Raw genomic sequence first — 222,326 nt, 5'->3', positions numbered from 1 at the left:
GTTGTTTTTAAATTGTGCAGAAATGAAACTACACTAAGCTCAATTATGTGACAGACATTTCATCCCATGTCAGTTTGACCTCATCCTGGGCCGGATTATCCAGCACACACTCTGACCACAGGCCCAGGGGCCACGCACAGCTGGGCTCCATCCAAGAGACAGGAAACAAACCAAGACAATAATAAAAAGCACCATGTGATCTTCTTACATCTTCAAGACAAACATAGTAAAAACATGAGCATATTTGTTTCCTGATAAAATGATGTGACAGGTAGAACAGAGTAAAGTGGTAGTGTTACAGCCTTTCTCCCCTCTGCTGCCGAGGCTGTTAGTCTCTCCCAAACTCAGCTACAGGACTTCCAAATGAATGAAAGCAGCAGAAGTGGCTTTACAAATGAAAGAGGAAGAGGAGAAGAAGAGGAGAGGGAGGCCACCCTGACCATCACTCCAGCTGAAAACATCACACTTCCATTAAAGTTGGTGAGAAAATGTTGAGCAGGATGAGCTGCTGGCTAATCTGGAGGCTGTAGCAGCAGCTCACAGTCACAGTGGATTTCCACTCATGAAAAAGCTCTGGCTGCTTCATTTCTCATCTCATATCAGAGACTTTAAAGCTTCACTGAAGCTGTACTGTGATGCTTCCATATTCCAGTGAGGCCTCCATAATGATTTCAGCTGTTCTGTACACACACTGTGTGCCCTGTATGGCTCAAAGTCTCTGCAGCCTGTTTTTATCTGCTATCATCAGATCTTCATCATCCTCATTCACATCCCTCACACACTCTACAGCCTCATCAGCACTGACTTCATCTTTACTGACTGATGGAGCACAACATGAACCTGTGGAGGCTGAAACACTGTCCTGTCAAACATCTCCCCGTCACCACTCCACTTCTGTCAGCCTTTAAATGAACCCTGCTCAAGTCTGTCACTTCTGTTTGGAGCCAAAAGGAAAAACTGTTGTTCAGTCGTTTGGAAAGACAACATTTCTGAAAGCACTCAAACTTCTTCACATTTGTCTTCAGACACACCCTGAACATTTAGGAACTAAAGAAAGTTTCAAACATCAATCAAAGACCTGAAATATAGAAAAACAACAACAGCCGCAGTCAGTGAACTCACCTCAGAGTCTCCAGTCGACAGTTTGGACTCTCCAGTCCAGCACACAGAAGCTTCATCCCTGAATCCTGCAGCTTGTTCTCACTCATGTCCAGCTCTGTCAGATGGGAGGGGTTTGACTTCAGAGCTGAGGCCACAACTTCACAGTGAGTCTCTGAGAGTCCACACCGAGTCAGTCTGTGATGATAGAAAATATAAAATGTGTTATTATGAAAGCAGAAAATCTGCATTATAAACACAGACTGAATGTATATGAAGACAAAACAGAGTGAGGTCATAATCTGATGAATCTGCTCTTCACATCTGTGCTTCAGCTCCTCTTACTGTGTTTGACATGACACAACGATTGAGTCTCTCTCAGACCTGCAGACTTTTAATGAGAATCTTTGTTTGGCTTTAATCTGCAGATGAAGGAGGAAGATGGTGTCACATTTAGGCTTCCATAATGTCCACAGTCTGTCACTGAGATCTGATCCAGAGTCAGAGTGAAGACACACATTTGGACTGTTTCCTGTTTTGACTCCAGAACATTTTGAATGAGTTCAGCTCAGTGAAGAGTTCCAGCTGGGAAGATGATCTCTGTTTGCTACCTGCTGTCAGGTACGACTGTTCACGTCCACACGCAGGAAAAACCTGCTGACTGTTACCAAACGGAGCAGAAATCTCATCACTGGACAATAATGATGAATGAACTCACAGCTGCTGATATCAGATCTGATTTCAGGGGAACTAAACACAGAAATGATTGGCTCATTTTAGCTTTCTGAGCCATTATCTGCTGGTGTGTCGCTAGTTGGCAGAAAATGATTTGTATTCCTGTTCAGGGCTTCAGTGTTTATGAGTCCAGATCCAGGTGACAGCAAGTCAAAATGATGTTACCTGTCTGTGTCCAGCAGCAGCCTGTATTCACTTTGAATATTGTTATAACCTGACATGGATCAGTTTGTCTTTGATTGGTTTGTAAATGTCACTGTTTCCATTGGACCTGAGTGACGTACAAAGACAGAGAGGGAGAGAAAGGAGAGAGAGGATGGAGACAGCAAAGAGAGAGCAAACACAAACAGGTGAGAGTGGACAGGTGACCAAGGTCAGCAACCAATCAGAGAGCTTCTGTTTGACCCACAGTCACTGATGATGACTGCACATAACCAAGCAGTGTGTTACTCTGATATCAAATATGGATCCTGCTCTTATAATAATGATCATCAGATGATATTATTGTGTTATTTTGTAGCTGAATACGATGTTTGTGTGATTATCAGTGAAAGAAGCAGTGAGGAGGATGGAGAGAGAGAGAGGACAGAGGGTGAAGTTAGAAACACTAAAAGGATTTTTCATGGATTTCATGGATGATTTGAGTGATTTCCAGCAGGACACTTAAACGTGTCAATGGACGTCCTAAAGAACATATTCACTGATATGAAACGTGTCATTGAACAGGATTAATATCAGTGGAAACATGGTGGAAACAGCTGTGACTGCATGGATGTGACACACTTCCAATCTGTTCTCCACTCTTGGATTTGGGATCCATGGAGCTGCTGCTGAGTCTGTACAATAAAGGAATGGTGTGGAAGGTTGCAGCGTACGGACACAAACACTTTGTGGTTACAATCTGATTTTATTTTCAAAATTAAACTACTAACCTACACTGATCAATGATGTTAATGATCACATCTGGACTCACCGAGCCTTTCTGCAGTTCCTCACAGCTGGAATCAGTCTCTGTCGTCCCTGCTCTGATGTGTTGTACTTCAGCAGGTCCAACTCATTCAGAACCTTCTCTGACATCTGCAGCATGAAGGCCAGAGCTGAGCACTGGATCTCAGAGATAAACTGTGATTTGTTCTCTGACTTCAGGAACTCTTGGATCTCCTGATGTACTGAGAGGTGGTTCATCTCCATCAGACAATGGAAGATGTTGATGCTTCTGTCAGGAGAGATTTCATCACTGTTCATCTTCTTCAGGTTGTTGATGACTCTCTGGATGGTTCCTGGACTGATCTCTGTCTGACCCAGCAGACCTTCTAAGAGTCTCTGGTTGGACTCCAGACAGAGGCCATGAAGGAAGCGAACAAACAGGTCCAGGTGGCCATTTTTACTCTGGAGGGATTTAGACATGGCTCTCCTCATAAATACCTCAAGTGATTGGAGATCTTTGTTATCAAAAACACTGGAAATCATCTTGATTAAAGATTTTGGTTTTAGAAACATCTTCAGCACCTCTGTCTTCCTGTTGATTTGACAGTGGAACATGTAGACTGCAGCCAGAAACTCCTGAATGCTCAGATGAACAAAGCAGTAGACTGGTTTCTGGAAGATCACACACTCTCTTTTGAAGATCTCTGTACAAACTCCTGAGTACACCGAGGCCTCTGTCACATCCAGACCACACTGCTCCAGGTCTTCTTGGTAGAACATGATGTTTCCTTTCTCCAGATGTTCAAACGCCAGCCTCCCCAGCTTCAGAAGAACTTCCCTGTCAGCCTCCATCAGCTCCTGTGGACTCGTCTCACGTCCCTCATGGTACTTGTTCTTCTTCCTCTTTGTCTGAACCAGCAGGAAGTGTGAGTACATGTCAGTCAGGGTCTTGGGCAGCTCTCCTCTCTGCTCTGTAGTCAACATGTGGTCCAGAACTGTAGCAGTGATCCAGCAGAAGACTGGGATACTACACATGATGTGGAGGCTCCTGGATGTCTTCATGTGGGAGATGATTCTGCTGGACAGCTCTTCATCACTGAATCTCCTCCTGAAGTACTCCTCCTTCTGGGCGTCAGTGAAGCCTCGTACTTCTGTTAGCCTGTCAACACATGTAGGAGGGATCTGATTGGCTGCTGCGGGTCGGGAAGTTATCCAGACGAGAGCCGAGGGAAGCAGATTCCCCTGGATGAGGTTTGTCAGCAGCTGGTTGACTGATGACTTCTGTGTGACATCAGACAGCAGCTTCCTGTTGGTGAAATCCAATGAAAGTCTGCTTTCATCCAGGCCGTCAAAGATGAACAAAAGCTGAGAGACAGCCAGCTTCTCTGCTGTGACCTTCTGTAATGTTGGATGGAAAACATGGAGCAGCTCCAGAAGACTGTACTGCTCATCTCTGATCAGGTTCAGCTCCCTGAATGAAAGCAGAACCACCACACTGACATGTTGGTTCTCCAAGCCCTCTGCCCAGTCCAGAGTGAACTTCTGCACTGAGAAGGTTTTTCCAACACCAGCCACGCCGTTGGTCAGAACCACTCTGATGGGTCTCTGTTGGTCAGGTAAGGCTTTAAAGATGTCCTGGCACCTGATTGGAGCATCATGGAGGGCGTCCATCTTGGAAGCTGTCTCCAGCTGCCTCACCTCATGTTGGGTATGAACCTCTTCACTCTGTCCCTCTGTGATGTAGAGCTCAGTGTAGATCCTGTTGAGGAGGGTTCTACTTCCTGTTTCATCACTTCCTTCAGTCACACGTTCACATCTCCTCCTCAGACTGATCTTATGTTCATCTAAAACCTCCTGCAGACCAACATCTGCTGAAAGAAAGAAAAACAATGAGACTAAAGAGAAAGAAAACTCTTCAATGTCTGAACAACACAAGAAGTCCAGTTTTCAGAAATGAGTCCATCAGCAGACAGATGTTCAGTCTTACTTTGTACACAGCTGCTCTGACTGGCTGTCTGCAGTCCAGCTCTGCTTCTGGATCTTTCTCCACACTGTGCAGAAGCTCTGATGGTGACACAGAAAAGTCAAAGTGGAGATACTTCTGTCCACCTTTGATTAGACTCATTATAAAAAGGAAAAAAAAGTTTAACACAGTCATGTTTCCAGTTCACTGACTTACATTTATTCCATGGACACTCACTCTAACCTGAACCACAGCTACAACCCAACATTGTTGAGGCCTCATCTCCTCCTTTCCTGACTGTAGAGGTTAAATATGCAACAACCAACAAATAAAAGAATTTGGTTCATTTCAAAGAAATTCACACGGTGACCAAGTAAAGTAACCGTAGTAAAGGAGACAACATCCCGTTGATGGTGGGATTATTTGAAAGATTTGCTTTAGTCACGTCACCAAATGCAGTTGTACCACCCGTGGATCCATGTTTGACCATTCTACCACTCTGAGCTCTGCTTTTGAATCATTTTATTATTATCATCATTCATTTATTCATTCTTTGGAGGGGGGCTATTTCCTAATGCCGCCCTAATAAGCTGATGTTCAAGGGGAAATATAACAGAAACTCTTTCAGTGTTATTCATTAATAAATTAACAGATAAACTGTGAAGAAGAAAAAAACTGAGATTTAAAGGAGAGAGTGAGAAACTTGATCATCCATCCTCATAATACATGTTTATCAGTATCTGCTGTGACCATACTGCAGTAATACAGTGGGGCAAAAAAGTATTTAGTCAGCCACCGATTGTGCAAGTTCCCCCACTTAAAATGATGACAGAGGTCAGTAATTTGCACCAGAGGTACATGTCAACTGTGAGAGACAGAATGTGAAAAAAATATCCATGAATTCACATGGTAGGATTTGTAAAGAATTTATTCGTAAATTAGGGTGGAAAAAAAAAGTATTTGGTCACCTCAAACAAGGAAAATCTCTGGCTCTCACAGACCTGTAACGTCTTCTGTAAGACGCTTTTCTGTCCCCCACTCGTTACCTGTATGAATGGCACCTGTTTGAACTCATCATCTGTATAAAAGACACCTGTCCACAGCCTCATACAGTCAGACTCCAAACTCCGCCATGGCCAAGACCAAAGAGCTTTCGAAGGACACCGGGAAAAGTATTGTAGACCTGCACCAGACTGGGAAGAGTGAATCTACAATAGGCAAGCAGCTTGGTGTGAAAAAATCAACTGTGGGAGCAATCATCAGAAAATGGAAGACATACAAGACCACTGATAATCTCCCTCGATCTGGGGCTCCACGCAAGATCTCATCCCGTGGGGTCACAATGATCATGAGAACGGTGAGCAAAGATCCCAGAACCACACGGGGGGACCTGGTGAATGACCTGCAGAGAGCTGGGACCAAAGTAACAAAGGTCACCATCAGTAACACACTACAACGGCAGGGAATCAAATCCCGCAGTGCCAGACGTGTTCCGCTGCTGAAGCCAGTGCATGTCCAGGCCCGTCTGAAGTTTGCCAGAGAGCACATGGATGATACAGCAGAGGATTGGAAGAATGTCATGTGGTCAGATGAAACCAAAGTAGAACTTTTTGGTATAAACTCAACTCGTCGTGTTTGGAGGACGAAGAATACTGAGTTGCATCCCAAGAACACCATACCTACTGTGAAGCATGGGGGTGGAAACATCATGCTATGGGGCTGTTTTTCTGCCAAGGGGACAGGACGACTGATCCGTGTTAAGGACAGAATGAATGGGGCCATGTATCGTGAGATTTTGAGCCAAAACCTCCTTCCATCAGTGAGAACTTTGAAGATGAAACGAGGCTGGGTCTTCCAACATGACAATGATTCAAAAACACACCGCCCGGGCAACAAAGGAGTGGCTCCGTCAGACGCATTTGAAAGTCCTGGAGTGGCCTAGCCAGTCGCCAGACCTCAACCCCATAGAAAATCTGTGGTGGGAGTTGAAAGTCTGTGTTGCTCGGCGACAGCCCCAAAACATCACTGCTCTCGAGAAGATCTGCATGGAGGAATGGGCCAAAATAGCAGCTACTGTGTGTGCAAACCTGGTAAAGACCTATAATAAATGTTTGACCTCTGTTATTGCCAACAAAGGTTATGTTACAAAGTATTGAGTTGTATTTTTGTTATTGACCAAATACTTATTTTCCACCCTGATTTACGAATAAATTCTTTACAAATCCTACCATGTGAATTCATGGATTTTTTTTTCACATTCTGTCTCTCACAGTTGAAGTGTACCTCTGGTGCAAATTACTGACCTCTGTCATCATTTTAGGTGGGGGAACTTGCACAATCGGTGGCTGACTAAATACTTTTTTTCCCCACTGTAACTACAAGTCTACATTTCTGTGACTGTTGATCAATCACAGCAGGAATCTGAGCTCATCTCTGCACACAGAGCAGCTTCAGCTCTGGGATAAACTGCTCGCTTCACGTCCTTCTCAGCTCACAGACACTCATCCTGATATTTTCCTTTAACATTTGATGGTATAATTCATCTGAGTTTACACTTTATCTGCATAAATACAGAAAAACAGACCCAAACACCAGAAACCATCAGTTTCACCATGTAGAATATATTGTTGTTTCCTTGCTTTGAATTCAGAGAAAAACTGATTTGGATTTTCTCTGTTCTCTTTGCCACAGCCCATCCCAGCAGCAGCTGAAGCAGCTGACTGTCACAACACTGAATAACACTTTAGGAGGAATTTCAGAGGTCAGTAAAGCTCCAGTTTCAACATCAGTTAATTAATCATAGTTCATCATAAATGTTAACGTTAGCCATTTAAATATTAGCAGTTAGCTGAGGCCACAAGAAGAAGAGGCCCTAGAAGAACAATGGATGATAAGATTAGATTTTCAAGACTAGGCAGAGACATGTTTTCCTTTACTGTATCTTACAGAGGAGGGAGCAGATACCAGACGAGGTCACGGAGGTACGGGGAGGATTCGCAGCAGACAGCAAGACTGCCACGTCCATGCGAGAGAGCGATGGCTACGATAATCTCTGTTTTTGTCTCCCTATATAATGTTGTACAGCCCATGTGAGGGTTATCCTCTCTGTGAACCAGATGCTTGATTTCACACAGAGGTCCACCAACTGAATTTGATCAGTTATGGAACGATTTACCTCGACAGGCTCCTTCACTCGCTGCTTTTAAACCTCCTTTAAAACACACTTTTACTCCCTGACCTTTGACCCAGTGTGACATGTTGACTCACTACCTCAGACAGCTTAAAAACAGTCTTTTTGTTTTTTGGTGCTGCCTAAAAGAACCGTAAAATATCTGTCCTATATACAGTTATGTTCATATATTTTTGTACTACATCAGGAAACTCAAAAATATAGTTTGTAATATTTTAATCCTTATTTTTAAAACTGCTTTTGTCATTTTTCTTCTCCCATTGCATCAAAAATCATTATTTACACTGAATAAATGAGTCAGCAGCTCTCTTACATTGTTGCTGCAGGTTCATTACTGAACTCTGGAGGTTTTCCTTTGGACCGGTCACTCCTCACAGACACACAGCTGGATGCTGCAGATCCTGCTCCATCCTCTTCCTCCATCTTCTTGATGTCAGGGTGGAGTTAGTCTGAGAGGCAAACACACACACTCAGAGGTGCTGTTGTACTGGAAGCATCACACTGACGGGTTTCTAAAGTTCTCATTGATCATTTCATGGAGTTTCTGTGGTAAACACTGTCCTGTGACGTATGTGTTATGGTGAGGGTCATGAGGGCTAACCAGCCCCACTCCTTACTCCTCATATTTCAGCCTGAAGCACAATAACAGCCTAAACCTAACCAGGAGGCTGTAACCTCAAAGGGACTTCATGGTTAGAAATAAAGGTTCAATGAAATGAAGCAGATCATAAAAACATGAGTTCCAACTTTAAAAGAAGCATCCACACGATGACGGCACAGCAGAGGAGCACTTTCTCTAACACACTGATTCAGTTCCACTGACACAAGGACACACACAGGAAGGCACACACACACACAAGCCTTTATAAGAAACAACACAATCATCTGCGCTTGACTTGTCAATCCAAGTCCTTAGCCCATGAGCCCGCGGTATCAGACCACAGATATTCCCTTACTTTGAAAAAATAAAGCCAGTTTTCAGAACAGACCTGATGTTTATGCTACAGCCTGTTTACCAACATAATCAATATCTGGGCCCTATTTCAGGAAGCCGGTTTAGTGCAAACTCTGAGTAAGTATACCCTGAGTTAACGAAAACTCTGGGTTTTCGGTTTCACAAAGCGAGTTTAGATGAAGCCTGAGTGAGTCACTATGACGACACACTCCGTGAAGCTAACCTTCTCCCTAGCAGGTTTACTTCAACTAACCCTGACGTTCTCCGCCTCTGTGTCGGAAACCTGACTGTAGGAAGTGTCAGACATGGGGTGCCCCTTCCTTGAAGAGCCAGTAGATGTTGAAGCCCAAATCCTCCGCAGAGCTCTCCGCCGGGAGAGAGTGATTAGAGCGCGTTTTATCATTTCCTGATGATTTCCTGTGTGAACGTCACCGTTTTTCAGCACAATCTATAATTTATTTGAATAACATCCTCAGGCCTAATATTACTCATGTGACACATCGCGGACATCCTCTCAGTTCTGTACATATTATTTGTATTGCACTTCGTTTTTCTGCAAACGGGAGCTTTCTGTATAATATTGGTGACGCTGAGCACGTTTCCAAGGCTACCGTCTGTCGGGCAGTCAGGAATGTTACAGTTGCACTGAAACGTCTCCTGTACACGTTTGTGTTCCCCGGTCACAGACCCACAAGATTCATCAAAGAGGGATGCCACAAAATTGCAGGTAGCAGGATGAACAAAACTTAATTCATGATGTGGTGATACTTGAACTACTACTTAAATTTTACATTTATTTTCAGGGTTCCCAGGCGTGATTGGCTGTACAGATGGCACTCACATTCCAATCATTGCTCCTTCAGTAAATGAAGGAGACTATGTGAACAGGAAGTCTTTCCACAGCATTAATGTGCAGGTACATAGTTCCCTGTAGCATTTCAAACTAACAAATTATTTCATTATAGTAATGGATGCTAATTTGTGTTCTCTGCACTGTGAAGATCATATGTGATGCTGCCAACATTATCACAAATGTGGAAGCCAAGTGGCCAGGCTCTGTGAGTGGTGGTGGTGGAGGACCCCGACCTGTTTTTCGGGCCTCCGCTTTTTGTCTGTTGGCTATAACGGGTCACATTTGAGCATACAGAGTAAGCAAATATGTACTTGTAATGTGCTCAGATAATTTCAATAAGTGCTTACAGAAAGAAAATTAATGTAGCCTCTAACTGCAATTGATTTACATAGGACAAACAGACCAAGCACTATGGCTCATAATACAATTACACCTTACCTGTTTGGACTATATTTTTATATTTGATTTTTACTTGCTGCCAGGAACGTTTGGGGCCTGTTGGGTTGCACCTGCGCTCACATCACAAAATAAAATGTATAAAATAAAAAATGAAATATAATAAATAACATGTTAAATGGGTGGAAATCCCTAGATCAATGTTTAAATTAACACTCACGCATTGACTCTGTCGGCTATGTTTTGCCATGCATGCTCCCTTTCTTTTGCAGCTGAGGCTGTGTTACTTTTTTTCCGCAAAATTTGCATGTTATCGGCATATGTGTTTCATCTTGTTCTCTCTATAAACTTCACAAGATGCTCGGTTGAACTTTCCCTCCTCCGAGGTAAACTTTTATTAAACTCTTAATAAACAGTCATGAGTCTCTGGTTCTCACCTTCCGGTGTTACACTCTCAAGACTCCGGGCGGAACACACTGGTAAATGCAATTCCCATTGCTACATCCCTTTTTTTTTTACAAAGATAATGAACTATTCATAAGTTGAGAACTCAGTTTGCAACTGGAACAAAACTTAGACATGACATTTCTTTGTTGGACACAATTTTCTTCAAAAATAAAAAATTCTTTCTTCCCCTTACTTTTTTAGCTTTCTTTCTATTTTCCTTTAGTATTACTTTTATCAGCGTTTGTAGTGTGTGGTCGGTTCTTGTCCCTGCCCGTATTCTGTCCATGCTTTCTGTTGAAACAGGTACATAGTCCACCATGTTGACACATTCTGTCTCCAACTCCGTCTGGCTTTTGATGCTATCCTGCAGGTAGGCCCTACTCAGCGTATCAGCAAGTAGCATGTCGCGGCCTGGAACATATGTTATGGTTATATCATATTTAACTTGTATTAGCTTCATCGCTTCACTAGCTGTTCTCCCAAGTAGAGGTGTTTTACAATCCTCCTCTACCACTTGGAACTCGACTCTGTACTTTTTGTTGTTTCTTGGGTTTGTCAGCTTGACCTTACACTTTCCTAATGGACACAGCCTTGACTTATTGTACATCACAAGAACCTTGTCTGTGTGCTCCATTTTGATGTTAGGGTTCAACAAGTTGATGGGAATAACGTTGCAGGTTGCACCACAGTCAACTTGAAACTTGACCAGGCTGGTGCCAATCATCATGCCTGCAAACAGCTGCTCTCGTTTTTTCATGTCTGATTCTTTGATCTGGTTCACTTCTACTGCAGTCTGTGTCATAGCTGTGACAGTCATTATGTCCTCACAGGAATCCGAGTCCTGCTCCGTCACTGTGTGGACCTTTTTTCCGTTTTCACTCTGTCCGCTTTTACTCCTGCATGCTATAGCAAAATGATTTTCTTTGCCACATTTTTTGCATTTTTTTCCATATGCTGGGCATTTTGATTTGAGTCTTTCATGTGCTCTTCCACAAAATCTGCATGATATCTCTTTATCCAGTCTTTTTCTCTCTTTTTGTTTTACTGCATGCAGTTCCTCTACAGCCTGTCCCGCTATTGTTTTGTTGTATTCTCTTGAAATCTCCATTGCTCTACAAATATCTAGACATCTGTCTAATGTGAGGTTCTCTTCTCTGAGCAACCTTTCCCTCCAACTGGAGCTGTTCGTGCCACAGACGATCCTGTCTCTGATCAGTGAGTCTTTTAATTGTCCAAAGTTGCAGGTGCTCGCCAGCATTCTCAGGTCCGTAACATATTTATCAATATTTTCTCCAGGAGCCTGATTGCGTGCAAAAAATCTGTATCTCTCGACAGTCTCATTAACTTTGGGATTACAGTGTTCATCGATTTTTCTCATCAGCTCACTTACTGTTACTCTTGCCTCAGCTCCGATCAGCGTTCCACAGAGCTCCCTGCCCCGTTCCCCAATCAGATAGTAAAACAGCTTCACTCTCGCCTTTTCCTCAGCATCCGGCAGAGCTAGTTCCGTGTAGAGTGTAAGCTCTTCTTTCCATGTTTTCCACGCTTTAGACAGGTTCACTGAATCCATACTCCACTGTGCGGGTGGCTTCAATCCATCCATCGTAGACGCCGCTGCGCTCTTCTCGTCAGCGTCTCACCTGCTGTCCTGAGCCGTTAGCACCTCCGAGGCTAACTAGCCTAGCTAGACGCGTTGATACCGTCCGCTCAATCTGTTGTCTTCAAAGCGCGGTGTGGATCACTCTAGACCTCGCTGCCACCATGTTTCATCTTGTTCTTTCTATAAACTTCACAAGATGCTCGGTTGAACTTTCCCTCCTCCGAGGTAAACTTTTATTAAACTCTTAATAAACAGTCATGAGTCTCTGGTTCTCACCTTCCGGTGTTACACTCTCAAGACTCCGGGCGGAACACACTGGTAAATGCAATTCCCATTGCTACAATATGCTGCCATCAGGATTTTCGGCCTCAAGCGCTGTAAAACACATTGACCGCGCCTTCTTTCCCTCCGTCTCCATGGTGACTCGCTTAATCTGTGCTCCACTAATCAGGGCTCTATGTATCCTCGTGCGCGCGCTTAACTTGGGGTTAAAGCAACTCCGCATTGATTGAACTACTTGTTATCAGCCTTTCTGAAACAGAATATTCCGAGTTGGACAGTTCGGGGTTACTCAACCCTGAATATCGTTTTTCACTCTGAGTTTTCTAAACCGGCTTCCTGAAACAGGGCCCAGAGCAACAGAAACCTCGGTGATCAGGACGCTGGGACTGAGAACAGGAAGTGGCTCAAACGTCACAGTTTCATAACGTCACCCTGAACTCCACTCACGGAGTTTCTGTCGCCATTGTAGTTTTTAAAGTCCCGTGATAAAGGCGGGTCTTTCTGTGAATCCGCACGCTCATTGGCTAATAGCTCGAGATTGACACATCGTTATCCAATGAGCGTGCGGGAATAAAGTTGTTTCCTTTGAAAAACCAAAGTCTGATTATTTTTGCCTCCACTGACGGAGCCTGTTGTTCCCGCCACAGAGACACAGTAATGTCAGAGCGGTGTTAACACTCACCCTGCCTCAGCACAGCTCTCACTCTCCTCCTGCTCTCTCACACTAAACGGAGGCTCAGCTAAACTCACTTCCTCTCTACTTACAGGAAACCAGCGCTCAGAGGAGCCGACGGCCTCACATTTCACCCACAGACACGAACAGCGTGGAATTATTTTATGTCATAAGAAGAAACATATTCATGTTAACACTCACCCGCCTCAGCTCCACCTTCCTCCTCCTCTCAACGGAGGCTTTCACTTTCACTGCTGCTCCCTAAACACAGAGGATGCTGGGACTTGTAGTTGTTTCCTTCCGGTGCGGTCTTCCTCTTTGTTTGTTTGTGTTCAAGTTATTTCGATAATGTAAACATCAACAGAACACGTGAAGCCACACAGAGTTTGTGGGTAGGAGGGTTTGAGGGTTTGGGGAGGGGTCAGAGGGAAGAGGTCTCTCAGTCCTGACAATCCACATTTTTTTTAATTTATTTTTTTAAGGAACTTTATTTACAAACAACAGTATAACATACAAGGCACCATCATTAATCCGAATATGTAACATCCTCGGTTGAGCATTATAGCAAGAAAGAAAAGGAAGAAAAAACAAACAAAAATAAATAAACACAAAGCCAAAAGAGCTAGCACAAAAAGAAAGAACAGTCGTCGAAGGATTTGAACCAAAGGCAAAAAATAACATGAACAAAAAAGGGCAGTCAAGATTATAAATTAGGGAGGTTCCTTTTTTAACATAGATTAAACTCTTTAAATAAAACAACAAGTTTATGAGCTTTCTTGTTATTCACAAGTTTCAGCGATTTAGCCCAGAGTTTAAAGTCATTCAGCCATCTGTTTATACATGGTTTAGCTTTAAAGTATCTGCATTTCTGAATAAAAAAGATTTCCCATTAACAAAAACGTCCTAATCAACAGGTCAAAATCTGCATTCTCAGCAAGAATTCCAAACTTTATTACTGTCACCGTCAAATGTGGTAACTGAATTCTCCTGGACTGTAGCCAGCTCCACATGTCAGTCCAGGAGGAGTGCACTGATTCACAGTAGAAAAACAAGTGATCCAGACTTTCAATATCATTTTCACAAAATGTGCAGGCGTTCACATCTAAGTTTAATTTCCGTCTTAAGAATTCATTGGTTGGATAAACCTCATTAATGATTTTAAAGTGAACCTCTTTTACTTTAGGGGAAAGAGGAAGTGAAATATACTTTTTTTTTTATCGCCTTAACCTCCATGGTCTCAAATTCTTTAAGGATAAAATTTCTTTTAACCGGATTAGGGCAAATTTCATTTATCAAAATATAACTGATCACTTTGTTTGTAAACCTGCTATCTCCAAATTCAACTCCAGGGGCCCGTTCTTCGTACCTCGCTAAGTAGGTTAGCTGGATTTGATTGTTGACGATTTCGCATGATCTTGGATCGTTCGGTTCCCCGAAGCTCATCCGGGACTTGCTGCCATAGCAACAGAGCCGTAAGCGTAAACCTGCTCGGGAGCAGGTTTACTTTATGTAAACAGGATTAGATCGCGGCCACTCAGGTATGTCCGCTTCATTTATACGAAAGCAACAGCGATATTCCACCACTGTTTCACCATAAATAAATAACATCAATGTAACTAAAGATAATGCAGCACCAGATCCATTTATTGATGTCACACAGATACATACAGGTCATTTCCTAAAAAAGGGAAATGTACTATTAACATTCTATTACATGTATGTGATTATTACAGATGTAATTCATATTTCAGAGTAGTAATTGCAAATCACTTTGTGTAATCAAGATGAGAGACCACGGCTATAAAAGCGAAGGTGGATTTGGGAAGTCTGTCGCAGCCATGTCCTGTCCGTATACGCGGCCACCCATTGCGGAAGGTGCAAGATTGATAAGGAGAGTCCTCAGAATTCAGCGTATATTGCGGGATAGACAGGATCCTTTAGCCCAGTGCGACAGTGTGCTCATTGAGAGATATCGATATTCCCGTGAGGGTATTATTTACTTAACCAACTTGTTGACGAGGGGGTGCAGGACCACCACCTGTCTTTTTTTGCTCTGCCCTTTTCTTGGTTGCTGTTATAAACAAACAGATTATTTCAGGGTCTCTTTCCAAGAGACTAAAAGCAATATAAGTGATAAATATTACCATTCTGTAGAATATTCTTATATTTCACTTTTACTTGTTCCCATGTTCTAGTGGGTCCTGTTGTGGCTCTAATGTGTAAGGGGATATAATATAACATAATATAATATAATGTAATATAATATTGGATAATATAGTGTGGTATGATAAATCTACCCTACCGCCTACTGGTGTTGGCCAGAGGGGCCGATGGCGCGATATGGCAGCCTGGCTTCTGTCAGTCTGCCCCAGGGCAGCTGTGGCTACAACCGTAGCTGCCTCCACCAGTGTGTGAATGTGAGAGTGACTGAATAGTGGCATTGTAAAGCGCTTTGGGTGCCTTGAAAAGCGCTATATGAATCCACTCCATTATTATTGTTATTATTATTATTAAATTACTTACGAGTTTAATTTGTCAGCAACTTTCTGCCAGCCCTCTCTCCTTGCTTTTGCAGCCTTTGCAGTGTTCCCTTGCGTTCTGATTAAACTCTGAAACTCCTGAAATCCCTCACTCAAGAGTTGCTCTGCTGCCGAAAAATACCGAGCACACTCCTTCGACATTTTCGCCGACCAATCAGAGGGTTGCCGATCAATGTTTCTACTATCGATGCGTAGCCCCTGTTGGGCCACCCAGTGATCTCACATTACTTCATCCAGCTGTACTAATCGTCAACAACAGGTGTGTTCGGAGAACCGGAATAGCGAGCTCAAAGTTAGCGCGATGATTTGATCTTGGATGAAGTAAGCGACGTACGAAGAACGGACCCCAGTACTCTAAAAATGTCCATATGAATGACATTTATTAATGTATTCTTAGATCATAAGGATCCTTAGAGAACAAGTGGAGAGCCTGAATGCGAGCAGAAATGAGCTGGGTGTGGATGACGACACACTGCAGCAATGGGTGGCCGATGTGCAGCAATGGGCTGAAGGTGAGTCTCAATATAATGCACTCGTGTATAACAACAGGACCCACCATGGCCTCATTAAAGAACTTAGAGTTAAGATCTTTCTGACAGTGTCAACAAACAATGAAAAATAAGCTTGTAAAAGCAGAATTGATGGCAGAGTTGCTGCGTTTGATCAAATTGGATTGGACCTGGGTTGAAGTGATGTCGTACTAGTTGGTTTTATAAAGCTGAACACCAACATACTTGTTATCTCATGATAATGCAGCACATGAAGGCTCCAGATGTCTTATAATGAATATCATCAAGTCAGTGATTACAGAGTCCACTGTAGTTTGGTGACTGTTACTCATCCTGTGTTCTGATTAATATTCCTCTCACTTAGAAACGGATCAAACTGATGGCAGCCTTGGAGCGTTGCAGGCACGAGTAGAGGAGCTTGTCGTCATCATCAGAGTGCGAACACAAAGTCTTTACAGACAAAATGGTGTCACAGTTTCTTTGAAACGGACCGTTTGATGCTCAGTTTGTACAGCTCGTACAGCTACTTTGTAAACAGAATAAAATCAGATCCAGGTTTGTTTAAGCTGGATGTGATTTGTTCTAGCAAACAAATTGATGAGTGTAGATTAAAATGTAAATATATGCATTATGTGAAGGTGTTCCTTTTTATGATTATTTACAGATAGCAACAAGAGGCGACACAGAATTCACAAGGTCATCTTAGATGAGAAGAAACGCTTGGCGGCTGCTGTTGACGACTACAACAAGCTCGCTGAAGCAACAAAGCAAATCGTATCCAGTGATGCCCTCATGCAGACCGACGTTTGGCCCTGGCAGAGCACAAGTGAACGTAAGCTCTTGATTTCTAAATATCCTTTTTAAACAAACTCCCAGTATCTGAGCAGTAGTTGAATGTTTTGTTCTTGAATCATAATATGCTACTATGTTTTCCCATCTGATGTTGTTAAACTGTAGCTGCTGCTGACCTCCGGACAAAGAGAAAGGTCTTTGAGAAGGTGATGGCTGTGAGGCGCCTGAGAGAGGAGGAGATGATCCTTTGCAGGGAGATGCAGCATCACTGGACAGTGTTGCGAATGCGATCTGTGGTGTTGGGGACAATCTCCTCAGACTGTAAGCACATCTTTTATTTATTTATACATTTGGTGATGAATTGATTGAAAATAATAGCAGATGCTAAAGTCTTACTGGATCTTTTACCTATATTTGGGTTGCTAGCTAACACTGCCTTCTCCCTTAAAAAAAGTTTAATTACATGATCCTAACTCCTTGTGTTTATGAGGTGAGGTTTGTTTGTTTGTTTGTTTTACTTATATTTAATAGTTTTGTTGTTTTTACAGCCTCCCTTGTTGGCATGTCGGAGGATGCACAGAAAGGACTCCATAGCCTGGTTTAAAAACAAAGTGAACTGAAAGCTGAAACGCTCAAAGTAAAGGACGTGTACAAGAGAATCCTCAGCCACCAACCACTCCTGGAAATGGACTCGGAGGAGGAGGAGGACGTTTCAGACGATGAGAGTGATTTGAGCACTTCTGATGAAGACTGATTGTGTCATCATTGATGTTATGTTTGCTAGAATAAAAAGTTAATCACATCTGTTTAATGTGATTTTTATAATGTCTGTTTTAGAAATTGCTTATCAACAGACATTTTACATGTTGAGAAGAAAAATGTAATTCCCTTGGTGCAGTTGTTTACCCTGAATCATTCTTTCCCATCTAATTTAATGACTCGTGTACATGTTCAGATACAATAACATAATTTAATTCATGGGATGCTTTCTGGGCTGCTCAAATTACCACAAACTGTAAAAGCACCAGGCAGCACACTCACAAGGACATTTTGTGTTCAGTGTTTTGTTGAAGAAATCAACAAGTACAACTGAGATGTTTGCTGTAGTGGTGTGTTTGTTAAGAAGCATGCCAGCACACTGGTGAACTGACAGTCCCAGAATGCACCCGAGCCAGTGACTCGCCCCAGAACAAATGACATTAATTATCTAGAAAGACAACCGTGATCAAAGACTAAGTAAAAGAGTAGGAAACAAAAGATAAGGAAAGGTACTGTGGGGTAGGAAAGAAAGGCCAGAGCTGTGCAAAATGACCTCCAGCAGGCCACAAATATGCACGTCTGTTCAAACAGTCAGATACTGACTCCATGAGGGTGGTATGAGGGCTCGACGTCCACAGGTGGGGGTTGTGCTTACAGCCCAACACCGTGCAGGATGTTTGGCATTTGCCAGAGAACACCAAGATTGGCAACTTTGCCACTGGCGCCCTGTGCTCTTCACAGATGAAAGCAAGTTCACACTAAGTACTTGTGACAGAGTCTGGAGACATATTGGAGAACCTTCTGCTGCCTGAAACATCCTCCAGCATGATGGTTGGGCAGTGGGTCACTAATGGTGTGGGGTGGCATTTCTTTGGGGGACCGCACAGCCCTCCATGTGCTCGGCAGAGGTAGCCTGACTGCCATTAGGTGCTGAAATTAGATCCTCAGACCCCTTGTGAGACTATATGCTGGTGCGGGTGGCCCCGGGTTCCTCCTAATGCAAGACAGCGCTAGACCTCATGTGGCTGGAGTGTGTCAGCAGTTCCTGCAAGACGAAGGCATTGATGCTGTGGACTGGCCCGCCCATTCCCCAGACCTGAATCCATTTGAGGACATCTGGGACATCATGTCTCACTCCATCCACCAACTGCACCACAGACTGTCCAGGAGTTGGCAGATGCTTTAGTCCTGGAGTCTGGGAGGAGATCCATCAGGAGACCATCTGCCACTTCATCAGGAGCATGCCCAGGTGTTGTAGTAAGGTCATACAGGCATGTGGAGGCCACACAGACTACAGAGCCTCATTTTGACGTGTTTTAAGGACATTACATCAAACCAGATTAATGATTCTGTATTGCACTGATCAAGGAACCAACCCAATAGCAGCTAAAGGCATCCTCTTCACATTACTTCACTCAGTAAGTTTATACTATGTTTAATGTGCATTTTCTTCATCAGTTTAGAACATAACATGTTAGCGCTCCCTGGTTCTTTTTGGAGACAGATCCTGAGACAGCAGGCAGCTTTGGAGAACTCATGCCAGCTGTGGTCATTAAGGAAAACTTTGATTTAATATTGATTTCATGACAACTATCCTCAGGCACATATTCCTGGATATACACAATGACACGAGTAAACTCCCATTTTAGAATCATTGCCTTCTTCGATCTGACTTACTGCCTCAGACTTTGGCCCTGTGTCCCCAAAACTACAGAGAATCCATGACACTGGGTAAGAGGCCTTGATCATGTTATAAGTGAGAGAGTTTGGTGTAACAGTGGTTGAACATGCCAAATCAATCCACAACATACTGCCATTCCCCAGCTGTAACCTGCATATGCATCAAACCAAAACCCAGTACCACAGCCACATGATAGACATACAGATGAGGTTAAAGGGCTGTGTCATGTTGCCAGATAGCTTCATCCCAAAAAAGATCAACATTCTTCAAAAACAAAAGTTTGTGAATATTTGCTGTATTGCCAGGCCTGAACCAACCTGTTAAACTTATCAAATTATTGTCATAGATATGAACCTATTGACTGAAACAGAATAATCCATTCAAGCCTCCATCATCATCCAAGATCACTGTTAGTATTCAGATTATTTTATCTCTATTTTCCTCTAGAATGTTTTGAAAATCAGTATTTGATCAACAGACTTTTTAAAAGTGTATTTTGATCCTATTGTTTACACGTGTAATTGCATTTTTATTGACATTTTGACAGGAAAACCCTTAATCAAATTGTATCTTTGGTATCTAATAATAATATTAACAATAAAAGTAATGTTACATATGCAATATGCACACAATAATGATGTGCAAACAAACAAGAAAAATAGAAAAAATGACAATTAAAAGAAAAAAATAATACCCTGTATATAAAAACCACATATGACCACGACTCCAAATGTGCAATTGTCACTGCATCTAAACATGACAGATGACATATTACAAACAGGTAGAAACGTATAATATACAACATGTTGTGAAGCTGGTACTGGTGCAGTTAGCTTTGCTTTAGGCTCCCATACACAGCACTGCTGACCCTAATCACCTCATACAAGATGTTACTTACTTTACGTGCAGTGCAGTATTGCTTTAACTTGCAATATGTTATAACAGCCAAGTCACTTCTATATTTATGAGCATGTAGACAATAATGTTGGCTGATATGTAAAACTATGAGAAATCGAGTGCTGGGAAGATATTATTGATGGATCAGATTCATGAGTGTTTTATGTACTTAAGCCACAGTTAGAGAGTGAAACAGAGACTGACACTGGTTAGAATTGTACAGTAAATATTTTATTTTGAACTTTTATGCTGAACTACAAACTGTGAACTGTGCGATCTCTGCGACCTGTGGTGCCTGGTTTACTGTGTGTAAAACTGCGCAGGTTCCCATGTGTCATCCCACACTTTGCCACTGTCAGGAGAAAAACATAACAAACAACAACCACACACACAAAATAGGATAATTTAGGTTGTGACATATGACAATTTTTTAGGATGAAATATCTTCTATATTCATGTCATGCTTTATACACCTTCATTGTAATATAAATGAATCAAATCAAGTCAGAGAGTAATAATATATGAAGCAGACGTCAAGCAGGACCACAGCAGCAGCCACGATCCTTCAGAACCTGCTGGATGAGAGAGCACAGAAACTCCAGGGAAGAAGTTTAGTTAGTAACATGCATGAACTGCATTACTGAGACATGTGTGTTTACAGATGGTGGTGAGGGAGAGGGGGAGAGTTTTTAGTAAAAGGAGACGTGACTGCATCTTCAACCAATACTGAGCCTGCATAACCCTGAAAGAGACAGACAGAGAGGGGGGGGGGGGGGGGGGGGGGCACTAACCCCCAGCAGTCTGGTCCTATGACAGCATAACTAAGGGCTGAGCTGAACCAGCCCTAACTATAAGCTCTACAAAGAAGTGAAGTCTTATGCCAACTCTTAAAAGTCTTGACCATGTCCACCTCCAAAACTCATAATGGACTTTGGAGGTGGACAGCTATCAAGCTCCTCACAGAAGAGCAGCTTGACAGCTAAAAGCTCCCAATTTACTTTAGTCCAAATACATGAGTTCAAATTGAGGTGATAACTATTTATCAACAGTATGAATGTCTGTTCCCGTCCAACAAAGTTGTTACTACATACCATGTTGAGCAAGGCTTCCACTTGACTTTAACTTCTTCTTTTTCCTGAAAAACATGATATAAACAAACATTTAGTTAAGAAAGACATGCAAGTTGCATACAAAAAGGAGCCTACAAACATTTGTGTACTATTGAATGGCTCAATATATTATACAATTAGTTTACAAAAACATAAGAACCACTACAATGCTTGTACTGCCAGCATCGAGTGCATGTCAGCAAAGCAACACTGCTTACATTGTGGCTCACAAGCAAAACTAACTGAAGCAGATGTTACTGAATGGGAAGGAGCACCTCCACATCAATCACTCCTTCTGAGCATGATGTCAGGAGGACTTTAACCCTTTAAGACCTACCATAGAACCAAGTCCGCCAGAGCTTATATTATATTTTTACATGCTGTGGAGCTATTTTTTGGAGCATTTCAAGTTGCTATACATCAATACAACCATTATAGCCCAAATTTTAATAATATGTCTGCATTAAGTGCATAGTAATTACATAAATTGCAAAAAAGTGCAATAAACTACAAAAAAATTTAAAATCGTTTTTGTTTTTTTAACATATATTTCTAGTTAGAGAAATTTAAGAGGCTTATCCCTCAAAACTGTAAATACAAAAAAGTTGCACAAACTAGTTTCCCACCAAAGGAAATTTATTTTGAGTGTTTTCATAGTTTTATTTTTGAGATACACCAATTTTCATATACTGCAGGAAAAACGAAAAAATATATTATAGTGCAAATTTGCAAAATAACAGCATATGCATCAAAATAAAATATTTCCAGCAGTGCAATATGAGTCCTCAGCATCCCAGAAACAACACAGAAAGTCATGAAGTCAAACATAACTTTTAAAAACACAAGTATAAGCTCATGAGGCCACGATGGTAAAAAAACTACATTTCCGCAAAATGACGTCACTTCCGGTCTCGGGCAGGTCATGCGGTCATGTGATAGTTCGCGCTGATGGACGTAGGAAGTGTTACAAACAGCTGATCGGATCAGCAAAGCGTGTTTCTGGAATATTATGTTTTTGTTGCTACAAGCGCTTTTTATGCAGTTTTTGCAAAGCTATATGTGGAAGGAAACTGTGACCGAGGACAAGCTGATGGCATAAGATGTAAGTACAATTCCTCCGGTTTCATATGCAAAAAAAATTATTGCGCTAGCTCACGTGGTTGCAGTGCTACCGGGATTTAAAAATAGTTACGCAAAATGGAGCGTGTCCGCTCCTACCGGTTCTAAAGGGTTAAAGAACGTAAACATCAGGAAGGCAGCACGACCAGGTCGTATCAGGTGGTATGTTCCTATTTAATGTCCTATTTGGAGCGAAATCCAGACTCAGTGGCTGAATTAGTGAAGATTCATCAAATACAAAAGCTTATGGATAGTCAGTCAGGCACAGTTCAAATCCGGGAAGTCCAAAGATGCAAACAAATCTGCACAGCAGCAGGCTAAATTACTTACATTTACAACTCTCCTGTCTACTATCTCTTCATATTTGAAAATCTTCTGTGTACTGTGTTTTCAGCATTCTGAAAAATAACAAAGGAAATATTTACATGAGGTCTGTAAAACTGGAGAAAATGAAAGAATGAAACAAAATGAAAAAAGAAATCTTATCAAACTTAACGAACCTGTCATGTGTTTCGTACATTTACAATAACAAAACGTCTAACCTTTACTTTTCCTTTTTTTGGTTGGGACATCCGAGGTGTACGCCGTAGAAATCGAGGGAGGAAGATGCAGGAGGAAGCAGAGATGAAGAGGAGGATGCAGGAGGAAGCAGAGATGAAGAGAAGGATGCAGGAGGAAGAACAAACAAAGAGGATGCAGGAGGAAGCAGAGATGAAGAGGAGGATGCAGGAGGAAGCAGAGATGAAGAGGAGGATGTAGGAGGAAGCAGAGATGAAGAGGAGGATGCAGGAGGAAGCAGAGATGAAGAGGAGGATGCAGGAGGAAGTAGAGATGAAGAGAAGGATGCAGGAGGAAGCAGAGATGAAGAGGAGGAAGCAGAGATGAAGAGGAGGATGCAGGAGGAAGCAGAGATGAAGAAGAGGATGCAGGTGTAAGCAGAGATGAACAGGAGGATTCAGGAGGAAGCAGAGATGAAGAGGAGGATGCAGGAGGAAGCAGAGATGGAGAGGAGGATGCAGGAGGAAGCAGAGATGAACAGGAGGATGCAGGAGGAAGCAGAGATGGAGAGGAGGATGCAGGAGGAAGCAGAGATGAAGAGGAGGATGCAGGAGGAAGCAGAGATGAAGAGGAGGCTGACAGAGGGAAGATGTTGGTTCAGGCTCTAAATGAAGAATAAATTCCTGGTTTAGAGCCTCTGGGTCTGGGACTGGTCCAGCATCCACACTGTCAGCAGAGGATGGTCCAGCTGCTGGTGGAGAACTTTTAGCAGGAGGTGAAACTTGTAATTCTGCAAAATTTTAAATACTAAATATTCATTAAAAGGGGTTGAAAATGTACAGTACACATAAACACATAATAAGTAGTGATTTGCATGTTTTCAGTTAGGTTTTTACTAAAGTTACAACTTGTAAATATTGGCATCAAGTAAGTCATCTCACACCCTCACTGACCCAAATCATTCAGTACAAGTGCCCTCGGGGGTAGTGTGACATCTGTAGTGCTTTTCTACATTGTACATTAATAAATTAATGACTGTGACTATAAATCCAGAGAGCTAATGACTTTTATCCTCTGATGACACTACTTTCCTGAATTTGTAGTGCACAACATTTGACACTTCAACCTAGTACTGTGACTTAAGAGTTTTGTACAGTGGTGATGCTAACGACCTCAGGGAGGTAATCAGGTGACCTCTTAAGAAGTATATAAGTGTATAAGAATCTTTGTGTTCATATTGGTAACATGTTTACATATGTACTTGTTATACTAGAAAGTCTCAAAGAGAATTATCAGGTGTGGTGTTCGAGAAGATTTGTACAATTACATTTGCATAAACATGAGTGTGAAAGACCATAATACACACACACACACAAATACAAAATTGTTAAGTCAGGTAACAGCAGAGGTTCACGATGGCTAGCTTTGGTGATGTGAACGCCACATGGGGAGGTAATAAGGCAGATATAACACTATTTTCATGTTAGCCACAGGACATGTAGGGCAGCTGTCACCTCACAGCAAGAAGGTTACTGGTCTGAACCTTGGCTGAATAATAGAATAGAATAGAACAGAATAGAATAGAGTTGAATAGAATAGAACAGAATAGAGTAGAGTTGAATAGAATAGCTGGTGACTCTGAACTATCCTCGTCTTCACCATCTTGTTTGTCTCTATGTACCTCGTGGTGAACTGCCTACTTATCTAAGGTGTACCATGAGTATCACCCAAAGACAGCTAGGATAGGCTACCTGATAAGGACACCTGGTTACAGATAATGGACAAAGCATATCTTACTTCTCAGAAGGTGTTCATAAAGCTTCCTCATCTTCATGAGGATGTCACGTGCAGCACCTTCCGCTGGTTCGATGTGAGTGATCACGTCCCCTACTATACGGCCCTTACGGTCAAACTGTCCAAGAAACAGAATTGGCTGGTAGCCCAGGGCGTGTAGTTTTGAAACCTGCAAGAACAACAAAGAAAAACATGCAGCCAGTCTTTCATGTAAGGAAACGGATGTATAACAAACCTTTAAGTTTCACATCTTTGTTGTTTTATTGTTGTAGATAGTTAAAAAGTATTTATGGCGACCAAACCTCTAAATGTATGATCAAATCCATCTTGAAATGTTTTGTCTCTCAGTTAATAGACGATTAAATTAAAAATCAGAAGTAGCTTAAATTAAAATAGTTGAAGTTTTTTCTAGTTTGATGTCTTTAGTGTGATGATGTTATTCTGATGTGAATAACTTTTTTATTTATGCTCTTTTATAAATTAATATTTTATGTGTATATACATGTCTTGTTAGTTTCTTACTTCATGATATACAAGAAAACATTGACAACTGTGATTAATAAAGAATTGTCTAGCAGACCAACCACTTATTAGATCAGAACTTTTAAACTTACTGACAACTGGGCTGAATTAACCACCCTGCTCGCATTTCTGTTGTTTTTAACAGAGGCAGCCCAGTTGCTGTTTTTAAACTGTTCTTGTTTATTTTTAATCCCTCCTTTAGGTTCAGGACCTTCTGGATGAGGCAGGCGCAGTAGATCTCCTGGGGAGGGAGGCAAGAGAGGTACCTGCAATCCTCTCCACTGCTCTCACTACCCGTTGTCATATTTTTCCTGCAGGACCCAGTGCAGGAGTCATACCACACAGTGATGCAGTTGGTGAGGATACTCGCAATGGTGCTCTTTAGAAGGTGCTCATAGTGGGGGTTGAATCTCTTGTCAGCAGAGTGAAGAGAATTGTTATGTGCATTATTATTCAGCCCCCTTTGGTCTGAGTGCAGTCAGTTGCCCATAGACATTGCCTGATGAGTGCTAATGACTAAATAGAGTGCACCTGTGTGTAATGTAATGTCAGTACAAATACAGCTGCTCTGTGATGGCCTCAGAGGTTGTCTCAGAGAATACTGGGAGCAGCAACACCATGAAGTCCAAAGAAACCCTCTGATGGACGTGTGGACAGCAATGCTGCTTTGAGCAGTACCGATGTTTCAGGGCTGGATGACGTTTTTGGGTGGGGCATCTACATCCTGACATATCAAGGTTACTTTACTTTTAGGTCAATTTGCTTTACAGAAAAATAATAGCATTTGTCAACAAGATATTTATATGACTGCACTTGCTCAGGTTTGTCCGGATTTCAAATTGTTCTAAAAGTCTTTTGATTCAAATCTGGGGCTGTGTTATTGAAAGAAGCAGAGAAATCGATGAACTGAAGTCCTTTACTCTCTACGTGTTTGACAATCAGGTGAAGTAGAATCAAAAGCGCGTCCTCCACTCCTCTATTGGGCTTATGTGCAATCTGCATTGAATCAAGCTGAAGTTCAGTGTCTTCCATAATCACATTTCTGATGATTTTTTCAAAGACTGAGGTGAGGGCAGCAGGCCTGAAGTCGTTTAGAACTTTTGGACGACTAGATTTAGGACCAGGAACCACAACAGCTTCTTTCCAAAGAGAGGGCATGAACGATTTATTCAGAATAACCTAAAATATGGGACTGAGTTGTCTGTGACGGTTCTCAGTCATCCAGGTCATTGTAGACTAAGGAGCTTGCAAAGAAAAGCGTCTGGACTTCTTTGAGTTGCTTGAAGATGTTTCACCTCTCATCTGAGAAGCTTCTTCAGTTCTAAGGGTCAGTTGGTGGGGAGTCCCAGATTTAAACCCAGTGGGAGTTTCCCCCCAAAGAGGGACAAAGGACCCCCTGATGATCCTCTACGTAATCACATGAGCCAAGGTGTGAAAGCGGGTGGGGGTCCTAATCAGCCAGGGTTTCGGGTGAGCTCATTGTGAAACCTGGCCCCACCCTATCATGTGATTTCCTGAGGTCAGATGGCCCAGGATGTGAGTGGGCGTTAAGGAGTCTGGGGAGGGAACTCAAAACTGGATTATAGATTATTTATATTATATATTGATATTATTTATCTGAATATTTATCTATCATAACTGTTTCTACACTCACTTTATATGAGTGCTTGTTGTTTCTTGTATATTTGCTGCTATGACAACTCAGTTTCCCTCCTGGATTAATAAAGTTTCTCTGATTCTGAAATACAGTGAGCCATTATATTTGTAGTTTCTAACTAACAATATAAAGGCTCAGAAACCGATAGTGCCACAGCACATCCCACTGGCAGCTGAAGGAACTTTTAAACAAAGGACTTTGTAATTGAAGCTTTATTTATACAGGTCGGCTCATTGAGACTCAATGTCTCATTTACAAGAGAGACCTGTTCCAGACAAACATATTAAAATTACAACAATAAAAGAAAAGTTTGTGTAATGTACTCAGTCACATTAAAAACGAGAACAAGTTCCCAGAGATGGTTTCACAAAAACATGTGTACGTCTTTTGAAGTCTGCAAGTGAAATCAATGGAGAGCCTTAAATCCTTCGGTTATGTTTTCCATGAAGACGGAGCAGAAAAGGAGAACGCCTTCTTCCCAAGCTCTGCATGAACTGATGGAACAGTGGATGTAATGATGTCCTGAGACTGCAGGCTGTGACTAAACTGTTTGCCTAACATGTACTCTGATAAATAGGAGGCAGTAACCCAGAAACAGATTGATAGATAAAATGATACTAATGGACCATCCTGTGTAAGACCAATGAGGACCAGTTAACCAGAGAACACAGAGTACAGTGGTGTGTTAAAGGTTTACAGACAGTTATAAATCTTAATGCCCCATGATGGACAAAATCCAACAGATGAAGAGAGCGAGCAGAGTCATTCATATAAATCATGTCACTGTAATCCAGGGCAGGTAAAAAAAGGTGGCAGCAACAAGCTTTTTCCTGTGAAACATGATCTGTTCCTGGAAGAGAAGCCCAACTTCAGCCTCAGTGTCTTTATTAGATGTTCAATGTGTGGCTTATAGGAACGACTGTCATCAACCACAATACCGAGGTATGTGTACGAGGCCACAGTTTCAATAGAAATACTTTGAGCAGATACAGGAGAAGGAAATAAAGCCGGACCCTCTTTCTGTTTGTGAACAACATGACTTTGGTTTTTTCTACATTTAAAGCCAGTCTCAGCCAGCTGAGACTGAATACTATCAACAGCTGCTGTAATGGTTTGAAAACTATGTTGATGGTATAAAATGAACAGATGCATCTAGATTTTGTGCCACACCGTTGACATAAGTAGCCCAGGACAGAACCCTGTGCACTCGTTTAGTGACATTTAAAAAGCTGGAAGAGAGACCATTGAGCTGAACGCACTGCTGATGTCCAAAAGAACATTAGAGAAGCAGCCAGCTGCTCGGTCTGAAAGGCCTATTTCCAGTGAAGGAAATCTCCGTCATCCGTGAATCGGGTTTCCTCCTGAGGCGTGGGCACCAATAAGCAGAGTTCATCCTTTAACATATAACAAAATTAAAATATTCTCGAGCATGATCAACGGTTAATCACGGTACCGGCCGGAGTACCGGGAGCAGTTTGGAAGAACAAGAAGACGCGGAGACTGTTCTAGATTGTCATTCCAAACTAACTCAAAGTTTATTCTTTTGTGCAGCAGTTTTATAGGCAGACAACAAGTTTCAGTTTCAGACCCTGCCCACTGGGTGGGGTGGTGTCCTTCGACAGTTGGAATCCTTTGTTCTACAGATGCATTCTCAAGGCCTATAAATCTTATACAGAGGTCTCCTACATCCTGAGTTCTGACACACCCAGATGGTCTTCACATAAACATCTTCTGCAAGGGAGTGATAGGCAAAAGAGTGATTTGTTGGTGTTTTCCCTCCAACCTTAGCATCTACTTTCACACCATAAATCTTGAGTTGACAAGGCAAGATAAAATAACGGTTAACATAAAGAGCCTTGTTAAGTCACAGAATCTTCAGTCTAATATTACAATTTATGATCATCCCAGCAAAATACACTCCTAGACATAGAATACAGAGTTCTTTCATTAGTGAAGTCTGAAACAAACCACCTGGCCTTTAACAAGCTCTTTTCTAAGAGATAAAGAAGGGAGGATGGGAATAAGGAGGTGATCTCTGTGGTATTTTCAACCTTCAAGTACCAGCCTGTGATTCTTACACATTAATTCTTGGGTCACATAGAAAGAGAAAAACAACTAGTAAATGGGCCTTATTGAGTAACAGTTTTCCTGTATAATATCACTACAAAACAATATCCTGTAAATGCTAACCGTAGTGCTAAAATTCACAACATCCAGTAATCTATGACATAAAATGCTGTGGTCAGCAGCTCAGCTCATAAACCAAGGGACTGGGAGCAGCTGCTACTGAGTGTTGCTGGAGTTCCTGTGCTGTTAGATCCTCATCCTCTCCACGCAGCTTGGAAGTAGGTGAAGTTGTGCCAGAAGATTTTTTGTTGTGGTCAACAGTGTCAAAGACTTTGATAGATCAAAAAAAGAGCTGCACAGTAGTTCTTTGCATCCAGCGCTTCATAGACGTCTTTGAGAACTTTTATCGAAGCAGTTCCAGTACTGTGCAGTTTCCTAAAACCAGACTGGAAGGGAGATAAAATCCTATTTTCATCCAGATAACTTTGAAGTTGATTATTTACCAGCCTTTGAAGAACCTTAGATAAGACACAGAGTTTGGAAATTGGCCTGTAATTACTAACTGTTGAAGAATCACCAGCTTTCAGTGGGGGAGTACAGAGGCACACTTCCACATCTGTGGTAAAGCCTTCTGTTGTAGAGAAAGATTAAAAATATAAGACACTGGCTCAGCTATGATATTTGCAGCCAAGTGCAAGAAGGAAGGAGAGCGATTGTGAGGACGAGTTTCTGGTGTTGGGGCTATTCAAAGCCTTTCAAACCTCTTCTACTGTGACAGGTGTGAAGGAAAAGGTATCAGTAAGCAGGAACTACGAGCAGAGTTGTGTGCAAGAGGTTTACCATCAGATACTGTGCTGAACAAAGAACAAGAAGCAACAAAGTGTTTGTTAAAGCAACATTTCAGTTTTGTCTGACACAGGAGTGGAGTCGATATTTAAGTGAGGAGGAAGCTCTGAGGAGTCACAGCTGGCAGAGACACTTTATAGTTTGCCAAAACCTCCTTCGGTCATTTGGACTGTCAGTCGTTAAAGTAAAAAAATAGTTACATTGGATCTTGATGATGGAGGCAGTAATCCGATTACACAGCTAATGAAAATGTAGCCAATCAGCATCAGAGCCAGACTTCCTGACCAGGCCTGGTTTCTCTCATGTAGGAGATCGGCCGGTACTGAACCAAACCAGGCCTGTCCCGACCTTTCACCCTGACCTGGCAAAAAGGGGCGTGTCTGTCCACAAAGTAGACACAACTGTCCTGTAAATGTTCCCAAACTGACATTGTCAGCCTGTTTAATACGACCCCAGTTCAAACTGATGCGGGCTCGGAGCGTGAGATTTTAGTGTTTCTCACAGCACCAACTATGCAGTGATCACTCAGGTCGTTGGCAAAAACTGCAGATGTGGAAAACTTACGCAGCATATTAGTTAAAAAAGGTCAATAAGAGCAGATTTATCTGGGTGTTTAGGATCAAGGCGTGTGAGGCTTTAAATAATTTGAGTCAGTTTTAAAAACAAGCAGCGTGCCTTAAAATCATCAGACACAGAAGAAAGCCAGTCCCAATGAAAACCATCCATCTGAAAGACGTCATTAAAATGCAGCTCAGATAAAAGTTGAACCAGAGACGGTGATGTGCTGGGGGAAGCAGGTGGAGGCTGATAGCAGCCAACAACAGTCTGATTTCCAAACAGATCAATAGTTAAGGCCAAGATTTCAAATGGCTGAGGTGCAGATGGAGAGAACAAGACTTGAGCAGCAAGACAGACCTTCACATAAACTTCCAGACCTCCGCCTTTTCTGGGACAGTCTGAGTGCTAAATGTTAAATCCATCAGTTGCTACGTTTTTATCCAGTAAAGATTTGGAAAGTCTCAGAAACAACAATGATACCAGCACCGCTTGAACAGGCCCAGATTCCAATCATATCCATGTTAGGAAGCACACGACGTGATGCATGTGTAACGCAGACAGTTTTTAACATCTGCTGGTGTTTCACATTCAGCCAGAGGCCCAGGGTTAGGTTGGATACCAGACAATAATAAAAGCATCGTTATTAGACTCTAGAGCTCGTTTATAGCTGACACCACATGTAGAGTTTAAGTTCACACAGAGACGATGACATTTTTCTAAAACCAGCAAACGCGTGCCCAGGGTTGCCGACCCCTGCTCTAAAGCATCTGATTTGGATTCCTGAGATCAAATATATTTTCCTTTGGCTTTGTTTTCTTCCCATTTGTGGCTTTAATGTAGTGTTACATCCTGTTTGTTTGCTTCCATCTGTATACATGTCCAGATTCACTGTTATGTTTCTATTCTTACATTGCTGTGTGATCACTGTTCCCTCTGCTGACTGATGTGACCTTTTGTATCTTACACTGATACTTGTCATATTTGTATCTGCGCCTAAAAGATAAAAAGTTTTCCATGCTAAAACACAGCTCCACCTCCTGCAGTTCTCCCTCTGAACCACTAGATGTCTCTGTTATCTAAATGAAGACGTGCAGCACAGCAACCACAGCAGCGCTCAGATCACACGTGTCCTGTTATTATGTATAAAAGCATGAAACAGGTGAGACAGGTGGGATCAATATTAATGTTGTGGAAATATATGAAAAAGCAACAGAAGAGTGAAAACATTTCCTGTTTCTAGAAAGATCTTTCAGCTCACAGCTGCTCACAGACTGTATTTACAAGTGACAAACTGCAACTCTACAGTACATCTACAGTATATATCAAATATATTCTGTATTCAAATCTATTGAGTGATGTTTGAAAGTCTTTCCAGGTGAGTTTGATCCAGGAGGGTCTGAAGCCAGAGTCAGACAGAGACTGTGCAGAGACTGTAGAAGGACAGAGCAGCAGCAGAGCAGTCCAGATACACTGATGATCCTCTGTCAGATCCAGAGGGACACACAGGGATGATGCTGGACTCTACATTGTGTCTGACAGTGGAGCTGTTCTCAGAGCAGTTCACTCTGCAGCACTGACAGTCATCTGCACTTCTTCTCATTCCTCTGTCAGTCACTGCTGGATGAAGCTCTCCTCTCCACCTCCCAGTAACATGGCCCAGTCAGAGCGTCTCTACACACAAGCTGCTGCTGCTTCAACCTCTCTGGATCATCAGGACACAGCTCCTCCTCTCTCAGCACACACACCGTCCTGTTTACCATCATGGCCTCCACCTGCAGAGAGAAGAAGGAAGAGCAGAGGAGATAAACGAGTGTTTCCAGAGACTCTTCATCAGCTGTCAGTCAGTGATGCAGCACATCCAGTATAAAGAGCAGCAGGGACTTCAGTGCTGGGACTGTACTAGGACTCATTGTTGCTTCACTTTTTCTAATCTTTGGATTTTTATTGAAGTTGCTGAAAATGTTTTTCCCTCCTAGTTTGAGTTTGGACTTTCATTCATTAGAAGAACCTTGGTGTGTCCACTCTGAGCTCTGTAGGAACTAGAGATGGCACGATACCGATATCATAAATTTGGATATCTGCCGATACCGATATGAATCCGATATAGTGTGTTTTTTAATCAATAAAACGTTTTGTTAATATCTTGCTGCATTTTGTATAAGTTCATACGCAAGTTTAAAAAACAAACAAACACTAAAGCTATTCTGTTATACCTGTATGTAAAAAAATACACTGCGCTCAAAATATTTCATAGTTCAGCAACACTGATCAATCTAATAAACTTAAACCTGCAACATCCTCCCTATTCTGGTATTTTAAAGAGTACTTAGCAGAAATATTAAGCAACCTAACTAATAGGGTTGCAAACTCCCAGCAAAAAAAAAATAGGGAACCACCCCCCACCTCATGATGCTTAATCGATGTAATCAAATTTAATTTGATGCAGGGAAAAAATGCACAGAAATAAATTATTTTTCAAGAATAATTAAATAGATTCAACATCTTTCTTCAACAGAATTACAGAACTCACAGATGGTACCTTCCCAAAGGAAAAAGTACTAGCTTACTAGGGTATATTAGACTTAACAGTTACTATATACAGTAATGGACTTTATATATTTTACATCAGATTAAAACTTTGGGTGTAAGAGTCAGATAATTATTCATTAAAAGCCAGACATTTTAAATGAGAATAAGAAAGAAAAGTATGTCTTTGTGCCCCCTTTTCCCTGTTCATGCCCTATCGGCCCCCCTGGCTAAACTTTGCTAGATCCGCCCCTGCACAGTTACCAGCTGTCAGCTGTAGAAAAAGATCCTGGTGTAGAAAGTAATATTAAATAAATTCTAACAACAGCTTATCAAGCTTAAACGTTCTGCTGTTGTTCAGCCGCTGGTTTCCTCTTTCTGGTGCAAAGTGGACCAAAAACAAACAAGAGAGACGGACTCGCGACAGAAAAGCCGATCAGCTGATCATTAAGCAGTTTCACGATTGAAGTAGCAGCCGGAGAGCGAGAGGCAGTCGCTCCATATATCTGTTGTTAAGCTTAACATGGGAATGCTTTACAGACATTCAGAGATGAACTTACACACTTGCTTTAATTCTCTATGGGATGACTTCCTCGGAGATGAAATGCTGGTGAGGCTACAAATACACACAACCGCTCTATCACGTGATGCATACTGCTGCGACGTGCTACGGTTATGAGCCGAGTTACGCCGTGTAGCAAGTTTTGTGAGGTGCTTTATTGATATTTAATGGATCGGATTACATTTATTTCTCACCGATATCCGATCCAGTAATTTGGGTCAGTATCGGACCGATACCGATACGTAATATCGGATCGGTCCATCTCTAGTAGGAACCCCAACAACAAGCCCAACAATCCAGATGGACGGTTCCAGCTGTTAACTGGAGGAATTCCATCCAAACATCTGCTCTCACTAAATTCTTCCTCACCTACAGACTGTGTTCTTCACTGCTTTAAACTTGGAAATGAATGCAGTCATTGGTCTGCGTGCTGCTTTGTTCAGAGAGCTGATTGGCTGTTGACAGCTGAAAGAAACTCCATTCCGGGTTTCTCTGAGGCGTGGGCTTTTATCATCAGAGTTCATCCTTTAACCTATAACAATTAAAATATTCTCAAGCATGATCAACGGTTAATTACGATACCGGCCGGAGTACCGGGAGCAGTTTGGAAGAACAAAGAGACACGGAGACTGTTCTAGATTGTCATCCCAAACTAACTCAAAGTTTATTCTTTTGTGCAGGGTTTTTATAGGCAGAAGGGTTCGTGTGTCAACAAGTTTCAAGTTACAACTGAAGGAAAAAAATGTCCATCCCGGTTTTCCCTCCAAGGCATGAGCGATAAGCAGAGTTCTGTCCTTTCCTTCTAAGATTCCTAATTATTTAAAGTAACACTCAGGTATGCCATTCAGCGTGTTAGTACGAGCTCGGGAGCAGCTTGGGAGAACAAGAAAACAGAGACTGCTTTAGGTTGCCTTCCCAATCGACTCAAAGGTTTATTTAGTACATAACAGCTTATATAGAGGAAAAAAAGGTTCGTGTGTCAGCAAGTTCTCAGTTCAAACCGGTACAGACCAAATAAGGAAACGTCTTCCTGCCTTGTGAGCGAAGAAGTATCCTGTGTGTAGTTTATCAGTTCAGCTACAATTTATGATCATCCCAGCAAAATACACTCCTAGACATAGAATACAGAGTTCTTTCATTAGTGAATTCTGAAACAAACCACCTGGCCTTTAACGAGCCTTTTTCTAAGAGATAAAGAAAAAGGGAGGATGGGAGTAAGGAAGTGGTCTCGTCTCTGTGGTATTTTCGACCTTGGGGTACCAGCCTGTGATTCTTACACATTAATTCTTGGGTCACAGAGAAAGAGAAAAACAACTAGTAAATGGGCCTTATTGAGTAACTCTTTTCTGTATAATATCACAATAAAACAATATCCTGTAAATGCTACCATGGTATCAAAATATCACAACAACAACCATATAAGGAAGTTCCCCCTAGCTCTGAAAGGGGCCTTCTATAATCTCAACATATCTTTGACAGGTCCATTAAACACTAGACAGTTAGAATCCTTTAGTGATATAAGTTTGCACATGGTAGAATACTGCATGTAGTTATTTGCATTGGGAAATGTTTAACCATATATACCTAGAGGCACATAATCAATTGTGTGTGATCTTTAGCAGGCTGCAAGCTTGGTGTGCACTCGAGGAATGCACCGTCCTATTGTACCACGGCAGGATCAACGCAGCTATGCCTGTTCCAGTTTAAGTGCCTTCTTTACATATAGATGAACTGTTGGATTTTCCAGACCAGCAGGCCAAAGGAAGTCGCCCATGGGGTCACACTATAAAATCTTCAGTTGACACAGCAAGAGGAGATGAGGTTCAAACAAAGGGCATTGCAGAAACAGGGTCCTTTGTATAATATCATCAAAAACAATACTCAGCAAATGCTACCATGGTATCAAAATATCACAACAACAGCCTTTGATCAGAGCGTGTCAGCCGTTACTATGGTGACCATAAAGGTCAGAAACAGGAAGTGTTTGTGTCCAATCCTGAAGCCTGTCACAATTCATTGTTTCATACTGACTGTGTTTAGTACAATACTGCTGACAGCACCACCCACTCACTCCATCACTCTACTGACCTCAGAGTCTCCAGTCTGTAGTCTGGACTCTGTTTAAGGTCAGACAGCTGCTTCACATCTGGATTCTTCAGGTTGTTCCAGCTCAGGTCCAGCTCTCTCAGATGGGAGGGGTTGGACTTCAGTGCTGCTGCCAGATAATCACAGCTGATCTTTGACAAACCACAGTCCATCAATCTGTATAAAGAATGAAAGATGTAAGTTTATTAGACAAAGTGTGAGCTTGAAATCATTCAGTGTTTCATCATCTGTTCAGAGCTGAAGAAGGTTCAGAATGTAGAAGTTTAGAAAATGGAAACTCCAAACAGCTGAAGCCAACAGGAAGCAGCTTCAAACAGGAAAATGTGCAGAGTTTCAGACTATATGTCCTGATGCAGCCAGTTGGATTTTGGAGATTTGAATCTCTGTTCTGTGTCTAAGTCCTTGAATCATTTCTTCCAGTTGGTCCAACAAGACAGACTAAGTATTGGACATGTGTTGTGGCTCCATTAGGGGAGCTTCTAAATGTGATGTGATGGCCCCTCTGGGTCTGTCAGGTCACAGGACTGAAGAGAGCTCAAACTGGGCACACAGTTGTTCCAGGCTGGACCAAAGACTCTATACTGGGACTGAGGGACTGCTTTGACTGCACCCACTGGGACTTTTTAAAGGCTCATGTTCTCACTTAGATCATCGATATCTACTTACATTTCTTTCTGGGAAAAATGGGGATTACTTTGAAAACAGGAAGTATTTTCCCCAATAAGCAGCCCTCGATTAGTAAATCACTCCAACATGTTCTCAGGCAGAAGAAGCTGTCTTGTTATGAGGGAGAGAAGAAAAAGATTGAGGCACAGAAACTTGTTGAAAGAGAGATAAAGCAGCTAAAATCAGGTGTAAAAGTAAAGCAGAGGATGAGCTGAATAAAGGACACTCAAGGCTGGCTTGGAAAGGAATGAAGTCCATGGTGGGGATGCAGGACAAGGAGCAAAGATGAATGTGATGCTGAATCAGCAGAAGACTTGGACTCATTTGATTCCAGCTTTGATATCATTGATTTCAATGAAGAGCTTTGTGATTGTAGCAAAGGGCTGGTAGCTCTGAGAGTCCCACTGATGAGGTGTTTGTGTGGAAATCTCTTAGTGGGAGCAAAGAGAGAAAAAGCCCTGGTCCTGATGCTGTGGGAGGGAAATGATTGAAGTGTGCTGTGAGGAACTGACTGGGAGGTTTTCACACATTTTACAGTCCTCCTTGGAACAACAGGAAGTTCCCAGCATATGGAAACAAAGGTTAAGTGTCCTATGGCACTCAGTGATGATGGTGCTGTGGCCCCACCACCTCCACCTCTTTGTAAAGGAACTAACTGTAATCTGAAGCTTCAAATGGAACTAAGACTTCCTCCACTAGGTGGCAGTGTCTGATGAGAAAGTGTTAGTGGAGCTGGCCTGGAGTCAGAAACAGGAAGATGCAGGATTTGGGCTGAAATGGGGAAAAGTGGTTCGCACTAGTGCCTTAAAGCAAGAAGGTTGTAGGTTGAAGCTTGTTGGCCTTTCTGTGGAGGTTGGATGTTCTCCCACAGTCCAATGAAATGCTGCTTAGGTTCATTGGTGCTTCTAAATTGGCTGTAGGTGTGGATGTGAGAGAGTACTTCTCTGTCTCTCTCTGTTGGCCCTGTGATGGACTGCTCACCTGTGCAGGTGGACCACGCCTCTTGCCTTATGACAGCTAGGGCACAGGCTGCAGCCCTGTGAGCCTAAGATGAATAAACAGTTAGCAAAAATGATCCATAGATGGCCTGAAATCCCCCAGTTAGCAGTTTGGTAGATAGCTATGACATGCTAATCCCATCCAGCAGCTGTATTCTACCTGTAAGCTGATCCCTGCTGAGCCAAAGCACTTTTTCATATACAAATTACAACCTTTAATAGAAACCTATTGGTCAGCATCTTATTAGCCTGCTGTTAGCTTCATTCCACAGAAAACTGAGAGAAACTAACAGAGTTGATAAAGAATAAAGAGAAATGTGCTGATTTAAAGCCTTTGAAGTGCTTCAGATGATCTCTGTCCACTTCTGTCCACTCATTCATTCATGTAAGCTTTCTAATGCAGCTTTGATCTTCACAGTCTGCTTCATGAAACTCATTCTAACCCTGAATGTCAGAGTGTTCCTCCTTCTCTTTCCCATCATTCATGCTGGCAGTGGAGGAGATTTGGATGTTGGACTGTGTTTTGGATGATGTGTGTATGTTTATGTTGGACTGATGTCTGTAAAGCAAACGCACATTTTGCTTTGGATTTCAGTGTCAGACAGACTTTAAGGTGGAATGAAGAGTTGGAGAGTTTCACAGTGAATTATCCAGTGGAGGATTTTTCTTCTTCTTTGAAGGTTTGAAATGTGAACATTGTTCTGCTGCAGTCAATGGACTAAACCAGAGAAGAAGAAAACAGACTTTACCATGAAGATCCTCAGTGTGGATCAGTATAATATCAGCCTGATGTCTGCAGTTTAGTGTCAGCACAACTTTCACATCATATTCATCTCAGCACAACTAAAACATGCTGACTGACCTCAGAGTTTCAAGTCCACATCCTGGACTCTCCAGGAAACCACACAGATGCTTCACTCCTGAATCCTGCTGGTTGTAGTTGTTACTCAGTTCCAGCTCTCTCAGATGGGAGGGGTTGGACTTCAGTGCTGCTGCCAGATAATCACAGCTGATGTCTGACAAACCACAGCTCTCCAATCTGTATAAAGAGTGAAAGATGTAAGTTTATTAGACAAAGTGTGAGCTTGAAATCATTCAGTGTTTCATCATCTGTTCAGAGCTGAAGAAGGTTCAGAATGTAGAAGTTTAGAAAATGGAAACTCCAAACAGCTGAAGCCAACAGGAAGCAGCTTCAAACAAACACAACAAGAGAAAAAACTCTGAATGTTTCACATTAAAGTCGTACATTTCTCATAAAAACAGGACAAAGACTTGAAAAAGTCGTGTTTTTCCTTCCAGGAACCACAAGGCTTCACTTTTAAAGGTGAAGTGTGAAAGAAATGGACATATTTGAAGTCTAACACTGTTGCGGCTACTCCAACCTATGGCCGCGGCAGGCTAAACATGAGGACACCTGATGACGCGCAACAATTAACGCACAAAACACTTCTGTATCATTTGCTTCTTTATTTACACATGCCACTGTCCAAACTACAAATCAGCACATGGGATCCACTGTCAAACACACGCACAGAATATCAAATCATTCAAATTGCGGTATGTTGCGATATGTTGCGGCCAACAGAAAGTTTTTGCCTCGTGCTCACCCTACCTTCTGCTCATCACATCAGGTGCTGTGTACAAGTGAGTGCAACCACATTTACCTTATACCACACCCATGAGACACGCCCCACGCCCATGCACCAATACAGTGAGTCCATTTAAACCAACCCACTTAGTCAGACGGAAACAACTCATATGGCTCCTACATACCGGCCCCTAATTATTTTAGAGCAATAATTACATCATACTTACCATGTAGGAGACATACTGATAAACATAATCAATCTTTTATCAAACATTCAAAGATACAATTTCAATTCCAAATAAATAAATATACATTAATGCAAATAGATATTTGAAAAAAGTCAATTTTCATGACTCTTCTGTTTCCTGTAGAAGACACACTTTAGTGATCGGCCTGTCCAAACAACCAGTCTTTGTCTTAACACGAACCCGACGTACAAGTCCTTTACTGTCAGAAATTGCTTCCACAATCCTTCCAGTCACCCAAGAGTTACGAGGCGCAGAATCATCGACAACGATAACCACATCCCCCGGAATGAAGTTCCGTCCGATTCTCTGCCACTTCTGACGCTCTTGAAGCTGGGGCAGGTACTCCTTGACCCAGCGCTTCCAGAACAGGTCAGACATGTACTGTACTTGCCTCCATCGACGTCGTCCATACACGTCCCCCTTCTGAAACACTCCTGGTGGTATCAATGGCTTGGTCTTAAGCAACAACAGATGGTTAGGAGTCAAGGCCTCCTAATCATTAGGATCAGTAGAGGCTTTAGTTATTGGTCTACTGTTCACAATAGCCTCTGCCTCACAAAGAACTGTACAAAGGCCTTCTTCATCCAAATTCTGCACTTTCAAAATGGAATTTAACACCTTCCTAACAGACCTTATAAGACGTTCCCAAACACCGCCATGATGGGAACCAGCAGGAGGATTAAAAATCCATTTTATGCCCTTTTGCAGCAGCATCTCCTGAATCTGTGCCTGATTCCATCCTTCCACTGCCTCTTTCAACGTCACCTGGTTTGCTACAAATACTTTAAACCTTGAGGTTTCATTGCTGATATACCTTAACACCGAGGTACTATCAGTCCAGAATACTGACTCCTGCAAATGCATTTGCAGCTCTTTTTTCCACTTCTTATCCATTCTACTCGCAACTAAGGCAGCTGTCAATTCCATGCGAGGAATGGAAGTTTGTTTAAATACAGCCACTCTTGCTTTACCCATTATAAACGCACAATGCACTTGATTCTGGGTACTGCGCAACAGCAGATAAGTGACTGTGCCATAACCCTCCTCGCTTGCATCTGCGAAGTGATGTAACTGAGCAGAAGCAACGTCTCCAAAATCAGAAGGTTTAAGGCACCGGTCGACCTTAAAATCTGCAAGAAGGCAAAGATCATTTAGCCAAACTGTCCATTCTTGTTCAACAGTAACTGGCAACACATCATCCCAACCCCAATGACTTCTGCACAGTTTCTGAAGGATCAACTTAGCAGGCAGCACCACAGGTGCCAAAAACCCTAATGGATCGTAGATCGAGCTCACAAGGGACAATATCCCTCTCCTTGTTGGAGGTTTGTTTTTCAGTGTGATCTTAAACTTGAATGTATCCGATTGGATACACCACTGTACACCCAGTACTCTCTCTACCGGTAACACATCACTATCCAAATCCAAATCCTTCAGCTCCTTGGATCGCTCCTGCTGAGGTATGGCAGCAAGCACTGCTCTTCTGTTGCTAACCCACTTTGTGAGCTTAAAGCCTCCTTTAGCACAAAGAGCAACAAGTTCCTGATAGAGCCTCACTGCCTCCTCTTCAGAACCAACAGAGATAAGGCAATCATCCACATAGAAGCTATGTAAAACATTGTTGACAACCTCTAGTCTGAAATGATCTTTGTTGTCCTCTGCACATTTCCTCAAGGCAAAATTCGCACAACTTGGGGATGAAGTAGCTCCGAAGAGATGTACTTTCATTCTATATTCCACCAGATCCTGACTATGATCTCCGTCTGGCCACCACAGAAACCTTAACAGATCTAAGTCATCTCTTTGTACTCTGACCTGATAAAACATGGATTCAATATCTGCCATGAGCACCACATGTTCTTTTCGGAATCTGGTTATGACCCCAACTAGCAAGCTAGTGAGAACTGGGCCTTCCAGAAGTTGTCCATTCAGAGACACTCCCTGAAACGAAGCACCACAATCAAAGACAACTCGCAACTTCTTCTTCTGTGGGTGATACACCCCATGATGTGGAATATACCATAATCCTCCATCACAGCGATCGAATTCTTCAACAGGCACCTTCTCTGCATACCCTTTAGAAATGATTTCAGTCATAAAACTGGTGTATTCGTCGTGAAATGAACAATTCCTAATAAACTTTCGTTTAAGGCTCAGAGCTCGCTGTTCTACAGCCTTCCTATTATTTGGCATGTTTACCTGATTGCATCTAAAAGGCAAACCAATGGTGTAATGACCATCAACCAACTTAGCAGAATCCATCACTGACTTCATAAACTGCTGGTCTTCTCTAGACAAAGCCAACTGCTCATCTTGAATACATTCTGGAAAGTCAGTCTTCATTTGACGTTCCCACAGTTCATCCAATCTTGCCACGGAAATCCTATTAACACTCACATCAAAAATGTCAGTATTACAATCCTCTCTGAGAGGACCATTCACCGTCCAACCCAGCATAGTTTTTACTGCATAGGGACCTCCATCTTGACTTCTAACAACCTCCCATGGCTCTAAAGCCTTGGGCACATTGGTCCTGATCAACAGGTCTACCCCGGAATTTATCTCCAGTACGTTAATATGGCGCAAATGTGGCCATCTGTCGAGATCTTCCTGTCGGGGAATATTACGTTGATGAACAGGCATGCTTTTCTGAGTAAATAAGTCAGGCAAGTCACAGTAGTGATCTAAATCCAAACCAGCTACTTCCAAATCTGAAACCACATAACTACTGACCATTTTCTCCTGACCCATTGTCCGCAAAAGAATGCCAGTTTTCCTGCCTGAAAGATTCAGTCTATTCATGAGCGCTTCCGTACAAAATGAAGCTGAACTCCCAGGATCCAGAAAAGCATAGGTTACCAATGACCGAGTACCTTTCTTAGACTTCACTCTAACTGGTATTACGGATAGAGCACTATTTTGCTCACCGGCCCCAGTAACACCACTGCTTTGCACAGCACAAGAAGGACCTTCATTTGATGGTTCTCTCCCTCCTATAGTTTGCACTGCAACACTTTCCCTCCGCTTGGAGTGACTATGTAAGAGTGTGGGGTGTTTCTGATTACAAACTTTACACAAGAGACGTTTCCTACAGTCTCTGCTTCTGTGCCCAATGCGCAGACAACCATAACACACGCCATTCTCTTTCAAAAAAGATAATCTTTCACAGTGTAACTTTCTTTCAAATGAAGGACACAAATCCAACATATGCCCTGCTCCACAAAACAAGCAGGCCTTGGTCACAACTGAACCATTTTCTCGCTTCAATGCTGGCTCAATCTTCCCTTCCACCTCGGCCACTGTAGTAGCAAAACTACTCCGCTTAGCCTTAGGGTAAAACTGAGACTTACTATTCCTCGCATCTTTTCTGATGGCTGTTGGAGGATCCTGTATATCTCCAAACAATGGATCACTTGCAATCTTAACTTGCCTTTCAACAAACTCAACAACATCGCAAAAAGACACTTTACGTTGAAATCTCTCCTGCAGATCGCAGGCAACATTTCTCCATTTATCCCTGAGCTTGTAAGGCAACTTTTTTATAACTGCTTGCATATTAGCAGAGACATCCAACTCATGCAAGGACTCAACGTCTCCCATTGCATTGCAACATTGCCTTAATAAAAACCCATATTCCTGCAAAGCCTTCACATCATCAGATTTTATAGATGGCCATTTACTGACCCTTTCAATGTAGGCAGCAGCAATTTTCAGCGAATTGCCAAAGTTCTCTTGGAGCAAAGATTTAGCTTTAGCATATCCATACTCAGCAGGCATATACTGACAGCTTCTGACCATTTCTCTTGGATGGCCTCTAGTGTATTGCTCGAGAAAATATAAACAATCCTTAGCACTGTGAGCTTGACTCTCCACCATGTGCTCAAAAGCTCTCATAAATGTTTGATATTGCAAAGGATCGCCATCAAATAACTGAATGTCACGTCTTGGTAACAAAAACAGAGACTGCTGCTCAGCTAATAAAGTTGTAATTTCATTTTGTTTCTTCAAAACTGTGACTAAATGATCATGACCCTCACCACCTTGCACTGTATGTGTGAGAGGTTTTGATTGTGCGTGAGACTGCGACATCATCTGAGTAGTTGAAACTGCACCTGGAAGTACTTGATGTAACTTCGTCTCTGACTTTTCCAATGAAACGACCTTGGGTTGAAAAGTATTTTTAACCTTGGGCCTTACATCCAATACCTGTGCTTGATGATCACTAGCATCCACACCCTGATATGGTTGTTCTGGTAACACAGGGTTGAACGTCGGAGCATTAGGATTTAAAACGGCTAAACGCCCCTGCTCTCATTCTAAATACGAATTCATTCCATCAGATTTAACCTTAACAGCACTTGAGACTCGGGACATTTCAGAAGTTTTTAAAACATTCACCTTGGCTGCTGAGGCTGCTATTTCAGTTTCCAAGTCAAGCAGCTCCTTTCTTTTCTTAAGCTGTATTTCTTGTTCTTCCAAAGCATGCTTTTCTTTCAACAACCTCTGACGAACAAGAAGGGCAGCCATGTCAGCCTCTGCTGTTATGCGTGCTGACAAGGCAGATGAAACCATTGAGCCACTGAGTGATGATTTGCTTTTCCTACAACTTTTGTTTCCAACATTAGAGACGCTATCACTTGGATTAACATCATCTATCGCAGCACCTTTACTAACATTCCCGGCGATCTTAGAAGAACCAGAACCATTTCCAGCAGGTAATACATCAGAGGAATCAACACCAGGTGGATTTAAATGTGGCAAATCAAGCTCAGACACCTGATTTTTGCTCTGAGGGTTTCCCTTTGCAACATGAAGCCATTTCTTTATCTCTTCCATAAACTCAGTATTATGTGCTCGCACACTTATGAACCAAGCAGTTTGTTTTTCTTGCTCTTCTTGAGGAAGCAAAGGAAGCAAGGTTTCATGCAGATGAGTCGCCTCATTAAGCAACACAGACAAATTCTCTAACTGAGCCTGAACAGTTGAAACATTATCCTCAGATTGCTTTAACTCTTTAATAATCTTTATGACCTTTTTAATTTTATTAATCTTAGTGTGACGTTCTGTCTGAAGCCTTTCAATCTGATTCTCCAAAGCCTTAGCAGTCGGTTTCGGCTGTCTTTTCTTTCCATCCACATCACCACATTGTGTTAATTGGTGTGTCTCCATTTTTCTTCAAAATATTACAAAATCCAAATGCTGAACTGCACCTATGCCACACAGCTTCATTCCAACGCATCGACTTGATGACATTCACTTCATAAACCCTGGCCATACACAATTGACAGGAGCAATATCCCCCACTAACTGCCTATTAAACCTAACTAACTTAACCGAGTCTTCCATACATACTAGCGGTGGGTATTTACGTACCTCCATACCGTCAGCTGTGAGGAAGACAAACTGTCTTAAACACAAACTGCGGCGGTACTCCCAAGCCAATGGCTTCAGCCGCCTGATGCATAATAACTAGAAAGAAAATCAGTACAACGCCTTGTGCAGCTGTACTGCTAAAACCTAACAGGGGAACAAAACTCCTGAACAAAATGCGCTCGTGTAGCCAAAGGCTTAATCTAAAAGCGTGTGGACAAAGGCAACAGCAAACTACAAAACTATCATCAATAAAACTCATCTATTTATAAATAATCCAATAAAACCTAAAAAGAGCAACTTTCTGTTGACAAGATGTTGCGGCTACTCCAACCAATGGCCGCGGCAGGCTAAACATGAGGACACCTGATGACGCGCAACAATTAACGCACAAAACACTTCTGTATCATTTGCTTCTTTATTTACACATGCCACTGTCCAAACTACAAATCAGCACATGGGATCCACTGTCAAACACACGCACAGAATATCAAATCATTCAAATTGCGGTATGTTGCGATATGTTGCGGCCAACAGAAAGTTTTTGCCTCGTGCTCACCCTACCTTCTGCTCATCACATCAGGTGCTGTGTACAAGTGAGTGCAACCACATTTACCTTATACCACACCCATGAGACACGCCCCACGCCCATGCACCAATACAGTGAGTCCATTTAAACCAACCCACTTAGTCAGACGGAAACAACTCATATGGCTCCTACAAACACCTTTTTCCAGTCACATTATTAAAGCAGACAAACTACAAGCTCATTTTCATTCCAACAAGTCATCTTCTGACCTGGACTAACAACACTGGTCTCTATGTGCAGCTGGCTGTGAGACCAGTGCTCAGGGAGCGTCTACAAAGTGCAACGCTGAAAGAACATCACACACTCATTTGCTTCCAGCACTTTCACACAAACATCTACTGTCATTATTGTCACCAAACTCTGTGGATCCTTTATTGCAAATTCAAATGGGATCAAATGGTCAGACAAAAGAGGGTTATGAGGAAATATGATGAAATGTTGTGTATTAGCAGCAAGTTATTGAATCATTTTCCTCAGAAACCAAACAAAATGATTGACAAACATGTTTTTCCAAACTCATTGTTGGACTTGGATCAGCAGGATAAGCTGATGTTTAAAGGCATTTGAGTCTCGCTGTATGAGAGTCCAGTTATTACTCAATATTTATGGATGATGTTCTTTCAGTGTTGCACTTTGTAGACGCTCCCTGAGCCTCACAGCCAGCTGCACATGGACCAGCTGACATTACCCAGCATTAGAGGCAGGTGTAAAAAAATGGATTTTCCTATTTAAATGGTTTTATTTTGAATAAAGCGATGTTGATTCATTCAATCCTGAATCGATTTTAATATAAATGTATTTTGCCAGAATCTCAGGTTAAAGCTCCCAAAAGTATTTCAACAACAAGCAAACAGATAAAACAGTAAATGAGAGCAGCTAAACACACAAAGATGGAAACACAGAGCGTGGATCGTTCACTCGACGGCACGTACACGGACACGCCGTCGGGGCTGAAAGTGGACAGCTCACAGATCCTGAAGCTGCAGGTTTCATCTGTCTCCAACCAAAACTGAGTGAACCAGCAGCAGAAGAAGATCCAAACTACGCTTTACGTTTGATGAACATCGTCATGAATTCTCTCTGACTTTGACGTTTACTTCCTGCACAGCTCTCTCTCTCTCAGTGTACTTCAAGAACAGTTTACCTTCAAAAATCTGTTTCCTGCATTATTCACTGCTTATTACGCACCAGTCTGCTGTTGTGTTCACTGCTGTCGGCCTCCGAAAACAAAGCCTCATTTCTCCTGTTCAATACTGAAGAAATTTAAACCTTTTAAAATGATGACAGATTACAAACTCTCAGCTGTGTCTGTAATCAAACCTCTGTAACTTTGCTTCCCTTCAGCAGCATCAGCTCATGTTCACATGTTGATTCATGGTTTGCTTCAGTTTTTGATGGACTGCAGAATATTTTGAAGGTTATCTGCTATAAAAAGCCAGAACAGGAAAATCTGCTTCATGTGTTTCTGTTTGATCCTCAGTGACTTTGACACAAAGGCCTCTGCTGTGATGATCACACCTCTGATCAAGTCTCACAGTGTCAGCTTTGTTTTTATACATATGGATATGTGCTGATAAATGATCAGAATTATAATATTTCCCACTGTCTGCTGTGGGCCGTGACCTTTGACCTGCTAAAGACAGTCAGCTGTGGATTATTCATTGTTGTGTCTGATACTTAGAACTGTGAGGAAGAACACTACACAGTTAATCAGGGTCCACTCTCTCTGAATCAGGGAAGGTGGGCAGGCCGCGTGCTGGCCGCGGGCCATACGTTGAGTCTCACTGTTTGAAATGTGAACATTGTTCTGCTGCAGTCAATGGACTAAACCAGAGAAGAAGAAAACAGACTTTACCATGAAGATCCTCAGTGTGGATCAGTATAATATCAGCCTGATGTCTGCAGTTTAGTGTCAGCACAACTTTCACATCATATTCATCTCAGCACAACTAAAACATGCTGACTGACCTCAGAGTTTCAAGTCCACATCCTGGACTCTCCAGGAAACCACACAGATGCTTCACTCCTGAATCCTGCAGCTTTTTGTTGCAGCTCAGGTCCAGCTGTCTCAGATGGGAGGGGTTGGACTTCAGTGGTGCTGCCAGATAATCACAGCTGATCTTTGACAAACCACAGTTCATCAATCTGTATAAAGAATGAAAGATGTAAGTTTATTAGACAAAGTGTGAGCTTGAAATCATTCAGTGTTTCATCATCTGTTCCGAGCTGAAGAAGGTTCAGAATGTAGAAGTTTAGAAAATGGAAACTCCAAACAGCTGAAGCCAACAGGAAGCAGCTTCAAACAAACACAACAAGAGAAAAAACTCTGAATGTTTCACATTAAAGTCGTACATTTATCATAAAAACAGAACAAAGACTTGAAAAAGTCGTGTTTTTCCTTCCAGGAACCACAAGGCTTCACTTTTAAAGGTGAAGTGTGAAAGAAATGGACATATTTGAAGTCCAACACCTTTTTCCAGTCACATTATTAAAGCAGACAAACTACAAGCTCATTTCCATTCCAACAAGTCATCTTCTGACCTGGACTAACAACACTGGTCTCTATGTGCAGCTGGCTGTGAGACCAGTGCTCAGGGAGCGTCTACAAAGTGCAACACTGAAAGAACATCACACACTCATTTGCTTCCATCATCCAACCTGAAGAGGAAACAGAGACGCCTCCCCTTCAAAGTAAAAGCTGCTCCTTTTGGACACAGTATCAAAGAAAGTCTACAGTATAACATAGAAAAGACAGAACAAAGTTTCGGTTGTTTTTAAATTGTGCAGAAATGAAACTACACTAAGCTCAATTATGTGACAGACATTTCATCCCATGTCAGTTTGGCCTCATCCTGGGCCGGATTATCCAGCACACACTCTGACCACAGGCCCAGGGGCCACGCACAGCTGGGCTCCATCCAAGAGACAGGAAACAAACCAACACAATAATAAAAAGCACCATGTGATCTTCTTAGATCTTCAAGACAAACATAGTAAAAACATGAGCATATTTGTTTCCTGATAAAATGATTTGACAGGTAGAACAGAGTAAAGTGGTGGTGTTACAGCCTTTCTCCCCTCTGCTGCCGAGGCTGTTAGTCTCTCCCAAACTCAGCTACAGGACTTCCAAATGAATGAAAGCAGCAGAAGTGGCTTTACAAATGAAAGAGGAAGAGGAGAAGAAGAGGAGAGGGAGGCCACCCTGACCATCACTCCAGCTGAAAACATCACACTTCCATTAATGTTGGTGAGAAAATGTTGAGCAGGATGAGCTGCTGGCTAATCTGGAGGCTGTAGCAGCAGCTCACAGTCACAGTGGATTTCCACTCATGAAAAAGCTCTGGCTGCTTCATTTCTCATCTCATATCAGAGACTTTAATGCTTCACTGAAGCTGTACTGTGATGCTTCCATATCCCAGTGAGGCCTCCATAATGATTTCAGCTGTTCTGTACACACACTGTGTGCCCTGTATGGCTCAAAGTCTCTGCAGCCTGTTTTTATCTGCTATCATCAGATCTTCATCATCCTCATTCACATCCCTCACACACTCTACAGCCTCATCAGCACTGACTTCATCTTCACTGACTGATGGAGCACAACATGAACCTGTGGAGGCTGAAACACTGTCCTGTCAAACATCTCCCCGTCACCACTCCACTTCTGTCAGCCTTTAAATGAACCCTGCTCAAGTCTGTCACTTCTGTTTGGAGCCAAAAGGAAAAACTGTTGTTCAGTCGTTTGGAAAGACAACATTTCTGAAAGCACTCAAACTTCTTCACATTTGTCTTCAGACACATCCTGAACATTTAGGAACTAAAGAAAGTTTCAAACATCAATCAAAGACCTGAAATATAGAAAAACAACAACAGCCGCAGTCAGTGAACTCACCTCAGAGTCTCCAGTCGACAGTTTGGACTCTCCAGTCCAGCACACAGAAGCTTCACTGCTGAATCCTGGAGGCCATCATTCCAACTCATGTCCAGCTCTGTCAGATGGGAGGGGTTGGACTTCAGAGCTGAGGCCACAACTTCACAGTGAGACTCTGAGAGTCCACAGTGAGTCAGTCTGTGATGATAGAAAATATAAAATGTGTTATTATAAAAGCAGAAAATCTGCATTATAAACACAGACTGAATGTATATGAAGACAAAACAGAGTGAGGTCATAATCTGATGAATCTGCTCTTCACATCTGTGCTTCAGCTCCTCTTACTGTGTTTGACATGACACAACGATTGAGTCTCTCTCAGACCTGCAGACTTTTAATGAGAATCTTTGTTTGGCTTTAATCTGCAGATGAAGGAGGAAGATGGTGTCACATTTAGGCTTCCATAATGTCCACAGTCTGTCACTGAGATCTGATCCAGAGTCAGAGTGAAGACACACATTTGGACTGTTTCCTGTTTTGACTCCAGAACATTTTGAATGAGTTCAGCTCAGTGAAGAGTTCCAGCTGGAAAGATGATCTCTGTTTGCTACCTGCTGTCAGGTACGACTGTTCACGTCCACATGCAGGAAAAACCTGCTGACTGTTACCAAACGGAGCAGAAATCTCATCACTGGACAATAATGATGAATGAACTCAGAGCTGCTGGTATCAGATCTGATTTCAGGGGAACTAAACACAGAAATGATTGGCTCATTTGAGCTTTCTGAGCCATTATCTGCTGCTGTGTCGCTAGTTGGCAGAAAATGATTTGTATTCCTGTTCAGGGCTTCAGTGTTTATGAGTCCAGATCCAGGTGACAGCAAGTCAAAATGATGTTACCTGTCTGTGTCCAGCAGCAGCCTGTATTCACTTTGAATATTGTTATAACCTGACATGGATCAGTTTGTCTTTGATTGGTTTGTAAATGTCACTGTTTCCATTGGACCTGAGTGACGGTACAAAGACAGAGAGGGAGAGAAAGGAGAGAGAGGATGGAGACAGCAAAGAGAGCGCAAACACAAACAGGTGAGAGTGGACAGGTGACCAAGGTCAGCAACCAATCAGAGAGCTTCTTTTTGACCCACAGTCACTGATGATGACTGCACATAACCAAGCAGTGTGTTACTCTGATATCAAATATGGATCCTGCTCTTATAATAATGATGATCAGATGATATTATTGTGTTATTTTGTAGCTGAATACGATGTTTGTGTGATTATCAGTGAAAGAAGCAGTGAGGAGGATGGAGAGAGAGAGAGGACAGAGGGTGAAGTTAGAAACACTAAAAGGATTTTTCATGGATTTCATGGATGATTTGAGTGATTTCCAGCAGGACACTTAAACATGTCAGTGGACGTCCTAAAGAACATATTCACTGATATGAAACGTGTCATTGAACAGGATTAATATCAGTGGAAACATGGTGGAAACAGCTGTGACTGCATGGATGTGACACACTTCAAATCTGTTCTCCACTCTTGGATTTGGGATCCATGGAGCTGCTGCTGAGTCTGTACAATAAAGGAATGGTGTGGAAGGTTGCAGCGTACGGACACAAACACTTTGTGGTTACAATCTGATTTTATTTTCAACATTAAACTACTAACCTACACTGATCAATGATGTTAATGATCACATCTGGACTCACCCAGCCTTTCTGCAGGTCCTCACAGCTGGAATCAGTCTCTGTCGTCCCAACACTGATGTGTTGTACTTCAGCAGGTCCAACTCATCCAGAACCTCCTCTGACATCTGCAGCATGAAGGCCAGAGCTGAGCACTGGATGTCAGAGAGTTCCTTCTCTGATCTGTTCTCTGACTTCAGGAACTCTTGGATCTCCTGAAACAATGAGAGGTGGTTCATCTCCATCAGACAGTGGAAGATGTTGATGCTTCTGTCAGGAGAGACTTCATCACTGTTCATCTCCTTCAGGTTGTTAATGACTCTCTGGATGTTTCCTGGACCGTTCTCTGTCTGACCCAGCAGACCTACTAAGAGTCTCTGGTTGGACTCCAGACAGAGGCCATGAAGGAAGCGAACAAACAGGTCCAGGTGGCCATTTTTACTCTGGAGGGATTTCTCCATGGCTCGTTTAAGGAAATCATCCAGAGAGGACTCGTTGTATTTTTTTCCCAAGAACTTCTTCAGCACCTTTGTCTTCCTGTTGGTGTGACAGTGGAACATGTAGACAGCAGCCAGAAACTCCTGAATGCTCAGATGAACAAAGCAGTAGACTGGTTTCTGGAAGATCACACACTCTCTTTTGAAGATCTCTGTACAAACCCCTGAGTACACCGAGGCCTCTGTCACATCCAGACCACACTGCTCCAGGTCTTCTTGGTAGAACATGATGTTTCCTTTCTCCAGATGTTCAAACGCCAGCCTCCCCAGCTTCAGAAGAACTTTCCTACCAGCCTCCGTCAGCTTCTGTGGACTCGTCTCACGTCCCTCATGGTACTTGTTCTTCTTCCTCTTTGTCTGAACCAGCAGGAAGTGTGAGTACATGTCAGTCAGGGTCTTGGGCAGCTCTCCTCTCTGCTCTGTAGTCAACATGTGCTCCAGAACTGTAGCAGTGATCCAGCAGAAGACTGGGATACTACACATGATATGGAGGCTCCTGGATGTCTTCATGTGGGAGATGATTCTGCTGGACAGCTCTTCATCACTGAATCTCCTCCTGAAGTACTCCTCCTTCTGGGCGTCAGTGAAGCCTCGTACTTCTGTTAGCCTGTCAACACATGTAGGAGGGATCTGATTGGCTGCTGCGGGTCGGGAAGTTATCCAGACGAGAGCCGAGGGAAGCAGATTCCCCTGGATGAGGTTTGTCAGCAGCTGGCTGACTGATGACTTCTGTGTGACATCAGACAGCAGCTTCCTGTTGGTGAAATCCAATGAAAGTCTGCTTTCATCCAGGCCGTCAAAGATGAACAAAAGCTGAGAGACAGTCAGCTTCTCTGCTGTGACGTTCTGTAATGTTGGATGGAAAACATGGAGCAGCTCCAGAAGACTGTACTGCTCATCTCTGATCAGGTTCAGCTCCCTGAATGAAAGCAGAACCACCACACTGACATGTTGGTTCTCCAAGCCCTCTGCCCAGTCCAGAGTGAACTTCTGCACTGAGAAGGTTTTTCCAACACCAGCCACGCCGTTGGTCAGAACCACTCTGATGGGTCTCTGTTGGTCAGGTAAGGCTTTAAAGATGTCCTGGCACCTGATTGGAGCGTCATGGAGGGCGTCCATCTTGGAAGCTGTCTCCAGCTGCCTCACCTCATGTTGGGTATGAACCTCTTCACTCTGTCCCTCTGTGATGTAGAGCTCAGTGTAGATCCTGTTGAGGAGGGTTCTACTTCCTGTTTCATCACTTCCTTCAGTCACACGTTCACATCTCCTCCTCAGACTGATCTTATGTTCATCTAAAACCTCCTGCAGACCAACATCTGCTGAAAGAAAGAAAAACAATGAGACTAAAGAGAAAGAAAACTCATCAATGTCTGAACAACACAAGAAGTCCAGTTTTCAGAAATGAGTCCATCAGCAGACAGATGTTCAGTCTTACTTTGTACACAGCTGCTCTGACTGGCTGTCTGCAGTCCAGCTCTGCTTCTGGATCTTTCTCCACACTGGGGACAGGAGGAGTCTCCTGATGGAGCAGACTGGTCCCAGTATGAGGAGATGCACTGTCTGCAGAACCAGTGTCCACAGCTGGTAGAGACTGGATCCTTCAGGACGTCCTGACACAAAGCACAGCAGGACAGCTGCTCCTCCTCACAAACGCCACTCCTCTTCCTCTTCCTCTCTCTGTGAACACATTTCTTTATCACTAAAACATTTACTGTCAGTGAAAAACATCCAGATGTGACCAAACTGCAGTTCCTCACAGTTCCTTTGATGTCATCAACACTAATGAGCTGCTCTTCCTGTCTGCCTGTCTCATTAAACACTGAGTGATGAATACAAACTCAACACTTCCTGCAGACTTCCTGACTTCACAATAAAAGCTTTCCATCAGAGAGACAGTTATGACTTTCACTGTTTTACAGCCGCTGTGTGCAGCTTATCTGGGTCAGTTCACTCTGAAGCAGCTTAGACGTGTCCGTGTAAATGGTAAATGGCCTGCATTTGTATAGCGCTTTTCTAGTCCCTAAGGACCCCAAAGCGCTTCACACTACATTCAGTCATTCACCCATTCACACACACATTCACACACTGGCGATGGCAAGCTACATTGTAGCCACAGCTGCCCTGGGGCGCACTGACAGAGGCGAGGCTGCCGGACACTGGCGCCACCGGGCCCTCTGACCACCACCAGTAGGCAAACATGGGGTTAGTATCTTGCCGAAGGATATTGGGCATGCAGCCAGGAGGCAGCCTGGGATCGAACCACCGACCTTCTGATTAGTGGCTGACCTGCTCTGCCACCTGAGCTACAGCCACCCCGTGGTCTGACACACAAAGACTTCTGATTTTCTCTATTTAAACAAACATGATGAAGATGAGCAGGTTTCTCTTCTAGTATAAACTCTGTGTCTCTCTGGCTGGCTCATGATGGCTTTTCAGGTTTTATGTTTTGCTCTCTCCTGCTATGGTTTTGCCTGCCTGGGTGGAGCTTGTAATGGCCTCTTGCTCTTGGTCCACACAGTTATGATGATTACACCACCTGTTGCTGACTCACCTGGGCTTACCGGTAACCATTTAACGCTGCGGCATGGAGCAGTTTGTCGCTGGGACATTGACCCTCCTGTGTTCATGATCTCAGTTCTTTGCTAAGAAATCTCTCTCTAAATTCACCAGCTGGGTTAACTTTGAGTAAATATTTCCCTGGACCTGGTTACAGACGCTTACCTGTGATTCCCGTGTGTGGCTGTGTGAGTGGAGAGCAGGACAAGAGTGACTGAAGAGGAGTGAGAGTGGACTCCCTTCCCTCTTTTCCCTGGAGTCCTGGACCCCCTCCCCAACTCACTGTACATATATAGAGCACTGTGGTTCACCCCTTTGGTAAATAACCTGTCACCTTTTTGTTTGTCAGAACTCAGTCTGTGCTTGAGTTCCTCTGTTAGCCATGACATTTTGTTGGTTCTCTCTCTTCAGGTCCCTGTAAGTGTTTGATCTAAAACATTATATTTATTCTGCTTTGATTGTTTTGTGTGCTGAGGGACATTGTTGCATGATCCACTTTTTCTTATCACTCAAATATCCTGATACGTTCAGAAAGTTGGAGAGCTCTCCTGGCTTGCTTAGTCTTTGCTCTGTACTGCAGTACTTGCACTGGTTTCACTGGACAAGTCTGCATGTGAATCTACAACTGATCTGACATTGTGGCACAAACACAGTAAACAAACACTACGAGCACCTTGTTTCATGTGCAGTGGCTTTCTTCTCATTCTGTTACTGAACGCTGTATGAAAAGCCTCTCACTGCCAGCATCCTTCCAGCCCCACGACAACAAGACCAACTCACATCTTCACAACACCAAGAATTTTTCCCCTTTTCTTTGGAGAAACTGAGAAGCCAATAGGATTGTAGCTCAAACTTGCCCACAGTCCTGCTTCATCACTGCTCACTCCTACCTGTGTTGGTGCTCAGTGGACAGTCATTAGGGTTGCCAACTCCCTGAAAAATAAATAAGGGGCACCTCGTGGCCAGGGCCGGGCAACCTAGTTGTCTTCACCCTTCCCAGTGTGGTAGCTCTTTTTTGTGTGTGTGAAATTATTTTTTAACCATTTGACTTGAATTTGATTTAAGCAGATGCATATTCTTTGTGATATGACCATATGGGAAACAAATGATCATTTAGCCATTTATTTTTAGCTCAAAATGACAACATTAACACAGTAAAACAGGTCTCTTTCTTAAACAGAAGCCTGTCATGCTTAACTTTTGAGAATAAAAGTAAATCTTTCTTTAAAAGAACTCTGTCCTGCTTAACTTAAAATTATATAAATTAATAGAGAGCAATAGAAAGAAAAATATTCTTGTAACTGTGCACATTTAGTGCATTTAGTACAATTGGCTTCAGTTGAGGTATTATTTCAGCTTTTCTAATGCTAATCAGCTGCTCCTGTTTGTAAACCCGCTTGTTCCCATGATTACGCATCATAACTCATCATCATTATTCATCTATGTATTACTTTTATATATTAGTCATCTATTTGTTGTAATCATCTATCCTTGCAGTGATATTCACTGCACATGCCCATTTTAACCTTAACCAGAGGGTTTAAAAAACAAACCAGTGTTTACATACCATATCTGCTTCTGCCGTGGCCTGGTGGACAAGAAAGTGGTTAAGGGTTCCCCGAGCTTTCACGCCCCTCATGTTCTTCATGTGCCCACCATTAGAAGCATGCCTATGGAAAAAGTGCGCCGGCACACAGTGCAGTGCGCTTTATAGGTGTTATGGTGACCTTTTCCAGCCAGGTGTTTCCCTTTTCCCATTCCTCCCTGTACTTTTGCAGCCTTTTTTTATTTCTCTGAGCGAACAAACATTGCTGCTCTAATGCTGGGCTCACACTGTGCGATTTTTGGCCCATTTTGTTAAGTGGGTTTAGAGCTCTGGGTAGCTCCCCAGCTGGGTCTAGACTGGGTCTAGAGAGTATTTTAAATTCAGGGAATTTAAAATAGAAAGTAGCTCGTCCACAGAAGGACTGGTAGCTCCCCTTACGATAAGGGTTCAGATCGCGCGAACAGGTGTGAATGTGAATGTGTGTGTTTAGTTAGTTTGTTTGTTTGCTTGTTTTAATCAATTTTAAATCATGCTTTTTATCTGTTTTTGTTTCTAATGTTTCTGTAAAGCACTTTGAATCACCTTGTTGTTGAATTGTGCTATACAAATAAATTTGCCTTGCCTTTAATAACTGTGGATTCAGGTATCCTGAACCCATCTTTGGACATTTGTAATTAAATATTTTAAAACTCCATCAGAGACTCCTGATGTGGCTGTTTGGAGAAGGAAAAGAGGGACAAAGTGGAGCGTCGAGCTGAGGCTTCATTCACTGCAAACCTACAGTTATGTTTCCTTATTTCTGCTGTTTGCATGTTCACAGCTGAAATAAAGCTGCCTCTTTGACTTCATCCTGTTGTGTTTGGGTCCAATCCTGCCTGCCACACAGCGCTACAGGACAAAGTCTAATATTTTTATCTTTTTAATGAATCTTTGGTCATATTTATCCAGGAAAACACAAACATGTAAAGGAGTCATCACAGGTCTCTGACCTCGTTGGTCCAGGTTCAGCACTGAAGTCTGGAGGTTTAGCTTTGGACCAGTCACTCCTCACAGACGGACATCTGGATCCTGCAGACTGTGACCTCTGACCTCTGCAGACACAAACACGTTTTATTCAATGATCAATTCTCTGATAAAGTGATTGAAGCAGCTGTGATCACACAGACTGCAGATAATGCAGCTGTTTCCTGTCAGTAACAGTCCTCTTAGATTAGAGTTCAGCTTTTTACAGGAAAACAAATGTCCCTGAATGCAACAGTGAGACACAGTCTGCCTGTGTGGCTGTGATAGCTGCCGTTAGGAGCGCTCATGTGTTTGCAGTTAGACGAGGAGATGTTACCATCATGGACACGTTAACAAATCCTGCAGCATCACGTGGCACAAACACTTTGTGTTCCTGTCATCTGCAAGCAACAGGAAGTTCATTAATAAAGGCGGGATGGAGACGTGACTGTGATGGTTCTCCTTCATCCAGCTGTTACACACATCTGGGCTCACAGGACGAGCCTTTGTCTAATACAGCAGCTGCTCTCTGAACACTTTTCTGAAGAGGAGCTGCACAAACCTTTGTTTGCTTTCTAGAGCAGCGTATCAAAGTCAAACTACCCACTGCTAGCAGCTGTTTCTATCATAGTTTAGGATCCAGATGTGTGAGGTCTAAATTTACACCTCTGATTAAAATACATAGTTAAAAACAGCCAATTGAGTCCAAATGTGTCTTAAACCAGATAAACTGACAGTTACAGCTGAGCCTGTGTGTCCTTGGAGACACTGCTCTGCTACAGAGATGCATTTTAGAAACCAGGAAACATCAAAATCATTTAAATCAGAGAGTTCATGTTACTAACAGCTCACCTCTCTGCAGCAGAGACTTTAAAATCAATGATGACATCTTTAGACACGTCACTCTTACAGGACACACTTCTGGGTGGAGGTCCAGGCTGGTTCCTGTGAATAATGATGGAGCAGTGATGTGAGTGCTGAGCTGTGACATGGAGAAGAGTCATGGACAGTTAGAGATGGTCATCTCACCTCTGAGCTTTGGTCTGGCTCTCATGTTCCCCACACAGAGTGCTTTTAGAGGGAGGGACTCCCTCCTCTCTGTCCTCACACTGATCCATGCTGCTCAATTCACATCAGCTCACACACACTTTCTACCTTCACCTGCAGAGGAAACACAAATCATTCATGTGCACATCAACTGAGAGCTGCAGAGGTCGTGTCTGATGTGTTGGACTAACATCCATCTGAGACGCAGCTTTCATCAGTTCACTACAAAAAGTGTCACAGAGCCGAGTTCAGCCTCCAAATCCTCCATTACTGTAGTCCTACAAAGCAGCAGGTCAAACATGGCTGCAGAGAGCAGCTTTATGTCAGTAACCATGTCCAGGACCGAGCTGACTGCTTACAGAGTTGATACTCTAACTGCTAGCTGCTCTGCTAGCTAAGCTAACTCAGTAACAGTGACTCTGACAGCAGTTACTGTGGAACAGCGGCCGAGCTCAGGACACATTCAGTGTGTTTAGTCTGAGTCCTGGACTCTGATTCAATGGATTCAATCCAGCTCAGAGTTTCATGTGTTCATCAGAATAAAATACATGTACTAATATAACAGAAGTAATGCTCTGAATGCAGGACTGTAATGGAGGATAAATAAGGTTTTTACAGCCTGAAAGAAACATTCAGTTCATATATTTGTAGACAGTGAAGCAGTTTTTAATACTGCAGCTGTTTCCTTCACCTGTGTGTGTGTGAGCCACACCTTCATGTGCTGCTTTAGAAATATGTGGTCTGACTGCTCAGACTGAGTCTAGAAGGAAAGTTCACATGCTGGAGAAAGTTTTGTTCCTAACTTTGTCAGAGTTCGGCTCCAAAGACAAAGAAGACGGAGCTCACAGTCTGTAGATGGTCCTCAGTGTGTGTGTGAAGCACACAGGAGTGTGTTTATGTCAGCAAATCAGTGTGTGTGAAGAGTCTGAGGGAGTGTGTGAATGAGACTCAACACTGAAACCAACAGTCCAAGAAAAGCGTCTGGATTTCTTTAAGTTTAACTTAAAGAAATCCAGACGCTTTTCTTTTTGTCTCCATAATGTCTCCATAATGCTGCAATGTTATCTGCCCCAGAAACACTGTGCAGAAGCTCTGATGGTGACACAGAAAAGTCAAAGTGGAGATACTTCTGTCCACCTTTGATTAGACTCATTATAAAAAGGAAAACAAAGTTTGAACACAGTCATGTTTCCAGTTCACTGACTTACATTTATTCCATGGACACTCACTCTAACCTGAACCACAGCTACAACCCAACATTGTTGAGGCCTCATCTCCTCCTTTCCTGACTGTAGAGGTTAAATATGCAACAACCAACAAATAAAAGAATTTGGTTCATTTCAAAGAAATTCACACGGTGACCAAGTAAAGTAACCGTAGTAAAGGAGACAACATCCCGTTGATGGTGGGATTATTTGAAAGATTTGCTTTAGTCACGTCACCAAATGCAGTTGAACCACCCGTGGATCCATGTTTGACCATTCTACCACTCTGAGCTCTGCTTTTTAATCATTTTATTATTATCATCATTCATTTATTCATTCTTTGGAGGGGGGCTATTTCCTAATGCCGCCCTAATAAGCTGATGTTCAAGGGGAAATATAACAGAAACTCTTTCAGTGTTATTCATTAATAAATTAACAGATAAACTGTGAAGAAGAAAAAAACTGAGATTTCAAGGAGAGAGTGAGAAACTTGATCATCCATCCTCATAATACATGTTTATCAGTATCTGCTGTGACCATACTGCAGTAATAACTACAAGTCTTTTTTTTTTTTTTTTTTTTTTGTCCCGTTTGGATCTATAGCCATCAGAATTGTTGTCTTAAGGCCAAGAAAGATGCCAAGCGGATTTATTTTACCAAGTGGATCATCATGGCCTTGCCATATTGGTCCATTTGATTGACCTTTATTATAATTATGAGTTTATTTTATTTTCAGTTGCTACAAATGGGACAGACATGACTGTGGGATAGGACAGGGGGAAAGAATGAAAGAAAGAGAGGGAGAGAAAGAAAGAAAACCAAAGGAGAGAAGAGACGGTGAGAAGGGGGGGAAGAGAGAAAAAAAAAAAACACAAACAAAAAAAACAAAACTCCTGGGTCACCTGTATGGAGAAAAAAAAACAGAAGAGAAAGCAAACAACAAAGAGCAACATAATAAGAAAAAAAAAGCACCATCACAATAAACTTGCTAGCAGTAGATATCAGTAGTTACTAAATAATAAACGATATTGTGCAGCACGCAAGATAGACAGCGCACAATGTGCTTTGAGGCAGCAGCCAAGAAAGCTGTAGTCCGCGTCTGTGAATACCCATGTGTACACCTGTGTGCATACCTGTGTGGATCAGCATGCTTGCATTCCAAAGGTTTCTCCATGTAATGATCTGCTAGGGAGTGTGGGGAGCCACAGCCCCGTCCTCCATGGTATGAAGCAGGTATGGAGGAGATCAAAGCTCCAGACATCCAGAGGCCCCCAGAACACAAGAGACCAAGGAAGACCCACAGAGGGGCAGCCGCGCCACTGTCCCAGTAAGAGCTGAGGAGAGTCCCAGATGAGGGCTCATTCAGCAGCCGCGGAGCAGAAGCCAGGGGGAGTTGCAGTGACGCGCCCATGAGCTCCGCCGGCAGCCAGCTGTGCCTGAGTGACCGAGCCCCAAGCCGAGAGGCCGGGGGCACCCCACCTCCGAAGTGGCCCGAGCGAGCCCCAATAAGCGGCCGCCAAGGAGTGAGCCGGTGTGTACCTGGACGCCCACCCCCAGACACAAAGAACCACCAACGCACCGACACCTGAGGGAGTCCGCCACCGGCAGGGGAAGTGGTGGTGGGTGGAGATAGGCCCTCCAAGGTTTGGAGGCCTGAGATGTCCCCAGAGAGGTGGCGTCTGATACCCAACCTGACATATAGACACAGACATACAGGCACACACAGACACAAACATCCATTCCCACCCTCATGCTCTCATATGCACTTACTCCACACTCAACCGACGTGGAGACAGACATAAAGAGACGCTGTATACACGATCACACTCCCCAAGCGTACTCTACGAACCGGGTCTAGGTACCCTTGCCCCTGGAGGGGGGAACTGCACCCAGACCCAGGTGGTGTTACCCTTTTCCCTGCGGTGGGGAGAGGCAGACCGCCCCGACTCCGCAGCAGCAGGGAGGCCCCACACCCCAGACCGCAGTCGGACGGCCAACTCCTCCTAGCCCCCCCGCTCCAGCAGGCCGCAGAGAACGGGGATGAGAGAAGACTCCAAACCTCCCTCCACCCGCTCATTGTAGTGTTGATGCATGTGTGTTCTAAGGTGCAATTAAAACCCAGAAGGGCATGGAGCTACCTGCCAGAGAGCCAGTAATAACTACAAGTCTACATTTCTGTGACTGTTGATCAATCACAGCAGGAATCTGAGCTCATCTCTGCACACAGAGCAGCTTCAGCTCTGGGATAAACTGCTCGCTTCACGTCCTTCTCAGCTCACAGACACTCATCCTGATATTTTCCTTTAACATTTGATGGTATAATTCATCTGAGTTTACACTTTATCTGCATAAATACAGAAAACCAGACCCAAACACCATAAACCATCAGTTTCACCATGTAGAATATATTGTTGTTTCCTTGCTTTTAATTCAGAGAAAAACTCTGGTTTGGATTTTCTCTGTTCTCTTTGCTGCTGATTCTCTATCTCATCTTCGCTCTCAAACATTTAAAAAGCAGCGAGTCTGCAGCTGAGGGAACACAAACTCAAACTGTCGGAACAGGTTTGATTGTATCTTGCGTTTATTAATTTGGTGATTCATCAAATGTATAACTGTCATAATCTGCTGCTGAGTCTCTTACGCTGGTGAAAATGCAGAAAACACAGATCACGAACAGCTGTTCAACCAATCACATTCATCTCTGTTAAAGTGTTGCGTTAGACTGCTATATATTTTTGTGTTCTTTATGCTGTAGATTTTCATGTCTCTGGAATAGTTGGCAGCAATAAGGATGATTTTCTGTAAAATAATATTGATATGAGCCGTGAGTTATTCGTAGATGAGCGTTAGATTAGTTTGATGGGTTAACTCAGAGAGCTGAAGATATGGTGGACATGCTGACCTCGCTCCGTGGTGTACAGGGCCGTTTACCCTCATGATTAATATTCACAATAAAAAAATGAGGCGAACATCATGAAGTCTGTGTGTGTTTCATAGTGTCGAACCACCTTTGTACAGTTAAACCTAACAGTTACTACATGACGGAAACACCAACGTTATTTCTTTTATGCGTTTATCAGGTCACGCTGATTATTGAACAAAAACCCAAACATCAGATGTTAATCGAATTTTTTTGCTTTCTCTCCTCCTTAAACATGTTTTTAATGTTAGTTATTATTCAGAATTGGCGACTGGAACACGTATGACACATACGAACATCAGGAAATAAAACCTCAGTAAATGAAGTCAGTGTACAGCGGGGGTTATGGCAGCTGTGTACCGGGACATGCGCTTTGTCGGTGGTAATAACAGCTCGATTGCTTGCGAGGCGAGCGGGTCTGTCCCACGCTTTGCCGTGAGCAGGGTTCATATGCCTTTTTTAGGGTCAAATTCAAGCACTTTTTAAGCACTTTCAAGGTCCCTTTTCAAGCTTTTCCAGCACATCAGCCCCCCCGCCAAAAAAAAAAAAGAATGCATGTTTCAATTCGCATTACCTCAGTAAGACCATGTGAAAATGAAAACAAATCATCCTACGTGAACTTAAATACCTTTGTTCAACTTTTGCTAAGAAATAGAAAAACGCACCACACAAAAATACAGTGGAACCCCGACTTATGAATGCCCCATTTCACGAAAAATTCAAGTTACGAAGGCACTGAATGGCAATATTTCTGCCCGTGTTATGGCAAAATGCCCGAGTAACGAAATCCGCTGGCTCCGATTGGCTGAGCCTACAACGCCCACAATGCCTTCCGAATCATGTGACAGCCCCTTGGTTTCCGCACTTGCGCTTCGCTGTTCCACTTGAACGACGAATTGTTGTTCTAGTTAGCAATTAGCCTATAGCCTATCGTTCAGCATCGCCTCACTTAAAACGCGCAACTCAATTACAAAAGACCCTCGGGAATGAATTCATTTTGTAAGTCGGGGTTCCACTGTACTGTACTACCTTATATACATAGTGTATAAACTCTAAATGCCCATTTCACTTAAAAATTAAGATGTGAAAATGTGAACAAAAAAAGAAAAAAAGAAAGAAATAAGTCTGCTCATCAGATATTGATGCTTCTTTCCTGTGTGACAAGAATTAGGAGACAGATATTTGTTTGTTTTTTAAGTTAATTCCCAATAAAACTGTTTTATTGCTAACTACATTGCTGTCTGTATTATTGCTGAAGTCCTAAAGGATCACCTTTAAAGTGTTTGTGCTAATAACATGTACAGTCAGACAGGCATGGAGAACAGCACTGACTGGGAGGCTTTGAACAGATCAAATAGTTCAATTCAACATATAAGACTTTAAGAATGCACAAGCATCTACTTAGAATCTATTGAATTTGTCATCTGTGATATTATTTTGTACAATTCCAATGTATTTTGTTCATCTCCCTTAAATAAACAGGCAGCCTTAAAGTATGAAATATTCATATACAAACACATATAAATGTGTGAACTGTCTCAGTGGCTGATTGTGCCCCACAGGCCTCAGTGTGAGCTTAAGATAAGATAAGATAAGATAAGATAAGATAACTCTTTATTGTCATTGCACAGTCATACATAGTACAGTAGTACAATGAAATTGGAAAAACTGTCCTACGTCGGCACTACATATACTTGAGCACTACATATACTAAGCACTACATAGCTTGAAGACATTTATAATGTTTAAGTAGTTTAATGTGCAGGTGCTGACCATAAACACATTTTGAATGAAAGCCGGGGAACTTTGGTAGCACAGAAACAAGTGGCTATTCTTTGTGACCATATGGACCACTCATATTACCGTTATTTCAAATACTCCAGAAAGCTGGTGTCCAGGGTGTAATTGGCCGTTTTTGACTACTTTTGATGTGGCCTCTGTATTTCACATTTAAAAACTGTTTATCTTGCCAATCTGTTATTTTCTCATTTTGACAAAATGTATCAGCAGAATTTATCTAAATTCAGACAAAATTTAAAATACGAGTAGAAAGTGATATTTTTGACTGTAAAAACCACAAGCATGTTAAACAAATCATTTTCATAACTTGAAATGCAAACAGAAATTGTACATTTTTTAAAATACACAAAAGTTTTGCAGACAACAAAGTTATATTTACCTAAAAATGCAGCCAAGGCTCAGACGCTTTTTATGTAACCATTTCAAACTATTTACAGAACAATCAGGCGCAAGGCAGCCCAGGCGGGGAAATTTTGCTTTTACATTTTGCGACACATTTTATTTCTCTATCTGATAAGAAAACTATTCAATCAGATAGTTGTTTGTGGTGAGCAATAATAAACAATGGATAATCCGTATACAAACAAATTCAAGCTTTTCTCCTCAATGGAGAGCCTCCCCCGATTGAACAACAACACATCAACAACATGCTGTGACTCTTCTTCCCTCTAAAGTCCTGGTGTTAACACTCACCCTGCATCAGCTTCACCTATTTTTAAATTGTTTTTTACTTTTCAAACCGACGGATCATTTGAAGCCAACCATCCAAAAACTGCTTCAGCTGTGTTTGATGTTTATGCTACAGCCTGTTTACCAATATAATCAATATCAGATATCAGAGCAACAGAAACCTCGGTGATCAGGACGCTGGGACTGAGAACAGGAAGTGGCTCCAACGTCACAGTTTCATAACGTCACCCTGAACTCCACTCACGGAGTTTCTGTCGCCATTGTAGTTTTTAAAGTCCCGTGATAAAGGCGGGTCTTTCTGTGAATCCGCACGCTCATTGGCTAATAACTTGAGATTGACACATCGTTATCCAATGAGCGTGCGGGAACTTCCGACATAAAGTTGTTTCCTTTGAAAAACCAAAGTCTGATTATTTTTGCCTCCACTGACGGAGCCTGTTGTTCCCGCCACAGAGACACAGTAATGTCAGAGCGGTGTTAACACTCACCCTGCCTCAGCACAGCTCTCACTCTCCTCCTGCTCTCTCACACTAAATGGAGGCTCAGCTAAACTCACTTCCTCTCTACTTACAGGAAACCAGTGCTCAGAGGAGCCGACCGGCCTCACATTTCACCCCCAGACACAAACAGCGTGGAATTATTTTATGTCATAAGAAGAAACATATTCATGTTAACACTCACCTGCAAAGGCGTAGATTTGGTTTTGGCATTGGTGGGGACGGATGATTCAACCACCGAACCCTGCCCTGTTTCTTTTGTTCCCCTTTTTGTCTTTGCTTCTTGATAAAAAAGGAGAAGTATACTTGCCTACACAGCAAATTCAAAAGTATTAAATGTTTTGGTGTTAATAGTCCTCTTGCAAAAGTAGAGTTAATTTTACTCTAAGTAGAGTCACATTCTTTTAATGTAACTCTGAGGTGTAAAATGATAGTAGTTAAAATCGAGTGTTAAAAATGAGTGTTTCTATGTCAAATCTGGAGGTGTTACAATGGAAACATTAACTCTTGACCTCTTAACTCTGAACTCCTAGAGGGGCTATGACACCAACAGAGTAAATTCACAGACTCCGCCCCCAGCACCATAGGGTCCAATCGAAGCTGAAGTGAAGCCGTTTCAGAACATTTTGCTCTACATATTTGAGTCGTTTGCCATGCTTGGTAAGTCATTTTTTCAAAGATTGTTTCAATTATTATTATTAGCTTTTACTTCTGTGGCTCTTTGGAGTTGAGACAAAGCTGTGTGAAAGGCATTAGCCATGTTGCTCGGTCATAGCATAATATTCTGTTTTAGCTAGCTGAAAGGTATTGTTTGCGGGCAAATACCACAGCCTTGAAAAAAGCTTGCATGTGAATTTTCAGTCAAACTTTTGGTCAAATACACCTAAAACAATGTCTAGAATGTGAAATGTTGGTATAATGGTGCTGCTTGAAGCCTGAAAACGATCGCCCATAAAAAAAAAAAACCGAGCAAACAGCAGTAGCAGACGTCCTGACTGGGTTCTACGTTAGCATAGATCCCTCCAGAGTTTTGTGCACACGGTTTAGGTAAAAATGAAAAAGGTTGAGGTTTTACATTTAGTTCAGTATTACCTGTTGCCTGTGTCCTTGTCTTTTGGGAAAATACTTTACACAAGTAATGGCTCAAAGAGGATTCCTTTATTATTTTTTTTACTGTGCTCCAATTGTTTACTGGATTATTTGTGCCATTAATTAGTGTCAACTAATTTTTATTCAATCTCCGCACAGGATATGCTTGTGAAGATGGAATATGGGGGAGAGCAGAAGTGCGTTGAAGTTCCACAAAGGGATGAATGAAGGACATGCATATTGTATTGAAGAAATAAGTGATGAGCATGCTGTTATTTGCATTTACCATGTCAGACCTTTTGATAAACAAAATTCTAATGAAAGTGAGAACATGTATACTGTTACATCTTTCAGAAAATGTTTTGAAATTGTGGTGCACAGTTCAGAATAAATGTTTTTCAAAAACCGTTGCGTCTTTTTAGTAAATGTTTATTTCCAAAAGAAATTTCTAGAAGTTCAGAACAGTAAAATTCCCGCTTTTTAGAATTAATTAGAAGATAACTCTTACGTAGTTAAACTAAAATACTCTTTGAGAGTTAATATATAAACTCTTAACACCAAGTGTTAAATTATCAACTCCAGACAGATTCGGTGTTTAACACTAAATCAGAGTTAACGTACCAACTCTCCAAAAAGAGTTAAATTAACACTCTCTGGTGTGGACCCATATAGACACTTTAATAGTGTTGAAATCAAATCCGACAGTGTTAATTTGGACATGCTGGATTTGCTGTGTACATATGCTATTCTACCTGCTTTTAAACCATTTAAAATTACAATTCATAGTTTTATATGTGAATTTTGCAAAGAAGAGTGAGCAAATATTTCCACATCAAGATGTGCCATGCTAATAGGTTCCTACCCAAAAAGACTGATTAGAGTGATAAAAGGCAAAGGTGCTGCAACAAAGTATTAGTTTAAGGGTGTGCATATTTGTGCAACCGGGTTATTTTAAGTTTTTTATTTTCACCTGTGATCTTGTGTCACCATTACTCTCTGAGCTTTGTGTTGGTTCTTCTGTCACCTGACAAATAGGACATACATGACAATAAGAATAAAATGTGGAGCTGCTTCAGTGTTTCTGTCACTTTGTGCAGATCTTGACTCATCAGTAATGTTTGTAGGGTGAGTGCATTTTTAAAAAATTTGTGCAAACTGCACTACAAGGTTTTATTTTTATTTATTTGCAACATCATGACTACCTCATTATATTTTGTCTCAAAAATGAACCCTATGAATATGTCAGTGCCATTAGGATGAAATTATTGTGTCACCAACATTTTAACGTCAGACATATAATTTTAACAGCCTCTGGAAACTAATATCCTGGCTCGCTCGACGCTGCCGTTTTCTCTGACAGTTTCAATCAAAATTAGAAATGCTGCTCAGAGACTGAGAGAACTAATAGTGCTGCCTGTTGTGCAGTTAGTTTCCAAAACACGTTATTCATGGTTACATACAATTTTAGACTGATGTGGGCCAAAGCCTAGCATAGCCTCTAATGTTATTGTGACGGACACATTTTATGAGTGAGCTTGACTTTAAGTAACTTACAGGTTTCTTTGAAAAACACTTTCTTATATCCAGGTACTTCCTTTTTGCTGCCACCCACCTCTGCTCCTTGCAGGCCCTAGCAGCGCAGGCTTGCCGCTGCTAAAACTAAACAGTAGTGGTGTGCGGATCGATACTGAAATATCGATTCTTCCGATACCAGCAATTTATGTTCTAGAATCGATTCTCATATTATAATATCGATATTTTAGTACTCTGGGGTAAATTTGTAGTTTTTCCATTAAAATGAACGCAGTGGAAAGAAACTATATCATTCGGATCGTCTAATTTGGAAGGAACTACTTGCTCTTATGCCTTTCATAGTCATATGCGAAATACGGCTGTATAAATGTGTCGCAGCCCCTGGCGTGCACACTCACAACAATGGCTGAGCGCAAACAGAGTCCTGTGTGGACGCGTTTTACCTCCACAAACAGCCCAGACGCGGTTTGTGATATATGTGGCAAGACAGTGAGGTGTTGTGGCAACACCACTGACCTCGTCAAACACCTCGGAGTAAATCACATCACAGAATATGATGAGCTTATGTTGAGGTGAACTGAAGAGGAGGACAGGGACAGGTGCTGCTAGAGCGAGACAGACGTCTCTCGCAGAGTCCTTTAGTGCTGCAGGCAGGCAGCATGCTCAAATAGCGCACAACGTCAGTTTATTTTTATTTCTATATGATTATTCTGCATTATTAAGCAATAAAAACAAGTTGTCTGATGTCCTCTAATCATTATGAAGCAATATGGTTATGTTATTATTACAATTACATAATACAATTATATATTGTATTATGTAATGCAATGAAACATTAAGTTTTTGTACAGAGTATCGGTATCGGATCAGTATCACCGATACCACCCTGAATTTTACTTGGTATCGGATCGGAAAGGAAATCAGTGGTATCGCACATCACTACTAAACAGAGCTCCCTGAAAGGCACAGCCAATCACATTGGCCATATTTGTCACATGACGTAGGACTCCAGTAGAGAACGTAATTTAACTCTTTCTGCACCGCTGGGTGAACGAGACGTTGACAGATTGTTTTTTTCTTTCTTTCTATCGGGTTTGTTTTTCTTTTCTCGAAGAGATCAAATTATTGGTGGGGACACGTCCCTCCCGTCCATGCAAAATCTACGCCTTTGCTCACCTGCCTCAGCTCCACCTTCCTCCTCCTTCTCCTCTCAACGGAGGCTCAATACTTTCACTTTCAATACTGCTCCCTAAACACAGAGGATGCTGGGACTTGTAGTTTTTTCCTTCCGGTTCGGTCTTCCTCTTTGTTTGTTTGTGTTTGTGTTCAAGTTATTTCGATCATGAAGACATAGGGTTGCCAACTCCCTGAGAAATAAATAAGGGGCACCTCGTGGCCAGGGCCGGGCAACCCAGTTGTCTTCACCCTTCCCAGTGTGGTGAATTTTTTAACTCTTTTTTTTGTGTGTGAAATTATTTTTTTTAACCATTTGACTTGAATTTGATTTAAGCAGATGCATATTCTGTGTGATATGACCATATGGGAAACAAATGATCATTTAGCCATTTATTTTTAGCTCAAAATGACAACATTAACACAGTAAAACAGGTCTCTTTCTTAAACAGAAGCCTGTCCTGCTTAACTTTTGAGAATAAAAGTAAATCTTTCTTTAAAAGAACTCTGTCCTGCTTAATTTAAAATTATATAAATTAATAGAAAACAATAGAAAGAAAAATATTCTTGTAACAGTGCACATTTAGTGCATTTAGTGCAATTGGCTTCAGCAGAGGCATTATTTCAGCTTTTGCTCCCGTTTGTAAACCCGCTTGAGTACGCATCATAACTCATCATCATTATTCATCTATGTATTACTTTTATGTATTAGTCATCTATTTGTTGTAATCATCTATCCTTGCAGTTGTTTATTACACAAAATAAATTATATTATCACACTTCTGGCCACATAGCGCTGATATTCTCTGCACATGCCCATTTTAACCTTAACCAGAGGGTTTAAAAAACAAACCAGTGTTTACATACCATATCTGCTTCTGCCGTGGCCTGGTGGACAAAAAATTGGTTAAGGGTTCCCCGAGCTTTCACGCCCCTGTGCCCACCATTAGAAGCATGCCTATGGAAAAAGTGCGCCGGCACACAGTGCAGTGCGCTTTATAGGTGTTATGGTGACCTTTTTCCAGCCAGGTGTTTCCCTTTTCCCATTCCTCCCTGTACTTTTGCAGCCTTTTTTTCTTTCTCTGAGGGGAACAAACATTGCTGCTCTAATGCTGGGCTCACACTGTGCGATTTTTGGCCCATTTTGAGACAATTTTTGAGTCGTGCGACCGATTTGATGATCGGCCGATTTTGGCCTTCATCGTGCATCGTGTAGTATACGTGGGGTAACGAGAAGTGATTAACACCTCGAGCAGCTCCCGATCATCAATCGCTCGTGAGCCGCTCACACTGCTCATGCGCAAACACGTAAACGTCGGTGAAAAAGACGGAGGTTTGTGTGTCTGTGTGAGTGAAAAGACAGAGAGAGCGACAGATTTTCTGTTATAACCTTCATGTTATGGAGGCACAGTGTGAGCACTCAGGTCGCATCAGAGCATCGGGCCGTATAGTGTGAGACCCTGCATCGTGACCTACCAACTTCTAACCCCTGCGAGCCAATCGTGCAGTTTGAAAATTGCAGTGTCTGCCCAGCTTTAGGTGTACTGTCGTCCGAGACTTGCACCGCAGTGTCGGCGTTTGTTTCCCCGTTGGCCAGGGCTGGACTGGGACAAAAACTCAGCCCGGGCATTTTCACTATAGACCGGCCCCCCAGGTATTAAAGCCATAAAGCCTTTGAATGAAAACAAACGCTGTTGTGACAGTGATGTACAGTCTTGTTGGTATATGTATGATTTCTATACATTTTACATCAGATAAAAACTTTGGTTGTAAGATTCAGATAATTATTTGTTAAAAGTGAGACATTTTAAATGAGAATAAGAAAGAAAAGTATTTCTTTGTGCCCCCCTCTCCCTGTTAATGCCCTACCTGCCCCCCTGGCAAAACTTTGCTAGATCCGCCCCTGCACAGTTACCAGCTGTCAGCTACTTAGAAAAGCATCCTGGTGTTATTTGTCTCTCAGAAACAGTTCATAACTTCCCTTCAACTCATTCATGTCACCTGAAAGGTAAACCTGTTTCTCCATCACCTGTTCAGCTCTGATGATTCAGTAAGGACATCTCCTGGTTTCATCTTCATGTTTCCCTCTCACCACATATCCAAACCGACATCATGACCAGCAGCTTTACAGCTGTGGCTCCAGCAAACATCAGCTGATACTAGAAATTAATATTAAATAAATTCTAACAATAGCTGATCAAGCTTAAAAGTGCTGCTGTTGTTTAGCGCGACATCCGCTGGTTTCCTCTTTCTGGCGCAAAGTGGATGATAAAAAAACAAGAGAGAAAAGCTTTCGAATCCATAAACCTTCATAAAGACAAACATCTCCCAGAACACTGAGCTGCTGAAGTGTCACTGAAGGGAAAAACTATTTGTCCTCCTCCATCCAGTAACACCTGAAACACCTGAGTGGAAGCTCCTCCCTACACTGTGTTTGAAGCAAAGCACAAAGGAGACACCTGCTGGAGCAGCTGGAGTCCTACAGACACTCAGCCTCTTCACTACACAAACACCTCCTACAACATCCACTCTTTCCACTCTGACTGCTGTGTTTGTGGAAACACTCCAACACACACCGCTTCACACACCAACATAGAAATGTGTGTGAAAAAGAGCTGAGCTGATATTAAACATGAGGATTTATTCAAAAATACAGAGTCAGGAACAACATCTAGACACACATTACCTCTCAGCAGCAGAAGAACAGCCTTTAAAGTCTATATGAAAACTGTCTATATCAAAATTGTTGCTCTTTAAGGAAACACAGCTGGGTTCAGGTCCAGGCTCTGGATTAGTTTCAGGGTTATGTCCAGCTGAGCCTGGTACGCCCCACAGCTCTGGGCTTTAAAACAACACACACAGAGGTATGAGTGTGAATAATGATGGAGCAGTGATGTGAATGCTGAGCTGTGACATGGAGAAGAGTCATGGACAGTTAGAGATGGTCATCTCACCTCTGAGCTTTGGTCTGGCTCTCATGTTCCCCACACAGAGTGCTTTTAGAGGGAGGGACTCCCTCCTCTCTGTCCTCACACTGATCCATGCTGCTCAATTCACATCAGCTCACACACACTTTCTACCTTCACCTGCAGAGGAAACACAAATCATTCATGTGCACATAAACCAAAATCCTCCTTTCCATCATGTGTGCTGTCCAAATATCAGCTGAATGCAGTCAGACAGCAGTGTGAGGCACAAGAAGCTGCCATCAGCTGCTCTACTTCTACTATCAGTCCACTAGATGGAGCCATGAAGCACACATGATGCATTCACTGACACACACTGATTCACTGTGACTGGAAGTTTAAGTACATTAAGCCTCCACTCATCCACATTGTGCTTACAACCCACTGCCCCCCATCTCCTACCCCCATCAACCTCCTGGGGCCAGGAATGACTGGAACTGAATTGGAAACAGGCGTAATCAAACATAAATCTGTTATTCTTATCCAACCTGTCTGCCTGGACACAGTCTGCTGACCAATCATGGAGCCTATGATTCGCTTGGACAACAACTTCATGAATGTGGAAATGAAACTGAGTGTCAGCTGAGTGTCGAGCAGAAGAGGAATCAGAGAAAAGTGACAGAGCTGCTGACTTTACAAAGAAAACTAAAACCATGTTGAAGAGATTAAACAGATAATACAAGCTAACAACAACACAGCTGCTGCTGCAGACAAAACACATGTATGAGTGTGTGACAGGAAAAGCACTGAACAGAAGTTTACTATTAAAAATGCAGCACGTTGTAAAAAGTTTGGTCAGTGAGACTGAAAAATGGCTGCATGAGTTACTATTGTGAACAAACCCCTATAAGAACCCTGATTTTACCTGAATAAGATCAAATCCTGATACGTAGTGCAGACCTTGGTAAGAGATACGGTCCAACTGGAATATAAACCTTTGGTGTGTTTAATCCAGTCAGTCTCTGAGTAACTCCACTCCTCTGCTTTCTGTTGGAAGAGACAAAAGTTTGTAGCACGATCCTTTTCCTCAGAGGCCTGTGTTGAATTTATATTACATCTAAGATAAAAAATAATTCACAAAGTCTGCTCTGTCCTCCTGTCCTCCCTGCAGTCTCTGTGAGCACCGCAGAGTGATTATAAAGACCCGGAGCTCAGAGTTTCTCCAACACCGTGGTCAAGTGTGAGCCACGCCTGCCACCCGTTATCTGCCAAACTTGAGCTTCAACGCTAAGTTTTACGGTAGTGCTGCTTCTTATCCCTTTTTGCTGATCACACACATAACAACACATGATTTTCAGGAAGTTAACAGAAATAAAGCCACAGTGTCATTTGTTTTTCACTCAAGTTGTCTTTTCTTCTTAATTTTTCTGGTAATGCTTTTTCATTCATGATTCATTCAAATCTTAAATAACTTCAAAAAATGTAAAATATTTCTGAAAATCATCTTTTATAGTTGAAATTCAGTTCTCATTTGGCTCAGCTGCTCTTTCATGCATCCATAGTTTCACCTCAAACTGCTGCTTGAGACACGAGAAATTAAAGAACGACTCTGTTCAAACGGAGAAACTTTGAAGGAACTCAATAATGTCATTTAAATGGTTTCAGGTAGGTGTATGAAGGTTCTGTATTAAATCATATATGATAGTTGACATGAAATTCTGAATTCATCTTCTTGGACACCCACACTGCATAATTCTGTAGAAATGAAATTAGTAATTTCTAATCAATTTCAACATCAAATATCATAACATTGCATCAAAATGCGTAAAAATGATTCTTGATAGCTGACCTTAAAGTCTCTGTGCATTCTTCCTCTGGGTTACCTTCTCTATATATTTGCAGTTTAACCACCAAAAGCTGCAAGGTTTCAGAGAAATAAAAGGAACGTTCTACTCAAATTTAATGAGATTAATTTAATAAACAATAGAAAAAAAACTTTGACAGTTGTCATAAAATTCTTAACAAACTCCTCTTCTGTCTGTAGCTCAGGAGTTAGAGCAGGTCACGAAGTAACTGGAAGGTTGGTTGTTTGATACGAGATACTAACCCCAAGATAGAAAACTCTTCTGCACAGGAAAAGTCCTTGAATGAGTCATTTGTATGAAGCACTTTGAATGCTCAGAGTAGAAAAGCACCATATCAGAACCAGCCTCACCCACTTGTGATGGGTGGGTGGCTGTGGCTCAGGTGGTAGAGCAGATCAGCTGCTGATTGGAAGGTTGGTGGCTCGAACCTTGGCTTCCCCAGCCTGCATGCCAAATATCCTTGGGCAAGATACTAACCCCAAGTTGCCCTCTGATGATTAGTTTGCACTTGTGTTTAGAAGTGCTTGTGTGAATGAGGCCTGTTGTATAGAGCACTTTGAAAACTCCAGGAGAGTAGAAAAGCACTATATAAGAATCAGTCCATTTACTACATGTCCGCAAAGTTTCATCTCCAACCACTGCAATATTATTTGTTAGGATCGCTGTTCTCTCCGGGTATTCCGGCTTCCTCCCACCGTCCAAAGACATGCAGCTTGTGGGGATATTTAGTTGGATAATCCAAATTGCCACTAGGTGTGAATGTGCGAGTGAATGTGAGTGTGAATCGTTGTCTATCCCTGTGTGTTGGCCCTGCAACAGATTGGCAACCTGTCCAGGGTGTGCCCCGCCTCTCGCCCTATGACAGCTGGGATAGGCTCCAGCGCCCCCGCGACCCTGAAAAGGAGAAGCGGAAGCGAATGGATGGAGGATCGCTGTTTTTTTCCTCAGGGTTTTGTGATGCCTTTTTGTTTTTGAGAGTCTTTTGTGTTTTAGTTTGGCTCTTTGTATATAAGGATGGTTAATAGTTTGCTTTAGGATTTACTATATCCCATGTACCCTGTTTTCATATTGTAGTTTGTCTTCTTGGTTTTGTAACACTAAATATCTGCTTTTGTGATCCCTTTCTGTACTTCAGTTATGTCCCCTTGTCTGTCTTGTCTCTCTGTTTGTCTGTCATTGTCTGATTTCCCCATCTGTCATGTTTCCCATTCACTTATATTTTCCTTTCTGTTTTCTACATGTCTGCGTATGTCTCTGTGTATCATTTCCTCTTTTTTATCGTCTCGTGTCTTGTGAACTTAGCTTTGAGTTTTACTTCCCCCATTTGGTTAATGATTTGGTCCCATCAGTGTCTCAGTCTCGTCTGCATTTATCTATCTCATGTTCCCCTGTCCAGTCTGTTCTCCTCTATGTAATTTAAGCCTTGTTCTCCATGTTTTCCTGTTTTAATGTTTTAACTGTTGCTTCCTGTGACTATTGTAGTTTTCTCCTGCATCATGTCTCTCACCTTTTGGTTAAACTTTTGTTTCCACGCGTCTGCTTCTGGGTCCACACTTCAACCTCCACATAGTCCACAGCCCACACTGTGGCTGGGGTCAGGTCACAGAGTTTTGGACTTTAACTGGCATTTTATGCAAGGTTTCATTTTTTTTCTTGGAATTTACTTCCCATGTTTTGCTGGCTGTGTGTTATGACTCTGGAAATTATTCTAAAAAATATTAATTTGTGATTGTTTCATGACCAGATCCTACAGACTCTTTACAGTCATTATGGGATGGTTTTACAGGTGGAGGACACTGATATTTTTCCTCCTCATACCAGTGTCACTACTGGTATGAGAAGAGACCAGTAACCTGTACTTGTATCTGACAAAACAATCAGAAACAGATTTTATAAGGGTGGCCTGAGGGCTTGATGTCCTCTAGCAGGCCCTGTACTCACTGACTGGAACCATGCATGATTGACATTTGCCATAGAATACCAGAATTATCAGGCCACCACTGGCAGACTGTGTTTTTCACCCTGAACACATATGACAGATATGAAAGGGTCCAGAGAAGCTGTAACATCGTTCTGCGTGGCCAGTTTGATAGTGGGCCAGTAATGACCCAAGAGGCATATCAGTGGAGGGAGGCACAGACATCTATGGGCTAGCAGCATCACCCTGACTGCAATTAGGCATCAGGATGAAGTTTCTGGACCTCTGGACTGATTACCAAACTCTACGCTGGTGCAGTGGTTGCTCCTCCTGCTGCAGGACAATGACACCAAACACACCTCCAGGCTGTGTGAGGGCTGTTTGACCAAGAAGGAGCGTGATGGAGTGCTGACCAGATGGTCTGGCCTCCACAGTCACCTGACCAAAACCCAGTGGAGATGGTTTGGGATGAGATGGAGCGCAGAGTGAAGGCAAAGGACCAACAAGTGCTCAGCATCTCTGGGAACTCCTTCAAGACTGTTGGAAACCATTTCAGGTGATGACCTCATGAAGCTCATGGAGAGAACGCCAAGAGTGAGCAAAGCAGGAATCAAAGCAAACATTAAATTTTAGTAAGCTCTTTGGGATCCACTAAGGTTTTTGAAATTCCGTCATATTTTGTTTGAGATATCATTTTTCTCTGCTGATCAAACTGGAGAGTCTCACTGTAATGTGCCGGCGAGTCACACTCAATTTTATTTTTAGTTTGGAAACTGAACAGACTTTCAGTAAAAATAATGATTCAGCAATGTACAATGTTGGGAACTAATACATTTATAACTATTTTCTAAAGGATCATTTAATGCCACTACAGGCAAGCTAAAGTCTAGCTATCATTTCATAATTCCCACAGCAAAAGTAAGGTGACAGGTGACCACAATGTGACAACAAGACTGAATTAAGACTGGAAACCTGCACCATCATCTCATCCATCCTCTCAGTTTGCAAAGTAGACCTACACCATTGTCTCAAAGGTATACTCTTCTGTTGGATAATTTGTTAGTTTGTTAAAAACCGACAGAGGAAGCTGTACAAACACATCACATGTCAGTTGTCAGCAGAAGTGTAGGAGAGGACAAAATGTAAGCGCTGAGAACTTCAGAATCTGAGATTTGTCCAGATTTGTAGAGGAACAGATCAGATTTATTTTGTTTATATCATGTTCAGTCTTTCAAAATTAGAAAAGGCAGAATTTGTGTTGTTCAAACACACTGATTCCACAAAAAGACACAAATGTGAAATTGCCTAGCTAACAGTTACAGAGTGTTACGAGTTCAAATATTGGGAATGGAGACAAGAGAAAAAACCACAATAACAACACTGGTCCGGCCGGGTTGAGTCAAACGATGATTTTAATGATCACACGCGTGGGAGATGGACACCGTACGCAGACAGCCTCAGATCTCAAAATGGTGGAGCATTGATCAAACTCTTATAGCCTCTGGTGCCCCCACCTTATCATAAAAGCCTAAACATTCACTTGCTTTCTCTCACACGGCGCCTAAGCTACGACCTTGGCTCCCTGTTTATCTGCTCCTGTTGAGATGGGGCAGAAAACTCCAGTATATTCTGTTCTCTTCTAATCAGACAAATAAGGCGATGACTTTCTGCAAACAGTATTTCTTATAACATCATAAAACAATATCATTCATCCACAATAAATCAGCAGTCTAATGTAATGCAAATCAGTTTAACTAATGCAATAGTTATCAGCTTCTTCTAATTCAGGAGAATAATGCCAACTAAAACTACCTAATAATTCACAATCTTTAATTAGGGGTCTAACATGGCATAAAATAATATTATAATCTAACACTATGCATTGTATAATAGCCAGTGAGGGGACAGACATGGCAAATGGTGCAACATGTCAGACTGTGGGATTATACATTTGTTAGTTTTTCTAATGGCCTCTTCAAAAGGTAAGTTTTATTCCATATTGTCATTTTTGGTTTTTTAAGTTATTTATTGTGACAGGAAAACAAAACAAAACAAAACAAGAAGCTCCTAAAAAGGTCATAAATGTGAGAACTTTTCCAAAGAAATCTCAGTCAGTTATGCCTGAGATAGAGAGATGATTATAACAGAGTAAAGATAGCATTAAAATGTTGGTGACAGAAGTAATGCTAAAATCTCAACAAGCCAAAGTTACAGACATGTTAAAGGGAAAGATCAAACAGTACTGAAATGAAGAAGTGGGCATTACGGGGCTTCCCCAGTGAAATAACTGAACTTGGAGCACAAAATAATAAATAACATACCAGTAATGCGCGGAGGGAAGGCTTCTGAGAAAATGTATAAGTTCACAGGGAATTTCTACAATAGCACGAGTTAGATGTGGGCAGATTGATGCAGTTATCAATAGTATTGATACCAATGCTGGTATTGTTACTGGAGATATACTACTGCAATAGGATTGGTACTTTGTTTCTGTCCTGTAAGTTCAGTATGTACCTCACTGAATTCTGTTATGTAGTTGTTGTTGTTTTTTTTAAATGAAACATAAAACACGGACTGTTAGGGAAAATGTTCTATGAAAGCCTCTTATTTTGTTTGTGCAGCTCTAACAGCAGTGATACAAGCACAGCAGACTGTGCTGGCTGCAGTGGGAGAAGAGGCTGAATTCAGCTGTCAGCTCTCGGAGACTAAATACATCCTTCAGGTCACATGACAGAAAATCTTACAAGATGTGGAGACAAATGTTGACACCTACAGCTTTACTGAATTTTCAAAATGCAGAAAAAAATGATTGAGTTTGCTGATTAAAACACTGATGAAACTCTGCACTGGGAAGTTTTTGTACTTTACTTGGTACAGTTGATCATTCTAACATGTCCCACAAGGAAGGGAGATTCTTCCTTCCTTCGGGGACATTTGAGTTTTCAATAATTTGGCTATTGTACGACGTTGTTTCAATACGTGGTACAATAGCCAGTGGGGACACAGAGACGTGCACCATGTCAGACTGTGGGATTCTGTGTTTGTTTTTTCTTTTTATGGCCTTTTCAAAAGGTAAGTTTTATTCCGTATTGTTGTTTTTTTTTTTAAAGTTATTTATTGTGACAAGAGAAAAAAAAAAGAAAACAAGAACCTTCACTCGTAATAATTAAAAATTGATCCTAAAATGTGAGAACTTTTCTCTGAAGTGACAAAGAGATTGTCTTTAGACAGAATTAGAGGGAGATACAATTACTGAAGAGTTTAGATTTTGTTTGAATGAGTGACAAAACGTTTCTCCCACTGAACAATCAGCCTAATAAAAAAGAACAAAATCAACTTTCTGTGTCATGAGTTGTTCATCATTCAGATTAATGAGACTGTTTTGAGAGCTGTGTGAAAACAGCTTTAGACTGTTTTGTTAAAGGTTGCCCCATGCCTATTCATATTACGATGAAAGCAATAGATAAACCACATGTTTGTGTGTTATGTATGTATGGTTGGTAAATTAACAAAAATTGGGTTGTATGTGGCCTACAATGTAAAAGACGTTTCACAACCCCAATGTAGTTAAAAAGAAGAAGGCACTCGTTTCCATTAGACAGAGACGGAGTTCAGGTCATAAGTAGTTTACTGACAATTATTTAACATTTGAAATTAAAAGATCCGTCAGTCCATTCACATATATACTGTTCAGAGAAGGAATGTAGTTTAGAGCAAAGTGTAGTAGTGTGAAGTGGCTAAACACACTCACCAATTGTTCTAAAATAAACAATTTATCAAAACATTAACAGTCTTTCACACATACATACGGTTTATACACTATTTTAAAAAGAAGGGGTTGAAGACCTGATTGATTACAAAAAGTCTATTAAAATGTTCTGGGTAACCACAGAAATCTTAGTCAGTTATGTCTGAGAGAGAATGTTTATGACAGAAGTAATGCCAAAATCCCAACAAACCAAAGTTACATACATGCTAAAGAGAAAGATCAAACTGTGCTGAAATTAGGAAGTGGGCAATATAGGGCTTCCCCAGTGAAATAACTGATCTGAAATAATTGAGGCACAAATTAATAAATAACATACTAGTAATCCACAGAAGGGGAGGCCTCTGGGAAAATGTAGAAAATCAATGGGAATTTCTACAGTAGCACGAGTTACCAGTCAATACCAGTCCTGGTATTGGTTATGTTGAAGTGATGGGTTTTATAATTCATTTTTGGTCCACTGAAGGGATTGTTTTGTAACCCCAATATTGATATTTTGTAAATAAAAAATACGACCTCAATTAAACCTTTAAATTCCCTGCACTTGTCATAGATATCTACATGATGTCCAAAAAATATACATCAAGTCCAAGGTTCTAATGTTGAACGCCATATTGATGTCCAGCTTAAATCATGGTTGGACCTCCAAATTGTTGAAAAAGTTCAAATGCAGTACAGACCTCCAGAATTGGTCATGGACCAACAGAACCAATATAGACACGATCTGTACATCTATCTGACTTTCTTTGTTTAGTTGGTAGCTAACTGAATTGTCTTACTTTTTTTTTTATAGATGAAAGAAAATGTACCTGAAACATACAGTATGAAACAATGAGTGTCAGGTTTATATTGATAGTCTACATCACATTTAAGTGGTACCCATATGTCAATTTGTTTGAGCCTAAAACACAGACTACTCCTTGACCCGAATTATTGTTTAATCCTTCCCATCAATACCTCTCAGTTCCACATCTCTAACTCATGTTATTCTCCATGCAGCTCTAACAGCAGTGGTCCAAACACAGCAGACTGTGCTGGCAGCAGTGGGAGAAGATGCTGAATTCAGCTGTCAGCTCTTGGACACTAAAGACGTCCTTCAGGTCACATGGCAGAAAATCTCACGTGATGTGGAGACAAATGTTGCCACCTACAGCAAGTACTATGGTCAGAGAGTGAATGATGGCTTTAACGATAAAGTCAAGTTTAAATACACTGGACTACAGAACTGCTCCATAGTCATCAGGAATGTGACGGAGCAGGATGAAGGATGCAATCACTGTCTGTTTAACACTTATGCTGAAGGCTCCTTCACTGGTAGAACCTGCTTCCAAGTCTATGGTAAGAACTTTTGCATTAATGTGTTTAAATGTGCTAGAAACTGATTTCCTTTCAACAACATATTCCTTGCAATATCTCCTGATCCTTCACAGAGCTGCATGAACCTGTTGTTGATGTCAGAGAGTCAAACTCTGCTGAAGAGTGGGTTGTTTCCTGTTCAGCCACTGGTCGACCTGCTCCCACTGTAACACTCTCACAACAAGACCTTCAACTTCAAATAGGGACGTACTTGTAACTTGAAACTTGAGTGCAGAGTTTCACACGTATTCCTTGGCTAAGTCCACACACAAATTCTTTTTCCACCTACAAATCCTGATTTACAAGTACAAAATATTTATGACCACAATTTGAGCCCATACAGCCACAGACTGATGGAGGCAGGAGAAGCTGCCTACAGACATCAGTCAGTGGATCCACAGTAACATCGAGTTCAGCTGCTGATCATCAACTGTTTCTGTCTCGTTCCCAGACTCTGATCTCACATAAAACGAAGCAGATTTATGCTGAAACTAAGCTGCACACAGCTGATGTCAGCCAGGAAAACAGTACAGACTGCTAACGTTACCTTAACTTCGAGACGATCAACTGCGCCACAACATTCCACACTGGCTGCAGCCACTGTGGAGCTCCACAGTAACCGGAAACACGTAACTTCAGTTAAATCGACTTTGACAGCGAAAACTAAATTGCGTTTTTGTTACTATTGATGCTGCTGAGAAATAAAAATGGTTTTAAGTGGGGTTTTTAACACTCTGGGTTTGTTCATAAAAATTCCCCTAAATTGTTCGTGGCGAAAAGTGACACTTGCTGTTTCGCTGATTTTTTTTTTTTTTTTTACAGTACATCGCGTTGTGCGTTCTGATTACTGTAGACCATTGTCAATCAATCTAGTCCAGTGTCTCCTGTACAGGAGCGGTCCCTAATAGGCCCACGGACCCGTCCGTGAGTCCTTTGGTACCGTTCCGCGAGAGTTGATCCTCCGGTGTGAAATGTATGGTTGTGGTTGTGTGTCTTATTTTGAAAGAACTATTTACGCGTTACCATAGCGACCAGAGAGCATTAAAAAGCAGAGAGGAGGACCTCACTGTCATTGTTGTTGGCGCACAGCTCAAGTCACGTTTATTATTATATTTACAAAATACCACAGTTTCTTTTTTTTTATTCTTTTGTTGTATTTATCCGCGACACCTTAAAGGTCGTTCCCTGAAAATATTGTCTGACATTAAAGTGGTCTGTGGCGCAAAAAGGTTGGGGACTCCTGCTGTACAGTACAGAATGCGTTTAGCTTGTCGAATTTACACAAATCTTCGATCGCTAGCAGTGTATCTCTGAAGTGCTGCACTGTATGTTTGGAAGTTTTCTCCCAAACAAACACAACAATGCCGACGAAACGTTTTGCACCCTCAAATGCACCTTTAGGTTTCATTCCATAATACTGGACTTATGTTTCTACGAAGGTTTGAACTCTAAGAGTGTTTAACATGATAGTGATTTATTGATTCTAACCCTAAATCTATCCAGTAATGTCTGCAGATATTTTCAGTACTGATTTTAAAGTGTTTTAATCCTTCTGTCACTCAGGGAACCCAATAAGGATTCAAATACTTCAAAAGTCAACCAATGACATTGATGTGTAAGACTATTTAATAATTATTTATTTTTTATATTTCATTTATTCATTCATTCTTTGCACTGTGATTTAACCCATCTTTGTGTAAGGCAGGGGTGTCAAACTCCAGGCCTTGAGAGCCAGCGTCCTGAAGCTTTTAAATGTATCTCTGCTGCAACACACCTGAATAAAATTATTAGGTCATTAGCATGACTCTACCCTACTCAAGTAAATTTAAATAAATGTAAGTTGTGGGATTGGAGTGTTATTTTATGCCATGTTATACCCCGAATTAAAGATTGTGAATTATTATGTAGTTTTAGTTTGCATTATCCTCCTGAATTAGAAGAAGCTGATAACTATTGCATTAGTTAAACTGATTTGCATTACATTAAACTGCTGACTTGTTGTGAATGAATGATATTGTTTTATGATGCATTATACTGCTGAGTTATAAGAAATACTGTTCGCAGAAGGTTATTGTCTAATTTGTCTGAGTAGAAGAGAACAGAGTGTGCCAAGGTCGTAGCTCAGGCGCTGTGTGAGAGAGAGAGCATGTGAATGTTTAGGCTTTTTATGATAAGGTGGAGGCACCAGAGGCTATAAAAGTTTGAGCAATGCTCCACCATTTTGAGATTTTGAGGCTGTCTGCATCAGTGTCCATCTCCCACGCGTGTGATCATTAAAATCATCGTTTGACTCAACCCGACCGGACCAGTGTTGTTATTGTGGTGTTTCTCTTGTTTCCATCCCCAATATTTTGAACTCGTAACAGCTTGGGGGCTCGTCCTGTGGTATTGGGGTGGAATTTAAAAGTTTGGACGGTCCGAGGTTGTCGAACGGACAGGCACGAGCCAGTGGTCTGATGTGAGTGGGCATAAGCCGACTTATCTAAAGGTAAGGCACTACCTGTTGAATTATTTCCAAAGTGTGCCAAATTGGAAATGACTAAATTAAAGTCTACTCACTGAAATTACTGGTAGAGTGTCTGTTTTGATTTTGATGAGGATCCGTGTGTGTTATGCAGTTAAAGTTGCTTAAGAGTATTTAATGAAGTTGAAGAAATATGAACGTAATAATGTTGGGTTTGAGTCCCTGGATATTGAGTTAAAGGCTCAGGTAGTTTGGTAGGGAATTGGCTATGTGTTATTATACAAATTAGGTCAGAAACTGTTCCCAGAAGTAACAGATACTGTTTAATTGATTACAAAAAAGTTAACTTTCTTCGGTTGGACCCGTTATGATAAATTTGTCAAAATCGGTTAGGTGAAAATTATTATAGGACGGCACTGGAAGATGCTAAGAAGCGCATAGCCCGGAGGTTACGCTCCCTCCTGGTCGTGGACGCGCGGCTTTGACCTGTCGTCGAACAGGGATAGTTCAGTTTGGCTTAGCTGTGGGGTACAGGGCATCTCGAGAATAAGCTAGGAGTTACCGAGTCTCCTCATCGTTGAAAACGGTGTCATGTGCTTGTTTGGACAAAGTTAAATTGAGTTAGGGACTTTAGAAATTAGACCAGGAACTGTTCCGGAAGAAATAGATGCTGGCGGAATTGAACGCAAAAAAGTTAACTTTCTTCGGTTGGACCCGTTATGATAAATTTGTCGAAATTGTGTAGGCGCTCTTTAGAAACTAGGCCAGAGACTGTGGAAACAGATACTGGTTAATTGATTACAAAAAAGTTAACTTTCTTCGGTTGGACCCGTTATGATAAATTGGTCGAAATTTGTTAGGTGCTGAATCTGTCAGGCCTGTCAGTGGTTGTAAATATAAGACGTCTTTGTAATATAAAATAATAGAGTTTTGCCTGAGCTTTGTGTGAGACTCTGTGTGACGTGCAGCTGCAGCGCTGCGAGCTATTTTTAGACGGTGTGTGAACATGCAAATGAGCTGTGACGCGCACAGAGGACTTTGCTTCCTGTTTAGCGTGTTATTGAGTTTTATAATTATGATTTGCAAACAATGATACATGCCTGTAATTAAAACGCTGATTTTGCTGATTATAATACTACAAATAAGGTGTTGAATGACTAGGGTGTGAATGATGTTGGGTTTTAAAAAGCTGAAACTCAGAGAGGAGTGTGTTGGGAGACTGGCATGTAGTCTGCAGTGCAAAGGTGGGCGTCTTGCCTGCTGGTCTATTTAACAGTGATGAAAATGATATTAAATAAATCTCTCAGTGTGTTGATACAGGTGGCTATGGGCCTGGACCAACTGCCCCCACAAGCACGGCGGCCGAAGCAAAATTATAGTAATGGAAACCAAACTCAGCAGGAATCAGCAGCTGTGGAAAAGACAGCAGCTAGCAGAGAATTAAAGGAGAAATTAAGAGAAGTTTTAACACATTAAATTGCGGCCAACAGACTTGTGGAGGTTGGGAAGGCGCCTGGAGCATCACAACAAAAAGGTGAAACAAAACACACACAAGCAGAGAAATGTGAGAGAGAGGCATGTGCTAGAGAAATGCCTCGTTTGAGAAAAAACGTTAAATTAGCCCATTTACAAACGCACATACACGCAATGAAGAAACAGCTTACACCCATGAACACGTGAAGATTTTCCAGCAATTAAAACAGTGAAACTTAACATACATCCGCCGTTAAATAATAAAGTTTATCCACTACTAACAAATAAACCCTCTGGGTTGCAGGACAACAACTTAACTTCAAAAAAAAAAAAAAAAAATCAGATGAAAAGAGAGGCCAAGCAAAACCATGCTGACCTTAACCACTCTGCATCAAAACTGTGCAGGACAGTGACGGACCAACAATGACCATCGGGCAGCAAGAAGGGCGTGCCAGAGAAAGGAGGAGTAACTGAGGTCAGGAGGCACCTCAGAACGGACAAAATACCAGGAGAAAATAAGCTGAAGGCACAGGTGTCGGGGCTCGGCCAGGAGCTGACCTCTGAGAAGAGCCGAACAGCAGAGCCGCAAAAGGTCGTGGAGCAAAGCAAGGAAAACATCGAGGGACGTCAATCTGAAGTGGACGGAAAAGATTGTGAGGTTTCTGCCCCTCAGTAAGAGCTCAAGGCATCAGAGCAGAAAACTGAGCATGGCTCAGGAGGAGCTGGCTGATTATCGAACCCATCAGACTTGGAGTCCCAGACACACGACTTGAAATCAGGCTCAGGACCTCAGCAAGGAGATGAGAACAAAGCAGAACGAGCAGCAGTGACAGCAGCTGAACTTTGACCTGAACAAAATCTTGACTTGGCTGGGAGAAACAGAGGAAGAGCTGGAGCAGCAGCGTAGACTGGAGCTTGACACTGACATCCAGACGATTGAGCTGCGTATCAAAACCCTGAAGGAGCTACAGAAGCAAAAGGGTCAAGCTAAGGAGGAGTGGAATAAGGAGAAGATGCAGGATACTGGAGAAAAGGACTGCCTCAATTGGGGCCAGAACCAGTATGGACAGAACTTTGAGCACCAGCACCAACGGATGCAAACGGATTGAAAAGGAGGAGGGCAGGACCCCAGGGCACGCTTCAGGCCGTGGTTTACCCAGAACACCAGAACAGGAAAGTGATGAACACAAACACCCACACAAACACACACATCTACATGCACTGACTCAGAATGAAGAGAAACACATACGAACATATGCACTCGTGGATTGAGTGAGAAATGACACACACACCTGCAAAAAATCAAAATGCTGATTCACTTCACTGAAAAGTGATCCACACACACACACATCTACAAGCTTGTGCAATAAAGAGTGACACACACACACGCTGATGCAATGAAGAATGCTTTACTAACAAATGCTGCACACAAACATCCGAATATGGAGTCGGTTACAACAATAAGAACTCATTGTTTGTTTATTGGTTAAATGCATTTCATGCCACACAGAGGGCATCTGTGTAGATTTAGGGGACAAGGTTTAAAGTAGTTTGGTTGTGAAAACAATGTCTGTGCGTGATGTCTGTTTATGGCTTAAGGCCTCCACTGAATTGTTTACTGTGCTTCACACAGCCTGATAAGGAGCAGTGGTACAGAGTGAAAATGATGAGTGAATGATGTGAGTTTTATTTCGGAGAGAATATGAAAAGGTTGTGTTGATTTGACTCAGTTGTTTAAGTTTCTGCCAAAGCAAAACATTTGTGTGTAACCAGTGTCCACTATTGAATCAAGTCAATCCAACAAGTTTTTGTCAGTGAAAAAAAAGGAGTTACGGTGCCTGTAGGCCTACACAATATAGTGTGTGAAGTTTTGGTTGATTTTTGGGTTTGTTTGACACTAGGTTGATTCTATCAGTGAGGTTTGGATTGTTCTCTTTCTCTAACATAGAGAAAGAGGGTTTGATCTTTGGACATGTTTCCAATGGGCCCCAGTATCTGTTATTATATGAGTGTTTTATTGGTTACGTTTGTTTTTTCTTTTGTTACAGTGCACTGAGATAAGAACATCTGAGAGGTGTGATCCACCGGTGGTGATATTTTGGTATTTTGTGAGTTTCTGATTTAACAAATCAGCTCTTTAATCCAGGCCTGAGAGATTGAACTTTAAAGCGCTATAAAATATTCTTATTGAAAACAGTCGCAAAGTATTTTTTCTCCATGATTATAATGAGCTTGGGAGAAAATTGACTTATATGGGACACTAATCGAATGAGAAGCCTGAAGCCTAAAAGGATTGCAGCGAGTCAATCCAGTCCAAAGAAGGAAAAACAAACAAGGAACTGTTTCCTTAAAATGATGACGTCATCTTGCTGGTGATGGAGCCTCGAATAGGTTGCGCGTGAGACTCCATTATCAGCAACTTCTGGTACGAATGTGTGTGGATGTATGCATGTGACTGGACTGGGATGGACTGACAACTAAAAGTTTTAACTGACTTGATACTGAGACAAAAACGGTGCCGACTTTAGGATTAGTGAATGTCCACAACAATTCACCCAGCCTGTAAAAGAAGGGTGGAGGTTTTGTCTTGCTTTGTTTTGTTTGCAAGAACAGAAGAATGACAGAGACTAAAGAGCTGTAGCTTCACAGCAGTGTGAACTGCAGACTGAACCCTTTGGTTGCTAATTTTGAGTTACTGATGTTTGCATTAAGAAAATTGTGTTTTAGTAGCTGTGTTTTAATTAGTGTGAATGCTTGAAAAGCATTCACAGTATTGTTGTTGTAATCTTTATTAGTGTGAATGCTTGAAAAGCATTCACAGTATTGTTCTTCTAATCTTTATTATTATTTTCTATTCCGTACGTTTTTCGCCGACTATCTCCTTCAAAACCGTTCAACTTAGAAAAACCATTCAAACACCATTAGATTCCTCTTCTTTTGGAATGGTGTGCTTCTATTTTTCTCATTTTTAACATTTATATTTTTAGTTTTATTTAACTTTTTTCAACAAAAATTTCCCATGTATTTCAATGGGGAGACCCTTCAAATTCTCCTTCAACTCACTCATTTTTAAACTCTTACTACTTCAACATACGTTGACATAGAGCCACCATTCAAACTTTAAAACGAAGACAAGACATTCAACTATTCAACTTGTATTTATCTTTTCAATATCTATTATACTTTTTCTTCAGTTCCAGTTTAAGTTTCATGATGTTTTTTCACCCGTTTCAGAGTTTATAATGGGTGTGTATGGGACGGAATGTTGGGGCTAGAGTGAGACAGCTCAACTGCTAGAGTGAGAGGAGCAAAAAAATTAATCTTAAAATCTTTTTTAAAACTGCTGCTGTGTCCGCAGCGTTTGCTCTACAGGTATGATTTTACCCTCAAAACGTAGCCATCGCTGTCCTCTTTCATCCAATGTGTTTATTATTGTACTAGGTGTTATGGTTCTTTCATAAATGTCACCAATGCACAGCCTCCTCCCTCCAACTCTTCCATAGACTCTAATGTTAAAATGGCTCAGAAGGTTCGTTTGAAAATCAGAAGAGCATGGTGTCTTTCCACTGTCACCACGTCCATATAATAAACTCCACAGGCATGAAAACTGAGAATTTGGTAGACTAGACATGGCTGTCGCTCACGGTGAAAGAATTTTGTCAGTACGACATGTACTTTTCATTTGGGAACGATTTGTTTCGGCCTGACTTTTCTGTTCATTTTAAGCAGCAAAAGTGAGGTGCATCTCTGTGTCCGTGTGTATGGAGCCATTGGGTGCAGTCACTATAGCAACCAGGCTCACACCTGACTGCTTAACGAGCTCTCTCTCACTCTGCCAAGATTCATTTTAAACACTTCTCTTTCAACTGCTGCTGTGTCCACAGTGTTACAGCCATCATTTTACCCTCAAAACGTCGCCATCATTGTTCTCTTCCCAACACTGTGTATTTGAAAGCTCAGACATTTAAACTTTTTAAACTGTGTGGATCCAAGTGGAGGGATCACATTTTAGTCATTCAGTGATTCAAAGAATATGAACTTTTAATATTCATTCAGATGTTTTCTGACTCTAAATGTTCTTTTCTCATTTCTTAGGTTTTTCTAATTTACATTTAAAACATTTTCAGCTATTTTCCAACTTCTTCTTCTATGTTAAACGTCAGCTTTTAGCACTTCAGCACTTTTGTTTTCAGGTTAAAAATTCTGTTTTTTTTTCATCTCATTCAACATTTTTAACTTAGAATTCAGCAATTAATTCATTTCAGTGCATATATTCAGATTCAAGCATTCACACTGCAGTTTCTTCAGAAAATGCACTTTCTGTTGTGTGTATGGAGCCATTGGATGCAGTCACTATAGCAACCAGGCTCACACCTGCCTGCTTAACGAGCTCTCTCTGCCACTCTGCCAAGATTCATCTTAAAAATTTCTGTTACAACTAAGCAGTTGGAGTTAGATTAAGTCAACAAGTCAATAAGTCAGATTTGACAGGGTTTTGCCACAGATTAACAGTATGTCAGTATAGGCCAACTAAATAGAGCATTCTCATTGGCCTGGTAAATTCAAGCTGATTGTGTATTGGTGGACTTGTCTTCTGCACACAGGTTTTTCAGATCTGGGCAGTTGCAGTCAGTTGATGACTTTAAAATAATCTTTTTCTGACTGGATAATTAAAGCTCACAGCATCTACCTGTCTGTAGTGGATTTTCCCACATTTTAAATGATCTAATCTCATTTAATGTCTCTGTTTTTAGTCTGTATAGTTTATCTCCCCACGAATACACCCAAAGTAGTCTTAAAATAAAACCCATGAAACAGTTCAAGATGACATACTTTTTATTTGCTCGTTTAATGCCAGTTGCCCTCTTTCTCTGTATGTCACTCATTCGCTTATACTCAGGAAAAAGTACCAATTTGTATGCTGATGAGTCTTGTGTATTTTTTTTCTCTGTCTCTCTATGACAGAGAAATGTATATGCTCAATATTGCTGTTCAAACTGATGCTCAAATTTCCAAGCACCACCTGAATGCCTCATCGGTCTTTAACTAATCACTGCACCAACTGTTGTCATTCCGCTTTGCTCTCTGCTGTGGTAAGTACAATACACTCAGTACAGCACTGTTTTATTTTTATGATGGTAAAAATACATGTTTGACATCTAAACTCACATATCAAGTCTTTTTAAAGTTCAACAGAGTTCAAAGATTAAAGAAAGCAAAACAAGAATAACCTTCGCTATCATTTATATAGGTTTATGACTTTTGCTGTTAGCAGCAGTGCTAACGCTAGCTTCAATGCTAATGCTAGCAACAATGCTAACGCTAGCTATAGTGCTAACACTAGCCTTAGCAGTTGTTAACTGACAAAAAGAATATTCCTGTGATATTCCTGTGATATTTATTGGCAGTCAGTGAGACAAAAGTAACAAATGGGCTTTATTATTGCCATTGTGGCTCAGTTTTAACAGTAAGAGTGCTTTATGACTTTTGCTGTTAGCAGCAGTGCTAACGCTAGCTTCAATGCTAATGCTAGCGTCAATGCTAACGCTAGCAATAATGCTAACGCTAGCTATAGTGCTAACACTAGCCTTAGCAGTTGTTAACTGACAGGAATGCAGGAATTCTAGCCGGAATGCTAGCGCTAGCAGCAATGCTAAGGCTAGTAACAGTCTAACAATAGCCTTACATAAGTGGAAATACTTCAGTTAATTAGTTTGAATTATAAAATGGCTGCTGTGTGAGCTAGTGTGCTATATTACTCTATAATTACCCTGCTGACTATAAGTTCAGTGTATCATGTCGTGTGGGCTTTGTATTTCTGTTAGTCTGATAACACTGTACAGACAACTAACATATTATTTCTTGTCTTACACTTTCAGGAACTTGACTGACACCTGTGCTTTGCGTGGTAGGTGTGCACATGCTCTAAGAAAAGTAGACCAAAATAAAAAAATAATCTGACTAATATAAGCTGTAAAGTGATGGGTTCAAACTTTGTGCTAGACCTTTTAAACACAATTTTATAATAAATACACATAAGTGCAGCTTAACAATTGGGCTAAAATATTTTTATTGTACATTTTTGTAGTCACACCACATGTGATTAATTAATGATTCACTCAATCATATTTGTATTTAAAAATACTATTGCTGAATTTAATTAAATATTTATTCTTTTTAAAAGTGCCAAATTGTGCAACTTTTTGCACATGGCAGCCGACAACAGTTTAGCTTGAATATTTGTTTTGTCCTTTTTCAGTAGTCACAATTAGTTCATACAATTACCATGTGATATCATTTTATTAAAATTATTTTTTTTTCTTGTTTTTTGTTCACAGTGTGCAGAAGAAGAACAAGGACCAGATCTCCAGTCTTCTATCTCACATCCCAACCCCCCAACCCCTCTATCTTCTGTCCTACTCCACCTGTTGTCTCTGCCTTCTTTCCATCTGTATTTCACCCTGTGGTTTGTGAGAAATTTTGCCAAACCAAGAATCTTATTGCGGTTTGATTTAAAGCCGTGTCTCTCCTGCTCTGTCTGTTCTCTCTGCTAAATTTTCTCTCTACCTGTTTTTCACTCTTTGGCTTGCTGCTGAAAAATGCACAAGCCAATAAAGCAATAAAGAGTGCATATTTTGCCTCAACCTGAGAACAAACTGAACAAACAAAGAAAACTCTGCGGTTTGATTTCCAAGCCGTGTCTTTCCTGCTCTCTCTGTTCTCTCTGCTAAATTTTCTCTCTACCTGTTTTTCACTCTTGGCTTGCTGCTGAAAAACGCCAAGCCATTAAAGCAATAAAGAGTGCATATTGCCTCTACCTGAGAACAAACTGAACAAATAAAGAAAACTCTAATTCACGGTTTGATTGTGATTTCCCAGCCGTGTTTCTCCTGCTCTGTCTGTTCTCTCTTCTAAATTTTCTCTCTAGCTGTTTTTCACTTTGCGCTTGCTGCTAAGTTGTGCCAAGTCAATAAAGAGAGTGCATATTATTCTCTCGACTGACAAACTGTCAAACAAACAAAGACGTCTGTTTCTGAGAAATAAAAACTGAAATATAAAGACAAAGAAAACATCTCCTGCTGTGTGCCACTCTTATTTTATAAACATATTTTCTAAAGACTAAGAGAAACACTTGTGTAAAAATGCCAAGGAAGCAGAAAAAGTCACAAGCTGCAAAACAACGCTGGAAGAAGTTCCATGAGTTTCACAGTGTGCCAACATGTGAACAAGCTGAGTGTGATTTTCCTCAGTGCTCTGCAGAAGACAGTGTGTCTGCAAAGACCAATGCTGATGGTGTCAAACAGGCAGGTCAACATGTTCCTGCACATGTACAACAGGTATCCTATGCAGATGCTGTAAAGAGTGGACTGCAGCATGAATTTAATGAACAACATGAGGTGTCAAGTGCCCCACAGGTGGGTTATGCTGATTTTGTGAAAAGAGGCCGTCACAGTGATGTGGTAGGACGATCTCATGCAGAAAGAGTGAACCTTGAAAACCAGCCCTCTGTAACACATGTCTGTGCATCTCACAGCCAGGCTCATCCTAAATATGGAGACTCCAGAAACAAGCAGTGCACATGTAACTCACTCATATTTCTTGCTTTCCTTCATGAGAATGAAAACATGTCTACAGTTGACCTTAATCTGGTCTTGGATAAAGGTGATATGATGTACAAAGAGGCCAAGAAAAGATTTCCTAAAAATATTCATTTGGCAACCGATGAGCTGCCAGACAAAGTTGATGCTCGCAGGTCTATGTATCATGTCGACATGACACAGCTTTCCCGGTATGGGACATTTGAAGAACCTTCAGAAGAAGCAGTAGATACCTTTCTGAGCTTAGAAGCAGGACTGAGCTGCCTGTTGTCAGATGTGCAGTATGCCTTACTGATTATGAGTGGATTGTGTATTGCAGTGTTCAGATCCACATCAGGCAAATATGGTTTTTTTGACCCACACCCAAGAACAGCCAGTGGTCTTCCTCTACCACTATGGTCACGTAATCGTGGTACAGCTGTGATGCTGAAATTCACACTCCTCAGTGACATGATTAAGAGGCTCCAAGATTCTTATGAAGGGATGGAGATATCACCCTCTTGTACCTATGAACTGAAGCCTGTGCAGTTCTACAGTATGAGCACAGTCAACCTGAGTGATATTATCACAGACACAGTCTGCAGACCAACAGCTGCCGCTGCTGTGGCACCTACTCACTCTGATAAAACTGTTGATCTTTCCTGTACTGCTTTAAAGAAAATCTACAAAATGACCAAAGTTAATAAACAACGAAGACAAAAAATGAAAAGAAGATTAATGGCATCAGAAAAACAGAGAAAACAGAGAAAACAGAGAAAAGAAAACCAAAAAATGAAAGAACGACAAACATATGCTTCAAATAAAGAGTACAAAGAAAAGAAAAAATCTTGCACAAGCAAGGCATATAAAGACAATCCTGAAGTCAGACGGAAACAACAACAATATAAAAAAAGGCTTTACTGTGAGAATGATGAATTCAGACAAAAACGACGAGACTATATAAAAAGACTTTACTGTGAGAATGCTGAATTCAGAAAGAAACAAAAAAGCTATATCACTAAAAGGTATCAAGAGAGCCCAGAATTCAGAGAGAGACAAAGATCTCGAGTGACTCAGCGTTATACACGTGACAATGCATTCAGAGTAAGACACAGACAACTAATGAAACAACTAATGCGATACAGGTATCAAAGTAATCTTGCATTCAGAATTATGCACAACATGAGATGTGCAATGAAAATAAAAAGGAAATACAGATGGGTGAACAGACAAACCCAAGAGAGTGACAACAGTGTAATCAACGAGGCCATATCAACAAATCATAGTTGGACCATCATACCCATGTACTGTCTGTTTGAAGGCTTCATTTCCAAACCAAGTACGACCCTGCACAAGGTCAAATTATGTCAAAAACCCACATGTGGCTGCAACATGTTTGACAGGAAAGTTTGTTCATGTTTGTGATGAAAACTGCAGAAATGAGCAGTGCAATGTGCCTGATGAGAGAAAGAGAGAGTGGATTTGTTACACCTGCCACAATCATCTTAAAAATGGATCCATGCCAGCACTTGCTGTTGCCAATAAACTGGAGCTTGCTGATATTCCACCTGAACTGTCTGATCTCAACATCCTGGAGAGACATCTCATAGCCAAGTGCATACCATTTGCAAAGATTATTCCTCTTCCCAAAGGCAGACAAAGAGCCATTAGAGGAAATGTGGTCTGTGTCCCATCAGAGGTACAGGAAACTGTTGAAGCATTGCCTCGATTGAGAATTAATTCTCAGGTGATGAGAGTAAAACTGAAGAGACGCTTGTCTTACAAAGGTCATCAGCTGTTTCAGACTGTAAGCTGGTCTAAACTTGTGCAAGCACTGCATAAACTCAAGCAGATTCACCCACAGTATAAGGATGTGAGCATCAGAGATGATCCTGAGCTGTGTGACCCAACACTTCCTGATGAAGATGATGATGATGATGAAAACATGAATGAGGACGATTATGATGAGGCTGATTTAATGGAAATTGACAGCTGTGAGAAAAATGCACTGAGTGAAGCACAAAATAAAAATGAACAGGATATTGACATGTTACCCTGTGATGGTGAAGAATCACATGAACAGATGACAGATGATTCAGAGCAAGAAGATGGACTGACTAATGGTGGTTTTGCACTCGAGTCCTGTTTGCAGCCCCCTGATGTGGCTGAGGAGATATTATGTTTCAGTGAAGGAATCTACTCTGTTGCTCCTGCAGAGAGAAACAATCCAATAAGTTTTTTCAAAACACCTAAACTGGAGGCCATGGCCTTCCCTGTGCAGTTTCCTACAGGCCAAAACACACTTGATGAAAGAAGGCTGATCAAAGTATCCCCCAGTGGGTATTTCAAATCAAGACTTTTCTGCATTGATGATCGTTTTGCCAAAGACACAAACTATTTATTCTTTGCACAGTTTGTGACTGAAATACACTTGGCTACATCCAGCATGACAGTACAGTTAAGGAAGGCAAAGCCTCTGACCAGAGATGGTAGAAAAATAACCTCAGGCATGTTACAAGATAAACATGAGGTGGAGAAACTGGTGCGAAATAAAGATGCAGTGAGATTCATGCAGCCTCTGAGAGGAACCCCAGCCTATTGGGAGAAAACAACAAGAGATCTTTTTGCCATGATCAGACAGTTGGGAACTCCCACGTTCTTTTGCACATTTTCAGCTGCTGAAATGCGCTGGCCTGAAGTGATCGAGGCAATAACAAGGCAGCAAGGTGAACAAGTGAATTTTGAAGGACTCGACTGGTCAGCAAAGTGTGACATCCTGAGAAGCAATCCTGTCACAACAATGCGCATGTTTGACAAGAGAGTTGAAGCATTATTCAGAGATTTACTCTTATCTCCCGCAGAGCCACTTGGCAAAGTCATTGACTACTTTTACAGAGTTGAGTTTCAGCACAGAGGAAGCCCACACATACACTGTCTCCTGTGGGTAGAAGGTGCTCCTGTGTTTGAGGAGGATGATGAGCAAACTGTTCTTGATTTTATAAACAAATACATCACAGCTCAGCTGCCTGATCCACATAAACAACCCGAACTGTACAAAAAAGTAACAGAAGTGCAAAAACACAGTAAGAACCACACAAAGACGTGCTTTAGGAGTTTAAGCTCCGGGTGCCGTTTTGGTTTTCCCAAACCACCCTGCAATGAGACAATGATCACAAGACCCAGTGAGGATGATGCACTGGAAGTAGAAACGGCAAAGAACAAGCTCAGACCACTGAACCAGCTGCTGAATGAACCTGAAACTGCTTCCATGAGTTTAGAGCAGCTCTTGGAAAGATGCAAGTTGACACATGCAGAATATGAGAGATACCTGAATAAAATGAACATGAGGAGTACGATCATACTAAAGCGTGATCCAAAAGACTCTTGGATAAATGGCTATAATCCACATCTGCTTGAAGCCTGGAACAGTAATATCGACATAAGCTTTGTTTTAGATGCTTTCGGCGCTGCAAATTATTTAATGAAATATATATCAAAAAAAGAGGGCGGGCTATCTGAGTACCTGAAAACTGTCATTGAGAACTCCAATAAGGACAGTGTAAATGAGTGCGATGAAGTGAGAGCCGTCATGCAGGCATATTCAAAGAAGCGAGAGATCAGTGCACAGGAGTGTGTTGCTCGTGCATGTGGTCTTCACATGAAGCAATGTTCACGTGCTGTAATATTCATTCCAACTGATGATAATCCTGTGAAAATGAGTCGTCCCCTGTCAGTTCTGGACAACACAACACCTGAGTCTTCCAATGTTTGGATGACATCTTTGAATGACAAATACAAAGCCAGACCTGAAACACCAGAGTATGAGGAGATGTGCATGGCAGACTTTGCTGCTACTTGCAGGATTGTCTATGGCCAACAGAAAAAAGGTAAAGATGTTTTGCCCCTTCTCAATGAGATGGGGTTTGTGCAAAGGCGCAAAAACAATAAGCCTGCTATCATCAGATTTCACCGCTGCTCACAAGAAAAACATCCAGAGCAATATTACGGAAGACTGCTTAAACTGTACCTTCCTCATCGTTCAGACCACGAACTGAAAACACCATCGTTGCCAACCTATCAGGCTTTCTATGGTGCTGGCTGTGTACAGCTGTCAGGTACTGACCGTCTTGAGTACGTGCAACACATTGTCAAAAGAAACAGAGAAAAATATGAGAAAAACAGTGAGGAGATCGAGAGCGCTGTTGAGGAATATGAGCAGAACAGAGGTGTGACTGACGAATGGTGTAATCTGGCACCTGAATCAGATCTCGTAAGGTTGCCACTTGTTGAACAAGAAAGAGAGCGAGACAATGAAAATGAACAGGAAGATGTGCCCGACTACAGCCGTCAGGCTGATGCTTCAACAGAAGTCAGAGCCATCAGGGAACCCCCTGCTATTGATCCCACATTGTTATGTCAGATGTTTCAAAATCTGAATAAGAAGCAAGCCTGCATATTTTATGCAGTTAGAGACTGGTGCATTAAAAGAGTCTGTGCTCTAAATCCAGAGCAGTTTTTCTTTTATATTAATGGTGGTGCTGGAACAGGAAAATCACATCTTATCAAATGCATCTACTCAGAAGCATCTAAGATACTGAGCAAAGTGCCCAGATATGCAGACGACGTTGACATATCAAAACCCACTGTCCTGTTAACTGCTTTCACTGGGACTGCAGCATTTAACATTTCTGGAACAACACTGCATTCTCTACTCAAGCTCCCGAGAAGCTTAAAACCTCCCATTCAGGGACTTGGCAATCAGCTGGATGAAGTCAGATCAGAACTTTTGAATGCTGAAATAATCGTCATTGACGAAGTGTCTATGGTGTCAAGACATCTCTTTGCATATGTAGATGCAAGACTCAAACAGATCAAAGGGACTCGGAGACCCTTTGGAGGCATGTCAGTCATTGCTGTTGGAGACTTCTATCAGCTACCCCCAGTGCGACAGTCTAAATCTCTCTGTGTGCACGACCCATCCGAGATCGACCTGTGGCGGGAGCATTTTCAGATGATCACTCTGACCGAGATTATGCGTCAGAAAGATGATGTTGTCTTTGCTGAGATGCTGAACAGAATTCGTGTAAAAGGAAAGTTGGATGAGCTTTGCGAAGCAGATAGAGATTTGTTGTTACAGGCCATAACTGAACGAGCCCATTGTCCGACTGATGCGTTGCACATTTTTGCAACTAATAAAGAAGTGGATGCACACAACTCTTCAACACTGGCTCTGCTCCACACTCATATCATTGACATCCATGCAGATGATTTTAGAAAGGATCCTAGAACTGGCAGAATGGCACTTCAAGACAGACCATTGAAAGGAGGTAAAAACGAGTTACCAGACACACTGAAAGTTGCAGAAGGAGCTCGTGTCATGCTCACCAGAAACATTGACATACAAAATGGTTTGGTTAATGGAGCTTTTGGAATACTACTTAGAGTAGTTTACTCTGAAAACGACCAACACATCATCAAGCTTGGACTTAAAATGGATAATGAGACATCTGGAAAGAATAACCGCACACCAGCAGATGACATGGTGTACATTGAGAGAGCAGAGGAGAATCTGAAGCAGAAAGGAGTGGTACGAAGACAGTTCCCAGTGAAGCTGGCCTTTGCATGTACAATACATAAGGTACAGGGTATGACAACCACATCAGCTGTTGTCTCTCTTAAGAGCATTTTTGAGCCCGGCATGGCCTACGTAGCTGTCAGTAGAGTGACGTCTCTCAGTGGACTGTATCTTCTTGATATGGAGGAGAAAAAAATATTCACCAACACAGAAATCACTGCAGCACTTGAGAACATGAGACAAGCCAACCTTGATGACATGATGCCTCTTCTACACGTGAGACAAACCCTCAGCAGGTCAGAGGTTTTCACCATTGTTCATCATAATACAGAGGGACTGCCAGCTCACATTAATGACATCAAAAGTCACCATGAATTGTGTCTAGCAGATGTTTTGTGCCTAACAGAAACACACCTGCGGGGCTCTTTTGTCGCAGAGAGTCTCCACTTGGAAAATTATAATTTGTTCAAACGCAACAGACACCTGTCCTACACAAACTTTCCCCAGATGGCTAACAGAAGTGGTGGTGGAGTTGCTGTTTATGTGAAAAGTGACATTCAAGTGCATGAAAAACAGTACATCCATAATGTAACTGACCTTGAATTTCTGGCTTTAAAGGTTGAAGCACCAGTCAGTGCTCTGATTGCAGTTGTGTACAGACCTCCAGACTACACTCTGAGGCCATTCCTGAAAAACCTGGTAAGCCTATTAGACTCATTGGAGATCATGGACTGTCATCCCATCATAGTTTGTGGTGATTTTAATGAGAATGTTTTATCCAGTGCAAACAAACCAATCATGGAGTTGTTTGAGTCTAGGGGATACGCACAGGTCATTACTGCCCCTACCACAGAGAAGAACACACTGCTTGACCTTATTTTCATTTCTCAGCCAGATCGATGTCTCCATTCTGGAGTCATGAAGACATACCATAGTTACCATGACCCAGTATACTGTGTATTGTCCTGTGATGATTCATGATCTAGATCTTTGAATACAGTAAGTAATTTCTATATTTTTGAATGACTTAAGAAAGTAGAGCGATATTTAAAAGTTGACGCCCTGCATTGCAGTATAATGTTTGAATTGTTTACATAAAATACAATTACATGAATTAAGTAATGATATCAGTAAAAGATGACAATTTTATTTATTACAGAAAATCTAAAATTCACTAACAGTAACCTATAAATGTCAGAAAAATCAAATATAGCAGTTTAAAATGAACAGTGTAGGCATATCCTCTCTGCAGCCAGGCTTCAACATCCTGCCAGGCTGCCCCAGTCTCACTGTGGCTGGGAGGGAGGGAGGGTGGACCAGAGGATTGCCCACACAACACATAAATGTTCAACAGCTTCTTCATTGTTTCTGAGAGAACAATAATGACTAAAGGTTGCTTTTTAAAAAAACAAACAAACAAACCTAATTACAGCAATAATGACAGTTAAGCCACTTTATGTGTGCCTCTATTTTGAAATACTATTTACAAAAATGTTATTATTTTGGTTTGTTATAAACTTTAAACTTTTTCAAAAGTATACGATTATATTTTTGGACCAATTTTACTATGAAACATAAATTTTTATGAGCTTTTATCATGTTTCGGCCAGTGCATTTATTAGGGTGGGTCTGGGTTGATAACTGCACATTTCTGGCCAGAAATGTTTCAGCAGTGTTACATATGTAGTACATATGTTACACTTGCTTTCTGTTACCAGCTGATACCCTACATTTTTATAGACATTGGATGGTGTGAGGTTGGGGAGCTGAGTGGGAGGGGGGGGGGGGGGGGGGGGGGGTTACGGTGGGAGTTGAGGGGGGGGGGGTTCCATTCCTGTTAGGTTTCCTTTGTTTTTCTTTTTTTTTCTTTTTAAGAGAGACACAGTCCTCCTGTGTCTTCTCCAAGCTTCACATGTAAGATCCAACAGTGTGAAGCACATAGCAGCTAGAAACTGTAATGCCACAGATCAGAGAAACTTCATCATCACCATCTTCATCGCCATACGATCAGAGCGTGAGACTTCACATCTGGAGCACAGGAGAGATTCTGTGATAAGTCCTCCTTCTAGCTTGTCCCACAAGCAGCCGGTGAGATTTACTCACAACAAAAAGGGTTAATGACATTATTTCCATGAAAACATGTATTCATTCTTTGTAAACTGTTTAAATTGTGTTTTCACTTGACCTTAGGAGTGTTAGAGTGTATTGTAATGTCTGTACTCAGGTGTTTCCCTCTGTGATTCATCCCCTTCAGAGCTGAGACACTCAGGACTGAACAGACTGCACAGTTTCTGTGACTGAGCCTTCTTTGAAACCACACATGATAGAAGGGCTTCATATTTGCAGCAGCACTACTACAGGTATTCAGTTTATTACAGGATGTGTTTGTTTCTTAGGACCAGCTCTGAGTGCACACTACCTAACATATACACCTTTCTGTTCATTACAAACCAACTACTCTGGATCATATGGCCAGTTGGCAGGAATGTTGCTGCAGGAAAACATCCCTGGAGATCACCATCATTGTCAGACTGACTGTGCCTCCTCTGTGCAGTGTCAAGATCCTCCCTAAATGAGTGTGTAAGTTAACATTTTCATTATTTTATTCCCTTTGATAAGACAAGTATCACTGATATTTACATTTACAACTACATATGTTGCTATTTTCTGCTCTTCTTTTAAAGTCCTCAGCTATCCTGCTTCTGTGCTGCTTGCCACACATCAAACACTGGCCGGATGACAGGGAGGATCCACTCTGAAGTCACTGGACATGATGAGGATCATATGGGACTTCATAGTTTCACAGAAACGTTGTGCTCTGTGATTACAGGTTTTAAATGGATACAATGACGGCCTCTCTCTGATCAACAGGCTAAAGGATTGTTTTCATTGTTAGTGCTCTGTACAATGTATGCTTATTTAATATTTCATCACAGAGCAAACCTTTATTTATTTAACATATTTTTATTTTGTTTTAATGTTGAATTAACTGTGGGGATTTTTTTAAGTGGGCACTCGGGATGTCATATGACCAGAAATGTGGTAACTGGTATTCAACGTTATGGAAGAAAAAATCTGCTAAGAACAAAACACACACAAAACCCCCCAAGAAAATTCAAATTCATTCCATGTAATCCAATCTAAAACATTTTAAACTGCTGAACAGCAACACAAACAGTGTTAAAAAACAGTGTTAACAGAATGATTATGATGATTTTGTACCAAAGTTTCAGGTCACATGGCACACCTAGTGTGTAGTGTGGGGTATCAGCTGGTAAGTATAGGTTTTTTTTTCATATTTGTGTCCTTAGAGTTCAGATAGATAAAGCCTTGTGTATAATAATTAGTCATAACCACAACTCAAAGTCAGGGACTAACTAATTTTGGGACTTTGTGTCTGAGCCCAGGTTAAAACAATGTGTAAAAAAGCATTTAGTGGCATGGCTGAACAATGCTGTATTGATACTTATTTATCCACGTTCACAAAAAGGACTAATGTGTTTATTTGATTATTTGCACGTGTTAAACTGTGTCACCACCTTAGGCTTTCATTTGAGTTTACTCAAAAATCTCTATACAGTTCTCTTTTACCACTGTGTGGACTCTGTTTACATTAAAACATAAAGAAGAATGAGTAATAAAAAGATGTGTAGACAGATTAAGTAGGACGATAGAAACAGCTGTTCAGCCATGTTCTAAGAAACCAACACAATTTAAAGGTTCAGGATTGTGGTTTTAAAAGTTGAATTTTCATGTATTTCATATCTTGCTTATTATTTTTTATTTAGTTATTTAATTTAGTTATTTTTATTTATTCTACTAGTCCTTTTCAGAAAGAAGCTGTAAAATATGACTTAAGATTTTTTTTTTATTTTCTATGACATACAAAACAAATTGATGTATGTAATACTATTAAACATGATATACACATGTGTATATGTCTGAAAAACATTATGCTGTATATTAAAGTTTGCATTTTCTCCAGAATTTTTGTTCAGCTTTTAAGTTCATTTCAGTTAGAAGAATTTGAACTTTTAATATTCATTCAGAGATTTTCTGACTCTAAATTTTCTTTTGTCATTACTCATTTTCTTATTATTTACATTTTAAACATGTTTAGCTTTTTTCCAACTTCTTCTGTGTGAACATCAGCTTTCAAAAGTTCTGCACTTTTGTTTTCACTTTAAAAATTCTGTATTTTCCAGCTCATTCAGAATTTTTAACTTAAATTCAGCAATTAATTCATTTCAGCGCATACATTCAGATTCAAGCATTCACACTGCAGTTTCTTCAGAAAATGCACTTTCTAGTTATATTTTATTTTTCCGTACGTTTTTTGAAAGCCTACTACCTTCAAAACCGTTCAACTTAGAAAAACCATTCAAACATCGTTAGATTCCTATTATTTTGGACAACATTGCTTCTATTTTTCTCATTTTTAACATTTATATTTTTAATTTTATTCAACTTTTCAATATCTATTATACTTTTTCTTCAGTTCCAGTTTAAGTTTCATGATGTTTTTTCACCCGTTTCAGAGTTTATAATGGGTGTGTATGGGACGGAATGTTGGGGCTAGAGTGAGGCAGCTCAACTGCTAGAGTGAGAGGAGCAAAAAAATTAATCTTAAAATCTTTTTTAAAACTGCTGCTGTGTCCGCAGCGTTTGCTCTACAGGTATGATTTTACCCTCAAAACGTAGCCATCGCTGTCCTCTTTCATCCAATGTGTTTACTATTGTCCTAGGTGTTATGGTTCTTTCGTAAATGTCACCAATGCACAGCCTCCTCCCTCCAACTCTTCCATAGACTCTAATGTTAAAATGGCTCAGAAGGTTCGTTTGAAAATCAGAAGAGCATGGTGTCTTTACACTGTCACCACGTCCATATAATAAACTCCACAGGCATGAAAACTGAGAATTAGGTAGACTGGACATTGCTGCCGCTCACGGTGAAAGAATTTCGTCAATACGACCTATACTTTTCATTTGGGAGCGATTTGTTTCGGCCTGACTTTTCTGTTCATTTTAAGCAGCAAAAGTGAGGCGCATGTCTGTGTACGTGTGTATGGAGCCGTTGGGTGCAGTCACTATAGCAACCAGGCTCACACCTGCCTGCTTAACGAGCTCTGCCTGCCACTGTACCAAGATTCATCTTAAGCACTTCTCTTTCAACTGCTGCTGTCTCCACAGTGTTACAGCCATCATTTTACCCTCAAAACGTCGCCATCGTTGTTCTCTTTCCAACATCTTGTCTTTCAAAGCTCAGAGATGTAAACTTTTTAAACTGTGTGGATCCAAGTGGAGGGATCACATTTTAGTCATTCAGTGATTCAAAGAATATGACCTTTTAATATTCTTTCAGATGTTTTCTGACTCTAAATGTTCTTTTCTCATTTCTTAGGTTTTTCTAATTTACAATTAAAACATTTTCAGCTTTTTTCCAACTTCTTCTTCTGTGTAACCTTCAGCTTTTAGCAGTTCAGCACTTTTGTTTTCAGGTTAAATTCGTTTTTTTTTTTTTTTATCTCATTCAAAATTTTTAACTTAAATTCAGTAATTATTTCATTTCAATGCATACATTCAGATTCAAGCATTCACACTGCAGTTTCTTCAGAAAATGCACTTTCTAGTTATTATTATTATTATTATTATATTTTATTCTGTATTCCGTACGTTTTTTGTAATCCTACTCCTTCAAAACCGTTCAACTTAGAAAAACCATTCCAACACCGTTAGATTCCTATTCTTTTGGACAACACTGCTTCCATTTTTCATATTTTTAACATTTATATTTTTAATTTTATTCAACTTTATTCAACAAAAATTTATAATGTATTTCAATGGGGAGACCCTTCAAATCCTCATTCAACTTACTCATTTTTAAACTCTTACTACTTCCACATACATTGACATAGAGCCACCATTCAAACTTTAAAACGAAGACAAGACATTCAACTATTCAACTTGCATTTATCTTTTCAATATCTATTATACTTTTTCTTCAGTTCCAGTTTAAGTTTCATGGTGTTTTTTCACCCGTTTCAGAGTTTATAATGGGTGTGTATGGGACGGAATGTTGGGGCTAGAGTGAGGCAGCTCAACTGCTAGAGTGAGAGGAGCAAAAAAAATAATCTTAAAATCTTTTTTAAAACTGCTGCTGTGTCCGCAGCGTTTGCTCTACAGGTATGATTTTACCCTCAAAACGTAGCCATGGCTGTCCTCTTTCATCCAATGTGTTTACTATTGTACTAGGTGTTATGGTTCTTTCATAAATGTCACCAATGCACAGCCTCCTCCCTCCAACTCTTCCATAGACTCTAATGTTAAAATGGCTCAGAAGGTTCGTTTGAAAATCAGAAGAGCATGGTGTCTTTCCACTGTCACCACGTCCATATAATAAACTCCACAGACATGAAAACTGAGAATTTGGTAGACTAGACATTGCTGTCGCTCACAGTGAAAGAATTTTGTCAATACGACTTTTACTTTTCATTTGGGAACGATTTGTTTGGGCCTGACTTTTCTGTTCATTTTAAGCAGCAAAAGTGAGGTGCATGTCTGTGTCCGTGTGTATGGAGCCATTGGGTGCGGTCACTATAGCAACCAGGCTCACACCTGCCTGCTTAACGAGCTCTCTCTGCCACTCTGCCAAAATTCATCTTAAACACTTCTCTTTCAACTGCTGCTGTGTCCACAGTGTTAAAGCCATCATTTTACCCTCAAAACGTCGCCATCGTTGTTCTTTTTCCAACATCTTGTCTTTCAAAGCTCAGAGATGTAAACTTTTTAAACTGTGTGGGTCCAAGTGGAGGGATCACATTTTAGTCATTCAGTGATTCAAAGAATATGACCTTTTAATATTCTTTCAGATGTTTTCTGACTCTAAATGTTCTTTTCTCATTTCTTAGGTTTTTCTAATTTACAATTAAAACATTTTCAGCTTTTTTTCCAACTTCTTCTTCTGTGTAACCTTCAGCTTTTAGCAGTTCAGCACTTTTGTTTTCAGGTTAAATTCGGGTTTTTTTTTTTATCTCATTCAAGATTTTTAACTTAAATTCAGTAATTAATTCATTTCAGTGCATACATTCAGATTCAAGCATTCACACTGCAGTTTCTTCAGAAAATGCACTTTCTAGTTCTTCTATTTTATTCTGTATTCCGTACGTTTTTTGAAAGCCTACTCCTTCAAAACCGTTCAACTTAGAAAAACCATTCAAACACCATTAGATTCCTATTCTTTTGGACATGATTGCTTGTATTTTTCTCATTTTTAACATTTATATTTTTAATTTTATTCAACTTTATTCAACAAAAATTTCCCATGTATTTCAATGGGGAGACCCTTCAAATTCTCATTCAACTTACTCATTTTTAAACTCTTACTACTTCAACATACGTTCACATAGAGCCACCATTCAAACTTTAAAACGAAGACAAGACATTCAACTATTCAACTTGTATTTATCTTTTCAATATCTATTATACTTTTTCTTCAGTTCCAGTTTAAGTTTCATGATGTTTTTTCACCCGTTTCAGAGTTTATAATGGGTGTGTATGGGACGGAATGTTGGGGCTAGAGTGAGGCAGCTCAACTGCTAGAGTGAGAGGAGCAAAAAAAATAATCTTAAAATCTTTTTTAAAACTGCTGCTGTGTCCGCAGCGTTTGCTCTACAGGTATGATTTTACCCTCAAAACGTAGCCATGGCTGTCCTCTTTCATCCAATGTGTTTACTATTGTACTAGGTGTTATGGTTCTTTCATAAATGTCACCAATGCACAGCCTCCTCCCTCCAACTCTTCCATAGACTCTAATGTTAAAATGGCTCAGAAGGTTCGTTTGAAAATCAGAAGAGCATGGTGTCTTTCCACTGTCACCACGTCCATATAATAAACTCCACAGACATGAAAACTGAGAATTTGGTAGACTAGACATTGCTGTCGCTCACAGTGAAAGAATTTTGTCAATACGACTTTTACTTTTCATTTGGGAACGATTTGTTTCGGCCTGACTTTTCTGTTCATTTTAAGCAGCAAAAGTGAGGTGCATGTCTGTGTCCGTGTGTATGGAGCCATTGGGTGCGGTCACTATAGCAACCAGGCTCACACCTGCCTGCTTAACGAGCTCTCTCTGCCACTGTGCCAAGATTCATCTTAAACACTTCTCTTTCAACTGCTGCTGTGTCCACAGTGTTAAAGCCATCATTTTACCCTCAAAACGTCGCCATCGTTGTTCTTTTTCCAACATCTTGTCTTTCAAAGCTCAGAGATGTAAACTTTTTAAACTGTGTGGGTCCAAGTGGAGGGATCACATTTTAGTCATTCAGTGATTCAAAGAATATGACCTTTTAATATTCTTTCAGATGTTTTCTGACTCTAAATGTTCTTTTCTCATTTCTTAGGTTTTTCTAATTTACAATTAAAACATTTTCAGCTTTTTTCCAACTTCTTCTTCTGTGTAACCTTCAGCTTTTAGCAGTTCAGCACTTTTGTTTTCAGGTTAAATTCAGGTTTTTTTTTTTTATCTCATTCAAAATTTTTAACTTAAATTCAGTAATTATTTCATTTCAATGCATACATTCAGATTCAAGCATTCACACTGCAGTTTCTTCAGAAAATGCACTTTCTAGTTATTAGTGTGAATGCTTGAAAAGCATTCACAGTATTGTTCTTCTAATCTTTATTATTATTAGTGTGAATGCTTGAAAAGCATTCACAGTATTGTTCTTCTAATCTTTATTATTATATTTTATTCTGTATTCCGTACGTTTTTTGAAAGCCTACTCCTTCAAAACCGTTCAACTTAGAAAAACCATTCAAACATCGTTAGATTCCTATTATTTTGGACAACATTGCTTCTATTTTTCTCATTTTTAACATTTATATTTTTAATTTTATTCAACTTTATTCAACAAAAATTTCCCATGTATTTCAATGGGGAGACCCTTCAAATTCTCATTCAACTTACTCATTTTTAAACTCTTACTACTTCCACATACATTGACATAGAGCCACCATTCAAACTTTAAAACGAAGACAAGACATTCAACTATTCAACTTGTATTTATCTTTTCAATATCTATTATACTTTTTCTTCAGTTCCAGTTTAAGTTTCATGATGTTTTTTCAGCCGTTTCAGAGTTTATAATGGGTGTGTATGGGACGGAATGTTGGGGCTAGAGTGAGACAGCTCAACTGCTAGAGTGAGAGGAGCAAAAAAATTTATCTTAAAATCTTTTTTAAAACTGCTGCTGTGTCCACAGCGTTTGCTCTACAGGTATGATTTTACCCTCAAAACGTAGCCATCGCTGTCCTCTTTCATCCAATGTGTTTACTATTGTCCTAGGTGTTACGGTTCTTTCATAAATGTCACCAATGCACAGCCTCCTCCTTCCAACTCTTCCATAGACTCTAATGTTAAAATGGCTCAGAAGGTTTGTTTGAAAATCAGAAGAGCATGGTGTCTTTCCACTGTCACCACGTCCATATAATAAACTCCACAGGCATGAAAACTGAGAATTCAGTAGACTAGACATTGCTGTCACTCACGGTGAAAGAATTTTGTCAATACGACTTTTACTTTTCATTTGGGAACGATTTGTTTCGGCCTGACTTTTCTGTTCATTTTAAGCAGCAAAAGTGAGGCGCATGTCTGTGTACGTGTGTATGGAGCCATTGGGTGCGGTCACTATAGCAACCAGGCTCACACCTGCCTGCTTAACGAGCTCTGCCTGCCACTGTGCCAAGATTCACCTTAAACACTTCTCTTTCAACTGCTGCTGTGTCCACAGTGTCACAGCCATCATTTTACCCTCAAAACGTCGCCATCGTTGTTCTTTTTCCAACATCTTGTCTTTCAAAGCTCAGAGATGTAAACTTTTTAAACTGTGTGGGTCCAAGTGGAGGGATCACATTTTAGTCATTCAGTGATTCAAAGAATATGACCTTTTAATATTCTTTCAGATGTTTTCTGACTCTAAATGTTCTCTTCTCATTTCTTAGGTTTTTCTAATTTACAATTAAAACATTTTCAGCTTTTTTCCAACTTCTTCTTCTGTGTAACCTTCAGCTTTTAGCAGTTCAGCACTTTTGTTTTCAGGTTAAATTCTGGGTTTTTTTTTTTATCTCATTCAAGATTTTTAACTTAAATTCAGTAATTAATTCATTTCAGTGCATACATTCAGATTCAAGCATTCACACTTCAGTTTCTTCAGAAAATGCACTTTCTAGTTCTATTTTATTCTTCCGTACGTTTTTTGAAAGCCTACTCCTTCAAAACCGTTCAACTTAGAAAAACCATTCAAACATCGTTAGATTCCTATTATTTTGGACATGACTGCTTCTATTTTTCTCATTTTTAACATTTATATTTTTAATTTTATTCAACTTTATTCAACAAAAATTTCCCATGTATTTCAATGGGGAGACCCTTCAAATTCTCATTCAACTTACTCATTTTTAAACTCTTACTACTTCAACATACATTGACATAGAGCCACCATTCAAACTTTAAAACGAAGACAAGACATTCAACTATTCAACTTGTATTTATCTTTTCAATATCTATTATACTTTTTCTTCAGTTCCAGTTTAAGTTTCATGATGTTTTTTCACCCGTTTCAAAATTTATAATGGGTGTGTATGGGACGGAATGTTGGGGCTAGAGTGAGGCAGCTCAACTGCTAGAGTGAGAGGAGCAAAAAAATTAATCTTAAAATCTTTTTTAAAACTGCTGCTGTGTCCGCAGCGTTTGCTCTACAGGTATGATTTTACCCTCAAAACGTAGCCATCGCTGTCCTCTTTCATCCAATGTGTTTACTATTGTCCTAGGTGTTATGGTTCTTTCATAAATGTCACCAATGCACAGCCTCCTCCCTCCAACTCTTCCATAGACTCTAATGTTAAAATGGCTCAGAAGGTTCGTTTGAAAATCAGAAGAGCATGGTGTCTTTACACTGTCACCACATCCATATAATAAACTCCACAGGCATGAAAACTGAGAATTTGGTAGACTGGACATTGCTGCCGCTCACGGTGAAAGAATTTTGTCAATACGACCTATACTTTTCATTTGGGAGCGATTTGTTTAGGGCTGACGTTTCTGTTCATTTTAAGCAGCAAAAGTGAGGCGCATGTCTGTGTGCGTGTGTATGGAGCCATTGGGTGCGGTCACTATAGCAACCAGGCTCACACCTGCCTGCTTAACGAGCTCTCTCTGCCACTCTGCCAAAATTCATCTTAAACACTTCTCTTTCAACTGCTGCTGTGTCCACAGTGTTAAAGCCATCATTTTACCCTCAAAACGTCGCCATCGTTGTTCTTTTTCCAACATCTTGTCTTTCAAAGCTCAGAGATGTAAACTTTTTAAACTGTGTGGGTCCAAGTGGAGGGATCACATTTTAGTCATTCAGTGATTCAAAGAATATGAACTTTTAATATTCTTTCAGATGTTTTCTGACTCTAAATGTTCTTTTCTCATTTCTTAGGTTTTTCTAATTTACAATTAAAACATTTTCAGCTTTTTTCCAACTTCTTCTTCTGTGTAACCTTCAGCTTTTAGCAGTTCAGCACTTTTGTTTTCAGGTTAAATTCGGGGGTTTTTTTTAATCTCATTCAAGATTTTTAACTTAAATTCAGTAATTAATTCATTTCAGTGCATACATTCAGATTCAAGCATTCACACTGCAGTTTCTTCAGAAAATGCACTTTCTAGTTATATTTTATTTTTCCGTACGTTTTTTGAAAGCCTACTCCTTCAAAACCGTTCAACTTAGAAAAACCATTCAAACACCGTTAGATTCCTATTATTTTGGACAACATTGCTTCTATTTTTCTCATTTTTAACATTTATATTTTTAATTTTATTCAACTTTTTTCAACAAAAATTTATAATGTATTTCAATGGGGAGACCCTTCAAATTCTCATTCAACTTCCTCCTCTTTAAACTGTATCTACTTCCACATACATTGACATAGAGCCACCATTCAAACTTTAAAACGAAGACAAGACATTCAACTATTGAACTTGTATTTATCTTTTCAATATCTATTATACTTTTTCTTCAGTTCCAGTTTAAGTTTCATGATGTTTTTTCAGCCGTTTCAGAGTTTATAATGGGTGTGTATGGGACGGAATGTTGGGGCTAGAGTGAGGCAGCTCAACTGCTAGAGTGAGAGGAGCAAAAAAATTTATCTTAAAATCTTTTTTAAAACTGCTGCTGTGTCCACAGCGTTTGCTCTACAGGTATGATTTTACCCTCAAAACGTAGCCATGGCTGTCCTCTTTCATCCAATGTGTTTACTATTGTCCTAGGTGTTACGGTTCTTTCATAAATGTCACCAATGCACAGCCTCCTCCCTCCAACTCTTCCATAGACTCTAATGTTAAAATGGCTCAGAAGGTTCGTTTGAAAATCAGAAGAGCATGATGTCTTTACACTGTCACCACGTCCATATAATAAACTCCACAGGCATGAAAACTGAGAATTAGGTAGACTAGACATGGCTGTCGCTCACGGTGAAAGAATTTTGTCAGTACGACTTTTACTTTTCATTTGGGAACGATTTGTTTCGGCCTGACTTTTCTGTTCATTTTAAGCAGCAAAAGTGAGGCGCATGTCTGTGTACGTGTGTATGGAGCCATTGGGTGCGGTCACTATAGCAACCAGGCTCACACCTGCCTGCTTAACGAGCTCTCTCTCTCACTCTGCCAAGATTCATCTTAAACACTTCTCTTTCAACTGCTGCTGTGTCCACAGTGTTAAAGCCATCATTTTACCCTCAAAACGTCGCCATCGTTGTTCTTTTTCCAACATCTTGTCTTTCAAAGCTCAGAGATGTAAACTTTTTAAACTGTGTGGGTCCAAGTGGAGGGATCACATTTTAGTCATTCAGTGATTCAAAGAATATGACCTTTTAATATTCTTTCAGATGTTTTCTGACTCTAAATGTTCTTTTCTCATTTCTTAGGTTTTTCTAATTTACAATTAAAACATTTTCAGCTTTTTTCCAACTTCTTCTTCTGTGTAACCTTCAGCTTTTAGCAGTTCAGCACTTTTGTTTTCAGGTTAAATTCGGGTTTTTTTTTTTATCTCATTCAAGATTTTTAACTTAAATTCAGTAATTAATTCATTTCAGTGCATACATTCAGATTCAAGCATTCACACTGCAGTTTCTTCAGAAAATGCACTTTCTAGTTATATTTTATTTTTCCGTACGTTTTTTGAAAGCCTACTCCTTCAAAACCGTTCAACTTAGAAAAACCATTCAAACATCGTTAGATTCCTATTCTTTTGGACAACATTGCTTCTATTTTTCTCATTTTTAACATTTATATTTTTAATTTTATTCAACTTTATTCAACAAAAATTTATAATGTATTTCAATGGGGAGACCCTTCAAATCCTCATTCAACTTACTCATTTTTAAACTCTTACTACTTCCACATACATTGACATAGAGCCACCATTCAAACTTTAAAACGAAGACAAGACATTCAACTATTCAACTTGTATTTATCTTTTCAATATCTATTATACTTTTTCTTCAGTTCCAGTTTAAGTTTCATGATGTTTTTTCACCCGTTTCAGAGTTTATAATGGGTGTGTATGGGACGGAATGTTGGGGCTAGAGTGAGACAGCTCAACTGCTAGAGTGAGAGGAGCAAAAAAATTAATCTTAAAATCTTTTTTAAAACTGCTGCTGTGTCCGCAGCGTTTGCTCTACAGGTATGATTTTACCCTCAAAACGTAGCCATGGCTGTCCTCTTTCATCCAATGTGTTTACTATTGTACTAGGTGTTATGGTTCTTTCATAAATGTCACCAATGCACAGCCTCCTCCCTCCAACTCTTCCATAGACTCTAATGTTAAAATGGCTCAGAAGGTTCGTTTGAAAATCAGAAGAGCATGGTGTCTTTACACTGTCACCACGTCCATATAATAAGCTCCACAGGCATGAAAACTGAGAATTAGGTAGACTAGACATGGCTGTCGCTCACGGTGAAAGAATTTTGTCAATACGACATGTACTTTTCATTTGGGAACGATTTGTTTCGGCCTGACTTTTCTGTTCATTTTAAGCAGCAAAAGTGAGGTGCATGTCTGTGTCGTGTGTATGGAGCCATTGGGTGCAGTCACTATAGCAACCAGGCTCACACCTGCCTGCTTAACGAGCTCTCTCTGCCACTCTGCCAAGATTCATCTTAAACACTTCTCTTTCAACTGCTGCTGTGTCCACAGTGTTAAAGCCATCATTTTACCCTCAAAACGTCGCCATCGTTGTTCTCTTTCCAACATCTTGTCTTTCAAAGCTCAGAGATGTCAACTTTTTAAACTGTGTGGATCCAAGTGGAGGGATCACATTTGAGTCATTCAGTGATTCAAAGAATATGACCTTTTAATATTCTTTCAGATGTTTTCTGACTCTAAATGTTCTTTTCTCATTTCTTAGGTTTTTCTAATTTACAATTAAAACATTTTCAGCTTTTTTCCAACTTCTTCTTCTGTGTAACCTTCAGCTTTTAGCAGTTCAGCACTTTTGTTTTCAGGTTAAATTCAGGTTGTTTTTTTTGTTTTTTTATCTCATTCAAAATTTTTAACTCAAAATTCAGCAATTAATTCATTTCAGTCCACATGTCTGTGTCCGTGTGTATGGAGCCCTTGGGTGCAGTCACTATAGCAACCAGGCTCACACCTGCCTGCTTAACGAGCTCTGTCTCTCACTCTGCCAAGATTAAATCAAAAATGTGTGTTACATCTAAGCAGTTGTAGTAAGATTAACTTTTTCAATAGGTACAATAAGACAGGTTTGACAGGCTTTTGCCACAGATTAACAGTATGTCAGTAGTTAATATAGGCTAACTGAATAGAGCCCTGAATTATTGCCCTGTTAAATTCAAGTTGATTGTGTATTGGTGGACTTGTCTTCTCCACACAGGTTTTTCATACCTCGGCAGTTTTAGTCAGTTGATGACTTTAAAATAATCTTTTCTGACTGGATAATTAAAGCTCACAGCATCTACCTGTCTGTAGTGTATTTTCCCACATTTTAAATAATCGAATCTCATTTAATGCCTCTGTTTTTAGTCTGTATAGTTTATCTCCCCACGAATACGCTCAAAGTAGTCTTAAAATAAAATCCATAAAACAGTTCAAGATGACATACTTTTTATTTGCTAATTTAATGCCAGTTGCCCTCTTTCCTGAGTATAAGCGAATGAGTGACATAAAGAGAAAAAGTACCAATTTGTATGCTGGTGAGTCTTGTGTATTTTTTTCTCTGTCTCTCTATGACAGAGAAATATATATGCTCATTATTGATGTTCAAACTGATGCTCAAATTTCCAAGCACCACCTGAACGCCTCATCAGTCTTTAACTAATCACTGCACCAACTGCCGTCATTCCGCTTTGCTCTCTGCTGTGGTAAGTACAATACACTCAGTACAGCACGGTTTTAATTTTATGATGGTAAAAATACATGTTTGACATTTAAACTCACATATCAAGTCTTTTTAAAGTTCAACAGAGTTCAAAGAATAAAGAAAGCAAAAAAAGAATAACCTTTGCTACCATTTATATAGGTTTATGACTTTTGCTGTTAGCAGCAGTGCTAACGCTAGCTTCAATGCTAATGCTAGCTATAGTGCTAACACTAGCCTTAGCAGTTGTTAACTGACAAAAAGAATATTCTTGTGATATTCCTGTGATATTTATTGGCGGTCAGTGAGACAAAAGTAACAAATGAGATTTATTATTGCCATTGTGCCTCAGTTTTAACAGTAAGAGTACTTTATGACTTTTGCTGTTAGTAGCAGTGCTAATGCTAGCTTCGATGCTAATGCTAGCATCAATGCTAACGCTAGCTATAGTGCCAACACTAGCCTTAGCAGTTTTTAACTGACAAAAAGAATATTCCTGTGATATTCCTGTGATATTTATTGGCGGTCAGTGAGACAAAAGTAACAAATGAGCTTTATTATTGCCATTGTGCCTCAGTTTTAACAGTAAGAGTGCTAGTTCTACCAGCAGTGCTAACACTAACTGAAGTGCTAACGCTAGCAGGAATGCTAGCGTTAGCAGCGATGCTAAGGCTAGTAACAGTCTAACAGTAGCCTTATATAAGTACTTAAATAAATACTTCAGTTAATTAGTTTGAATTATAAAATGGCTGCTGTATCAGCTGGTGTGCTATATTACTCTATAATTACCCTGCTGACTATAAGTTCAGTGTATCATGTCGTGTGGGCTTTGTTTTTTTGTTAGTCTGATAACACTGTACAGACAACTAACATGTTATTTCTTGTCTTACACTTTCAGGAACTTGACTCACATCTGTGCTTTGCCTGGTAGGTGTGCACATACTGTTAGAGAAGTACACCAAATTTTTAAAAAAAGAGTCTGACTAATATAAGCTTTAAAGTGATGGGTTCAAACTTTGTGCTAGACCTTTTAAACACATTTTTATAATAAATACACATAAGTTCAGCTTAACAATTGGGCTAAAATATTTTTTTCGTACATTTTTGCACATTACATGTGATTAGTTAACAATTCACTCAATCATATTTGTATTTAAAAATATTATTGCTGAATTTAATTAAATATTTATTCTTTTAAAAAGTGCCAAATTGTGCAACTTTTTGCACATGGCAGCCGACAACAGTTTAGCTTGAATATTTGTTTTGTCCTTTTTCAGTAGTCACAATTAGTTCATACAATTACCATGTGATATAATTTTATTAAAATTATTTTTTTTTTCTTGTTTTTTGTTCACAGTGTGCAGAAGAAGAACAAGGACCAGATCTCCAGTCTTCTATCTCACATCCCAACCCCCCAACCCCTCTATCTTCTGTCCTACTCCACCTGTTGTCTCTGCCTTCTTTCCATCTGTATTTCACCCTGTGGTTTGTGAGAAATTTTGCCAAACCAAGAATCTTATTGCGGTTTGATTTAAAGCCGTGTCTCTCCTGCTCTGTCTGTTCTCTCTGCTAAATTTTCTCTCTACCTGTTTTTCACTCTTTGGCTTGCTGCTGAAAAATGCACAAGCCAATAAAACAATAAAGAGTGCATATTTTGCCTCAACCTGAGAACAAACTGAACAAACAAAGAAAACTCTGCGGTTTGATTTAAAGCCGTGTCTCTCCTGCTCTGTCTGTTCTCTCTGCTAAATTTTCTCTCTACCTGTTTTTCACTCTTGGCTTGCTGCTGAAAAATGCCAAGCCATTAAAGCAATAAAGAGTGCATATTGCCTCTACCTGAGAACAAACTGAACAAATAAAGAAAACTCTAATTCACGGTTTGATTGTGATTTCCCAGCCGTGTTTCTCCTGCTCTGTCTGTTCTCTCTTCTAAATTTTCTCTCTAGCTGTTTTTCACTTTGCGCTTGCTGCTAAGTTGTGCCAAGCCAATAAAGAGAGTGCATATTATTCTCTCGACTGACAAACTGTCAAACAAACAAAGACATCTGTTTCTGAGAAATAAAAACTGAAATATAAAGACAAAGAAAACATCTGCTCTGTGCCACTCTTATTTTATAAACATATTTTCTAAAGACTAAGAGAAACACTTGTGTAAAAATGCCAAGGAAGCAGAAAAAGTCACAAGCTGCAAAACAACGCTGGAAGAAGTTCCATGAGTTTCATGAAGTACCAACATGTGAACAAGCTGAGTGTGATTTTCCTCAGAGCTCTGCAGAAGACTTTGTGTCTGCAAAGACCAATGCTGATGGTGTCAAACAGGCAGGTCAACAGGTCCTCAGTGACATGATTAAGAGGATCCAAGATTCTTATGAAATGATGGAGATATCACCCTCTTGTAACTATGAACTGAAGCCTGTGCAGTTCTACAGTATGAGCACAGTCAACCTGAGTGATACTATCACAGACACAGTCTGCAGACCAACAGCTGCCACTGCTGTGGCATCTACTCACTCTGATACAACTGTTGATGAAGCAAACTCCTCTACTCCAAGGAGAAACACAACGACTGATCTGACTGAGAACATCTTTTGTCAAATGTCCATTTGTACGCCACCGGTGAAACAAAAAGAAGTCCACGTGACTCAGTTCACATCATATGAAGATCAGAATGAACCTCCTAATATACCAACTGAAGAACTATGCAGTGAATTAAGTTTCCTTCCATCAAGTGATGCTTTTTCATGTCAATCAAATGCTGCCATAACAAATGTTGCTGCCTGTGACCTTTCTGATATAGTTTTACAAAAAGTGAAAAAAGTTAATAAACAACAAAGGCAAAAAATGAGAAGAAGATTAATGGCATCAGAGAAACCCAGAAATCAGAGAAAAGAAAACCAAAAAAGGAAAGAACGACAAAAGTATGCTTCAAACAAAGAGTACAAAGAAAAGAAAAGGTCTTGCACAAGCGAGGCATATAAAAACAATCCTGAAGTCAGACAGAAAAAACAACAGTATATGAAAAGACGTTACTGTGAAAATGATGAATTCAGAAAGAAACAAAAACAATATGTTAAAAAACGTTTTTCTGAGAATGCTACAGTTAGAAAGAAACAACAACAATATATTAAAAGACGCTACTGTGACAATGCTGAATTTAGACAAAAACAAAAAAACTATATCACTAAAAGGTATCAAGAAAACCCTGAATTCAGAGAGAGACAGAGATCTCGAGTGACTCAGCGTTATGCACGTGACAATGCATTCAGAGTAAGACACAGACAACTAATGAAACAACTAATGCGAGACAGGTATCAAAGTAATCTTGCATTCAGGATTATGCACAACATGAGATGTGCAATGAAAATAAAAAGGAAATACAGATGGGTGAACAGACAAACCCAAGAGAGTGACAACAGTGTGATCAACGAGGCCATATCTGTGTTCAAATCACAAATCAAAGCTGGACCATCATACCCATGTACTGTATGCTTCAAGGCTTCATTTCCAAACCAAGTGCGACCCTGCACAAGGTCAAAGTATGTCAAAAACCCACATGTAGTTGCAACATGTTTGACTGGAAGATTTGTTCATGTTTGTGATGAAAACTGCAGAAATGAGCAGTGCAATGTTCCCGATGAGAGAAAGAGAGAGTGGATTTGTCACACCTGCCACAATCATCTTAAAAATGGATCCATGCCAGCGCTTGCTGTTGCCAATAAACTGGATCTTGCTGATACTCCACCTGAACTGTCTGATCTCAACATACTGGAGAGACATCTCATAGCCAAGTGCATACCATTTGCCAAGATCATTCCTCTTCCCAAAGGCAGACAAAGAGCAATTAGAGGAAATGTGGTCTGTGTCCCATCAGAGGTACAGGAAACTGTTGAAGCATTGCCTCGATTGAGAATTAATTCTCAGGTCATGAGAGTAAAACTGAAGAGACGCTTGTCTTACAAAGGTCATCAGCTGTTTCAGACTGTAAGCTGGTCTAAACTTGTGCAAGCACTGCATAAACTCAAGCAGATTCATCCACAGTATAAGGATGTGAGCATCAGAGATGATGCTGAGCTGTGTGATCCAACACTTCCTGATGAAGATGATGATGATGATGAAAACATGAATGAGGACGATTATGATGAGGCTGATTTAATGGAAATTGACAGCTGTGAGAAAAATGCACTGAGTGAAGCACAAAATAAAAATGAACAGGATATTGACATGTTACCCTGTGATGGTGAACAATCACATGAACAGATGAGAGATGATTCAGAGCAAGAAGATGGACTGACTAATGGTGGTTTTGCACTCGAGTCCTGTTTGCAGCCCCCTGATGTGGCTGAGGAGATATTATGTTTCAGTGAAGGAATCTACTCTGTTGCTCCTGCAGAGAGAAACAATCCAATAAGTTTTTTCAAAACACCTAAACTGGAGGCCATGGCCTTCCCTGTGCAGTTTCCTACAGGCCAAAACACACTTGATGAAAGAAGGCTGATCAAAGTATCCCCCAGTGGGTATTTCAAATCAAGACTTTTCTGCATTGATGATCGTTTTGCCAAAGACACAAACTATTTATTCTTTGCACAGTTTGTGACTGAAATACACTTGGCTACATCCAGCATGACAGTACAGTTAAGGAAGGCAAAGCCTCTGACCAGAGATGGTAGAAAAATAACCTCAGGCATGTTACAAGATAAACATGAGGTGGAGAAACTGGTGCGAAATAAAGATGCAGTGAGATTCATGCAGCCTCTGAGAGGAACCCCAGCCTATTGGGAGAAAACAACAAGAGATCTTTTTGCCATGATCAGACAGTTGGGAACTCCCACGTTCTTTTGCACATTTTCAGCTGCTGAAATGCGCTGGCCTGAAGTGATCGAGGCAATAACAAGGCAGCAAGGTGAACAAGTGAATTTTGAAGGACTCGACTGGTCAGCAAAGTGTGACATCCTGAGAAGCAATCCTGTCACAACAATGCGCATGTTTGACAAGAGAGTTGAAGCATTATTCAGAGATTTACTCTTATCTCCCGCAGAGCCACTTGGCAAAGTCATTGACTACTTTTACAGAGTTGAGTTTCAGCACAGAGGAAGCCCACATATACACTGCCTCCTGTGGGTAGAAGGTGCTCCTGTGTTTGAGGAGGATGATGAGCAAACTGTTCTTGATTTTATAAACAAATACATCACAGCTCAGCTGCCTGATCCACATAAACAACCTGAACTGTACAAAAAAGTAACAGAAGTGCAAAAACACAGTAAGAACCACACAAAGACGTGCTTTAGGAGTTTAAGCTCCGGGTGCCGTTTTGGTTTTCCCAAACCACCCTGCAATGAGACAATGATCACAAGACCCAGTGAGGATGATGCACTGGAAGTAGAAACGGCAAAGAACAAGCTCAGACCACTGAACCAGCTGCTGAATGAACCTGAAACTGCTTCCATGAGTTTAGAGCAGCTCTTGGAAAGATGCAAGTTGACACATGCAGAATATGAGAGATACCTGAATAAAATGAACATGAGGAGTACGATCATACTAAAGCGTGATCCAAAAGACTCTTGGATAAACGGCTATAATCCACATCTGCTTGAAGCCTGGAACAGTAATATCGACATAAGCTTTGTTTTAGATGCTTTTGGTGCTGCAAATTATTTAATGAAATATATATCAAAAAAAGAGGGCGGGCTATCTGAGTACCTGAAAACTGTCATTGAGAACTCCCATAAAGACAGTGTAAATGAGTGCGATGAAATGAGAGCCGTCATGCAGGCATATTCAAAGAAGCGAGAGATCAGTGCACAGGAGTGTGTTGCTCGTGCATGTGGTCTTCACATGAAGCAATGCTCACGTGCTGTAATATTCATTCCAACTGATGATAATCCTGTGAAAATGAGTCGTCCCCTGTCAGTTCTGGACAACACAACACCTGAGTCTTCCAATGTTTGGATGACATCTTTGAATGACAAATACAAAGCCAGACCTGAAACACCAGAGTATGAGGAGATGTGCATGGCAGACTTTGCTGCTACTTGCAGGATTGTCTATGGCCAACAGAAAAAAGGTAAAGATGTTTTGCCCCTTCTCAATGAGATGGGGTTTGTGCAAAGGCGCAAAAATGATAAGCCTGCTATCATCAGATTTCACCGCTGCTCACAAGAAAAACATCCAGAGCAATATTACGGAAGACTGCTTAAACTGTACCTTCCTCATCGTTCAGACCACGAACTGAAAACACCATCGTTGCCAACCTATCAGGCTTTCTATGGTGCTGGCTGTGTACAGCTACCAGGTACTGACCATCTTGAGTACGTGCAACACATTGTCAAAAGAAACAGAGAAAAATATGAGAAAAACAGTGAGGAGATCGAGAGCGCTGTTGAGGAATATGAGCAGAACAGAGGTGTGACTGACGAATGGTGTAATCTGGCACCTGAATCAGATCTCGTAAGGTTGCCACTTGTTGAACAAGAAAGAGAGCGAGACAATGAAAATGAACAGGAAGATGTGCCCGACTACAGCCGTCAGGCTGATGCTTCAACAGAAGTCAGAGCCATCAGGGAACCCCCTGCTATTGATCCCACATTGTTACGTCAGATGTTTCAGAATCTGAACAAGAAGCAAGCCTGCATATTTTATGCAGTTAGAGACTGGTGCATTAAAAGAGTCTGTGCTCTAAATCCAGAACAGTTTTTCTTTTATATTAATGGTGGTGCTGGAACAGGAAAATCACATCTTATCAAATGCATCTACTCAGAAGCATCTAAGATACTGAGCAAAGTGCCCAGATATGCAGACGACGTTGACATATCAAAACCCACTGTCCTGTTAACTGCTTTCACTGGGACTGCAGCTTTTAACATTTCTGGAACAACACTGCATTCTCTTCTCAAGCTGCCTAGAAGCTTAAAACCTCCCATTCAGGGACTTGGCAATCAGCTGGATGAAGTCAGATCAGAACTTTTGAATGCTGAAATAATCGTCATTGACGAAGTGTCTATGGTGTCAAGACATCTGTTTGCATATGTAGATGCAAGACTCAAACAGATCAAAGGGACTCGGAGACCCTTTGGAGGCATGTCAGTCATTGCTGTCGGAGACTTCTATCAGCTACCCCCAGTGCGACAGTCTAAACCTCTCTGTGTGCACGACCCGTCCGAGATCGACCTGTGGCGGGAGCATTTTCAGATGATCACTCTGACTGAGATTATGCGTCAGAAAGATGATGTTGTCTTTGCAGAGATGCTGAACAGAATTCGTGTGAAAGGAAAGTTGGATGAGCTTTGCGAAGCAGATAGAAATTTGTTGTCACAGGCCATAACTGAACCAGCCCTTTGTCCAACTGATGCGTTGCACATTTTTGCAACTAATAAAGAAGTGGATGCACACAACTCTGCAACACTGGCTCTGCTCCACACTCATATCATTGACATCCATGCAGATGATTATAGAAAAGATCCTAGAACTGGCAGAATGGCACTTCAAGACAGACCGTTGAAAGGAGGTAAAAACGAGTTACCAGACACACTGAAAGTTGCAGGAGCTCGTGTCATGCTCACCAGAAACATTGACATACAAAATGGTTTGGTTAATGGAGCTTTTGGAATACTACTTAGAGTAGTTCACTCTGAAAACCACCAACACATCATCAAGCTTGGACTTAAAATGGATAATGAGACATCTGGAAAGAATAACCGCACACCAGCAGACGACATGGTGTACATTGAGAGAGCAGAGGAGAATCTGAAGCAGAAAGGAGTGGTACGAAGACAGTTCCCAGTGAAGCTGGCCTTTGCATGTACAATACATAAGGTACAGGGTATGACAACTACATCAGCTGTTGTCTCTCTTAAGAGCATTTTTGAGCCCGGCATGGCCTACGTAGCTGTCAGTAGAGTGACGTCTCTCAGTGGACTGTATCTTCTTGATATGGAGGAGAAAAAAATATTCACCAACCCAGAAATCACTGCAGCGCTTGAGAACATGAGACAAGCCAACCTTGATGACATGATGCCTCTTCTACACGTGAGGCAAACACTGAGCAGGTCAGAGGTTTTCACCATTGTTCATCATAATACAGAGGGACTGCCAGCTCACATTAATGACATCAAAAGTCACCATGAATTGTGTCTAGCAGATGTTTTGTGCCTAACAGAAACACACCTGCGGGGCTCTTTTGTCGCAGAGAGTCTCCACTTGGAAAATTACAATTTGTTCAAACGCAACAGACACCTGTCCTACACAAACTTTCCCCAGATGGCAAACAGAAGTGGTGGTGGAGTTGCTGTTTATGTGAAAAGTGACATTCAAGTGCATGAAAAACAGTACATCCATAATGTAACTGACCTTGAATTTCTGGCTTTAAAGGTTGAAGCACCAGTCAGTGCTCTGATTGCAGTTGTATACAGACCTCCAGACTACACTCTGAGGCCATTCCTGAAAAACCTGGTAAGCCTATTAGACTCATTTGAGATCATGGATTGTCATCCCATCATAGTTTGTGGTGATTTTAATGAGAATGTTTTATCCAGTGCAAACAAACCAATCCTGGAGCTGTTTGAGTCTAGGGGATACGCACAGGTCATCACTGCCCCTACCACAGAGAAGAACACACTGCTTGACCTAATTTTCATTTCTCAGTCAGATCGATGTCTCCATTCTGGAGTCATGAAGACCTACCATAGTTACCATGACCCAGTATACTGTGTATTGTCCTGTGATGATTCATGATCTAGATCTTTGAATACAGTAAGTAATATCTATATTTTTGAATGACTTAAGAAAGTAGAGCGATATTTAAAAGTTGACGCTCTGCATTGCAGTATAATGGTTGAATTGTTTACATAAAATACAATTACATGAATTAAGTAATGATATCAGTAAAAGATGACAATTTTATTTATCACAGAAAATCTAAAGTTCACTAACAGTAACCTATAAATGTCAGAAAAATCAAATATAGCAGTTTAAAATGAATAGTGTAGGCATATCCTCTCTGCAGCCAGGCTTCAACATCCTGCCAGGCTGCCCCAGTCTCACTGTGGCTGGGAGGGAGGGAGGGTGGACCAGAGGATTGCCTACACAACACATAAATGTTCAACAGCTTCTTCATTGTTTCTGAGAGAACAATAATGACTAAAGGTTGCTTTTTAAACAAACAAACAAACAAACAAACAAACCTAATTACAGCAATAATAACAGTTAAGCCACTTTATGTGTGCCTCTATTTTGAAATACTATTTACAAAAATGTTATTATTTTGGTTTGTTATAAACTTTAAACTTTTTCAAAAGTATACGATTATATTTTTGGACAAATCTTTCGATGAAACATACATTTTTATGAGCTTTTATCATGTTTCGGCCAGTGCAATCATCAGGGTGGGTCTGGGTTGATAACTGCACATTTCTGGCCAGAAATGTTTCAGCAGTGTTACATAAGTAGTACATATGTAACACTTGCTTTCTGTTACCAGCTGATACCCTACATTTGTATAGACATTGGATGGTGTGAGGTTGGGGAGTTGAGTGGGGGGGGGGGTTTACGGTGGGAGCTGAGGGGGGGGGTGTTAGGTTTCCTTTTTTCTTTTTCTTTTTTAAGAGAGACACAGTCCTCCTGTGTCTTCTCCAAGCTTCACATGTAAGATCCAACAGTGTGAAGCACATAGCAGCTAGAAACTGTAATGCCACAGATCAGAGAGGCTTCATCATCACCATCTTCATCGCCGTACGATCAGAGCGTGAGACTTCACATCTGGAGCACAGGAGACATTCTGTGATAAGTCCTCCTTCTAGCTTGTCCCACAAGCAGTCGGTGAGATTTACTCACAACAAAAAGGGTTAATGACATAATTTCCATGAAAACATGTATTCATTCTTTGTAAAGTGTTTAAATTGTGTTTTCACTTGACCTTAGGAGTGTTAGAGTGTATTGTAATGTCTGTACTCAGGTGTTTCCCTCTGTGATCCATCCCCATCAGAGCTGAGACACTCAGGACTGAACAGACTGCACAGTTTCTGTGACCGAGCCTCCAAAACACCTTCTTTGAAACCACTCATGATAGAAGGGCTTCATATTTGCAGCAGCACTACTACAGGTATTCAGTTTATTACAGGATGTGTTTGTTTCTTAGGACCAGCTCTGAGTGCACACTACCTAACATATACACCTTTCTGTTCATTACAAACCAACTACTCTGGATCATATGGCCAGTTGGCAGGAATGTTGCTGCAGGAAAACATCCCTGGAGATCACCATCATTGTCAGACTGACTGTGCCTCCTCTGTGCAGTGTCAAGATCCTCCCTAAATGAGTGTGTAAGTTAACATTTTCATTATTTTATTCCCTTTGACAAGACAAGTATCACTGATATTTACATTTACAACTACATATTCCTGTTTTCTGCTCTTCTTTTAAAGTCCTCAGCTATCCTGCTTCTGTGCTGCTTGCCACACATCAAACACTGGCCGGATGACAGGGAGGATCCACTCTGAAGTCACTGGACGTGATGAGGATCATATGGGACTTCATAGTTTCACAGAAACATTGTGCTCTGTGATTAAAGGTTTTAAATGGACATAATGACTGCCTCTCTCTGATCAACAGGCTAAAGGATTGTTTTCATTGTTAGTGCTCTGTACAATATATGCTTATTTAATATTTCATCACAGAGCAAACCTTTATTTATTTAACATTTTTTTTATTTTGTTTTAATGTTGAATTAACTGTGGGGATTTTTTTAAGTGGGCACTTGGGATGTCATATGACCAGAAATGTGGTAACTGGAATTCAACAGTATGGAAGAAAAAATCTGCTGAGAACGAAACACATACAAAAACCCCCAAGAAAATTCAAATTCATTCCATGTAATCCAATCTAAAACATTTTAAACTGCTGAACAGCAACACAAACAGTGTTAAAAAACAGTGTTAACAGAATGATTATGATGATTTTGTACCAAAGTTTCAGGTCACATGGCACACCTAGTGTGTAGTGTGGGGTATCAGCTGGTAAGTATAGGTTTTTTCATATTTGTGTCCTTAGAGTTTAGATAGATAAAGCCTTGTGTATAATAATTAGTCATAACCACAACTCAAAGTCAGGGACTAACTAAATTTGGGACTTTGTGTCTGAGCCCAGGTTAAAACAATGTGTAAAAAAGCATTTAGTGGCATGGCTGAACAATGCTGTATTGATACTTATTTATCCATGTTCACAAAAAGGACTAATGTGTTTATTTGATTATTTGCATGTGTTAAACTGTGTCACCACCTTAGGCTTTCATTTGAGTTTACTCACAAATCTCTATACAGTTCTCTTTTACCACTGTGTGGACTCTGTTTACATTAAAACATAAAAAAGAATGAGTAATAAAAAGATGTGTAGACAGATCAGAAGATTAAGTAGACCGATAGAAACAGCTGTTCAGCCATGTTCTAAGAAACCAACACAATTTAAAGGTTCAGGATTGTGGTTTTAAAAGTTGAATTTTCATGTATTTCATATGTTGCTCATTATTTTTTATTTAGTTATTTAATTTAGTTATTTTTCTTTATTCTACCAGTCCTTTTCAGAAAGAAGCTGTATATGACTTAAGATTTTTATGTTATTTTCTATGACATACAAAACAAATTGATGTATGTAATACTATTAAACATGATATACACATGTGTATATGTCTGAAAAACATCATGCTGTATATTAAAGTTTGTATTTTCTGCAGAATGTTTGTTCATCTTTTAAGTTCATTTCAATTAGAAGAATATGAACTTTTAATATTCATTCAGAGGTTTTCTGACTCTAAATTTTCTTTTGTCATTACTCATCTTTTTATTATTTACATTTTAAACATGCTTAGCTTTTTCCAACTTCTTCTGTGTGAACATCAGCTTTCAAAAGTTCTGCACTTTTATTTTCAGGTTAAAAATTCTGTATTTTCCAGCTCATTCAGATTTTTAACTTAACATTCAGCAATTAATTCATTTCAGTGCATACATTCAGATTCAAGCATTCACACTGCAGTTTCTTCAGAAAATGCACTTTCTAGTTATATTTTATCTATTCCGTACGTTTTTTGTAATCCTACTCCTTCAAAACCGTTCAACTTAGAAAAACCATTCAAACACCGTTAGATTCCTATTCTTTTGGACAACACTGCTTCTATTTTTCTCATTTTTAACATTTATATTTTTAATTTTATTCAACTTTATTCAACAAAAATTTCCCATGTATTTCAATGGGGAGACCCTTCAAATCCTCATTCAACTTACTCATTTTTAAACTCTTACTACTTCCACATACATTGACATAGAGCCACCATTCAAACTTTAAAACGAAGACAAGACATTCAACTATTCAACTTGTATTTATCTTTTCAATATCTATTATACTTTTTCTTCAGTTCCAGTTTAAGTTTCATGATGTTTTTTCAGCCGTTTCAGAGTTTATAATGGGTGTGTATGGGACGGAATGTTGGGGCTAGAGTGAGACAGCTCAACTGCTAGAGTGAGAGGAGCAAAAAAATTAATCTTAAAATCTTTTTTAAAACTGCTGCTGTGTCCACAGCGTTTGCTCTACAGGTATGATTTTACCCTCAAAACGTAGCCATCGCTGTCCTCTTTCATCCAATGTGTTTACTATTGTACTAGGTGTTATGGTTCTTTCATAAATGTCACCAATGCGCAGCCTCCTCCCTCCAACTCTTCCATAGACTCTAATGTTAAAATGGCTCAGAAGGTTCGTTTGAAAATCAGAAGAGCATGGTGTCTTTCCACTGTCACCACGTCCATATAATAAACTCCACAGGCATGAAAACTGAGAATTCAGTAGACTAGAAGCTGCTGTCGCTCACGGTGAAAGAATTTTGTCAATACGACTTTTACTTTTCATTTGGGAACGATTTGTTTCGGCCTGACTTTTCTGTTCATTTTAAGCAGCAAAAGTGAGGTGCATGTCTGTGTCGTGTGTATGGAGCCATTGTCACTATAGCAACCAGGCTCACACCTGCCTGCTTAACGAGCTGTCTCTCACTCTGCCAAGGTTAAACCTAAAAATGTTAGATTGTAGTAAGATTAACTTTTTCAAAAGTACAATAAGACAGATTTGACAGGGTTTTGCCACAGATTAATAGTTTGTCACTAGTTAGTATATGCCAACTAAGTAGAGCATTGTGATTGGCACAAAGGTTTTTCAGATCTGGGCAGTTGGAGTCAGTTGATGACTTCAAAATCATCCTTTCTGACTGGATAATTAAAGCTCTCAGCATCTATCGGTCTGTAGTTAATTTTCCCACCTTTTAACTAATGTTTAACTAACCTAATCTCATTTAATGTCTCTGTTTATAGTCTGTATAGTTTATCTCCCCACGAATACACTCAAAGTAGTCTTAAAATAAAACCCACAAAACAGTTCAAGATTTAATACTTTTTATTTGCTCATTTAATGCCAGTTGCCCTGTTTTTCTGTATGTCACTCATTCGCTTATACTTGGGCAAAAAGGACCAATTTGTACACTAGTATAGTGTATTTTTTCCCTCTATCTCTCTATGTCTGTCACACACAGAGACCAACACACAGACATGTATATGCTCATTATTGCTGTTCAAACTGATGATCAAATTTCCAAGCACCACCTGAACGCCTCATCTGTTTTTAACCTATCACTGGACCAACTGTCGTCATTCCGCTTTGCTCTCTGCTGTGGTAAGTACAGTACACTCAGTACTGCAGTGTTTTATTTTTATGATGGAAAAAATACATGTTTGACATTTAAGCTCACATATCAAGTCCAACAGAGTTAAAAACAATTCAAAAAAGAAAGAAAGAAAAAAGAATAACCTTCGCTATCATTTATATACGTTTATTACGTTTTGCTGTTAGCAGCAGTGCTAACGCTAGCTTCAATGCTAATGCTAGCAACAATGCTAACGCTAGCTATAGTGCTAACACTAGCCTTAGCAGTTGTTAACTGACAAAAATAATATTCCTGTGATATTTCTTGCCGGTCAGTGAGACAAAAGTAAGAAATTAGCTTTATTATTGCCATTGTGGCTCAGTTTTAACAGTAAGAGTGCTAGCGCTAGCAGCATTGCTAACGCTAGCTGCAATGCTAACGCTAGCTGCAATGCTAACGCTAGCTGCATTGCTAACACTAACTGAAGTGCTAATGCTAGCCGGAATGCTAGCGCTAGCAGCAATGCTAAGGCTAGTAACAGTCTAACAGTAGCCTTACATAAGTGGCAATACTTCAGTTAATTAGTTTGAATTGTAAAATGACTGCTGTATCAGTTGGTGTGCTATATTACTCTATAATTACCCTGCTGACTAGAAGTTCAGTGTATCATGTCGTGTGGGCTTTGTATTTCTGTTAGTCTGATAACACTGTACAGACAACTAACGTATTATTTCTCGTTTCTTTCAGGAACCTGACTGACACTGTGCTTTGCCTGGTAGGTGTGCACATACTGTAAGAGAAGTAGACCAAAATAAAAAAATAATATGACTAATATAAGCTGTAAAGTGATGGGTTCAAACTTTGTGCTAGACCTTTTAAACACATTTTTATAATAAATACACATAAGTGCAGCTTAACAATTGGGCTAAAATATTTTTTTCGTACATTTTTGTAGTCACACTACATGTGATTAATTAATGATTCACTCAATCATATTTGTATTTAAAAATATTATTGCTGAATTTAATTAAATATTTATTCTTTTAAAAAGTGCCCAATTATGCAACTTTTTGCACATGGCAGCCGACAACAGTTTAGCTTGAATATTTGTTTTGTCCTTTTGCAGTAGTCACATTTAGTTCATACAATTACCATGTGATATAATTTTAATAAAATTATTTTTTTTTCTTGTTTTTTGTTCAGAGTGTGTAGAAGAAGAAGAACAAGGACCAGATCTCCAGTCTTCTCTCTCACATCCCAACCCCCCAACCCCTCTATCCTCTGTCCTGCTCCACCTATTGTCTCTGCCTTCTTTCCATCTGTATTTCACTCTGTGGTTTGTGAGAAATTTTGCCAAACCAACAATCCTTTTGCGGTTTGATTTAAAGCCGTGTCTCTCCTGCTCTGTCTGTTCTCTCTGCTAAATTTTCTCTCTACCTGTTTTTCACTCTTGGCTTGCTGCTGAAAAACGCCAAGCCAACAAAGCAATAAAGAGTGCATATTTTGCCTCAACCTATGAACAAACTGAACAAACAAAGAAAAATCTGCGGTTTGATTTAAAGCCGTGTCTCTCCTGCTCTGTCTGTTCTCACTGCTAAATTTTCTCTCTACCTGTTTTTCACTCTTGGCTTGCTGCTGAAAAACGCCAAGCCATTAAAGCAATAAAGAGTGCATATATTGCCTCTACCTGAGAACAAACTGAACAAACAAAGAAAACTAATTCACGGTTTGATTGTGATTTCCCAGCCGTGTCTCTCCTGCTCTGCCTGTTCTCTCTTCTAAATTTTCTCTCTACCTGTTTTTCACTCTTGGCTTGCTGCTGAAAAATGCCAAGCCAATAAAGAGAGTGCATAATATTCTCTCAACTGAAGAACAAACTGTCAAACGAAAGACAACTGTTTAAGACAAATAAAAACTGAAATATAAAAACAAAGACAACATCTCCTGGTGTGTGCCACTCTTATCTTGTGAACATATTTTCTAAAGACTAAGAAACACTTGCAGGTGTGTGAAAATGCCAAGGAAGCAGAAAAAGTCACAAGCTGCAAAACAACGCTGGAAAAAGTTTCATGAGTTTCACAAAGTACCAACATGTGAACAAGCTGAGTTTGATTTTCCTCAGAGCTCTGCAGAAGACAGTGTGTCTACAAAGACCAATTCTGACAGTGTCAAACAGGCAGGTCAACATGTTCCTGCACATGTACAACAGGTATCTTATGCTGATGCTGTAAAGAGTGGACTGCAGCATGAATTTAATGAACAACATGAGGTGTCATGTAACCCACAGGTGGGTTATGCTGATTTTTTGAAAAGAGGCTGTCACAGTGATGTGGCAGGACCATCTCATGCAGAAAGAGTGAACCTTGAAAACCAGCCCTCTGTTATACATGTCTGTGCATCTCGCAGCCAGGCTCATCCTAAATATGGAGACTCTAGAAACAAGCAGTGCACATGTAACTCACATTTCTTGCTTTCCTTCATGAGAATGAAAACATGACTACAGCTGACCTTAATCTGGTCTTGGATAAAGGTAATGTGATGTACAAAGAGGCCAAGAAAAGATTTCCTAAAAATATTCATTTGGCTACCGATGAGCTGCCAGACAAAGTTGATGCTCGCAGGTCTATGTATCATGTCAACATGACACAGCCTTCCCGGTATGGGACATTTGAAGAACCTCCAGAGGAGGCAGTAGATACCTTTCTCAGCTTAGAAGCAGGACTGAGCTGCCTGTTGTCAGATGTGCAGTATGCCTTACTGATTATGAGTGGATTGTGTATCGCAGTGTTCAGATCCACATCAGGCAAATATGGTTTCTTTGACCCACACTCCAGAACACCCAGTGGTCTTCCTCTACTACTACAGTCACGTAATCGTGGTACAGCTGTGATGCTGAAATTCACACTCCTCAGTGACATGATTAAGAGGCTACAAGATTCTTATGAAATGATGGAGATATCACCCTCTTGTAACTATGAACTGAAGCCTGTGCAGTTCTACAGTATGAGCACAGTCAACCTGAGTGATACTATCACAGACACAGTCTGCAGACCAACAGCTGCCACTGCTGTGGCACCTACTCACTCTGATACAACTGTTGATGAAGCAAACTCCTCTACTCCAAGGAGAAACACAACCACTGATCCGACTGAAAATATCTTTTGTCAAATGTCCATTTGTACGCCACCGGTGAAACAAAAAGAAGTCCACGTGACTCAGTTCACATCATATGAAGATCAGAATGAACCTCCTAATATACCAACTGAAGAACTATGCAGTGAATTAAGTTTCCTTCCATCAAGTGATGCTTTTTCATGTCAATCAAATGCTGCCATAACAAATGTTGCTGCCTGTGACCTTTCTGATATAGTTTTACAAAAACTGAAAAAAGTTAATAAACAACAAAGGCACAAAATGAAAAGAAGATTAATGGCATCAGAGAAACCCAGAAATCAGAGAAAAGAAAACCAAAAAAGGAAAGAACAACAAAAGTACGCTTCAAATAAAGATTACAAAGAAAAGAAAAAATCTTGCACAAGCGAGACATATAAAAACAATCCTGAAGTTAGACAAAAACAACAACAGTATATGAAAAGACGTTACTGTGAAAATGATGAATTCAGAAAGAAACAAAAACAATATGTTAAAAAACGTTTTTCTGAGAATGCTACAGTTAGAAAGAAACAACAACAATATATTAAAAGACGCTACTGTGAGAACAATGAATTTAGAAAGAAACAACAACAATATATTAAAAGACGCTACTGTGACAATGCTGAATTTAGACAAAAACAAAAAAACTATATAACTAAAAGGTATCAAGAAAACCCTGAATTCAGAGAGAGACAGAGATCTCGAGTGACTCAGCGTTATGCACGTGACAATGCATTCAGAGTAAGACACAGACAACTAATGAAACAACTAATGCGAGACAGGTATCAAAGTAATCTTGCATTCAGGATTATGCACAACATGAGATGTGCCATGAAAATAAAAAGGAAATACAGATGGGTGAACAGACAAACCCAAGAGAGTGACAACAGTGTGATCAACGAGGCCATATCTGTGTTCAAATCACAAATCAAAGCTGGACCATCATACCCATGTACTGTCTGTTTCAAGGCTTCATTTCCAAACCAAGTGCGACCCTGCACAAGGTCAAAGTATGTCAAAAACCCACATGTGGTTGCAACATGTTTGACTGGAAGATTTGTTCATGTTTGTGATGAAAACTGCAGAAATGAGCAGTGCAATGTTCCCGATGAGAGAAAGAGAGAGTGGATTTGTCACACCTGCCACGATCATCTTAAAAATGGATCCATGCCAGCACTTGCTGTTGCCAATAAACTGGATCTTGCTGATACTCCACCTGAACTGTCTGATCTCAACATACTGGAGAGACATCTCATAGCCAAGTGCATACCATTTGCCAAGATCATTCCTCTTCCCAAAGGCAGACAAAGAGCAATTAGAGGAAATGTGGTCTGTGTCCCATCCGAGGTACAGGAAACTGTTGAAGCATTGCCTCGATTGAGAATTAATTCTCAGGTCATGAGAGTAAAACTGAAGAGACGCTTGTCTTACAAAGGTCATCAGCTGTTTCAGACTGTAAGCTGGTCTAAACTTGTGCAAGCACTGCATAAACTCAAGCAGATTCATCCACAGTATAAGGATGTGAGCATCAGAGATGATGCTGAGCTGTGTGATCCAACACTTCCTGATGAAGATGATGATGATGATGATGATGATGATGATGAAAACATGAATGAGGACGATTATGATGAGGCTGATTTAATGGAAATTGACAGCTGTGAGAAAAATGCACTGAGTGAAGCACAAAATAAAAATGAACAGGACATTGACACGTTACCCTGTGATGGTGAACAATCGCATGAACAGATGAGAGATGATTCAGAGCAAGCAGATGGACTGACTAATGGTGGTTTTGCACTCGAGTCCTGTTTGCAGCCCCCTGATGTGGCTGAGGAGATATTATGTTTCAGTGAAGGAATCTACTCTGTTGCTCCTGCAGAGAGAAACAATCCAATAAGTTTTTTCAAAACACCTAAACTGGAGGCCATGGCCTTCCCTGTGCAGTTTCCTACAGGCCAAAACACACTTGATGAAAGAAGGCTGATCAAAGTATCCCCCAGTGGGTATTTCAAATCAAGACTTTTCTGCATTGATGATCGTTTTGCCAAAGACACAAACTATTTGTTCTTTGCACAGTTTGTGACTGAAATACACTTGGCTACATCCAGCATGACAGTACAGTTAAGGAAGGCAAAGCCTCTGACCAGAGATGGTAGAAAAATAACCTCAGGCATGTTACAAGATAAACATGAGGTGGAGAAACTGGTGCGAAATAAAGATGCAGTGAGATTCATGCAGCCTCTGAGAGGAACCCCAGCCTATTGGGAGAAAACAACAAGAGATCTTTTTGCCATGATCAGACAGTTGGGAACTCCCACGTTCTTTTGCACATTTTCAGCTGCTGAAATGCGCTGGCCTGAAGTGATCGAGGCAATAACAAGGCAGCAAGGTGAACAAGTGAATTTTGAAGGACTCGACTGGTCAGCAAAGTGTGACATCCTGAGAAGCAATCCTGTCACAACAATGCGCATGTTTGACAAGAGAGTTGAAGCATTATTCAGAGATTTACTCTTATCTCCCGCAGAGCCACTTGGCAAAGTCATTGACTACTTTTACAGAGTTGAGTTTCAGCACAGAGGAAGCCCACACATACACTGCCTCCTGTGGGTAGAAGGTGCTCCTGTGTTTGAGGAGGATGATGAGCAAACTGTTCTTGATTTTATAAACAAATACATCACAGCTCAGCTGCCTGATCCACATAAACAACCTGAACTGTACAAAAAAGTAACAGAAGTGCAAAAACACAGTAAGAACCACACAAAGACGTGCTTTAGGAGTTTAAGCTCCGGGTGCCGTTTTGGTTTTCCCAAACCACCCTGCAATGAGACAATGATCACAAGACCCAGTGAGGATGATGCACTGGAAGTAGAAACGGCAAAGAACAAGCTCAGACCACTGAACCAGCTGCTGAATGAACCTGAAACTGCTTCCATGAGTTTAGAGCAGCTCTTGGAAAGATGCAAGTTGACACATGCAGAATATGAGAGATACCTGAATAAAATGAACATGAGGAGTACGATCATACTAAAGCGTGATCCAAAAGACTCTTGGATAAACGGCTATAATCCACATCTGCTTGAAGCCTGGAACAGTAATATCGACATAAGCTTTGTTTTAGATGCTTTTGGTGCTGCAAATTATTTAATGAAATATATATCAAAAAAAGAGGGCGGGCTATCTGAGTACCTGAAAACTGTCATTGAGAACTCCCATAAGGACAGTGTAAATGAGTGCGATGAAATGAGAGCCGTCATGCAGGCATATTCAAAGAAGCGAGAGATCAGTGCACAGGAGTGTGTTGCTCGTGCATGTGGTCTTCACATGAAGCAATGCTCACGTGCTGTAATATTCATTCCAACTGATGATAATCCTGTGAAAATGAGTCGTCCCCTGTCAGTTCTGGACAACACAACACCTGAGTCTTCCAATGTTTGGATGACATCTTTGAATGACAAATACAAAGCCAGACCTGAAACACCAGAGTATGAGGAGATGTGCATGGCAGACTTTGCTGCTACTTGCAGGATTGTCTATGGCCAACAGAAAAAAGGTAAAGATGTTTTGCCCCTTCTCAATGAGATGGGGTTTGTGCAAAGGCGCAAAAACAATAAGCCTGCTATCATCAGATTTCACCGCTGCTCACAAGAAAAACATCCAGAGCAATATTACGGAAGACTGCTTAAACTGTACCTTCCTCATCGTTCAGACCACGAACTGAAAACACCATCGTTGCCAACCTATCAGGCTTTCTATGGTGCTGGCTGTGTACAGCTACCAGGTACTGACCATCTTGAGTACGTGCAACACATTGTCAAAAGAAACAGAGAAAAATATGAGAAAAACAGTGAGGAGATCGAGAGCGCTGTTGAGGAATATGAGCAGAACAGAGGTGTGACTGACGAATGGTGTAATCTGGCACCTGAATCAGATCTCGTAAGGTTGCCACTTGTCGAACAAGAAAGAGAGCAAAGTGCCCAGATATGCAGACGACGTTGACATATCAAAACCCACTGTCCTGTTAACTGCTTTCACTGGGACTGCAGCTTTTAACATTTCTGGAACAACACTGCATTCTCTTCTCAAGCTGCCTAGAAGCTTAAAACCTCCCATTCAGGGACTTGGCAATCAGCTGGATGAAGTCAGATCAGAACTTTTGAATGCTGAAATAATCGTCATTGACGAAGTGTCTATGGTGTCAAGACATCTGTTTGCATATGTAGATGCAAGACTCAAACAGATCAAAGGGACTCGGAGACCCTTTGGAGGCATGTCAGTCATTGCTGTCGGAGACTTCTATCAGCTACCCCCAGTGCGACAGTCTAAACCTCTCTGTGTGCACGACCCGTCTGAGATCGACCTGTGGCGGGAGCATTTTCAGATGATCACTCTGACTGAGATTATGCGTCAAAAAGATGATGTTGTCTTTGCAGAGATGCTGAACAGAATTCGTGTGAAAGGAAAGTTGGATGAGCTTTGCGAAGCAGATAGAAATTTGTTGTCACAGGCCATAACTGAACCAGCCCTTTGTCCAACTGATGCATTGCACATTTTTGCAACTAATAAAGAAGTGGATGCACACAACTCTGCAACACTGGCTCTGCTCCACACTCATATCATTGACATCCATGCAGATGATTATAGAAAAGATCCTAGAACTGGCAGAATGGCACTTCAAGACAGACCATTGAAAGGAGGTAAAAACGAGTTACCAGACACACTGAAAGTTGCAGAAGGAGCTCGTGTCATGCTCACCAGAAACATTGACATACAAAATGGTTTGGTTAATGGAGCTTTTGGAATACTACTTAGAGTAGTTCACTCTGAAAACGACCAACACATCATCAAGCTTGGACTTAAAATGGATAATGAGACATCTGGAAAGAATAACCGCACACCAGCAGACGACATGGTGTACATTGAGAGAGCAGAGGAGAATCTGAAGCAGAAAGGAGTGGTACGAAGACAGTTCCCAGTGAAGCTGGCCTTTGCATGTACAATACATAAGGTACAGGGTATGACAACTACATCAGCTGTTGTCTCTCTTAAGAGCATTTTTGAGCCCGGCATGGCCTACGTAGCTGTCAGTAGAGTGACGTCTCTCAGTGGACTGTATCTTCTTGATATGGAGGAGAAAAAAATATTCACCAACCCAGAAATCACTGCAGCGCTTGAGAACATGAGACAAGCCAACCTTGATGACATGATGCCTCTTCTACACGTGAGGCAAACACTGAGCAGGTCAGAGGTTTTCACCATTGTTCATCATAATACAGAGGGACTGCCAGCTCACATTAATGACATCAAAAGTCACCATGAATTGTGTCTAGCAGATGTTTTGTGCCTAACAGAAACACACCTGCGGGGCTCTTTTGTCGCAGAGAGTCTCCACTTGGAAAATTACAATTTGTTCAAACGCAACAGACACCTGTCCTACACAAACTTTCCCCAGATGGCAAACAGAAGTGGTGGTGGAGTTGCTGTTTATGTGAAAAGTGACATTCAAGTGCATGAAAAACAGTACATCCATAATGTAACTGACCTTGAATTTCTGGCTTTAAAGGTTGAAGCACCAGTCAGTGCTCTGATTGCAGTTGTATACAGACCTCCAGACTACACTCTGAGGCCATTCCTGAAAAACCTGGTAAGCCTATTAGACTCATTGGAGATCATGGACTGTCATCCCATCATAGTTTGTGGTGATTTTAATGAGAATGTTTTATCCAGTGCAAACAAACCAATCCTGGAGCTGTTTGAGTCTAGGGGATACGCACAGGTCATCACTGCCCCTACCACAGAGAAGAAAACACTGCTTGACCTAATTTTCATTTCTCAGTCAGATCGATGTCTCCATTCTGGAGTCATGAAGACCTACCATAGTTACCATGACCCAGTATACTGTGTATTGTCCTGTGATGATTCATGATCTAGATCTTTGAATACAGTAAGTAATATCTATATTTTTGAATGACTTAAGAAAGTAGAGCGATGCTTGAACTCCAGAAAGAAGTCCAGACGCTTTTCTTTGCAAGCTCCTTTGACTACGATGACCTGGATGACTGAGAACCTTCACAGACATAAAGTAGAGCGATATTTAAAAGTTGACGCCCTGCATTGCAGTATAATGTTTGAATTGTTTACATAAAATACAATTACATGAATTAAGTAATGATATCAGTAAAAGATGACAATTTTATTTATTACAGAAAATCTAAAATTCACTAACAGTAACCTATAAATGTCAGAAAAATCAAATATAGCAGTTTAAAATGAATAGTGTAGGCATATCCTCTCTGCAGCCAGGCTTCAACATCCTGCCAGGCTGCCCCAGTCTCACTGTGGCTGGGAGGGAGGGAGGGTGGACCAGAGGATTGCCTACACAACACATAAATGTTCAACAGCTTCTTCATTGTTTCTGAGAGAACAATAATGACTAAAGGTTGCTTTTTAAAAAAACAAACAAACAAACAAACAAACCTAATTACAGCAATAATGACAGTTAAGCCACTTTATGTGTGCCTCTATTTTGAAATACTATTTACAAAAATGTTATTATTTTGGTTTGTTATAAACTTTAAACTTTTTCAAAAGTATACGATTATATTTTTGGACCAATTTTACTATGAAACATAAATTTTTATGAGCTTTTATCATGTTTCTGGCCAGTGCAATCATCAGGGTGGGTCTGGGTTGATAACTGCACATTTCTGGCCAGAAATGTTTCAGCAGTGTTACATATGTAGTGCATATGTTACACTTGCTTTCTGTTACCAGCTGATACCCTACATTTGTATAGACATTGGATGGTGTGAGGTTGGGGAGTTGAGTGGGAGGGGGGGGGGGGGGGGGGGGGGGAGGGTACGGTGGGAGTTGAGGGGGGGTGGGGGTTTCCTTTCCTGTTAGGTTTCCTTTTTTTTTCTTTTTTTTTTTTTAAGCAAGACACAGTCCTCCTGTGTCTTCTCCAAGCTTCACATGTAAAATCCAACAATGTGAAGCACATAGCAGCCAGAAACTGTAATGCCACAGATCAGAGAAACTTCATCATCACCATCTTCATCGCCATACGATCAGAGCGTGAGACTTCACATCTGGAGCACAGGAGAGATTCTGTGATAAGTCCTCCTTCTAGCTTGTCCCACAAGCAGCCGGTGAGATTTACTCACAACAAAAAGGGTTAATGACATAATTTCCATGAAAACATGTATTCATTCTTTGTGAAGTGTTTAAATTGTGTTTTCACTTGACCTTAGGAGTGTTAGAGTGTATTGTAATGTCTGTACTCAGGTGTTTCCCTCTGTGATCCATCCCCTTCAGAGCTGAGACACTCAGGACTGAACAGACGGCACAGTTTCTGTGACTGAGCCTCCAAAACACCTTCTTTGAAACCACTCATGATAGAAGGGCTTCATATTTGCAGCAGCACTACTACAGGTATTCAGTTTATTACAGGATGTGTTTGTTTCTTAGGACCAGCTCTGAGTGCACACTACCTAACATATACACCTTTCTGTTCATTACAAACCCACTACTCTGGATCATATGGCCAGTTGGCAGGAATGTTGCTGCAGGAAAACATCCCTGGAGATCACCATCATTGTCAGACTGACTGTGCCTCCTCTGTGCAGTGTCAAGATCCTCCCTAAATGAGTGTGTAAGTTAACATTTTCATTATTTTATTCCCTTTGACAAGACAAGTATCACTGATATTTACATTTACAACTACATATTCCTGTTTTCTGCTCTTCTTTTAAAGTCCTCAGCTATCCTGCTTCTGTGCTGCTTGCCACACATCAAACACTGGCCGGATGACAGGGAGGATCCACTCTGAAGTCACTGGACATGATGAGGATCATATGGGACTTTATAGTTTCACAGAAACGATGTGCTCTGTGATTACAGGTTTTAAATGGACATAATGACTGCCTCTCTCTGATCAACAGGCTAAAGGATTGTTGTCATTGTTAGTGCTCTGTACAATGTATGCTTATTTAGTATTTCATCACAGAGCAAACCTTTTTTTCTTTAACATATTTTTATTTTTTTATTTGTGGGGATAGGTTAATTGATTAATCCAAATTGTCACTAGGTGTGAATGTGCGAGTGAATGTGAGTGTGAATGATTGTCTGTCCCTGTGTGTTGGCCCTGTGACAGACTGGCGACCTGTCCAGGGTGTACCCCGCCTTTCGCCCTATGACAGCTGGGATAGGCTCCAGCGCCCCCCGCGACCCTGGAAAGGATAAGCGGAAGCGAATGGATGGATGGATGGATATTTTTATTTTGTTCTAATGTTGAATTAACTGTGGGGATTTTTTTTAAGTGGGCACTCGGGATGTCATATGACCAGAAATGTGGTAACTGGAATTCAACAGTATGGAAGAAAAAATCTGCTAAGAACAAAACACACACAAAACCCCCCAAGAAAATTCAAATTCATTCCATGTAATCCAATCTAAAACATTTTAAACTGCTGAACAGCAACACAAACAGCGTTAAAAAACAGTGTTAACAGAATGATTATGATGATTTTGTACCAAAGTTTCAGGTCACATGGCACACCTAGTGTGTAGTGTGGGGTATCAGCTGGTAAGTATAGTTTTTTTTTTTCATATTTGTGTCCTTAGAGTTCAGATAGATAAAGCCTTGTGTATAATAATTAGTCATAACCACAACTCAAAGTCAGGGACTAACTAATTTTGGGACTTTGTGTCTGAGCCCAGGTTAAAACAATGTGTAAAAAAGCATTTAGTGGCATGGCTGAACAATGCTGTATTGATACTTATTTATCCATGTTCACAAAAAGGACTAATGTGTTTATTTGATTATTTGCATGTGTTAAACTGTGTCACCACCTTACGCTTTCATTTGACTTTACTCAAAAATCTCTATACAGTTCTCTTTTACCACTGTGTGGACTCTGTTTACATTAAAACATAAAGAAGAATGAGTAATAAAAAGATGTGTAGACAGATTAAGTAGACCGATAGAAACAGCTGTTCAGCCATGTTCTAAGAAACCAACACAATTTAAAGGTTCAGGATTGTGGTTTTAAAAGTTGAATTTTCATGTATTTCATATCTTGCTTATTATTTTTTTATTTAGTTATTTAATTTAGTTATTTTTATTTATTCTACTAGTCCTTTTCAGAAAGAAGCTGTAAAATATGACTTAAGATTTTTATGTTATTTTCTATGACATACAAAACAAATTGATGTATGTAATACTATTAAACATGATATACACATGTGTATATGTCTGAAAAACATTATGCTGTATATTAAAGTTTGTATTTTCTCCAGAATTTTTGTTCATCTTTTAAGTTCATTTCAATTAGAAGAATTTGAACTTTTAATATTCATTCAGAGGTTTTCTGACTCTAAATTTTCTTTTGTCATTACTCATCTTTTTATTATTTACATTTTAAACATGTTTAGCTTTTTTCCAACTTCTTCTGTGTGAACATCAGCTTTCAAAAGTTCTGCACTTTTGTTTTCAGGTGAAAATTTCTGTATTTTCCAGCTCATTCAGAATTTTTAACTTAACATTCAGCAATTAATTCATTTCAGTGCATACATTCAGATTCAAGCATTCACACTGCAGTTTCTTCAGAAAATGCACTTTCTAGTTATTCTATTTTATTAGTGTGAATGCTTGAAAAGCATTCACAGTATTGTTCTTCTAATCTTTATTATTAGTGTGAATGCTTGAAAAGCATTCACAGTATTGTTCTTCTAATCTTTATTAGTGTGAATGCTTGAAAAGCATTCACAGTATTGTTCTTCTAATCTTTATTATTAGTGTGAATGCTTGAAAAGCATTCACAGTATTGTTATTCTAATCTTTATTATTATTATATTTTATTCTGTATTCCGTACGTTTTTTGTAATCCTACTCCTTCAAAACCGTTCAACTTAGAAAAACCATTCAAACACCGTTAGATTCCTATTCTTTTGGACAACACTGCTTCTATTTTTCATATTTTTAACATTTATATTTTTAATTTTATTCAACTTTATTCAACAAAAATTTATAATGTATTTCAATGGGGAGACCCTTCAAATCCTCATTCAACTTACTCATTTTTAAACTCTTACTACTTCCACATACATTGACATAGAGCCACCATTCAAACTTTAAAACGAAGACAAGACATTCAACTATTCAACTTGTATTTATCTTTTCAATATCTATTATACTTTTTCTTCAGTTCCAGTTTAAGTTTCATGATGTTTTTTCACCCGTTTCAGAGTTTATAATGGGTGTGTATGGGACGGAATGTTGGGGCTAGAGTGAGGCAGCTCAACTGCTAGAGTGAGAGGAGCAAAAAAATTAATCTTAAAATCTTTTTTAAAACTGCTGCTGTGTCCGCAGCGTTTGCTCTACAGGTATGATTTTACCCTCAAAACGTAGCCATCACTGTCCTCTTTCATCCAATGTGTTTACTATTGTCCTAGGTGTTATGGTTCTTTCGTAAATGTCACCAATGCACAGCCTCCTCCCTCCAACTCTTCCATAGACTCTAATGTTAAAATGGCTCAGAAGGTTCGTTTGAAAATTAGAAGAGCATGGTGTCTTTCCACTGTCACCACGTCCATATAATAAACTCCACAGGCATGAAAACTGAGAATTCAGTAGACTAGACATTGCTGTCACTCACGGTGAAAGAATTTTGTCAATACGACTTTTACTTTTCATTTGGGAACGATTTGTTTCGGCCTGACTTTTCTGTTCATTTTAAGCAGCAAAAGTGAGGCGCATGTCTGTGTACGTGTGTATGGAGCCATTGGGTGCGGTCACTATAGCAACCAGGCTCACACCTGCCTGCTTAACGAGCTCTCTCTCTCACTCTGCCAAGATTCATCTTAAGCACTTCTCTTTCAACTGCTGCTGTGTCCACAGTGTTACAGCCATCATTTTACCCTCAAAACGTCGCCATTATTGTTCTCTTTCCAACACCGTATCTTTCAAAGCTCAGGCATTTAAACTTTTTAAACTGTGTGGATCAAAGTGGAGGGATCACATTTGAGTCATTCAGTGATTCAAAGAATATGACCTTTTAATATTCATTCAGATGTTTTCTGACTCTAAATGTTCTTTTCTCATTTCTTAGGGTTTTCTAATTTACATTTAAAACATTTTCAGTTTTTTTCCAACTCCTTCTTCTGTGTAACCTTCAGCTTTTAGCAGTTCAGCACCTTTGTTTTCAGGTTAAATTCGTTTTTTTTTTTTTGTTTTTTTTTTATCTCATTCAACATTTTTAACTTAGAATTCAGCAATTAATTCATTTCAGTGCATACATTCAGATTCAAGCATTCACACTGCAGTTTCTTCAGAAAATGCACTTTCTAGTTATATTTTATTATTTTTCCGTACGTTTTTTGAAAGCCTACTCCTTCAAAACCGTTCAACTTAGAAAAACCATTCAAACATCGTTAGATTCCTATTATTTTGGACATGACTGCTTCTATTTTTCTCATTTTTAACATTTATATTTTTAATTTTATTCAACTTTATTCAACAAAAATTTCCCATGTATTTCAATGGGGAGACCCTTCAAATTCTCATTCAACTTACTCATTTTTAAACTCTTACTACTTCCACATACATTGACATAGAGCCACCATTCAAACTTTAAAACGAAGACAAGACATTCAACTATTCAACTTGTATTTATCTTTTCAATATCTATTATACTTTTTCTTCAGTTCCAGTTTAAGTTTCATGATGTTTTTTCACCCGTTTCAGAGTTTATAATGGGTGTGTATGGGACGGAATGTTGGGGCTAGAGTGAGGCAGCTCAACTGCTAGAGTGAGAGGAGCAAAAAAATTAATCTTAAAATCTTTTTTAAAACTGCTGCTGTGTCCGCAGCGTTTGCTCTACAGGTATGATTTTACCCTCAAAACGTAGCCATGGCTGTCCTCTTTCATCCAATGTGTTTACTATTGTACTAGGTGTTATGGTTCTTTCATAAATGTCACCAATGCACAGCCTCCTCCCTCCAACTCTTCCATAGACTCTAATGTTAAAATGGCTCAGAAGGTTCGTTTGAAAATCAGAAGAGCATGGTGTCTTTCCACTGTCACCACGTCCATATAATAAGCTCCACAGGCATGAAAACTGAGAATTAGGTAGACTAGACATTGCTGTCGCTCACGGTGAAAGAATTTTGTCAATACGACTTTTACTTTTCATTTGGGAGCGATTTGTTTCGGCCTGACTTTTCTGTTCATTTTAAGCAGCAAAAGTGAGGCGCATGTCTGTGTACGTGTGTATGGAGCCATTGGGTGCGGTCACTATAGCAACCAGGCTCACACCTGCCTGCTTAACGAGCTCTGCCTGCCACTGTACCAAGATTCATCTTAAGCACTTCTCTTTCAACTGCTGCTGTGTCCACAGTGTTACAGCCATCATTTTACCCTCAAAACGTCGCCATCGTTGTTCTCTTTCCAACATCTTGTCTTTCAAAGCTCAGAGATGTAAACTTTTTAAACTGTGTGGATCAAAGTGGAGGGATCACATTTTAGTCATTCAGTGATTCAAAGAATATGACCTTTTAATATTCTTTCAGATGTTTTCTGACTCTAAATGTTCTTTTCTCATTTCTTAGGTTTTTCTAATTTACAATTAAAACATTTTCAGCTTTTTTCCAACTTCTTCTTCTGTGTAACCTTCAGCTTTTAGCAGTTCAGCACTTTTGTTTTCAGGTTAAATTCGGGTTTTTTTTTTTTTATCTCATTCAAGATTTTTAACTTAAATTCAGTAATTAATTCATTTCAGTGCATACATTCAGATTCAAGCATTCACACTGCAGTTTCTTCAGAAAATGCACTTTCTAGTTCTATTTTATTCTTCCGTACGTTTTTTGAAAGCCTACTCCTTCAAAACCGTTCAACTTAGAAAAACCATTCAAACATCGTTAGATTCCTATTATTTTGGACATGACTGCTTCTATTTTTCTCATTTTTAACATTTATATTTTTAATTTTATTCAACTTTATTCAACAAAAATTTCCCATGTATTTCAATGGGGAGACCCTTCAAATTCTCATTCAACTTACTCATTTTTAAACTCTTACTACTTCCACATACATTGACATAGAGCCACCATTCAAACTTTAAAACGAACACAAGACATTCAACTATTCAACTTGTATTTATCTTTTCAATATCTATTATACTTTTTCTTCAGTTCCAGTTTAAGTTTCATGATGTTTTTTCACCCGTTTCAAAATTTATAATGGGTGTGTATGGGACGGAATGTTGGGGCTAGAGTGAGACAGCTCAACTGCTAGAGTGAGAGGAGCAAAAAAATTAATCTTAAAATCTTTTTTAAAACTGCTGCTGTGTCCGCAGCGTTTGCTCTACAGGTATGATTTTACCCTCAAAACGTAGCCATGGCTGTCCTCTTTCATCCAATGTGTTTACTATTGTACTAGGTGTTATGGTTCTTTCATAAATGTCACCAATGCACAGCCTCCTCCCTCCAACTCTTCCATAGACTCTAATGTTAAAATGGCTCAGAAGGTTCGTTTGAAAATCAGAAGAGCATGGTGTCTTTACACTGTCACCACGTCCATATAATAAACTCCACAGGCATGAAAACTGAGAATTCAGTAGACTAGAAGCTGCTGTCGCTCACGGTGAAAGAATTTCGTCAATACGACTTGTACTTTTCATATGGGAACAATTTGTTTCGGCCTGACTTTTCTGTTCATTTTAAGCAGCAAAAGTGAGGTGCATGTCTGTGTCGTGTGTATGGAGCCATTGGGTGCAGTCACTATAGCAACCAGGCTCACACCTGCCTGCTTAACGAGCTCTCTCTCACTCTGCCAAGGTTAAACCTAAAAATGTTAGATTGTAGTAAGATTAACTTTTTCAATAGTACAATAAGACAGATTTGACAGGGTTTTGCCACAGATTAATAGTTTTTCAGTAGTTAGTATATGCCAACTAAGTAGAGCATTGTGATTGGCACAAAGGTTTTTCAGATCTGGGCAGTTGGAGTCAGTTGATGACTTCAAAATCATCCTTTCTGACTGGATAATTAAAGCTCTCAGCATCTATCGGTCTTTAGTTAATTTTCCCACCTTTTAACTAACGTTTAACTAATCTAATCTCATTTAATGTCTTTGTTTATAGTCTGTATAGTTTATCTCCCCACGAATACACTCAAAGTAGTCTTAAAATAAAACCCACAAAACAGTTCAAGATTTAATACTTTTTATTTGCTCATTTAATGCCAGTTGCCCTGTTTTTCTGTATGTCACTCATTCGCTTATACTTGGGCAAAAAGGACCAATTTGTACACTAGTATAGTGTATTTTTTCCCTCTATCTCTCTATGTCTGTCACACACAGAGACCAACACACAGACATGTATATGCTCATTATTGCTGTTCAAACTGATGATCAAATTTCCAAGCACCACCTGAACGCCTCATCTGTTTTTAACCTATCACTGGACCAACTGTCGTCATTCCGCTTTGCTCTCTGCTGTGGTAAGTACAGTAAACTCAGTACTGCAGTGTTTTATTTTTATGATGGAAAAAATACATGTTTGACATTTAAACTCACATATCAAGTCCAACAGAGTTAAAAACAATTCAAAGAAGAAAGAAAGAAAAAAGAATAACCTTCGCTATCATTTATATACGTTTATTACGTTTTGCTGTTAGCAGCAGTGCTAACGCTAGCTTCAATGCTAATGCTAGCAACAATGCTAACGCTAGCTATAGTGCTAACACTAGCCTTAGCAGTTGTTAACTGACAAAAATAATATTCCTGTGATATTTCTTGCCGGTCAGTGAGACAAAAGTAAGAAATTAGCTTTATTATTGCCATTGTGGCTCAGTTTTAACAGTAAGAGTGCTAGCTGCAATGCTAACGCTAGCTGCAATGCTAACGCTAGCTGCATTGCTAACGCTAGCTGCATTGCTAACACTAACTGAAGTGCTAATGCTAGCCGGAATGCTAGCGCTAGCAGCAATGCTAAGGCTAGTAACAGTCTAACAGTAGCCTTACATAAGTGGCAATACTTCAGTTAACTAGTTTGAATTGTAAAATGACTGCTGTATCAGTTGGTGTGCTATATTACTCTATAATTACCCTGCTGACTAGAAGTTCAGTGTATCATGTCGTGTGGGCTTTGTATTTCTGTTAGTCTGATAACACTGTACAGACAACTAACGTATTATTTCTCGTGTTACACTTTCAGGAACCTGACTGACACTGTGCTTTGCCTGGTAGGTGTGCACATACTGTAAGAGAAGTAGACCAAAATAATAAAATAATCTGACTAATATAAGCTTTGATGGGTTCAAACTTTGTGCTAGACCTTTTAAACACAATTTTATAATAAATACACATAAGTGCAGCTTAACAATTGGGCTAAAATATTTTTTTCGTACATTTTTGTAGTCACACTACATGTGATTAATTAATGATTCACTCAATCATATTTGTATTTAAAAATATTATTGCTGAATTTAATTAAATATTTATTCTTTTAAAAAGTGCCCAATTATGCAACTTTTTGCACATGGCAGCCGACAACAGTTTAGCTTGAATATTTGTTTTGTCCTTTTTCAGTAGTCACAATTAGTTCATACAATTACCATGTGATATAATTTTAATAAAATAATTTTTTTCTTGTTTTTTGTTCACAGTGTGCAGAAGAAGAACAAGGACCAGATCTCCAGTCTTCTCTCTCACATCCCAACCCCCCAACCCCTCTATCCTCTGTCCTGCTCCACCTGTTGTCTCTGCCTTCTTTCCATCTGTATTTCACTCTGTGGTTTGTGAGAAATTTTGCCAAACCAACAATCCTTTTGCGGTTTGATTTAAAGCCGTGTCTCTCCTGCTCTGTCTGTTCTCTCTGCTAAATTTTCTCTCTACCTGTTTTTCACTCTTGGCTTGCTGCTGAAAAACGCCAAGCCAACAAAGCAATAAAGAGTGCATATTTTGCCTCAACCTATGAACAAACTGAACAAACAAAGAAAAATCTGCGGTTTGATTTAAAGCCGTGTCTCTCCTGCTCTGTCTGTTCTCACTGCTAAATTTTCTCTCTACCTGTTTTTCACTCTTGGCTTGCTGCTGAAAAACGCCAAGCCATTAAAGCAATAAAGAGTGCATATATTGCCTCTACCTGAGAACAAACTGAACAAACAAAGAAAACTAATTCACGGTTTGATTGTGATTTCCCAGCCGTGTCTCTCCTGCTCTGCCTGTTCTCTCTTCTAAATTTTCTCTCTACCTGTTTTTCACTCTTGGCTTGCTGCTAAGTTGTGCCAAGCCAATAAAGAGAGTGCATAATATTCTCTCAACTGAAGAACAAACTGTCAAACGAAAGACAACTGTTTAAGACAAATAAAAACTGAAATATAAAAACAAAGACAACATCTCCTGGTGTGTGCCACTCTTGTGAACAATTTTTCTAAAGACTAAGAAACACTTGCAGGTGTGTGAAAATGCCAAGGAAGCAGAAAAAGTCACAAGCTGCAAAACAACGCTGGAAAAAGTTTCATGAGTTTCACAGTGTACCAACATGTGAACAAGCTGAGTTTGATTTTCCTCAGAGCTCTGCAGAAGACAGTGTGTCTACAAAGACCAATTCTGACAGTGTCAAACAGGCAGGTCAACATGTTCCTGCACATGTACAACAGGTATCTTATGCTGATGCTGTAAAGAGTGGACTGCAGCATGAATTTAATGAACAACATGAGGTGTCATGTGACCCACAGGTGGGTTATGCTGATTTTTTGAAAAGAGGCTGTCACAGTGATGTGGCAGGACCATCTCATGCAGAAAGACTGAACCTTGAAAACCAGCCCTCTGTTATACATGTCTGTGCATCTCGCAGCCAGGCTCATCCTAAATATGGAGACTCCAGAAACAAGCAGTGCACATGTAACTCACTCACATTTCTTGCTTTCCTTCATGAGAATGAAAACATGACTACAGCTGACCTAAATCTGGTCTTGGATAAAGGTGATGTGATGTACAAAGAGGCCAAGAAAAGATTTCCTAAAAATATTCATTTGGCAACCGATGAGCTGCCAGACAAAGTTGATGCTCGCAGGTCTATGTATGATGTCGACATGACACAGCCTTCCCGGTATGGGACATTTGAAGAACCTCCAGAGGAGGCAGTAGATACCTTTCTGAGCTTAGAAGCAGGACTGAGCTGCCTGTTGTCAGATGTGCAGTATGCCTTACTGATTATGAGTGGATTGTGTATCGCAGTGTTCAGATCCACATCAGGCATATATGGTTTCTTTGACCCACACCCCAGAACACCCATTGGTCTTCCTCTACTACTACAGTCACGTAATCGTGGTACAGCTGTGATGCTGAAATTCACACTCCTCAGTGACACGATTAAGAGGCTCCAAGATTCTTATGAAATGATGGAGATATCACCCTCTTGTAACTATGAACTGAAGCCTGTGCAGTTCTACAGTATGAGCACAGTCAACCTGAGTGATACTATCACAGACACAGTCTGCAGACCAACAGCTGCCACTGCTGTGGCACCTACTCACTCTGATACAACTGTTGATGAAGCAAACCCCTCTACTCCAAGGAGAAACACAACCACTGATCCGACTGAAAATATCTTTTGTCAAATGTCCATTTGTACGCCACTGGTGAAACAAAAAGAAGTCCACATGACTCAGTTCACATCATATGAAGATCAGAATGAACCTCCTAATATACCAACTGAAGAACTATGCAGTGAATTAAGTTTCCTTCCATCAAGTGATGCTTTTTCATGTCAATCAAATGCTGCCATAACAAATGTTGCTGCCTGTGACCTTTCTGATATAGTTTTACAAAAACTGAAAAAAGTTAATAAACAACAAAGGCAAAAAATGAAAAGAAGATTAATGGCATCAGAGAAACCCAGAAATCAGAGAAAAGAAAACCAAAAAAGGAAAGAACAACAAAAGTATGCTTCAAATAAAGATTACAAAGAAAAGAAAAAATCTTGCACAAGCGAGACATATAAAAACAATCCTGAAGTTAGACAAAAACAACAACAGTATATGAAAAGACGTTACTGTGAAAATGATGAATTCAGACAGAAACAACAGCAATATATTAGAAGACGTTACTGTGAAAATGATGAATTCAGACAGAAACAACAGCAATATATTAGAAGACGTTACTGTGAAAATGATGAATTCAGACAGAAACAACAGCAATATATTAGAAGACGTTACTGTGAAAATGATGAATTCAGAAAGAAACAAAAACAATATGTTAAAAAACGTTTTTCTGAGAATGCTACAGTTAGAAAGAAACAACAACAATATATTAAAAGACGCTACTGTGAGAACGATGAATTCAGAAAGAAACAACAACAATATATTAAAAGACGCTACTGTGACAATGCTGAATTTAGACAAAAACAAAAAAACTATATAACTGAAAGGTATCAAGAAAACCCTGAATTCAGAGAGAGACAGAGATCTCGAGTGACTCAGCGTTATGCACGTGACAATGCATTCAGAGTAAGACACAGACAACTAATGAAACAACTAATGCGAGACAGGTATCAAAGTAATCTTGCATTCAGGATTATGCACAACATGAGATGTGCAATGAAAATAAAAAGGAAATACAGATGGGTGAACAGACAAACCCAAGAGAGTGACAACAGTGTGATCAACGAGGCCATATCTGTGTTCAAATCACAAATCAAAGCTGGACCATCATACCCATGTACTGTCTGTTTCAAGGCTTCATTTCCAAACCAAGTACGACCCTGCAGAAGGTCAAATTATGTCAAAAACCCACATGTAGTTACAACATGTTTGACAGGAAAGTTTGTTCATGTTTGTGATGAAAACTGCAGAAATGAGCAGTGCAATGTTCCCGATGAGAGAAAGAGAGAGTGGATTTGTCACACCTGCCACGATCATCTTAAAAATGGATCCATGCCAGCACTTGCTGTTGCCAATAAGTTGGATCTTGCTGATATTCCAGCTGAACTGTCTGATCTCAACATACTGGAGAGACATCTCATAGCCAAGTGCATACCATTTGCCAAGATCATTCCTCTTCCCAAAGGCAGACAAAGAGCAATTAGAGGAAATGTGGTCTGTGTCCCATCAGAGGTACAGGAAACTGTTGAAACACTACCTCGATTGAGAATTAATTCTCAGGTGATCAGAGTGAAACTGAAGAGACGCTTGTCTTACAAAGGTCATCAGCTGTTTCAGACTGTAAGCTGGTCTAAACTTGTGCAAGCACTGCATAAACTCAAGCAGATTCATCCACAGTATAAGGATGTGAGCATCAGAGATGATGCTGAGCTGTGTGATCCAACTCTTCCTGATGAAGATGATGAGGATGATGATGATGAAAACATGAATGAGGAAGATTATGATGAGGCTGATTTAATGGAAATTGACAGCTGTGAGAAAAATGCACTGAGTGAAGCACAAAATATAAATGAACAGGACATTGACATGTTACCCTGTGATGGTGAACAATCGCATGAACAGATGAGAGATGATTCAGAGCAAGCAGATGGACTGACTAATGGTGGTTTTGCACTCGAGTCCTGTTTGCAGCCCCCTGATGTGGCTGAGGAGATATTATGTTTCAGTGAAGGAATCTACTCTGTTGCTCCTGCAGAGAGAAACAATCCAATAAGTTTTTTCAAAACACCTAAACTGGAGGCCATGGCCTTCCCTGTGCAGTTTCCTACAGGTCAAAACACACTTGATGAAAGAAGGCTGATCAAAGTATCCCCCAGTGGGTATTTCAAATCAAGACTTTTCTGCATTGATGATCGTTTTGCCAAAGACACAAACTATTTGTTCTTTGCACAGTTTGTGACTGAAATACACTTGGCTACATCCAGCATGACAGTACAGTTAAGGAAGGCAAAGCCTCTGACCAGAGATGGTAGAAAAATAACCTCAGGCATGTTACAAGATAAACATGAGGTGGAGAAACTGGTGCGAAATAAAGATGCAGTGAGATTCATGCAGCCTCTGAGAGGAACCCCAGCCTATTGGGAGAAAACAACAAGAGATCTTTTTGCCATGATCAGACAGTTGGGAACTCCCACGTTCTTTTGCACATTTTCAGCTGCTGAAATGCGCTGGCCTGAAGTGATCGAGGCAATAACAAGGCAGCAAGGTGAACAAGTGAATTTTGAAGGACTCGACTGGTCAGCAAAGTGTGACATCCTGAGAAGCAATCCTGTCACAACAATGCGCATGTTTGACAAGAGAGTTGAAGCATTATTCAGAGATTTACTCTTATCTCCCGCAGAGCCACTTGGCAAAGTCATTGACTACTTTTACAGAGTTGAGTTTCAGCACAGAGGAAGCCCACACATACACTGTCTCCTGTGGGTAGAAGGTGCTCCTGTGTTTGAGGAGGATGATGAGCAAACTGTTGTTGATTTTATAAACAAATACATCACAGCTCAGCTGCCTGATCCACATAAACAACCCGAACTGTACAAAAAAGTAACAGAAGTGCAAAAACACAGTAAGAACCACACAAAGACGTGCTTTAGGAGTTTAAGCTCCGGGTGCCGTTTTGGTTTTCCCAAACCACCCTGCAATGAGACAATGATCACAAGACCCAGTGAGGATGATGCACTGGAAGTAGAAACGGCAAAGAACAAGCTCAGACCACTGAACCAGCTGCTGAATGAACCTGAAACTGCTTCCATGAGTTTAGAGCAGCTCTTGGAAAGATGCAAGTTGACACATGCAGAATATGAGAGATACCTGAATAAAATGAACATGAGGAGTACGATCATACTAAAGCGTGATCCAAAAGACTCTTGGATAAATGGCTATAATCCACATCTGCTTGAAGCCTGGAACAGTAATATCGACATAAGCTTTGTTTTAGATGCTTTCGGCGCTGCAAATTATTTAATGAAATATATATCAAAAAAAGAGGGCGGGCTATCTGAGTACCTGAAAACTGTCATTGAAAACTCCAATAAGGACAGTGTAAATGAGTGCGATGAAATGAGAGCCGTCATGCAGGCATATTCAAAGAAGTGAGAGATCAGTGCACAGGAGTGTGTTGCTCGTGCATGTGGTCTTCACATGAAGCAATGTTCACGTGCTGTAATATTCATACCAACTGATGATAATCCTGTGAAAATGAGTCGTCCCCTGTCAGTTCTGGACAACACAACACCTGAGTCTTCCAATGTTTGGATGACATCTTTGAATGACAAATACAAAGCCAGACCTGAAACACCAGAGTATGAGGAGATGTGCATGGCAGACTTTGCTGCTACTTGCAGGATTGTCTATGGCCAACAGAAAAAAGGTAAAGATGTTTTGCCCCTTCTCAATGAGATGGGGTTTGTGCAAAGGCGCAAAAACAATAAGCCTGCTATCATCAGATTTCACCGCTGCTCACAAGAAAAACATCCAGAGCAATATTACGGAAGACTGCTTAAACTGTACCTTCCTCATCGTTCAGACCACGAACTGAAAACACCATCGTTGCCAACCTATCAGGCTTTCTATGGTGCTGGCTGTGTACAGCTGCCAGGTACTGACCGTCTTGAGTACGTGCAACACATTGTCAAAAGAAACAGAGAAAAATATGAGAAAAACAGTGAAGAGATCGAGAGCGCTGTTGAGGAATATGAGCAGAACAGAGGTGTGACTGACGAATGGTGTAATCTGGCACCTGAATCAGATCTCGTAAGGTTGCCACTTGTTGAACAAGAAAGAGAGCGAGACAATGAAAATGAACAGGAAGATGTGCCCGACTACAGCCGTCAGGCTGATGCTTCAACAGAAGTCAGAGCCATCAGGGAACCCCCTGCTATTGATCCCACATTGTTACGTCAGATGTTTCAGAATCTGAACAAGAAGCAAGCCTGCATATTTTATGCAGTTAGAGACTGGTGCATTAAAAGAGTCTGTGCTCTAAATCCAGAGCAGTTTTTCTTTTATATTAATGGTGGTGCTGGAACAGGAAAATCACATCTTATCAAATGCATCTACTCAGAAGCATCTAAGATACTGAGCAAAGTGCCCAGATATGCAGACGACGTTGACATATCAAAACCCACTGTCCTGTTAACTGCTTTCACTGGGACTGCAGCTTTTAACATTTCTGGAACAACACTGCATTCTCTTCTCAAGCTGCCTAGAAGCTTAAAACCTCCCATTCAGGGACTTGGCAATCAGCTGGATGAAGTCAGATCAGAACTTTTGAATGCTGAAATAATCGTCATTGACGAAGTGTCTATGGTGTCAAGACATCTGTTTGCATATGTAGATGCAAGACTCAAACAGATCAAAGGGACTCGGAGACCCTTTGGAGGCATGTCAGTCATTGCTGTCGGAGACTTCTATCAGCTACCCCCAGTGCGACAGTCTAAACCTCTCTGTGTGCACGACCCGTCCGAGATCGACCTGTGGCGGGAGCATTTTCAGATGATCACTCTGACTGAGATTATGCGTCAGAAAGATGATGTTGTCTTTGCAGAGATGCTGAACAGAATTCGTGTGAAAGGAAAGTTGGATGAGCTTTGCGAAGCAGATAGAAATTTGTTGTCACAGGCCATAACTGAACCAGCCCTTTGTCCAACTGATGCGTTGCACATTTTTGCAACTAATAAAGAAGTGGATGCACACAACTCTGCAACACTGGCTCTGCTCCACACTCATATCATTGACATCCATGCAGATGATTATAGAAAAGATCCTAGAACTGGCAGAATGGCACTTCAAGACAGACCATTGAAAGGAGGTAAAAACGAGTTACCAGACACACTGAAAGTTGCAGAAGGAGCTCGTGTCATGCTCACCAGAAACATTGACATACAAAATGGTTTGGTTAATGGAGCTTTTGGAATACTACTTAGAGTAGTTCACTCTGAAAACGACCAACACATCATCAAGCTTGGACTTAAAATGGATAATGAGACATCTGGAAAGAATAACCGCACACCAGCAGACGACATGGTGTACATTGAGAGAGCAGAGGAGAATCTGAAGCAGAAAGGAGTGGTACGAAGACAGTTCCCAGTGAAGCTGGCCTTTGCATGTACAATACATAAGGTACAGGGTATGACAACTACATCAGCTGTTGTCTCTCTTAAGAGCATTTTTGAGCCCGGCATGGCCTACGTAGCTGTCAGTAGAGTGACGTCTCTCAGTGGACTGTATCTTCTTGATATGGAAGAGAAAAAAATATTCACCAACCCAGAAATCACTGCAGCGCTTGAGAACATGAGACAAGCCAACCTTGATGACATGATGCCTCTTCTACACGTGAGGCAAACACTGAGCAGGTCAGAGGTTTTCACCATTGTTCATCATAATACAGAGGGACTGCCAGCTCACATTAATGACATCAAAAGTCACCATGAATTGTGTCTAGCAGATGTTTTGTGCCTAACAGAAACACACCTGCGGGGCTCTTTTGTCGCAGAGAGTCTCCACTTGGAAAATTACAATTTGTTCAAACGCAACAGACACCTGTCCTACACAAACTTTCCCCAGATGGCAAACAGAAGTGGTGGTGGAGTTGCTGTTTATGTGAAAAGTGACATTCAAGTGCATGAAAAACAGTACATCCATAATGTAACTGACCTTGAATTTCTGGCTTTAAAGGTTGAAGCACCAGTCAGTGCTCTGATTGCAGTTGTATACAGACCTCCAGACTACACTCTGAGGCCATTCCTGAAAAACCTGGTAAGCCTATTAGACTCATTGGAGATCATGGACTGTCATCCCATCATAGTTTGTGGTGATTTTAATGAGAATGTTTTATCCAGTGCAAACAAACCAATCCTGGAGCTGTTTGAGTCTAGGGGATACGCACAGGTCATCACTGCCCCTACCACAGAGAAGAACACACTGCTTGACCTAATTTTCATTTCTCAGTCAGATCGATGTCTCCATTCTGGAGTCATGAAGACATACCATAGTTACCATGACCCAGTATACTGTGTATTGTCCTGTGATGATTCATGATCTAGATCTTTGAATACAGTAAGTAATTTCTATATTTTTGAATGACTTAAGAAAGTAGAGCGATATTTAAAAGTTGACGCCCTGCATTGCAGTATAATGGTTGAATTGTTTACATAAAATACAATTACATGAATTAAGTAATGATATCAGTAAAAGATGACAATTTTATTTATTACAGAAAATCTAAAATTCACTAACAGTAACCTATAAATGTCAGAAAAATCAAATATAGCAGTTTGAAACGAACAGTGTAGGCATATCCTCTCTGCAGCCAGGCTTCAACATCCTGCCAGGCTGCCCCAGTCTCACTGTGGCTGGGAGGGAGGGAGGGTGGACCAGAGGATTGCCTACACAACACATAAATGTTCAACAGCTTCTTCATTGTTTCTGAGAGAACAATAATGACTAAAGGTTGCTTTTTAAAAAAACAAACAAACAAACAAACAAACAAACAAACAAACAAACAAACCTAATTACAGCAATAATGACAGTTAAGCCACTTTATGTGTGCCTCTATTTTGAAATACTATTTACAAAAATGTTATTATTTTGGTTTGTTATAAACTTTAAACTTTTTCAAAAGTATACGATTATATTTTTGGACAAATCTTTCGATGAAACATAAATTTTTATGAGCTTTTATCATGTTTCGGCCAGTGCATTTATTAGGGTGGGTCTGGGTTGATAACTGCACATTTCTGGCCAGAAATGTTTCAGCAGTGTTACATAAGTAGTACATATGTAACACTTGCTTTCTGTTACCAGCTGATACCCTACATTTGTATAGACATTGGATGGTGTGAGGTTGGGGAGTTGAGTGGGGGGGGGGGGGGGGGGGGGTTACGGTGGGAGCTGAGGGGGGGGGGGGTGTTAGGTTTCCTTTTTTCTTTTTCTTTTTTAAGAGAGACACAGTCCTCCTGTGTCTTCTCCAAGCTTCACATGTAAGATCCAACAGTGTGAAGCACATAGCAGCTAGAAACTGTAATGCCACAGATCAGAGAGGCTTCATCATCACCATCTTCATCGCCGTACGATCAGAGCGTGAGACTTCACATCTGGAGCACAGGAGACATTCTGTGATAAGTCCTCCTTCTAGCTTGTCCCACAAGCAGTCGGTGAGATTTACTCACAACAAAAAGGGTTAATGACATAATTTCCATGAAAACATGTATTCATTCTTTGTAAAGTGTTTAAATTGTGTTTTCACTTGACCTTAGGAGTGTTAGAGTGTATTGTAATGTCTGTACTCAGGTGTTTCCCTCTGTGATCCATCCCCATCAGAGCTGAGACACTCAGGACTGAACAGACTGCACAGTTTCTGTGACCGAGCCTCCAAAACACCTTCTTTGAAACCACTCATGATAGAAGGGCTTCATATTTGCAGCAGCACTACTACAGGTATTCAGTTTATTACAGGATGTGTTTGTTTCTTAGGACCAGCTCTGAGTGCACACTACCTAACATATACACCTTTCTGTTCATTACAAACCAACTACTCTGGATCATATGGCCAGTTGGCAGGAATGTTGCTGCAGGAAAACATCCCTGGAGATCACCATCATTGTCAGACTGACTGTGCCTCCTCTGTGCAGTGTCAAGATCCTCTCTAAATGAGTGTGTAAGTTAACATTTTCATTATTTTATTCCCTTTGACAAGACAAGTATCACTGATATTTACATTTACAACTACATATGTTCCCGTTTTCTGCTCTTCTTTTAAAGTCCTCAGCTATCCTGCTTCTGTGCTGCTTGCCACACATCAAACACTGGCCGGATGACAGGGAGGATCCACTCTGAAGTCACTGGACATGATGAGGATCATATGGGACTTCATAGTTTCACAGAAACATTGTGCTCTGTGATTACAGGTTTTAAATGGACATAATGACTGCCTCTCTCTGATCAACAGGCTAAAGGATTGTTTTCATTGTTAGTGCTCTGTACAATGTATGCTTATTTAATATTTCATCACAGAGCAAACCTTTATTTATTTAACATTTTTTTATTTTGTTTTAATGTTGAATTAACTGTGGGGATTTTTTTAAGTGGGCACTTGGGATGTCATATGACCAGAAATGTGGTAACTGGAATTCAACAGTATGGAAGAAAAAATCTGCTGAGAACGAAACACATACAAAAACCCCCAAGAAAATTCAAATTCATTCCATGTAATCCAATCTAAAACATTTTAAACTGCTGAACAGCAACACAAACAGTGTTAAAAAACAGTGTTAACAGAATGATTATGATGATTTTGTACCAAAGTTTCAGGTCACATGGCACACCTAGTGTGTAGTGTGGGGTATCAGCTGGTAAGTATAGGTTTTTTCATATTTGTGTCCTTAGAGTTTAGATAGATAAAGCCTTGTGTATAATAATTAGTCATAACCACAACTCAAAGTCAGGGACTAACTAAATTTGGGACTTTGTGTCTGAGCCCAGGTTAAAACAATGTGTAAAAAAGCATTTAGTGGCATGGCTGAACAATGCTGTAAACTATTGATACTTATTTATCCATGTTCACAAAAAGGACTAATGTTTTTATTTGATTATTTGCATGTGTTAAACTGTGTCACCACCTTAGGCTTTCATTTGAGTTTACTCACAAATCTCTATACAGTTCTCTTTTACCACTGTGTGGATTCTGTTTACATTAAAACATAAAAAAGAATGAGTAATAAAAAGATGTGTAGACAGATCAGAAGATTAAGTAGACCGATAGAAACAGCTGTTCAGCCATGTTCTAAGAAACCAACACAATTTAAAGGTTCAGGATTGTGGTTTTAAAAGTTGAATTTTCATGTATTTCATATGTTGCTCATTATTTTTTATTTAGTTATTTAATTTAGTTATTTTTCTTTATTCTACCAGTCCTTTTCAGAAAGAAGCTGTAAAATATGACTTAAGATTTTTATGTTATTTTCTATGACATACAAAACAAATTGATGTATGTAATACTATTAAACATGATATACACATGTGTATATGTCTGAAAAACATCATGCTGTATATTAAAGTTTGTATTTTCTGCAGAATGTTTGTTCATCTTTTAAGTTCATTTCAATTAGAAGAATATGAACTTTTAATATTCATTCAGAGGTTTTCTGACTCTAAATTTTCTTTTGTCATTACTCATCTTTTTATTATTTACATTTTAAACATGCTTAGCTTTTTCCAACTTCTTCTGTGTGAACATCAGCTTTCAAAGGTTCTGCACTTTTATTTTCAGGTTAAAAATTCTGTATTTTCCAGCTCATTCAGATTTTTAACTTAACATTCAGCAATTAATTCATTTCAGTGCATACATTCAGATTCAAGCATTCACACTGCAGTTTCTTCAGAAAATGCACTTTCTAGTTATATTTTATCTATTCCGTACGTTTTTTGTAATCCTACTCCTTCAAAACCGTTCAACTTAGAAAAACCATTCAAACACCGTTAGATTCCTATTCTTTTGGACAACACTGCTTCTATTTTTCTCATTTTTAACATTTATATTTTTAATTTTATTCAACTTTATTCAACAAAAATTTATAATGTATTTCAATGGGGAGACCCTTCAAATCCTCATTCAACTTACTCATTTTTAAACTCTTACTACTTCCACATACATTGACATAGAGCCACCATTCAAACTTTAAAACGAAGACAAGACATTCAACTATTCAACTTGTATTTATCTTTTCAATATCTATTATACTTTTTCTTCAGTTCCAGTTTAAGTTTCATGATGTTTTTTCACCCGTTTCAGAGTTTATAATGGGTGTGTATGGGACGGAATGTTGGGGCTAGAGTGAGGCAGCTCAACTGCTAGAGTGAGAGGAGCAAAAAAATTAATCTTAAAATCTTTTTTAAAACTGCTGCTGTGTCTGCAGCGTTTGCTCTACAGGTATGATTTTACCCTCAAAACGTAGCCATCGCTGTCCTCTTTCATCCAATGTGTTTACTATTGTACTAGGTGTTATGGTTCTTTCATAAATGTCACCAATGCACAGCCTCCTCCCTCCAACTCTTCCATAGACTCTAATGTTAAAACGGCTCAGAAGGTTGGTTTGAAAATCAGAAGAGCATGGTGTTTTTACACTGTCACCACGTCCATATAATAAACTCCACAGGCATGAAAACTGAGAATTAGGTAGACTAGACATTGCTGCCGCTCACGGTGAAAGAATTTCGTCAATACGACCTATACTTTTCATTTGGGAGCGATTTGTTTCGGCCTGACTTTTCTGTTCATTTTAAGCAGCAAAAGTGAGGCGCATGTCTGTGTACGTGTGTATGGAGCCATTGGGTGCAGTCACTATAGCAACCAGGCTCACACCTGCCTGCTTAACGAGCTCTGCCTGCCACTGTACCAAGATTCATCTTTAGCACTTCTCTTTCAACTGCTGCTGTGTCCACAGTGTTACAGCCATCATTTTACCCTCAAATTGTCGCCATTATTGTTCTCTTTCCAACACCGTGTCTTTCAAAGCTCAGGCATTTAAACTTTTTAAACTGTGTGGATCAAAGTGGAGGGATCACATTTGAGTCATTCAGTGATTCAAAGAATATGACCTTTTAATATTCATTCAGATGTTTTCTGACTCTAAATGTTCTTTTCTCATTTCTTAGGGTTTTCTAATTTACAATTAAAACATTTTCAGCTTTTTTCCAACTTCTTCTTCTGTGTAACCTTCAGCTTTTAGCAGTTCAGCACTTTTGTTTTCAGGTTAAATTCGTTTTTTTTTTTTTTTTATCTCATTCAATATTTTTAACTCAATTCAGTAATTAATTCATTTCAGTGCATACATTCAGATTCAAGCATTCACACTGCAGTTTCTTCAGAAAATGCACTTTCTAGTTCTATTTTATCTATTCCGTACGTTTTTTGTACTCCTACTCCTTCAAAACCGTTCAACTTAGAAAAACCATTCAAACACCATTAGATTCCTCTTCTTTTGGACATGACTGCTTCTACTTTTCTCATTTTTAACATTTATATTTTTAATTTTATTCAACTTTATTCAACAAAAATTTCCCATGTATTTCAATGGGGAGACCCTTCAAATTCTCATTCAACTTACTCATTTTTAAACTCTTACTACTTCAACATACGTTCACATAGAGCCACCATTCAAACTTTAAAACGAAGACAAGACATTCAACTATTCAACTTGTATTTATCTTTTCAATATCTATTATACTTTTTCTTCAGTTCCAGTTTAAGTTTCATGATGTTTTTTCACCCGTTTCAGAGTTTATAATGGGTGTGTATGGGACGGAATGTTGGGGCTAGAGTGAGGCAGCTCAACTGCTAGAGTGAGAGGAGAAAAAAAAATAATCTTAAAATCTTTTTTAAAACTGCTGCTGTGTCCGCAGCGTTTGCTCTACAGGTATGATTTTACCCTCAAAACGTAGCCATGGCTGTCCTCTTTCATCCAATGTGTTTACTATTGTACTAGGTGTTATGGTTCTTTCATAAATGTCACCAATGCACAGCCTCCTCCCTCCAACTCTTCCATAGACTCTAATGTTAAAATGGCTCAGAAGGTTCGTTTGAAAATCAGAAGAGCATGGTGTCTTTCCACTGTCACCACGTCCATATAATAAACTCCACAGACATGAAAACTGAGAATTTGGTAGACTAGACATTGCTGTCGCTCACAGTGAAAGAATTTTGTCAATACGACTTTTACTTTTCATTTGGGAACGATTTGTTTCGGCCTGACTTTTCTTTTCATTTTAAGCAGCAAAAGTGAGGTGCATGTCTGTGTCCGTGTGTATGGAGCCATTGGGTGCGGTCACTATAGCAACCAGGCTCACACCTGCCTGCTTAACGAGCTCTCTCTGCCACTGTACCAAGATTCATCTTAAACACTTCTCTTTCAACTGCTGCTGTGTCCACAGTGTTAAAGCCATCATTTTACCCTCAAAACGTCGCCATCGTTGTTCTTTTTCCAACATCTTGTCTTTCAAAGCTCAGAGATGTAAACTTTTTAAACTGTGTGGGTCCAAGTGGAGGGATCACATTTTAGTCATTCAGTGATTCAAAGAATATGACCTTTTAATATTCTTTCAGATGTTTTCTGACTCTAAATGTTCTTTTCTCATTTCTTAGGTTTTTCTAATTTACAATTAAAACATTTTCAGCTTTTTTCCAACTTCTTCTTCTGTGTAACCTTCAGCTTTTAGCAGTTCAGCACCTTTGTTTTCAGGTTAAATTCGTTTTTTGTTTTTTTTTTGTTTTTTTTTAATTTCATTCAATATTTTTAAGTCAAAATTCAGCAATTAATTCATTTCAGTGCATACATTCAGATTCAAGCATTCACACTGCAGTTTCTTCAGAAAATGCACTTTCTAGTTAATGTATCATATTATATTGTTGGGAATGTTAAATGCTAAAGTGAAGAAAAGGTTTGATTCCACTCATGACTGAACATGTTATTATTAACCATAGTGGGTCACTGTAAAAAGTCAATTATTTTTTTAGAGGTAAAAAAACAAACAAACAAACAAACAAAAAACAAACAAAAAACCCTCCACCGAGGTCTATGAATAACAGGGGAATGATAGACAGCCACACTCAAAATGGAGCTATGTAATGATAAACACTGGTCCCCGTCTTTTGGGCGCTTTCTTGAAGTAGTCAACAATTTAAAAGTAAGATAAAATAACAGGGGCATGTGCTGAGGGGTGGTGCTGCACAAGAACAAGAGTAAAATAAAGAAAATATTGTTTTTAGTTTTGAGAAGTGCAAATTAAAATGTACCATTACACTCAGAGGATCAATACGAAGTTTGATATTTGTTAATTTTGAATGAAGTACATGACTGGTGACTGTTCTGTCCTGAGCTTTTGTTTTTACAGCACCCGCTTGAGCACACCAGCAGTTTCTCGCCACCGAGGAGGGGTACTTGCAAAAAATAAAGAACGGGGAGGAATATCATCAAAACTGGAAAAAGGTAATCCCCAAAGGGGGTGATAACGCCATAACTTTCACTTATGGTCGAATTCTCAAAATTTGACCCTCGAAAAATTCTTCAAACATTTAGAGACAAAGTGGAGATTTAGATAAATATAATGTCGTAAACCACATAAGGATGAAGTATTTGATTCAATAAGATGGTGAAATAACAAGCAGCAAAATGTTGATCATGTTGATTATGTTTATTCAAGGGTGCAGAGAAGATTATTATTAGTAAAGACAACAAATGAAATAACGAAAACTAGAAGTGGAAAATATTTGCATTAACGGTAATAAAATCAAAACAAAAAGGAAAACTAACTAAAACTGTACTGAATGTTCACAAAACTGACTAAAATTAACTAGATTTATAGCAAAATGTGTTTGGTTGCATTGATGTGTGCGTGCCCTGCTATAGTGAAATTAAGGTAGTACGTTAGTCGAGTCGTCTGTGTTGCTGCTCCGTCCACGCGCAGAATCAGGTCAGGAAAAGTCGGGAGACAGCGCCAGAATAGAATTGAGGATGATGTTAATATGACTGTTTTGTAGACATAACAAGAGTCTTGTAGTGGAGAGGGACATAATGTCCTCCTGAGACCCAGAGAATAAGAAAAAACAGGGAGAAAATTTTTTTTTTCTTTTTTCTTTTAAATAAATCAAGTGTTATTAAAATAACAATCTCATAAGATGAAGATCAGGGACCAACCCAGAAGTCACTGACACTTCACTAGCTGTAAACTATTGGTTCAGGAATAAGTGATGGCACTGAACTTTCTACTTCACAAAAGTCAATTTATTTAGGATATCTGAGGAAGTACTGTGATTTTTATTTGGAGACACAAAGGAACATTTGGCACTTCCCACATCTCACATGTGTTTTACTGTTGCAATCATTCTACAACTGAAATGCCTTGGACTGTTAACCATTTCAGGCAAGTGGAGTGAACCATATTTTGCTAGACTCTCATCAGATTGGGGCTTCCTTTTATTGATCTTTGGAGAGAAGTCTTCATTACTGGTACTATTCAGGTCTTGTTCACATGTTTGTCCCAGGTTTCTCAGCTAAGAGGAGCTTAAACTCCAGATACTGTGAGTTCTTTTCACACATTGAGATCACTGATAACTTTTAGCAACGACGTGATCTCGTAGAAACAATTAGGTGTTATGGATTCAACTATAATTGCGACTCTTATTTTTTACTTTACTGGAAAAGATTTCTGCATTTTACCCATATTTTATTTTTAACTCAAAATCAAAATTCCAGATTCTACTACATGTTGGTTTTGCACCAGATAGGATGACAGATTTCAGGTGGCCCTGTGTCTTTCTCTATTACATCTGCCACTGCATCTCGATAATCTTTGTGTGGCTTCTAGTGGGTCCTGACCCTCTCATATTTTGAAAAATCTATGCTTGAATCTCCCTTAATGATTGTGTTAAGAATTCTCTCCGCCTTTGTCAAAAGTTGTGTATTAGGAAAAAGTGAAATAATTATAAATATAAAGTCCCAATGTGTAGAGCACACATTAATAAATTAGTCATGTTCTCTGTGAAAGTAAATGAGCCTAATTCTTAAAGACCCCTGAAATTATTTACTAGATGTTTATTTTTTGAATAAAATAAAAATCTGAGTTTAACAAAACATTTTAAATGTAAATATCAAGCTTACCTTTCTTTCTTCCATAAAATGTGCTTGTGGGCACGCCAGCCATTTTGAAAAGGTGGGAAAAACAATTGGCAAGGCCACACCCCCACACATGTGATATAATTTTAAAGGTACCGTTGTCCTCTCTAAGAAACATCAGGACTTAGAGGAGTGGCAAGTAGAGTATGAGGGACATTTATAAAACTGAAAATCCCACAAACCTCGAAGTGCACTTGAAAAGCTCACACAAGAAGGTTAACCTAGCTTACCTAGAAGACCTCATCAGGGGGAGCACACTCCCCCTCCTTGAAGAGCTCCCCCACTTAACTCGCATCCCAAGAAAACAGCTAACCCCAGATAAGGCAGCGTGATGTATCCCGAGATAACAGGACTGGGACATCTAAATAAAGGTGTGAAACAATCGCCTTCAAAAGGTTATCAATTGACTTCAACCAAAATTAGGAACACTCGGTGCGGCAAGAATTAATAGTTATTAGTCTCAACACCCAAGGATAACCAGAAGAGCATGATTGATATGATGGAACTGAGATTTTGTTACACTTAATTTTTGCAAAACACAAATAAAACTAAATTGAAACTAAGGATTTTCAGAAAAATAAAAACTAGACTAAACTAGCAAAGAATTGGTAAAAACTAATTAGAACTGGAAAAAATTGAAAATCTGGAGTCGAAACTAAATAAAAAATAAAACCTAATGAAAATGGCGAAACGTTTAAAACCCTGGTGCAGAGATTGGCAAATCTGACCAGGAAAAGTATGAGATGGATTGTCAGGACAGTCAGCGTTAAAGCCACTTTTGACAGTCCATACTAGGATGGCATTGGACATCTTCGGGGCGGAGGAGGGTTGGTGTGACCAAGATGTGGTTTGGCTTGTTGTATGTATATTTGAGATTATGTGGCTCTGGATGGACCAGTTACCAGGGCATGGAAGGAGGACAGACTCATTAAAGGAGGAGAAGGCATTTCCTGGGATTGGAGATCCTCTGGGTGAGTGGTTGATTAACACTTAGACCCCCGGAGAGCAGTCATTTTGGTTTTCTACCTTAGACCCCTGCGGAGTCATCATTTTGTGTTTCTACCTTTAAAAGCCGGAGAGCAGTCAGTCAAATGCTGGAGTCGTTCATATGTATATTAGGTCGTTACCTAGGAATTCTGGAGGGAGGGGAGTGGGGGTGAGTGATTGAGGGGGTGGGGGAGCTGCTAAAAGCGGTGAGCTTCCTTTTGTGTTTCATCTTGATGCATTCTCAATCATCCAGGGAAACAAATCTCCAAAAGTCACCAACTTGGAGTGTTTCAGTTTGCCATCTTAGGGAGAAATCAACACACATGGGTGTATGTCCTTTGTTGCTGACATTTATTGATAAAAACAGTACAAAAAACCAACCATTTGTACACATATTTACAAATGGCCTGCTGAGTGGTGCATGGAGCAAGTTTTGGGTGGCTTGCGACCTAAAATCCAAGTACACAGATGCAAAAAAAATCAGGCCACTGTGCGATGTGTTCACTGCTACAGGTACACATGTGGTAAATGCAGACGACAGATACCGTGGCAGTGCCAGGATTGTGAGTGATTGCTGAAAATGTTGAAATGTACTCACTCACTTTTTATCATTATTTGTAAATATGTGTACAAATGGTTGGTTTTTTGTACTGTTTTTATCAATAAATGTCAGCAACAAAGGACATACACCCATGTGTGTTGATTTCTCCCTAAGATGGCAAACTGAAACACTCCACTCCCCCACCCCCTCAATCACTCACCCCCACTCCCCTCCCTCCAGAATTCCTAGGTAACGACCTAATATACATATGAACGACTCCAGCATTTGACTGACTGCTCTCCGGCTTTTAAAGGTAGAAACGCAAAATGATGACTCCGCGGTCAATTTAGCCAATTTAGCTTCCACTTCCACCATTTGACTGCTCTCGGGTTTTATAGGTAGAAAGGTAGAAGCCTGGGGATGCTAGTGTTAAAAGCATGCATAAAATAGAAGTTATCTGTTGTTATTGATTGGTAATAGATTGATAATTGGCCACATTTACAGCTGTATTGACTTGTTGTGGACGTAGTCGACTTCAGGTTTAAACACTCTAATTAACAGGTTGAAAATAGTGACATTAAAGGAAGAGTATGCAGCGCCACCCTGTCAGACGCCAGTGATGGTGGAGCTCACTGATGAATCAGGTGAGCTGGATTCATGGCTGATTCAAAACTAAGATCCCCCTGCTGTGGTCAGTAAGGGGAGAAAAAAGGGGGGAAATAAAATCAAGAATAAAAGAGGCATTTATAAACGTTTATGGGTCAAGTGAAACGGGATAAAAGGGGGTTTTACTGTTATTTTAATATCAGCATTATTGTATGAGAATCATGCAACAAGCATTGCATCGATGATCATTTATTGAAGCTTTTGACCTTATACTAACATCTGTGTTCCTGTGATTGTTATAACTTCTGATGAATCTTCTATTTACAGGTGTTAGGATAATGATATAATTTTTCATTGCAGGTGTAACCATGATCATTTTCATACATATTGCAACTTGTTGCTCATTGTAGAGTTGTGCTCAAGTTAATAAGGGTTAAAAGCTACAGTCAGCGCGAATGTCTGACTGATCTATTGAGGGAAAAGGCTTCGAGCATAGAAGGCCGCACGCGCTTACAAAACACTGATATCATGTTATTCTTTGTGATCTTTTCTTCAATTATGTCTTTAAGGTTAGTTTAAATAGTGGCAGTTAATTAAACGACATTTATTAAAATATTAAATACCTGAGTCAGAACGTTACACGCGGATCACCTTAAGAGTCCGGGAAACTTTGTAGCTGCCTAATTTTTTTTTTGAACGTTCTAGCTCCGTTGATTTGACACATTGGAATGTGTCAAAAAAGGGGGGGAAAGTTGAGCTTTAACATGAAACAAGGATTATTTGAACATTTTATAATTTCATTTGTGTCTTTAATACCTTAGGAATGGTAAAGCTTAAGCTAATAGCGGTCCGAGAAGACGGACCTTTTAGAGAATCAGTGAAAAAGCATAAACTATCACTTTCATGTTTAATCATTACTCATTGAAATGAACTGAATAGCGTTTAGAAGATTTGTTAATTTCTTTGTCTTTTGTTAAAAAGAGGGGTTTCAATAATTTTCAGACACACCTTGCAAATGTGCTTATAATGAGTTGGCACTTGGTCTTTTGAAGGTCATAAGCTTCGTTCGGCGTGATTGTCCGGACTGATATATTGCAGGTATTGACTTTGAGTGCAGAGGGCTAAATGCAAACACGCTTACACACACATAAGATATGATTAGAATAAGTCCCTGGGACATTCTGAATGTTTTAGACCAATTCTGAATCACTAGAAGGTCAGTAGATGACAACATTAGATTATTAGGGTTAGGAAGAGGGGTGTTTTGGTTTTCTGTCTCTTACAGAGAAAGGAACAGACACCAGACGAGGTCACAGATATGCGAGGATCCTCCGTAGCAGAGACAGACACAGTGACTGCCGAGACATCAACTGGGTCCAAGGGTCATGGCGTTTGGGCTCCAGCTAGTCACCACAAAAGGATGGATCCCATAAACACAGCAATAACCATGAAGGGGTTGGCGGAAATCCGGGAACACCAGACCAACGAAGTTCGAGAGGCTTTTGGGCAAAAAGGGGACACCTTCCTGTTCCTTTTCTGGAGAATACACAGATCGTTGTTTGAAATCAGGGCAGAATAATCCCCTGATCTGTGTCACGACTGAAGGGTTGTCTAACCCCTAAGGTTGAAGAATGAAGAGCAGAGGATCACCCAACTGGACGACACTGGTAGCTGCAGCAATAAAATAAAGGCTGAAAGCTGTGGGAGACCTGGGGAGTGTCATCTGTACTCGCTATTGTTGGAATAATAGTTTTTCTTGCATCTGAACTGCGCAAACACAGAGGTCATCCCACATATGGTTCGCCCCTCAGGGGGACAAAGGACCTCAGGAGTGAGAAGAGATGAACCCGGCCACACTGAATTGAAGGGTGTTGGTGAGGTCATTATTTTAATGACCTCATCAGGGGGAATTGTGGGATTGGAGTGTTATTTTATGCCATGTTAGACCCCTAATTAAAGATTGTGAATTATTATGTAGTTTTAGTTTGCATTATTCTCCTGAATTAGAAGAAGCTGATAACTATTGCATTAGTTAAACTGATTTGCATTACATTAAACTGCTGACTTGTTGTGAATGAATGATATTGTTTTATGATGCATTATACTGCTGAGTTATAAGAAATACTGTTCGCAGAAGGTTATTGTCTAATTTGTCTGAGTAGAAGAGAACAGAGTGTGCTGGAGTTTTCTGCCCCATTTCAGCAGGAGCAGATAATCAGGGAGCCAAGGTCGTAGCTTAGGCGTTGTGTGAGAGAAAGCATGTGAATGTTTAGGCTTTTTATGATAAGGTGGAGGCACCAGAGGCTATAAAAGTTTGAGCAATGCTCCACCATTTTGAGATTTTGAGGCTGTCTGCATCAGTGTCCATCTCCCACGCGTGTGATCATTAAAATCATCGTTTGACTCAACCCGGCCAGACCAGTGTTGTTATTGTGGTGTTTCTCTTGTTTCCATCCCCAATTTTGAACTCGTAACAACAGAAACCTTATTTAAACACGAAATATTCACCGGCTTCACTTCCTGATCCAGGATTCAAAGAGGACGTTGCACTTACTCAGCTTCTTCCCATGAACGTCTTCCCTCTGCAGCTCTGCTGTCTGGACCAGGTCTGTGTAGAAACAGAGACAATCTTCTGCTTCATCAGTCCTCTGTGTCTGCAGGCTGAAGTCACATTAAACACTTCACACCAGCAAAGAGTCTGAAGCTCACAGGTTAAAGGTCAGCTGCTGCACCTTGTGTGATATTGTTTGATCAATAATTAGCCTGCAGCAGGTTTCTGCTCCAACTCCAACACACTGAACAACCCTGAGAACAAATCAGAGGATGTGGGTGTGTCTGCAAGCTTCAATAGTATTAAACACCTCACACCAGCAATGAGTCTGAAGATCGCAGGTCAAAGGTCATAGGTCAGCTGCCACACTGTATATAATATTTCAATATGTATACAACCTGACTGCGGGCGTGTGTGCAGCCATAAACAGTTTAAACATTAAACACTGAACCATAAAAGAAGCTTAAGCTGCAGCTCACAGGTCAAAGCTCAGCTGCTGCACCCAGTTATGACTTTACATAAATCATCATGTTTTCCCTCTCAGCACTTGGGCTGTTTTGACTCAGCTACACTATGGCAAATGGCCAATGGTTCCACAGCTGTTCTTGTTCACAGCATCATCCAGTTAGAGAGGAAACTGTATAATGCAATGATGATGTTCCAGCGTCATGGTGCAGTTGTTGCTCCTCCTCCACATGCTTACCTGCCACAGTTTAACTCCGCCTCTCAGACAGTCATGTCACCTGATCTGCATGTTTTGTTGTACGATGACATCGTCTTGACGTTGACGAGGAGAAAAACTAGTTTTGTCCTGCAGATGGCGATCTTGCACCGTGTTCAGAGAGCCGACACTTTGATGATGCTGCTCTACTCAACTTACTTTTATCCTGGGTTGGACTCTATATGAGCAGCTTCCACTCTGGTTTCACTCTTAAATACACTTGTTTGATTTCACTTGTAAAAGTTGGAAAATAAATATTAAATTATTTGTTGGTACATTGTTTTGAGGGTCAAATATTTTGCTTCATTTGAGGAATGAACTGTTAAGGTGGAGAAATGAATCAGGTTAAAATAGTGGTGCTTTAAATCAGTGCAGATGTATAATGTAATTTAACATGTTGATAATGGTTATAGCGGGCTGTAATGTAAATGTGGTCTGATTAAATGTGACATTAATGGTGATGCTGCATAAACCTGATAAAACAGTTCTATTAGTGGGTCTGTGTGATCAGCATCAGTGGGTGAAGGTGAGGCCTTGACTAGTAGAACGTCATGTTGGTGTATGACAACACATGAGCCAACATCAGACTCCGAGCGCTACGATGCTCAAGATCAGAAGATCCAGCGTGACATCATCGTTACCTGGCAACAGCAGCCCTCAGCCCATCTGACTTTATTGGAGGATATTTACACCAGCAACACTGTTTAGTTTGATATGACGGATTAACAACATGCTGTGATGTCCAGTTCATCTGTAATAGATACTGGATCTAATCAGTCAGCAGATATTTGATCACCTTATTTATAACTATACTAGAAACAAACACAACTGTGTTGGTGATTCATGCAAACTTGCATATCAGCCTTTTAAGGTTTTGTAGTATTGAAAACAAAGAGGTTGTGTTAGGGCTGAAAAGCCCGACTTGTTCTCCTCTGCAGGTCATCAAATGCACCACAGAAGTTTGTATTTGCAGAAGCCTGTATATGTTTGATGGCTTTATTATTCTCTGTTCAAAGACAATAAATGTGGAAAATGTCTCATGTAGTATCAGCGTCATTTAAAAATGACTGCAAACATTTAGAGAACATGTGCTGCTGTTTGTCCTACATGTCCAACACTGAACTAACCCTGAAAACGTGATGGCAGGTGGCAGATTGGAGTTCACATGAAATATCGGCTGCATGAAGACTGGAAAATATAGATGATAAAAATATGCAGCCAAACATTTGTGGACATGGATAAACTATCTGATCCAAAAAGCAGGAAGTGACACAGCTAGAAAATGAAAGTGTGTAACAGCTGAAGTCAAATGTAATGCTGAGTTGAATCTGCACTTGGATCCATCTGTGAAAGGTCCACATGTAGGGATCACATGAGTCCTGATGTTTGTCAGTCCAGCTTGAAAACTCCATCTACTGTGGGCTACAAATACTGGGCTGGTAGCTCCATAGTGCTGGAAAGAAACTATTCAATGTGCATATTTGAACGACTCATTGAACGACTGGCGACCTGTAGCCCTGACCCCCATCGTGAGCAAATGCTTCGAGAAGCTGGTCAGGGACTTCATCCGCTCTGCACTACCCGACTCACTAGACCCTCTACAGTTCGCATACCGCCACAACAGGTCCACTGATGATGCCATAGCCCTGACACTACATACTGCCCTGTCACACCTGGAGAAGAGAGACACGTATGTGAGAATGCTGTTTGTAGATTACAGCTCAGCATTCAATACCATCGTTCCCTCGAAGCTGGACAGGAAACTGCAGGATCTAGGACTGAGCAGCTCCCTCTGCAGCTGGATCCTTAGCTTCCTGTCTGACAGACGCCAAGTGGTCAGACTGGGCAGCATCACCTCATCCCCCATCACACTGAACACTGGTGCTCCACAGGGGTGTGTACTGAGCCCTTTCCTGTACTCACTCTACACCTACGACTGCACAGCCACTAACAGCTCCAACATCATTGTGAAGTTTGCGGACGACACTACAGTGGTGGGTCTTATCACCAACGGTGATGAGACGGCTTACAGGGAGGAGGTCAGCGCCCTGACCCACTGGTGTCAAGACAACCATCTCACCCTCAACGTCGCAAAGACAAAGGAGTTGATAGTGGACTTCCGGAGGTGCAGAGAAGTACACACCCCCATCACCATCAACGGCGCTGCTGTGGAGAGAGTGAGCAGCTTCCGTTTCCTTGGAGTACATCTGGCTGAGGATCTTACGTGGTCAGTACACACAAACAAAACAGTGAAGAAGGCGCAGCAGCGCCTCTTCTTTCTCAGGAGACTGAAAAGATTCGGCATGAGCCCCCGCATCCTCAGGACCTTCTATCACTGTGCCATTGAGAGCATCCTCACTGGATGCATCACCACCTGGTTTGGCAACAGCACCGCCTACAACTGCAAAGCTCTCCAGCGAGTAGTGCGGTGCTCTGAACGGATAATTGGAGGTGAGCTTCCCTCCCTCCAAGACATCTACAGGAAGCGGTGCCTGAGGAAAGCGGGGAGGATCATCAAGGACTCCAGTCACCCCAGCCATAAACTGTTCAGACTGCTTCCATCAGGAAGGAGGTTCTGCAGCATCCGGTCCCATACCAGCAGACTGAGAGACAGCTTTTTCCATCAGGCCATCAGACTGCTGAACACTTCATAGACACCTCAGCTTCACTACGGGAACTGCAACACTATGCACTCCACACTGTATATAAATGCCACTTGTTTTGCACATATTCAACTCTGTATATTTTTATATATTTTATTTATTATTATTATTATTATTTTTTTTACTATTTAACCCTTTAAGACCTACCATAGAACCAAGTCCGCCAGAGCTTATATTATATTTTTACATGCTGTGGAGCCATTTTTGGGAGCATTTCAAGTTGCTATACATCAATACAACCATTATAGCCCAGATTTTAATAATATGTTTTCATTAAGTGCATAGTAATTACATAAATTGCAAAAAAGTGCAATAAACTACAAAAAAATTGAAAATCGTTTTTGCTTTTTTAACATATATTTCTAGTTAGAGAAATTTAAGAGGCTTATCCCTCAAAACTGTAATTACAAAAAAGTTGCACAAAATAGTTTCCCACCACAGGAAATTTATTTTGAGTGTCTTCATAGTTTTATTTTTGAAATACACCAATTTTTATACACTGCAGGAAAAACGAAAATAAATATTATACTGCAAATTTGCAAAAAAGCAGCATATGCATCAAAATAAACTACTTCCAGCAGTGCAATATGAGTCCTAAGCATCCCAGAAACGACACAGAAAATCATAAAGTCAAAGATAACTTTTAAAAAGAGCAGTATAGGCCCTGAGGCCCTGATCGCAAAAAAGACTACATTTCCGCGAAAATGACGTCACTTCCGGTTTCAGGCAGGTAATGGCGGAAATCCAAAAGTTCGCGCTGACGTCTATTCCAACGTAGGAAGTGTTTTGAACAGCTGATCAGATCGGTAAAGCGTGTTTCTGGAATATTATGTTTTTGTTCCTGCAAGGGCTTTTTATGCAGTTTTTGCAAAGCTTTATGTGGAAGGAAACCGTGACCTAGGACAAGCTGATGGCATCAGATGTAAGTACAACTCCTCCGGTTTCATATGCAAAAAAAATGTTTGCGCTAGCTTACGTGGTTGCAGTGCTACTGGGATTTAAAAATAGTTACGCATAACAGAGCGTTCCCGCTCCGATCGGCTCTAAAGGGTTAATTTGTAAAATGTGTATACACACACACACACACACACACACACACACATGTAGGATAATATTTAGTATACACATCCAGAAATGCATACACTATTATATATTGTACATATATTTATTAGTTTCAGATGTAGCCATTCTTGTATTTGCTGGTTTGTGTTGTTGTGTTTGCACATCTCTGTTGCTTGTGGGGCTCGCACACAAGAATTTCACTCGCATGTGCTGTGCCAGTGTGCCTGCACATGCGATGTGACAATAAAAGTGATTTGATTTGATTTGATTTTGATATTTTAGAATCAGAGGCTCTTCTAACACAGGAGCCATGTTGAGTTTAGATTCCAGCCGACCACCGGCAGTCTGAAATGGAATGAAGCCCATTGACAGCCAGCAGGTCTAAACAGGAATGGAACGCATCCATGGATAATACACCACTTTATTTGAAGACATCTGTAGCACTGCCTCAGTTCTGGATGTTTCCACAGACTCCTCTGGCCTCTGTGCACCTAAAGAAAAGGTCAAAGGTCAGCAGCACATGTAGTTGGGATAAGCTTTCATTTACAAACAACAGTCGCACTGTGACAAAGTGGAGGAGCAGTTGCAATGCTCTCCATTTGTCCCATATGTGTTTGCCTTTTCTTGCACATTGTACACATTATTCTGTTTCTATGTATTTGCTATGATTTGCTATTTGTCAAGTAACATTGCTTCACTCACTATCCCGGGTTTGTTTGTGTAAGCGTTCTGTTGCCGGCAAATCAAAACATTCTGCAAATTAAGACAAATACTAAGTTATGTTTCTTTATATTTTATTATGTTACAGATTAAGTCATTTGTTCATACTTACTTTGTTTGTCTTTTCAGTCGTCATAAGGGTCAGGTGTGGGGAAACGCCCGCCTGGGATTTCCTCATTTTAAAGTCCTGCTGATGTCACATATGACAAGGTCAAACAAAGTGGAGGGGTTTCTTTTTCCATAGAGATGCTTCCTTTTGTTTGTGTTAAGGTTTAAAGGGATTTGTTGAATGTTTTTCCTTTCGTTAATACTGCCATTTAGTTGTGTAAATGTGCATGTTAGAAGTGTGTATAGGTTTTGTGTTTTTTGGATAATCTGTGTAGCGTTTTAGATCCCTCAGTTGAGTGAGTGGTACTGGCTGGGCAATTGGAGGGAAATTGGTGGCCCTATTTAAAGCCAGTCTCTATCAGATGCAGGAGAGAGGAGAGGTGAGCTGTGTCACCAGATCCATGTTATGGTGAGTTTTGTTAATAGAGTTTATTTGGGGAGGAAGTTTTGTTAAGTTACATTGAAGCCTGTGATTTCTAGGCTGTGATATAAAAACTAGTTCCTAATGGCACCGATTCACTCAGTAAACATGTGTTTCCTTCACCAACCTCACACACAGATCCAATAAGATCAGGAAGTGGGCAGTATAGTACAATATGTGTTATTTTGTGCTGTACTGCCCAAACTAGTGATGGGCAGATGAAGCCCCATGAAGCACTGAAGCTTTTCATCCAATTGGTTCACCCCAACGCGAAGCTTCATGAAGCTTCATTTGCTCTAGCAGGACACCTACTGGATGTAAAAATAATAGCTGGCATGAATTTGAAGAGTGTGGCATTTTGCACACAGCCTGTAAATGTCAACAACAAAAGGAGTGTGTAAAACATGTATATTGTAGTGATGGCAGTATACTGTGTATATTTATAGTGGCAGTATGGGAAATGATTATTTGGAAATGCTTGAAATGGAAATGATCATTTACTGTGAGGTGAGGTGTGGTTGGGGTGTGGACAGTGGTTGTGCTTTTGTAACGTTGAGGTATGGACAGCTACACACTGAGGCTTTGAGCCTCAGTCCTGCCTGTTCACATTTTATTCTGTAAAAACTAAATTTTCACTGCTTTTATGACCTTTTAGTGGGGAGAACATAGCTAGGATTTAATGATTTAACAAATCTTTTGAATCCTTTGTCCTCCACAATGCTAAATGGCTGTGAGTCCTCAATCACCATGCTGACCAGGTCTTCATCTATTTGAGATTGTTCTCCTGAGGAAAGACAATAAAGATAAAGCACAAATATAAATATCACACACGTAACTTATAACAGTTGTATAATATTGTTATATCATTTAGTAACATTACTGCATCCTATATTATCATTGCATTTGATGGCTCACCTGGTCTTGCTCCACGATCGGTGTCCCCCTTATTCTCATGCAAAGCTCTGTAGTGCCTAAGCATGGATGAGGTGTTGCTGTTATATCCCAGCTCCCTGGCACATAGCAAACACTTCACCTTGTACAAAAGTCAAGACAGCTCAACATAAATTGTATTGCACCATCAGTATCATGAAAATACATCTTCTGTAGAAATACCTTGTTGGGAGGAATAAGATCAAAATGTTCCCACACAGGGGAGGACATCCTCCTCTTCTTAGCTGGCTCCATTCTCTCCTGACTTTCTCTCCTCACTCTCATAAACCTCCATACGGTCTCCAAACTCTCACTAACCGCAACTCTCCATCAAACACCCACATTTTTGAATGAAGTCTGAGGGGTTTATATCGCTGTCATATCTCGCGGCAAAGTTCGAACCACTTCATGAACCAGTCACGTGGTACAGCCGGGCAGCGAGGCTTCGGACGTCATCATTTTCAGCTCCTCCCATAAATGAAGCAAGCCTCGATACGCGCTTCGCGGAAACGCCCCCTCCATTACTCGACACACGCTCCGAAGCCTCGATACAGAACGTCCCATCACTAGCCCAAACTAAAGATCTGCTGAAGTGTTGGAAATGATTCATATGTTTATTTTGGACGATACAGCAGAAGATCAGACATGAAAGTGGAGATAACACAGAAGACCTGCAGCAAAGGGTCAGAGGTCAGACTGGGCCACTGGATTCAACAATGAGCCAATGATCATCAAGTACTGACTAAAGCAGAGCCCTGACGTTCTGACATTTATCACACAGTTAGAACAAATGTCTGCTGATGACTTCATCTCATGAAACGACTGATAGATGTCAATTCATTGATTAGCTGAGCTGCTGCTGCTGATCTTCTTCATCGTGCACAGAAACATTCAGCTTGTTTCAATCAGTAAATAACTTTGAACTGTTCCCACTCAAAATGCTGTCAGAACAATGATCATTGTTACTCCCCTCGAGTCTTAATAAAGCTCAACTTGTTCTGTGTGTTTAAACTGACATTTATTTCGGACAGGAGGATTCTTCCACATCTTAACATGTAATGATGTCCAACCACAGCCGATACGATGCCGTCAGAACTAAAAGGAAATGCAAACTTAAATGAATATTCTTACTAAAGTCCTTAAGCATTATATACAACGAAACATTCCAACAAAATGATCAATAAAGTACACATTACACCTCACACTGCGGCTATTGCGCTTGAATACCACGCAACAGTCGTGCATTTACATACAACGATAATAAATAAAACATTTACCTCATTGGCCTCACTCAAAGGGAACAAACTTTCATTTTTACGTGGTGGGGAGGTCCAAAAAAAGGCACTCTTTATTTATCTTTCTGCACACGTGCAAACCTCGTGGCTCGTCTCTTAATTAGCTTGCTGAGTGTGACAGCCAAAAAATGCCCTCTTAGCCACAACACAACTTTAGAAAAGGTTCCTATCTAATTGCACAATTAGCACAAATAACACATTTAAACATATAAATCTAATCAACAAACATGAATTACTATTTATTTCTTAATATTTCAACTCAGGGGTGCTTTGATTCATTTTGGGGGTGCTTCAGCTCCCCCAAAATGAATCAAAGCACCCCCAAAGATTTCTTACTTTTTTGACAATATTTGCTGTTTGTGTGACACACTACTAAAAATATAAAAAGCATACAGTATTTGGTTGAGACGTAACATTTTAACAACAAAAGTATAGATACCCCCCCTCCCATAATGGTTTGTTCCAGCTCACCTCTCCTCTACTCTGGCTCTAGCGCCCTTTCTGCCAGAGCGATGGTGGCTGAGACGCAGCGGAGCGGAGGTGTAAGTGCCTGCAGTGCCTGCCCACTGCACCTGTATGGCCGGAGACGCAGAGACCTGCAGCCATGTCGCTGCTCTTCTGTTTAATGTAGAAGCAACAGTGTTGATCTGTGGCACAAGGACTGTTACAGATGAACCTGCATACTGGGTTTTGCTGGGTAATGTGACCAAGATACAGCCAGAGGTTGGCCATAAGATGGACTTCTCCTCTTCAGCTGCCCAAAAAAAGGCTCTTGATCAAAACATAAACAGACCATCTGTATTGACAGGTAAAAGGAGCCGTCCTCAAAACAGAAAAATCCCACCTGCTACTGTGGAGGAGTTGTCACTGCTATTGGATACTTTGCTGGAACACAGTAAAGTTGTGGGTTGTGGGAATGACCCATAATGTTTTATCTAGGGGTCTAGATTTATGCCTGTAGTGCACTGCCGTGTAAATAATTTGCATTTACTGAATATCTACTGACTGAGTCCCACTGTTCAAAAGTTGAATAAAGAAACAAACTAACTTTTGCCTCTTTTTTAATTAAAACCACCTTATAGAACATCACATCAGGTACAATGTAGAATCCATGTCATTTATAGTTTACAAATGACAAAATGTTTACACAAAATCATGAGTTTTTACATGATGTCACCCACTACTAACATTACTTTATTTACTGTATCTTTTGAAAAAATACAGCAATTTTAACAGCACAAGACTTAAGAATATTTAACAGGAGCAGGTTTCATTCTTCCCTGGTTTTACTACCACACTGTTCACCAAAACGCAGCAAACCTTCACCATCTTATCCAGAAGGGTCACCTCTTCACCCTCACATGGAAGTAGTAATCTGATTGGCATGGTGGTTTGTTTGAAGCAGGTCCCTTGTGTTGCGCTGGAACTCAGTCACGATGTGTTTCATCCATTTCATCGGCTGGTTTGCTGCAATAATGTCAAATAATTAGCAACTCTATAAATAGAAGGTAGTTCTGCAAAATCACTCAGTAGGATGTTTGTTCTAATTTGCTATGAGCTCAGAGCACATAGAAAATAAAACTAATAGGCTATAAAGAGAGATATGAACATATTTAGAACTTACCGGAATGAAAATGTCTGGAGCACCAACAGATATTTGGAGATGGAAGAGAACTGCACGTCAGCTCGTCTCACAGCTGCTATCCAGGCTGGACGCCTTCTTTTGGTAACATCGATACACGAGCTGCCTCATGTTGCTTCCAGGTTGGGAAAGAATGAAAAGATAAACCCTTTTCAAGCTTATTCTCTTGCCGGTCGTGTGATCGAACATTGCGGCCGACCACACAGCAAATACGAACCATGGCTGTTGTGTGTGCCTTCGCTCCCTTTTCACTTGCGCTAGACCCCCAAAATGGCAGATCGGGCCAAAATCCTTTCCACGCCCACCCCCGTGACATCATGCTCCAAAGCCCTATAGTATTTTTTTCATATTAATGTAATTTGTCATCTAATTGAATACAATCTATTTGTGTATGATTGTCAGTCCAAAGAGGGAGAGAGGAAAGAGAGGAACGTGAGGAGAAGCACAAGGTCAGGAAGAAGCAGGTAAGCAAACAGACAGGGAGCAGTGACAGGCACAACACAAACTGTTAAACTGACAAAGAAAGAAAAAACCTGATTTTACTCACAATCTGGAAGTTGTGTCCTCCCTATATTAAAGCTGCTGTACAGAATCTGCAAAACAAACTGGGTTGAAACATTTTTGACCCTCTTTAACAACATTCCAACATAACATGATCATTGATTGGGGAGATTAAAATTAATTATATATTTTTATGTGGTTCAGCCACAACTCTACTAAAACCTCAGCCAGTAATAGGTAGGCTAACTTTTGGACCGTCCAGTTGTCTGTATGACTGCCGCAGTACGTGCACCACATTTGCACACTATCAGAAAGCACCAAACAGCCCTGGTGGAGTGAGGAGCTGTAAAGAGAAGCAGAAGCTCTGTTTCTAAAAATGTTTTAAGCTTGTTTCAAAGATTCTGTACTGCAGCTTTAAATGTTTTCCAAAAGCACACAGACACTTATCAGTGTTTCTCACACTTTTTACAGTGTGGACCACCTGATAAAAATGTCAAGCTCTCCTAAGGACCACTATGAAAGCATGAAACTCATGAATCTTACAACACAAAATTAGTATTATTAAATTAGTAAAATTAGCATCTGCAGTAAAGATTTTTTCATACATTGTATACATTCTACCACAGGCAAAGTTGCCTCCATTTTTAGATATTTTTTTTAAATATTTTGTAATAATTTATTTGTAATAATTTATTGTGTTTCGGGAGTGTTTTTTTATGCATCTGTATTATATTATACACACACATTAAAAGTGAATCTCTGTCCAAAAAATGCACTCAGTTTACTTTTTACTCACTGTGAGCATCATTCATTATTCTCCCCCAGTAATTAAGGTTAGGATATGTATTTCTTTTATTCTAATCCATTCTTCTTTTGCAGCATTTAAATAACCTTTATCAGATTTGATGGTTTTGTTACAGACTTTTCAAAAATAGTGTTTTGCTTTTCTTTCACAAATGTTGGGATTAAATTGTGTTAAAATGTACAAAACAGTGATGTCATGTTTTGAGACGAGGACCCAGGCACAGAGAGACTTGATGGATTTAAGAATCTTATGATTTAATAAAGAAATTTGCAGACTTGCACAGAGATGGTAAAATTATGATGACTGATAACGGAGACGAAGACAACAGACGATGAGGACAGGGAGGAACAGGGGTTTAAATGCACCAAGGAGACAGTCAGAGAGAACTCGGGACAACTGGAGGCATTTAGGGATGCAAGGACTGACAGAGATGGGGAAGAAGTCTCATTGTGACGAGTAAAGTTTATCTTGCCTGGCTGGGCAGCTCTCCTGGTGCTCAGCACCCCCAAAGCTCTGATCCTAGAATCGCCCCTGTTTCAACTGCTTATTGTTTCAAACTTAACTATCTAATAAAATGAACTTAAATGCGAGAGTTGCCTATGACGGCAGCTGCAATCATTGTAGAACTCCACAAACATCACGTGTTGTTTTCCACATGTAAGATCAGCAAACATACAGAAACTTCCTGTTGCCACACACGGCCTCTAAAATCTCTTCCACGCTTTCTGTCTGAAGTCCACTCTCTGTGTCGGATCCACAGGAAACAACAAGATCTTATTAACATGGTTTTCAATGTGTCTCCTTACAAAAAGTCCAACCAATGAACAAATGTTTATATTTGTGGAGGCCGAACAAAAGCATGACACATTTCTCTGTTTCTATAAACTGGAGTCAAACACAAATATGAAGAGTTTCACTGACAGACTCCAAAATGCCCCCACAGTGGATCAAAGGGAAATCCTACAGTGTGGCCAGAGACTCTTAATGGCTCCAACATCAACACATCCACAATGTTGGATCCAGTTCTGCCTCACAGAGTTACTAAGACACACCCTCTGCCAGCATCACAACAGCTCCACCTGCTTCACCTGCCTCCTCAGCATCTGTACACCTGAAGAGAAAAGAAAGGCTCCAACAGCTCAAATCTACAAAGGATTCATGAAGTTTCATCCAACAATAACATGTTTGCCTTCCACAGTGTGCTGTTAGACACCACTGTACCTCTGCCATTTCAAAAAGAGCAGCTTGGGAACAATTTGGCTCCAAACACTTTGTGTTTAAGTTCTTTGTTTTCTTTGTGAAGCCGACAACATCTGGAGCTTTTTGACTCATAGAAACATCATTTTGTTCTTTAGATGACAGCAGATTGGGACTGAATAATCAATCACTATCAAACCAATAAAGACAAACATGCTGATTTTACAGGAACTTTGTTGGAGAAGCTGTAAAGACATGAAACTGGTAGAAATCCCAAACCAGTTGATAGTGCTGGTTATTCCAAATAAAGCTGTTTTCCATTTGAGATGAAATGACTTTCTGTCCTGATATATAATAAAGATGTTGTTGTTTTTGAGCCCCTGTATTAAAAGTAGTTTAAAGTCAGCTTGAGTTTGATGTCTTTATGTCAAAGCTGCTCATGATGTTGAGCTGCTGATGGAATAAAAACAGTGAAAAATCTGCCTCAATATAAAAGCATGTAGTCCAGACTTAAATGTCGCCTGTTGTTAGCTGAGGTCCACACACAGTGTTTGACAGTGTAAAGTGTGTGAAAGGGCTGCTGCTGGAGCTCACTAGGATGAGCAGGTGACCATGTGCCACGAGGTGGAGAGCAGCTGGCCTGGTTTGATTCTGACCCGGGCCACGCCCCCTTTCTCTCTCCCTCTGCTTTGCTGTCACTTATCTTCACTGCTCTGTCCAATAAAGCTGAAAAAGGCCCCAAATCAAAGAAATCTGCTGCAGCCTCTGAAATGTCTTCTGTTTCCTTCCAGAGGCCGACGGCTTTTTCACCGTCATACATACATGAAACTATCAAAGCTGACAATCATTTCATTCCAATAACATCTAATGGTTCATATATATAGACACAGGACTACAAGTAAATGGCTCTCAGCATCTGGCTGTGGTAACAAATGTCCCTGTTTTGTGTTCAAATTGTGTGCATGTTTTAGACGTGTGTCACATGTAGAAACACAAAAATCCCACAATGACACAAAGATTGGTTTGACACAACTGTGCAGCTGTAAGTTGTTTCTAATGATTCATTGAAGCTCTTCTAACATTCTGGAGACGATCAGTACATGAATCTGTTCAACACGACAACAATTTGACTCATGAAGCATGAGATTCTGTTTGTCATCTTGTCCAAGTCACTAGTAAGATGAAAGTGACACATAGACTAGTGGACGAATATTATTTTGGAGGACAGATGGTTGCATCATAGAGGAGAAAACAGGATGCTGATGAGGGGTCTTGAATGAGTGAGCTGATTGTTGAGTTTCTGATGTGTGAAGAAGTTTTAACATGGCACACATTTGGTTACATGAGAAGAAACTGGTTATGTGATGAGACAACAGGGTTATGTTGTGTGGTGTGAGGTGTGTGGATGAATGTTTGAGATTAATCTGGCTGATGATTTGTCTTTTGTTGCAAAGTTGAACCTGCCAGTTAGGTTTGGTATGATTTCCCCTCCTGGGATGAAGAACACGTGTCATGACTTAACAAGGCCTTTCTTTCTTTTTTCCTTTTTATTCTGTTACTTTCACAGTGCACTGAAAGTTTGTTGCTAAATCTCTGTCATTTAAAGCACATCTGAACATTTGAACAGGAAGAACTACACAACATGTTGTCGGGAACGGTTGCAAAGTGAGTTTCTCCAAAATTAAAATGGGCTCAGGAGAAAGCCACTTATTGGGACAATTAGGAAGCGAGTCCCTGTCTGAAAGGATGCAGCGGTGATCCAGTCTAAATTCTTTTTCTTTTTTTGAAATGGCGTCATATTGCTGAGGGTGGAAACGAAATGCGACGATAGATTCCACTATCAGCACTGAATGAATAAATGAATAAAAAATGAGTGAAAAAAAATGGGGAACTGACTGGACTGCTGAAAGCTGACAAGAGTTGACTGACTTAACACCACTATGCAAAGGTTAACCCCCACCCAGATGTGACAAAGGGGTGGATGTATCTCTGTGTGTGTCTTTTGTTGCAGGAGCAGGAGGAGACCAGAGGAGGAAACTTTGGGTCACATGACTGTGTGAACTCTGCAAATTTAAGCTTTTAGCTGTAAATTTTCTGTGTGTCTGTGAATTTAACAGCAGTGTGTTATTCATGATCCTGTATTACTCACAATGCAGACGTCACTGTGAGAAAGTGTGTATACACCTGCGCAGCGCTAACATTTACATTACTTTTCTAGAGCAGAGGGTTAATCATGTGATTTGATCATGTGATTTACAGCAGGACACAACTTAATAATGTTTTTCTACCACAGGATTACTGAGTTTTTGTGTGAAGGAAACTGTGTTGACAGGCTGTATGTTGGTGATGAAATTACACTGTGTTGTTGAGGAATGTGAATATTACAGTGGAGATGTGAATACAGTGTGAGAGACATCCTGTGTTGAAGCCAGTGTTACTTCTTTTACAGCAGAGTGTTAACTTTATGACCTTTTACAGCACCTCTGGAGTCTGGTGACCCAGGCCTGACCTAGGATGCTACTGCTAATGTTTCTCTAATGTGCTTGTAAAGGATTCAGCACAGACAGACAAGTGACAACTGAGCAGATGTGCAGGGTTATAGAATAGTTAAAATGGGCTCATTATCTGACCACTATTGAGCTCATAGTGATGAAATAAGTGAGCGACAAACTTAAGGAAAGTCACTGATTACAATGTGGGATGAAGTTGAGATGATCGATGATTTGGAGGAAATTATGGCACAAAAGCAGGAGTTTAATGATTTAGAATAAACCTGCAATGATACTTGTCTCTGTGATGCTGAATACTTTATTACTCTTATGAGCTACAGTTGTTTGCAAATGTGAAGTTTGTTTTAACTTACAGAGTTTTGTCTACAGGCAAGGATACAGGCTCCGGGTGGAGCTGGGAGTTGAACAATCTTAACATTTAACCACTGACTAATGTTTCTTTGACACAGGGTTACAGGTTTGGAGTGGAGCTGCTCCAAGAGAAACCCTGGAGAATTTTTCAGAGAGAATGTGCAACATTCTTGTGCATGTCTCACTGTGTGGAGTTGACACATGGCGAGAGCCGTGTGGCAAAAGAGGAGTGTCAATATTTTAACTTGCAGATGTTGTGACGTGCCCTGAGAAGGAGTGACTGAAGGAGATCATCCACAAGATGGAAGCTGAGGCCTGGAGAGAGGCTTCAGGAGGATCATAGAGGAGCAGATATCACCTTCAGCACAGCAGACATCCCACAGTGAGCTGTGCTACTGAGCTTCCAGAAGATCGTCGAGAGGAGCCTTTGAACAGCAAACAACCAGAAGGAGTGAAAGAGATTCAACGTTGACGTTGAGGAAGACAACTAGGGTGTACGATGTGCTCTGCCCTAATTCTTCAGCGGCGTTGGAACAGAAGCAGAAGGATGAAGGGAGCGTGCCAAGCTCTAATCGACGGTGCAGAGAGGAAGTTCAGCGATGGAATTGTGATTCTGTGAACAGCACAGACGCCAGGGGACTGGGAAATAGCTGACAGCACTTTTCCCAAGGATGAAGATCACCTAAAGTGTGTCACTGTGCCATGCAGACTTGATACTGCAGAGGGGCTTTTGTTTACATTTGCATCATGTGTTACACTTTTTTAATCTTTAATTTTAAATTGAAACTAACATTTAAAAACATTTGGTACAATGTGGAAAGAGGAAGAGTATTTCCAGCAGGAGCAGAAACGTCTGACTCAGCATGACGATGCTGTTGGTGGATACTGAAGAGCTCAGCCTGTCAAGACAGGATTAGGTTATCGTTTTTAAACATGTTTATTCAATTATATTCTGAGGCCAGTTATCTGGTATAATCTTTGGAAGTCTATTAAAATAAAAATAAAATCAGATGTGTGGTCTTTTGGTTGTTTTTGTTTTGTTCAATAAGCAGATGTTGGTGTTTCAGCAATGCAGTAACTTAAGTTTAAAAGGCTTGTTAGAAACTATGAAACACATCATACAGACTTGTGGACATTAGAAGACGACTAATAATCATCATGAATAAGACTAAAGGCAGGAAGGTGTCCTTTATAACTAATAATATTAATAACTAATAATATTAATGTCATAGTCTGTCTGCAGCTGAGACAATACAAACTCAAACTGTGGGGAGAAGATTCAGTCAATCAATCAATCAATCAATCAATCAATCAATCAATCAATCAATCAATCAATCAATCAATCTTTATTTATAAAGCACTTTTCATACAGAAAAAATGTAGCACAAAGTGCTTTACATAGTTAAAAGCAGCCCACCCCACCCTCCAACTCACTCCCCACACTCTCAATACACATATATCCCCCCACCCCCACCCACACACACATACACACACGCGCACACTTAAAGAGTAAAAATTGGGCTGGGCTCGCATGAGCCAAGTGAGGAAACCTTATAACAGAGAGCCGTCTGCACCGGGAGCCAGTCACAGACCGCAGCCTCCGGGCTGGGCACACAGCAGGAGGGAGGCCAAGGAGCCCCCCAACCAGGCTGAGAGGGCCCCAGAGACCCAGCAGCCACGGTCAATAACAGCCCCGGTGCAGAGAGCGCCCTCCGAGGAAACACTGGAGATATGACGCAATACGATATATACAGGGTAAAATGATAAAATAAATAAGAACAGGATACAATATAAATATAAATATAAATAGAGTAAGAAGATTAAAAAATGAATAAGAATAAAATCAAGAAATATTAGGTAAATCCTAAATTAATAATAGAATAACAGGATAAATAAACGCTAAGTAAAAGCTAAATTAAAAAGGTGGGTCTTGAGCCTGTTCTTAAAAACATGTACGTTCTCTGCGGCCCTGAGCTCCTCCGGCAGGCTGTTCCACAGACGAGGACCATACCACTGAAAAGCTGCCTCTCCGTGAGTATGTGTCCTGACTTTAGGGACAATCAAAAGGCCAGTACCAGAGGACCTCAGGGTCCGCGAGGGTTCGTATGGTAAAAGCAGATCTGAGAGATAAGAAGGCACAAGACCATTAAGACATTTAAAAACCAATAAAAGAACTTTAAAATCGATCCTGAAACACACGGGGAGCCAGTGCAGCGATTCTAAAACCGGTGTAATATGGGCCCGCCCTCTGGTCTTCGTCAGCACACGAGCTGCCGAGTTTTGCAAGAGTTGTAAAGTTGAAATATTATTCTTAGGAAGACCAGAGAGCAGGGCATTACAGTAATCAATGCGACTGGTAATAAAAGCATGCATCAGCATCTCCGTGTTGGCCCGAGAGAGAATAGGGCGGACTCTGGCTATATTTTTTAGATGATAAAATCCAATTTTGGTTACATGTTTAACATGTGGGATAAAACCAAGCTCAGAGTCAAAAATAACACCCAGGTTTTTCACTTGTAGCGAAGGACATAGTGAAAATGCCTCTAATTTAGACAAGAGTTTCTCTCTCTGAGCCTCAGGACCGACAATTAAAACTTCAGTTTTGTCCTGGTTAAGCTGTAAAAAGTTTTCTGCCATCCAAGATCTTATATCCAAGATACAGTTAAAAAGGGCATCCATTGGTCTGGTGTCATCAGGAGACACGGAGATGTACAGCTGCGTGTCATCAGCGTAACTGTGGAAGTTCACTCCATGCCTCCTGATGACACTGCCGAGAGGCAACATATACAAATTAAAAAGTACAGGGCCTAGAACCGACCCTTGAGGCACACCACATGTCATTTCATGGATCTTAGAGGAGCATGTATCCATACTCACCATAAAAGATCTGTCAGAGAGATAGGAAGTGAACCAGTTGTGTACAGCACCAGAGAGGCCCACCATGTGTTTTAGTCTGTTTAAAAGAATAGCGTGGTCTACTGTATCAAAGGCTGCGCTTAGATCCAGTAGCACCAGGACTGAGAGCTTTTGGGCATCCCAGTTACATCTAAGATCATTTAAAACCTTTAGGAGAGCAGTCTCTGTGCTGTGGTTCACCCTAAATCCAGACTGGAATATCTCCAGGATCTGTCTATCATTGAGAAAATCAGTAATCTGAGTAAAAACAAGTTTTTCTAAGACTTTACTTAAAAATGGTAAGTTGGATACAGGTCTGTAGTTATTAAAATCATTACAATCCAAATTGCTCTTCTTCAGAAGGGGCCTCACCACCGCCGTTTTAAAGGCAGCAGGGAAGACACCCAACTGAAGAGAGCAATTCATCATGTATAAAAGCTCAGCCTCAAAAAATCCATAAAGTGTTTTAAAGAGTGAAGAGGGGATTGGATCTAAAAGACATGTGGTGGGTCTCACTGTGGAGAAAACCTTCTGAAAGTTCTCAGCATTAACCAGGACAAAGCTGTCCAGTGTCTCCTCAGGTACAATCGAGCCCTCAGATGTGTTTACAATCATATCGCGATTAGATAAAATATCAGATCTGATGGCGCTGATCTTTCCCCTGAAGTGGTCTGCAAACTGCTCACAGAGCGAGTCTGTGGGGGTTCTTTTGGAGCTTTTAAAATCAGGGTTAAATAAATGATCTATGGTGGAAAAGAGGACCTTGGGATTGTTTTTGTTAATACTGATTATTTTGGCGAAGTATGAATTTCTTGACTTCCTTAATGTATTATTGTACATTTTAAGTTGCTCGGAAAATATTTGATGGTTGATATTATTTTTATTTTTCCTCCATCTCCTTTCTGCTGCCCTGCAATTTCTTTTGAGTTTTTTGACTTCTTCGTTTATATCACTTCAGTTTAAATTGACCTGGAAGCGCCACATTTTCACAGACTTCTTTATTTACAGCATTTTTTACGTGCTGTATAGATTATACAGTTAGGTCCATAAATATCTGGACAGAGAGAACTTAATTTCTGATTTTGGTTCTGTACATACACTAAAATCAATTTTAAATGAAACAACTCAGATGTGTTTGAAGTGCAGACTTTCAGGTTTAATTCAGGGGGTTGAACAAAGAGATGCAGAAAAATGTGAGGAACTAAAGCATGTTCAACACAATCCCTTCATTTCAGGGGAAATGTGGAGGAAAAATTAGAAAAATTAAATAACTTAATTAAATTAATTAAATAATAAGATTGTCAGCTGGTAACCAGCTGAAAACCAGCTCCATGCGACCGCTTATCCTGGTCCCAGTGTTAGGGTCAGTGAATCCAGTTAACAGAAAGATATCCTGGATATACTTGACTGACTTTTTATACTCAAGATTAATAATCATAATAAAAATTATAGTCTAACATCCAGAAGTCTGTACGATGTGTTTCATTATGTCTAACAAGCCTTGTACAGTTAAAGCTAACAGTTACTACATGACTGAAACACCAACATTATCTCTTTTATTAAAACATGCATATTAGGGCTGGCATCGTCACTCATGTCTAGAATCGATTCGATTCAATTTGATTCAATTTGAATCGGGGAAATTTTGCCTCAGTCAGTCAGAAATATTATAATTCAGGTCATGCATCAGTACATTTCTATATTTTTATATCTATAAAAAGAAATCTGACACTTGCGAGATTTTATCAAAGGTGTGAGCGTCACAGCAGATGCCTTTGTGTCAAAGTAGCTGAGGATCAAACAGAAAAACATGAAGGTTTTCCTGGCCTGGGATTTTATACAAATATTCTGCAGTACATCAAAAACAAAAGAAAACCATTAATGAACATATGAACATTACCTGATGCTGCTGACGTGAAGCAGAGCAAAGTTACAGAGGTTTGATTACAGACACAGCTGAGCGTTTTGCAATTTTGCATCATTTAAAAAAGTTTAAATTTGTTCAGTATTGAACGGCAGAAACGAGGCTTTGTTTTCGGAAGTAAGTAAAAAAAAAAAAAGCTGCCGACAGGCTGTAAGAACGGTAGACTTGTGCGTAACAAGCAAGCGAATAATGCAGAAAACAGGAAACTGTTCTTGAAGTACAGAGAGAGAGAGAGAGAGAGAGAGAGAGAGCTGTGCATGAAGTGTGATTTTATCCTGGTGGCAGCAAAACAATCAGAGGGAATTCATGACGATGTTTATGTGAAGCGTAGTTTGGAGCTTCTTTTGCTGCTGGTTTACTCAATATTGTTTGGAGAGACATCAAACCTGCAGCTTCAGAATCAGCGCAAAAAGGGCGTAAACACAAAGTGCGGAGCCGCCGAAACATCAGAATCAGCGAGCTGTCGGCTTTCAGCTCGTGTCCGTGCAGTCAGGTGAGAAAGTCACATCTCACTGATTCTGATGCGTCGGCGGCTCCGCGCTTTGTGTTTACGTCTTTGTGCAGAATCCGTGTTCCTGCTCTCATTTACTGTTTTAGCTGTTTGGTGGTTGTTGAAATTTTGGGAGGTTTAACCTGAGATTCTGGCGTTTTGGCCAAAATAAGCGCAGATACTGAAGGACCCGTCCCATCCTGGCAACAAACTGTTCCAACTTCTGCAATCTGGTAGAAGGTTCCGCATCATCCGGGCAAGGACAGAGAGACTCAAGAGGAGCTTCTATCCCCAAGCCATCCGGGCCCTAAACACACACACACCCGCCCTCTCACATCATCTATAATTGACTGAGACAGGACTCTCTTCCAGACACTCTAAACCAATGCACAATGTACATTCCAAATTCCTTTAATTTTAAATATGTTTATATTGTCTATCCTCTAAAATAGTCAGATGTCTATTCATATTAATGTACAGAATTCACCTGCTTGCTGCTACTACTGCACATTCACCCAATGTATATACTATATGTATATACAATGTTCTTCCTCTACCCCCCCCCCCCCCCCCCCCCCCCCCCCCCCCATTTTTGCACATGTCGAGGAGCGTGTCAGGCTACATTTCACTGTGTGTTATACTTGTATAACTACACAGCAAAATCTCCAGTGTTAAATTAACACTAGAGAGTGTCTATATGGGTCCACACCTCTGAGTGTTAAATACAACACTGTTGAGTGTTAAATTAACACTTTTGACAGTGTTATATGTTTAAAAGTAACCTAGTCAGTTTTGAAGATTAACAATGGCTAACACTGAGCAGTGCTGATTTTCTAACACTGGAATATTTCTAACATTTTGAGTTATTTTCCAGTGTTAGAAAATCAGCACTGGTTTCAGTTACTGCTGTTGATATGTTAAGAGTAAGAATAAGTTCAGATTCTCTTAAAGATAACAACACTAATATGTTAACAATTGTTGGACTTGTGGAGGTATTTTGAGAACCCTTATAAACATCTGAAGGAAAAATATTCTTTAATCATAGATGCAGACTCATGGAAAAAAATATTGATTAATCATTTTATTTGATTTTGTAGAGTTAGAACAAACAGATTGGATTCTCAAAATCAGTCAGTTTCTTGGGGTCTGAAGCAACAACAGAACAGGGCTCTGAATTTTTGGAAGAAGCCCTTTTTTTTCTTCTTTTTCTCCTTGATTTTAATGTTGTCAGACTTCTCTGAATTATTAGTAAAAGAGACAACTGGCTCAGACATGGATAGACATACAGAAGGGAGTTCCTCACTAGGAAGATCATCAGACGTTGCCAGACTTTCAGAAGCAGGCTCTTTAGTAGGAAGAACATCAGCCTTTGATGAACTTTCAATGAGAGGTTCTTTAGTAGGATGAACATCTGACTTTGGCAGACTTCCACGAGCGGGTTCTCCAGTGGGAAGAATATCAGCCATTGTTGAACTTTCAAAAAGAGGTTCGGAAGTAGGAAGAACATCTGACTTCAGAACACTTTCCCAAGCAGGTTCTTGAGGTTCTTTAGGAGGAACAACATCTAGCTTCAGGCAGATTTTTACAAGCAGGCTCTTTAGTCGGAAGAACATCAGCCTTTGTTGAACTTTCAAAAGGAGGTTCGGAAGTAAGAAGAACATCTGACTTCAGAACACGTTCAGGAGCAGGTTCGTGTGGTTCTTTAGTAGGAAGAACACCTGACTTCAGAACACTTTCACAAGCAGGTTCTTGTGGTTCTTTAGTAGGGAGAATATCTGACTTCAGAACACGTTCACGATCAGGTCCTTTTGGTTCTTTAGTAGGGAGAATATCTGACTTCAGAACATGTTCACGATCAGGTCCTTTTGGTTCTTTAGTAGGAACAACATCTGACATCAGCAGATTTTCATGAGCTGATTCTTTAGCTGGAAGAACATCAGCCTTTGTTGAACTTTTAGAAGGAGGTTTGTGAGTGGAAAAAATATCAGCAATTCGTGAACTTTCAACTGGAGGTTGGGAAGTGGGAAGAACATCTGACTTCAGCAGACCTTCAGGATGAGGTTCTTTAGTTGGAAGAACATCAGACACTACTGGACTTTCACAAGGGGGCTGGAAGATCTGGCATATGCTCGTCTTTGCTACATCAGAAATTGCCCTGAGTAGTCCTGGTGCAAAGTTTGCAATGTGGCTCAGCAGAATCTTTTCTGAATATTTCTCTCTGACTTCAGACAGGATACTTTGCACCATGTCATCTCTGATGGACCTTGAGAAGATGGTCTGGTTTTCCATTGTTAGGAGAGATTTGGACACTCGATCCAAAGTGGCCTTTGTCACACTGGTGGAGAGGATGCTCAATTTTTGGGAGGACATGTTCAGTAGGGGGTAAGAAGGAAGCTTCCAGAAGCCATGCAGGACACGGGGAACCACCTCTATCACCACGTCTGTTGCAGTGAACAGTTTGGAGGTTTGTGCGTCCTGCTGCCTCTCTTTAAGGAGGTCAATGTACTTCCTGACATTGCTGAGGAGCTTAGGTGTTCTGCAGAATAAAGTTATAAGAATGATCTTTTACACCTATTTAAAAAAATAACAGAAATTTTGAAATACTGTAGCTGGACTGTTAATGATTTTATGTCAGAGGTGACTCACTGAAATTTAGGAGGTATGGCCTCTGGAAATTCCAGCAGCATCCGGGCTTGAAACTCGATGTCCCTCATTTTATTTATTGTGTTCACTGCCCACACCTGAAACAGAAAGCATGTTTACATTGCAGTTTTGTTGAGAGGTTATGTGATTGTAGTAAAAAAAAAAAAAAAAAAGATCTCCAAATGACTAAAACTCTTGTGAGTTTTCTAGTCTTACCAGTTTCAGAAGAGGTTTGGCTTCTGTTTCTTCCAAACCCTCCAATTCAAACTCCCAAAGTCTTCAAAAGAAAACAAAAGAGAGGTTTTCTCTCAGCATTTACACTTCAGCACAAACCGTTTCAGGTGTGAGGTGGATGGTCTGTAGGTGTCACAGTAACTCACTGCTCTCTGACTGTCTCTTTGCTCCTCTCCACCAAAAGATCTCCCATATCTTCTGCAGTGAGGCTTGATGGTATTTGGTTTTCCTTCTGAAGTCTGAGGAATTCCGTCATCATTGCAATCTAAAAATAAAAGGAGACATTTAATCAGCATCACTCCCAGGTCTTCAGAAATCACCTGACATTTTATCTCAGTTTTGGTTTGGATGGATCTGGGTCTTACCTGAGCCCTGTAACCTGGTAGATACCAGCAGATCTCCACAGCTGTGTTATATATGGGTGTGTTGAACAGCACCTGTCAAAGAAATAAGAAATTATTCATTGTAACTTAAATTGATTCTCAGTTTGTCAGCTTTTTAAAACTACATCAAATTCTTCAAAAATGCAGTAAAAACAAAAAGTGTCACATACCCTGATGGGTTTGTAGATCCCTTTACTGGCTTCCATTAAAACGCTGCTGTTCTATCACAGTTGGGGAAGAGAAACTTTCCAAAACTCTTCAAAACTTGTGTAAGATCAAATGTAGATATGAAAATACTCCTGACTTGATGGTTTTTCTTGCACAGATGAGCTCTTTTTCAAGTCTGATGCAGATTTTAAAATGCACAATTCTAAAACAGTCACCATGGAAACATTTGATCCCTGCTTTATGTCATTAAATTAAAAGAAAACACTCTATTTTACACTACATTACACTATATGTTGTTCATTATATAAGTAAATAAGGGTAGGCTACAGCCGTCCTTAGGTCACTCCTGTGAAAAGATGCATACAAACTGGTGAATCAGAAAAGAAAGAAAGCCAACCTGCAGCATTATGTCCTTTTATGTTATTTCAATTCAATTCAGTTTTATTGATACAGCACCAAATCACAACAACAGTCGGCTCAAGGTGCTTTACTTTGTAAGGTAGACTCTAAAATAATATACACAAGGAGAAAAACCCAACAATCATATGACCCCCTATGAGCAAGCACTTTGGCGACAGTGGAAAAAAACTCCCTTTTAACAGGGAGGAAGCGCCGGCAGTAACAGGCTCAGTGAGGGGCGGCCATCTGCCAGGAGTGGTTGGGGTGAGAGAACGAAGATGGGACAAGAGGCATGCTGTGGAAGAGAGACAGAGATTAATAACAAGTGTGATTCAATGCAGAGAGGTCTATTAACACATAGTGAGGGAGAAAGGTGACTGAAGAAGAAATACTCAATGCATCATGGGAATCCCCAGCAGCCTACACCCATTGCAGCATAACTAAGGGAGGATTCAGGGTCACCTGATCCAGCTCTAACTATATGCTTTAGCAAAAATTAAAGTTTGAACCCTTATCTTAAAAGTAGAGATAGTGTCTGTCTCTCAAATCCAAGTCTGGAAGCTGGTTCCATAGAAGAGGGGAGAAACCAGTTGGCCTGCAGTGTGAGAGGGCAACACGTTCTCACTCCCAACTCGTCAAACGTGTGACGCATGGTCAGGCTCACTCAGCTTCACTTATGGACGCGCAGGGTACCCCCCTCGCGTCGGGAATTGACGTGAAGGGTCCTCCGATTGAAGAGATTGCCGCGGAAGTGCCTGTTGTCGGTATATTTAGACATTTTCCAAATCACATTGTAGTGACGTATACAGAACACAATAAATTATATAATATAAACAACTACCTGAAAAACAGGTAGAACGATACTTTTGTATCGTTTATTGCATTTACGGAGGGAGTGATGTATGCTGGGTAATGGCACAGCTAGCTACTGGGTGACTTTATTCACCCGCTTCGGCTGTTATCAGTCCATACAATGGGCGTTATCAGCACAAATCAGTCCCATAGATATGGGCCATCTCCTGCTAGATTGTTCAGAAGGTTGTTCTCATCCATCCAGATGGAGGATCACTAACAGGAGCGTGGAAGACTCCAGAATCCACTCTGGCTGGAATCCGGTGGATATGCAGTGTGTACAGGTAAGACCGTTTAAACGGACAGCATTTATAGAATGACTATTAAAAGTCAGCGAGTGTCAGTAATGTTAATGTGGTTATGTTAGTAATACACCGAGTGCTAATATAACAGCTTTAAGATGCATTTGTAGATATTATTACGTGTTTTACCGTCTTTATGGTGCTAGCTTAAAGTTACGGTGTAAACGTTAGCTTATATTGGAGTAAAGCTGTTACTGGTTAAACGATGTTAGCACAGAAATATTAGCTTCTGTCATGACTGATGAAGTTACTAGTTAATAAAGTTTTCAGTAAAGCGTTTAATCGCAGCCACAGACTGACAGCAAATATCTCGATTAGCTTCAGTGCATCTGTGATAAATATGAGCAAGTTTCAGTGCTTCGTTTAAACTGTATGATACTTATACTGACCCAGGGTCAGTGTAAAATACAATCCCAGCTGTGTGAACAAAGCCTGGCTCCTTTAATCCTGCATGACAAACCTCAGGATGCAGGTTATTATTACTCTTTCCTGCTGGCACACCTGTCACACCTGAGAGTCAGCTAGAAACGTACAGTGACGTGGACATCATGCAAAGACTGCCAGACTCTGTAAACTTTAAACGGTACCTCTGTGTCTCTGTGTGCTGAACATCTAGGATTGAGTCAGGCTGCATTGACTGTGGGACTTTAATGTGTTAAAAGTAGGTTCAAGACGGCTCAGAAACATTTAAAGATTAAAATTTAGCATTATGGCTGCTGGTGGTTTGTAAAGCCTCTACTCAGCTGTATTTTTGTTACTAATTTATGTTTGTTGTTGTTTAACACAGATTTCAGAAGAGCAAATATGCTTAATAGTTTAACTAGATTTCATTTGTCAGTGTGGGACTGCTGAGTCACCTGAAGAACTCATTTCATTCATTCTCCACATGATGTTCATTTACAGAAATGTTTCACAGGAACTGCTTTTTCCCAAAGGGTGAACTAGTGTGTTTCCATAGATTACCTCTGTATGAATGTACTTCTTAAATGAAGGCAAGTGTTTGTCCTTTTTTGTTCCTCAGGTACAGTACGTGATATCAAGGGCAGGCGGTCAACACTGGGGGAAGACAAGAAGCAGACGTACTTCCAAGAGGGAGCTGCAGTGAGGTCAGAGGTCAGAATCTGAAACAGCTCAGGTTTATATTTTAGAGGTTATAAAAAATCAAAATGTATTCATAAAGAAACCTTTAAATAATAGTCATAATTATGATTATTATAAGAAATATCAAACATTTAAGTGGATTTTCTGTTACACATATTGTGTTAGCCCTGCAATAACTGGCAGCCTGTCTTTGTCCTGTATCAGCTGGGATAGGCTTCATCCTCCCGCAACCCTGAATTGGATACATTGTATTCCAATTATGTAATCTGATCATTTACAAACTCAAGGTATCTAATCAAAATGTAAGTAATAATTATAAAATGGGAAAGCAGAAATAAGTGTGACATGAATGTAAATGTGTGAGCTGACATAGAGGACAGCTACATGCAGTCTGAAAAACCTTTGTTGTCAAGTTTGCAGGTCTATCAGCACGAGACATTCTTACATAGAAGAGACGTTAAAGTCTCTGACTCAGTGAAGCATTATTGGTCCCGTCTGTTTGGATAAATATAGTAAGCTGATGTATGTCCATTTATTGACACATTTTCTTAAGTGCTTATCCAGCTCAGGATCACAGTGGAGCTGCAGCTGGATATGTTCACTAAATAAACCTTACAAAAGTTAACAATAAACCTGCATCTCTGTTCGTTGTTGTCCACAGGATGAGAAAATCAAACTGGAACACTGTGGAACATGTTAATAAATGTTTGTGTGTTTATGCCTGTGTCTTTCACAGGAGGCGCTGGAAGGTTTCCCTAATAGTTCCTGGTGAATCAAAGCAGAACCATAAAGGTTGCTGGACTGCATGATGGCCTTACCCCTGAGCCGTCATCCTGTTAAAGGAGGAACCAGTGAGAAGCTGTTTTCAAAGTAGCTGAGCAGATTTCATCTCAAGTAAGCGATTAACTGTTTGTTCGTCTGTTCTGCCACTTAAAGAGCATTTAAGGACGTCTTTCGAGTGTCCAGTTGAATTAATTCTACTGGCTCTCATGGTCATTTGTGATTATGGACATATTTTTCATGTTCATCCAGCTATTTAGTAAATTCTATCTATTTAGTAATATCCGTCAGCTATAAAATGTAATATAAATATAAAAATATCTAAATATCTCCTGTCCTTTATGTTTTAATGATGTAAGTCTGTTATCGTGTTACATTAGCATTCCTCACATATCAATGAGATGCTGTACAGTACAATCCTACTGACACAGCAGAGGGATAACGACGGCTATTCAACATCGTTACACGACACATTCGAGCTGCATGACACAGACAAAGTGACTAAATCATCTTTTTGTGGTTTATTGTCTTTAAAGCAGCAGACAAAGCCGATGGCAGAAGATGTCAGAGAAGAACTTCAGGCCGTGTACTGAAAAGGTATTTTTTTCTTGTTATCAAAGACATTTGGAGTGGCAGCTTCTACAACTGGTTGTGCTGAAGTAAAGCTTACAGTCTAAGAAATCACAGTGTTGATATTCAGCACAAAGAGAAAAGCTCACTTGTTTGAATTTATTTACAATCATAGTTTTATAAATTCTGACTGTAAACAGCTTTTAAGTGTGTTAGACTAACCCTAACCCTAAGTCACGGAAAGGACCAGAAAACTTAACAAAGAACCAATTTTAAATTGTATCTGTACACATTTACTTGCAGCCTATTGCAAAAAAACAAAACCCCACATCATTTGTTCTCACTTCTTTAGTTGAAGAATGCAGTTAATAACACCGTTAACACAGACTGACCTGGCAAAACACGAAAAAATAAGGGGGTGGTTCAAGACTTTTGCTCGGTACTGTATGAGAAATGGAAATGTGCACTTCACAATGTATCGCTGCACTTCGGCAGTACTGTGAAGATTGTTTTTTCCTTCCCGATGCATGTGAAAGGTTAAGACTTACATCTCCAAATGTACTGGAACTGATTTGAACCAGAGGACTCAGCCACACTGTTACTATGTACTGCATAAACACGTTTACCGATGAAGCTAAATCAGACGCTGTCCTGACTGTGTGGCTAAATTTTGTGCTGAAAGCATCAAATCAATTGAATATGATTAACTTGCTATGAGAGGTTTTTACTCCAAGTGTGACTTTTTCTGGGTTCATACACCTTTCAGGGTCAAATTCAAGCACTTTGTGAGCACGTTTAATGTCCATTTTCAACATTTTCCAGCACATTACCATAAAAAGGATGCATATTTCACTTCGCATCACCCGAGTAAGACCACGTGAAAGGCCAAATTAATAAGTCTTCTCATCAGATATTGATGCTTCTTTCTTATGTGACACAAAAAACAGGAGGAGACAGATCTTTGCTTGTGTTGTTTTTTAAGTTCATTCATTCAAAACTAACTGTAAGACGCTTAACTACATTGCAGTCTGTGTTATTGTTGTAGACCTAATTATCACCTTTAAAGTGTTTGTGCTAATAACATCATGTAGAGTAAGACAGGCATAGAGAACAGCACTGACTGGGAGAGGCTTTGAACAGATGACATACTCAGATCAATTCAACACTTTAGACTTTAAAAATGCACAAGCGTCTTTCAAAAACCCATTTATTTAATCTATCATCATTGATATTATTATATACAGTTATAATGTACTGTTCGTCTCCCTTAAATAAACAGGCAGCCTTAAAGTGTGAAATAGTCACTTGTCTACTGTCTCAGTGGCTGATAGTGCCCCACAGGCCTCAATGTGAGCTTGAAGCCATTATGTTTCAATTGTTTAATGATAAACAGATTTTGAATGAAAGCGAGGAAACTTCGGTAGCACAAAAAAGTGCCTATTCTTTGTTCCCATACGGTTCAGTCATATTACCGTCATTTCCCCCTAAGGTGTTCCCAAAGACACCAGGTTAATACTTGAAAAGGCTGCAGCGATACACAAAAATATCATCAATATTCTGTTTACTTGGTGACAACGTCGCTTTTAGCCTTCAATCAGAAAGCCTGACGTTGGCTAGTTAAGCATCGGGCTAACGTTTAACGCTTTCACTTGAGGGAGGTAACTCGTATTACTGCTACTGCTGTGTAATCTTGGTTCAATTCTCAGCATATTCTACAAGTTACCCTGCAATAACTAACTGTTAGAATAGCGGCACCGTATTGTATCGCACTGAGTGCACTTCAATCCTTTATCCCGCGAGTTTGCTAGCTAGCAAAATAATAACACCAATTTTAAACAAATAACGTGTGTAACGTACACACTCGAGAAAATTATTTACTAGTACTTACGCAACTCCCCCGTTGTGAAAACGTACAAATCCTTCTTGTATTTTTCGTTTTCCAGCAAACACTCATTAAAACGGCCTCCAGGCACATTAGCGCACTCACCCCCGACTGATCAGGGAGGGGGTGGGGGGTCACACATTGAAACAGACTAACGTGCAGAGGTACAGCCCAGGCAGAGAAATGTTGCTTTTAGACTTTGCGACTCGTTTTATTTCTCTATCTGATAAGAAAACTATTCAATCAGATAGTTATTTGTGGTGAATGAAATACGGTTACAGTTTCAAGAAGTTTTAAGCACCAAATCCGAAATCCAAGCACTGCAATATTAAAATCCAATTCAATTTCTTGTTTGCTCCGAAATCTACGACATGACTATATACAGAAAAGCTTGACATGGTATGCAAAAAAACCCCGAAGACAATACAAATACAAATACATGAACAAAAAATGTTTTAACTGTCAGTTATGTCATTTTAAAATTTTCCAAAACTAACATTTTCTTTGATTGACTGATATTAAATTGATTAGGGTCAAGTCTAGTGTGAACAATATTACACAAGCAAGCACGTGTGCGCATGCGCACATATTAGAATCCCTTCGATCGCTTCTCATATGTGCGCATGCGCACATATTACAATCCCTTCGATCGCTTCTCATATGTGCGCATGCGCACATATTAGAATCGCTTCGATCGCTTGTGACGTGGTAACTTTGCTTTGATCCTTTCTGACGTCATAACTTTGCTTTGATCCCAAAACCCATAAATAGGAGCGCTCACCTGTTACTTTATGCTTAATGGACGTTGACCTGCAGCAACTAAAACCCTTTCGAGAAGTTTTGAGAGCAATTTACGAGAGAAACCAAAACAAGTTCAGTTTTGTTTCTCACCAATCCACAGCGCAAACAGACACATTACACCATGTCAGCCAACCCATCCTTCGGCTCAGATGAGCTTGGAATATCTAAAGGGACCATTTTGGGAGATCACCACATGGTGGAGGCTTTCCTTGGAGAAGGAAGCTTTGGTGTTGTAACGAAATGTTGCGATACAAAAAAGAACCAAACTGTTGCTATTAAAGTCAACAAAAGCAACCCTGAAATTCTGCTCCAGGCAAAACTGGAAATTTTCATCCTGGAGCAGCTACGACGCTTGGATCCAGACAGGTGCAACATTGTCGAATGGAACGGCTATTTCCTCGATGGAGAGCGCATTTGCTTGAATTTCGAACTCCTCGACCAAAGCCTGTCAGACTACATAGGGGACCGGAATAACCAAGGTCTCCCAATGAGAGAAATCAGGCCAATTTTGCATCAGCTCGCAAATGCTCTATTCCACCTGGGTTCTGTGGGAATAGTGCATGCTGACCTCAAACCTGTCAACATCATGGTTGTGAACCGCAGTGAGTCTCAAGTCAGAGTCAAACTTATAGACTTTGGCATCGCATGTAACACCTCTGCAGTGATTCCTGGTGACTGTGTGGGGACAATTGGTTATTGTGCACCTGAGATTATGCTTGGCACTCCATATGATGAAGCAATTGACATGTGGTCTCTGGGGCTGGTAGCTGTGGAGCTTGCTACAGGGGTGCCTCTCTATCCTGGGGAAGACGATTATGACGTTTTGAAATTCATAATTGAAACTCAGGGTCAGCTAGCAGATCATCTCCTAGAGTCTGGCTTGTACACTGACAGCTATTTCATCGAGGATAACCACAACGAACAGCGCTGGACATTTAAGACCCCAGAACAATTTCAATACGAGACAGATTATCGATCCAAGGAAACTCGATCGATAAAACTTAAGTGTCTCGATGACCTCGAACAACTGCTGAAAGTTAGGCGAGGACCGGAAAATGGCCAAACATTATTTGTGTCACGGAGGAGCAGGGAGGACTCGGCGCAGACTGAAGTCTCAGAAAAACAGGTTTATTTACACACTCCAGGTGCACTATATACAGGTGAGGGAGAAGGGGGCCAGGGTTCCCAGGGGTGCAGAGCGGGGTCGGGAAAAGCGTCCAGAGTCTCCAAACCAAAACACGAGAAATCTGCATACAGAGAACAAGGGTTAGCACGGAACTTTTACGGACAGAGCTCAAAACTGGCTGAGGCTAAAGTAGCACTGACGAGCGTTATTCAATAGTCCAGCGGCGAGGTGCTCTCAGTCACTGCCTTAAGTAGCGGGAGCAAACAGGGTGAGGAGCCACAGGTGATTGCCTACAGGTGGTGGAGGCCGGGAGCTCACAATGAGCTCCGCCCAGGCAGCGAGCAGAGAGAGAGGAGAGAGAGAAAAGACAAAACATAACATGTAGCCACACAGGGCCAGCCGAGCAGGCACGGGGACCGTGACAATTTGTAAGGCTAATCAAAGAAATGTTGGCCTTGGATGCAAATCAGCGCATAACACCCTCGGAGGTTCTGAAGCATCCCTTTTTCGACCCTGGCCTCTCAAGGAGAACCCCCTGCACTGACATGAATAGTACAGGGGGAGAACTCCTTGTGCTCTCTCAGCAGCCTTCAAGCTGGAAAAGTCATGGATCGCAAAAATTCAGCTGCAGTTTCCAAAACTCAGTTGAATTTCCTCAAAAAAGAGACATCAACACCTCAGCCAACCCATCTGCCTCTGAAGATGATCTTCAAATAACGGAAGGGACCATTTTAGGAGATCACCACGTGGTAGAGGCCTTCCTTGGAGAAGGAGGCTTTGGTTTGGTAACCAGATGTCGCGATACTAAAAACAACAAAACGGTTGCTATTAAAGTCAACAAGAGCGACCCTGAAATTCTGCTCCAGGCAAAACTGGAAATTTTCATCCTGGAGCAGCTACGACGCTTGGATCCAGACAGGTGCAACATTGTCGAATGGAACGGCTATTTCTTCGATGGAGAGCGCATTTGCTTGAATTTCGAACTCCTCGACCAAAGCCTGTGGGACTACATTGGGGACCGGAATAACCGAGGTCTCCCAATGAGAGAACTCAGGCCAAGTTTGCATCAGCTCGCAAATGCTCTGTTCCACCTGGGTTCTGTGGGAATAGTGCATGCTGACCTCAAACCTGGAAACATCATGGTTGTGAACCGCAGTGAGTCTCCCGTCAAAGTCAAACTCATAGACTTTGGCCTCGCATGTCCTGCTTCTGCAGTGATTCCTGGTGACCGTGTGGGGACAATTGGTTATTGTGCACCTGAGGTTATGCTTGGCATTCCATACGACGAAGCAATCGACATGTGGTCTCTGGGGCTGGTAGCTGTGGAGCTTGCTACAGGGGTGCCTCTCTATCCTGGGGAAGACGATTATGATGTTTTGAAATTCATAATTGAAACCCAGGGTCAGCTACCAGATCATCTCCTAGAGTCTGGCTTGTACACTGACTGCTATTTCATCGAGGATAACTACAACAAACAGCGCTGGACATTTAAGACCCAAGAACAATTTCAATACGAGACAGATTATCGATTCAAGGAAACTCGATCGATAAAACTTAAGCGTCTCGATGACCTCGAACAACTGCTGAAGGTTAGGCGAGGACCGGAAAATGGCCAATCATTATTTGTAAGGCTAATCAAAGAAATGTTGGCCTTGGATGCAAATCAGCGCATAACACCCTCGGAGGTTCTGAAGCATCCCTTTTTCGACCCTGGCCTCTCAAGGAGAACCCCCTGCACTGACATGAATAGTACAGGGGGACAAAACCTTGTGCTCTCTCAGCAGCAATCATCGTTTGGGTGGCCAGAATTCTAGGGGAGCTAGAAATTCTTGTGGAAAAAAAGCCCAAAACAATAACATCAACAAAAACAACCAATGAATGTGGTCTTAAACTTGGGCACAATTTGGCTTGAAATCCATCAACTAATCTCTCAATATTCAAAGCGGAGCAGCAGACAACTTACCATCACATCAGTCCTTCAATCAGACCTACAACAAAGGTCTTACGTCTCTCACCCCAACCGGTCGCAGCAGATGGCCGCCCCGACCTGAGCCTGGTTCTGCCGGAGGTTTCTTCCTGTAAAAAGGGAGTTTTTCCTTCCCACTGTTGCCAAAGTGCTTGTTCATAGGGGGTCATATGATTGTTGGGTTCTCTGTATGTATTATTGTAGGGTCTACCTTACAATAATACATACAGCCTTGAAGTGACTGGTGATGTGATTTGCTGCTGAATGAATTGGGAACTAATTGGAAATCTGGATATTAATTAAATAAACCTGCTTTGAGCATCAATTAATTGTTGTTTGAAATTCTTTATAAATATATAAATATAGTGCCACTCTTCTACTGTTTAAATTGCAACTGTTTAAAACTGACTAATTTATTCATACACTTGAGCATAAACACACGCACAGTAAATGGCCTGTATTTGTACAGCGCTTTACTTAGTCCCCAAGGACCCCAAAGAGCTTTACACTACATTCAGTCATTCACACATTCACACACACATTCACACACTGGTAATGGCAAGCTACATTGTAGCCACAGCTGCCCTGGGGCACACTGACAGAACATTGCAGAACCTTCAGCACCTCGTATGAAAAATATTTGACTGTGTGTATGCTTTTAGCACTGTTTGGATTTGAGAAAATCTAAAATAAATCGAAATTTGCTTTTAGAAGTTGTTTTATAAAGTTCAGTGGTATATTATGCATACAATAGGACATCTATTTAGATTTACATCTTCCACAGAAAAAACTGCACATTACTGAAACTTAGTATACTGGACTTTGTTGTTGTCCCACACAGGTTCAATTTCGAGTGGTAGATGGCTCAGTGCTCAGTCAACCAAGATTTTATGATAGTGGGCACAATGAGATAGATAAGCTGCTTGTAAACAGTACTTTTATTCTCTCTTTTTCCATTTGGATAAGAAAGAAAGAACCAGGAAACAAAGGCAAACAAATAATCTGTGCCTTTATCCCAGATTCACATTATAGGAACAGCTGCTCAATGACCACTGTAGTCTTTGCTTACTGCACTTTTATCTAGATCTATGCAAAGTGATCCACTACACCTACTTTTACAGTTAAATCATTTTATGAGCAATGATGCCATTGTAATCTGAGTTTCTACTCAAATACAATCAGTAAAGAAAAACACAGTCTGTGACGTTTGTTTTGAAGGAAAAGGTATTCCCTGCAAATGTTTATCTGTGTGAGACTATTCAGAAAACAGTAATTTTGTTTTATAGGTGAGACACTTGGCCTCTTTTTTCCTTGTTCTACGTTTGTCTTTTGTCCGATTACTCTGGAACACAAGATGGAAAACTGATATTCTCATGTTAAAAATATAGAAAAAAGATTTTATCACCCATAAATGTTAACTTCTCATGCCTCTAAGCACAAGCAGAAGTGCCCTCTGCAGTTTGTGTGTGGAAGTGCAAAAGCTTACAGCACCTGGTATTCCCAGGCAGTCTCCCATCCAAGTACTGACCAGGCCCGACCCTGCTTAGCTTCCGAGATCAGACGAGATCGGGCGTGTTCAGGGTGGTATGGCCGTAAGCGATGGAAGAGCTGTGAAAAAGACCTTTTATTGGTGCCAAAATGTCACACAGTTTGATATATATTATTGTGCTAAACTTCATATGTTACAGCGACAACATGCAAACCTTCGTTATTAACTGCAGCTTCAAATTGAGCTCCAAAAATGCTTTTCCCGCAGTAACATCACGATAAGAAGACATGTTCGTTGATTACAGCACAGTGTTAAAGTGACAGAGAGAAAACAGTGTGTTGGGTCGATTTGGAAGTCCAACATTTTTGTCGTTTGGACATTTTAACTTAAATATAGAAAACAAAAACGTAAGCGTGTATGTGTCATTACAGCATGTATAAAAACGCCGTTTCTGAACTGACCTTTCGCTTACGACCATACCACCCTGAACACCCCCGATCTCGTTTGATCTCGGAAGCTAAGCAGGGTTGGGCCTGGTCAGTACTTGGATGGGAGACCGCCTGGGAATACCAGGTGCTGTAAGCTTTTGCACTTCCACACACAAACTGCAGAGGGTCCCGCTGCTCACTCAGTGGAGGCAGCTTGAGGAAAAGCTTCATGACAACGCTCCTCATTGCATTTCGCTTTTGTGCAAAACAAAACAAAAGAACAATAGGGAAGAAATATTTACGAAATACACAAACTTATTTATTCTGTAAATGTAGGAAATGTCTACGGCTAGTCCGTCTGGGCTCAGTAGTGAGGAACTTGTTAACCTTGTAGCGTGCAGCGGGCACAGTGTCAACCTGACACTCATGTGCAACGAGTTTTAACTCTTATCGGCTGCCGACTGCGGCCCCGAAGAATACTGAATAAATGCGCATCAGTGTGCTACCCTGAGCAGGGAACACGATATCATGGAGTTTCTAACATGGAGCAAGGTGAAGGTGACGCGACTATGCAGGACCGCCCCTGCTTAGCTTCAGAGATCCGATGAGAACAGGCTGGTATGGCCGTAAGTGAGAGGCTTCCTTGACAACGGGGTTCATGTAGATACTGTAACCCATTTATTGGGATTTAAAAAACAATTTAGAGTGAAGGATATTGATTAGTTTCTACTTTTATTTTTAATAGCTGCACATGACAGCACAGTTATAATGCATACTTAATGCTGCAATATTCACGTCATAAACAATTGTGAGTGTTTGCACAAAAACATCTACAGGTGCTCTGTGCATGTACAGTGATATTGATGTAACGCTTGAAGAATTTGACATTACTACATGAGTGGAAGAGCTCTTTGGGCAAGAGACTCACTAACCATCCTATTCGAAAACGAGCTTAAAGAGTGCCTCAGATCCGTTTCAATATTTAAACTGTCATTTGTGTGTTGAAATGCAAAAGCTTACGGCACCTGGTATTCCCAGGCAGTCTCCCATCCAAGTACTGACCAGGCCCGACCCAGCTTGGCTTCCGAGATCAGACGAGATCGGGCGCGTTCAGGGTGGTGTGGCACGAAACGAAACGGAAACATTCCAATTAAAGCAATGACGGAGGGTGACGGTGTTATATCTGCTATGACATCATATTGATATTACTAGGTTAAACCAATGTTAAAGGAGAAAGTGTGAATGAATAAGAAAAGAGTGTAGCGGGTTCTTATCTGGAGTGCAGTCAATATAACCACGGTGTGGTGCCGGGGTCGCGGTAGAGCTGTCCGTCCACGTAGAGCCGGTCCACGGCGATGACAGCACGGGAGCCTTTCTGGATAAAGCTGCGTCGAACTGGGAACAGGACCTTGCGTCGTTCCAGGATCTCTTTGGGGAACTGGTCGTTCACGCTGAAGTCCGTTCCTTTCAGCTCTCTGCCGCGACTCTTCACCTGTTCCTTCTGTTTGAATTGACCGAATTTGGCCACAATAGGCCGTGGTCTCCCGGTCCGCGACCGCACGCCCCCCAAGCGATGCACTTTATCGAAATCGATGTTCTTTACGGTGTCCTCCGGCAGCTTCAGGTGGATTTTAATGAAGCTTTTCACCGTTGCCTCTGTGTCCTCTCCGGCAGATTCTGGAATACCAGAAAACACAAGATTATCTCTCATGCTACGGGCTTGTAAATCGATAACGGATTCTTTTACTTTTTTATTTTCAATGTTTAGCTGGGTCACGTTATCGGTGAGAGATTTGACCGACTCCCGTAGCGTGGCATTTTCAGCGGCAAGCGTTTCCACCTGCTGCTGGCTGAATTCCAGGGATTCTCTCAGAGATTTAAATTCCCGGTGTAAAATCTCCACCAGGGACAGCCTCGCATCAAAACTGGACAATCGCTTGTCGATTGACTCCAGGATGTCTGCGATGTCTTTGCCGGCAGGCGATGTTGTACCGGGGGAGTCTGCTGGACGACATCTCTTCGATGACGGCGTCTCAATTTTGGCCGGGGAAGATGCACCCTGAGCCTTCTTCATTACTAAATCTTGAAAACAGCGGTCGATGTAATCTTGGAGAGCGTCTAAACTCTCCCCGTTGTCATCCAGGGTGTTAAAGATGATAGGACAGATGGTGTTAGTTATATGACAATTGATTAGTATATTTGGTAATACTGAAGCTTGAAAAACCTTTGTTAAACTCTATGCTACCATTTGCTTTTTTTTTCTCCGCCAAAATCTCCGGCGTCTGACGTCACCTACAACATGGGTCGCTTACCTTGTCCGTCACTTCCGTCACTTACCTCTCACTTCCGTCACTTCCTGTCTCTCACAGTTGACGTGTACCTCTGGTGCAAATTACTGACCTCTGTCATCATTTTAAGTGGGGGAACTTGCACAATCGGTGGCTGACTAAATACTTTTTTGCCCCACTGTATCTGGAATAACCCTGACATATTACAAAACAATAATATGATTAATTTCCCAGAATGGAGTTGTAAAGGAATTAAATACTTAGAACATATATTAGAGGGAACAGAATTTATCCCATTTGACAGACTAGTTACACAATATGGGATCAACAAGAAAAGATTTTTAGAATATCAACAAATTAAATCCATAATAAAAAAGAAATTTAACCTCAGTCAAGTTGAATTACAAACACCACCAAGTGCGGCACATTTCCTTACTCTTAAATCCCCCAAATTATTATCTAAAATATACAGAACACTTTCTAAATTAGATGAATCAATATCCCTTCCTATTGCAAAGTGGGAAGCAGATTTATCAGTCAGTTTAGACCAAAACTTCTGGTCTCAGGTATGCTTAAAAACCTTTAAATTGATTAAAAATCCCAGTCTGCAATTAATACAATACAAAATACTACATAGAGTGCACTATACAGGTCATTGGATGTTCAAGATGGGCTTTACATCTTCCAACAACTGCTCACACTGTCAAGGCAATACACCAGACAATTACATTCACGCTCTTTGGTTCTGTCCACCAGTGCAGAAGTTTTGGCACGAGATATGTGAAGACTTATCAAAGTGTCTGAAATGTAAAATTCCAACTTCCCCCTTAGTGTGTTTGTTGGGCAGCTTAGATAATGTCACTTCAGAAAAGAATATAGCCCATATGGTTTTCACTGCCCTATGCATAGCCAAGAAAACTGTCCTCATGAACTGGAAAAATAAAAACAATCTTAATTCTAACCAATATAGAAATTATCTATTAGATTACATTAGTCTTGATACAGCCTCTGCCACCACATCAGATCAATTGCTCTGGGCTCCTTTGATCAGCTCCATCACCTAGTGGGGGTGGGGGGTCATAGTTTGGTCCCGCCTTCAATGTTGTGATTGGTGTGGGGGTAGGGACAGGCTTAGGGCGTCGGGGGGTTCCCCGGAGGCATCTTCCTTGGGGGGCTCAACCCGGGGTAGCGGTCATGTCTGGTTGGGGGCTCTTTTCTGACTGTTTCCTCGTGGCTGCGTGCAGCGGGGCTAGGGGAGGGTCTGTGCTGACGGATGTGGGTTACTGACCTGGTAGCCTGTCTGCCCCTGGGTGGCGCTCCGTCTCTGGATTGGGGCCCTGGTCGGGCCTCGGGGCCTTGGGTCCTGGTTTGTGTGTTGCCGGGGTTGTGGGCGGGTGGGTGCATGGGGGCCCATCCCTGGCGCATGATGCCGCCAGTGTGTCGAGCCACCTGGGGGGCTCTTCAACTGGTGGGGGAGATGGTCACATCTTGCAGGAGCTTTCCTCTCCTCAGGAACTCTCTGCAGGAGGGGGAGATACAGGAGAGGTGGAGGAAGATCTCAGCCTGGGCGTCTATCGTCTCATGTAGTCTGGAAGATGAGTGGATGGGGGGTGGGTGCAATTTTCTCTGTGGTGGGGTTGGGTGGACTGTCCTGGGCTCTGTGGGGCCGGGGGGCGCTGCTGCGCTGGGCCCCGGTCTGGATGGGCCTGGGCCCCCTTTCCCTGGCGGGTCGCGGAGTATGGGGGTGCCTACTGGGGTCAGCGGGGGAGCTGGCCCCAGGGAGGGGTCACCTACCCCTCCCTTCCTTCCTTCCCTCCCCATCTCCAGCTGCCTCCCTCTTCCCGCTCCACCACAACCACCCACACATGCAGGGCCTTGGAGTAGGGGTATGTCACCAGGGTGCAGAGGAGGCAACCCCCCCCTCTGTCCCCTTCTGGCTGCCTCTGCCTCAATTTTATCCCACAACTTAGACATTCACATTACTCACACCCTCATTACACATACATATAGGATCTTGGGGGTGGGCACGATACACGGAGTCCAAGTTACCATCAGGGTGTACACCTCACCCCTGGCATCGTTGCCCACCTCTCAATTTTAAATACACGTAGACATTGAGGGCTAGCAGGAGGGACTATGCGCTTACCTGCTGCTCTCTGGCAGGTAGCTCCATGCCCTCCTGGGTTTTAATTGCACCTTAGAACACACATGCATCAACACTACAATGAGCGGGTGGAGGGAGGTTTGGAGTCTTCTCTCACCCCCGTTCTCTGCGGCCTGCTGGAGCGGGGGGGCTAGGAGGAGTTGGCCGTCCGACTGCGGTCTGTGGTGTGGGGCCTCCCTGCTGCTGCGGAGTCGGGGCGGTCTGCCTCTCCCCACCGCAGGGAAAAGGGTATCACCACCTGGGTCTGGGTGCAGTTCCCCCCTCCAGGGGCAAGGGTACCTAGACCCGGTTCGTAGAGTACGCTTGGGGAGTGTGATCGTGTATACAGCGTCTTTTTATGTCTGTCTCCACGTCGGTTGAGTGTGGAGTAAGTGCATATGAGAGCATGAGGGTGGGAATGGATGTTTGTGTCTGTGTGTGCCTGTATGTCTGTGTCTATATGTCAGGTTGGGTATCAGACACCACCTCTCTGGGGACATCTCAGGCCCTCCAAGGTTTGGAGGCCTATCTCCACCCACCACCACTTCCCCTGCCGGTGGCGGACTCCCTCAGGTGTCGGTGCGTTGGTGGTTCTTTGTGTCTGGGGGTGGGCGTCCGGGTACACACCGGCTCACTCCTTGGCGGCCGCTTATTGGGGCTCGCTCGGGCCACTTCGGAGGTGGGGTGCCCCCGGCCTCTCGGCCTGGGGCTCGGTCACTCAGGCACAGCTGACTGCCGGCGGAGCTCACGGGCGCGTCACTGCAACTCCCCCTGGCTTCTGCTCCGCGGCTGCTGAATGAGCCCTCATCTGGGACTCTCCTCAGTTCTTACTGGGACAGTGGCGCGGCTGCCCCTCTGTGGGTCTTCCTTGGTCTCTTGTGTTCTGGGGGCCTCTGGATGTCTGGAGTTTTGATCTCCTCCATACCTGCTTCATACCATAGAGGACAGGGCTGTGGCCCCCCCACACTCCCTAGCAGATCATTACATGGAGAAACCTTTGGAATGCAAGCATGCTGATCCACACAGGTATGTACACAGGTGTACACATGGGTTTTCACAGACGCGGACTACAGCTTTCTTGGCTGCTGCCTCAAAGCACATTGTGCGCTGTCTATCTTGCGTGCTGCACAATATCGTTTATTATTTAGTAACTATTGATATCTACTGCTAGCTAGTTTATTGTGATGGTGCTTTTTTTTTCTTATTATGTTGCTCTTTGTTGTTTGCTTTCTCTTCTGTTTTTTTTCTCCATACAGGTGACCCAGGAGTTTTTTTTTTTTTTGTTTGTTTGTTTTTTTTTCTCTCTTCCCCCCCTTCTCACCGTCTCTTCTCCCCTTTGGTTTTCTTTCTCTCCCCCTCTTTCTTTCATTCTTTCTCCCTGTCCTATCCCACAGTCATGTCTGTCCCGTTTGTAGCAACTGAAAATAAAATAAATTCATAATTATAATAAAGGTCAATCAAATGGACCAATATGGCAAGGCCATGATGATCCACTTGGTAAAATAAATCCGCTTGGCATCTCTCTTGGCCTTAAGACAACAATTCTGATGGCTAAAGATCCAAACGGGACAAAAAAAAAAACAAAAAAAACAAAACAAGAGAAGGGTGCTGCCTGACTATACAACACTCCCTTATGGATACTGATCAGGATCAAGCCTTTGATGGGAGGCTCCAGCACCCTTTAGTTTAGTTATTAGCGGGCCGAGTAATTGTGGAAAGACTTTCTTTGTCAAAAGCATCATTGAAAAAGCATCCACTATTATTTCAACCAAAATTGACAATATTGTTTACATCTACTCCTGCTGGCAGCCTTTATACAATCAACTTCTTCAGATAAGAAAAATCACCTTTGTGAATGGTATACCGGAGTCTCTGAGTGACGATGTCCTTTTACCTCCGGATAAGAACAACTTGCTCATTATTGACGATGTGATGAATACTGCGTCTGACAGCATAGAAGTTCAAAATGTGTTCACACAATACGTTCATCATAGGAACTTGAGCTGCATGTGTTTAGTTCAGAACTTGTTTATGCAACAATTTCGTTCAACACTAATTATTTAATTCTGTTTAACAACCCCAGAGATAAATATCAAATTTCAGTTTTAGGTAGACAGATGTTTCCAGGTAATACAAAATACTTCTTAGAAGCTTTTAATGATGCCACATCCACCCCATACGGGTATCTTCTAATCGATTATAAATCTAAGACGCCTGAGTATCTAAGACTCAGAACCAATTTGTTGTCAGATCGTCAAGTTGTTTATATCCCCAAAAAACGGCTAAAGCGGTAAAAAGGATGTCGTATTCACGGATGCAGAGAAACATTGCACTGTTGGAGTTGTTGTATAAATCCCCACCCAGCGTACGGAGGAATATTATTTGTAATGCAAGCAGGGATTTTATTAATGCTCTGTGTGAGATATCACTCAATGTTTTGAAAGGTGTTATCCCGCTGACTGATCAACAGTACAGACAGCTAAAAAAGAAAAAAAGTAATCAGGCTGGTTGCAGACAAAAAGGTCAAAAGTTTGAAAAAGAGAAGCTCCATCAACCAATCTGGAGGATTCTTGCTACCGTTATTAGGGGCTGCCATACCCTTCATCACCAGTCTTATAGCAAATAGGTGAAAATGGAGCACACACAGAAAATGTTTTTGGTCCCGCAGCATCAGTTGGACATGTTAAACCATCAGCAGCAACAACATACAGGCTCCGTCAGACATGTAGAGCAAAACGAGCGAGACAAAGCTATGGTTGAAGTGCTGCAGCTGCAGATTTGGATGTGTATGAGAGGCTAAAAAGTATTCTGCCATTCTTCAGAGATACCGTTCACTTGTGAAACAAGGCATGAGTGAAAAAAATGTGCTAACACTATCTTTCCCTTCTGAAACCGGTCAGGATGCATCTGACCGCCAAAGCAATGTTGGTGGTGACAGACAAAAAGACATGTTTGGGATGAGATTTTGTCCTATATGGCAAAAAGGAGCAGAAAAAATGCAGAGCTTATTTTAACAGCGCTCACTCGTGCATCGGGAGTTTCTTGGAATGATAGGGGTGAGATTATTATTGACAACCAGATAATCAGAGGTTCGCATCTCTATGATTTGATCCAAAGTGCAACAGCAACACGTAGAGCAACAGATGTTTCATGGCCTGCAGGGTGGTCGACATTTTTAAAAACACTCGCCCGCTTAAATGTTCCTCTGTCTGCTTTTCCTAATGCTGAGGTGAGGAGGACTATTAGCCAATATAAAGGCGACACTGGCGACCCGAGTGTTGAAACAAATGGTTTGCACAAGAAGCGGTCACTGAGCGATCAAAGCTTATTTACCACACATAAAAAAATCAAGGCAGAGTAGAAGCGGGTGGATCGATTTTTAATGAATTTTAAAATTATGTTTGTGTTTCTTATTCTTGAAAAAAAGATCATTTACCCTCGCATTTGTTTCCCTTTTTATATACTACTACTTATGTGTGTTTTTTCTTATTTATGTCTATATTGTTTTGTTAAACAGATGACAGTTTTCCCCTTTTTACTACTTTTTGAACTCTGTTCTGATGTTTAAAGATTTTATTATTACTAAATAATGTTTTTAACAATTAGGTGAAAATAAATATCAGATGAAACGATATTCTCTTCTGTTATCTTTTATTATTTGTTACTTGAATCAGTATCCGCACTGCACACAATCAAAGTTATTTTCAAAACATGCAGAAACAGGTCTTATTTTGTTAACAAAATGACAAACCATTGCATCGTTACAAACAAGGTTATCACTGTACATATTAATTAGTCTTGAATAAGACGCTCCTTTTTGGACATGATATAGAAAAAACACACAGTGTTGTCCGCAGGTTACCGAAAAGTCCTTCTGAACCTGTCTCCCAGAATACAATATCCGAGCGGTGTTTTTTAAAAGAAAAACTTTTATCTCGGGTGAAAACGTATCAGGTGAGTTACCGAAGCTGTCAAAAAAGTGCCCTTGCTTGTCTTTGTGATATAGAACGCCAACCAGTGCTTCCCAGGTAAGTCTGATGGATCTGTACTCACAATGCCCATGCATGGATATCTGATGGGCTTTGTTGGCAGCTGGTCACATGCTAAGACGCCTAGAAGATGAGCCCTGTTACTAATCCTTTTAACAATGCTGGTTAGTTCTATTGTATTCATTTTGAATCTTTAGTAGTCGTCCAGCAGCACTTGTCTCATATTAGATATTTGGATGACTGAATCAAATACAGAGTAACACACCAGGTTCATTGTTCGGGGTAGCAGATTTCTGAAACGGGTTTCCAGCCTCACGTTCCCTGTTTGAACTAACGATACATTCCCTGAATGTCCTTCATCAGCTTCCAGATTGAAACAGAATAATGTGTAGCCAAAGTCCTCACGTGTTATGGCCAATGGTCTATCCTTTAAATGTCTTCCAGTGGTTTGTATCAGCTGATAAAATTCTCTGGTGTAGTGTTTTCTCTGAAAATTTGGCTGGAATTGTTTGGCCGGATACGACTGTCCATCAGCGTATAAACACATGAATTCTATATCACAGTTTTAAAATTAAATGGATTACGTGTAAAAGAACCAGGATAAGCTTCGTTATCCACGAAGGCGATGATGACAAATTTAGGCAACCTGCCCATAAATAAATTAGTTGATATTCTTGCCCCAGCAGGTGTGGAGAAGGTCTTTAAAGAAACTCTGTCTACAGCATATTTTGCATTTGCATGATGCAGCGCCTTGCCGTGTGCCAGCCTGACACTTGGTGAGACACTGATTCTTTTCACAAATAAGCTGGCAGAGACGATTTTAACTTTATACGCGGTGTTAGCTCCAGTCATGAGAGCAAATTCGTCTTTAGAGCGCACAAATTTCAGCGACAGATCGATTCCATTAAGTAATAATTTTTCTTGAAAAAACAGGTCTGCGTGTACTGGAGCAATCAATTCAACAATACTGCTATTCGCTGTATAAGTACCTCTGGTCACCAGACCCTGGTTCTCCCCTTCTATACATGCATCATTCATGTGTGAGGCTGTGTCTGTACAGAATAAAGCGCTGCTGAACTGTGTGTCTAAAGTCTGCTTATTATAATTGATAAGACATTCTATTATGCCTCTGTATGGATACGTGTTGGATGATTGGCTGATCAAGCGATCCCCAAATTTACATCTACCTGACTAAATAAGGTGCAACCTGGATAATTAACAAGTCCCACGTTTGCATCCCTGCCTAAGTTTTTGCCGTCAGCATCTGTGATTCTTACTCGTGTGTAGATATAGGAATCGTTTAGATCCAGGTAATCCTCTCCGGACGATGAGATTTAAACTTGATTGGACCTCCGTCTGTGATTGCAGAAAGAAGATGCATAATGCCCCACAGACAGCTCAATCACGGTTATGGACAATGCTCCATTTGTGACTGGATCATAAATTTCCACTCGCGAATCTGATTGTGGAAAAGACAACCATAGTCTTGGGTATTGAAATTCTATAACACCGACCTCATACGGTTCATTTAAAACAATAGGTTTTGCTAGCTTTGTTCTAAAATTAGATATCTTATTGCCTGGATAAACATGTGCTGAAGCATTCGAGAAGAGGCTCACATAAAAGCCTGCGTTGTTGTTGTTCGTTTTATCCATTCCTTCCTTCCTTCCTCAGTCTTTGTCTAGTGCAGAATGAAACTATGCAGAGCTGCGGCGTCTCTGTTAATCACACTTCAATGATGTCTTTTTCAGGGATCTATGAATTCAAATGAGAAGGCCAACCGAGCCATTTGACCAACGCTAACTTTTTTCGGTCCTCTTTTTTTCTGCCAAGTATTTTCTCTATTTTAAACCTTTTGTTTTTGTCAATAGTCACCAGCTGTATCTCAGGTTCGTAAAATACACCTTTCACTGCAGCTCCTGTGAGATCCTCTAGTTTGTATACGGGAGGGTCTCTTCCTAAACGCTCCTTTATGGTAAAGTACTCGTGTGTGTAGGTCTGATGGTAACCCTTTCAGAATATGCCTCGTAGTTTAGATATTCTCACCGTATCGCCCACATTAAATTTAAAAGTCACCGGTTTTTGGGGTTTCATTTTGTACAGGGTGTTAAAGACTGCTTTCTCATTATCTTTGCACACCTCGGTGGGGGTCATTTTGATAGAGCTGTGATAAGACATGTTATAGGACTGTACAAGATCTTGGATCACATTAACATATCTTGATGTTAAGTATTTCCACATTTTCCCCTTTAAGGTGCGGTTGAAACGCTCTACCACACATGATTTCATTTCACTAAAGGTTGAAAAATGTGTGATGTTATGCTGCTCCATTAGTTTTTTAAAATGTTTATTATAAAATTCCTTCCCTAATCTGTTTGGAGTTTTTCAGGCACACGGCCCTCTCTCAGAATATCACCAAAAGCCTCAGCAACAGCCTGTCCTGTCTTGGTTTCAAGGCACCTAACCCATGCATACTTAGAAAACACATCTATGCATGTCAATAAGTACCTAACATTATCATTATCCGCAGAATATTCACGCATGTCAACCAAATCAGCTTGAAACTGTTTGTCAATCCCGTTAACCAAAACTCTATTTCTGTATCCTTGCATTTCTGTATCCTCTATCCTTGCAGGTTTATGAAGAGTATATGTGTCATCTCCTTTTAAAAACGCTCCACGTCAGGTAATGACGGCTTTAAGCCTGTTGCCTCACTGACAGCGATACGGAGCTTCTTTACACTTCCTAAACCCCCTGGGTGTGCAGGGTTGTGATATATTTTTCTCAGCGTGTTTTCCATAATCACTTTGACCAAACACAAATACAAATGACCAGAAAGAAGTGTTAGCATACGTTTTTATTTAATTTTCTGTGTAGTGCACAGTAAGGTTTTTATAACAGATGTACATTAAATCTTGTGTCTCCCAGACCAGTAGTTTCCAATCATGTGGAGCAGCGCTGATTTAACTCCGCGGGTGTGATGATTGGTATTTAGCAGGTATCCGACATTCTCATCAGTGGTGCAAACAATGTGCGGCACTGATCTCAGTTCACACAGAAGACGCTCTGCAGTGCTGATGATTTGTGCTTTAGCCTCACTGACACTGTATGAGCATACAAACAGACGGATGGCCGGGATGAATCGGGGGGTCCGGAGCTTTTCCATCACCTCATCATAGCAGGTCTCGAAGAAAAACACAGGCAGCTCAAACAGGCAACTGTGTTGTAACTGGCTGGGGTGACCGGATTGGCATCCATAAGATATCTCCTGCACATACTCATTCAGTGCCATCGACAGCAGGTGGAAGGTTGCGAGTTTAATGTTGAGTTCCGTTTCCTCAGACGGGTGTGATTCTGCAGAGTCCTGTGAGCATCCTGGAGAGGGGGGCGGAGTCGGTGGGGTCTGGTGTTAGAGTGAATTGTTAAATGTTTGTCATTTTTATGTTTACCATTTGTACATTGTTTTAACTCTGATGAAAGAAATTCCACTGTCCTTCCCCCCAGATTCTCGAGGATCAAGGTGGGGGGCTGTCAATGGAAAATTGTATTTAGTAGTCAGTATAATCTTTTAGTGATATAAGTTTGCATATGGTAGAATACTGCATGTAGTTATTTGTATTAGAAAATATTCAACCATGTATACTTAGAGGCATATAATTAATTGTGTGTGATCTCTAACAGGCTGCAGGCTTGGGGTGCATCCCAGGAATGCACCCCCACGCCTGGGAGCGTGGGAGAGGTCGCACCTTGTTTTATTGTTTTAACGTAGCTATGTCTGTTTCAGTCTAAGTGCTTTAACTGCTGGACTTCCTCACCGTGCCATCTAGGGTGGGGGAGACTACCCTCTTTATGACCAAGGATGTACCTTTTGTGTTTGTATGTTATATGACCCTTTTGATCAGCAGTGACACACACACACACACACACACACACACACACACACACCACACACACACCATACACACACACATACGCTCAAGAGTATAAATAAAGACCAGGGCAGTTCTCTCACTGGAGTCTCTTAGTGTGGAGGCTGCCCTTGCTAGCAAGAACTTCTGTGTGTTTCTCTTCTCTGAGTCTTTACTGAAGAAGTGTTTTAGAACATTTTCCCTAACATTATTTGGTCCTTCGTAGCCGGATCAGAAAATATCAGAATTGTTATCTGTGACTCTGTTCCAAGATCCAGCACTGATTCCTGACGCCGTGGGGAGCCAGCACCGAAGCCTGTGCACAGCCCTCTTGGACGAGGAGAGAGCCCCAGGACGTTAAATTCGGGTCTGGGCCGGTGTTATAATCTGGTCCACGGCGGTGGGATTCAGTCCAATGATCTGAATCACCAGTGGGACATCGGGGGTGAGAAACACTATTTGGTATTTAAAGACGGCCGCAAAGATTTAAAGTAAAAATACGTTTAAGTAACGTGATAAATTAGGTTGGGTTCGCCGGAAGGAGCCGAATTTGACTAGTTTTAGAGGTAGCTGAAATTATCTCGGGACAAATTAGGTTTAAGTTCGCCAAAAAGAATTGTGTTTCGACCAGTTTTAGAGGTAGCTGAAATTATCTCGTGACAAATTAGGTTGGGTTCGCCGGAAGGAGCCGAATTTGACTAGTTTTAGAAGTAGCTGAAATTACTTCGTGACAAATTGTAAAAGCGCGCAAATGTCCATATGTGTGTGTGTCTGGAAGTAAGTTGATTTTACAGCACAATAAATTGCTGAACTACTTCCATTTTTGTGTATCCTGCAAGAGCCCATGTACTGGTGACAAAGGAAAAAGGTTGAGTTTCATCTCATAAAACTGATACCGCTTCACCGTTAGGGTGAAGTCGAAGGCCGTATCAGTAAACCTCTCTGAAGTCAAGCGTGCCAGCGACGGCCCAGCAAAATCTTTGAAAATGGGTGATTAAACAAGTAAAATTAACACCTGATGAGAAATGTCTAGAAAAACAGCAAGCCGGAGCACGATTAATCCAAAAGAAAGAGAGAGGAATGCATCGTGGAAGAGCAAGAGGTAGAAGAAACAAAGTAGACAGTAACTCAAAATAGGATAGCAGCTCAGGTGAAGAGAGCAGTTCAGACTAGGAAGAACATAATAATCCCTCACCCAGTGAAAATTAGAGATCACAGTAGTTTAAAAAAGGGTTGGAAACAGACCCGACTGAATAGATATAAATGCAAGAGGAATAAAGTAAAATAAACAAAAAGCTAAATTACAACTTAATTTTAACGCATTCAAACTAATAATAAAAAGGATAACAACCTATAAACTGGTATTAATAATGAAAGCAGATATTTCACACAAACAGAACTATGATAACTGTGATAACTGGAGTGTGCAGCGTTTCCGTGAGCAGTTTTCCTGCATCTTGACTTGTGTGTAGAGTGTTCATAACATCAGCATTATGTTTTTGTTTATTTGTTTTGTTGGGTTGAAAAATAGTTAAACTGGTGATCATGCCTATGGATCACCATGGTACATATCATCAGCCATATGATTTATTTACGCAGATGAAAAAGTGAGTGTGAATGTGTCTGACGTCACAGTGTTTTTGTGCGCTGTGTAAAAGTAATTGCCTTTGATTGTGAGAGCGTGTGATTCTGCAGGTCACCAGCTATTTAATAAAAAAAAAAAAGAAGAGTGAAAAAGAGAGAGAATTTATATTGTAGATGAAAAATAATCATAGGGAGAAGGTTTTGTGTTGATCAGCCAAAAAAAAACAACTATAATTTCATTTTCTGCTTTTAAGAAAGGATTGTTCACAAAAACAGAGAGAGAGAGAGAGAGAGAGAGATGTGTGTTGATTAAGCAGTGATGATAATAATGAACATGTCTTAGTTTGTCACTTTCAGGTGAAAAGCAGACCTGAATCAATTTTCCACATGCAGCAGTCGGAAGAAAGTTATAGTTTAACATCATTGGAAACATGCAGGCCAAGTTTCTGGCTGACTTATTTACAACACCGTGTGTCTCTCAACCTCACAAGCAAGCTCCAAGGAAACTAATCTCTCCCTGAAGACAAGGAATGCAGCTCCAAAGCAATAACTTGATAAAGAGACAGCAGCAAGTCCTGAGCAAAGAGTCCCAGCAAGCAGCAGCAGTGTGGACAAACAGCATCAGAGAAGAAGAGCAAACCCATCATCCTGACTGATCGGATGAATGGCACTGTGTCTACAACAAGCTGAAACTTCACTGTGCATGTGAAGAAAACGTTTGAGGAGAACTGAACAGTTGGAGTTTGACATTTGCCACCTGTGGAGTAAAATGGCAAGAAGGGACAGTGGGACACAGGACAAAGCTGAAGGAGAACTGCCGGGACTGTTGAAGTGGGAGAGGACAAAAGAGTGAGAGGACAACAGACGACAGAGAGGAGTGGTGAGAACACAGAGGAATGCTGTTATTTAATGTGGGAAATCAAAATTTGGGTTAGCAAACCTGGGGAAAAGAAAACTGACTGCTTAAGTTGGAAAATTGAGAAGGAGTCTGGATATATGCAAATATAAAAAACATATACATCATATACAAAATCACACACACAAGAAGAACATGCATTAACCCTACTAACACTTCCAAACACAAGAGAGCTCATGAAGATTAGACAACATTTTAAGCATGTCAGTCTGTTTATCATCTTGTCCAAGTCACCTAGTGTGATGCAAAGACCAGTGGACTCATAGCACATTAGTTAAGAAATGATCAAATAATAGTAGAGAAGTGTGTAAGAAAGGCAGCTTTTAAGAACATGCTCTGCTGGATATGCAGCTCCACAGACATGCATTAGACCTGCCTAATAACACAAACACATGTAATGAAAATTAGCTTGTTATCTTTCATGAGTGTTAAAATAGTGTCAATTTAGCAGACACTTGTTATCAAATACTGAATTTATCCTAAAAAATTGACTCTCCAAGTTGCAGGACAACAATTTAACTTTTGTGGGAAAAAAAAAAATCCTGGTTTGATAAACCAGTGATCAGACAATAAATTTAGTTGTTAATATAGTAAATTGGGAGAAGCTTCCTGCTTGATTGAGGCAGCACATGTAATTTACTGTATGAGGGAAATTGTCTTTTGTGATACTATTTTGAACATGCTTTTCTGTCGTCCTGTCAACTTAGTGGGTTAATAGCTGATATGCAAATTAGTTGATCGGTTTTAGATTAATGAAAGGTGACTGAATTCTAGCACGAGTGAATGGGATGTTTGTTGTGTGTTGAGTGGAGACTCTAAAACACTGAGTTCCTGCTTTGATGTGCGAGTGAATTCTGTATTTAGATATACAACTCTGAATACGTCAGAACAAACTTTTTTTATGAAGTGCATGACAGCATGTCACATGTTTTATGATGAAGGAAAAAGGAAAATTGAATAAAATAGATCTGTGATTTAGATGAGTGAAGAGCACAGACCTGGTGATTAAACTCATAGCTAATAAGACACATTAGGCTTATGTGTGTGTTGTGCAGCTGATGGTTGGTTTGGAGTGAATTTAGCTGATGATTCTTCTCCTGTTGTGAAGTTGATGAGGAGTTTGTGTCATGACTTAACAAGGCCTTTTTATTTTGATACTTTCACAGTGCACTGAAAGTTTGGTTTGATAATTTGTTATTTTCCATTTTTATCTTTTAAACAGGCACTGATTTTGTTTGTCTATTTTCTTTTCTTTAAGCAGATCCGCACGTCGGGAATTAAAAGTGCTACACGTCGTCGAGAAAATTGTGACAAGTGAGTCTTCTCCACATTAAATTGGGTTTTGGAGAAGGCCACTTATAAGTGTCCCAGCCTAAAACTGGATTCAGCGATGTAATCCTATCTAAAGTTCTTTTTTCTTTTTTGAGATGACGTCATTTTGCTGAAAGTGGAAACTAAATGCGACGACAGGTTCCACTATCAGCAAAGAAAGAAAGAAAGAATGAATGAATGGAAATAAAAAACAAACTGACTGACTGGTAAAAGCTGACAGGACTTGACCACGACTCAAGGTTAACCTCCACCTAGACAGGACAAAAGGGTGGATGAATTTATGTGTTTCCTGTTACAGGAGCAGAAAGATGACAGCAACATTCGAGGTTGCATGATGGTTTAACCTTTGAAATGCCATTTTCTGTGTCTGTGCATCTACCAGGGGTGTTATTCACTGCCTTGTGTTGCTTACAGAGGTAACGGTGACAAAGTATGCATATGCCTGCGCAGCGCTAACATTTGTATTTTCTTTTCTACAGCATTACAGTTTTTTATGTGTTTGATTATGTGGTTTATAAGAGGATTAGTTAATGTTTTTTTTACTATAGGATTTTTGGGTTTACATGTGACTGACATTCTTTCCACAGCTAGGGTTGACTTTATGGTGTTTTTATGGCACCTCTGGAACCTGTTGACCCGTGTCTGACCTCCGTCTGACCACAGTCAATGTGTATTGCTTATGTTTGTTTTTTCTGGGACTGCATGTGGAAGATTCAGCTGAAACGGACAAGTGACATGAGTAAAACAAATAAGAGATTGCGTGTTTATGGAATAGTTTATTGTGGGCTCTTTGCTGGCCACTTTGAGCCCATAATAATAATAAATAATATATGAGTGGAGTGACTTTGCTTAAGGGAAGTCACTGATTACATTAATGTTAACAGAGTACATGGGATGATCCATGTCTGGGGCAAATTGGGGTAATAGTTGTAATTTACTGATTTGAGAAAACCTGCACATGACACTTGTCCTGCTAGTGCTGAATGCTTATTACTCTTATAATATAATTGTTTGTAAGTGTAAAGTTTGATTTCACTTCCAGATTTTGCTTTCCAGGCCATGATGGTGTGTATGCAGGCTCCTGGCAGAGCCAGGTGTTATGCAAAACACACTAACATTTTTATTGCAGGATTATAGGTCCAGGGTGGTGCTGCTCCAGAGGAGGAGATGCCCTGATGTTACCTGGGATATGATCTAGCTAATCTTTTTCTTTGAGACAGGAATCTGATTTTGATGAGCTGACTCATGGGAGTGTCCATGTGTCAAGATGGGGGATCCAGGATTAATATGAAACAATGAATTAACATTAAATTTTGGAATTAACATTAAATTTTGTTTTATATAATTTTTGCAGCGATTTGTGTGATTAACCGTTTATTTACAGGTATTAAACCTATGCAAGTGGTGCATCCATGTTCAGATGAGGCTTTGATGGTCTATAAGTTCACTGAACTAAAGAATGTGGTTTGATGATTGTTGACATGCTCTCCAAATAGAAGTTTTTCCTCCTAGCAATGAAATACAGGTGCAGCAGTAATCTCCTGAGAAATCTTCAGAGGCCCAGTGAGAAGCGAGAACCATTCCAGGCATAACTGACAGCCCAGGCAGTGGTTGAGGTCAAAGGTCAAGCTGGTTGGGGCCCATCATGAGATCAGATTTTGGAGCCACAGCAAGGACCATGAAACTGCGTTGGAATGAGAGCTGTGCCAAAAGGGCTTTCCAGAGGCCAACAGAGGAGATTGTGGACAACAGATGGGCACCTGAAGGATGAGGGGAGCGTGCCAAGCTCCATCGACAGCGCAGAAGGAATCTAAGGATGATATCATGATTCTGTGAAAGCACAGGAACCAGAAGCCATGGTGGTGATGACAGCAGTTTCCTATGAACATCACCTAATGCTGTGTCACTATACTGTGCATACGCTGGCACATTGAAGACTGCTGGGATCATAACGCCAGTAAGATAACTGGACCCAGCACCCTTTCTACAAAGAGGTTTTTCTGCAGAGGATGGACAGTAGAAGAGTCATAAGTATTCCTACCGCAGGATGAAGGCCTGAAGTGAGGTGATGGGGGTTGATAGAGGCCAATTCAAGTGTTTCTGACCATTTCAACTGCCTGCAAAATAGCGGAGAGACCCTCCTGGATTTATCAGAGCCACTGCAAGAGGTCGAGGTCCCAGGAAACCCCGGCACCCTCAAGACAGCACAATAGAGAAATCTCACACTTGGTTGTTTCAGTGGTGAGGGGGGAGTGCTGATTGAGCCCCCGTAGGGTAAGCTCGCACTTCAACCTCCAGCCTCTGATCAACTCTAGGGCAACCAAGTGCGAGGCGTGACGGACCTGTGTGCAACCATGGGAAGGTGGACCCTCTTGGTTACCTTGACTACGACGCTCACTTTTACAGGACCCCAGCTGGTGCCGGAAACAGCTGACAAGGAGGAAGGCAGAGAAGATGGACACACGACAACTCTCACCTAAGGGATATGACGCAAGACCACATCCCTCCGTGGATGAATAATGCCTGGTACCGTTATATCCACGACAGAACAAAAGCAGAATCGGCAAATACAGACTATTATGTCTGTTCCCATCTACCCAGCACGGCAACATACCCCACACTATATATGTTCCTGGACTAACTCTCAGGGAAGAACTACTCTATGATACTAGCAGAGAAAGGGGACTTTGTGTCCTCTTCAACAACACATGCTGCACTTACATACCAGACGATGTACATTCATCAAACATGACTGACGCCCTGAATGCTGTGAGACAGATCCAGCAGGCCCAAAAATCAGGACTATGTAAGTGATACAAGTGACTGGTTTTCTTGGCTTTACACTGGCTCCTGGTTACAGGTGCTAAAAAGACTACTCATCGGAGTTGGGATATTTTTACTTTTATTTTGTGTCTTTGTAACGTGTATATTGCCATGTCTAAAACTCATGATTAACCGCATAATATTTTCTACTGTTGCTGCATAAATAGCCATGACAAGTGATGATGATGATAATGACCCCGACCTGTTGGAACATGAAGACTTTGTGTGATTAATGACAAACTGGTATCTCACTTAAAGTTTTTCTGACAACAGGAGGGAATGTCAATGGAAAATTGTATTTAGTAGTCAGTATAATCTTTTAGTGATATAAGTTTGCATATGGTAGAATACTGCATGTAGTTATTTGTATTAGAAAATATTCAACCATGTATACTTAGAGGCATATAATTAATTGTGTGTGATCTCTAACAGGCTGCAGGCTTGGGGTGCATCCCAGGAATGCACCCCCACGCCTGGGAGCGTGGGAGAGGTCGCACCTTGTTTTATTGTTTTAACGTAGCTATGTCTGTTTCAGTCTAAGTGCTTTAACTGCTGGACTTCCTCACCGTGCCATCTAGGGTGGGGGAGACTACCCTCTTTATGACCAAGGATGTACCTTTTGTGTTTGTATGTTATATGACCCTTTTGATCAGCAGTGACACACACACACACACACACACACACACACACACACACACACACACACACACCACACACACACCATACACACACACATACGCTCAAGAGTATAAATAAAGACCAGGGCAGTTCTCTCACTGGAGTCTCTTAGTGTGGAGGCTGCCCTTGCTAGCAAGAACTTCTGTGTGTTTCTCTTCTCTGAGTCTTTACTGAAGAAGTGTTTTAGAACATTTTCCCTAACAGGGGCTGTAGTCTTTTATCACAGACACATCCTTGTGCTTCTTTTGATGTAACCTTCCTGCGTTTACGACCCTTTGGTCAGCAGGAGGTCTGACTGACACACACACACACACACACACACACACACACACACACACACACACACACACACACACACACACACACACACACACACACACACACATTCTTACAGAATGGCCTGAACATGGCAGAAGGTAAACCAATCTTCGGGCCATGTGCGAGCTGATCATATACAAGACGCTTCCTAATATTCTCATAAGAAGAGAGGACCTTGTCTCTCTTGATAGTCTTATCGACCTCATTAAACACCCGCTGCAGTGCTCTCCAGTCTGACCACTGAATAAAAAACAAATCCTTAAACCATGATAAACGTTCTTCAAGGGTTAGGGGGTATGGGTTCAACCTCCAGTTTTCAAGGCCCCAGAG

The 222,326-nt window shown here is 40.7% G+C and overlaps 5 protein-coding genes, 2 non-coding genes and 1 pseudogene across 10 annotated transcripts; 3 read left to right on the top strand and 5 right to left on the bottom strand.

The window, feature by feature from the left end:
- Positions 1-1,077: 1,077 nt before the first annotated feature.
- LOC146634546 (protein NLRC3-like) lies at positions 1,078-166,805 on the bottom strand. Of its 4 annotated transcripts, XM_085377481.1 has the most exons (5): positions 80,587-80,622; positions 8,227-8,362; positions 4,748-4,824; positions 2,807-4,631; positions 1,078-1,296 (listed from the first exon to the last, which is right to left on the bottom strand). In XM_085377481.1, exons 2-5 carry the CDS (start codon positions 8,334-8,336, stop codon positions 1,119-1,121), a joined length of 2,190 nt encoding a protein of 729 aa, XP_085233607.1. In that variant the 5' UTR covers positions 8,337-8,362; positions 80,587-80,622; the 3' UTR covers positions 1,078-1,118. The 4 variants fall into 4 exon arrangements, 1 of the variants encoding a protein (XP_085233607.1); XR_014907048.1 differs by lacking the exons at positions 1,078-1,296; positions 2,807-4,631; positions 4,748-4,824; positions 8,227-8,362; positions 80,587-80,622 and adding exons at positions 70,983-71,070; positions 71,183-71,314; positions 166,662-166,805; XR_014907046.1 differs by lacking the exons at positions 1,078-1,296; positions 2,807-4,631; positions 4,748-4,824; positions 8,227-8,362 and adding exons at positions 70,983-71,070; positions 71,183-71,314.
- LOC146634548 (protein NLRC3-like) lies at positions 48,454-57,471 on the bottom strand. The gene is made up of 6 exons (XM_085377431.1): positions 57,304-57,471; positions 57,127-57,219; positions 56,262-56,363; positions 52,606-52,841; positions 50,698-52,489; positions 48,454-49,186 (listed from the first exon to the last, which is right to left on the bottom strand). The coding sequence occupies exons 1-6, from the start codon at positions 57,390-57,392 to the stop codon at positions 49,006-49,008; spliced, it is 2,493 nt and encodes an 830-aa protein (XP_085233557.1). The 5' UTR covers positions 57,393-57,471; the 3' UTR covers positions 48,454-49,005.
- LOC146634547 (OX-2 membrane glycoprotein-like) lies at positions 77,935-80,256 on the top strand. The gene is made up of 3 exons (XM_085349911.1): positions 77,935-77,989; positions 79,683-80,021; positions 80,114-80,256. Exons 1-3 carry the CDS (start codon positions 77,935-77,937, stop codon positions 80,254-80,256), a joined length of 537 nt encoding a protein of 178 aa, XP_085206037.1.
- A 21,636-nt stretch (positions 166,806-188,441) lies between the features above and the next one.
- LOC146634545 (uncharacterized) lies at positions 188,442-190,359 on the bottom strand. The gene is made up of 6 exons (XM_085349910.1): positions 190,324-190,359; positions 190,136-190,207; positions 189,917-190,035; positions 189,753-189,813; positions 189,540-189,634; positions 188,442-189,429 (listed from the first exon to the last, which is right to left on the bottom strand). The coding sequence occupies exons 1-6, from the start codon at positions 190,357-190,359 to the stop codon at positions 188,442-188,444; spliced, it is 1,371 nt and encodes a 456-aa protein (XP_085206036.1).
- Positions 190,360-197,129: 6,770 nt separating this feature from the next.
- LOC146634544 (dual specificity tyrosine-phosphorylation-regulated kinase mbk-1-like) lies at positions 197,130-199,948 on the top strand. Its single transcript, XM_085349909.1, has 2 exons — positions 197,130-198,052; positions 198,799-199,948. Exons 1-2 carry the CDS (start codon positions 197,130-197,132, stop codon positions 199,946-199,948), a joined length of 2,073 nt encoding a protein of 690 aa, XP_085206035.1.
- Positions 199,949-201,579: 1,631 nt separating this feature from the next.
- LOC146634543 (5S ribosomal RNA) lies at positions 201,580-201,698 on the bottom strand. Its single transcript, XR_014905704.1, has one exon. It is a non-coding gene; the product is annotated as a 5S ribosomal RNA (ribosomal RNA).
- Positions 201,699-202,055: 357 nt separating this feature from the next.
- LOC146634542 (5S ribosomal RNA) lies at positions 202,056-202,174 on the top strand. The gene has a single exon (XR_014905726.1). It is a non-coding gene; the product is annotated as a 5S ribosomal RNA (ribosomal RNA).
- Positions 202,175-203,030: 856 nt separating this feature from the next.
- LOC146634541 (5S ribosomal RNA) lies at positions 203,031-203,149 on the bottom strand (annotated as a pseudogene).
- Positions 203,150-222,326: the final 19,177 nt, after the last annotated feature.

The sequence above is a fragment of the Diplotaxodon limnothrissa genome, linkage group LG3 (genome assembly GCF_057381915.1).
Source record: "Diplotaxodon limnothrissa isolate DT_005_m linkage group LG3, D_limnothrissa_male_GT1.1, whole genome shotgun sequence".
Lineage (NCBI taxonomy): Eukaryota > Metazoa > Chordata > Actinopteri > Cichliformes > Cichlidae > Diplotaxodon > Diplotaxodon limnothrissa.
The sequence above is the reverse complement of the archived record's forward strand: the minus strand, read 5'-3'. Positions and strand labels throughout refer to the sequence as shown.

What these genes read in the sequence shown, in the direction of transcription:
- LOC146634545 (XM_085349910.1), bottom strand. Translation starts at nt 190,359, where the DNA reads ATGGAAGCCAGTAAAGGGATCTACAAACCCATCAGG. An exon ending in GGATCTACAAACCCATCAGG is followed by an intron (nt 190,208 to 190,323) that starts GTATGTGACACT and finishes TTTCTTTGACAG; the next exon opens with GTGCTGTTCAACACACCCAT. An exon ending in TACCAGGTTACAGGGCTCAG is followed by an intron (nt 190,036 to 190,135) that starts GTAAGACCCAGA and finishes TTTTATTTTTAG; the next exon opens with ATTGCAATGATGACGGAATT.
- LOC146634546 (XM_085377481.1), bottom strand. Translation starts at nt 8,336, where the DNA reads ATGGAGGAAGAGGATGGAGCAGGATCTGCAGCATCCAGCTGTGTGTCT. An exon ending in AATGAACCTGCAGCAACAAT is followed by an intron (nt 4,825 to 8,226) that starts GTAAGAGAGCTG and finishes TGTCACCATCAG; the next exon opens with AGCTTCTGCACAGTGTGGAG. An exon ending in TCAGAGCAGCTGTGTACAAA is followed by an intron (nt 4,632 to 4,747) that starts GTAAGACTGAAC and finishes TCTTTCTTTCAG; the next exon opens with CAGATGTTGGTCTGCAGGAG.
- LOC146634547 (XM_085349911.1), top strand. Translation starts at nt 77,935, where the DNA reads ATGTCAGACTGTGGGATTCTGTGTTTGTTTTTTCTTTTTATGGCCTTT. An exon ending in TTTTATGGCCTTTTCAAAAG is followed by an intron (nt 77,990 to 79,682) that starts GTAAGTTTTATT and finishes TTCTCCATGCAG; the next exon opens with CTCTAACAGCAGTGGTCCAA. An exon ending in AACCTGCTTCCAAGTCTATG is followed by an intron (nt 80,022 to 80,113) that starts GTAAGAACTTTT and finishes GATCCTTCACAG; the next exon opens with AGCTGCATGAACCTGTTGTT.
- LOC146634544 (XM_085349909.1), top strand. Translation starts at nt 197,130, where the DNA reads ATGTCAGCCAACCCATCCTTCGGCTCAGATGAGCTTGGAATATCTAAA. An exon ending in CAACTGCTGAAAGTTAGGCG is followed by an intron (nt 198,053 to 198,798) that starts AGGACCGGAAAA and finishes TCCTCAAAAAAG; the next exon opens with AGACATCAACACCTCAGCCA.
- LOC146634548 (XM_085377431.1), bottom strand. Translation starts at nt 57,392, where the DNA reads ATGGATCAGTGTGAGGACAGAGAGGAGGGAGTCCCTCCCTCTAAAAGC. An exon ending in AAAGTCTCTGCTGCAGAGAG is followed by an intron (nt 56,364 to 57,126) that starts GTGAGCTGTTAG and finishes TTGTGTCTGCAG; the next exon opens with AGGTCAGAGGTCACAGTCTG. An exon ending in TCAGAGCAGCTGTGTACAAA is followed by an intron (nt 52,490 to 52,605) that starts GTAAGACTGAAC and finishes TCTTTCTTTCAG; the next exon opens with CAGATGTTGGTCTGCAGGAG.